The 212,580-nt window shown below is 43.9% G+C and overlaps 4 protein-coding genes across 7 annotated transcripts in view; 3 read left to right on the top strand and 1 right to left on the bottom strand.

Moving 5' to 3' along the window:
* The first annotated feature begins 6,470 nt into the window (after positions 1–6,470).
* Positions 6,471–50,464, top strand: ESPNL (espin like). Its single transcript, XM_073628891.1, has 6 exons — positions 6,471–6,608; positions 43,321–43,434; positions 43,985–44,101; positions 44,264–44,425; positions 45,542–45,580; positions 49,010–50,464. The coding sequence occupies exons 1-6, from the start codon at positions 6,471–6,473 to the stop codon at positions 50,462–50,464; spliced, it is 2,025 nt and encodes a 674-aa protein (XP_073484992.1).
* Positions 50,465–68,413: 17,949 nt separating this feature from the next.
* Positions 68,414–169,850, top strand: KLHL30 (kelch like family member 30). 2 transcript variants are annotated; one of them, XM_073625697.1, is made up of 8 exons: positions 68,414–68,520; positions 99,076–99,898; positions 128,294–128,459; positions 135,046–135,132; positions 147,067–147,222; positions 147,330–147,518; positions 150,300–150,445; positions 165,946–169,849. In XM_073625697.1, the coding sequence occupies exons 2-8, from the start codon at positions 99,128–99,130 to the stop codon at positions 166,201–166,203; spliced, it is 1,773 nt and encodes a 590-aa protein (XP_073481798.1). In that variant the 5' UTR covers positions 68,414–68,520; positions 99,076–99,127; the 3' UTR covers positions 166,204–169,849. The 2 variants fall into 2 exon arrangements, with proteins under 2 accessions (XP_073481798.1, XP_073481799.1); XM_073625698.1 differs by lacking the exons at positions 147,067–147,222; positions 147,330–147,518 and having other exon boundaries at positions 165,946–169,850.
* Positions 169,851–190,506: 20,656 nt separating this feature from the next.
* On the top strand, positions 190,507–209,738 carry ERFE (erythroferrone). Of its 2 annotated transcripts, none has more exons than XM_073625694.1 (8): positions 190,507–191,060; positions 193,033–193,215; positions 194,674–194,785; positions 196,573–196,730; positions 203,370–203,478; positions 205,481–205,562; positions 208,320–208,398; positions 208,628–209,399. In XM_073625694.1, the coding sequence occupies exons 1-8, from the start codon at positions 190,935–190,937 to the stop codon at positions 208,775–208,777; spliced, it is 999 nt and encodes a 332-aa protein (XP_073481795.1). In that variant the 5' UTR covers positions 190,507–190,934; the 3' UTR covers positions 208,778–209,399. The 2 variants fall into 2 exon arrangements, with proteins under 2 accessions (XP_073481795.1, XP_073481796.1); XM_073625695.1 differs by lacking the exon at positions 208,628–209,399 and adding an exon at positions 209,428–209,738 and having other exon boundaries at positions 190,513–191,060.
* Positions 209,739–210,668: 930 nt separating this feature from the next.
* ILKAP (ILK associated serine/threonine phosphatase) overlaps positions 210,669–212,580 on the bottom strand; it is a 90,638-nt gene continuing 88,726 nt past the window's right edge. For both annotated transcript variants that reach the window (XM_073625692.1, XM_073625693.1), the window contains exons 9-10: positions 211,532–211,613; positions 210,669–211,449 (exon numbers count right to left, since the gene is read on the bottom strand). In XM_073625692.1, the coding sequence (XP_073481793.1) occupies positions 211,309–211,449; positions 211,532–211,613 (223 nt within the window). In that variant the 3' untranslated portion in view covers positions 210,669–211,308. The remainder of the gene's footprint in view (positions 211,450–211,531; positions 211,614–212,580) is intronic.

The raw sequence follows: 212,580 nt of genomic DNA, 5'->3' as shown, positions 1-212,580 counted from the left end.
ATAAGCAGAGTGATAAAAAGGTATTAAGGGGTGCTAAAAATTGGTGAAAGAGACTGTTTTAAAAATGAAAAAAATGAAATAATGTCCCAAAAATTATGTATTCAAAAAAATTATAGTATGTCCTTTCGATCAGTGACAATATTCTTAATGTGGTAAGTGCTCCCCATCTTCCACTGCACCCCCACTCGTGCCCTCACTCACCAGAGTGCCCAACCCCTGCAGGGGTAAAAGGCATGTAGACCAAATCCAGCAAAGATGTTCTTTAGTGACAATCTTCGGTCCAGTGGCCGTCCTCCCCTTCTCTGGTATCGCGGTTCCCCCAGCATTAAACATCCATTTGTGACAGAGAAAAATAGCTCTCATAGCGTGAATCCGAAAAATAATATAGTTTATTGTTAAAAAATATATGTTTAAAATATGAAAGAGGGAGCTAACAGCGCTCCGCTAACAAGTTCAGAGCCTATGGCTGAGTAGGCAGCGTGTTACGGCGTGCGTTCCACCGTCCGCCTGTTCAAACCCGGAAGAATCGTACACAAGAGGTAGACGTATGCGTATCACGTGGCCACGCCTTGCGCGTTTCGTCATCAAGACGTCATCTGAGGCGTGCTGGATTTGGTCTACATGCCTTTTACCCCTGCAGGGGTTGGGCACTCTGGTGAGTGAGGGCACGAGTGGGGGTGCAGTGGAAGATGGGGAGCACTTACCACATTAAGAATATTGCCACTGATCGAAAGGACATACTATAATTTTTTTGAATACATAATTTTTGGGACATTATTTCATTTTTTTCATTTTGAAAACAGTCTCTTTCACCAATTTTTAGCACTCCTTAATACCTTTTTATCACTCTGCTTATTTATTGGTTTTGTACATCAGAGTGGTTTAGAATGTTTTGATATTTTGCACAACCTTTTTATCACAATTTTGGAATGTTTGCATATTTTTATTTTTATTGATATATTTGATTATGTTTGTTCTAGCACTTTGCACTTTATCATATAGTGTATTGGTGTAGGAGTATTTCACTTATATTTGACTCCTTATTTCACTACAATTTTCTACACATATATTTGTTGTATTCATGAATATATATTTTATATATAATTTTTATCAACACAATTAATATCCAGTGTATATACAATAGAACAGCGCCAATTCCCTTATTATAGAACTTTTACTACAGCCTATTGGCTGCAGTTGCTGATCACATGAAAATTCTCCAACAGCGCCATTCGACAGAATTCGATTGTTAAGAACAGGCATATGGCTTTACATGTTACATGAAGTCATAGGGTCATTTTAACAGCCAGGTAATGAATATATTCAAAAATAGATAATTGGCAGCCCTACATTTCTATTACAATAGTTTTGATTAGAGCGTGTGATTGTTGTATTTTATGGCTGATCTAAAGCCCTTACATATGGTTGCATATGTAGCCATAAATGCACAAAAATTTGTGCAGAAGCCCAAAATGACCTCGCTTTATACAGTACACGGAAAAGCTTTTTGTTAGTGTGTAACATTTCTGACACATGTCAGGTGCTGTTGTGAACTGATGTTTGGCGAGTGGTTTATATTTAGGTTAAAAATGACTTGTTGGTAAGATAAGATAGGCGTGAAGAGAGGAAGAAAGTGGTGGTTTGATGAGATATAGGAGCAGTGGTATGCAGGAATGTGCTTACAGTTGTAAGCCTCTCACAGAATCATTGTACCCTCTTATGGAAAATCCCAGATCTTCCTCTTATGAAGTAACCCTATCCTGATATCATTGTGTATGCCACAATACTGATACGTTGTAAGCTAAAAACCACTGAACAGCCGCACATGCCGAAAGTCAGGGGATGCTGCAGTAGGCAATGTGAAGACATAAGCCTCTGTGCCAATTGACTCTTATCTATGCATTATCTAATGTTGTCATTTAGTTGGCAAGGCAGCTTACAAACACCCTTATGGGAATCCCCTTAGATACCTTGCCTATGAAATGTTTTTTCTACAATAATATATGTAGGATTAGGCTGGTGAATTAAATTTTGCTGATGGCACTGGTTCAGTGTTTGCGATATCTACTAATACAGGGAGCTGATTATGGTTTTAGTGGCAGAAAAAGCTATTAAATTGTATATACAGAGTGGATATTTGCAGCATTAAACCCCATGGAATAGACTGCACTGGGCTCCTAGGCAAAGAAGCACTTTGCATTTGTTTTATTGTTATGTTGCTCCACATAGGGGATAATTGGCCATTAGGAAATCACAAATACGGACAATAAGTGTATTGAGCCTGCAGTTGTAGCTGCCTGTTTTCCCTGGCACATCTTGCCATTAGCTACTGTACACTGTGTAGCTGCACAGTCAATGGCAGTGTGTTATGTGATATTTCAAGTAGCAGTAGCAGTGGACTTACCTTCCCATCAATAACTCAAAGTGCACAGGCAATGATGTCTGCTCCTGACCAAGATATGTTGAGTAAATTGTATGTTGTTACATTTCATCATTATTAAATCTCAATTTCCCCATACTCCTTTATTTACTATATATAAATTCATTGATTCAAAACTACTGTCTATTCAGATTCCATAAATGTGAATGCAGAAGTAATTTCTGGTGTTTTTCAGAGCAAGCATGCAGCCTTTGAAGTCTGGGCTCTTGATCTGCATACTTGTTATAGTCTATTGGATGACCATTATAGACAGGCAACTAGAATTTTTAACCTTGCATTCACCAAATGTTATGGTAGATGCTAATCTAGTCTTCTGGAACTTGCTGCAATTCTAAAATCCTAATGCCATCTGTCTGAAAATATGGAAACAGCATATATCCTAATAGTGGCGCCCATACTAATTATGAATACCATCGCATAGTCATGGTTACATACCCACTATATGCTGTTCCACTACACTGGACTATAACAACTTTATACACAGAACTGTATTTGCTGTTTCAATAGTTTACATTTTTCAAGAATAGGGTCCACAACGCGGGTATATCAAAACATTAAGAACAGGTATAAAAGGGGAATCATATATTATACCATTAGTTATTTCCGACACAAAGGGATGCCATATAAATTAGAAATTCAACATAAAGGAAAAAGGTCCTTTTAGAGCAAACAGCAATCCCACTCAGAAAACATTTGAACCCATACTTCGCCACCACCCACCGGGTGATAAATGTACATAAAGTGCAACTACAAGTGGAAGCAACATAACTAAATGAAAAGGGAAGTGCGAATCCAAGAAAGAAAAGGGGAGGAGGGGGAAAAAGGGGGAATTAAAAAGAAGAAAAGCCCCAAAAAAAAAGGAACAAAAGAAGAGAAGGAGGGGAAGAAGAATGAAAAGCAAACAAAAGGAGAAAGAAAGATTTGTCCGAATGCCTCCACCGCCCACACTGCTTAGTCAGCTGTAAACAAAAATAATTCTCAAACAGAAGGGGAAAAAGGGAAGTTGGGGCTTATTGAATGACAGTGAACACATACTGGATAGTATAAAATATAAACATTTTATTAAGTAAGTATGAAAAACATGGTAGCAGATTGAGGTTACTGGTACTAAACTAGCTCAAATCACGTGGTAGCTGACAAACAAAGCTTAGTGCTCATGGGCACAGCATACCCCCTCAGGATTTTTAGGACAGACCAGGAAAGTATTTAAAAGATATTTTATTGAAAAATAATTTTGTATTTTAAAGAAACAGTAGAAACATTAAAATCAATCAGTGCAAAAATACAAACATAGCTGTAGTTGCCCTCTTTTATGTGATAGGCTAGTGCCCGTTGCTGTTAGAGATGATGCCTGACATGTTTCAGACTCATACTTCCTTCTTCATAGGCTCTATGTCATCTAAAGCATACACATTCTATAATATAAACATATTTAAGCATTAGTACAATAATACAATCTCACTAAGGATCGACTGTTAGCTGGGGTTGGATACCCATATAAACAATGGACATGGCAAAGGAGACTATACTCACATGGATGAGCTGATCACTACTGGATACAGAGGGGGATCGGCAGTGTGGATTAAGTCTGCACTGTTGCTGCCTTGCTGTGCAGAACAGATGGTGAGTGGCTGATGTAATGAACCAACAGCATGGAAAAGCGAAGGCTAGGCAGCCCAACAGTGACTGCGAGAACTCCCGCTGATTGGAGTGATCACTCCCGTCAGCATAAGGTCGGCCAACAAGTACAGAAAATTAATTTATGGCTTCCTGTCTATTGGAAGACAAAAAGACAGAAGCATGATGGTGAGTGTAATGGTCTTGATCAGGAGTAAAAGAGTAAAAAAGTAGGAGCAAAGCTCACCATGTAGAGGAGTAATCCCAATTCTGTGGGTCCTAGCAGCAAGCACTAACAATGTGAGTGCTGCTGCTGACTGGAAGTTTAAATAGCCAGTAAGGCTATTGCAAACAGCTGAGAGCAGGTTGCAATAAGCACCTAACTCAGCTGTGGCCGATGAGGCAGAGTATTGCGCCACGAGTGGCTGCAACCATCTGCCTCAGAGTTCCCTGGCAGAGCGGCGCGGGCCCACCCAGGGGTAGGGGCGGGGCCGCGTCCCGCGTCACCCTGCCAACGGCACACGTGTAGCCCGCCCCCCTGCGCCCAAGGCTGGGACGCAAACAGGAAGGAGCGCAGCCCGAAGGCTGGGCTCCAATGGGCAAAGAGACCCCGAACCAGCGCCAAGCAGGCGGGGATTGGAAGTCTCCTGCGCGCTGGGCAGTCAAGTCAGGACGCCCAGCCAAACGCCCCATGCAGGGAATTAACTGCTAGGAAAGATGAAAAAATAAAATGTTGAAACATATGCATGTATAAGAACATGCAGATGTGACAATCTAGCATATGCCCACCAGGAAGGGGAGAGTGCGCCACCCAGTGGTACAGCTATCAGCTCAAGCATGGAAGCCATCAAAGACAATACATCACCAATTGGTTCTAAAGGAACATCTAGAAACAAATACAACAATTAATAATGTGCAAAAATACAACATTATACATGGCTCAATCAGATACAGAAATGGAAAAAGTGAGAAACCAAATTAAACATATAATGGGCCCACAATGTATGGTATTGTTAATAGGACTGTGCTGGTATAATGGGACACATAAGGAAAATATATATAATCAGATGTACAAAAAACCCCCTCTGATATAGATTAAAGGTCCATTTCACAAACCCCTGATTGGAAGCCCTCCAAAAAGGGCTTGAAATTAAAGGCCTCATTGAGGCCTGAAGGTGCGGTAGCATTGAGGTGGAATATCCACCTCAGTTCACGCTGTAAGAGTGCTTTATTAGAGTCACCCCCTCTGGGGCTAGTGAGAATATGGTCCAAAGTCAAAAATCACACTTTGGGAGTGCAGTCAGCGTGCACTTTACGGCAGTGTTGGCCAATGGGGAGATCCGGATCCTTTTTGTTGATACTCACAATATGTCAATAAATTTGTCACCAGAAGGGTAGTTTAGTTTTACCCATGTAAAAACAACTGCATTCGCACTGTGTCAGGTAAACCACCTCTGCGGTGCGACAGTTTACAAAGTATTTGGATCTGAATTGCTCTCCATTGGGTAGCACTACCATTTTTTTGATGTCCATGTATTGGCAGTAATTGCAATTACTACATCTAAAGGTACCTGTTAGTTTGCTGCGATCACGTATGTTGGCCTTAAATTCTCTATGGACCAATTTGTCTCGTAGAGAGGGGGCTCTTCAATAGCTAATGAGGGGTTGTGTTGATACAAAAGGTGCTAACGTAGTGTCCATACTTAATAGATGCCAGTATTTTTTTAATTTGTTTCTGATTTGTCGATGTTGTTGGCAATATCTGGTAATAACACTTATGGGAGAAGATTCACTAATTGTGTTTTTGGAAAAGAGAAGATCCCTCCTGCATTTTTCTCTGGCTATCTTGTATGCCTTTTTGAGGATATCATTAGAGTATCCTCTGGCACGTAGTCTTTGTCTGAGTATAGCAGCCTCTTAATCAAAGAGGGCATCGCTGGAACAATTTCGTCTGGCCCTGATATATTGGGCAAAAGGAATGGACGCCAGTAATGGTTCAGGATGAAAACTGGACGCTGCCAGAATAGTGTTTCCTGCCGTGGATTTTCTAAAGAGTTCACTTTGGAAAGAACCATCACTGTCTTTGGTGATGGTCAGATCCAAGAAAGAGATCCTAGATATATTGTAAGTCATTGTAAATTGTAAATTGAAAGTATTTTTCGAATTCATATATTCCAAAAATTCCAACAAAAGTGTAGTCGAACCATCCCATATCAAAATTACATCATCTATGTAGCGATACCATGCTACCACATGCCCAGTATAGCTAGCTGCCTCAGCATCCATAAACAGTAGTCTTTCCCACTCCCCCAGGTACAGGTTGGTGTATGCTGGTGCGCAACAAGTGCCCATGGCAACACCCTGTACCTGGAGGTAGTGGGAACCATTAAATGAAAAAAAGTTGTGCTTAAGAATGAACTCCAAAGCTGTCACGACAAAGTCTACCAACAAGTCGGTGTGTTCCCCTGAACCCAACAAAATATGTCGGATTACTGAGAGGCCTGAGATGTGGGATGGAACTGTACAGGGCCCCCACGTCAATGGTGACCAGGTAAGTGTCACCACCGACGTGGAGGCCATGCAAGATCTGAAGGAGATGTGTTGTGTTTCTAATGTAGGATGGTAATGCCTCCACCTGGTTGAAGCAACCTACCTATGTATCTACTCAAGTTGTTTGTGAGACTACCCCTCCCAGACACTACCTGGGGGCTTTTGAACATTTTTATGCACTTTCGGAAGTGCATAAAATGTTGCCTCACGTGGGAACGGTGTTCTCACAAATTGCCAAATGTTTCTGTCAATAATGTATTGATTGTATGCCTGATCTACCAGTACATAAAATTGCTGTACAAAGCCATCGATCAAGGATCTAGGTATATGTTTGTACCACTGTGGATTGTCTAAGATATCTTGGCACATGTTGACAAAATCTACATTGTTCTGAATGACAATGTTACCGCCTTTATCAGCTGGTTTTATGGTTATAGCAGGATTTTCCTTTAATGATTGTAATGCTAGTTGTTCACTATATGTGAGATGTTTGTGTCTATAAGGTGAATATTTTAAACCACGTACAGTATGTCCTTAGAGACCAATTTTAAAAATGTTGCAGCATTTGGATTTGTACTAGGTTGAGGATATAGGCTTGACTTTTTTTTCAAAGAAATGTTTTTAGCTTTGGGTGGAGAAGGTGTCGGAGTGACCCCATCCACCTCAGCCAATAGGATTTCAAGATCTATAGAATCTATAAGTTCAGTTGGCTCATTTTCATCCAATAGATCAGTGAGATTTTGGAGAGCAATAGCTTCAGTGGTGGTATGAAATGGACAATTAGTTGAATGTGTTTTAGTGTAGAGACACTTCAGCAGGAGATTACGAATAAACAAGTGTATATCTTTAATGAGCTCAAATTTGTCAATGTGTGTTACAGGACAGAAGGTGAGACCTTTCTCCAAAACTGAGATCTCATTTGTGGATAAAGTGTGGTCGGATTTTCCTCCAGGATCTGGGGCCCTCCCTCCGGGCAGCGTTAGAGCTCCTCTCACGCTTCGCTGATATGTCAGGATTAAGAATTACTTGGGACAAGTCCCAGATAATGCCAGTGGATCCGGGTGCTACACAGTTAGCGGATCCGTCACTTCCACTACAATGGGCTGAGAGTATAAAATATCTTGGCATCCATATTTCCCCCAGAGTACAGGACTTCTGCAAGCCTAACCTTCTCCCTCTCCTACAAATTTTTCAAAATAGGTTTAAAGCGTGGGCTAACCTCTCCCTTACATTGATTAGAAGGATACATTTAATTAAAATGAAATTACATCCCCCTCTTCTGTATGTAGTGCGCCATTCTCCAATGTGGATACCCAAGGCACTTTTTAAGCGGCTAAATTCTCATATATCCAGCTTTTTGTGGGGCTCCGCCCCCCCTCATTTCCGATTGTCTATTCTCCAAAGACCTTGGACCAAGGGGCGCCTAGCCTGCCCTGATTTTTTCCTTTATTTTATTGCGTCGATGCACTGCTGACATTTGACCAACTTAAATCTAGATCTGACTTACCCAATGTGTACTTATTCCAATTCTTGCAGCTCCGTCACACCTACAGGGCACAGATCGGGGGCTCTCCCCTGACCCTTTACCAGTCAAACACAGAATCGCTTTTACGTCAAAGAGACGTTAACTAAACCACTATCCACAATTTACAAGGCACCCTACCATGCATCACGGTCTGGAGAGACTTTGTGACTTCTGGGCGTTGGAGCTGCCGGAGTTGGATGAGGAGGACTGGGAGGATATCTGGGACTACCCCTTTGGACACCTGGTCTCTTCTAGAGATCGGTTGATTCAGTTTAAAATACTACACAAGTTTTATTATACTCCATACAGGCTTCACAAAGTATATCCAGACTGAACGTCGCACTGTTGGCGCTGTCGAGCTGACTCTGCGGGTTTCTTACATATGATCTGGTCATGCCCTGATGTACAGCATTATTGGTCATTAATCATAACCTTCATCACTAAACTGACCACAATTCCTATACCCCAAAAGATAGAGATTTGCCTACTTGGCCTGGTAGATGCTCTTGCCCCTTTGAGGGCGGTTCGTACACTACTAGGATTGCTTCTCTTCTGTGCCAGGAAACTCATCATACTCAAGTGGAGAGCTCCCATGTCTGCCCTCACCCTGAATGCATGGAAATCATTAGTCAACCTTGCAGTTACCTTAAGTAAGGAAACATACTATAGTAGAGGATGTCCCCTGAAGTTTCAAAAGTTTTGGAACACATGGTTAGAGTCTGGGACTACCGGTCTGATTTGATCTCACATAAGAGATGATGGTTCCTCTGACTGTCCCCACGGGGGGTGCATTCTGACTAACCACGTGCCTATAATTACCCACTTGGTGGTAGATTTTTTTTTTTTTTTATTCATTTATTTTATTTTATTTTTTTTCTGAGTTATACCTGTCGTATATCACATATCTATGTAATTTGCTGAGCATTACACTTATCCTGTTATTTTTAGCAGCAAGCTATGGGGTTGTTTTGTTTGTTTAACTAGTTTAGGCCAGTAGTTAAGGTATGGTATGCCTTGTCTAATGTTTTATACACCTTGAGCCAGGGAATACCCAGAGGCTCTGTTATGTAACTTTTTTTTCTGAAATAAATAAAAAGAATTAAAAAAAAAAAAAGTGTGGTCAGAAAGATTAATGATATTTAGCGAGTGTGAGGTGATGGGCACTTCTTGGATTTGTGAGAGTGAATGTTTGTGCTTTCCTGGTGCTTTTTGTTTTGTGCCCACAAACGGTCTAAAAAAATTGCTTTGATGCGATGTTGCTGGAAGTGAATTAGATCTAGGGGTATTGGATTGATATGGGCATTACTGTGAGTGGTCTTGTGTGGGGGATTGGAGTGTTCTCCAACCTATGAAGTTGAGGAATCGTCAGTGTCAGAAACGTCATTGTTCAAAATGTTTTTCGGATGGCCACGCTTCTGGCGTCTGCATCCGTTTGCTTGGGCTGATGCAGGTTATGAGGTGTTCGGAGGACTAATGGTTTTAGATGTTTTTGATGTTTTTGGGTATTAACCCATTGAAAAACTGTGGGTTTGGAGTGATACGTTCGATGTCCATCAATCCTCCTATAGGCCCGTTCCTCTTGGAAGGCCTTTTTGTCCCTAAAAATGTTTTTATCTTTTTTGATCAAGATGTCCTTATTGAATTTATCAAACCTCTCCCTTAGTTGGGCTTCTAGCTGGTCATAAAGAATATGTGTTTTGAATTTTTTGAGTTAAAGGTTAATAGTGTCAATTTTAGTTTCAAGCTCTGTAATTCTCCTACGATACTCCTGAATTAGTAAATTCATGAGTTCGGCTGAACATTGTTTAAGTACTTTCTCCCAGGCGGCCTTAATCTCTGGTTCAATCCTCTCAAAGGAGGGGAAAATTTGAACCCGAAGTCCGAATGGATTGATATCTTTCTTTTGATAGTCCTCAAACGATTTTATATGCCAAAAAAGTGAGCCCCCTCTCAAGGAGACAAATTGGTCCATAGCGAATTTAAGGCCAACACACGTGATCGCAGCAAACTAACAGGTACCTTTAGATGCGGTAATTGCAATTACTGCCAATACATGAATATCAAAAAAACCGTAGTGCTACCCAATGGAGAGCAATTCAGATCCAAATACTTTGTAAACTGTCGCACCGCAGGGGTGGTTTACCTGATGCAGTGCGAATGCAGTTGTTTTTACGTGGATAAAACTAAACCACCTGCCTGGCGACGAATTTATCGACATATTGTGAGTATCGACAAAAAGGATCTGGATCTCCCCATTGACAGACATTGCCATACAGTGCACGCTGACTGCACTCCCAAAGTGCGATTTTTGGCTTTGGACCACATTCCCACTAGCCCCAGAGGGGGTGACTCTAATAAGCACTCTTACAGAGTGAGAGGTGGATATTCCACTTCAGTGCTACCGCATCTTCAGGCCTCAATGAGGCCTTTAATTTCAAGCCCTTTTTGGAGGGCTTCCAATCAGGGGTTTGTTAATTGGACCTTTAATCTATATCAGAGAGGGTTTTTTGTACATCTGATTATCTATATTTTCCTTATGTGTCCCATTATACCAGCACAGTCCTATTAATGCCATACATTGTGGGCCCATTATATGTTTAATTTGGTTTCTCACTTTTTCCATTTCTGTATCTGATTGAGCCATGTATAATGTATTTTTGCACATTATTGTTGTATTTGTTTCTAGATGTTCCTTTAGAGCCAATTGGTGATGTATTGTCTTTGATGGCTTCCATGCTTGAGCTGATCGCTCTGTACCACTGGGTGGTGCACTCTCCCCTTCCTGGTGGGCATATGCTAGATTGTCACATCTGCATGTTCTTATACATGCATATGTTTCAACATTTTATTTTTTCATCTTTCTTAGCAGTTAGTTCTCTGCATGGGGCGTTTGGCTGGGCATCCTGTCTTCACTGCCCAGCGCACGGGAGACTTCCAATCCCTGCCTGCTTGGCATTGGTTCGGGGGCTCTTTGCCCATTGGAGCCCAGCCTTCAGGCTGCGCTCCTTCCTGTTTGTGTCCCAGCCTGGGGCGCAGGGGGGCGGGCTACACGCATGGCGTTGGTAGGGTGACGCGACCCCGCCCCTACCCCTGGGCGGGCCTGCGCCGCTCTGCCAGGGAACTCTGAGGCAGATGGTTGCAGCCACTCGTGGTGCAATACTCTGCCTCATCGGCCACAGCTGAGTCGGGTGCTTTTTGCAACCTGCTCTCAGCTGTTTGCAATAGCCTTACTGGCTATTTAAACTTCCGGCCAGCAGCAGCACTCACATTGTTGGTGCTTGCTGCTAGGACCCACAGATATGTGATTACTCCTCTACATGGTGAGCTTTGCTCCTACTTTTTTACTCTTTCACTTTGAATTTGCTATCCGCTCCTGATCAAGACCATTACACTCACCATCATGCTTCTGTCTTTTTGTCTTCCAATAGACAGGAAGCCATAAGTTCATTTTCTGTACTTGGCCGACCTTATGCTGACGGAAGTGATCACTCCAATCAGCGGGGGTTCTCGCAGTCACTGTTGGGCTGCCTAGCCCTCGCTTTTCCATGCTGTTGGTTCATTACATCAGTCACTCACCATCTGTTCCGCATCGCAAGGCAGCAACAGTGCAGACTTAATCCACACTGCCGATCCCCCTCTGTATCCAGTAGTGATCAGCTCATCCATGTGAGTATAGTCTCCTTTGCCATGTCCATTGTTTATATGGGTATCCAACCCCAACTAAAAGTCGATCCTTAGTGAGATTGTATTATTGTACTAATGCTTAAATATGTTTATATTATAGAATATGTATGCTTTAGATGACACAGAGCCTATGAAGAAGGATGTATGAGTCTGAAACATGTCAGGCATCATCTCTAACAGCTACGTGCACTAGCCTATCACATAAAAGAGGGCAGCTACAGCTATGTTTGTATTTTTGCACTGATTGATTTTAATGTTTCTACTGTTTCAATACAATACAAAATTATTTTTCAATAAAATATATTTTAAATACTTTCCTGGTCTGTCCTAAAAATCCTGAGTGGTTTTGCTGTGCCCATGAGCACTAGGCTTTGTTTGTCTTTCCATTGGATTGGCCGGACCAGGTCATACACGCACTACCATTCTCTAATTTTCAAATCACGTGGTGGCTGGTCACAATGGATCAATCAGACACATGCACATACATGTGGGACATAGACAACATAAAACAATTAAAAAAACGTCCGGACGCCAAGGAAATTGGAGCTGGTTATACCCACTCGGAAATACCGACTATTCAGCAACTGCTGTGAGTAAAATAACCCAACACCAACCCCCTGGAGGCTCTAGCCATGAAAATAGGATGGGTGGGAGGAAGAGAGGGAAACCATGGAGTCCAATCAGTCCTGTGTGTAAAAATAAGGCTGAGATGCAGTAATAATAAAGTCAGTGGCACAGTAGCAAGTGGACTGTCAAGACAGAGTACCCATCAAAAAATAATAAAGGCTTCAATATAAACTGAATTTAGCCTGATTGTAGGTATATACTGATATGGCAAGTCCACTGTTGACTTTGACCCTAGTTACTATGCACTACATGGGAGTACAGGTGTAGAGCTGGCGTCCTGCCTCGATCATACATTACCCCTCCTGATTGCAGATATAAGGCCGGTCAATGTAATTCATCCTCCAGAGTAGGGCAACTTTACCTTAGCCATATCACCTGGTCTATAGGGATACCTTCTGGTTGGATGTCATCTGAGAGAGCAATGCTTCTAAGCCGATAAAGTCCGCTTCCACTGTTTCTCATATAGGGGCTGCTGTTGGTCCATTGAGAAAAAGCCTCTCACTGTCCTCCCTCTACCCGTTTAGAGGGAGTAGTAACCGATCGGTTTCTTAGAGGGTTCGCCAACACAGCGGGGATACCATTGTAGCGTGGCGTCTGGGCGGAAATGACATCAACGCGTTTCACAATGCTATTGCGTAACTTCGTCTGGACGCTGGGGCAGCGTGCAAGGACTCCTTTATCATCGTCCATCCCTTGAACATGCCCGCCCTATGGAAGAGCGATCTTAAAGGAGCAGCACATGGAAATGTGAAATAACAGGGTCTTGTGTCATTTGTTGAATTTATGCATTTAGTTTGCAATGTTTTCTCTTTTTCTTCTACTTAAAGAGACTGCAGACTTCATCGGTACAGGGCATCTGATGGATGTAATTCAAATGTCCATATCGGGAATCAAGAATACTGGAAATTTAAAAGGAAATGAGGGTATTCCAGGAAACAAGAAAGGGGACAGTTTTTGAGGATAAAGGAGGGTGGAGGGGAACAAGGGACGTGAAAGGGGGGGAGGTTGTATTTAATAGGTTTTGACCCAAAATTACAGACGGGACATAACAAGACAGACACTCACTACTTAGACTTCAAGAGTGAGATGACTACAAAGTCTACTAAGCTAAGTAAGCCCCCTTAAGGAAAGATAGCATCCTATGTCTCAAGAAATCTGGAAGTTGGAAATACTTAATCCAAGGATCCGGTCAAATTTAGCAGTCTTATCCTGCAAGATACTGACCAGTAGGGATGGGCGAACGGTTCAGCCCGAGCATAAGTTCAGGACGAACTTTGGTTGTTCGGGTGTTCTGCAGAATACTGAACAATATGCGGTGTCTGGGCAAATTTGAAAGCCGCCGGAACACCGTTAAAGCGACAGTCTATGGGACATTAACATGAAAAATCAAAAGTGTTCATTTTAAAGGCTTATATGCAAGTTATTGTCATAAAAAGTGTTTGGGGACCCAGGTCCTGCCATGGGATTCCCCCAGTCCATTACCAGGCCTTTTGGGTCTGGTATGAATATTAAGGGGAACCCCGAACCAAATTAAAAAAAAATTGCGTGGGGCCCCCCCTCAAAATCCATACCAGACCCTTCAGGTCCACATGACCCCCAGATCCTGGCTTCCCCCCTGTGTGAAATGGTAACGGGGTACAAATGTACCTCTACCATTTCACAAAAAAGTGTCAAAATGGGAGGCACCCGCCATATGACGCGTCTTTGCAGGTGACAGAGGGGGGTGGGGCCACCCGGTTAGGTAAATGGGTGGCCCTCCCCGTGCGTCAGAGGGGGGCGGGGTCACCCGGGAACATCACCATGTGGCACCGCCCTCAGTTATAAAACAACTGTCACCTGCGAGGACGCGTCATACGGCGGGTGCCTCCCATGGAGGCGGGTCGGTCGCGGCTTTGGTTTTTTTTTTTTCCGTCTGGCGGTGGAACGAGAGAAGAAGATGAATGGACTTCGTGGGATATTTTTATTTTTTAATAAAGGACTTGTCCCAAGTTGTGTCTTGTCTTTTGTACCATTTTGACACTTTTTTGTGAAATGGTAGGGACACATTTGTACCCCGTTACCATTTCACACAGCGGGGGAGGCCGGGATCTGGGGGTCCCCTTGTTAAAGGGGACTTCCAGATTCCGATAAGTCCCCCGCCCGCAGACCCCAACAAAAACCGGGCAAAGGTTGTGGGGATGAGGCCCTTGTCCCCATCAACATGGGGACAAGGTGCTTTGGGGGGCTACCCCAAAGCACCCTCCCCATGTTGAGGGCATGTGGCCTGGTACAGTTCAGAAGAGGGGGCGCTCTCTCGTCCCCCCTCTTTTCCTGCTGCCTGCCAGGTTGCATTCTTGGATAAGGGTCTGGCCATGGAATTTTGGGGGGACCCCAATGCAATTTTTTTTTAATTTTGGCGCGGGGTTCCCCTTAAAATCCATACCAGAGCTGAAGGGTCTGATATGGATTTTGAAGGGGACCGCGCGTCATTTAAAAAAAAAAAATTGGCACGGGGTTCCCCTTAAGATCCATACTAGACCTGAAGGGCCTGGTATGGAATTTGAGGGGACCCCCACGCAATTTTTTTTTTACATTTTGGTTCGGGGTTCCCCTTAATAATCAATGGACTGGGGGATCCCATGCCGTTTTTTTCAATGACTTCTTTTATCTGTATTGCCAGGACCGACAATTCATTATATATGGAAGAGCCCTGGGGCCATCATAAAAAAAATACAGAATTATGATTTTGAAAAAAAAAAAATTTTTTACAGAATTCTGAGTTTGAAAGTCAGAATTCTGAGTTTGATAGTCAGAATTCTGAGATTCAAAGTCAGAATTCTGACTTTGAAACTCAGAATTCTGAGATTCAAAGTCAGAATCATGAGTTTAAAAAAAAAAAAATCTAAAGAATTCTGAGATTTAAAGTCAGAATTCTGAGATTAAAAGTCAGAATTCTGAGATTTAAAGTCAGAATTCTGAGATTAAAAGTCAGAATTCTGAGTTTCAAAGTCAGAATTCTGAGATTAAAAGTCAGAATTCTGAGATTTAAAGTCAGAATTCTGAGTTTCAAAGTCAGAATTCTGAGTTTCAAAGTCAGAATTCTGAGTTTCAAAGTCAGAATTCTGCGATTCACAATTCCCCAATGTAGGGGCAATAGTGCAATGTTTCCTACAAGTTGGGGTGCAGAGCTGTGCTGTGCTGGCCATTATGTTCTGCTATCTATGGAGGCTGTGTCCCCCTCACTCACACACAATACACGTTTTCAGCATGGCTCTTTATGTTAGAGCAGATGACAGAGAAGAAGGATAAGACAGCAAACAGAGGAACTATTAGTTCAGTCGTGGAACCAGAGAACCCAGCACTGCCTGCTTCCCTGTACTGTGTGCTGTTAATAAGATAGATTTACATATCCATATACAGAGCAGAAGACATGTATGTCTGCAGAATGATGGTCTGTGGGTGTTACTACATTATTGCTCATTGGTCCTAAAATCTTCCTAGATTATAGAGACTACTATATTTATAAACTCAGAATTCTGACTTTTAATCTCAGAATTCTGACTTTAAATCAGAATTCTGACTTTAATTTTTAGAATTCTGACTTTTAATCTCAGAATTCTGACTTTGAAACTCAGAATTTTGACTTTTAATCTCAGAATTCTGACTTTGAAACTCAGAATTCTGACTTTGAAACTCAGAATTCTGACTTTGAATCTCAGAATTCTGACTTTTAATCTCAGAATTTTGACTTTTAATCTCAGAATTCTGTAGATTTTTTTTTTAAACTTACAATTCTGAATTTCAGTCTCAGAATTCTGAGTCTCAAAGTCAAAATTCAGTTTTTTTTTTTCATGATGGCCCCAGGGCTCTTCCATAATTATAGCCGTGAGTACTTTTAAATGACTTTTTTTCCTTTAGAATTGTCATTTTGTGCAGGGACTGTTCTAACCACGGGAAAAATGTGCCACTTTACAGGCATATTATAAACACCCCCCAGGTACGAAATTAAAAGGAATATTTCACTTTTATTGTTTCACTTTAAGCATTATTAAAATCACTGCTCCCGAAAAAACGGCCATTTTTAAAACTTTTTTTTGCATTGATAAATTCCCCTGGGGCAGGACCCAGGTCCCCAAACACTTTTTATGACAATAACTTGCATATAAGCCTTTAAAATGAGCACTTTTGATTATTCATGTTCGTGTCCCATGGACTTTAACGGTGTTCGTGTGTTCTGCCGAATTTTTTGCCTGTTCGGTATGTTCTGGTGCAAACCGAACCGAGGGGTGTTCAGGCCCATCCCTACTGACCAGCTTATCTTTGAGCATGATCCATGTCAGTTTATATTTCATAATAGCTAAATCTACCACTGGTTTCTTCCCAGCTATAGCGATTTTTGCCACAAGAAACATGAAGTGTATTAAAGTTTGAACATGCTTGGGAGCATCGACGACAGGCTTGTTAAGAAGAAGAACTATATTCACCATTGTCTAGATCAGCGAGTGAACTCTAATCCAAAACCGGCGAACCTTGGCACAGGTCCACCATGTGTTGAACATCGTACCAGGTTGACCACATCCCCAAAAACACAGAGAGGAAGCCCCCTGGTACATTTTCGAGAGGCAACCCAGCACCAGGTGCCATCTAGAAAGCACCTTATATCCTCCCTCTGCCAGGGCTGTGTTCATGATATCCTTACATGTACAAGGAAACTACTTCCACCAGTCATTCGAATCAATCTCCTCTCCTAATTCCCGCTCCCAAGCCTGCATATAGATAAAGCTGTATTTGTAAAGCAGGAAGACTACATAGCACAGGATAACCATCAACATAATTATGACCATCTTGCTGTGAAGTTATATGAGAAATTTATGTTAAAACCAAATTACAGTAAACCAAACTTTCTGGTTTTGTGGTGATAAGTTTTCCTGAGTAGCACTGGCAGTTCAATGAATAATTTATTATTTAGTATATAAATAGTGCAGCGCTAAATAAATTAATAAAGGTGAAAACAAGGCTGAAAAAAGAAAACTAATGCAAGCATATGTGAAGGTTAAATCATTAAATGAAGTGAAACGTATTCAGAATAAACAGCACTAATATGCATATAAATAACAGTGATATAAGATGCACAAACAAAATAATTTTAAATATGATAATCCCAAGTGAGAAATACTTATACGTAGTAAAATTTGTGAATATAAAGTCCCAATAGCATTGCAGGAGAAAATTCAATAGGCGAGTGCTACAATGAGCACTGTGATAGAAGAAAAGTCCCTTAATCTAATGGAGACCGGAACACCCAAAGTGAAATAGATTGGCTCCTTACCAGCTATACAGACCAAAAAGTTGGTCTCACCAAGCCACGGGAATGGGTCTCCCAAAACCATAGGAACAATTCAAGGTTGTGATAACAGGAACTCCTGAGAGGATAAGGGGGACCAAGGCTGCTCCACTAAGGATGGCGATGTCACTCAAAATATAAAACAAAGAGGACTTCCATGGTGCAGTATGAACAGATTTTTTTTTTTTTCCCGCTCTCCTTGTTCGAACACCCTTTGCTTTGAGAAGAAGAGCTTCTGTTTGGCCTTTTCGAAATGTAATTGATCCACTATACGAGTTTGAAACTTAAGTGCTGAAGCTTTGTCAGACGTAGGATCTATCCTAAACTCGTTGGTAATCGAGTCTAATTTTTCAGTGGCCTGTTGAAGTAGTGCCTTTGAAGAGGCTTTCAATCTATTTATACGTGTTGTAAACCGAATTCACCAAAAGGAAATTGTGGATGAATAGTGGCGCTGATCCCCAGGTGGCGTGTATGACGAGTGCTAGAGGAGGGAGTGAAGGGGGACAGAGCGGAGCTTCAGTGAAGGGACGAGTGCTGCGAATGGGTGAGACGAACGTGAGCACACACACTTCCTGGGTCCGCCGTAGCCGCCTGTTGTTATTGCAGTTGCCATTGCTTGCTGTGCTGTGGGATATCTCCATTTGCTGTGAAGTGATTTGTCCGTTGTTTTTATTTCAAATGTGAATTCATTGCAAGTTTTTTTATGTGTGATTAAATCTTTTAAACGGGATTACACTATTGGAGCTTCTTTTTTATCTTTATGTCATACTACCAACCTGAGAAAAGCGGTTTTCCTATGGAGCAGTGGATGTGTATGCTCGTATGTTAACCCCCATGAAGGTGGGTTAGAAGCTCTGTCAGGCCAAACACGAGAGTGAGAGGCCTTAATAGCTGGTGAGTTTGAACTTCAGAAGGGAGTGGATTCACGTCATTGAGGTGTGGTGGATGTTTGAAAACACAGCTGAGCAGTTTTGGAGTCACCTTCACTTTTCTTTGGACTTTCTTCAATTTTTTCATGATCCATTTTTTCACGATTGATTGATTTCTGGACTTTATGTATATATATTTTTTTCATTTTTTTATATATATCATTCTTGTCTTTGGATTTATATATTTATATATCACCTTCACTGAGTGTTATGTATAATTTCCATCAGCTCTTATTCATTTCTATTGAATTATTTGCTTTTTGGGGCACTAGGGATCATTGATGAAATATATGTCAATTTTCCACTTTTGGATTTAGTCACGTCTCTATTCAGCTCACTGGCTGGATAGGAGTGTCTGGCATCTCCCCACCTAGGGATCAGTGCCACTATTCATCCACAATTTCCTTTTGGTGAATTCCGTTTACATATATTTTATTATTAAGTGGCAGCTTTGGGAGGGGTTTGACATTTTTAAACATAGCGCGGAGGTGGTAACACAGGTCTGGGGTGACGTTTTTTGTACCTGGTTATATTCAGTTTCCATTATTTATACGTGTTGACAAAATGGCACGGACACGAAGCTTAAATGACTCCCAGACCATATCCACTGGAGCTGTCCCCCGGTTAGTATTAAAGTAAAACTGCCACTCCCCAGATATGTCCTCCTGATCCCCCATAGCAGAGAGCCAAAAGGGATGAAGACGCCACACGCCGGGCCCTACTTGTGGGGCGAGCTGCAGGGAAGCCCAACATGGAGCATGATCAGATAAAGACCTAGTGTGATAGCCTGAGTCTGTTAACAAGGGGAGTAAAATATTCTAGATTAATATAAGATCTATTCGGGACATAGTGGAGTGCGTCGCTGAAAAGCAGGAGAACGCCTGAGTGTCCGGGTGTTTATAACGCCATGTATCGGTAAGTGAGAATTCCGTTAATGTACGCCCGAAACGGGTAGTGATGGGGGGTTGAGCGCTCCGACTCAGCTGCAACCTGTCCACTGTCGGATCCAAAACCATATTGAAATCTCCGAACCAAATGGCAGGGATCGTGGGGTATTGTTCCATAAAGAGAAAGCCCTTGTTAACTAGATTTGAAGTATACGGTGGAGGTATATAGAATGCCATTATGAGGTATTGAGTGCCAGACAAAGTACAATGCAAGAAAATGAACCTGCCCTGAGGATCCGTCCGCACTGAAATAAGAGCAAATGGAGTGGTCTTAGCAATTAGGACGGAAACTCCCCGAGAGTATGGAGTGTGTGTGGCATGATAAGCCCACCCTATCCACGGGCGTTTTAATACAATCTGAGGTTGACCTGTGACGTGTGTCTCAACCAGAACAGATATGTCAGCCCGGTAGGACTTAAGGCATCCAAAGATTGCAGTACGCTTAACCTTGTCACGTATCCCTCTGACGTTCCAGGTTAGGAACTTTATGCTAGCCATATTTTATTTGTTGAGTACTGTTGAGACACTGGTCACATATCTTTGCCAGAGACATACTCACCCACACCCCACACCGTACGGGTTTGACCCAGCAACCCAAAATTAATTTATACTACATGTGTTGACTTCTAATACATTTCAGTGTAAAATAAACAATATTCCTTAAATGTAACTGACAACAAAACCTTTCCCCCCTCCCAGCCCTCAGTCTCCCCAACTTGGCTGGGGCATATAATGCAAAACCTGTGCGAATGCAACGTAGCATCTTGCTACACTTCCATAGGAAAAGTTATTGCACTACTTAAACTTTTACCCGCTGATGGCTCTTTAATAACACTGATATCAGTGTAACTACCGCCAGCGAAGGCGAACAAACGCTGGTGGTAAACCCAGCAATGAGATTATCAGACGATACAACTCAGCAATATCCGTTAAATATATATATCTGACCGATCGCTCAGCCGTGATAAATAGCAATTAGAATCGTCTATTGAAGAACAAAAAAGAAAGAAAAAAAACAAAATATAATTATTAACCCCCTCCACCCTCCAAAAAGTAAAGAAAAAATAAAATAGAAAAGGGGGAGGAGAAAAAAGAAAAAATATTCAAAAGGTTTCCAGCCACAAAAGTTTGAAAAGTCCTTGTGGAAGGGAGGTGAATGAGGGAATAAAGTAAGGACATCTGTGACCCACATGCGGTTAGGCCCATTCACCCCTCACGACAGTCTCAGAAGGGAGACTTTCCCAATCAGAGAATGGCAGTAGATTACCTGGGGCCCTTGGTGGCAGTCATGATGGTATGGCCCAAGTGTAACTTTTGCAACCGTAAAAGGGGGTGAATGCCGGGTAGCACTCGACACATCTCCCGTAAATGTAGTAATAAGCCCCCCACTAGTTGATGCGGAGATGTTCTAAATATGCTTCAGAAGCATGTGAAGTGGGGGTCAAGTACGGATTTATTATGTGAGTCAATGTTCGCAGTATGAGCAAGTGAGTCAACTTACGATCAGCTTGCTGGAAGTTCTATCAGGCAGGACGGTTTCTCTCCACTTCACGAGGAGACGGGCTGGGAATAGCATCGCGTATTTTAGGTGATGGGTCCTCAAACACCGTTTAACCTCCCCGAATGGAGCCCGCTGTAGTTCAATAGGTTTGCTATAAATGTGCTTGGCAGTGCACCTTCAGGTGGACGGCGTGCGGGCATACGATGGGCACGTTCCACCACAAATGTGGTAGAGAAAGCCTCTCTGCCGTATGCAGTGACCAGGAGTTTCTTAAGGAAAGTGGCTGGGTCAGGACCCTCAGAGCCCTCCGGCAGACCAGTGAAGCGGAGATTAGATCTGCGGGCACGGTTTTCGAGCTTGTCATGTTTTTGAGCTAGTTGCTGGATTTGGCGCTGCATGTCTTCCTGAGAGTGCTGTAGGGGATACAGCGTGTCCTCCGCACGACTTAATCTGGTCTCAGCTTCTGTGACCCGCTCCCGGATTTTGGTCATATAATTATCGATATGTCCACCTTCACCTCCTCTATCTTAGTTGTTAGCGTTGATTGGCACAGGGAAATCGCTTCCAGGACCTTCGCCGTGTCAGCCGCCTCGTGTTCTGTATGCGGGGCAGCATGTGCAGCTGCAGAGTCATGAAATATGGGTAGTGTATCCGCGCAACGGAACAGAAGATTAAATAAAGAGTGGAAAAATGAGAAAATGGAAAAAATGGGAGAAATCGCATACAGGACTGCTGCCTCCACAGGTGTGATTTCCACCGAAGTGGAAAAAACAGAGGGTAAATGAAGGGTTAGTGTGTGGGTGTGGCGCTGTCCTAATTTGTAAGTTGTGTGTAGTCAAATCCTATGTGTAAAGTCGCATATGAAATATAAACCAGAATCGCATATACCTAATATATACCAAAAATAAACAGCAAAGTGCCCCCCTTTGTGGTGTGTGGGTGTAGCACTGTCCTAGTCTATAGGAATGCTTTATGAGTCGTGTGTAACCAAATCCTATATGTATAGTTGCATAAGAAAAATGTGAACAAAATCGCATATAACAAATCAATCAAAATAAACAGCAAAAGTGTGCAACTTTAACTAGAATTGCAGTCTAGAATTGTAGACTGTGTAGGGGTATGTAGCTAATTGAATCAACAGCAGGTGGTTAATCAGTCTTGAACACAATCTTCTGGAATACCAGCCTGGAGAAAACTTGTGAACAAGTTGTGCTATTAGCCAGAACAGAATCACCTTCTACCAGACTGGACTGTGAAGAGATGAATCGCAAGCCCGAGAACAGGCACACAAGTATACAGGAGGGGTGTATGAGCAATGCATCTGGAGAGATACCAAGGTTTTTAGGACACATTGAAGAATACTGCAAGAAGACCTAGCTCTGAATAACACCCTTCCAGAGAGACCTAAAATAATAATCAGGAAGCCTAGAGATTTAAAGAGTCTGCTGGCTCTGAGTAAGAAACAGCCTGTGGATTGCCGCACAGTGGCATATACTGTGACTGCGTATTCCCCCCGCAGGGGTTAAAGAAGCTGGTGAGTGGCCGCATGATCACAAGACACGAGCACCTGGTCACCAAGATTAATATTAATATAAATACCTGGCTTGATTCACAAAGATGTCAAGATTCTCACCTAAGTTGCACTGAGCACCAGTCACGATTTAACCTATTTTATATGTGCTAAAGACTTTTACATTAATCACTGTATGTGGATGGAATAATTCTAGTTAAAGTTGCACACTTTTGCTGTTTATTTTGGTTGATTTGTTATATGCGATTTTGTTCACATTTTTCTTATGCAACTTTACATATGGGATTTGGTTACACATGACTCATAAAGCATTCCTATACACTAGGACAGTGCTACACCCACACACCACAAAGGGGGGCACTTTGCTGTTTATTTTTGGTATATATTAGGTATATGCGATTCTGGTTTATATTTCATATGCGACTTTACACATAGGATTTGACTACACACGACTTACAAATTAGGACAGCGCCACACCCACACACTAACCCTTCATTTAACAACTGCAGAGTCGCCATCTTGCCCCTCTTGGTCCCGGTCTAGTTTCTGATACCTATCCAAGGATGAGGAGGCCGTATTGTTCCTCTTCGGTGGAGACATATCAGGGCAGGTACTGTAGATTGTAGTCACACAAATATAGGAGAAATTGTTTGCTGGAAATATGCAGGATATCGTTAGCAGAATCTATCACGAGCGGAGCTCTGCTCAAACACGTCCTATCACGTAGCCGTCCAGGCCACGCCCCCCAGTATGAACACATATTTAATGAACTTAGTAAAGTAATGCACTTACAGAAAGACGACTGGGTAAAGGCACACATAGATGATCATATCAGTAGATCAAAGCGGCTGCTTCTGTTCAGATTTTTAAGGAAATGGTGATTAAGGATCTGGTAGATCTCAAGATACCTAGATCTAATAAAAATTGCAATTCCCATATGAGTATGAAACAGATTTGTGCACGCAATGATATTATCATCCGCCCCGCGGATAAGGGTGGGGGGATTGTTATTTTAAATAAAGCGGACTACCTTGAAGACATGAATAGGCTCTTATCGGACAATCAAACTTATATTCCATTGGCTTTGAATCCTACGATTAGGTATAAGAAAGAACTTTTGGCCCTGGTTGACAGGGGGTTTCAGTCAGGCAGTGTTAATAAAAAAGAAAAAGCATACCTTGTTCCCTCAGTACCAAGGATACCGGTCATTTATTATCTCCCAAAAGTTCACAAGAGTCTAATTAGGCCTCCAGGCCGCCCTATTATCATTGGCATCGACTCTGTAACTGCCAGAATAGGAAGATATGTGGACGAATTTTTGCAGCCTCTAGTTATGGCAACTCCCTCCCATTTGAAAGATACCTCTCAAGTGATTAAGATTCTAGCTGAGTTTGATTGGAGAGAAGGATGCCTTTTGGCTACAGCAGATGTTGCCTCCTTGTACACAGTAATATCACATCAACAATGCCTAGAGATGGTAAAATACTATTTGGAACAGGACTATACCTTAACCACCATACAGAGGGATTTTATCATAGATCTTTTAATTTTTGCTACTAGCCACAATTACTTTTGGTTTGGAGGTACCTTTTTCCTACAAACACGCAGTGTTGCTATGGGCGCCAAGTTCGCTCTGAGCTTGGCAAATTTATGGCCCGGTGGGAACAAGAGGTAATAGACTCCCACCCCCCAAGTGAGTTACGCCTGTGGAAAAGGTACATAGATGATATACTCCTTATATGGGAAAGTGACTTACCTTCTCTTGAGGCCTTTTTTGTCAAACTCAATTCCAATGATAGGGGTATCTCCTTACAATATGAAACTAGTGAGTCTTGTATCCATTTCCTGGATCTCAATATCCTCGTCAGGGATGGACATTTGGTTACTACTACTCAATTTAAGGAGACTGACCGTAATGCCTTCATACCATTAACGAGTTGTCATCATCCAGCATGGCTTAGTGCAGTACCGAAAAGCCAATTCCAACGAATAAGACAAAACTGTACCTCTATTTCTGACTACGATGAGCAGGCCTTGATTTTAAAAACTAGGTTTTTGGAAAAGGGTTATAATGTTAACAAGATTGAGGATACTATTCGTGAAGTTGGTGACCTCAATAGGGATCTTATGATCTATGGTCCTAAGAAAGTCCATCAAGCCCAAAATGATAGATTCAACTATTCAATGATTACTGGGTTCTCCAATTAATACTATTCCGTGAAAAAGATTTTTAACAAGCATTGGAATATATTGAAAAGTGATAAAGTCCTGGGCCCAGTTATTCCAGAACGGCTGGTAGTTATTTACAGAGGGGCTCCTGCTTTACGCCATACCATCGCTCCCAATGTTGTAGACCCCCCTAAACGAATTTCTTTCTTTCAAACTATGAAAGGCTTCTTCCCCTGCAGGAAGTGTGCGATTTGTCAAATTAACTCCTTCCAGGGGAGAAAATGTGAGACTTTTAATTTCACTCAGACGAACAGATTATATAATATTGAGTCCTTTATGACATGTTCCACGGAATGCGTAGTATACTTAATTAAATGTCTGTGTTCCAAACAATATATTGGAAGAACAAAGAGAGCCTTACATGTAAGCCTAGAGGAACACGTAGGGAACATCAAACGAGGTTTTACCAAACACAATCTCTCCAGACATTATGCTAAATATCATGAGAAGAAAATGAAAGGTACTCTATTTTTAGCTATCGACAGAATTCAACCACATTGGAGGGGTACTAATAAAGTTCGATCTGTTTCTCGTCTCGAAACAAAATGGATTTTTAATATAAAATCTTATGTCCCCTTTGGACTTAACGTTGATTGGGACATTAATTGTTTCCTTAATAATGCTTGATTTTTTAAACAATTTTTAGGGATTTTTATAAAATTAATAATATTTTTGAAATATTTTTATACTTATTTTTATTATTTATTTATTTTTTATTTTCTTACTTTCGTTTTTTTAAACTTTATATAATATTTACTTTTTAATTAAAGTTGTATTTTTTATAATCTATATTACGGTATGTTAATATATTGGATATATCTGCACTTAATGTTATTGTATGTCTGCTTTCTGTAAAGGCTTCTGAAGTTACCTTCCGCTGCTGGATAATGAACCAACTTGTTATTAATTTTATGGCCATTAGATGGACTTTGATCCTATTCTAGTTATAGCTTTATTCCTTCTTGCTCCGCTGTATTGGGTTTGCCATTAGTTTGAATGGAGGCGCCTATTCAACTCTTATATTAGTGCTCCCATAGCCCACAGTCAAAATGGCGCCGCGGCACTATTTATACTACCTGTGTGGTGATGCCGTGATCGCAGCCAATCCCCATGCGACGTCCGTTAGTGACGAAACGCGTAGGGAGGAGTCTGCAGTTCCGACATCATCACGCTTTCCTCTAAGGAGGAGATGTTCTGACAGTGGTAGCATACGAAGGAAGCCTCGAGGGAAGAAGCCGCCTTGATCTACTGATATGATCATCTATGTGTGCCTTTACCCAGTCGTCTTTCTGTAAGTGCATTACTTTACTAAGTTCATTAAATATCTGTTCATACTGCATCATGGAAGTCCTCTTTGTTTTATATTTTGAGTGACATCGCCATCCTTAGTGGAGCAGCCTTGGTCCCCCTTATCCTCTCAGGAGTTCCTGTTATCACAACCTTGAATTGTTCCTATGGTTTTGGGAGACCCATTTCCCGTGGCTTGGTGAGACCAACTTTTTGGTCTGTATAGCTGGTAAGGAGCCAATCTATTTCACTTTGGGTGTTCCGGTCTCCATTAGATTAAGGGACTTTTCTTTTATCACAGTGCTCATTGTAGCACTCGCCTATTGAAGTTTCTCCTGCAATGCTATCGGGACTTTATATTCACAAATTTTACTATGTATAAGCAGGGCTTTTTTTCAGGGGGAACTTGGTGGAACTCAGTTCCTTTAGTGCCTGATCACAATCATTTGTAAACACAGAAGTCTGGTTTCTGTGTTTACAAGTGACAGCTCTGCACTCTGTATGTAATGCAATCCTGGTACTTAATGCCCCTTTAAGACTCTCCTTCTGTTTTTGTGAAATTTGACTGAACACACCCACTATTTGATGTGATTTGGAGGGTGTGTGTAGGGGGAGGGGTTTTGTGGGGCCATGGTTAAGTTCCAGCACCTATTGTTTGAGAAAAAAAGCCCTGCGTATAAGTATTTCTCACTTGGGATTATCATATTTAAAATGTATTTTGTTGGTGCATCTTATATCACTGTTATTTATATGCATATTAGTGCTGTTTATTCTGAATATGTTTCACTTCATTTAATGATTTAACCTTCACATATGCTTGCATTAGTTTTCTTTTTTCAGCCTTGTTTTCACCTTTATTAATTTATTTAGCGCTGCACTATTTATATACTGCATGATTTTGGGTTTTGTATTGCAGACTCTTGGTGCAAGCTGCTTCTATTGTCTCGTTTTCAATTGATTTGTTCAGGTTTACTTTTTATTTTAGCGCAACATTTGGCCACCTCAGCAGGGCCGGATTAACATAGGGGCTGATGGAGCTGCAGCTCCAGGCCCCTGCCTTAAAATCGGCCCTCACAGATAGCAATATAAGCCCGACTTTCTCCTGCCCATAAACGTCTATGGGACAGGAGAAGCTGTGTGTAAATGTAGGGGTGTCTGGCTGCATCTGAGTTGGCTCACTGTGTTTAGTATAGCGTCACAGTGCACAGTTCCCCCCCTACACAAATGGCTCTGCCTTCCCCCTCCCCTCTCTCCTCTCTCTCTGTGTGCAGTGAAGGAGCCGTGTGGGCTGGGAAATTGTGAACAGAGCAGCCGGCAGATAGAAGGTGAACAGATATGTGAGTGATAAGCTTCCCATCCAAGTGTGAGCTCAGTGACTGGACTCTTATCTCCCTTCTCTCCCCCTCTTTTACCTTTATCTTCAGCAATGGCTCTTATAACTGCAGTCAATATGTAGATTTGGCTCCTTGTGCTTTTAGGTGGGTTCACACTCATTTGCTGTGTTTTGGCCCATTGCTGGTGTATCCGCAGTTTTCCTGCGTTTTACCCACAGTCCTATTGATTTCTATTAGGTTGCATGTTTTTTCTGAAAGCGCACCAAAATCAATAGGACTGCAAGCTAAAACTGCAGATACACAAGCAGTGCGCCCAAACTGCAGCAAACCAGTGTGAGCCCAAAGGCTGTACACACCCCCCTCTATAGAACTTGGTCTGATCAATACTCCTGGCATTCATTTTACACACAGCCATACCATCCCAGATCAGGAGGGGTGGGGGCTCCAGGGATTTGTTTGACTATGCTGGCCCTGTCCCTTCTACCCATCCTGGAAGAGTCCTGGAGGAAGTGGCAGGCTGCTGGTGGCAAGTGGCACACTGTATCTGGTGGCAGGCTGCTAGTGGCAAGTGGCACACTGTATCTGGTGACAGGCTGTCAGTGGCAAGTGGCACACTGTATCTGGTGGCAGGCTGCTAGTGGCAAGTGGCCCACTGTATCTGGTGATAGGCTGCAGGTGACAAGTGGCACACTGTATCTGGTGGCAGGCTGCTAGTGGCAAGTGGCACACTGTATCTGGTGGCAGGCTGCTAGTGGCAAGTGGCACACTGTATCTGGTGACAGGCTGCTAGTGGCAAGTGGCACGCTGTATCTGGTGGCAGGCTGCTAGTGGCAAGTGGCACACTGTATCTGGTGACAGGCTGCTAGTGGCAAGTGGCACACTGTATCTGGTGACAGGCTGCTAGTGGCAAGTGGCACGCTGTATCTGGTGGCAGGCTGCTGGTGGCAAGTGACACACTGTATCTGGTGGCAGGCTGCTAGTGGCAAGTGGCACACTGTATCTGGTGATAGGCTGCAGGTGACAAGTGGCACACTGTATCTGGTGGCAGGCTGCTAGTGGCAAGTGGCACACTGTATCTGGTGGCAGGCTGCTGGTGGCAAGTAGCACACTGTATCTGGTGGCAGGCTGCTGGTGGCAAGTGGCACACTGTATCTGGTGACAGGCTGTCAGTGGCAAGTGGCACACTGTATCTGGTGGCAGGCTGCTAGTGGCAAGTGGCCCACTGTATCTGGTGATAGGCTGCAGGTGACAAGTGGCACACTGTATCTGGTGGCAGGCTGCTAGTGGCAAGTGGCACACTGTATCTGGTGGCAGGCTGCTGGTGGCAAGTAGCACACTGTATCTGGTGGCAGGCTGCTGGTGGCAAGTGGCACACTGTATCTGGTGGCAGGCTGCTGGTGGCAAGTGACACGCTGTATCTGGTGACAGGCTGTCAGTGGCAAGTGGCACACTGTATCTGGTGGCAGGCTGCTAGTGGCAAGTGGCACAATGTATCTGGTGGCAGGCTGCTAGTGGCAAGTGGCACACTGTATCTGGTGGCAGGCTGCTGGTGGCAAGTGGCACACTGTATCTGGTGGCAGGCTGCTGGTGGCAAGTGACACGCTGTATCTGGTGACAGGCTGTCAGTGGCAAGTGGCACACTGTATCTGGTGGCAGGCTGCTAGTGGCAAGTGGCCCACTGTATCTGGTGATAGGCTGCAGGTGACAAGTGGCACACTGTATCTGGTGGCAGGCTGCTAGTGGCAAGTGGCACACTGTATCTGGTGGCAGGCTGCTAGTGGCAAGTTGCACACTGTATCTGGTGACAGGCTGCTAGTGGCAAGTGGCACACTGTATCTGGTGACAGGCTGCTAGTGGCAAGTGGCACGCTGTATCTGGTGGCAGGCTGCTAGTGGCAAGTGGCACACTGTATCTGGTGACAGGCTGCTAGTGGCAAGTGGCACACTGTATCTGGTGACAGGCTGCTAGTGGCAAGTGGCCCACTGTATCTGGTGATAGGCTGCAGGTGACAAGTGGCACACTGTATCTGGTGGCAGGCTGCTAGTGGCAAGTGGCACACTGTATCTGGTGGCAGGCTGCTGGTGGCAAGTAGCACACTGTATCTGGTGGCAGGCTGCTGGTGGCAAGTGGCACACTGTATCTGGTGGCAGGCTGCTGGTGGCAAGTGACACGCTGTATATGGTGGCAGGCTGTCAGTGGCAAGTGGCACACTGTATCTGGTGGCAGGCTGCTAGTGGCAAGTGGCACACTGTATCTGGTGACAGGCTGCTAGTGGCAATTGGCACACTGTATCTGGTGACAGGCTGCCGGTGACATGTGGCACACTGTATCTGGTGGCAGGCTGCTAGTGGCAAGTGGCACACTGTATCTGGTGGCAAGTGACACACTGTATCTGGTGGCAGGCTGCTAGTGGCAAGTGGCACACTGTATCTGGTGATAGGCTGCAGGTGACAAGTGGCACACTGTATCTGGTGGCAGGCTGCTAGTGGCAAGTGGCACACTGTATCTGGTGGCAGGCTGCTGGTGGTAAGTAGCACACTGTATCTGGTGGCAGGCTGCTGGTGGCAAGTGGCACACTGTATCTGGTGGCAGGCTGCTGGTGGCAAGTGACACGCTGTATCTGGTGACAGGCTGTCAGTGGCAAGTGGCACACTGTATCTGGTGGCAGGCTGCTAGTGGCAAGTGGCACACTGTATCTGGTGACAGGCTGCTAGTGGCAAGTGGCACACTGTATCTGGTGACAGGCTGCCGGTGACATGTGGCACACTGTATCTGGTGGCAGGCTGCTAGTGGCAAGTGGCACACTGTATCTGGTGGCAAGTGACACACTGTATCTGGTGGCAGGCTGCTAGTGGCAAGTGGCACACTGTATCTGGTGATAGGCTGCAGGTGACAAGTGGCACACTGTATCTGGTGGCAGGCTGCTAGTGGCAAGTGGCACACTGTATCTGGTGGCAGGCTGCTGGTGGTAAGTAGCACACTGTATCTGGTGGCAGGCTGCTGGTGGCAAGTGGCACACTGTACCTGGTGGCAGGCTGCTGGTGGCAAGTGACACGCTGTATCTGGTGACAGGCTGTCAGTGGCAAGTGGCACACTGTATCTGGTGGCAGGCTGCTAGTGGCAAGTGGCCCACTGTATCTGGTGATAGGCTGCAGGTGACAAGTGGCACACTGTATCTGGTGGCAGGCTGCTAGTGGCAAGTGGCACACTGTATCTGGTGGCAGGCTGCTGGTGGCAAGTAGCACACTGTATCTGGTGGCAGGCTGCTGGTGGCAAGTGGCACACTGTATCTGGTGGCAGGCTGCTGGTGGCAAGTGACACGCTGTATCTGGTGACAGGCTGTCAGTGGCAAGTGGCACACTGTATCTGGTGGCAGGCTGCTAGTGGCAAGTGGCACACTGTATCTGGTGACAGGCTGCTAGTGGCAAGTGGCACACTGTATCTGGTGACAGGCTGCAGGTGACATGTGGCACACTGTATCTGGTGGCAGGCTGCTAGTGGCAAGTGGCACACTGTATCTGGTGGCAAGTGACACACTGTATCTGGTGGCAGGCTGCTAGTGGCAAGTGGCACACTGTATCTGGTGATAGGCTGCAGGTGACAAGTGGCACACTGTATCTGGTGGCAGGCTGCTAGTGGCAAGTGGCACACTGTATCTGGTGGCAGGCTGCTGGTGGCAAGTAGCACACTGTATCTGGTGGCAGGCTGCTGGTGGCAAGTGGCACACTGTATCTGGTGGCAGGCTGCTGGTGGCAAGTGACACGCTGTATCTGGTGACAGGCTGTCAGTGGCAAGTGACACGCTGTATCTGGTGACAGGCTGTCAGTGGCAAGTGGCACACTGTATCTGGTGGCAGGCTGCTAGTGGCAAGTTGCACACTGTATCTGGTGACAGGCTGCTAGTGGCAAGTGGCACACTGTATCTGGTGGCAGGCTGCTAGTGGCAAGTGGCACACTGTATCTGGTGGCAGGCTGTGGTTGGCAAGTGGCACACTGTATCTGGTGGTAGGCTGTGGTTGGCAAGTGGCACACTGTATCTGGTGGCAGGCTGCTGGTGGCAAGTGGCACACTGTATCTGGTGGCAGGCTGCCAGTGGCAAGTGGCACACTGTATCTGGTGGTAGGCTGTGGTTGGCAAGTGGCACACTGTATCTGGTGGCAGGCTGCTGGTGACAAGTGGCACACTGTATCTGGCGGCTAGCTGCTGGTGGCAAGTGGCACACTATCTGGTGGAAGGCTGCTGGTGGTAAGTGACACACTGTATCTGGTGGTAGGCTGTGGTTGGCAAGTGGCACACTGTATCTGGTGGCAGGCTGCTGGTGGCAAGTGGCACACTGTATCTGGTGGCAGGCTGCCGGTGGCAAGTGGCACACTGTATCTGGTGGCAGGCTGCCGGTGGCAAGTGGCACACTGTATCTGGTGGTAGGCTGTGGTTGGCAAGTGGCACAATGTATCTGGTGGTAGGCTGCTGGTGGCAAGTGGCACACTGTATCTGATGGCAGGCTGCTGGTGGCAAGTGGCACACTATCTGGTGGAAGGCTGCTGGTGGTAAGTGACACACTGTATCTGGTGGTAGGCTGTGGTTGGCAAGTGGCACACTGTATCTGATGGAAGGCTGCTGGTGGCAAGTGGCACACTGTATCTGGTGGCAGGGAGCTGGTGGCAAGTGGCACACTGTATCTGGTGGCAAGTGGCACAATGTATCTGGTGGCAGGCTGCTGGTGGCAAGTGACACACTGTATCTGGTGGCAGGCTGCTGGTGGCAAGTGGCACACTGTATCTGGTGGCAAGTGGCACACTGTATCTAGTGGCAGGCTGCTGGTGGCAAGTGGCACACTGTATCTGGTGACAGGCTGTCGGTAGCAAGTGGCACACTGTATCTGGTGAAAGGCTACTGTTGGCAAGTGGCACACTGTATCTGGTGGCAGGCTGCTGGTGGCAATTGGCACATTGTACCTTTTGGCAGGCTGTGGGTAGCAAGTGGCACACTGTATCTGGTTGCAAGTGGCACACTGTATCTGGTGGCAGGCTGCTGGTGGCAAGTGACATGCTGCATCTAGCGGCAGGCAACTGTGGAAAGTGATACTCTACATCTGGTGGCAGGCTATGGGTGGCAAGTGACAAGCTGCATCTGGTGGCAAGTGACAAGCTCAGGTCCCACTGATTCTGCATGATGGTGAGTTGAACTATTTCACTATATATTACAATGTGGTAACTGAAATAATGGAATTTGATCATCCTGACACCATATCAAGCATGGTGTCAGGATGATTGATTTTAAGTACTAACACCAGCCATTTGCCTGACAAATCACCTCCACCACCGATTTCCCTGCCAACCCCGAGACTACATCCCCCACCCTCATCTTTTTTTGGGAAGAGGGGGTTGTCTCTGAATGACAGTTTGGAAATGTGGTCTCCCTATGTTGCTGCTGGTGAGAGATCGCATAGCAGGTGGTATTGGTGGTGTTGCTGCTGCTCAGAGGCTGCACAGCTGGTATTACTGGTGAGAGTTTATTTAATTCGTTTTAGCGAAAAATTGTTTGCATTTTCATTTTGTTTCCATAAAAAGGCCCACCGAAATCCTCAGCACCAGGCCCATGATGCTCTTAATCTGGCCCTGCACCTCAGGACTTTCTTAATAATAATTTATTATTGGTCTAGAGTTGCCACTGAATAATTTTATTGTATAAATAGTAGCTTTATATGTCTTTTTTTTGTTTCTTTCTCTTAATGTTGCTTATAACTCATTGTTTTTCTCCATGTCTTGTGGCTTCAATCCAATGTGCAGGCATGAGGACAGGGCTGAATGAAGTTTACTGTGGGAGCCCAGCAAAGAATAACTATCCAATAATACAGTTAGAGGTTCCATGAAGTGGGAATTACTACCCTGTTTCCCCTAAAAAAAAGATCTAGCGTGATTGTCGGTGATGGCTGCAATATAAGCCCTACCCCCCAAATAAGCCCTACCCTGTTTCCCCGAAAATAAGCCCTACCCTGAAAATAAGACCTACAGGGACTTTAACTAGGGCTTATTTGGTGGGTAGGGCTTATATTGCAGCCATCACCGACAATCACGCTAGGTCTTATTTTTGGGGAAACAGGGTATATATTGTTCATTAGAAATGAAAGAGAGAAGCATGGCTTCCATTTTAATTTGTTTTCATACGATATATTATACCTTTTCATACAACGGTGCTTATTTTTAACTAGTCGGTTATTAATTTATGCTCGTCAGTCTGAGGACCTAGCCTTTATCTGTTTCCCATCTCATTGCTTACAATACCATGTACTTACTTAAAAAAATTGTCTAAAATGTATGTATATAAATGCAAAAATCTGCTGGTGGGTATAAGAAATATCTATGTGCTAAACATTTAGAAGGTTCAGAAAACTCAAGAAGTAGGCATTCAACTTTTGGAACCCGTTAACTTCTTATTCCTTCTTCGTATGCTGCGTTTAAGATGACAGGACGCACACAGGTATAAAGAGGTCAGATTTCTGGGGACCTGCCAAATTTCCAGGTTAAATATTAATGAGAACAAAATCACTGCCAGACAGGGACTAATTCACTGCTCTCCATTGCCCTGTGTCTATCATTCAGTGAGCTTCAAGTGTTGGTCATTTACTCAAGAGTGTGACTTGTTACTTGTGTGCTCACTTCATTATTCTTCCAGAAATATGTGACTGGTGCCCAGTGCCCAGGATAATATTCTTATATTTCATATCCTTTTACTCATGAAACTAAACGGGCACAAAATGCCTAGACTAATATCCTTATACTTTATATAGGCTATAGTACTGTCCCATCACACCATTTTTAGCAATTTATCTGTCATAAAGAAGGAGTTTTAAAACCCCAAATCTCTTTTTTTTAATTAAATTATTAGTTAGCCCCTAAAAGCTATCACTTTGACAATATTTTTTGTCAACTCCCAATGCACAATAAACTGTCAGGGGGCATCATAAAATGTCTTGACCAACTTTTCACAATTTTTTTTTTAACCGCTTCAACACTGGGCACTTTTACCCCCTTCCTGCCCAGGCCAATGTTTAGCTTTCAGCGCTGTCAATGACAATTGTGCGATCGTACAACGCTGTATCCAATTTAAATTTTTATCTTTTTTTTCACACAAATAGAGCTTTCTTTTGGTGGTATTTAATCACCGCTGGGTTTTTAATGTTTTGCTAAAATTTGAAAAAAAAAAGTTTTTCTTTTTCTGTCAGTAAATTTTGTAAATAAGTATTTTTTCTCCTTCACTGATGAGCACTGATAGGCTGCACTGATGAGATGGCACTGAAGGGCACTTTTGAGGTGGCACTAATGAGGAGGCACTAATATGCAGCACTGATAGGCAGCACTGATGAGCACTGATAGGCGGCACTTATGGGCAATGATAGGAGACACTGATGGGTCGGCACTGATGGGCACTGAAAGGCAGCACTGACTGGCATCACTGATGGGCACAAATTGGCATCACTGATGGGCACTGACTGGCAACACTGATGGGCACAGATTGGCATCAATGATGGGCACTGACTGGCATCACAGCTGGGCACTGTTGGGGCTGCATTGATAATCAAGGCACTGATGATCAGTTCCCTGATTATCTGTGCAAGTCTTCCCTCTGAGGAGATGCCGCTGATCAGCTCTTCTCTCCTCACACTCTGTCAGTGTGAGGTGAGGAGAGACGATAACCGGCATTTCTTTGTTTACATGTGATCAGCTATGATTGAACACAACTAATCACATGGGTAAAGAGCCTTGTCATTGGCTCTTTACTGAGGTCGGGGTTGCGCCATGTGCCCAAGCGAGGTGAGACTGGGGCGACAACATGTGACATTGTCCCAGAACCAGAGAGCATCAGCCCGCCGTCATTAGTCTATACTGCAGACGGGAGGTGGTTAAAGCGGTTGTTAACCTTAGACATAAAATATGAACAAAGCATTTCCTCTATATTGTGTAATTGTCTAAATTAAAAGCACTAAGTGTAATTTCTGTCCGCTGCTTCCTTCCTCTGCTACTGTATCAGCATGAGTCACTACTGACAAGTTTTCCTGACACCAAGAGAAAAATGGTGACAGGAGAGGGACCTCCATCAGATTGACAGCCTCAGCTCTGTTCCTTTGAGCTGTGTGGAGGGGGTGTCTCTTCCCTCCAATCAGCCCTTGGCGCTCTCCTCACTGAGCTCTGCAGTGTGTAGTTTCAGTTATCCGCCCCCTTTTTTTCAGAACGCTGACGAGTTTTATAAATTCTGGACTTAGAATGGATGTACAGAAGAGAAGACTGCAGATAGACCAGTACAACTTATGTAGGAGGATTTGTTTCATCTCTGCGCATCACCTGAGGCCAGTCACTTCACTGGGTAGATGTGAGGGTTTACAACCACTTTAAAAGGGACCCTTGAAATAATATTCAGGTCTTAGTATGGTTACCATTCATCCTCGTTTCCTGCAGGTCTGTTAAGTAACAGGCGGGAGTAGTTGACAACTGCAAATTAGACAGGACACTGGCAGCAAAAGAGCCTGGCTCAGGTTCTAACACTTCTCCACCTTAAAAAAAATTAAATAAATATATATTATATATATCTCTCAATCTGTGTACCATTCAATTAGAATTTCTCTCACCGATAACAGTCAAATAGGTAGTCACTGTTTGGTGTGACTGCTAAGTGTATAGAGGAAAGCCTAGATTTGAGTGACCAGTGCCTAAAGCCAGCCATGCAAGGATTTCATATTGGCTGGTTCTAGCTGGTTGTACACAAATCAATCTATTGATCGCCTTGTGCACAACCAACCTGTTGGGTTTTTCCTAAACGATTATGTAGCCAGCACAACTGATCACTACATTCTCTGGTGTCTCCCACCCTCCACACTATACATTTTCTGTCAACTATCCCTTCACTATCCACATCAGGCTTGTCAGTCTCAAATTAACTAGTACAGCCCTCAAATTTTCCACTCGCAGAAAATGATTGCTGCCTCAGAGGGGGGGGAGCACCGCCGGCAGGATCACCAGGGGAAGAGAGAGAAGAGGAAGAGGCGAGTCGGTCGGATCATCAGAGAGTGGGGATTGCCCACTGTAACAGCTTTTATTTGAATTGCCCAGTGTTCCCAGAGCTCACCGTCGCACAGTCCCGGCGCCTTTGATAGACAGAACACTGGTCCAATGCAGGGACGTGTGACCTCATCAAAGGCACCGGGCCAGGAGGCGGGACTGTGTGACGATGAGCTTTGGAAACACCGGGCAATTCATATGTAAGCTGTTACAGCGGGCAATCCCCGCTCTCTGATGATCCGGCCAGCTGGCCTCTTCCTCTGCACAGGTGAGGCTGCATTGATGGGCACTGGTTATGCTGCATTGATGGGCACAGGTTACGCTGCATTGATGGGCACAGGTCACCCTGCATTGATAGGCACTGGTGAGGCTGCATTGATGGGCACAGGTCAGGCTGCATTGATGGGCACAGGTCAGGCTGCATTGATGGGCACTGGTGAGGCTGCATTGATGGGCACTGGTGGGGCTGCACTGATGGGCACTGATAGGCTGCACTGATGGGCACTGATGAGGCTGCATTGATGGGCACTGGTGAGTCTGTGCTGATGGGCACTGGTGAGGCTGCACTTATGGGCACTGATAGGCTGCACTGATGGGCACTGATGAGGCTGCACTGATGGACAATGATAAAGTTGTTGTTAATATTTATTTTTGTAACTTAATTCTGCATAAAACATTTAAGTGTCATTTCATGACATAATTTATGAGGGCGTGTTTAGGGGCGGGGCATGGTAGGAGTTGGGTAGGGAAAATGGTGGCGAGTAACCCTTAAGGCCTGGCTAGTAGCTCAGGACTTGAAATTTTGAGCACTGAACTAGTAGGCTTGGATTCAGTGGAATAAGATAAAGTTCAAAAATATGTATGAAGCTTGTGAAGTATATAAGGAAGACTAACTTTTATCAGCTGGGGAACAGCTTGTGGCTCAATTTACTTTGGCTGAGGTCCCTTTAGAAGAAATTGTAAGACCACATGTGGTCCAACAGTTTTAAATACCATGTCTAAGTTATGTTTGCTGGAAATTCTTCCCTCACTATCCTCAGGGGCTTCTATTGCAGTTCATATCCAACTATTTACATTATAATCAGATCATGTATATGCCTGTACACCCCACATTTCACCCAGATCTCTCTCCCAAATCCCTCTCCACAATTAATTCATCTGCTGCATTCAGCACTGCATACTCTCTCATTTCATGTACTTTGTATGGTAGCCATGGGGTTGCTGCCTTGTGTTTTTGTCTCTAGCATTCTGCACTTCACATTCTCCACAATGGTATTCTTTCCTTGTTATGTACACTATGCATATTGTTCCCTGGCTACCAGAACAGATATTAAATGCCATCTCACATTTTATAAATATTTAGGATCTTTGCATGTGCAATGCCCTGCGACTTTCTGCTAAGCAACACCCCTATGAGAAATAAGTAAAGTCTGGTGCAAACAGATGCACTACTTCTCCAATACTTCACAAAGAGTATGAACTGTCCTAGAAGTGCAAAATGACAGTCCCCCACTCAATCCCTGTCCATGATCAGCTCCCTCTCTGCCCCTTCTACTTTTACCCTTCATTCCATGGCCAGATCCTCCCTGACATGCTCTCCAATTAGAACACTATTGTCAGTAGTGTATTTAGGTTTTGTGCTGCCCTAGGCCTGACTAAACTCGTGCACCCCCTAATTTAAATATGACCCACCCCTTCCTGTCAAGGACACACCCCTTGCCGTTTAAGACCCGCCCTGAAATTTTTGAGTGGGGACACTAGTTTTGAGGGCCGGGGGGGGGGGGGCAATGGATTCCCTTAATTTGCATAGATTTCCTCTCAATTCCTGTTTGACTATGGGGCAGGACATGAAGGGAAATCTCTGCAATGGGACAGGGATGGTAAAAAATAAACTGAAAGGGGCTATAACCCTCCCTTATTCTATCCAAAATGAAAAAAAAAGTGTTACCTATAGTTCTACTTTAAGCACAAATTAATAATAATTTTATGTAGAGGACTAAGAAGATACAGTCAGGTCCATAAATATTGGGACATCAACACAATTCTAATCTTTTTGGCTCTATACACCACCACAATGGATTTGAAATGAAATGAACAAGATGTGTTTTAACTTCAGACTTTCAGCTTTAATTTGAGGGTATTTACATCCAAATCAGGTGAACAGTGTAGGAATTACAACAAATTGTATATGTGCCTCCCACTTTTTAAGGGACCAAAAGTAATGGGACAATTGGCTGCTCAGCTGTTCCATGGCCAGGTGTGTGTTATTCCCTCATTATCCCATTTATAAGGAGCAGATAAAAGGTCCAGAGTTAATTTCAAGTGTGTTATTTGCCTTTGGAATCTGTTGCTGTCAACTCTCAATATGAGATCCAAAGAGCTGTCACTATCAGTGAAGCAAGCCATCATTAGGCTGAAAAAAACAAAACAAACCCATCAGAGAGATAGCAAAAACATTAGGTGTGGCCAAATCAACTGTTTGGAACATCCTTAAAAAGAAAGAACGCACCGGTGAGCTCAGCCACACCAAAAGACCCGTAAGACCACGGAGAACAACTGTGGTGAATGACTGAAGAACTCTTTCCCTGGTGAAGAAAACACCCTTCGCAACAGTTGGCCAGATCAAGAACTCTCTCCAGGAGGTAGGTGTATGTGTGTCAAAGTCAACAATCAAGAGAAGACTTCACCAGAGTGAATACAGAGGGTTCACCACAAGATGTAAACCATTGGTGAGCCTCAAAAACAGGAAGGCCAGATTAGAGTTTGCCAAACAACATCTAAAAAAGCCTTCACAGTTCTGGAACAACATCCTATGGACAGATGAGACCAAGATCAACTTTTACCAGAGTTATGGGAAGAGAAGAGTATGGAGAAGGAAAAGAACTGCTCATGATCCAAAGCATACCACCTCATCAGTGAAGCATGGTTGTGGTAGTGTCATGGCGTGGGCATGTATGGCTGCAAATGAAACTGGTTCTCTTGTATTTATTGATGATGTGACTGCTGACAAAAGCAGCAGGATGAATTCTGAAGTGTTTTGGGCAATATTATCTGCTCGTATCCAGCAAGATGCTTCAGAACTCATTGGACAGCGCTTCACAGTGCAGATGAACAATGACCCGAAGTATACTGAGAAAGCAACCAAAGAGTTTTTTAAGACAAAGAAGTGGAATGTTATGCCATGGCCAAGTCAATCACCTGACCTGAATCCAATTGAGCATGCATTTCATTTGCTGAAGACAAAACTGAAGGGAAAATGCCCCAAGAACAAACAGGAACTGAAGACAGTTGCAGTAGAGGCCTGGCAGAGCATCACCAGGGATGAAACCCAGCGTCTGGTGATGTCTATGTGTTCCAGACTTCAGGCTGTAATTGACTGCAAAGGATTTGCAACCAAGTATTAAAAAGTGAAAGTTTGATGGATGATTGTTAATCTGTCCCATTACTTTTGGTCCCTTAAACAGTGGGAGGCACATATACAAACTGTTGTAATTCCTACACCGTTCACCTGATTTGGATGTAAATACCCTCAAATTATAGCTGAAAGTCTGCAGTTAAAGCCAAGCAAATCTTGTTCTTTTCATTTCAAATCCGTTGTGGTGGTGTATAGAGCCAAAAAGATTAGAATTGTGTCGATGTCCCAATATTTATGGACCTGACTGTATAACCATGCCAATGGTACAGCAGAAAACATATAGCACAGTGAGGAAGGTTTGTGGTCCAGGATGATAGGCCAGTCAAAATTAGAAGTGGCGCCCCCTCCCCCCAGGCGCTTTATGGGGGCGCTAGACTTATTTGCCTCTCAGCCCAGTCCGCCCCATAAGACTGGCGCTTCACTAACAGAGCAAGCCGGTGGGCACTCTTTCCATGCTGCCCCCCTGCAAAGTGCTGCCCTAGGCCTGGGCCTTGTCAGCCTAGGCCATGATACAGCGTTGACTATTGTCCATGATCAGATTCAGCTTTACCTCCTTCTTTAGCCAACATCAGCTTTCACAGCCCTCAACCGTGCTCTGTACCTTTCACCTATATTCCTAATGATCTGTTTCTTCTTGCTCTGTCCACAGTCAGATTCCACGGCTTTCTCTTCCCTATAGCCATAATCATGTCTTCTATGTTATCACTATGTTATGTCTTCTATGTTATCACTCTTTTACTTTCCCCTTGCCCTTGGCCAGCTCACTTTCTGCCTGCTTACTCTCCCAGCTATGATCTTTACTTTCTGCCTTTCCTTTCCGCTCTGCATCCTCACTCTTTCCTCTTTAAATAGCGATGTCTTCTCTGCCTCCCCCAATGTCAATTCTCAACTGTCACTCCTATTACCCTTTATCACCCGCTATGGTCAGCTTCCACTTGCGGAACTAAACCCTCCTGTTCTTTACACCCAAGAAAGCTGACATCTTAGCCTCTGTTTGATCTGCAGTTGTCATGGTGCTGCACATGTGATCAGTTATGACACCAGTCATCTGATAGCTTGACACTTCAAATGAGAGCTGGCGTAAGCACACTCGTAGCTTAAATGTAACTTTTTTGGGGAAAAAGGCAAATAAGTGGGTTCGGTTCCACTTTAATGCTTCCTGTGGTTCACAACCAGGTGTCATTCTGCTTCTTCTTCCTTGCCCTCAAGATCCGTAATCAGATCCCACTCTGCCATGAGGTCTATGATCAGCTACCTTTCTGTCTTTTATAGAGCCCAGTTCCACTATTACTGTACAGTCTCCCTTTATGATCAGTTCTAGATGGCACACTTGAGCAAATAATGTGTGTGCAGCTGAAATATTGTCTAATTGGCTCATAAAGCATGTGAATTACTCAAAGACCAAAAACCATTCAGCCTAAACGAACTACTTTGTGAGTAGGGCCATATTTCCCAGCCCCTCCTACATTTCTGCCATTTAATAAATAGGCACACTTTTGTTAGAGCATTTATTAGGTCTTCCTTTTGTCTTCTTGTACATGATACTCCTGTTTGAGCATCTACTTTTTCATTTTTTTTGTTTTTTTTGTATGTATTTGCATGTATTTTCGCATTTAGGCATTCGCACAAGTTCATGCATTTTTGCGCAAATGCACGTAAACGTAATCCCGCGGCCTTGTTCTGCACGTAAATGGGCATTTGCGTGCATTTGCAAGCACGAGGCGTAAATTATTGATCAAAAAAGCAGATTTCTTTTTTTTTTACTGAAGAATACACGGCGCTTGTTTATGCACCTGTGTGCATAGGCACATTACAATTATGTGGCTGTATTTTAGCTCAGTAAAAAAAAAAAAAAGCTGTAATGAGCTTTTTTCAACCTGCAGTGTGCAAGAGGCCTTATACAGTTGTATTAGGCTTCGTGCACGCTGGGCTTAAAAAAAACTCCAGTTCCCTTGGCAGAAAAAAAAAATTCTCATATAGAGGGTTTTTGTACATAATTTAGGTGAGTTTTGGAGAGTTTAGCATTTTTTTCTGCCAGAAAGCTCTAATGAGAAATGCAAACTGGAAGGGTTTTTTTTCCTGCCTCTAAACACTGAGCTCAAAATATGCCTCTTATCGTCCTAATGTGTATAGACACATAAGGGGTTATTTACGAAAGGCAAATCCACTTTGCACTACAAGTGCAAACTACAATTGCAAAGTGCACTTGGAAGTGCAGTCACTGTAGAACTGTGGGGGACATGCAAGGAAAATAAAAAACAGCATTTTAGCTTGCATGTGATTGGATGATAAAATCAGAAGAGCTTCCCCTCATTTCAGATCTACCCCTCAGATTTACAGCGACTGCACTTTCAGTGCAATTTCAAGTGCTCTTTGCACTTGTAGTTTGCACTTGTAGTGCAAAGTGGCTTTGCCTTTCGTAAATAACCCCCATAGGGTAACATTAAGCCACTTCTACAAGCAGAACACAAAACTCCTGTAAAAGCAACAATTTTTAAGCCCGTGTTCATGGAGCCTTATAGATTTACTGGATCCTAAAGTCAGACTACAACACTCCAGCCAAGTGTGTAGGTATTTGTAAACAGATGCGACATTTTCTCTAACTTTTTTTTCTCCTGTCACTGGCTGTCCTTCCATCCATCTGTCAGTTCAGCAGGAACAATAAAAAAGCCTTTATTTTTACTGACCTTTGGCCAAGGTTCTCAGCGTGTGTCTCATTTCATTAATGAATCGGATGTGCTATGGATCTTTTCTTGTAGTTACATGATCTCCCCGTCTACCGGTCCAGGGGGCTTTTTCTAAGTGGCAGTGGGTGGAGGAGGCAGTTAAGCGAATCAGTAGCACAATAAGGGCAGGTAACATATCCCACATGCCTATAGAGTCCCCCTCCTCTTGGATACATTACACCAAGATCTCTGCCTTCCTCTCACACTACACCTTAGTTATCATTGCCACATGATCCCCCTTCTCTGTCTTCCATAGCAGCCAGGTCAGCTGTGAGAGACAGAAGTCGACAGGTTTTTGGGAAAGGATAAGTGTCAGTCAGACACATTGTCTGGGCCTTGGTGGGGACAGGTGTTAGAGGGGGAGACAAGGCATAAAGGGTATACAAGTAGGTTAATGAAGTGTGAAAGTGAGTGGGGCCTAGACGACTGATATAATTTACATTACAGTTAGGTAGCTATGTAAGCGACAGGATTACGTAAAGGGGAAGAAGAGACCAATTCATATGCAGGAATCAAGAGAAGCACTTGTGGTAAACAGACCATTGAAGAATGGGACTTACATGTATGCTTGACATTTTAAGGATATTATTGGGTCCTTAGATGTACTTTTCCAGCGTCATCATGGAACGTCCGAACAACGCTGTGATTTCTGACCAGAGGGCAGGACGTCGCCTTATTTCCAAAGCCAAGTTTACAGCACTCTTCGCTAACACCGTATGCAAGATTTAACCTTTTTTTCCTTCTGAATATATATATATATATATATATATATATATATATATATATATATATATTACATACAGACCTGTCTCCATTTTTACAACAGAAACTTTATTATTCAAACCTCTATAGTTTCTATATTTTATTACTTTTTTCAAAGCTTCAGTATGAGAATTATCTATAAGATATCCACAAAATATTTAATATATATTGAAATATTAGGTTTGCATTTTAACAAATCATATACTTGTGTACATATTAAACATTTTTATTGTTTTTCAAAGATTAAACCTTCACCTAACTTGTTTCTAATATTTTCTGTCCAAATTTTCAGTTTCCAAAACTTAACATGCTACTTTTATCAAGACTAGAAAACATCAGTGACTGGATTTAATGGATAAGGCATTTACATTTTTGTCACTTAACTAAAATGTATTTGCTTACTGCATGATGCTTTAATTACAATATATTGTAACAGAGCTCCTTCAGTTGTTCAGCTATATAAATCCCTAAAGTTGCTCTTTGTTTTTTTTTGTTTTTTTAGATAAATACACGTGGGGAACCATCTGGAAAGCTGCAAGATGTCCTACAACTTTCAGACCGATCACGATTTAATCAATGTGTTCAAAAAGCGAGAATCACAGGGATTTTTCTCCACGCTGTAAGTTCCTCCTGGTTTTAATGTATTTCAAACCAATAGTTTTAGATACATATACGAAGTCATATAGTGTTCAGTTTTCACAGAGTAAAGCAATTAGTAACTATTTTAAAAAAAACTATTTGTATAACAAACTTTTGGTCAGACTTTCTATGTCATTTATAGGCAGAACATGCTGAAGATGATAATCTTTCCGAATCGGGATACTCGATGGATTTAGATGCCCTTGTACCTACTCATGATGAACAAGGCCGTACAATACCTGAATGGAAGAGGCAGGTGATGGTTAGAAGACTTCAAGCTCACTTGGAAGAAGAAGCTAAACAGGTAAGAAAAGTATAGGGCATGTTATCACAAATTATTATTATTTGTGGGTACATAACACTGTATAGTAAAGGGCAAGTACAGTATCTAAGACTAATCCTAAAACACACATTCACACAAAACTATTTTTTTTTTCACTGGGATGTTGCATACTGTCTGTGTTTCTCATAAAACAAAATATTTAAAGTGAAGAAACAGTAGATGTCAGTGGTTTAAAAATGATTCAGAAGAGTCTGCATCCCTTTTCTCCCTCGAACACTACGAACAGAGGCAGTGGGCCCAATTCAATAAGCTAAACACGTGGGTCATTTGCAATATTGATTATTTTTTAGCAGCTGTCACTGCTGAAAATAGAGGTTTTTCTGGCAAAAAAAAATAAATTGATTAGTAAAGTTTAGTAAATTGGGCCCTTTGCCCTCTTGTTTCTAAGCCACGTGTTACTGAGGTCCACATACTCCACACACAGAACAAGGTTTTCTACCAAGAGCCACATACTCTCTACATTATACAGAAAGGGCTACTAAAGTCCACATAATAAGGGAGATTAAACTTGTGCACACGGAATCTGGTGTAGGTGTACATAGTAACCAATCAGTTACTAGGTTTTGTTGTTAAACCTTAATTGAACAAGCTGAAGTTAGAAGCTGATTGGTTGCTATGCACAGCTGCAGCAGATTCTGTGTGCACCAGTTTTAGTAGGACTCCCCCAATCTGCACACTGAACAAAACATGGCTACTGAAAGCTTCACAATCCCTAGATTTTCAATTCATGTTTTTGGGATTCACAAACTCCGTACATGGAACAATAAGGATGAGAGACCCCCTACTCCGTACAGTGTACAATAAGGGTTACTGAAAGCCACCTACTCCTATATGGTACAATAAGGGTTAATGAGAACCACACATATCCTACATAATTCAGTAGGGACTTCTGAATGACACATAATCCATTCTTGGTACAATAGGGGCTACAGAGTGTCCGGTACTCCCTACATTGCACAAAAAGGTCTATAGAGAGCACAGCCACAGCATTTATATCCAATCCTATGAATCTCCCCAATGCAATCTGCCATCTTTGTGTTTAATGTAATTTTCTTGGCACATTTTGCTTGATATTAGGTCTTTGAGGAGCAAAAGTTCAATAGTGAAGGTAAAAGGGTAAGTGTAAAATTGCACACAAACGGTCTCAGCATCCTCCATGGAAAAAAAGATTCATAAATTTGAGTGGAGTTCTTACTGATTTAAAAATTTTAACTTTTATTTTGCAGATTGACTAGTTTTAAATTTGATTGCAAGTTTAGTGTAAATCCTGGCTACATACAGTAAATGAGCAGGCTATAGTACTGCATATGGACCAGCTGGTTTAAATGTTATTAATATTACAGCCATCTAGTAACAACAAAATTAGTCACACCTTATCATTACTATGCATGCATAAAAGTCCAAATATAACACACTTTATATACTGTATTCAGAAAATGTGAAAATAATTCTTTAATCCTCATGCTAGCTCATGTTTCTGGATACATATACTGTACATGTTTTATGAATGGCTTCTTGTATCATATTAGTAGATAACTCTTTACTGGTCAATGGTGGGCACCCTTTCAAAATCGCTAAGGTGTTTTTGCTGTTCTCAAAAATATAACTGTAGGCAATAACTAAAAGAAGTAATTATAGGCATACATTTTGAAATCTGAATTGCCATTTCCATATAAAAAAAAACACTTGGATTAACCACTTAAGGACTGCAGAGACCACTTTTATCTTGAAGCGGACCGCCCGCTGAAGAAGAGGATACCGGGGTTATGGCAGCTAGCTATAGTATTGACGTATAACAACGGTGGGGGGTCCAGAAGTGGTCAAAGAATCACAGCTAAAATTGCCTCAAAGTCTACACACATGCCCACATTATATTTCAGCTGGGACAGTTCACCAATGCTTGATTGGGTTCTTAGTACAGTGCATCCGGAAAGTATTCACAGCGCTTCTTTTTTTCCACATTTTGTTATGTTACAGCCTTAGGATTAAATTGATTATTTTCATCAAAATTCTACGAACAATACCCCATATGACAACGTGAAAGAAGTTTGTTTGAAATCCTTGCAAATTACAGTCAAAATTGAGCTCAGGTGCATCCTGTTTCCACTGATCATCCTTGAGATGTTTCTACAACATGGAGTCCACCTGTGGTAAATTCAGATGATTGGACATGATTTGGAAAGGCACACACCTGTCTATGTAAGGTCCCAAAGTTAACAGTGCATGTCAGGGCACAAACCAAGTCATGAAGTCCAAAGAATTGTCTGTAGACCTCCGACACAGGATTGTATCGAGGCACAAATCTAGGGAAGGGTACATAAAAATGTCTGCAGCATTGAAGGTCCCAATGTGCACAGTGGCCTCCGTAATCCGTAAATGGAAGAAGTTTGGAACCACCAGGACTCTTCCTAGAGCGTGCCACCCGGCCAAACTGAGCGATCAGAGGAGAAGGGCCTTAGTCAGGGGGGCGACAAAGAATCCAATGGTAATTCTAACAGAGCTCCATCGTTTCTCTGTGGAGAGAGGAGAACATTCCAGAAGAATAACCATCTCTGCAGCACTCCACCAATCAGGCCTGTATGGTAAAGTGGCCAGACGGAAGCCACACCTCAGTAAAAGGCACATGATAGCCTGCCTGGAGTTTTCCAAAAGGCACCTAAGGGATTTTCAGATGATGAGAAACAAAATTCTCTAGTCTGATGAAATAAAGATTGAACTCTGTGGCCTGAAAGGCAAGCGTCATGTCTGGAGGAAACCAGGCACCGCTCATCACCTGGCCAATACCATTCCTACAGTGAAGCATGGTGGTGGCAGCATCATGCTGCGGGGATGTTTTGCAGTGCAGGAACTGGGAAATTAGTCAGGATCGAGGGAAAGATGAATGCAGCAATGTTCAGAGACATCCTTGATAAAAACCTGCTCCACATCACTCTGGACCTCAGACTGGGGCGATGGTTCATCTTCTAACAGTACAACAACCCTAAGCACACAGCCAAGATAACCAAGGAGTGGCTATGGGACAACTCTGTGAATGTCCTTGAGTGGCCCAGCCAGAGCCCAGACTTGAACCCGATTGAATATCTCGGGAGAGATCTGAAAATGGCTGTGCACCAACGCACCCCATCAAACCTGATGGAGCTTGAGAGGTCCTGCAAAGAAGAATGGTAGAAACTGCCCACAAATTAGGTGTGCCAAACTTGTAGCATCATACTCAAAAAGACAAACTTCTTTCACAATGTCATTATGGGGTATTGTCTGTAGAAATTTATGGAAAATAATTAATTTAATTGGAATAAAGCTGTAACATAACAAAATGTCGAAAAAGTGAAGTGCTGTGAATACTTTCCACTGTAATTATGTCATGTAAAGTTCAATAAACATTCTACATGGCATCTTCCACATAGGATTAAATTAATTCTAAATTGCAGCCAAGTTCCATTCTGTCAAATGAAATTACATTTATAGGGGTTAATTTACTAAACTGGACAGTGTAAAAACTGGTGCAGCTGGGCATGGTAGGAAATCAGCTTCTAAATTTACCTTGTTCAATTAAAGTGATACTAAAGCCTCATTTTTTTTCCGTTAAAAATAACAAACATGTCATACTTACCTGCTCTCTGTAATGGTTCTGCACAGAGCAGCCCAGATCCTCCTCTTCTCAGGTCTCTCTTCTGAGTTCCTGGCCCTCCTGTTGTGTGCCCCCACAGCAAGCAGCAAGCTATGGGGACATCACAGCCAAGCTGCAGTTCCCTGTGTCCATTCAGACACAGAGCCGCGGCCCGGCCCACCCCTTTTCTCTCCTTATTGGCTCACTGACTTTGACAGCAGTAGGAGCCAATGGTCCTGCACTGCTGTCTCAGCCAATGAGGAGGGGAGTCCCGGACAGCTGAGTCTCTCGTGCAACATTGCTGGATCTAGATGGACCTCAGGTAAGTATTAGGGGGGCTGAGAGGTGCTGTTGGACACACAAGGTTTTTTAACCTAATGCATAGAATGCATTAAGATAAAAAAAAACTTCTGCCTTTACAACCACTTTAAGCTTTAAAAAAAGGAAGCAGAACTGCACCAGATTTTACACTATTCAGTTTTAGTAAATCAACCCCATAGTGTCCTCGTTTGTCTCCACCACTCTATGAATTTCTCTCCATGCAATGATTGCCAAATGATTGTCACAATTTATCACACCAGTATAGAGAACTGTGATTTGATGAACCACTAGCCCATCCAATAATATATTTGATTTGTTTTTGAATTCCAAAATTAATTCAGCCCTTAGATACCCATGACAGGTCAAGTTAGGGAAGTTAGCCATGCAAGTGGATTGGTTTGGTTTCTTTCATTCATTCATCAGCTGTAACACCATTGTAATACCATTTTTTGATCCTACAGTCAGTGAACCTTGCTTTTCTGAGGGAGTGTAACTGGTACAACTAGGAATTACAAGTAGGCATTTCTAAGTAACTGTCACTTTGATCAATATTTAGCATCTCAATTATAAATTGCAGATTCTTCAATAAATGCAACTCTGGTTTATTGTTCCCACAGAGTGAATGGAGGTATTCTCGTTCCAGGGGTGCCCTGCTGGGCCCCTATGGGGAACTAATCACTGAGCAAGAACTTTGTGTATTTGATGGACAAATGGAAGAACTTCGGCGACGCAGAGAGTGTCAGAAGTATGAGAGGCAACTAAGAAGGCAAGTGAGGCAACTGCAAGCTCTTCTTCCTGCACCCATGGTTAACGTCAGCATCAACGCTGAGCTCCTTGATCAGAAAGAGGATCCTGAATGGTGTACATGCATGACAAATGTGATCGACAGTATGTCCAACCTTCTTTCCACCACTAATGGAGACTCTGCCACTGAGATAGTTAAAGCAGGAAGCAATCATTCTTCATCACATTCTCCAATGAGAGAACTTGTACAGTGTGGGGTATCAGTAAAAAGACTTAGAGTTCAGTTTGAGAAGCAGCAACCAGGAGGAGGGTCTCCTGTCAAGTCATCTAAAATAAAGCGACAGGCAGAAGATGCCAGTGATTCTGGAGTAAGTTCAGAAGATTCTACATCTCTTAGGGCTTCCCCTATCCCCCCTCGGTCACTAAGGAAAGAACGCATTGTCCTTCTCTTTCTAAGCCACTGGAAGAGGTCTGCGTACTCCCTACATGCTACATTAAGGGCTACAGATAGCATAGACTCCCAGGAAACTGTGTCAGACAAATCTCAACACCATTCAGATAATTCTAATGGTGTTCCTAATATAAGCCAAATGACCAATAATGTGAAAGAAAAAACTGAAAACAAATGCGATGCTGAAATCTCAAACAGGGTACCTATTAAAAATGAACCAAGAGAAAGTTGCCAGCAAGTAACGGTAAGTATTGAGGGGAATGGCTTGACTCAAGACAATGAGGAAATAAGGAATGGACATGGTTTACAACAGGAAGATTGCCCGCGTGTAGGAAAACTTATAGAGCAACTGTTAAAGCAAAGATCAACTGTTCAGCGCCTAATTGGAAGCTGGAAATCCATTCCCCCAAGTGACACTAAATGTACTGAAAATACTCCCACAATTCAATCTCCTGAACAGTTTGTGTCAACATCACGCAATAAGACTCCTAATCATGATAGTCTTTCATTGGACTTGTTCATGTTGGGCTACTTTAGACTACTTGAACAGGACTTGCCAGAAGAAGAACGAAGGATGAGGCACCTGCTATGTTTTGAAGTTTTTGACCAACTAGGACGCCATGGTTGGCCAACTGCTAGAGAATTTCACTGTACTGTGTTACAGGAGATAGCCACAGGACAACGGACTTGGTCCGATGGCTTTGAGGACATTAAGGTCAGATTCTTTGGGAATGGCACAGATCAGGTGCAAAATCAGAGATTAAAATTAAACAAGACTGTCCAGTCATCTGATGGCAATGACATTTATCAGTGTATTGACAGAAGCTTCTCATTCTGGAAAGAGAAAGAGGCTGAAATATTTGGAGTTGAGTCATAACTAAAGGGTAACATAGCAGAAATACTGTAGCTCAAATTCAATTTCAGCACTTTGTAGTCACTGGTACATGTTTAGTAAGTGGTGATACAACTATATACTGTATACTCTTTTAGTAAATGGACTAGCTTTTATTATAATCCAGCCAACAATTCTTGTGTTGTAAACTAAGTTTTAAAACATATACAGTATATATAAAAATATGGTATATATGGAAGGCAATGATATCCCACCTGGAACTTTACAATGACTTTACATATGTCCCATACCCATTTATCATCAAATTTATACCTGCTATTGGTTCACATATCTCACTAATGTTAGAAAATGGGATGTGTTATAAGTAATATTTTACCCCCAACTAAAAAGCATATTTGGAGACACAGAAAAATTCCAGGGCCAATTTAAAGGTACTTTGCTTGGTTTGACTAGATTTCATGCATTGCATATTTCTCACACGCTTTCAAGGGTATGGGAGAAGAGGGAGCAAAATAGATGGAAGTTCATCCAGGACAGATGTTTAAAGTGGAACTAAACTGTATTTGAACACCATGTACTGAAAACTCTATTTAATTTATTTTTATTATTCAAAGCAAACTAACCCATCCATTTTTGTCTCAATGCTTTATTATGTTTAGAAATCACTTAAATAAATCACCCCCTAGATTTTCTAGTCATGGCAGTCTTGAGTAAGGACAGATCCTTCAAGTAGCATTTACTTCCTAGAAGCCATCTGCCCTTAGCCCAGGCATGCAGGCAGAAGGGTGTGCTTAGCTGAGAAAGACCCCCCTCCCCTCCTGCAGATGAAAGAAAAAAATGCTCATGAAGACTCCTGGGATGTATGACATCAATTTGGCAAAGCCAGAAACCAGGAAGAAACTGAAGGAATGCAAAAAAAAAAAGGTTTAAAACATTTAATACAATATACATTCCTATCTATTCACTAATATCAGCAGCATAAGGGTTAAAAATAGTTAATGTTGATGAGAGATTTGAGTTCTGCATTAATTATACATGAATTGCAATGTCATAGAATGTTAGCACAGTATTCTCATCATTGTGAATGAACTATATAGTTATTGTACTGTATATGCATCTCTCATATAAAGTACATTAGAAATACATGCTAAAAGCTCTCATTTGAATCTTTTTACTCTTAAAGAGAATGGTAAAATAAGAAATATGTAGGCTGCCATTACTTAGCTATTATTTTTAAAATACTTATTGTCTCGCTATATCATGCTGACTCTTATGCTTCAGTGCTTTAAGTCAGTGACCCAGAACAAGTCTGCAAATAAGGAATCCTGACTATTTGTGATTCCTTCTGAGCCAGTAAACTAACATTTTCAGAAGGAAGTAAGCAACGGACTTAATTTAATGTCTGTTGAGGGACACAGGAACACAGTAGGACATTTGGGTTATACTGACCCCTTTAGGTGGTTGAAACATTACAAAATAAAAATGTTAAGCCGGCCCTTGTATAACCCTGCCTTGTTTTTTGCTAGTGTCCCAGAAGGTTGGCTGCCTTTTCCTTAGTTCTGAGAAAAACTTTAGCTATATTTTCCTGGTCTTTTTATTTTTTGTTCATTCAAGATACTCTGTACTGTATAAATATTTATTTGGTGACCTCAGTCAAGGCACTGAGCTTTGCACTGGATAACAAGCAATATTCCCATCGCACATGTTATTTTAATTCTGGCCCTATCGGACCTCCACCTCTAATTGTGCCTAAGGCCCCTATTATCATCTCTAATTCAAATTCAAAATCCTTACGGCCTTCTCCTGAAGAGCCTGCCTTCCAGCAAGTTCCATGTGACTTGCGTAGCATCCCAGTCCTAAAAAGGGGTGCCTATTCAAATTTAGTTTGCCGGCTGGTTTGTAAGTCTGCAGGCAATATAGGTGTTGTAAACCCCCATCCCTCTCTCCCATGTAATGCTAAGAGGAAAAAAACACTTTCAAATTGCTTAAAATAACTGGTGCTCACACAAAACACATCAAGTAGTTTAGAGATGTTGAAGAGGTTGAGGCGGCAAGCTTTGGAAAGTGATTGGATGTGGGGCTAAAAGGAGAGTTCAAAGTCCAGGATAACACCTAGCACGCTGACATGTGGGGATGGGTGGATGGTTGTACCATTGCTCTTGACAGATAATACAGGGGAAGAGGCATGTGGGGGAGGATATATTATAAGTTCGGTTTTGAGAAAGTTGAGTTTGAGAAAGTGGTGTGACATCCATACAGATATGTCTGTTAGTAAGTTAGTGATGCATGAGGAGACTGATGGAGTGAGTTGAAGGGTGGAGGGGTTTGATTTGTGTGTCGTCTGCGTAGAAATTATATTGAAAACCGTGAGAGGCTATCAGCTGACCCAGGGAAAAGGTGTAGATTGAAAATGAGTGGAGGAAGTAACATTGTAAGTGACACTGAAGGTGCGTTGGGATAGGTAGGATGAGAGCCACTAAAGAGCACAGTCACGGAGACCAAGGGAGTAAAGTTTTTTTAGGAGGAGGGGGTGGTCAACCGTGTCAAAGGCAGCTGAAAGGTCCAGAAGTGGGAGTACAGAATAGTGTCCGTTGGTTTTTGCAGTTAGTAGGTCATTTGTGAGTTTTAAAAGAGCAGTTTCCGTGGAGTGTTGAGGGCAAAATACAGATGGAAGGGCATCAAGAAGGTTTTTCTTAATGAGGTGGTCACACAGTTGGTTGTAAACCAGGTGTTCAAGGAGTTTAGAGGAAAAGGGGAGCAAGGAGATAGGGCATAGGTTGTTAAGATTGGTAGGGTCCAAGGATGGATTTTTAAGTATGGGGGTGACCAGTGCATGTTTTAGAGCATTGGGGAAAATGCCAGAGGTGAGGGAGAGATTGAAGATGTGGGTTAGAGAGTGTAGGATAGAGTCAGAGGGCGACTGTAGTGTTTGAAAGGGAATAGGATCCAGGGGGCAGGTGGTTAGGTGGGCATTAGAAAGAAGTTTAGCAACTTCGTCTGTAGTAGCAGATTTGAATAAGGGGAGTGTCAATTGTACCTGCTGGGGTCTAAACTGGGGGAGATACCTGTAGAGTGGAGATTTCATCACAGATTGTATCAATCTTGTTTTTGAAGTGATAAGCAATCTCCTGGGCAGTGAGTGAGTCAGTGGGTGGAGGCGGTGGAGGATGAAGTAGAAAGTTGAGGGTAGAGAAAAGTTTACGGGGATTGGATGAGAAGGTGTTAAAAAGAGTTGTAAAATAGGTCTGCTTGGCTGAGTGGAGGAAAGAATAGTATTTTTGGAGGGCTGATTTGTATAGGTTGAAGTCTTTGAGAGACTTAGTCTTGTGCCACCGACGCTCAAGAGCACGACTACGTTTTTTGAGAATTTTAGTGTCATCTGTTTGCCAGGGTTGTAGAGGTGGAGGCCTGATTCTACGTGTAGTGAGGGGAGCGAGCTTGTCCAGGGTGGAGGACAGGGATTTATTGTAGTTGAAGTGGCTTGGTTGGGGCAGGACAGGGGAGAGATTTTGTCATAGAGGTGGTCAGTAGCAGAATATAGGAGAGAAGAGTTGAAGTTTCTACTGGTGATGGTTAGGCAATTGGAGGGAAAGGTGGTGGAAGACAGGGAGAGAGAGAAACTAATAAGGTGATGGTCGGAGAGAGGAAAAGGATTGTTTGAGAAGTTGCACTGAGTGCATAGGTAGGAGAATACAAGGTCAAGGGTGTTGCCATCAGAGTGAGTAGAAGCCTGTACCCATTGCTTCAGGTCAAATGAAGAGGTTAGAGTAAGAAGTTTAGAAGTAGCAGGAGTGTTTGTATTAGCAGGGATGTTGAAATCACCGAGAAGGATTGTGGGAATTTCAGAAGAGAGAAAGTAGAGTAGCCAGGCAGAAAACTCATCAAGGAAAGTCAATAATGGTCCAGGGGGCCAGTAGATCACAGCAATTCTTAGGGAAGTTGGAGAAAATAGACGTATACAGAGAGCTTCAAATGATGAGAGGGAAAAAGAGGGAGGAGAGTGAATAACCTGGAAGGTGCTTTGGGGGGATAGGAGGAATCCCACTCCACCTCCCTTGCATCCATTAGGCCTAGGGGAGTGAGTCCAGTGAAGACCACCCTGGGAGAGGGAAGCAGGAGAAGGGGTGTCAGATTCGTGGAGGCAGGTTTCGGTGAGAGCAAGTAGATTGAAGGAATTAGTGACAAAGAGGTCATGAACAGCGGTGAGTTTGTTGCAGACAGAGCGAGCGGGAGAGGGGGAGGCTGGCGTTGGGAAGAAGAGGAATGGAGACTAAATTGCGTAGATTGTGACTACTGCCAGAGGGTGTACGGTGATGGTGATGGGTGTGTTAGGTACAGTTAAATAAGGGAGGCCCAGGGTTTGGGGAAATATCTCCAGTGGTTAGGAGAAGCAGAAAAGTAAGGGAGGTAATATGAGAATATGATTTGTATGAGAGGGCATGCTTCAGTATCCTGGGGGGTTTGTTAGCAAGTGGACTTAGAGTTAGAAAGAAGTGATGAGTGCAGTAATAGGGAGAAGGAAGAAGTGAGGGTGATATGTACAGATTGTGGGGTGGAGCAGAGGGGTGAAGAAAAGTGAGTTTGAGGAGAGAGGCTGCAATTGTGAAAAGAAGGAGAGGTAAAGAGTGCATGTTTCAGAGAGGAAGGTGAGATCATTTGGAAATTAGGTCACCTGCTGTGGTTTGCTTTGTGCAAATCGCTGAAGTGCAACAGCGGAAGTGCCACTTATTTAAAGAACCCCACTTCTTTGGAAGAACCCCCTGTATGTATTCCCCCGTAAAGAAGGCCTTAGTTTTATACTGTGTTCGGTGTGGGTTGAATCTGGCAATTAATCAATCAGGAGGTAATATTAGGCACACAGCTAGCAGAGCAAAACTTTTCACATCACAATCAAACTACAAGAGGACTAAAAGGCCAAAATTGTAAAGATAAGGGAACCCATAATTTAGGTAAGACTTAATAGCTAAATAAATATTCAAATAATGTGAGCATGGCTACAGATGTTGAAACAGCGGTGACAAACAGATTTACCAAATATGCATTTGAGCAGTCAGTCAGTGTTCAGTTTAAAGGAGATGGGAGTATAAACGCAGATTTACCAAATATGCATTTGAGCAGTCAGTCAGTGTTCAGTTTAAAGGAGATGGGAGTATAAACTCAGATTTACCAAATATGCATTTGAGCAGGCAGTCAGTGTTCAGTTTAAAGGAGATGGGAGTATAAACGCAGATTTACCAAAAACATTCTCTATAAGGCTTGGACACAACCTATGGAATCATGGCTTTCTCCTGACAATGCGAAAAGAGCTTTTTCCCATTTAAAAGTAATTTATTGATAAGTGGTCTCTGCCCACTGTAGATACTCCAGTCATCCACCAAACTTACAACAAAACATACCACCAAACAGGTTGATGGTGTTCTTACCTTTATTGATTTCACTGACTAGCAGTTGGATTTCTTAGTTAGGTTTCAGCTCAGGTCATTTGAAGTAGCTGTCCTCTATTCTAGGTGACTCAAATTGTGGATCTGATGTCCTAAAGGAGACCTGGAGCTCCTTTGTGTCCTGGAGCTTTTGGAACAAATGTCTGGAGCCTGGAATTCAGCTGTAACCTGGGAAAAGTGTGTGTGCCACTTAGGTTGATAGGGAGGGGGTATGTAGACAGTGCGTTTGCAGCTGCTGCTAGAATGCTGACAGGGGATGGAGCCCATCCTGGCTCCTGCAAAAGTTCAAGGAAAAAAGGGAAGCCCCTTGAATTTGCACATCTATTGTGTCCTACTGTGATGAATGGAGTGGCAACCTCAACCTGCACTCTCACCAGTCCACGCCCCTAACACGTTTCATTCCGCCCCACGTTTCATTCCATCACCATGACTAAGTTTCGGGGGGGCGGAGTGAAATGGGTTGGGGCATAGCCTGGTCGAGGTCAAGGCTGAGGTTGCCACTCCATTTATCACAGTAGGACACCATAGATGTGCGACTTCCAGGGGTTACCCTTCTTTCCTGCAACCATGTGAGGGTTTCTTGTTGGCATCTAAGCTTGTGTCTCACATGCATGCAGGTCTAATGCATTAGGGGGGTCATTTTGTGTCTGGCATTCCAAAGATACATTTGGAAACCCCATTCTTCATATGCTAATGCTACTACAATAGTACCTCAGACAATCACAGTCTACCTCCCATTTGTGCCGCAGATCTCTCTCTTATCTGCTCAGACCTCTGCATAAATGTACACACTTATTTTGGCAAACAAAGGACTGTTTTTTCATCCTGTATTGATGGTTAAGTCCTCTGAGTTTGGATGCGGAGTCTGGAGGGGTGACACCTGCGGGCAGAGGCATCGCTAACTCCACACCCCTACAGTGATCTTGTCTCTCGCGTGTCACCGGCTGTCTCCCTGTCTCACGGAGCGGACCAAAGCCGCCTCCCCCTCCTCTCTGTTTACATCTACACAGGAGGAGGGAATCTGAGGGACACACACCACGTTGTTCTGAGGTCTGTACAGTTTACTGTAATGTAGATGGATCATGGATAGAAGAGGGGGACAGTGACCAAGAAGAGGGGCATGTTAAAAAATGATGGAGGAGTAATGGGAGGGTTAAGAGGACATGCGCTGGAGGGGGCGCTATGTGAGGGGAGAGGGGGTCCACTAGCACAAGTGGAGAGGGGGTCTGCACTGAGGGGAGTCTATACTGATGAGGGGGGTCTGCACTGAGCGTTTTTTTTTTCTGATGAAGGGGGCTCTACACTGAGGTTTTTTTTCTGATAAGGAGTGGTCTGCACTGAGGGAGGGGGGTCTGTACTGAGGGGGGAGGTCTATACTGATGGAGGGGGGTCTGTACTGATGGAGGGGGATCTGTACTGAGGGAGAGGGGTCTATACTGCGGGAGGAGGGTCTGTAATTAGTGGGAGGGGTCTAAATTTGGGAAGGGGGGTCTGTACTGAGGAAGGGGGATCTATACTGCAGGAGGAGGGTCTGCACTGAGGAAGAGGGATCTATACTGTGGGAGGGGGTCTGTATTTAGTAGGGGGTCTGTACTGAGGGAGGGGGATCTATACTGTGGGAGGGGGGGTCTGTACTTAGTTGGGGGTTTGCACTTAATAGAGCGGAGTCTGTACTTAGTAGAGTGAGGTCTGTACTTAGTGGAGGGGGGTCTGTACTTAGTGGAGGGGGGGTCTGTACTTAGTGGAGGGGTCTGTACTTAATGGAGGGGGGTCTGTACTTAGTGGAGGGGGTTCTGTACTTAGTGGAGGGGGGTCTGTACTGAGAGAGGACTATAGTTGGTGGAGGGGGGTGACACCAAGTTTTTCCGCACCGGGTGACGCCAACCCTAGTGATGCCACTGCTTAGGCTTCCCCCTCTAGCTTCCACTCTAGGCCACTGAATCACGTACCTTCTTCAGCTGCCTTTACTGGATTTGCTACGCTCCATTGTGCTTTTTCCCAGCTTTGTTTAAGTACTCAACACCCTAGGAATCGCTCATTTTTACTAAGGTAGCACCATACTGCTTTATTTTGGATATTGCACTCCTTTCTGTAGGAGAGCTCTTTTTCCATCACTGATGGTTACACCCCTTGTGGCGTTTAACATCTTTTTAACCTATCTCTCTTCTGAGGGGTTTTGTGGCCTGCAAGATTGACAGGGATCAGTTACATAGTTACATAGTAGGTGAGGTTGAAAAAAGACACAAGTCCATCAAGTCCAACCTATGTGTGTGATTATGTGTCAGTATTACATTACATATCCCTGTATATTGCGGTCATTCAGGTGATTATCTAATAGTTTCTTGAAGTTATCAATGCTCCCCGCTGAGACCACCGCCTGTGGAAGGGAATTCCACATCCTTGCCGCACTTACAGTAAAGAACCCTCTACGTAGTTTAAGGTTAAACCTCTTTTCTTCTAATTGTAATGAGTGGCCACGAGTCTTATTAAACTCTCTTCTGCGAAAAAGTTTTATCCCTATTGTGGGGTCACCAGTACAGTATTTGTAAATTGAAATCATATCCCCTCTCAAGCGTCTCTTCTCCAGAGAGAATAAGTTCAGTGCTCGCAACCTTTCCTCATAACTAAGATCCTCCAGACCCTTTATTAGCTTTGTTGCCCTTCTTTGTACTCGCTCCATTTCCAGTACGTCCCTCCTGAGGACTGGTGCCTAGAACTGGACAGCATACTCCAGGTGCGGCCGGACCAGAGTCTTGTAGAGCGGGAGAATTATCGTTTTATCTCTGCAGTTGATCCCCCTTTTAATGCATGCCAATATTCTGTTTGCTTTATTAGCAGCAGCTTGGCATTGCATGCCATTGCTGAGCCTATCATCTACTAGGACCCCCAGGTCCTTTTCCATCCTAGATTCCCCCAGAGGTTCTCCCCCCAGTGTATAGATTGCATTCATATTTTTGCCACCCAAATGCATTATTTTACATTTTTCTACATTGAACCTCATTTGCCATGTAGTTGCCCACCCCATTAATTTGTTCAGGTCTTTTTGCAAGATTTCCACATCTTGCGGAGAAGTTATTACCCTGCTTAGCTTAGTATCATCTGCAAATACAGAGATTGAACTGTTTATCTAATCCTCCAGGTCATTTATGAACAAATTAAATAGGATTGGTCCCAGCACAGAACCCTAGGGAACCCCACTACCCACCCCTGACCATTCTGAGTACTCCCCATTTATCACCACCCTCTGAACACGCCCTTGTAGCCAGTTTTCAATCCATGTACTCACCCTATGTCCATGCCAACGCACCTTATTTTGTACAGTAAACGTTTATGGGGAACTGTGTCAAATGCTTTTGCAAAATCCAGATACACCACGTCTACCGGCCTTCCTTTATCTAGATGGCAACTCACTCCTCATAGAAGGTTAATAGATTGGTTTGGCAAGAACGATTCTTCATGAATCCATGCTGATTACTGCTAATGATATCATTCTTATTACTAAAATCTTGTATATAGTCCCTTATCATCCCCTCCAAGAGTTTACATACTATTGATGTTAGGCTAACTGGTCTGTAATTCCCAGGGATGTTTTTTGGGCCCTTTTTAAATATTGGTGCTACATTGGCTTTTCTTCAATCAGCTGGTACCATTCCAGTCAATAGACTGTCTGTAAAAGTTAGGAACAACGGTCTGGCAATCACCTGACTGAGTTCCCTAAGTACCCTCGGATGCAAGCCATCTGGTCCCGGTGATTTATTAATGTTAAGTTTCTCAAGTCTAATTTTAATTCCGTCCTCTGTTAACCATGTAGGTGCTTCCTGTGTTGTCTCATGAGGATAAACACTGCAGTTTTGGTTACTGAAGCCCCCCGATTCACTCGTGAAGACTGAGGAGAAGAATAAATTCAATACCTTTGCCATCTCCCCATCCTTTGTAACCAGATGTCCTTCCTCATTCTTTATGGGGCCAATATGGTCTGTCCTCCCTTTTTTACTGTTTACATACTTAAAGAATTTCTTGGGATTTTTTTTGCTCTCCTCCGCTATGTGTCTTTCATGTTCTATCTTAGCCATCCTAATTGCACCCTTATGCCGCGTACACACGGTCGGACTTTTCGTCTACAAAAGTCCAACGGACGCTGACGGACTAAAGCTGGCTGGTAATCCGATCGTGTGTGGGCTTCTCCGGACTTTCAACTGACTTTTTCAGCCTCAAATCCGACGGACTTTAGATTTGAAACATGCTTCAAATCTTTCCGACGGACTCGAGTCCGGTCGAAAAATCCGCTTGTCTGTATGCTAGTCTGACGGACAAAAACCCACGCTAGGGCAGCTATTGGCTACTGGCTATCAACTTCCTTATTTTAGTCCGGTGTACGTCATCACGTAAGAATTCGACGGACTTTTGTGTGATCGTGTGTAGGCAAGTCTGTTCGTTAGAAAGTCCGCCGCAAGTCCGCCGCAAGTCCGTCGAAAGTCCGTCGAAAGTCTGTCGGACAGGCTGTCGGACTTTTGTAGCTGAAAAGTCCGACCGTGTGTACGCGGCATTACATTTCTTATTGCATTCTTTATAAATTCTGAATGCTGAGGATGATCCCTCAACCTTGTATTTTTTGAAGGCCTTCTCCTTTGCTTTTATATGCATTTTTACATTGGAGTTAAGCCATCCAAGATGTTTGTTCGCTCTTTTAAATTTATTACCCAATGGGATACATTGGCTAATGCCCTTATTTAATATGCTCTTAAAGCAAACCCATCTCTCCTCCGTATTCTTTGCTCCTAATATTTTATCCCAATTTATGCCTTTTAGCAAGGTTTGTAGTTTAGGGAAGTTGGCTCTTTTGAAATTCAGTGTCTTTGTGTTCCCTTCATGTTTCCTATTTGTGTGATTTATACTGAAACTAATTGACCTGTGATTGCTGTTACCTAAATTGCCCCGTATTTCCACATCTGTTATCAGGTCTGTATTGTTGGTAATCAGAAGATCTAGTAATGTTTTATTTCTAGTTGGTGCATCTACCATCTGACCCATAAAATTGTCCTGCAAGACACTAAGGAACTGGCGAGCCTTAAATGAATGCGCGGTTCCCTCCGCCCAGTCTATGTCTGGATAATTAAAATCCCCCATTATGATAACACTTCCCATCCTTGCTGCTAATCCAATTTGTGATAGGAGATCCGTCTCCACTTCCTCCCTCAGGTTAGGGGGCCTATAGCATACTCCCAGTATTATTTTCCCCTTAGCTTCATCTCTTTGGAGCTCTACCCATAAAGATTCCACCTCCTCCCTAGCCCCCTCAGTGATGTCATCTCTCACATTCACTTGTACATTATTCTTGATATATAGGCATACCCCTCCCCCTTTTTTACCCTCTCTATCCTTGCGGTATAGGGTATACCCTTGAATATTTGCCAGCCAATCATGAGAGCTGTTGAACCAGGTCTCTGAAATTCCCACAAAATCCAAATCCTCCTTGTACAACAGTATCTCTAGTTCACCCATCTTGTCCGCCAGGCTCCTGGCATTGGTGAACATGCCACATAGTTTAGACCGGTTGCATATTGTCCTCGTATTGGGTGTTTCAAGATTGCAACTAGGACTTGCTACTATATTCACCTTGTGTTTTTGTGCTTTGGTTAACCTACCACTAATGCCCCCAAGACTACCCTCTGAAATATCTTCCGCGCTGGCTATCACTGTCTCTGGACCCTCCCCCCCATCGCCTAGTTTAAAAACCCCTCTAACTTTTTGGCCATCTTCATTCCCAGCAGATCTGCACCCTCCTCATTTAGGTGCAGTCCGTCCCTTCTATAGTACCGGTTACCGACTGAGAAGTCGGCCCAGTCCTCCAGGAACCCAAACCCCTCCTTACTACACCAGCTCTTCAGCCACTTGTTTACTTCCCTAATCTCCCTCTGCCTTTCTGGTGTGGCTCGATGTACCGGTAGTATTCCTGAGAACACTACCTTGGAGGTCCTTTTCCTCAATTTAGCTCCTAAGTCCCTAAAATCGTTCTTTAGGACACTCCATCTGCCTCTGACTTTGTCATTGGTGCCAATGTGCACCATGACAGCCGGGTCTTCCCCAGCCCCTCCCAGTAATCTGTCCACAAGTTCTTATTTATTTTTTTTACTACAAGTATATAATTAGCACAGACAATTTAGGCAACTTTTTTGTGCATCCACATCAGTCTCTGTCCTCAAGGAACTTACAATCTAAGGTCCATATCTCACATACATACGTACATACAAGCACTTACGTAATAGGGCCAATTTGGACAGAACCCAATTAACCTACAAGCATGTTTTTGGAGTGTGGGAGGAAACCGGAATACCTGGAGAAAATCTACACAAGCACGGGAAAGCATGCAAACTCCATGCCGATAGTGTCCTGACTGGATTAAAACCTGGGCCCCTATTGCTGCAAGGCAGAAATGCTAACAACTATTTAGTATATTCCAGTTGTTCTGGGTCCTACTAATGTTAATAGCCCCGATGTCCATCCTAGTGCCCCTTTTTTTCTGGCATCTCTTTTGTAGTGTGATCAGGAGACCTTCACTAGAGAGAGTCAGTGTGCTAGTTTCTTACACTTCCTGTTAAACCGAGGGTCCTATCATTTACCCAGCCATTTTCCCTAAAGTTTTTTGGGATTTATGGGATTGTTGCAAAGTTACAATTCATATGGTCCGTTTCCTTGTCCTGTTACTCAGTTTCTCTCTTTCTGAGTTTGGGAATCTGGATTTAGAAAGTGCACCAGACTAATCTTTTGGACCAGAAAGTCATCTGAACTGTGCAGGCTAATGGCCAATGTGGAAATTATTCCTTTTGCCATCCTAGGAGGATTCTTCTAATGGTTGTTTCTGCTTTCTTCAGCTTGACTTGAGTAAGGTTTTGTAGAACAGACATGTTCCCAAGTCAACAGGTGATCCATCTGTTTGTTTGTCTTTTATTCTGACCTCTTCTAGATCTCATCTGGAGGTTGTTAGATATTTGCCGCTGGAAAACTTTGAGAACTACCCCTGTATCTGGCTGGGTGATCCAATGCTTTACACTGTTGGGTGTCTTTTTCTTGATCACATGGTTTATTATTCCTGCAGTCATGGTATTGGCTTTCAAATCCCTGCATCTGATGTGCCCCACCTTAAAGAGTAAGTGTGCTTCCATTATTCTTTCTAAGGAAGTATCCATTGCTAATAAGTCTTGTACAGGCATATCCCACTTTTAAGTACACAATGGGGTTTATTTACTAAAGCTGGAAAGTACAAAATCAGGCTCACTTCTGCATAGAAACCAATGAGCTTCTAACCCCAGCTTGCTCAGTTAAGCTTTGGTAATAAAACCTGGAAGCTCATTGGTTTCTATGCAGAAGTGAGCCTCATTTTGCACTTTCCAGCTTTAGTAAATAAACCCCATAGTGTACTTAAAAGTGTAATTCCCTCTGAGGGTAAGTGGCCATAATAATTGGTTACCTGCAAAATTTCCCTAAACTGTGATAGTCTTAGGGTAACCTGATTACTGGAAGATAGATGCTCTTCTCTTCTCCACTTAACTTGATACCTTCTGTTAAAGTTTCTTTACATTCCTTCCTTTTCCTATTTTCTATCAAACTAAAATTTATGGTGTTTTAATACCTATGGGATATTTCAGCGACTATTGATCACCCTGCAGTTGGACTGCTTTTGGCTTAATAATGTTCTACATTTCTGTGTCCCTCAATGGATTTTCCTCTCATTAAAAATATTTTATACTTCCTTAGGGAATGTGGACAACCTCGTCTTTTGCCTTTGGCTGCAGATTGTCAGGGAATTCTAGCTTAGACACCCCCAAATAATTTGTTTTAATAGATTAACCAAACTGTTCTGAAACAACTACAGCCTGGAGGTGGTTGGTTTACTGCAGGTTCTCTTGACAACCCACTGCCATTCTATCATTCTCAATAATGTGGGTGAAGTCATGGCACTGTTCTTCAAACTCTAATAACAGCATATTACACATACATGTACATATTCATGTAAACTTATATTATTTTGTGTGTGTTTGTATAGTGCAAACATTTCCAAATAATTTACAGATACTGTATACTTCAACACTAGCTTATGCATGTTTTTCTTTTAGGAGACCCTATTCTCTAATATATCATGTATATTGAACTGGTTTATATAATTGTAATGTACTGTATATACTGCAACTGTAATATGCATTTAAAGTACTTATGTTCACTAAATATTAACAAAAAAGCCACAGAAACGTTAGTGTGTAAAAGCAACATATTTAAAACTTGTACAAAAGAAGATGTTTTGACAAGAGCCTTATTCAGTTGCCTTAGACCTGGTTCACACTGATGCATTGCGGGAACCACAGTGATTCCTGAGCAGTTCCTGCACCACATCCGAATCTCAGGCATAATGTATGGCTCATTCCCCTTGCACTGAGTTTGCATGTCATTTGTACAGGAATCTGGTTTGATTCCTGTACAAATGACATTCATTGTGGCAGACCGCATCAGTCTGAACCCAGCCTTAATGCCTACGTTTATTTAATAAAAAAAAAAATCAACACATGGGTCAATACTTACAATCAGTGCAAAGTACCCTTGTGCTGCTGGCTGCTTTTTTAGTTGAAATTCAAAGTCCTCTGTCTTCCTTTTTCCCTATACCCCTGCAGCTGCAATCTTTTGGTTCTGTGGGGGTTAATATGCTTGACTAGACCTGTCATAGGTACTCATCAAGAGTGCTAACTATGCCCACCATTTCTGCCCCTCCTTTGCATTCATAGAAGGTATATTATAGCTTCCATCAATGAAAAGCACACTATGAATGGAGGATGGGTGGACCAATAAATTTCCACCTTCTCCATCCATAAATTGCATTTCATTGATGGAAGCTATAGTACAGCTTTTGTAAATGGAGGAGGGGTCATATAGGGCCCTGAGCAGAGTTGACACTCTTGATGAGTACTTGTGACAGGTGAAGCACTCAAATTAAACCATACAGCGCCTGGAGATTACAGCGGTGGGGTTTGGGGGTAGAAAACTTCAGATTTTTACTAAGACAGCCTCCCTCATTTTGAGCTGCAGCTGTTTTCTGTAAACTCCAGACAAGATCGGGCTGAGGCAGAAAAAGCACCCGCCTTCTGCCTCCACATCACGCAACCATCTCCTGCACTGCAAAACTTAGCAGCACTGGCCTGGCAACTCCTCTCACCCTCAATTGTTAGTTCTCCCCTGGAAGCACAACTCTACTTTGGTACCTTATCCCCTTCCTCAGTTCTGCCCCAACACCACCCCATTTGGATTCAACTCTCCAGTGTCATGTGCGTCCCCCTGCCTATGAGCTGGAAGTTGGGGCATGGCTGAGGGGAGAACTGCAGGAGTGAGTGGTGTAGCAAGGCTGGATGTGATTGGGCTGACCAAGAGTTCTGAGCAGAAGGAAAAGACACCACAGGGGGTGGGAGAAGGAGAAAGTGAGGTGGCAGAGGAAGAGGCCAGATAGTTTGGAGCAGCGCTGGGGGTTCCCTGGCACTGAAATTCTTCCAAGGTGAGAGACACAGTTGGGGTTCATTTCATCACATTACACTGTGAGGCCCCGTCTCATATAACTGTAAAGTGGGTCACCTCTACTGCTTTGCACTAATGGGCCTCATATCGGTTTATAATATGAGACCCTCTACTAATTATACCTATCATTTAACTCTACTATGGGGTCTCTAATGTGTTGTCTACCTAGTGCCTGCTATGTATGTGGATCTACCTTCTACTTATGGAACATTTACAGGACTGCAAGGTAGATCAACAGACTTACATAGCGTGGACTAAGCAGGTGGCAACATATGGTAGTGCATTGCTTTACAAAAAAGGTTCATGTGCCATTGTAGGCACATACAGTAATGCATGTTAATGCACTGCAAAATAAGCCAATGAGCCCTTACTGTTGGGGCATGGACGGTTTTGGAAGAAAATTACCGATCCCTGGTCAAACTAAGGTTCAGAACTACTCCTTATTTAAAGCAGACCTTCCCCCATTCTAGCAAGGTCTTCTCTTCTGCTCCCCCCCCCTTCAGTCTAATGCCGCGTACACACGACAGGACTTTCCAGCAGAAAAGGTCCAACAGAATCATTTCGATCGTGTGTGGGCTTCATCAGACTTTTTCTTTCTAAAATTCTGACGGACCTAGAAATAGAACATGTTTGAAATCTTTCCGACGGAATCAGTTCCTATCGGGAAAACCGCTCGTCTATATGTTCCGACGGACCAAAAACGACGCAAGAGCAGCTATTGGCTACTGGCTATTGAACTTCCTCTTTCTAGTCCTGTCGTATGTCATCACGTTCTAAACGATCGGACTTTGGTGTGATTGTGTGTAGGCAAGTCCGTTTCAGCGGAACTCCGTTGGAAAGACCGTCGGAGTCTATTCTGATGGAAAGTCCGGTCATGTGTACGCCGTATTACACATTTGCATGAAAAAAAGTAAAAACTTTTAAATTATTTATTTTCTTTCTAAATCCTTGCCTAGGGAAATATGATGTTGCAGGCCCCCATGTATGTGCAGACATACGCTGTTTCCTGGGATGTGTAATATAGACATCCCAGAAGACAGTTTAGGAGACCTTGTGCATGTGCAGAAATTCCTCAGGGTCTCTGCCAGATCTATGGGAAGTGACAGAGACCACATAGAAGTTCTGCACATGCAGTGTGCATGCTCCAGATTAAAGCTGGCAGTGTGGGAGAAGAGCGGTGAATGGGGAACTTTGATTTCATGCAAGGCATTACTCTTTATAATGATTTTTTTTATGGGTTTCTGTGGATGCAAGTTTTTTTTTATTTGAACTCTATTGTTCAACTCTTGATATGTATCTTTTTTTTCAGCTTTAGTAACTTCAAGTTCAGTACACAGTAAGCCTCGGTTCACACCAGAGGTGGCACGACTTGCAGGTCGCCTCACCGAGGCGACCTGCACATGACTGCCCTGGCGACTTGCAAAACGACTTCTGTATAGAAGTCTATGCAAGTCGCCCCAAGTCGCCCCCAAAGTCGTACAGGAACCTTTTTCTAAGTCGGAGCGACTTGCGTCGCTCCCCTTAGAACGGTTCCATAGCACAGAACGGGAGGCGACTTGTCAGGCGACGTCCCTGTGTGAACCGAGCCTAAGTGGATCCCATGAAGGTCAACCCTGCTTATATATTTTTTTTAATCCTCTGGCCACTTTCTAGCAGGTTTACTTTACCTTTTGGATTTTTCTCTACAGGTAATAAACTCAAATAGTCCTTTTGGCCATTGCTTATCATAAACCAAAAAAGCTCATCTTGCTACTGATATGTCTTCACAACGGGGCAATTGTGATGGATTTCAGTTCAAATGTAAACTAAATTTACCACAATTTGAATTACTAAATGTGTGTATCTACATATGGAAATATAGTGGGTATAGAAAAGAATCACCCCCTTTAAAAATAATCACATTTTGTTGCTTTGCAGCCTGAAATGAAGACAGACACAGTTTTTGTTTTATCCAGCTGTATTTACTCAGTGCAACTTATAACATCCAAGTGAAAGATATAACACCAACATGTCAGAAAAAAAATTTAAGAAAATTCGAAAACAGAATTACTGAGTTAGAAAAAGGAAATGTAACTGAACTTGAGCAGTTCTGCAAAGAAGAGTGGGCAAATATTGCAAAGTCTAGATGTGCAAAGTTAGTAGAGACATATCCCAACAGACTAAAGGCTGTAATTAAAGCAAAAGGTGGTTCAACAAAATACAGACATAAGGGGTCCTTTTTCCAACTTAGTGATTCTGTTTTTTTATTTTTTTTTTTTATGACATGTTGGTGTTATATCTTTCACTTGAATGTTATAAGTTGCACTGAGTAAATACAGATGAATAAAACAAAAACTGTGTCTGTCTTCATTTCAGGCTGCAAAGCAACAAAATGTGATCATTTCAGAGGTGGGGGTAATTATTTTTTATACCCACTGTATAGGTAATGTTCTTGGTACAAAGGCAAACAACAGCTCCCTATACACTGGCAGATATCCCTGCTAAATGCAAGTGTGTCAGCTGGATTTTTAAATGATTCCACCATACATGGAGGAGAATGATTGTATAGTAATATCTAATATTTTGCTGTGAAATTAACTGATTCCATAAAATAGTTTTACAGTAGCTTGTTACAATACCTTTTTCTAATACATTGGACACCTATCCCGTGAAGACTTGGTGGCATCTGCTCTGAATAAATGGCATACCTGCAGTGGTGAAGTGGACCATGAAGGAGAAGCGAGATGACACCAGAAGCTGCAATGATATTAAAGAAGATGGGGCACTGTTTTGGAAAATACATCTACAATGTGGTGTACTAGCCATCCAAATAGAGGTATCTTTGTGTCTAGCTTTAACGTACACATGTATGTAAAATGTTGCTTCATGACAGAGCTTAGCCCAAAGTATTTGTGTATACAGCTTGAACCATCCAGGGTGGGGGCAGCTGACAGGGATGAGGAATGTGAGGGCCTGACTGTCCCTGAGTGGGTGATCTATTAATAATTCCAGGGAGCTCTGGCTACAGACACACACTAGAAATACTCCATGGAAGTGCCAGAAGAGCAGAACTGAGCACACAGCCATACACAGCCTTCAGATCTGGTGAGTTATCGGTGACAATAGTGTGTAATTATACTGCTTTCCAGAAACTACAAACATCCCCATGCACCTCTCCAGCAATGCAGGTCCATCACGACTGTTATATTACTTCTTCACCATCTGCCAGGTTATTTTAAAAAGCAGCATTACGTAATTGCTAACGGTAAACACGTCTTGCAGACATCTGATGCTGGAGAAAGCCATCAGGTTCATAGTGAACAGGCAAAGCACCTCATTTATTAAGCCCACCACATTTTGGAAAATGTTTTATTTTTGATGATTCTACAAGAGGATCTATGAACAGCAGCTTTGTTTGGTATCAGACACCGATTGGTGCCCAATGTCTGTGATGCATTAGTTGTGTGTTTCAGTAAAGAACGTGCTTAAAAACTTGTGGGGGAAATTTGTATTTTATTTAGAAGGTAAACCCAGACATGTTATATGGAAAGGGGTATAATGGAAATATCTGCATGGTTCCACCCACTGTTCTAAAATGAGGAATACACTTCTTGTTTTAGGGATTTATGATGGAAATGAGGCATGTAGTATTACCTTCTGTTTTAGGAGGATTTACTGTGCTTGACATTTATTTGATTAGGTAGACTTTTAAATGGGACCAAATTAGATACAAAGAGGCTTGATTAATCATGTAATTATATATATATAGTATGTACCATGACAGCGTGGTTGCCATTCAGCCCCTGAAAAAACCTACAAACCAAAATTGTCCCAAACAGACGAGGGTCCAAGAAAAAGTGGGACTCATAAGAAGGCAACACGAATTGTGGAAGTCATATCAAAAAGTATTTATTGTGGTACAAAAATATGATACATGTAGATAAAAGAGTATAGACCGATGACTATACTGCCCTGGATAAAAAGCTTGGGGGGGGACACTACAACATGTAACAAAGTACAAACAAACAGATGTCCGGCCGCCCCCAGGGGGATTAATGACAGTTTTCAACCTTACTCAGCATTGCTGAACACTTCTCATTGTAGTAGGTTGAGCAGACATCAATTGCCCTGACGTCCGGACATCTGTTTGTTTGTCCTTTGTTACATGTTGTAGTGTCCCCCCCATCTGTGTTTGTATTGGTCGACCCCATGTGATCGACCGAGCTTTTTATCCAGGGCAGTATAGTCATCGGTCTATACTCTTTTATCTACATATATCATATTTGTACCACAATAAATACTTTTTGATACTTCCACAGTTCGTGTTGCCTTCTTATGAGCCCCACTTTTTCTTGGTCCCTCGTCTGTTTGGGACAATTTTGGTTTGTATACTTTTAAATGGGCAAGGGCTTAACAATTAAAGCCACACTGCAGATAAAACTTCTTATTTAATTTTGGATAAGGAAGGAAAGGCTTACACCCTCTTACATTTATCATAATGAAATGTGTTATTAATCTTTGCAAATGCAATACATAACTGTGTGTAAAAGTAAACAGAATAAAGATATTGACATAGACCAGTTGTTGTCAACTTTGATTGATATGGGGGGCTCAAGTGCGGCTAGGGTTGCCACCTGTCCAGGATTCACCCGGACAGTCCGGGTTTGGAATCAAGTGTCCGGGTTTCAGTCTGCCTGAAACCCTGACACATTATTCAGACAGGAATGTGGCTCAGAACAGGGCTTGACAGGAGGGAGAGGGGGCACTAAGTGCGCTGCATTACTATTCTCTTTGGTGTGCCCAAAGGTGTCCCAAGCCTGTTACAATCCTATAATGTATACTAAAAAAAAAAAAAAAATTACTGCGAGCCACTAAAATGTTCGGGTCTGGCTTGAAGAAAAAGTAGCAACCCTTAGTGCGGCCCTCGACATCACCAAAGGGCTGCATATAAAATTCAGTGAATATTTAGTGTCAGAGGCAGAAGAGACAGGATAGGATATAACAAAAGACTAATGTTATGATACAAGGATGGTCAGAGACTGTGGATGTAATACAAGAGATGATCAGAGACTGGAAACAGGATATAGGAGGTATAGACTAAAGATATGATACAAAAGATGGACAGAGACTGCAGACATGATACAACTGATGGTAAGAGACTGCAGACATGATACAAGAGATGGTAAGAGACTGCAGACATGATACAAGAGATAGAGAATATGGACATGCTGCATGAGACTTTCAGAGACTGTGAACATGCTATTGGAGTTGTTGGAGATTGGGGACATGCTTCAGGAGACAGTCATTGAGAAGAAATGTTACATGAGACTGCTATAGTGCAATAACTACATAACTGTATCAGTGGTATAACTCGGTAATAGGGAAACACAGATTAGTGACTGCAGGGACTCCACGAGGCACACAAAAAGTGCCAAAGGGCCGTATGCAACCCTGGGCCACAGGTTGGGCATCAGGGACATAGACAACGTGGTCATCACATCAACACAGGAGGCAGAATGGTCTGAAAATAGTATGTAAACCACTACAAATGTTTTATCATTTGTTACAACGTCTAAACCTCTGCTAGACATCCCATTGTACCAGAGGTCCATGGGGAAGGGATTGTCATGGTCCCAAGGCCATCGACAAAAAGTGTAATGTTGGCCAATAGTCATTCTTTTGGAGATATGAGCTACCTTATTCTGTGTGGTGGTTTGAATCAGAGTAAGTCAATTTCCTATCCTGTAGAGAGAGTAAAATAGATAATAAATAGAAACTGAATAAGAATAATAAGTTGGTGAAGGATGGTAAAGGTTAAAGAAAAAAGGGGGGCTCTGTGAGGTTTTTATTGCCATCTGTATCCCTATTGGGGAGATTTCAATACATTTCCCATTATAGACAGGAAGTGATGGAATATATCTCACTTATAAAAGAAAAGTAATATATCTCCCAACAGGCATACAGAAAAAACATATTTGCAGCCTTTTACAATTTTGTTATTGATGCCTGAGCCTTCCTGGCCTAAAGATGCTTGCATCCCCATTTCTTATATAGACATCAAAGGGACAGCCCAACAGAAATTTAAACTCTTCCCAAATATATATAAAAAAAATTGGTGGAGTTTGGCTTTAATGTGTTGACAAACAGTCTGGCACTCCTACTTCTATAACAGAAAATGACTTTAATCCCAGGTAAAAAGAACAAGGTTATGGGTTATAATATGGTTCGCTTGGTCCCATCACTTGCTACAGCCCCATCTAAAACAATATAAGCTCCTAGTATATACATATACAATACATACCTCCCAGACCTGTAAGATTGGTGAAGCACAGAAAATGTAGGTAAAGAACAGACTTTTGCACCCCCACCCTCCAGTCACATGGCCCATAATAAATTAAGCATACTTTAAAGCAGACCTTTTAGCTAAGAAATATCACATCCGTCCTCCACAATATTAAAAAGCCAACTTTTTTTTTTCTTTGCTTCTACCTATTTCTTTCTCTTGCCTACCTTTCTTTTCTCGACCTTTGGTTTGCACCTGCCCCTTCCTTGATTCTCGCCTTAGCGAGTGTGATATGTAAGTCTGGCCATACATTATACAATTTTCTTGTAAAATTTTTCTTTAGATTTACCAAAACCATATAATATGAGGTCAAACATTTTAATTTCAAGGCAGGCCCTTGCACCACACAGTTGAAGGCTGATCTAAAGGAAATTGAATAAGAACATTGTATAATGTATGGCCAGTTTATGCCTTTCACTGGAGCCTTCTGGGATACTCACTTCACATATTCCAGGAGGCAACAGACCCACAAACAGAGAAGTTGCACAATATCTTGCTCTCTTGGCTAAGAGAAAGAATTAAAATAGACCATGCATGTTTGAGATTTCGTACCACGTTATCAGGGAGCCAGCTGCAAGTCTATGAAACAGACAGCTGGCTCCCAGTGCCAAAAAAAAATGGTTGAGTGGAAAGAGTAGTGCATTACAAGCACTCTAGTTGTGAAAAGGGCAGATCTGGATTCAATGGCATTGTAAGTATATATTCTCTGCTTTACACCCACTAGAAATTTTCCAATCACTACTTCACATTATATATCAATGTTTAAAATACGCAATGCAATCATCTGAAGAAAATATCAAAGGCTTAGTGCAATAAAAAAATTGCAAACTTGGCCTCTTTCCCCCCATGTCTCCCTTTACTTTCTGATCACCTGCTATTCCCTTGTGCTCTTTCCTACGTTCTTCACTTTTCCCCTTTTCTTATTTAGTTTCCTTCACTTTTCTGTCCTCTTACATGCCTGTGTTAAATAACACAAGGTCTATGTTATGGCGCAGCACTTTTTCACTACCATCCCTTGACTCTCCATACATAATCAGCTCACATGCTAAGATAAGTGTCATCTTGCTTGGTACTTGTGGCATGCTGGGTTCACATTCCACAACATTTCTCAACAGTCATATATGTATGTGCAAACTGACCTTGAAATACATTTTTGTAATCTTGTAAATCCCAATAAAAAACTTGCAAGCTGCACTCCCCCTAGTCAGAGCGAGCACCATTAAATACCTGGGTGTCCACATCTCCAGATCCCTCCTAGACTACATAACCCTTAATATTGAACCCCTATACGCTATTCTCAAGACGCAAACATGGTACCATCTCCCCCTTGGGGTTATTGGTCAAATCAATCTAGTTAAAATGATCCTCCTCCCCAAGCTACTCTACGTCTTTTGGCAGGCCCCGCTCTACATCCCTCCACGCATATTTAAGTTTATGGAATCCATCCTCAATACTTTCATCTGGGGCTCCTCCTAACATAAGTTGTCGTGGCAGGTCCTGAAATGCCCGATCGACCTCGGTGGCACCGCACTACCTGACCTCTCCCTCTATTACATAGCATCCCAACTCTCTCACTTCTTCTATTTCAACCAAATTGATAAAGAAAGGTACTCCACTCTAGTCTGCTCCCAGGCCCCCGGCCCAGTGACCCATTCCTTCCAGATCTTGTTCTGCAGACCCCGTGGCTTACCCCAAACGGGCGATAGGAAACACATGCTGTTTCACCACTGCAAGATTTGTCAATTGGCCATGCACCTCAGCAAGGCACCCACCCCCCACTCCCACTCACCTCTGTGGGACAACCCACATATGCCCGAATTCACCTCTATCCCCGATCATGGTCTGTGGATCAATAAGGGGGTCATATACCTGTCGCAAGTTGTAGCCAATGGGATGGTAAAATCTTTCCAAACCCTAAAAGATAACTTTGCCTTATCCAACCACATGTTCTTCCGATACCTCCAACTCCGGCACGCACTCAACACTCAATTCAGGGACTCCATCCCAGCACTTGAAATCATACAATTGGTGGACATTGCTTGGGGAGGGGACCCCAAAAAACTCATCTCCCAAATCTACAGCTACCTCATGCTGCCCACGGCAACTACCATCGCCCACCAGCTAAAAACCCGCTGGGAGCCCGACCTGGGCACCGTGTCGGACGAAGACTGGGAGGAGGCACTTGGCACCAACAGAACCGTATCCCCTAAGCTATCTGACCGCCTTACCCACCTCTACATCCTCCATAGGTCGAATCTGACGCCCCACCGCATCTCCAAATATAGACTGGGGCAAAACCAGTCCCAGATGCAACCACCCCAACAGCTCCTTCTACCACCTACTCTGGACCTGTCCGTCCATACAGGGATACTGGACCCAGGTGGTTCGGTTCCTCCACTACCGCATGGGCTCCCCACTGACCGTATGCCCCCGACAGTGTGTGCTGAGACTCCTCTCACTCTCTGAAGGCGAGAAATACTTAACCTCCCTGGCGGTATGATTATGTTGGATTTTAGGTGCTGAAAGCGTTACAATTATTTTATTATGGAAATTTGGCGTTTTATATTGTAGGCCTGTAATTCTTATTATAGGCCTATAATTCCACAGACCCGATCATGGTCTGTGGATCAATAAGGGGGTCATATACCTGTCGCAAGTTGTAGCCAATGGGATGGTAAAATCAAGTTGTAGCCAATGGGATGGTTAACACACTTAAATCTGTTGAAACAAGAGTCTAGTAGATATCCCAGGTATGATGAAGTTTGAAACACAAAATCATAAATTATAATATAATAAATACATGTAAATAATTGAAAAAATAATAATATAATAATAATAAAATAAATTTCCCCACAATTCACTATCGCTCAATTCTGCAAGTGTTCTAATTTACTATCGCTGTTTTCTAGCTGGTCTAAAGCCACTTTTGACCTAAAGGGACACTTTTTGGTTGCTATGGACAATCTCAAGTTTCCAGGCAGAAAGAACAGTACATATAATATAAAATTGCATGCAGGGCAATGGACAAAGCATTGGGGACAAAAGGGATGTGAAATGATTTCATACGGTACTGTAATCTGTAAGATTACAGTACTGTATGTGTTATGATTTTTACAATTTTTAAAATTTGCCGCAAGGCTCCGCCCCCATGCGTTGCGACAATCACAGGGAACAGAGTCTGGCACAGAGAGGCTTCAGAGGAGGACAGAGCCCACAGACACCGCGGGATCCTGGGGACAAGGTAAGTAACCTGCACCAGGATCCTGCAATGCAATCCTGAGTGTGGCTCGGGTTACAGCTAATGGTGCTGAAATTTAACCCCAAGCCACATTCCGGAATACCGTCAGGGAGGCTACACATATTCCTACAAGAAACATTATTCTTGGCCAGACTGCAGATCGCCAAGTTGTGGATGAGGGGGGCCCCCCTACACTGCATCAGAGCATCAGAGCTGTCAACAACACCCTCCCCTACAAAAAAGTGCTGTACATTCACAGGAGCTGCCCAAACAAGTACCATAAAATATGGGATAGATGGCTGGAAGATACCTCCACCTGCAACGCAGAGGATTAGACATACTCTCCCCTGACCATTCCTCTGGTTCGCCTCGGGATCCTCCCATCTCCCCCTGGCGGGCTCACATTGTCAGGCTACCCAAGAGACTGTAATCTGCTAGCATTTTTGCTGATATCTGTTGAGACGCTATGTATGTCAACAAGACCGTTCTGTATGTAGTGCCTGTTGCACTTTTTCAAATGTATGCTATTATACTTTATATGCTCAATAAACGTTGTTTTTATAAAAAAAAAACTTGCATGGAAACAAACAAAAAAAAAGAAATAGAAGTTAAAAGTGGGACATAGAGGAATGCTGGAATGAGGGGTTAGGTTCTAAAAGAGGTATAATCCCTGCAAATGGGGAATAGTTGAGAGTGGTAGATATGTGAGAAAAATCGAATTTGTTCAATACACCTAAGTGCAGATAAGCGCCATTCACAACAATTATATTTTCTTTCACTTATGTTTTTATTAGGAGAGGCTAGAGATAGTACACATATAAGTTACAGCAGAATTCATGCAGAATTGCTAACATAGAATCTGATTTACTAAAACCGGAGAGTGCAAAATCTGGTGCAGCTCTGCAAAGAAACCCAATCAGCTTCCAGGTTTTTTATCAAATTCAGATTTTTCAGTTTTATTAAATCAACCCCATAGTGTCCCAGACCACATGGAAGTAGGGGATGATAAATACAACAAGATGAAAATATTCTCTCCAGAACACTGGGGTAGATTTACTGGTACACTCAGAATCTGGTGCAGCTGTGCATGGTAGCCAATCAGCTTCTAATGTCAGCTTGTTCAATTAAGCTTTGGCAATAAAACCTGGAAGCTAATTGGTTTCTATAAAGAGTTGCACCAGATTTTGCACTCTCCAGTTTTAGTAAATAACCCCTGATGCGCTGAAAATACATTACCCTCCCTGGCGGTATGATTATTTTGCAAGGAAATTTGGCGTTTTATATTGTAGGCCTGTAATTCTTAACAATAACACACTTAGATCCGTCCACCAAGAGTCTAGTAGATATCCCGGGTATGATGACGTTTGAAACACAAAAACATAAATTATAATATAATAAATAAATATAAATAATTAAAAATAATAATAATATAATAATAATAAAATAAATTTCCCCACGATTCACTATCGCTCAATTCTGCAAGTGTTCTAATTTACTATCGCTGTTTTCTAGCTGGTCTAAAGCCACTTTTGACGTAAAGGGACACTTTTTGGTTGCTATGGACAATCTCCAGTTTCCAGGCAGAAAGAACAGTATATATAACATAAAACTGCATGCAGGGCATGGGCCAAAGCACTGGGGACAAAAGGGATGTGAAATAATTTCATACAGTACTGTAATCTGTAAGATTACAGTACTGTATGTGTTATGATTTTTACTTTTTCTTTCTTAATTTGCCGCCAGGCTCCGCCCCGTGCGTCTTAATGCTCGCAGGGAATGGAGCCTGGCACAGAGAGGCTTCAGAGGAGGACAGAGCCCGCAGACAGCGCGGGGGGACATCACAGGATCCTAGGAACAAGGTAAGTAACACCGCACCAGGATCCTGCAATGTAATCCCGAGTGTGGCTCAGGGTTACCGCTAATGGTGCTGAAATTTAACCCCGAGCCACACTCGGGAATACCGCCAAGGAGGTTAAACAGAGACAATAGTGAACGGTTAACCAGTAGAACATTATGGTGCGCACAGCAATTATATTTTAAATGATATTAAAGTGTATTAAAAGGCAATCTTTTTTGTTTTGTTTTGGGTAGAGTGGTACTCTTTGTCAAGTATTTCAACTTCAATATGATTTTTTTTTTTTTAAAGAAGAACTTAACTTCCCCTTTATGTTTTTTTTTCCCCTCTTACCTTGTTTGCTGCTCAAACATATATGGCCAGCAAATCCAGCTTTGTCTGTTGTCCACTGCCTCACGCGACGCCTACGCTGCTATCTTTTAAACTGACATCATCAGGAGGCTGTCTCTCTCCTCCATGTTCCTGCACCCAACCCTCTGATGACGTACCACTTCACATGTTGGTCACTGGGTCTCTTTAAAGCAGCACAAAAAGGAGCCAATAGGTCATGCTGCTGTGCTCATGTGCTAACAAGCAACATACTAATAGGTTAAACGTGCTAGTAAGATAGCAATCACTATCCTCTGAAGAAGTCTATTGTGACAAAACGCATCAGACAGGGCCCTGGTTGTGAAGTCATTGTGCATGTGTGCTTAATCGAGTGGCATGTTTTTATTATATGGTCTCTTATCCAGGTCTCTTGTGAGTAGATTTCCAATCCAAAAAAAGGTTATTTTAAAGATAAAGCACTATAGTCCCTTTGCTCTTGTTCATGCTGCCCGGGACCTTGGCTACGATTGGAACTGGGGTGTCCTGAAGCTGACAGTTTTCATCTCAAAGGCTACCTGGTGGTTTTAAGGCACTTTCCTGCACACAAGCGTTACTGACCTCTTGGACCTTGGGGTTAGATCTCTTGGTATGCAGGTGGTGTGTATCTGTGGAGGCTAGGGTCACACATGTCCAGCTGCAGGTTTTCAGTCCGTAGTCCCGTGCAGTTTTGTTCACCGGTTCAGGAGTGGTTCAGGTGTGAATTTTTACTTGAATTCCCACCTGAACTGGACCCGAAATCGCAGAGGACTCTTTTCAAAAAGGACCGCGGCCACCCCGGACATGTGTAATCCGACTTTATTGAAAGCTTGTAGAGTTCACATGTTTTGTGAATTGGATGCAGTTAATAACGCATCCGATTCGCATATATGTGAACCGAGCTGAAGGTTTAAAGTCTTCACTGTGGATTGCTGGCACATGTAGTTTACACATCAAATCAAATTACACTATTAGTTTTTGTTTATATATTGAGTGTCATTACACTATGTGTTTATCACTAAAGTCACTACATTCAGTTTGATCTGATTTCTATTATCATTTAAAGGGACAGTGCATATATTTTTATATATATATTTAAAATGGAATACCTACCTGCTACATACTCATTTAAGTGGCTGTTGTTTGGGAATTTCAGGATTTTTATGGATTACAAGTCGATCATACAGTTTGTATATTTGAGACTACTATTTCTAGCTTGCTGATTGACACACCAACATTGGATGCTATTTCATTGCAGTCTCTTTTATATGACATTACAGGCATAGTTCACCTTTACCAAAAAAACTGCCTATGCAGATAAGGGGCATCTGTAGATAAAAAAAAAATTGTGAAGCCTTTACCAAGGTTGAATGATGCCCTTGCTATAGGTGTAGGCAATTTGCACATCTCACAAAGCCTGACTGGAAAACTCCTAGGACAGTGCTAAGAGATGCTTAGCTGTTACTGTTCACCTTTACCATCACAGAAATATGCTCTTTCTAGGATTCAAACCCCCTTATATGCACTTTCTCCCCTGATGCAGTAGTTTTGAGTTCAGTGTTTGAGAGCTTGCTCCTGTGATTTTTAATTACATACAGCTAGGGGCAGATGAATAGCCCTGTATGTAGACATTTTGGGGTTGATTTACTAAAACGGGAGAGTGCATAATCTGGTGCAGCTGTGCATGGTAGCCAACCAGCTTCCAATTTCAGCTTGTTCAAATAAAGTGATTGTAAAGTCAGAAGGTTTTTTATCTTAATGCATTCTTTCCAATAAGTTAAAAAGCCTTCTGTGTGCAGCAGCCTCCCTCAGCCCCCCTAATACTTACCTGAGCCCCATCTCAATCCAGCGATGTCCACGAGTGAATCGGCCATCCGGTGCTCTCCCTCCTGATTGGCTGAGACACAGCAGCAGTACTATTGGCTCCCGCTGCTGTCAATCAAACTCAGTTAGCCAATCAGGTGAGAGAGGGGCCGGGGCTGAACCACAGTTTCATGTCTGAATGGATAGACAGAGCTGCAGCTCAGCTTGGGTGCCCCATAGCCAGCTGCTTGCTTTAGAACCACTCGACAAGAGGGAAGGACCAGGAGCTCCAGCCGGGGACCCGAGAAGAGGAGGATCAGGGCTGCCATGTGTAAAACCACTACACAGGGCAGGTAAGTATAACATGTTTGTTATTTTAATAGAAAAAAAAACAACGAGACTTTACAATCACTTTAACCCCCCTGGCGGTATTCCAAGTCTGTCTCGGGGTGGATTTTCAATACCAAAAGCGGTAACCCCTGAGCCAGACTCGGGAGGTTACTTACCTTGTCCCCTGGATCCTGCGATGTCTCCCCGCTGTGATCTGCGAGCCGCCGTGTCTCGCTCAATTCACAGTGCCGAGCCCCGTTCCCTGCAAGCGTTGCGACGCATGGGGACGTAGTTCGGCACCAAATTCAAAAAGTAAAACACAGTATAGATACAGTATACTGTAATCTTATAGATTACATTATACTGTATCAAATAATTACACATCCCCTTTGTCCCTAGTTCTCTGCCCAGTGTCCTGCATGCAGTTTTATATTATAAAAACTGTTGTTTCTGCCTGGAAACTGGAGATTGTCCATAGCAACCAAAACCGTCCCTTTACATCAAAAGTGGTTTTAGACCAGCTAGAAAACAGTGATAATAAATTAGAATCACTCGCAGAATTGAACGATGGTGATCCATCAAACACTGAAAAGTAATGACAGCGACAATTCTGCAACTGAGCAAATTTCAGTGTTTTTGATTTGATTACATTATTATATAATTTTTTATTATTATTATATTATTATTTGGTATAATTATTTATAGTTATTTATTATATTATAATTTATGATTTTGTTTTTCAAACTTTATCATACCCGGGATGTCTACTAGACTCTGGTTTGGACAGATTTAAGTGAATTATTCCTAAGAATTACAGGCCTACAATATAAAACACCAAATTTCCATGCAAAATAATGGTACCGCTTTCAGCACCTAAAATCTGAAATAATCATACCGCCAAGGAGGTTAAGCTTTGATAATAAAACCTGGAATTGGATTGGTTTCTATGCAGAGCCGCACTCTCCATTTTTAGTAAATCAACCCCTTTGTGCCCAGGGCTGCTCATCTGTTGCTGACGGTAATTACTATAACTCCATGTGTGGCTGTGGAGCTGCAGCTGATCGCAAACCATACCTGCTTTGGGAATACACTGACTGATCTAGGCCTGGATGTATGGCCTTGGACGACCGAGGGGGTGATACGTAAATCCTTGGCTATTGGAAAAGTCTTTATTTAAATTTTTTTTTTTTGTTTTATATTATGAAGGCACCCGTTTTCACAGATATGTGAATCCTATTTGTATATGAGACATATCACATCCCAGTGTGGTGTCTCTATTGAAATTTGCCAATATACTGCTAATTGTTTTCCTTTATAGTTATATTGCTGTGTATTTATCTTTTTTTCAGCATGCACAGATTATCATAAAGCCTAAAACAATAGAATATTTTTACAAATCACAAACTATATGACTGTCTGTCTGGCTTCATATCTAGAACACTCTTCTGATAGGGTATCAGGGCTATTTGCACTCCAAGCTAAAAAAAGTCTTATCTTTGCCTTCAGAGCAAGCACTAATGGGAAATACATGGCCTCTCTTCTCCATCCTGTACACCAGAATGCCAGGCTTATTCTGGAATGTATTTTTACCCATCACTCGTCTTTACCAATTAAGCCTGACACAGTGTGAAGGACTATGAGAGGGTATCACTCCACAGTGCCTTTGTGTCTAGCTATACTTCATTTATAATGTACAAAATTATTAAATGGATCATGAAATGTTGATGTATTGGATTACAGATTTGGCTCCCTACCTGCAGCATGAATGATTCATTAGAGCTATTTTTAAAGATTAGTTTTTTTCAACCTGGAGTTCAGTTCAGTCCTATATCCTCTATGTTTTTTATTCCCATGATCAGTATTATTATCCTCATGTTTTTTTGTTATCCCTGTGATCATTATATCATCATTCACATTTTAAATCAGCTTGTTCTAATGGAACAGGTTTGCCAGCTATGCAGAAATGTTTGGATAGTCTGTAAGGGCTCTTTCATATTTGCAGTGGAGTGAGGTGCCCTCTGCAAAGCAACCTGAATTCCAATCGCTTATCAGAGAGCACTTAACAGGTGGTGAGTTCAATTCAGTCCTATATCCTGTATTTTTTTTATTCCCATTATCAGTAGTAATATTATCATCTTTTTGTTATACCCATGATCATTAATATCATCATTCTTATTTTAAGTCAGCTTATTCTATAGGGACATGGTTGCTAGCTATACAGAAACATTTGGATAGTCTGCAAGGGCTCTTTAACATTTGCAGTGGAGCGTGATGCCCTCTGCAAAACGACCTGCGTTCTGATCACTTATCAGAGGGTGTTTTACAGATGGTGAGGAGGCGTTAAATTGCTTTCACACCTGATTTAACCCTATAACTCTGCACTACAGCCAGTGCCATCTTTAAGGCAGGGCAAAAGGTGCAACTGCCCTGGGGGGCCCCATCATTGTTATGGGACCCAAAGCATTTGCCTCATACTTGCCAACTATCCCAGTTTAAATTCCCTTGCCCCTTGAAGTTTTAGTCCTGTGCTGTGTCCTGATATCTCAGTGTGAAGTTCTGTTACTAATGCTGCCCAGCTCTGCCCTATTGCCATGTACAGATGTCTCACCTGCAGACCCTGTGTTTATATGTAAATAGCGGTGGCATTCATATGTTAAGAAAACGTTTGCCCAGGGTCCAATAGTTATTAAAGATGGCCCTGACTACAGCACGCATTGCATGCATTGCATGTGATTGTGGTGAGCTCCAACTGAACTCAGTGTGTGAGTCTGACAACTGGCGCCAAACTTTGCACCCTGAGTTAAAAATGCTAGAGACGCAAAGCATCATGGTAAAACTGTGGCTCAGCCGTGTTTTTTTTACTGCCCTGTATAGTAACCAATCAGCTTCTAAGTTTTATTGTCAAAGCCTAATTGACCAAACTGAAGTTAGAAGCTGATTATTATGCACGGCTGCACCAGATTCTGTGTGCATCAGTTTTAGTAAATCTCCCCCACTGTGTCCATTCCTAACTGAAGCATAGTAAACTGTGTCTACTGTGCTTCAGTTTGTGAATGAACAGGAAGCCGCTCAACACAGAGCATTTCTCATTCATTCATTGTCCAGTGCAGCTGATGCTGCTGAGCAAAGGACTAGGGAATCTCTGTCAAAAGTGAGATATCAGGGTTTGTTTAGACCCCTGATATTTCAATAGGGCCCTCAACAGCCCCCAACAGGCCTTCTAAAAATTGTAAAAATAATAAAAAAAATTGTATTATAAAAAAAACAAACAAACTACTGACACCATCCACTACCCTACTGTCACCAACCTCTGCTATACTGACACCATCCACAGCCCTACTGACACCGTCCACTACTATACTGACTGACACTGTCTACTGCCCACTGCCCTACTGACGCCATCCACTGCTCTACTGACACTGTCTTCTGCTCTACTGACACCGCCCTCTGCCCTACTGACACTGTCTTCTGCCCTACTGACACTGTCCACTGCCCTACTGACACTGTCTTCTGCCCTACTGACACTGTCTTCTGCCCTACTGACACTGTCCACTGCCCTACTGACACTGTCTTCTGCCCTACTGACACTGTCCACTGCCCTACTGACACTGTCTTCTGCCCTACTGACACTGTCCACTGCCCTACTGACCGTCCACCGTATTTATATTTTTTACAGTGACGTTTGTTTTATTATATTTTTCTAAGTTTTCCTTACTATTTAGTTAGGCCTTGCTAATTTCTTTAAAAAAAAAGGCCCAAACCCTAGTGATCTTTGATCTTTTGCATGTTGTTCAGGTAGAGCTCCACCTCTTAAAGGTATCCTACCCCTGATCTATATGGCCAAAAGTTTGTGGACATCTGACTAGCACCCTAACTATAGGGGCAAAGGTTTGTGGACACCCCTTCAAGTGATTGTGTTCATATATTTCCAGTGAAGGGTACTGCAAATGCTACAGCATGCTGAGACATTTTAGACAGTTGTGAGCTTTCAACCTTGTGACAGCAGCTAAGAAGGCCCTTTTCTTTTACAGCATAGCTGTGCCCCTGTACACAGATACAGGTCTGAAAAGAAATGGTTTGATGAGTTTGGTATAGAGCAGAGGTCTTCAAACTTTCTAAACAAAGGACCAGTTTACTGTCCTTCAGACTTTAGGAGGGCCAGACTGTGGCCAGTGGGAGTAGAAAATGTCCTGGCGTCCAGTGGGAGTAAACAATGCCCCATCTTTGGTATCAGTGGGAGGAATAGTGTCCCATCGTTGGTAGCAGTCAGGCATGTACTGGCCATTGGGACTACAGGGAGTTTCCCGGTGGGCCGATGGCTCAGTGGGCTGATTTCAATGACAGTGGACCGCTGCCTCCCTCCAGTCCTCTGTCCCCCCCGCAGTGCTCACCTCCTCTCCCAGGCTAGTTATGCAGCGCACCTGAATACAGACATGATGCTCAGGAGTCAACACTTAGAAGCTCATCATACGATCTGGAAGGGGGGCGGCCTCACTTTCCTGCCTAATCTTGTTCCATTGGGGGGGGAGGGCACCAAACTGATTCTTTGCCCCAGGTGAAATAATGTCTAGCTTCCCCACTGGTACTGCCTATAAGAGAAATAATGTAGAACGGCTAATAGCTAGTGGGGGGGGAGGGGCATGGGTGGCAAGCCGGCATGGGAGAGACCCGTCAAAGTGGGCCAGTCTGGCTGAAGTCCAGGGCCAAATTTTTGTCCCAGTCCAGCCCTGGTAGCAGTAGAAGGAATAGTGTCCCATTGTTGGTATCAGTGGGAGTAATAGTGCCCTATCGTTGGTGTAAGTGGGAGAAATAGTGCCCCATAATTGGTGACAGTGGGAGAAATAGTGCCCCATAATTGGTGACAGTGGGAGGAATAGTGCCCCATCATTGGTGACAGTGGGAGGAATAGTGTCCCATCATTGGTGACAGTGGGAGGAATAGTGTCCCATCATTGGTGACAGTGGGAGGACTAGTGCCCCACTGTTAATGTCAGCCAGAGGAATAGTTCCCCATTGTTGGTGTCAGCAGCAGGAATTATAGTGCCCCAAGGGCTGGATAAAGGCAAGCAAAGGGCCGCATCCGGCCCCCGGCCGCAGTTTGGAGACGACTGGTATACAGGAACTCAAGTAGTCTCGACAGAGACCTGAGCTTCCCCCACTGAACATCTTTGAGATGAATTGGAAGACTAATTGCGAGTTAGGTCTTCTTGTCCACCATCCGTACCTGACCTCACAAGTGCTCTTTTGGCTGAATGTACACACACCAACATCTTGTGAAAAGGCTTTCTGGAGGAATGGAGACTGTGGAAAAGGAAGAGGGCAACTTCATATCCACGATTTTGGAATTGCATGTCCAACAAACTAATATACTGTAGATGTGGTACTTGCTTATCTTCAAACTTTTGGACAATTAGTGTAATTGTATATGGGCAGAAAATAACTTGGCAGAAAATGAAGAAGCAGTCTATAAAAGCAGATGAATATTATACTTATCAGTCCAGCCACCGGTGAATCCAATCTCTCTTGGAGAGCTACACCCGCAGCTTGTATCTTTAGCATCTGACTCTTCTGAAACTTACAAGCCTGGGTGAAGAGGATTTTGATCACTTTTTAAATATAGGCAACACATTTGGCTTACGCCAATCCACTACTACTAAGTCAGTCAGTAAATAGTCTCTAAAAATAAAAAATATAGCTTATAAATATCTGATCTAATTTATATGAGTGTGGGTATAGGCCCTCTTGTGAAGGCGCTTTATTAACTGTTTGTGGACCATAGCAGTTCTGAGCAATTTTGAGATTTCTTTTGAGATTGTATTAAACACAGCAGTATTAAACACAAATGCAAACTTTTATTATACTGCAGCTTACCAATTCTTAGATGTGGTGGCTACATTCATTTTCTGTTTTAGGCTTTCCTTCCTTTATTTTCACCTGGTGATCCAGCCAGTAAGTCTGTTGTTTTTCAACATAACAAGCAGTTGTGTTGAGACAAACCATTTAACACTGGCAGGAGTGCTTACAAAGATCAGCATTTTATTTATTCATGTAAACCTTTACCCCAAAAGAAAAAAACTGTTTGCTGTAACTGCTTATAAAGTATTAACTGAAGTGTGGCTTCAATTTGTTAGTGTATTTAAATCTTCTAGTACATCTTATACTCCCCTCCTCCCAGACTGACAATGGTTCTGCTCAAAGTGCCCCTCTGCTCCATTATTCAGAGTGTGGGCACTAATACAGAAGGTGTGCTGCTGACTAGATCCCCAGGTGAAAACAGGGAAAAAAGCCTAAAAAAAGACAATCTATACAGCCTCCACTGCAGTATATTGCATTTTTGGTTTTGGTTTTAATACTACTGTAACCCCTTCACGCTGACCGTACACAAATATGTGACCCTACTGGACTGGGCTTTTTTTGTGGGGCCGCATATTTGTGTATCTCCCAGCACAGAGACCAGGGTCTCACAGAGAGCCCCGGGCCCCGTACTAACGATCAGGACGACGGATCTCATAATTCCGGGTCACCTGATCCCTGTGATAGCCTCTGATTGGCTATCACACCCTTGTGTTTTCTTTCTCTGTGAATGGAGGAGAGAAATACTTAGTATCTCTCTCTCTCTCTTCTTTCAGATAAAAAAAAAAGTGTGTGTAACAAAATAACAATAAATAATAATAATAATAAAATAAAAAAAACATACCTAGATCAAGGTCTGATCTAGGTCAGTGCCAGGGCTAGTGTTTGGGTAAAGGTCATAGTCAAAGGTCAAGGTCAGGGTCGAAAAAAAAACCATGGATTTTGTTGTCGGAATGTGCGATCGTGTGTATGCGGCATTAGTGTGTTTTAGGTAGGATAAAAAAAAAGCAAAATGGGCACTATTGATTTGGACTGTACTACAGGTACAAACAACAAATAACATACACATATGTGGTATCGCTGCAATTGTCAGGAGCAGGAGGATTTAATTTGAGTTGTCCTACTGGTGGAAGGTTATGATAGTAAAAAAAAATTTAAAATTTTTTTTTTTTTTTTTTTACTATTTTGAGACAGTTTTTCTCTGATAATTAAAAACAAATGAGGAGATATCCATTGCCATTTACCACAAAAGAAAGCTCAATTTGCCCTGAAAAAAAAACACAGTATAGTCAACCTGGATGCACAAAGTAGTTGTAATGATATGTACAGTTTTACTAACACACGTCAAAGTTTCAAAATTGTGCTTAGATATTTAGATTTGTTATTACACTTAGGCCTCATTCGCACGAGGCGGATCCGCTGCCTCGGAGTCCGCCTCTGTCCGCCAGCTCAGTGGGAGATCTCTACATTGATCTCCGCTGAGCCGGCGGATGACAGGTCCCTTTCTGCTCACTGAGCGGGGAGGGGCTTGTCAAGCGCCGCTGGTTGCTATGGAGAAATCGGACGAAAACAGACAGCATGTCCGTTTTCATCAGATCTCACCGGATCCCATCCGCCAGGGATGGATGTGAACGTAGGGCCATCCGTCTGATTTTAGCGGATCGGACTGGGTCGGATGTCAGCGGACATATCACTGCTGACATCCGTCGCTCCATAGACTAACATGGAGTGCCCGTTCAGGTCCGCCGACAAAACTGACAGGTGGACCTGATCGCACCGTTTGCATGAAAGGGGCCTTAGGCGCGAAAGGGGTTAATATAATTCTCATTATGTATATTAGCTCCACTTCTTTCATTTGTATGAAACTGTAAGTATTTTATAGATTTACTGTTTGTCCCCAGTGACAAACTCTAAGCCGCGTACACACGGTCAGACTTTTCGGCTACAAAAGTCCGACAGCCCGTCCGACAGACTTTCGACGGACTTTTGGCGGACTTGCGGCAGACTTTCTAACGAACGGAATTGCCTACATACGATCACACAAAAATCCCGACGGATTCGTACGTGATGACGTATGACCGGAATAAAATAAGGAAGTTGATAGCCAGTAGCCAATAGCTTCCCTAGCATACAGACAAGCAGGTTTCTGGGTCCGGCAGAGTTACGACGTAAAGATTTGAAGCATGTTCCAAATCTAAAGTCTGTCAGATTTGTGGCTGGAAAAGTCAGTCGAAAGTCCGGGGAAGCCCACACACGATCGGATTGTCAGCCGGCTTTGGTCCGTCGGACTTTTGTAGACGAAAAGTCCGACCGTGTGTACGTGGCATAACCTTTATTTTGGATGGCTTATGTAGCATTTTTTTTGCTCTCCCACTCTCAAATTGAATGAATCGGAAGGTAAATGTGGATCATTGCACCTGTTTCTTAAATAATCGTCAATTAATAGAAATAATATACTGTATATTATATATTAATTTAAATAATCGTGAAAAACATAAAGCACCTAAATATATAAAATGTACATTTTTGGATCATTTTAAACTCCTTTAGCAAAAGTATAGGGGTGGCTTTCTTTTCTGAAAAATATATCTGCTACAAATATGTACACCAGCTATGAAAAGACAGGTTAACTTAATGCCATGTACTAATTACACACAGCTTCTAAATGTGGAGCTAAGCTGAACAGCAGTCATGAAATTTAAATGAGAATGTTCTAGTCATTGATTGAAGTGGTATTAAGAGCACGTAAAACAAAGCACAGGTAACTGCTAGATGAGGTTCCGCTCTGAGGGGTTTACGGCATGATGGCTTATACCCTCTCATCAGAGCTTTATCCCTTGAAAAGGGGGACATGGCAGGTACTTATAATTTACTATACAAAAATGAAAAAAATAAATAAGGAAAGGTTTAAAGTGACGCTAAATTCTGGTTAAAAAAAAACCCATTCAATTAAAGTGTGTATTCCTAACTGAAAAAAAGTACCTTCTTCTCACAGTCTTCTCCAAATCTCCTAATTCTTTGTTTTTTTTGCTCCTGTGATACAACTTCCTGTTTGAGGGTGGCTACGTTCATCCTCAATGGTACCATTAATGTATGCAGCCACCCCACATGCACATTGCATGCTCTGAAAGCACACTCTCTAAATGCTCTTGTGGATGGTTTACACAACCCTGGGCACATAACCGCATAAAGCTGCATCTTCTAGTTCATTTCTGTTTTATTATTTTTATTAAAGGTTTTCGCACAAAAAGAAAATTAGAACATTGACAATAGCAATTCTGAGCAATACACAGTTTCCACCATGTGAAGGTCAAGCCCTTATATATCTTACAAAGAGGCTACTAATACGAAGATAACTCAATATGGCGAATCATTGGCATAAGATCAATTTAGATTAATGGATTTCAAAATTAGCCTTCCGCTTATGGAAAAGAAAGTTCCCTCCTCCAGAGGGAAGGGGACGTTCTATTTTTGCAAATGAAATTGCGTATGCAAAATATTTTGAACACTCAAATGAAAGAAGAAAAAGAAAGAGGGAGACGAGAAAGAGAGGGGGGGAAGAGAGGTAAGCGGAGGGGAAAACACAAGCGTTCTTGCTTGCGTCACCCGAAGGTATACTAGTCAGGTATAGTACAGGATCATTAATCAAGTATCGAATCCATTGACCCCAGACTTTTTCAAACTCTTTCATTTTGTTATTTAGAACTGCCAAGAGTCTTTCATTGATCATGAGCCAGGATAGCTTATGCTTGAGCTGGTCAAATGGGGTGAAAGCCGACATCCACTTTCTAGCTCTGAAGATTTTAGTGGAAACAAAAATAAAAGTGAGGAGTTGCCTCTGATTTTTCAAGGCTGCATCCACCTTACAACCCAACAGGGCATGTTTTGGAGATTTGATTAGAGTGATTTGGGTAAGGGTAAAATATAATTATAAGCTCTAATCCAAAATCGCCTCACTTTGGAGCATTTCCACCATATGTGGAATGCCGTTCCCTCCTGACCACAGCCTCAAAAACACTTGGAAGAAGCTCCTGAGACAAAAAGTAGCCAATCTGGCCGCCACCATCACCATCTCAAGAGCACCTTATAGTTTGATTCTATAATGAAGATATTGATGAGTAATTTCGATGCATGCTGACTGTGCAATTGAGTGCCACTCCTCAAGTTCAAGGCTTTTCTGGATGTCTTACTCCCATTTGACCATGTAATCCTGTTTGGCTGAGGTATATGTCATGCCGCGTACACACGATCAAAGACCGATGAGAGTTTTTCATCGGAAAATGCGACCATGTGTATGCTCCATCGGACTTTTGCTGGCCGAATTCCAGCCAGCAAAAGATTGAGAGCATGCTCTCAATTTTTCGGTCGGCAAACATTCCTATCCGAAAATGCGATCGTCTGTGGCAATTCCGACACGCAAAATTCCTACGCATGCTCGGAAACAATTCAACGCATGCTCGGAAGCATTGAACTTCATTTTCTCAGCTCGTCGTAGTGTTGTACGTCACCGCATTCTTGACGGTCGTAAGTTCAGCGAACTTTTGCATGACCGTGTGTATGCAAGGCAAACTTGAGTGGTATCCCGTCGGAAAAGCCGTCATATCTTTTTCCGACGAGAAGTCCGATCGTGTGTACGCGGCATTAGGATCGTATACAGTTCAAATATATGCCCCCTAACCTTATCAAATTCATGGCATAGATATTCCATGGGTGATATCATTACAAGATCACGTTTACGAGATACAGTATGTAAATAGTGCTTTAAGTGAGTATATCGGAAGTGTTCTGTATCTGGTAATTGGTACTTATCTATTAGGGTCTGCTTGGTCAACATACCCTTATGATCGCAAACGTCTGCTATGCGTATGAGACTTTTATTGGTCCACCATTCAAATGTGTGGAGGGGGTGAGGCCCGGGGTGAAATCCCTATTTCCCAGCAGAGGAGCCAATGGGCAATGCGGAGACTTAAAATTATGGGATTTAGAAAGTCTATCCCATATTCTGAATGAAAGAGAGAGAGAGGGGCATAAAATTAAAGTCCGATCTCGCACTGATAGCCACATAGCATAAGAGATCCGTCTAAACCGACAGGAGTATGATTCCACTTGCATCCACAGTGGGTGGGGCTGTCAGGAGTCTGGGAGCGTCTCCGCTCGCCGGGCTCCGGTGCGCATGCCTGATGGTGCGGCGCGCGCGGGTGCACGGCGGTCCCCGTGTGCGCGCCGCTCGCCGGGCGGGGAGACTATTTCTGACGGCTCCAGCGCCCAGTCGGGTTGCTGGTTCGTCGTCAGCTCTCCCTGATTCCCTGTGCCTGAATTATCCTGTTTACCTGCCTGCTCTGTGTACTGAACCCTTGGCCTGTTTAACCACTGCTCTGCTGGATTGTCCTGTTTGCCTGCCTGCTCTGTGTACTGAACCCTTGGCCTGTTTAACCACTACTCTGCTGGATTATCCTGTTTACCTGCCTGCTCTTTGTACTGAACCCTTGGCCTGTTTAACCATTACTCTGCCGGATTGCCTGATACCCTGACCTCTGCCTGTATAACGAACTTGCCTCTGCCTGATTGCCTGATACCCTGACCTCTGCCTGCATAAACGGACTTACCACTGTCTAACTGCCTGCTACCCATCTGACCCCTGCTTATCATTACAGTCTTGCCTCTGCTTAATACTCAGTCCTGATCTTTGGTCCCTCCTACAGATCCCAGTGCACCCGTTTCCAACCTTCGGATCTCTTGCCTACCGGAAGCCCGTGCCTCCGCGTGCCCCCAGCTCCCTGTACCCACTTCGGGGGTCTGGGTGCGCATGGTCGTAAGGGCGAGCCGCTCTCGGCATCTCGGATTCGGTGAGTATTAGTCCGTGACAGTACGAACCAGCCAGATGTCCGAGGCCGACAGAACGCGCTCTCCTCTGGAGATCCTGTGCCAACAGGTATCTACTCTTGCTGACTCAGTACAGAAATTACAGGAAGGTTATACCCAAATTGATAACCGTCTTCAGCAGATCACAGGGTCACTACCCTCTGCAGCCACAGCTCCCGCACCCAGCAGTGGGGGTTCGCTCCCTCAGGCTTCCGCCAACCCCACCGTCGTCATGGCACTTCCAGAACCAGGGTTCCCACACTGGAACGGTTCTCGGGGGACCGTAAGAAGTTTAGGGCCTTCAAAAATGCATGCTCCCTCTACTTCGCCCTCCAGCCGAGAACCTTTTCTTCAGAAATTGTTAAGGTGGGATTTGCGATTTCCCTACTATCCGAAGAACCTCAAGCTTGGGCCCACGGTTTGATGGAACAAAGCAGTCCTGTTCTGAATACAATCGAAGCCTTCTTTGAGAGTATGTCCCAGCTCTATGATGACCCACAGCGTATGGCGACAGCGGAGGCCATCTTGCACCATCTGTCCCAAGGAAGAAGGCCTATTGAGGACTATACTGTGGAATTCCGTAAGTGGGCAGCCGATACAAATTGGAACGAGCCGGCCCTACACTATCAGTACCGCCAAGGCTTGTCCGAGTTACTCAAGGACGAATTAGCTAGGATGGAAACCCCTGCTTCCTTGGAAGAACTCATTCAAGCAGCCACGAAACTAGATAGGCGACTGCGGGAGCGACGCTCAGAGCGTTTCCAAGGCCCACGCCCCACCTGGGCGTTACCAAGACTCCACTCAGCACAGACCCCGACCTCAACTTCGGCTGCACCGGTCCCTGAGGTCGAACCAATGCAGCTCGGCCTGGTCCGGACCGCTAACCTCCGAAGAGAAGCAATGCAGGCGACAGTCCAACCTATGTCTCTACTGCGGAGGAGCCAGACATTTCCTGCGCAGTTGTCCGATCAGGCCCAGTAAGTCTCCTCAGCCAAATGTGTTGAACTATCCAAACAATAATATTCCCAAGACTTATGTGATGTTGTTTATCTCCCTACAGGGGAGACCCACTTGCAGGCCATCATTGATTCCGGAGCGTGCAGTTGCTTCATAGATTCTGGCGCACAGTTTGAATATTCCCCTGTAAACTAAAGATCAAGATTTACGGGTACATCTGGCCGACGGATCCCTTCCTCGCTCAGGCCCCATCACCCAGGAAACCCAACCTATTCCGATAACCACTGATTCTGGCCACCGGGAGTTTTTACGGCTCGACCTGATTCATTCACCTATCTTCCCCGTTATACTAGGCTTGCCCTGGTTACAGGCTCACGACCCACAGATTAAATGGAGCACTAAGGCGGTATCCTTCTCTTCTCAGTATTGCTCCCAACATTGTTTGCTCCCGGCTCCCAAAGTTTGTGCTACAATGATTGCGCCGTCAGGCAACCTCCAACATGTTCCCTCCGAGTACTTTGAGTTTCAAGAGGTCTTCAGTAAACAGATGGCTGACCACCTACCACCTCATTGGTCCTACGACTGTCCGATCGACCTCCTTCCCGGATCCGAGATTCCATTTGGCCGGATATTCCCTCTCTCAGAAACCGAGCTAGAAGCTCTTAAACAATATATTGACGAATATCTCAAGAAAGGCTTCATCCGTCCTTCATCTTCACCCGCCGGAGCGGGTATCTTTTTCGTTGGGAAAAAAGACGGTACCTTAAGACCCTGTGTAGATTAGCGACAGCTCAATAACATCACGATTAAGAACCGGTATCCTCTACCACTCATTCCCGAGCTATTTCAGAGGTTCCGATCAGCTAAGGTGTTCTCTAAACTTGATCTCCGGGGGGCCTACAATCTCGTCAGGATCAGGGCTGGGGACGAGTGGAAGACGGCTTTTAGGTCCAGATTCGGGCATTTTGAGTACTTAGTGATGCCATTCGGACTCTGTAATGCCCCGGCCACCTTTCAACACCTGGTGAATGACATATTTCGAGAATACCTGGATGACTTCCTTGTTGTATACCTGGACGATATTCTTATCTTCTCCCCCACTCTGGAGATACACAAGAGACACGTAAAGAAAGTTCTTACCATACTTCAACAGCACAAGCTATACCTGAAAGCTGAAAAGTGCGAATTTGAAAAATCGACCATACAGTTTCTGGGATTCATCCTTTCAACCAATGGGGTCGCAATGGACCCACAGAAGATTCAGGCAATTCAAGAGTGGCCGGCTCCATCTAACAAGAAAGGGGTACAGAGGTTTATAGGGTTCGCCAACTTCTATCGAAAATTTATTGTTGTATTCTCTGCCATTGTGGCACCTATCACCCAATTAACTCGTCAGCACAGTGCTTTTTAGTGGTCCTCAGCCGCTCAAGAGGCTTTTCTAAAATTGAAGAAGTTGTTCAGCTCTGCCCCGATTCTCTGTCATCCTGACCCGACTCAACCTTTTGTATTAGAGGTAGACGCATCTGAGATCGCAACTGGAGCAATTCTCTCCCAGAGACAGGGACCTAAGGCCATTCTACATCCGGTAGCTTTCGCCTCCAGGAAACTCAGTCCACCGGAACTCAACTATGATGTGGGTGACAGGGAGCTGCTGGCTATAAAGTTCTCTTTAGAGGAGTGGAGGTATTTGCTGGAAGGTGCAGTACACCCGGTCATGATCTTTATGGATCACAAGAATCTAGAGTACCTCCGAACAGCAAGACGACTAAAACCCCGCCAAGCCGTTGGGCCCTCTTCTTTTCCCGTTTCAACTTTCATATAGCCTACAGACCTGGAGCAAAGAACGGAAAGGCCGATGTTCTCTCTCGGATGTTCTCCGCAGACTCTCAAACGTCAGCACCAAGCACGATCCTCTCTCCACAAAACTTCCTTGGATTAACTCAGGCGGACCTAATGTCATCCATTAGATCCTCATCTAGCTCGTGCACTGAACCAATAGTACACTCCTTGAGGAAATATGAGGATCTTTTTTGGATTAAAGGAAAAATATTCGTACCACAAGTGACACGGCCCTTAGCCCTTAAGATGTGTCACGACCATAAGATGGCAGGACACTTCGGGATTAAGAAGACGTCTGAGCTATTTCTCGCTCCTTCTGGTGGCCGGGATGGAGACGGGACTGTAAGGAGTATGTGGCGTCCTGTTCTCTGTGCCAGTGTAACAAGGGCCAAAACACTAGGTCCTGGGGTCTGCTCAAACCATTGCCCATCCCGGAACGGCCATGGGCTGATGTGTCCATGGATTTTATTGTCGAATTGTGGGTTCCATCCATTCCCGAAATGACAGTCCCCGCAGTCCAGGACAGGATAACCTCGTTGCAATCCAACTTTCAGAAAATCCAAGATATGTTACACAAGGAGCAGGAAGACTACAAGAAACAGTACGATCGGGGCAGAAAGGCGAACCTGCTAGGAACCTGCATGCTCCACGGTTAATCCAAACTTTCCACCAAGATCATCCAGAATTGATGGCTAGCCTAGGCGTCCAGTGTCCGCCCTTAGGAGGGGGGCACTGTCAGGAGTCTGGGAGCGTCTCCGCTCGCCGGGCTCCGGTGCGCATGCGCGGTGGACTGGCGCTTCGCCGCACACCCGTCCGCGGCCTGATGGTGCGGCGCGCTCGTGTGCACGGCGGTCCCCATGTGCGCGCCGTCGCCCGTGCGGGTGCCCGGTAGCGCGTCACGCTGACACGCTCGCCGGGCGGGGAGACTATTTCTGACGGCTCCAGCGCCCAGTCGGGTTGCTGGTTCGTCGTCAGCTCTCCCTGATTCCCTGTGCCTGAATTATCCTGTTTACCTGCCTGCTCTGTGTACTGAACCCTTGGCCTGTTTAACCACTACTCTGTTGGATTGTCCTGTTTGCCTGCCTGCTCTGTGTACTGAACCCTTGGCCTGTTTAACCACTACTCTGCTGGATTATCCTGTTTACCTGCCTGCTCTGTGTACTGAACCCTTGGCCTGTTTAACCATTACTCTGCCGGATTGCCTGATACCCTGACCTCTGCCTGTGTAACGGACTTGCCTCTGCCTGATTGCCTGATACCTTGACCTCTGCCTGTATAACGGACTTTGCCTCTGCCTGATTGCCTGATACCCTGACCTCTGCCTGCATAAACGGACTTACCACTGTCTAACTGCCTGCTACCCATCTGACCCCTGCTTATCATTACGGTCTTGCCTCTGCCTAATACTCAGTCCTGATCTTTGGTCCCTCCTACAGATCCCAGTGAACCCGTTTCCAACCTTCGGATCTCTTGCCTACCGGAAGCCCGTGCCTCCGCGTGCCCCCAGCTCTCTGTACCCACTTCGGGGGTCTGGGTGCGCGTGGTCGTAAGGGCGAGTCGCTCTCGGCATCTCGGCCTCGGTGAGTATTAGTTCGTGACAGGGGCTGGTGTGAATGAAATCTGATTAAATGCGCTAGCTGAGCGACATAGAACAATTTGAGCAGATCAGGAACTGCCAAACCTCCCTTTTGCTTTCGAGTATATAGTGTATGCTTATTCACCCTAGGCCTCATGTTCCCCCAAAAGAACAGTAAAAAAATTCAAAAGTGTGGCGCTATGAGCTACATAAAAAAGTGATGAATAAATAATAATTCAAACAAAACTTTAAAAATTCAGTGACTTCAAAGCAAATATTTCGGTATGAACCAGAAAAATACTACGTGAATGAATGTAATAGTGAATGAAATGGTAACACTCAAATACATGTATTAGACCAAGTGTAAAAAAACACAAAACAATATTAAATGCAAAGTCCAAATAAGTGAACAAACAAAAGCAAAAAGTCTGTGATAATAGTGAAAAAATGATGATGAACAGGTATCTCCTGAGCATGCAGGGGGATTGTTCCGAACTGGCAACCTGGTAGGTAGATGAACCGTAGGGAGACCAGAAGTGCACAGAAGATTGAAATCGGTGCCAGGACCATCACCAGAAACCAAGGAGGCTTACCAGAAGTTGTGGCCTGAAATGGCGTATGCCATACAGGTCAAAAAGGCTTGATGACCAACAGGTCTAGGTATAATATCTGGTCGGATGTCATCACACAGATAGGGGGAAGAAATCAGCACGGCTTCCTCAGCAATGGGTAAACCATGAGCCAAGCGAATAGTTTGTATTACATGTGAGGGATAAAAACACTCACATAGCGTGATAACGTTTGAACTTGGATTTATTTAAAATAAAGAGAAAACAAACTCACATTTTCAGAAGATAGAAACAGCATGTAATCTTGTAGCGGTAGTCATGAGGGGTCCACCCATGTAGCGGTAGTCATGAGGGGTCCACCCTGTAGCAGTAGTCATGAGGGGTCCACCCTATAGCGGTAGTCATGAGGGGTCCACCCATAATTTGAGCAGATCAGGAACTGCCAAACCTCCCTTTTGCTTTCGAGTATATAGTGTACGCTTATTCACCCTAGGCCTCATGTTCCCCCAAAAGAACAGAAAACGTTCTTTGGAATGCTATCAGATCAGACCGAACCAAGGTGACAGGTAAAGTACGAAAAAAATACAGGATCCTTGGGAGAATATTCATTTTTATAGAATGCAGTCTGCCAAACCATGACGAGGGGTGAAGTTGTCATCTAGCCATATCCGCCGTTAAGCATTTATAAAGGGCAGGATAATTCCGGGAGTATAGCGTAGGTATAGAGGGTGTCAAGTGTATACCCAAATAGGGGAGAGCCTCAGTTTCCCAAGCAAACTTATTTGAGAATTTAAGGGCTTCTACCGTGCTGTTCTGTAAGGATATTAAATGCCCACGACTCTTCATGGTTTATTGTTAGACCAGAAATCTTTGAGAAGGGCTGAAGAATTGCATAAAGGTTAGGGAGGGTGGTGATAGGCAATGAGATAACCATTAATATATCGTCCGCGAACAGCGTGCATTTATGCTCCCCACCTCTGCACTCTATTCCCTTTACATCTGGGCAACTGGAAATTTTAATAGCCAATGGTTCTAAAGCCAACACGAACAATAAAGGAGATAGAGGACATCCCTGCCGAGTCCCTCCTTGAAATACAAGAGGGCGTGGAGAATATCCCTTGATCATTAAGGACGCAGTAGGCAAGCTGTACAATACTTGTAACGTGTGCCAAAGCCGAGCTGAGACAAGACGTAGAAAAGATAATCCCAAGACAGGGAGTCAAAGGCCTTGCGTACATCTAGGAAGAACATCATACCCTGTCGTGGCCCTTTTCCATCCCAATCAGCTTCTAATTCATTTTAACTCAGCAGCTGCTGGTCCCAGGAAAATGATTACACAGCCTCTGCACTCTATACAGCCACGTGCATGACGCCTTAAAAAATAGATGGACCTTAGACAATATCTCATAGAAAATGAAACTCCCATTAGGGATGCCTTAAAACTCACCTTGTGTCTCAGTGCAGACTTCATGAAAAAGTAGTGAACTAATCAGACAGACAGGTAATTAGATTTTTGAGTACAGAGCCCTTCCAGGTTGCCATAATTAAAGGAAACAGCATCTAATTTAAAAAAAAAAAAATTACAGTTTGCAGGTTAAAATGGAAAGGTTACCTAAAAAATAATAATATACTGCATAGCAATTATCACAGAAGTCAACATGATTCGGAGTTGAAACTTTGTAGAAAGGTACTTTAACCTTTGGATGCCTTTCGGATCAATATTTCCTTAGTCACTGAACTATAAGAAACATGCAGAAGTAAGGCTGGGTTCACACATGCGATGCGGGAACCAGCGCGATTCCTGTGTGGGTTCCTTCATTGCATCTAACTCGCAGACCGTTCACACTGCTCTCTGCAAACCGCTGTGGATGTCAATAGACAGTTAATGACACCCCCAGTTTGCAGAACGCAATGCGAACTGTGGAATCGGATTGCTTGGGTGTGAACACCCATGTGATCTGATTCCAGTGCAGACCAAAAAAAAGGGTCCTGCACCATTTCGGTGCGAATGCGATGTGATTTCAGCCATACAAACTGTATGGCTGAATTTGCATTGCGCAGACATTGCATGTGATGTGCACAGCAATGGAGTGTGGATCACAAGCGATGTCTGGCATTGCAAATGTGTGAAACCAGACTAAAAGTCAGAAAGGGGAGACCTGATTAAAACCTTTAAATCTATTAAGGGGGTGAATAAGGATCAGGAGGGCAGTTTTTTCAATATGAAACCAAAATCAAGAACACGGGGACATGACCTCAAACTAACTGGAGGAAAGTTCACAACTAAATTTAGAAAGTATTATTTTACTGAAAAGGGTAGTTGATGTTTGGAATAAATAACCAGCAGAGGTAGTGAGATAGTCAACAGTATAGTAAGTATATATATATATATATATATATATATATATATATATATCATTTCTGACTTTTACTGCTGCATGTTTGTTACAGTTCAGTGACTCGGGAAGTATTAAAGCTATTGAATCAGCAGGAGGTCAGTAATGGTAGCAACTATTGTACCTTTGTACTGCTTCCCCTGGTGGGAGCCCTTGGGAAGAATGTTACACCAAGAAAATGGCTTGTGCAAGCCTAAACTTAGAGTGTACTCACACTTGGGGGTCCATTTATAAAACATTTGTTGGACGAATGTCACAAGCATTTACCCAGGCTGCATGAGAGGTGGGGCAGTGAAGATCCCCACCTCATTCAATCAGCAAACACCTTGTATTCATTGAAAAAAATTCAAAAGCATTCTGTGAGCGGTGGAGGGGCTCAGCAAAGGACCCCCTGTGGTTACTATGCAGAAGGGAAGCCACTTGGCATAGGACCCAGAAGTTTTTTGTTATCACTGTAGTAGCGCCGACTACAACATTGATTTGCAGCTTCCACAGCAATTGCTCCAGTGTGTGATATGCATTTTTACAAGTCCAAGTTGACCAGTGGTTCTATGTAATAAAACTCATACCTTGAGTTCAGCTTTATGCACCACACTGGCATTTTTTCCATATGCTGTGGGTTGAAGGACCAGTCCATGGTTTATAGTGAAATCGCACCTATCCTTTACACAATGTTCATCTTTTCTCTTTTGCAGAACTGTTGGTCAATGTTTGTCCTCCTGTGGTAAAGACTTTTGAGAATAAAGCATGGTGAGGAACATTGATGATCTGGAATTTTGCCTCCCATCTCACTCGGACTCTATACTGTCTGGTCTTCAGTCTCTTCGTTTCAACCCTCAACTCTCAGATGTCACTCTTTTGGTTCAGGGACGGGAATTTCCTTGCCATCGGGCAGTGCTGGCACTGTGCAGTCAATATTTCCATGCCATGTTCACTGGAAACTTCCAGGAAAGCATCTCTGCTCATGTGGAGATTAAAGAGGTTGAAGCAGACGTAATGGAGACACTGATTAATTTTTGTTACACTGGCCATCTCACCATTAACCAGAACAATGTAGAGGGGCTTATCCGTATTTCCAACCAACTTAATTTCTCTGCTGTGCGAAAGGTGTGTATCCGGTATTTACAGCAACAGATGGATGCCACCAACTGCCTAGGCATCTGGGAATTTGGTGAAACACATGGCTGTCCTGAGGTGACAGCAAAGGCCTGGTCTTTTCTACAGGAGAACTTTGAGGCAGTATGCCAAGAAGAAGAATTCCTACTTTTGCCTCTGGAGCGGTTGCTTCAGTACATGGGAGATCCTCTGCTACAAGTGAGAGAAGATCAGAGTCGGGCAAAGGCAGTACTTCACTGGGTGAGGCGAGATGAAAAGACTAGAGCTCCCCACCTGCCAGAGCTTCTTAGTATAGCCAGGCTGTCAAACTTGACTGACCATTGTCTCCAAGAGCTGGAAGATGAGCCATTGATCAGTGGATCAGAACCATGCAGAGCGCTGATCAGAGGAAATTGCGGAAAGGTGTGTAATGACATACAGTATATACTTTGGGTAACAAATGTTTTTGGGTCACATTTACTTAGCACAATAAAATAGTAATGAGACTTATTAACAGATTGGTATATAATCAGTTGCCTTAGTCAGGGGTTTAGGGAAAATCACTTGCTAGTACTAAGACGGTATTAAACCCCGAACCAAAAATGTAATATATTGCAGATTATCAATCCTTTGAGGTGGTGGGTACATTCGTTTTCTTTTCTAATGCCCTATACACACGATCAGAATTTCGGCCCGCAAAAGACTGATGAGAGCTTTCCGTCGGAAAATGCGACCATGTGTATGCTCCATCGGACTTTTGCTGACCGAATTCCAGCCAGCGAAAGATTGAGAGCATGTTCTTAATTTTTCGGTCGGAAAAAGTTCCTATCTGAAAATGTGATTGTCTGTGGCAATTCTGACGCGCAAAATTCCTACTCATGCTCGGAAACAATTCGAAGCATGCTCGGAAGCATTGAACTTAATTTTCTCGGCTCGTCGTAGTGTTGTACGTCACCGTGTTCTTGGCGGTCGTAAGTTCAGAGAACTTTTATGTGACCGTGTGTATGCAAGGCAAGGTTGAGCGGAATCCCGTCGGAAAAGCCACCATATCTTTTTCCGACGAGAAGTCCGATCGTGTGAACGCGGCATTGGACTTTTTTACTTCTGTTTTCACTTGATGATCTGGCAAGTAGCACACCTCCTGTATTAGAGTGCCCCCACTTTGGATGAAGGATCCAGGGGCAGCTTTGGACAAGAAGCATTGTCAGTCTGGGGGGGGGAGGGGAGTGTTAAATGGACTAGCAGATTTAGATACACTAACAAACTGAAGCCAAACTCCAGCACTCACTGCAGTTAAGCAAGCAGTTACAGCAAACATTTTTTTTTCCTTTTGGGATAAAGGTTTTACATGAATAACATTAAAGGCTGGTCATTGTAAGCACCCCTGTCAGTGTTAAATAGCTTGTCTCAACACAACTGAAACACTTGCAGGAGAGCTTGTTCTGTTGAAAAACAGCAGACTTACTGGTTTGATCAACAGATGAAAATAAAGGAAGGAAAATCTAAAAAAGATAACAAATGCAGCCATCACACCTAAGAACAGGTAAACTGCAATACAATAGTAGCTTGTTTGTGGCTTTAATACCACTTTAATATAATCCCCGGAGGACAAGGTACAATATCTTTTTTTTACATAGAAAAGGATAACTTACACAGTTGGTTCATTAAGTCTCATACAGTCCCTATCTTGAACAAATTATAAATATGCACTAGTGCTTTTATAATAATCTCCAGAAGAGTAACAGATACTGGTAACTAAAGGATATGGTATGTGGCAAGATAGGAGTCTCTGTCAGCAGTCATAAATCATAAAGGGCCCTAGAATAGGCTTGAAATCCAGACACCATATCCAAAAATCTGGATGAGGGGGCAATAGTAGTAGAACAAATATCATGTATAATAGATATTTTATACATATGTAAATGTTTTCGGCAGATTGATTTTACACACAAGTTGTGTTTGGACCAAATGCATATCTATCTCAGGTGTTTAACCACTTGCTTCCGGCGCACTTAAACCCCCTTCCTGCCCAGGCCAATTTTCAGCTTTCAGCGCTGTCACACTTTGAATGACAATTGCGCGGTCATGCAACACTGTACCCAAATGTTTTCATTTGTTTCACACAAATAGAGCTTTCTTTTGGTGGCATTTAATCACTGCTGGGTCTTTTATTTTGTTGCTAAAAAAAACAAAAAAAACACACAGTTTGTTACAAAATGTTGAAAACAGGTAATTTTTCTCCTTCATTGATGTGCGCTGATGAGGCAGCACTGATGGGCACTGATAGGCTGCACAGATAGGCACTGAAAAGGCGGCACTGATGGGCACTGATAGGTGGCACTGATGAGGCGGCACTGATAGGTGGCACTGATGGGCGCTGATAGGCGGCACTGATAGGTGACACTGATGGGCACTGATAGGTGGCACTGGTAGGCAACACTGATAGGCAGCACTGATAGGTGACACTGATGATGAGGCACTGATGGGCACTGATATGTGGCACTGGTGGGCACTGGTAGGTGGCACTGGTGGGAACCGGTAAGTGGCACTGGTGGGCACTGGTAGGCGGCACTGCTGGGCACTGGCAGGTGGCACTGCATAGCAGCAGTGCCTCTCCCTGTTCTAGACCGATGTCCCTCTTTCAGAAGCCAGTGATCGGCTTTTTTTTTCCCCCACGCTTTCAGCGTGAGGAAAAAAAAAGCCGTTTACCGATCTTCTGTTTACATGATATGATCAGCTGTCATTGGCTGACAACTGATCACGTGGTAAGGGGAAGGAGAAGAAGTATCACCACAATTTTTTAATTATAAGAGCGTTATTAAACACAAAACAAACATTTATTATATTGCAGCTTACCAACTTGTAAATATGATGGCTGCATCTGTTTTCAGTTATAGACATTCTTTATTCTAATTTAATATGGTGATCTGGCCAGTAAGTCTGTTGTTTTCCAAAATAACAAGCTCTCTTGCAGATGTATCAGTTACATGGATGAGACAACTTATTCAACACTGGCAGGTGTGCTTACAATTGTCAGTTTTATTTATGTAAGACCTTTATTCCAAAAGAAAAAAAATGTTGCTATAACTGCTTATAAAGTGTTACCTGGAGTTTGGCTTTAGTCTGTTAGTAGTGTATTTAAATCTGCTAGTACATCTAACACTCCCCTCCCTTAGATTAGTAATGCTACTGTCTAAATGCACCCCCTGTGCTCCTTCATCCAAAGTGGAATCACTCTAATACAAAAGGTGTCTTAGTGGTCAGATCACCAGGTAAAAACAGATGTAAAATGCCTAGAAAAAATTATTGCAGCCACCACATCGATGATTGGCAAGCTGAAATCTATTACATTTTTGGTTTTGGGTTTAAGGAATTCCCTAGGGGACCAAGTGCAAGGAGCACTTGGTCCCATTCTGTCCCATGGTCACATTATCTGCTGACTGTCAGCTCCACCCCAGGGTAAAGCCCAATTTGTGGGTGTTCCTATGAGGCCTTGTCATGTGGCCCGTGCACCCAGTATTGCAGCTGGAACATGGCAGAACTCCATTCCACCACCTACGGCTCTCACCCTCTGCTCCCACTCCTCACTGTCACTTGTAAACACAGGAGCCTTCTGTGTTTACATAGAAAGCTTTGCTCTCAGCAGTTCCCAAGTCCCTGCATGCACTCACTGTGAGGCATAGCAGGACAGATTTCCAGAATCTGAGATAGAGAACAGTCTCCATGCAAGACGAGGCAGAGACGCCAACATGGGGAGGTACTAAAACCGCTGGCAAAGGAAGGCAATAGAGCCAAGCCAGGTAGGCGAGAGAGATGCGAGGAAGCTTTGGGGAGGGAGAAGTTGGGGTTGCACACTGTGCATAGTGCACCCTTAAACCCTGAACTCTGTACACAGCACACCCCTGAACTCTGCTCTCTGTACATAATGCACTCCTGAACCCTGCACTCCGTACATAGTGAACCCTGCACTCCGTACATAGTGAACTGAGCACAGCGCACACCTGGAACTGCAGTCCAGAACTCTGCACCCTGTGCGTAGCACACTTATGAACTCTGCCTTCTGTACATAGTGTAATCCTGAATGCTGCACCCTGTGCATAGCGCACTCATGAACTTTGCACTCTTTACATAGCACACTCCTGAAATCTGCACTCTGTACGTAATGCACTCCTGAACTTTGCACTCTTTACATAGCACACTCCTGAAATCTGCACTCTGTACGTAGTGTAATCCTGAACTCTGCACCCTGTGCGTAGCACACTTATGAACTCTGTACTCTGTACGTAATGCACTCCTGAGCTCTGCACTTTGTACATAATGCACTCCTGACCTCTGCACTCTGTACATAGTGTAATCCTGAATGCTGCACCCTGTGCGTAGGGCACTCATGAACTTTGCACTCTTTACATAGCACACTCCTGAAATCTGCACTCTGTACGTAATGCACTCCTGAACCCTGCATTCAGTATGTAGTGCACCCCAGATACAACCGACACTTTGAGGGCAACCATACTGCTGGTGCGGCCTGTGATGAAATTGAGTTTGACACCCCTGTTCTAAGCATTAGAAATGGATGCAACTATTAATTAGACATTAATTAGACTATTAGACAGCAAGAATTCATTTAGTCTACAGTATTATACCCCTAAAGAAAGTGAGGGTTTTGAAAGAGCATCATTGAATTATGTATAAAGTAGTCAGAAAGATATGGCAATAAAAACTGGTGTGTAAACATGTAGTCAGTCCTAGTGTGGGGATTGGAGACAAATGTAAAGTATTTTCCTGACTTATACTCATATCACAATACTACGGGTCAACTGTGCCCCCCTGACCCCATTGGACCACCTTCTAACTAATAAAAGAAAGTGAGTTCCGTAGATCAACATTCTTTTTTGTTTTTTTTGCTCCAAGCCACCTTTTTTTTTAATGTTTCTCACACTTCTTACATTTCTTGCCTCAAAATAAACTGTCTCCCTACTCATTGCCCGCCCAGGTTTAGCCTTTCCTTTTGGGGGATCCTGATGTTGGTGGTAAATTCTTCTGAGCCAGGGTAGTCTGTAGTGTTGGTGTGTTTGGTATAGTGTAGCTTAATTATTGTATTTATTGGTGTATAACACTCACTTTTTCACCATGAAAATTGGGTGCAAATAGTGCGTGCATGTTATACGCCAATACTTAAATTTTAGCTGCCTCAGGGGGGACAGGGAGGGGGTCGGGACGAGCACCGTCAGATTAAATACAGTGAGAATCTCCTGTTTACTTGGCAGCCTCTGTAATAGGAAGTCCTGTCTCCTGGGATGCCATTGGACCACTGTTCTGTGTATCATAGGATATTCTCACTGTATGTAATCTGTCGGCGCTCGTCCCGCCCCCCTCCCTGTCCCCTCTAGGCTGCAGATGGGCATCGATCAGGCTGCATTGATGGCAATGGTGAGGCTGCTGCATTGATGGCAATGGTGAGGCTGCTGCATTTATGGCAATGGCAAGGCTGCTGCATTGATGGAAATGGCAAGGCTGCTGCATTGATGGCAATGGTGAGGCTGCATTGATGTGGACTGATGAGGCTGCATTGATGGCACTTGTAAGGCTGCAGATGGGCATTCCTTATTTAAAATTTGTTTTTTTCCTGAAACTTCCCTCTTAAAATGAATGTGCGCGTTATACGCCTGTGCGTGTAATACGCCGATAAATACGGTAGCTGCTGTATTACCTTGCAGGATAAAGGTTTTTTTTTTATGCTTGTTACTTTTTATGTTAGTTTTATGTTTCTCCTTTACTTCCTGGGTTCAGACTGTGCCCTCTGTTGCTGCTTTATGGCTTCTGCCCTCTGATTTTTCTTCTTGCTGAGTGTCATGGCTTGTGAGCAGGCCATGCATCGGTGTGCATATGTCTCTATATGGATGCAAGCGGACATGTACGCAGTGACCTGTGTCTGCCTGAATGCTGGAGCTGGCTGGCATCTCTCTCTTTTGTTTTAGTCAGGTAGCTGGTCTGGTTTCTCTTCTCTCCTATGCTTTTGCCCAATTCCTCTAGGTATGTGGGGAGCTTTACAATTTCTTTCACTTCTCTGCCTTTTGATCATTTATTCTCCTCTGGTTTTCTACCTATAACTTTATATTGGGGTGATGGTTTCTGAGAACACGACCTTCTGACTTTTTGCCTGTAGTCTTATTAGCCTTTGCTTTGCATTTCAGATATGAGCTCACCACATACTGCTTCTGAGGCACTGAAGCTATTAAGGTAGGGGAAGCTCTGTGGAAGTGTTATGGGTAGTAAAATAATGCCTTTATTTAATGAGTCAAGTTCCTCTTGCATAGGAGTGAAAGCCCAAAATGAAAGCATTTTAAGAAACATAAGCCGTGGCACTGGCAGGGCCGGATTAACACAGGGGCTATTGAAGCTGCAGCACCAGGCCCCTACCATAAAATAGGCCCTGGCTGGCCAGACTCAATGTCACTACTTTCTGTCTCTTGTAAAAAAGAAGCCCGGCTTCTGTGCTACAAGTGACAGCACGTTACACTCAGTGGCGTCGGGAGGGGGGCCCAGGTCTCAGTCTTTGTATTGGCAATTATTAGCCCCGAGTCCCAAGGCCTGGGTTTGTCCGGGTACGCGGGGCTATTGGCTGCCTGCTGCCGAGCTGCCTCTGAAGCCAGGGAAAGAGGGGGGGGGCAGCACCGCCTGTTTACAGAGCGGGGATCTCCATCTCCCGCTTACCCGGTACCGCTGAGTGACACACAAGGTCCCGTCTCCTGGAGCCGTCCATCATAGGAGCCGACCCGGTCCAGGAGGCGGGACTTAGTGTGACATTGAATGCGCTGGGTAAGTGGGAGATCCCCGGGGTTTGTTCTGTGTAAGCTGACTGCGGGGGCTCTCTTCGATGCCAGGGCACAGCCATGGAAAGGCTGATGGGATGTGGCCGAGCACTGATGACGAGGCTGCATTAATAAGCACTGATGGCTGGGGACTAATGAGTTTGTATTAATGGGTACTGATGGTATTGATGGGTACTGATGGTATTAATGGGTACTGATGGTATTGAGGGGCACTGATGAGGCTGTATTGATGGGCACTGATTAGGCTGCATTAATGGGCATTGATGGGTACTGATGGTATTGATGGGCACTGATGAGGTTGCATTAATGGGTATTGATGGGTACTGATCGTATTAATGGGCACTGATGAGGCTGTATTGATAGGCACTGATGGCTGGGCACTGATGAGGCTGCATTAATTGGCACTGATGGTATTAATGGGTATTGATGGTTATTGATGAGCACTGAGGAGGCTGCAATAATGGGTACTGATGGTATTAATGGGCACTGATGAGGCTGTATTGATGGGCACTGATGGCTGGGCACTGATGAGGCTGCATTAATGGGCACTGATGGCTGGGCACTGAGAAGACTGTATTGACAGGAGCTAATGGTACTGATGGCTGGGCCCTGATGAGGCTGCATTGATGGGCACTGATGAGGCTATATTGATGGGTACTAATGGCTGGGCACTAATGAGGCTGTATTGATGGGCACAGGTGAGGCTGCATTGAAGGGCATTGACAATGCCCATCAGTGCAGCCTCACCAGTGCTCATTAACGCAGCCTCACCAATTGTTTTATTAAACAATGTCCCTTTAAGACCCTTCCACTATATAGTTTGGCAACACCCACCCTATGACGTGGCGTACTCCCCCGCAGGAGGGGGGGGGAGTTCCTGCACCTATTCTCTGAAAAGAAAAGCCCTGGGTCCAGCTGCCCAAAAGTAACAGGCTGCACACGGAAACCAATGGGCTGACAGGGAGAACTCTCTCCTGGCCTGACCGGTTCTGCATTCCGCAAGCGACACCTGGTCTGGGTGGCAGGATTAATAACGAGCACCACAGGCAGTCCTAATGGAAACCAGGTATTCAGCTTCTGTAGTATTGTGTTAGGTCTGCACAGCTGTGCCCTTCAACCTAACCTCAGGACGTGCCATGCACGCCAATGCAGGGCTCTTATGGAAGCCTGGGACTTCCATAGCATTGGGCCTGCGCTGCTGCACCTTTTCACTTTCACCTCAGGATGCACGCCGACACACAGCCCTTAATGCCCACCAAAATCCTTAGTACCAGGCCCATAATGCTCCTAATCTGGTCCTGGGCACTGGTCCTCATCACCTGATTCTGCAAGACACGGATCTTCAAGTTCTCATCATTCTAGAGGTTACCAGAAATGTGCCTCTTGTACAAGTACCAGCTGAGCAAAGGTGCTGGCAGCTGCCTACTAGCCAGGGGTGGAAAACCTACTGGCAGACTGTCAGATTTTGGTCGACAACAATGAGCGGGCAATTAACAGAAAATTTGTGAGGTCTATATTTACAAAACAGGGGACTCCTTCGCCTTGACCTGATGGTGAATCTGATATACATGCAGGCATTAATCAGAATTCATCCTCGGAGAAAGTCCTTCTTTCTGTCTAACACCTAAAATTGGTGTTAAGTTCTCTAATGCAGTATTGTCATGAGAGGGTTTACCCGTTGGTGGCGCTATCGGTCTCTTGGATCGCAGTACCAGTGTCCACCAGCGGGTGTCTTCCAACACCTGGGACCTGTAGTAAGAGGTCTCTCCTGCTGGTGGCACTGTTGCATCCTTGGGCCGTAGTACCAGTGTCCACCAGCGGGTGCACTCCGGCAGTGTGGAGCAAACAGCACCCTCTTCACTCAGCTGTAACATGAGGTCAATTACTACAGCCTTATAAATACCCGGCATGCCCTCACAGGCTTGCCTTGATATCTTTCTTCCTTGCGCCCTGACCTGTTATCCTGTTATCCTGTTATCCTGTTATCCTGTTATCCTGTTATCCTGTTATCCTGTTATCCTGTTATCCTGTATCTCCTGTATCTGAACCTGAGCCTGCTCCTGAGCCTGTATCCTATCCCATCCATTATCTCCCTCTCCTAACCTGCCCTTGTTCAGTTGCTTATCTCCTGCGTATGACCTTGGCTTGGCTAAACGTTTATGTTTCTGGTATATCCCTTGTTCCTGCTGACCTGCTGTGTATGACCCTGGCCTGGCTGACATCTGTGATTCCGGTATTGCTCCTTGCTGTATATATTGTTGTTTGTAGTGGGTTTGTTGTGTTGGTTTTGCACTGTTTGTATTTTCTGAATTATCACCTATTTTAATTAATATTATTTTTTCACTTACATGCGTTTTGGGTTATCTCTGTGCAGTCCACCCAGTCTGGTCTACTAGTCTCCTGACAGTATACCAAGGCCATCCCTGACCAGACGTGGCTGCATTGAAGGAAACCATCCTGGTTTGTCGGGTCTGCTAATATGGATTTCAATGAAATAATTTATTCTCTGCTAGCAGAAGAGGATGGTGAATATTGTCGCCAGATTTTAAAAGGGTGGACTAGTGACCAGCTGATGGAAACTATCCGATCAGCTCATTCCCTAGTGGATCAGGGGTATATGTCATTTGAAGATGTTCAGCCCCTGATCCAGTTATGTGCAAAACCAGCCCTGTCATGCATTCCCGAAGGAAGTGATGATTTTTCGCCCCCCTTCAATTATGGCCAAGTTGAATCCCTGGTTTGGTTGTTAGAGGATGACCAGCCTATTTCATGGAACATTATTCCTCCTGTTCACAGCAGGTGTTGTCTAATTGCATCCAGTCGGTGCAATCCTTGGTTAGTCAGGCTGTGTGTGAATCAGCGTTTGTTCAACCTGTGCTGCAGGCATGGTCAGATCTCTTGTCTTTAGCTAAGCCACAATATTCCAGCCCTGCCATTAATCATTTGCCTTCCCAAAAATGTATCTCCCCGTCGCCTATGGCAACCTCAGCTACAGCCCAGTTTAATCAGCCCCCTACCAAATACTACTACCCAGTCTCCAAGTGTAGCACCTATCCTGCCTTCAATCCACCTGTCTCTTCTCCTCCACCTGTAACAGTCCCACAAAACCCTCCTCCAGCTACAGTTCCTTGGTCTTCCTTCTGCCCAGCTACTTTCTTTTCTTACAGCCCTGCACCTACATACAAAACTGCACGGGCTAAACCAAAAAAGAAACAAAAATTCTTCCCGACCCACACCATCTTGCCAGTAACCCAACCTGCTCCCACTTTCCAGTCTGATGTGTCCGCTTCTCAGTCTGATGTCTTGATGCCTGCCTTCCAGCTGGATGTCTCGACGCCTGCTTCCCAGCTTGATGTCTTTGCCTCCCAGTCTGATGTGCCCGCTGTCCAGTCTGCCCTGATGCCTGCCTTCCAGCCCGAAGTCTCGGTGCCCGCTTTCCAGTCTAATGTGCCCGCTTTCCAGTCTAATGTGCCTGCCTCCCAGTCTAATGTGCCTGCCTCCCAGTCTGATGTGCCTGCCTCCCAGTCTGATGTGCCTGCCTCCCAGTCTGATGTGCCTGCCTCCCAGTCTGATGTGCCTGCCTCCCAGTCTGATGTGCCTGCCTCCCAGTCTGATGTGCCTGCCTCCCAGTCTGATGTGCCTGCCTCCCAGTCTGATGTGCCTGCCTCCCAGTCTGATGTGCCAGCTTCCCAGTTTGATGTGCCAGCTTCCCAGCCTGATGTCTTGAAGCTTGCCTTCCAGCCTGATGTCTCCATGCCTGCCTTCCAGTGTGATGTGCCTGCCTTCCAGTGTGATGTGCCTGCCTTCCAGTGTGATGTGCCTGCCTTCCAGTGTGATGTGCCAGCTTCCCAGTTTGATGTGCCAGCTTCCCAGTTTGATGTGCCAGCTTCCCAGTCTGTTGTCTCAGTGCCTGCCTTCCAGCCTGATGTCTCGAAGCTTGCCTCCCAGTCTGATGTGCCAGCTTCCCAGCCTGATGTGCCAGCTTCCCAGTCTGATGTGCCTGCTTTCCAGCCTATTGTCCCAGTGCCTGCCTTCCAGCCTGATGTCTCAGTGCCAGCTTCCCAGACTGATGTGCCAGCTTCCCAGACTGATGTGCCAGCTGCCCAGCCTGATGTGCCTGCTGCCCAGCTCGAAGTGCCCATGCCTGCTGCCCAGCCTGATGTGCCTGCTGCCCAGCTCGAAGTGCTCGTGCCTGCTGCCCAGCCTGATGTGCCTGCTGCCCAGCCTGAAGTGCCCGTACCTGCTGCCCAGCCTGAAGTGCCCATGCCTGCTGCCCAGCCTGATGTGCCTGCTGCCCAGCTCGAAGTGCCTGTGCCCGCTGCCCAGCCTGATGTGCCTGCTGCCCAGCCTGAAGTGCCCGTACCTGCTGCCCAGCCTGAAGTGCCCATGCCTGCTGCCCAGCCTGATGTGCCTGCTGCCCAGCTCAAAGTGCCTGTGCCTGCTGCCTAGCTTGAAGTGCCTGCTGCCTAGCTTGAAGTGCCTGCTGCCTAGCTTGAAGTGCCTGCTGCCCAGCTTGAAGTGCCCGTGCCTGCTGCCCAGCTTGAAGTGCCCGTGCCTGCTGCCCAGCTTGAAGTGCCCATGCCTGCTGCCCAGCCTGATGTGCCTGCTGCCCAGCTCGAAGTGCCCGTGCCTGCTGCCCAGCTCGAAGTGCCCGTGCCTGCTGCCCAGCTTGAAGTGCCTGCTGCCCAGCTCGAAGTGCCCGTGCCTGCTGCCCAGCTTGAAGTGCCCGCTGCCCAGCTTGGTGTATTCCTGCCCGCTGTCATCTCAGATGTACCCGCTGTCATCTCGGATGTGCCCGCTGTCATCTCGGATGTGCCCGCTGTCTGCTCGGATGTGCCCGCTGTCTGCTCGGATGTGCCCGCTGTCTTCTCAGATGTACCCACTGTCCAGTTTGATGTACCCGATGCCCAGCCTGATGTGCCCTCATCTGTTGTTCGGTTTGAGGCCATGAACTTTGGACAATTTCACCTTGTTGGAGCGTCCGGAGGCCGCTCCTTTGGGGGGGGGGTACTGTCATGAGAGGGTTTACCCGTTGGTGGCGCTATCAGTCTCTTGGATCGCAGTACCAGTGTCCACCAGCGGGTGTCTTCCAACACCTGGGACCTGTAGTAAGAGGTCTCTCCTGCTGGTGGCACTGTTGCATCCTTGGGCTGTAGTATCGGTGTCCACCAGCGGGTGCACTCCGGCAGTGTGGAGCAAACAGCACCCTCTTCACTCAGCTGTAACATGAGGTCAATTACTACAGCCTTATAAATACCCGGCAAGCCCTCACAGGCTTGCCTTGGTATCTTTCTTCCTTGCGCTCTGACCTGTTATCCCGTATCCTGTATCCTGTAAACCTGTATCTCCTGTATCTGAACCTGAACCTGAGCCTGTATCCTATGCCATTCATTATCTCCCTCTCCTAACCTGCCCTTGTTCAGTTGCTTATCTCCTGTGTATGACCTTGGCTTGGCTAAACGTTTATGTTTCTGGTATATCCCTTGTTCCTGCTGACCTGCTGTGTATGACCCTGGCCTGGCTGACATCTGTGATTCCGGTATTGCCCCTTGCTGTATATATTGTTGTTTGTAGTGGGTTTGTTGTGTTGGTTTTGCACTGTTTGTATTTTCTGAATTATCACCTATTTTAATAAATATTATTTATTCACTTACATGCGTTTTGGGTTATCTCTGTGCAGTCCACACAGTCTGGTCTACTAGTCTCCTGACAAGTATACTTTTGTGCCGTTAGAAGATAAATCCATCTGGTTCTTGGTGTTAAAAGCTGTTTTTCCAGTTGCCTTTACATCTGCCAGGAGCGTCTTATGCCCTGTACACACTTTCCAGCAGACTAGGTCCGACGGTCTTCCCGACGGTCTTTCGGCGGACTTTCCAAATGAACGGACTCACGCACACATGACCGGACTTTCCGACAGAATAGGTCCGACAGTCTTCCCGACAGACTTTCGACGGAGTTACGGTGGACTTCTTAATGAACAGACTTACCCACACACGGACTAAAGTCCGTTCATTTTGAACGTGATGAGGTATAACGGACTAGAAGAGGAAGTCAGTCTCGCCGCTTTTATCGGCGAGATTAACACCTTGCGAGCCCCGTCGCAGAGCATACCAGGCCCTCAGATCTGGTATGGATTTTAAGGGGAACCCCCTACACCTAAAAAACGGCGTGGGGTCTCCCCAAAATCCATACCAGACCCTTATCCGAGCACGCAGCCCGGCCGGTCAGGAAAGGGGGTGGGAACGAGCAAGCGCCCCCTCCTCCTGAACCGTACCAGGCCGCATGCCCTCAACATGGGGGGGTGGGTGCTTTGGGGAATGGGGGCGCCCTGCGGCCCCCCACCCCAAAGCACCTTGTCCCCATGTTGATGAGGACAAGGGCCTCTTCCCGACACCTGTTGGTTGTCTGGGTCTGCTGGCGGGTGGCTTATCAGAATCCGGGAGCCCCCTTCAATAAGGGGGCCCCCAGATCCCGGCCCCCCACCCTATGTGAATGAGTATGGGGTACATCGTACCCCTACCCATTCACATGGAGGAAAAAGTGCCAATAAAAAAACACACTAGACAGGATTTTAAAGTAATTTATTAGGCAGCTCCGGGGGTCTTCTTCCGACTTCAGGGGTCTCTTCCAACTTCTCCGCTCTCCCTGGCCTCTTCTCCCGGTGTCCGGTTCTTCTCCCACCCTCCAGCCTCTTCTCCGCTCTCCGGTTCTTCTCCCGCTCTCCCGTTCTTCTGCCGGGCTCCTCCGCTATCTTCTGCTCTTTTGCCGCTCTCTTGCTAGCAGTGGCCCGGTCTTCTCCGTCATCTTCTTCCCTGTTCTCTTCTTCCGATGTTGACACAACGCTCTCTCCCGCTGTAATACTGTGTTCACGGTGCGCAACGACTTATATAGGCATGGGGCGTGGTCACCAGGTGATGTCACCCGGTGACCCCGCCCCTTATGACGTCACAGTCCCGTGGCATGCTGGGACTGTGCCGTCATAAGGGGCGGGGTCACTGGGTGACATCACCCGGTGACCACGCCTCATGCCTAAATAAGTTGTTGCGCACCGTGAACACAGCATTACAGCGGGAGAGAGCGTTGTGAGGAGCCCGGCAGAAGAACCGGAGAGCGGAGAAGAGGCCGGAGAGCGGGAGAAGAACCGGATTCCGGGAGAAGAGGCCGGAGAGAGCGGAGAAGTCGGAAGAGACCCCCAAAGTCGGAAGAAAACCCCCGGAGCTGCCTAATAAATTACGTTAAAAACCTGTCTAGTGTGTTTTTTTATTGACACTTTTTTCCCCAGGTGAATGAGTAGGGGTACGATGTACCCCATACTCATTCACATAGGGTGGGGGGCCGGGATCTGGGGGCCCCCTTATTAAAGGGGGCTCCTGGATTCCAATAAGCCCCCTGCCCGCAGACCCCGACAACCAACAGCCAGGTTTGTCGTGAAGAGGCCCTTGTCCTCATCAACATGGGGACAAGGAGCTTTGGGGTGGGGGGACCGCAGGGCGCCCCCTTCCCCAAAGCCCCCACCCCCCCATGTTGAGGGCATGCGGCCTGGTACGGTTCGGGGGGGGCACTCGCTCGTCCCCACCCCCTTTCCTGACCGGCCGGGCTGCGTGCTCGGATAAGGGTCTGGTATGGATTTTGGGGGATCCCCACGCCGTTTTTTTCGGCATAGGGGGTTTCCCTTAAAATCCATACCAGACCTAAGGGACATTGTCGCCTCTTTCTCACGCCTGCTGCAATAGAAAATGTGTTTTTCCTATTGCAGCGAGCGTGAGATGTATAGTACCCTGAACCAGCGCGATGGGATCGTGCTGGAAACATTATCGCGGGCAGGTGCTGTAGCTGCCCTTGCGTCGCATTTGGTCCATCGGACCAGCATACAGACGAACGGGCTTCCCGATAGGAACTGGGTCCGGCCGAGTTCCGGTGGGAAGATTTGAAACATGTTTCAGATCTAAAGTCCGTCGGATTTTCGACCGAAAAGGTCCGTCGGAAGTCCAATGAAGCCCACACACGGTCTGATTGTCCAACGGATTCGTTCCGACGGACAAGTTCGGTCAAAAAGTCCGCCCTTGTGTACAGGGCATTAGAGAATGGGAATGCTATCCTGCAAGGAACCTTTTTGCATCCTTCTTCTGGACAAAGTTATTCTGCGACCTTCACTAGAATTTCGTTTGAAAGTAGCATCTAATTTTCATAACGACTGTGAAGCAGTTCTTCCAGTTTGTCGTCCAGAATCCTCCAGTCTGCAGCAGGAGGATTTTAGCTCTTTAAATATGGTAAAATTGCACTCTGTTTACCATGACTGAATCCACTATTTTAGGAAAGCAGATAGTCTCCTTATGTTACCAAGTGATCCAAGGAAAGGTGCAGCAGTTTAAATCAGAATGATCTCATCTGGGATTTTAAAGGTAATCCACTCAGCTTTCCTAAAGTAGGACTTGGCTCCTCTGGCTGAAGTGTAAGCTCATTCCACTGGAGAAATTTCGGCTTCTTGGGTGACCAATACCAAAATGTCAGTGTATGGCACCCGCAAAACAGCAAGCTAGGGTTTCATCGGACAGCATGATGTGATGAGCCAGGAATATGGAAAACTGTTACCTGTTACTTACTGTAATTTCCAATCCTGGATAAGTAAGAAAGGAGAATTATGGCAAGTATCAGGTAACAATTTTCAGTATCCTTGCGGAGTATTGCAAATGCCAAAGTTCTACTGGAGACAAATTCTAAAGCAAAATTTGTAATCTTGGTGAGAGTATTGTTAAATGGTAATGAACTAAAACTCTTATCTAAGGTCTGATGTAGTTTGGCATTAAAAACAACCATTAACATTATTTTCAATTCAGTAGTAAAATATTGTGCCATATTAACTCTTAGTTATGCAGAACATTTGAAGTTTAAAGTGATATTAAACCCAAAACCTAACGTTTATTATATTACAGCCTACCAATTCTTAAACATGAAGTCCGAATTCGTTTTCTTTTTTAGGCTTTATTTCTTCTATTTTCATCAGATAATCCAACCACTAAGTCTGTTGTTCTTCAAAAGAACAAGCTCTCTTCCAGATGTATTAGTTTACAGGGATCAGACAAACCTTTTAACACTGACAGGGGTGCCTACAGTGATCAGCTTTTATTTAGTAGCCCCCCCTGGCTGTATGATTATGTCAGATTTTTGAATCTCAAAGTGGTACATTGTTTTGCATAGAAATGTGGCGTTTTATATTGTAGGACTGTAATGCTTAGTAATAACACACTTAAATCTGTCCAAACAAGAGTCTAGTAGATATCCCGGGTATGATAAAGTTTGAAACACGAAATCATAAATTATAATATAATAAATAACTATAAATAATTATAAAAAAATAATAATAATGATAATAATAAAATGAATTTCCCCACAATTCACTATTGCTCAATTCTGCAAGTGTTCAAATTTACTATCGCTGTTTTCTAGCTGGTCTAAAACCACTTTTGATGTAAAGGGACACTTTTTGGTTGCTTTGGACAATCTCAAGTTTCCAGGCAGAAAGAACAGTATATATAATATAAAACTGCATGCAGGGCATTGGACAAAGCACTGGGGACAAAAGGGATGTGAAATGATTTCATACAGTACTGTAATCTATAAGATTACAGTACTGTATGTGTTATGTATTGTGTACTTTTTGAATTTGTCACCAGGGCTCCTCCCCCATGCATCACGACGCTCGCAGGGAACGGAGCCCGGCACACAGATCATTGGGCAGATGATCCGGCGGAGGACACAGCAGTGGGACATCGCGGGATCCTGGTGACAAGGTAAGTAACCAGGATTCTGCAATGCAGTCCCAAGTGTGGCTTGGGGTTACCACTAATGGTACTGAAATTTAACCCCGAGCCAGGAGGGTTAATGTAAAACCTTATGTACAGTATGTATTTATGTAAAACCTTTATCCCAAAAGGAAAAAAACTGTGGCTGTAACTAAATATAAAGTTTGAGCTGGAGTTTGACTTCAGTTTGCTAGTGTATCTAAATCTGCTACTACATTTAACACTCCCTCCCCCCAGACTGACAATGCTGCTTTTCAAAAGTGCCCCCTGTGCTCCTTCATCCAGAGTGGGGGCACTCTAAAACAGGAGGTGTGTTTCTGGCCAGATCACCTGATGAAAACAGAGGGGAAAAAAAAACGAAAAAATAAAACGAATGCATATCTAATGATTGGTAAGCTGCAATATATTACATTTTTTCTTTTGAGTTTAATACTGCTTTAAATGATATCCTTTATTGGCTTAAAATGTGTGTGTGTGGGGGGTTAAAATCTCTTCCAGGTTGTTTTTTGCTGTCTGCGTTCTTTTCCCATTGGGGAAATTTCCCTTCACCTCCTGCCTCAGAGATGCATCAGGAGGTTAGATGAAATCTCCCAGAGTGACCACGTGTGACAGGTGTCCACAATGAGAGATTTCCCGTAGCTTTTTTTTCCTTAGGACTATCCTAAAAAAAAAAAAAACTCTTCTTTCTTGGTGACATTAGTCACCAGTACATATAGATGGTCTTATCTTCCCAGTAGGGATACAAACAGCAATAAGAACTTGACAGAGGGTCTAACCCTTATAAACTCCTCTATACAAAACAAAAAATGTTTTGCCTAGAGATACATATAATCAGGAGCAGTTACCTAGTCTGCCACTAGGTGACTCTGTCCCAAGTGTGGTAATAGGGAATTATGTAATTGGGTGTTCGGTACCCTTTTAGACAAAACCCTCCTGTTGTGATCTCATGGGTGGGGTTAGTGCCTATATAAATGCCAGCAGGAGAGGAGCCTAGAGAGTTGGGACACCCCAGAGCTATACATATGTAGTCAATCACTGCTAGGGCCCTGCTCAGGGCTGAAGTCTTTAGAGAAGTGTACAGTCTTCAGTAGGTGAAGCTGAAGCAGTCCTGCCTCTTAAATGACGTGCAGGGTGTTGTGAGCTAGATGCATAGAGCCTAATTGGCCAGGTTGGAGCCCTCTGAGTGAGTACTAATGGGGAGGGAATGAAGAGAGTGACACCTGGCTGGGTAGAGTTAAAAAATGTGCCATAGAAAGAGAGAATGGTATGCTACATAAAGCACCTTGCTAATCTCAGCTGACAGAGCAGGATGCTTCACCTTGGAATCTGGGGTTAAATAGAGTAGAATGCTATAGAATCTAGTATACAGAGAGATGGGTCCCAACATTGATGCTCCCCAAGGAGAAGAGATGCTAATGGGAAGATGGCATATAAGCGATGTGCAATTTTCCACTTTCACAAATGACTGCTACAGCTTGTCCACTTTTCTGTATGGCAATGTATGCCGAAGACATCTGTCAATATGTCTAAGTGATGTTAATGTCAAAGCCATCTCTAAAGGAGAACAGTAAAGTGAGGAAACTATAACTTTAGTGTGGACTTTCCTTTTTATATGAATATAAAGACTAAAGGCCGAGGATGTCGTAGATAGGCAAGGGCACAAGATGGACAAAGAGCAAAAGCAAGAGACACAAAGAAAGTCTCAGAACCTTCCTTTTTTTAAAATGTAAGTTAGCCATTAAAGCCTCATGCACACAGGATGTTTATTTAACGCTCCTAGAAGCTAGCAGAATTTTTGCAGAAAACAATGCCTACCACTTGTAAAAGTATCTAAGGCTTCATGTACACTGGCCTACATTTACCTTCCTGTAGTGATGTAATGGGTGGAGTTAGTGCCTATATAAGGCTTCATGTTCACTAGCAGCTCCTAAACTTAAAGTGTTACTAAACCCAGAACCTGCATTCACTATATCTGGTCTCCCACAGTACACAGAACATGGGCATGCAATTATTTTAGTAAATATAAACTGCTAAATACCTTTTTTTCATCAGCAGTTAGAGCAGTCTTGTGACTTTTATGCGTATCTGGTTAAAGCTTGTCGGAGGAGTTTTCATTCTCCCATGATTATCCTATGAGAATGCAGGACCACTGGCCATCTGTCTGGGCAGTGCTGATTGGCCCTGTGCTGATCACATGCACTTGCTAAAGAAAAAAAAAAACTCGCTAGCAATATGCATCAAACTGAGCATGTGCAGCCTGTCCCCTGGCTCTGTAAATATCAGGAAATATATTGGAGTTAGTGGAAGAAGGAGATAATCAGAGGAGACAGGATTGAACAGCCTTTTTACACAATGCAGAGGATAAACCCCTTAGGTTCCACAGTGAGTATAACAAACATGCTTTACTGCATACACAGGCTGATTTTACTGTTGTGGGTTTAGTAACACTTTAAGTTTAGGAGCTTTCGGCGTTTTTTTGCCAAAGCTCCCAAACTCAAAAACATAAAAGCCATAAAATGTGTCAATGTACACAAATGCTTTTAGTAGAGTTTAGTAGCTGCTGTGGTTAGGTGAGGTTCAACCTCTCTCTCCTGAACGCAGAAGAATCTCGTTCAGGATAGGAACATTTTGACCCTTGGGCACAGTAAAACGCAAAACGTGGCAAAAATGAATTTATTTTGCCCATTGAAATAAATGATTGCTCAAGTGCTAAATGCGCCTAGCTTTTAGGTATGTTTAGGTGCGTTTTAGCAGCTTTTAGTAGCATCAAGTGCTTTTTTCTGTCCAAACTCTGCTGCTCCTAGACGCACTGGTGGTGTTTTTTTACTGCCTCTAAAGGCTCCGCCACTAAACGCTGCTAAAAGTCTGTGTGCATGGACACACACTGTAGGCTAGCATGCAGGGGAGTTTAAAGGCAGGAAAAAAAAACCTCAGACACCCCTAGGAGTAGCTGTAAAAATGTCCAGTGTGCATGAGGCCTAAATTAGGGTGACCAGACGTCCCCGATCTCCTGGGACAGTCGCCGGATTGAGGACACTCAACAGAGTCCCCGGATCTGTCCCTGGATTGGAGGGGTGGCGGGGGGCCCAAGACCTGGCATCTCCCCCTGCTTCTGGCTGTCAGTTTAGTTTGCAGTGGGGGGGAAGTGGGAGGCGGCGATCGGCAGCCCTGTGGCATCCGCCGGATCTCCCTGGGGCTTGTAGTTCTCTTCCCGAGTGGATACAGTGGAGAGGGGAGGGGCCTCTGACCCAAGCAGGTATCAGTTTCACTCTTCAGTTTACAAGTGAGTCGCTCTGCTTGTATACTCTTGCTGATACATGCCTAGGTCAGAGGCCCCTCTCCTCTCCACTGTATACAGTGGGAAGAAAACTACAAGCCCCAGGGAGATCCCGCCGCCCTCGGACACCACAGAGCTGCCAATCGCCACCTCCCATCTCACCCCACTGCATAGTGAACTGCAACAGAAGTGATCTGGGGTGCAGGGGGAGATGCTGACCACAGAATATCAACATGCGGGTAAGTGACCATGGGGTGAAAGTGTGGGGTGAGGAGGGGAAGGGGGGTACAGAGATGTGCTGGGGGTTGGAGGTGGAGTGGGTACAGAGCACAGATGTGTTAGGCCCCTTTCACAATGGTGGACTGATCGGGTCCCCCTGTCAGTTTTTCAGGCAGACTCAATCAGACCATCCATTACCCTCTATGCAGCTGACACCTGTCACCATCTGATCTGGTTCACTAAAAACAGGCAGATGGGAGATCCATTCCCCATATGTCTGGCGGATCTGATTGGATGGTCCGTTTCCATCCGAAAACCCCATAGAGAGCAGCGGGCTGTGTCCATGTCTGCGCTGCATCAGCAGACCACCACAGACATGTAATCCGTTTGCTCAGCGGTAATCAGGGGAGAGATTGCCCACTGAGCAAACAGATTCTGCTGTGTCAACTTTAATTTAATTAGCTGGGTGCCTGCCATCAAAAAAGTCTTCAAAGTTTTCTCCTTTGACAGACAGCACACTTGTCCAATGCCAGGTCATGTGTGCTGTCTAGTGAAAAAAATGTGCTAAATACTGCGCTGTCCAAAGAAGGGGGGGAAGCTGCCAGCACCGCAAATGACAATTGCAAAAAGTAAAATGGGAAAGTGATGGTGCAGCGCTAGTGACAATTTAAAATTTGAATGGGTAGTCTAAAGTGCATAGATGACCTAATACACATCTGACCTATTCTAAAAGTTAGAATAATTGTGAAGATTTCAAACAGTATACATGTGCAATATTGAAATAATGATAACAAGTGATTAAACCGATGTATAACATACATATAAAATGCAGTGATATCAGGTGATTAAACCAATGTATACTATACATATAAATGCAGTAATGTCAAGTGATTAAACCAATATATACCATACACATAAAATACAGTGAACAACTTATTATAAACTCAAAAGCAATAATAGAAAAAATGAATGAACAAAGAAAGAGTCCACTGAGTGAGAAAAAAGTGTTTGATGAAAATGGAAATGTCCAAAATATATGTATCTTGACGCCCCAAATGGTAATTATCATGCCACCGCTAAACGTGCATGAAAAGGGGGGGATGGAGCACCGCCACCAATAACACTGAGGCTTACCAGAAAAAGTGGATTTAGTAGGACATACGCCCCATGAATCAAACAGACAGATAATAAAGCCCATTGTTAATCAATAAAATGACACAATGGGTCAAGCCTGCTGTTCCCTTTGCGTCATTTTATCGAATAACAAGCGCTTGTTATACCTCTTCTAAATGTGAGTGTAAATCTTTCTTTTTTTAATAAATTTTGTGTTATGCGGATTCACGCTATGTGCGTTTTTTATTCCCTTTTGGCCTTATACGTTTGGATCCATGAGACGTTTTATATATCTTAGAGCCTCCTTTTTTGTCGACCGGTGGTCCGTGTGAGAAGATTTTTTACCCAATTCTACCAATGCCTATATCCATCTGGGCCTTATTATCTTTGGTGAAGAATCACCAACAAGTCTGTTTGATTCATGGGGCATTTGTTCTACTGAATCCACTTTTTCTGGTAAGCCTCAGTGTTATTGGTGGTGGTGCTCCATCCCCCCTTTTCTTGAACGTTTAGCGGTGACACTGATAATTACCATTTGGGGAGTCAAGATACATATGTTTTGGACATATAATTTCCATTTTCATCAAACACTTTTTTCTCACTCAGTGAGAAGCGGGACTTGTGTGATGGTCCAGTGAATCAAATTAAAGTTGACACAGCGGGAGACGCTGGCCTGACACCCCCCCCTCCTCGAGTGTGTGGCACTCGGGTCCGGAATGCCTCCCTCTGCTTCAGCACCTGCCCAGGATCCGTGTGATGATCCTGACATTTTCGTCAGAACACTGTTTTTTTTCTCCTCTCTGATCCCCTGCTCACATGAGGCTGCATTGCTGGGTACAGGTGAAACTGCATTGCTGGGCACAGGTGAGGCTGCATTGCTGGGCACAGGTGAGGCTGCGTTCCTGGACACAAATGAGGCTGCATTGATGGACACAGGTGAGGCTGCGTTCCTGGGCACAAATGAGGCTGCATTGATGGACACAGGTGAGGTTGCATTCCTGGGCACAAATGAGGCTGCATTGATGGACACAGGTGAGGCTGCATTCCTTGGCACTGGTGAGGCTGCATTGCTGGGCACAGGTGAGGCTGCATTGCTGGGCACTAGTGAGGCTGCATTCCTTGGCACTGGTGAGGCTGGATTCCTGGAGTCAGGTGAGGCTGCATTGCTGGGAACAGATGAGGCTGCATTGCTGGGCACAGGTCAGGCTGCACTGCTGGGCACAGGTCAGGCTGCACTGCTAGGCACAGGTGAAGCTGCATTCCTGGGTACAGGTAGGGCTGCATTGCTGGGCACTGGTGAGGCCGCATACCTGGGTACAGGTGAGGCTGCATACCTGGGCACTGATGAGGCTGCGTTCCTGGGCACTGGTGAGTCTGCATTGCTGGGCACTGGTGAGTCTGCATTGCTGGGCACTGATGAGGCTGCATTGCTGGGCACTTGTGAGGCTGCTTTCCTGGGCACTGGTGTGGCTGCATTCCTGGGCACTTGTGAGGCTGCATTGCTGGACACAGGTGAGGCTAAATTGCTGGGTAAAGGTGAGGCTGCATTCCTGGGTACAGGTGGGGCTGCATTGCTGGGCACTGGTGTGGCTGCATTCCTGGGCACTGGTGAAGCTGCATTCCTGGGCACAGGTGAGGCTGCATTGCTGGGCACTAGTGAGTCTGCATACCTAGGCACTGGTGAGTCTGCATTACTGGGCACTGGTGTGGCTGCATTCCTGGACACTGGTGAGGCTGCATTGCTGGGCACAGGTGAGGCTGCATTGCTGGGCACTAGTGAGTCTGCATACCTAGGCACTGGTGAGTCTGCATTACTGGGCACTAGTGAGTCTGCATTGCTGGGCACTGGTGAGGCTGCATTGCTGGGCACTGGTGAGGCTGCATTGGTGGGCACTAGTGAGACTGCATTCCTGGGCACTAGTGAGGCTGCATTCCTGGGCACTTGTGAGGCTGCATTGTTGGGCACAGGTGAGGTAGCATACCTGGGCACTGGTGAGTCTGCATTCCTGGACACAGGTGAGGCTGCATAGATGGGTACTAGTGAGGCTTCATAGATGGGCACTGGTGGGGCTGCATAGATGGGCACAGGTGAGCCCTGCATTCTTTATGTAGTGCGCTCCTGGGCTCTGCACTCTGTTTTATCTTCATAATATTTGGCAGTCATATCTCAAAAAGTAAAGGTGAGGCTGCATTGTTGGGCACAGGTGAGGTAGCATACCTGGGCACTGGTGAGTCTGCATTCCTGGGCACAGGTGAGCCCGCATAGATGGGCACTGGTGAGGCTTTATAGATGGGCACTGGTGGGGCTGCATAGATGGGCACAGGTGAGCCCTGCATACTTTATGTAGTGCGCTCCTGAGCCCTGCACTCTGTTTTTTCTCTGTCTTATCTTCATAACATTTGGCAGTCATATCTCAAAAAGTTCTAAGCAGTATTTTTTTTAACACACAGGTGCACACAAATAGGCCCAAAATGCACCGCTCAGAGCTATTGATGATAAATACTCATAGGTATCTTAGATATCTATATTACACCTTGTAGTTCTTTAATCCTAAATAGCAGCTACTTAAATATAGAGCAAATATGTAAAACAAATGATGAAAATAAAAAATGCAAAAAAATTTGCAACCTTTAAAACATCATAGCAGTGCTTATGTCACTTTAAATTTCTCATGATATTTAGAAACAATCTCTTGTACACATTAATTATTAGGATAAATGAATGAACAAATATAGTCCATAGAAGTGGCTTTAAGTGAGGAAAACACAAGTTTTCTTAGGATGGAGATAAGAAAGTTAATCAATCCATACACCAAAACTCCAAGATCGTCACCACGTGAAGAGAAACACTCCCCTTTGGGGATAAACTCACCAGAAAACTGGTAAAATTGAGCATTCAGAATATATCTTTATGCCTCCACTTCTTAAGGACATCCACTGGTTAACTGGTTACCAAAGGTAGCAGGGTCATGTAGAGAAAATAAGGTTCACATAGCGTAATCCCATTTAAACTTTTTATTTAAATCTTTAACATGGCCCCCTTACAAAATAAACGTACCAGAATAAAATAGTAAAAGGAGCATAAATGCAAACCGTGATGGAGACGCCAACTGCCAGTACCGAGGGAACACCTGCATTAACTAGGACCGCTGCGCCTGGTTACTTCCTGGTTCCCTGAGCTGTTGGTGACCCGCACACGTCACTTCCGGGTATCATGGAGAGCATTCACTGACGCGTTTCGTCACTTATGACTTTGTCAAAGGGCGTGATCTCCATAATAGACCGGCACCATTTAAACACAGCGCGCGCACGGATGCTGTAGCTGATTGGAGTGAAACCAACTCCTCCCATTATTCAAGCATCGCAACAAAGCTAATGCTATAGATGGGATGAACGTACACTCTCACTAAACAGGCAGCGCATCTAGCTCAAGTGTTACGATCAGAAAAAACAATTTGTATTCACAATTTTTTTTTAACCTTTATTTATCGACGAAATGTGAGAAATAACGTATATATGATACAATCATTCCATAAACACATAGCACATAAACTGTATATATCATTTGAGGAAAATATGTTTATGAAATAGTTTACCATTTGCCAATAAAAAAAAAAATATGTACCTGGATTTAATTTGAAAAATCTGGTCACCTTAGCCTAAATGGTATTATTTAGGCATCATACACCCAGCAGCTCAAAAAAACTGCTTCTTTAGGCGTCTGAGCTTTTTTTTTTTTCCCTGCCACTAAACTACCATCCATGTTATACTAAACTCCAAACGTTCTCAATTTTTACAATACAGAAAGACAACACTGTATCCTGTAAATTTTGATTAAATGCTACCTGGGGTTTCATTGGAGCATAAATGTTGACAATTGAAAGCTCTGTTCTCTCCAACTTCCAAATGAGCAGAATCATTCTTCTATCAAGGTATCAGGGAAGCAGTTAGGTAAGCAAATCCTCACTTCCTACAGTCATATCTGTAGCTGTAATGTAGCACTTGGAGAACCTGGTAGCAAAATAACTGGAGGCATGTCCGTTTTTTGAAGCGAGATTCCAGTATGCAGTCTAAATCTGCTGTAAGCTTAGTATTACATTGAAATACCAATCTTCACTGAGCTGGAGATTTCAATACACTTATGGTATAGTATTCTCTGTTTATTGATCATTTAAAGGAGTGCTGATTTACAAGGCTTCATGACTTAGTAAATGAATTTGATTATCAATATGTCAGAACAATAAAAGAGATCTGTATAGAAGGTAAATAACATAAAAAAAATAAACATGTAGTCCTACTTTTACGATAGGCAACATGAATAGGTTCAAAAGGCCGCACTGTCACTTTGCTGAAAAAGCATGAGAAACGGTGGTAAACCTGAATTTTGTCTAAAAAAAATAAAATTTTATAAACAGATGTCAGGTTGTTACTTGCCACTTATAGCGTTTGTTACCACCAAAACTTTATATTCCATATATGCGCCTGCTGTACCACGTACTGATATGAAGAAGTATCCTGGTCTCTTTGTATTGCTTCCTTTATGTGAAATCCCTGGTGTTCCTGTCAATCCCTCTACTTTCCTATTAAAAACTGACTACACTAAGCAGGAGAACACACTGTGGTCAGTTCTCTAACTTAGCTGGGAACTCAACCTGCTCTCCTCCAATGATCACAACTTGTTCTGACACGCCCCGCTGCACAGCCATTTACTGGGAAGCTCAGTGTGCTCCTGCTTCCCCTCCCCATGCACTTATGCAGCTTAGAACAGAGGGAATGTGATCACTTATAAAAAAAGGGAAAAAAGGTATTTATAATGTTTTTTTTTTATATTTATACAAAAATGTTTTGCCTTTCATTTCTATTTTAAACTGAATGGGTTGTTTTACAAGGCGATCGTTTTACAATCACTTTAAAACTTTCTGATACTAAGGTAAATAGTTCAAACTAAAGAGGTGGGAGGAAACACAAAACGGTCCAATCTTCAATGACATGGTCTTAGTTGGAACCAAGTCATAGTCTAGATGAGTGATACCCAAGCAAATTATAAGGAATATTTACCGTATATACTCGAGTATAAGTCGAGTTTTTCAGCACATTTTTTTGTGCTGAAAGTGCCCCCCTCCGCTTATACTTGAGTCAAGCACTTTTCTGCAGCAAAAAATTTCATTTTCCGAACCAAATTTGGGGCCCCGTATCTCAGGGCCACTTGGTGCTAGGAACCCCAAATTTGGTGTGCAAACCCAGTGGAACTGGTACCATAACATATCTAAAGCTGGGGTTCCTAGCACCAAGTGTCCGCGAGATACGGGGCCCCAAAATAGGTTTGGAAAATGTCATTCTCTGCTGCAGAAAAGTGCTTGACATTTTCTGAACGGATTTTTGGGGCCCTGTATCTCGGGGCCACTTGGAGCTAGAAACCCCCTATGGTGCTAGTTCCACTGGGTTTGCACACCAAATTTGGGGTTCTTAGCACTATGTGGCCCCAAAGTCGGTCAACTGTGTCCATCTGCAGCAATGTCATTTCGGGACCCTTTGGGTTCAGAGACCCCAAATTTTGGCTGCAGCTAGGGGGCATCTAGGAACCCTTAACTACCGAGTTTGAAGTTCGGGGGACCTATGGCTGCAAATGGGCACAGTGAGGCTGCAAATGGGCATTGTTGACCCTCTTTTCCACTTACAGTAGCTGTGCATTTCTCACCCTCGTCTTATACTCGGGTCAATAAGTTTTTCCCATTTTTTTGTGGTAAATTAGGGCCTCGACTTATACTCGAGTATATACGGTAATTACTAGCAAAAAGTTCTAACAGTAATGCCGGCCATACACGGTTCGAATTTCAAAAGAATTTTCTTTCGAAAATCGCATCTAAGAATTTTCGTACGAATTTCGCACCATTAGTGGGCTGCAGCAATCAAATTTGAGGAATCGGACATGTTGGAAATTTTTAGAAAAACAAACGATTTTCTAGGGAGATGGGAGAATCGTGCGAGAAATGTAAAAGGAAAAGAAAATTTACGGAGAGAAAAAAAGATTCCTGGCTATTCTTTTCTGTAGCAACATGAGGTGAAATTGAAGGCTTGGTCGGCCAAATTTCAAAAATCAATGGTGGCATCATCGGATCACAAAAAAAACGAATTTTCTGATTTTGAAAAGAAAATTTGTTCGAAATTTGACCATGTATGGCCTGCTTAAATTAAGGAAAAAACTATGAAGGCCGACCTGCTTCTAAGAGTAAAAGATTACTGACTGTAAAATCCCTCTTGCTGTAGGACTGGAGTCAGGCCTCTTTGGTTTCATCGCGTAAAGAAGCCTTTCTCAGCCAGAGTCCTCCAGGGGTTTCTAGGGGTTCCCCCCGAACAGTAAGCAGTGGCCAAATGATTTTCACTGTCTGGTGGTAGCTGCATAGTTCCAGCACCAAGATCAAGTAGCAAAACCTAACCAACATTCTTTCCACTGACCACCAACTTAGGGGGTATTCTTCCAACTGTAAAACAATGTAAGGGGGCCACACTGAGCACCACTGACAGTCAGTATCAAGCAATTTTTGTATTGCTAGCCACAAATGGAAGGGCGTCCTTCCTCCACTGACTGCCAATGTAAAATGAGCCCATCTCCAATTGACCACCAATGTAAGGGACACTTTTCCACTGGCCACCAATGTAAGCAGAACTTTTTTTACTGACCACCAATTTAAAGGGGCACTGTTCCACTCACCATTAACTTCTTTTTTCCTAAGAATTTAACCAAAAGCTCTGATCCCGAGAAATTAATTTAGATAAATATCACTCATTAGGCACATTAATGATTTGTTAGACAGTATAAAGCAATTATCGTACAAGACAATTCTTAAATTCTTAGCACCAAATACATATGGAATACCATATTTTCCAGGTGAATTGCACTTTTATATCAGTAAGCATAATTTTTTGGATATTAAAAAAATACTGCTATGAAGAAACTTTTTACATTAACAATGATGAAACGTAGACGTGACTTAAACAAGCTGTGAACTATGGTGACCTTTCACAACTCATCAGTATTGACATCTGTAAAGGTTGAGTGCACATATCACCTGTCTATGCCTCCTGACCCTGGGTCACTTTGTGGTTTACTTTCTCTTATTGGACTTAAATCTGTTGTAACCTGTCACCTTTCACTGATGTGTTAACCTGCTGAACTTGTGTTAGTTGTGTCATCACACATCAGTTTCAGCTCTTGCACTTCAACAGACATTACACCTGGATAACCTCACAGGGCTGTGCTACCCAGATCACCTGTTCATGTTATCATCAGACACCTAACTTATCTCCCTAACTGTATCTCTTCTCACACAGCACCTGTTATCAGTTACATCTCGTGTCATATTCCACACACCTGTCACCTTTCAAATGTGTCTCACTTCTCACGGCTATGAGTCTTTTGTTACCTGTACTAACGCTGGTAATTATAGATGTATTATTAAATGCTGCAACAGGATTATAGACAAGGGTAATGAAAAGGTTATAATAAGATGTTAGACAAATGGGGGGAGAAGGTCACACATGGTTTTATGCAGTCTTTTGTCTGCACCTGCAGGTGACAAAGGGACATACGGAGCTGGCCACAGCATCTCTCCAGCAAGTGCTAGTGGTGGTAGGTGGAAAGGTGCTAGAGGAGGAGGAAGATGACGATGATGATGATGATGATGATGATGCACCTCACAAAACAACACCAAACTTTGCCTACTATAATCCTAAAACCAGTGAGTAAAAAGCCCTCTTTACTGTATGAGGCTACCAATTGTTATTTTACACATTTGAATTGTTACCATTGCTTGCAGCACTCAGTTCAGATATGGCTAAGGCCCTGGTCTCCATAGTTTTACTATTGCATTGTCTAAAAACACAGTGAAAAAAGTACACAAAAGGTATATATATAAAGTAATATATAACACTATCGTCTCCATGACGTTGGTGTCCATGACGTCTGTGTTATCTAGAAAAATATCATTCAATATATAGACACATTCAGAGATTATTAGCAGCTGTTATTCCTCATGGATGTGAGCTGTACCAGTAACTGTATACCCGTATCACACAGACTATTCAATCCCTGGAAAAACATTGGTGGAATTCTTCTTGCCCATCACCACCCAAACCTGCATTTTGCCATTCCATTGCTGCATTGGACCAGCAATAAAGGAAAGATCCTTCAGTCGGTACACCTGTTCAGATGACAGAGACATCGGATCCTTCCACTTCTTGCTGCGTCTGTGGAATAGGACATTAACGGAAATCTCACTAATGGGACACTGACAGCAGTAAAAATGCGTGTGAACCAAAGGGACCAAGTGTCAAACAATCATTTCAAAAGTTTATAAATCCTTTATTTTTTGATAATAAAGTCAAAAGCAGTAGAAAGAAAGTAGCCAACCCATTTCAGGGGCCAAAAAAATCCCCCTTTATCAGCCCATATTGAAATTCTATCAAGTCTGAGCCCTGATGAAGGGGGATTTCTTGGTTCCTGAAACACGTTAAATACTTTATTTTCACTGATTGTGACCTTAATGTCAAAATAAAGGATATATGGATTTTTGAATGAATTATTTGGCACTAAGGCCAGACCTACACGTAGCAAATTTCTTTCCTGCAAACACATTATAATGCGTCTCCATAAGGTTCAGTGTTCCTACATTACAAACACAAGCATTTTCTAGATCATAGTTTTTCCCAGATTTCTCAGGATGGATTTGGCTTTTAACAAGTTTTTAAAGTATGGAATAAAATTGTGTTTTTATGTATACTCACCTTGTGTAACCATATGTTACAATGGTGATGTCCTTTGACAAATATGTATTTATTATGTTATGTATGGTTAAGCCTTGGTAAGAAAATCTTTTTTGGTGGATCATTTTGCTACTAATATTTACACTGCCTGTGCTCCCCTCTTTCTTGGTCCACTTCACGGCACACAATGAGTTACACCTCCTTTGGAACCCTACAGGACTACCTGTTCCAAGCTGAATAAAAGACAGCCCCTCCCCCAACTAAGATGTTTTCTTTTTTCGTCTGCTCCAGCCATCTGTTGATTGCAGTGGGTAAGAATTTGTTTGCTGCATCCCCCCTGCCAAACCTACCCCTCCATGTTCAGCCTCTCATGGAGTTGGAAGACCCTAAATGCTGGAGGTAAATCCTTCTAAAAACTGGGTGCCCTTTGTGCCAGGGCTGCGGGCAAAACAATGCTTAAACAGTATTGATACAGGTGTGGTATTATAAGAGTTCTGCAATGTCATCATTGCCTCTCCCTTTGGGTTTTTTTCCTGTCTTTTTATATGCAGCTCACTGCAGTACTCTCCTGGCTTTATTGTCAGTCTGAGACCAGCTGTGAATGATGTCACAGGGGGCAGTGAGATGGGCAGCACAGGATGGGAACCTCCAGACGCCATGCAATGGTGTAAATGATCTTGTAGGTCTGCAGTTGAGAGGGCTTCTCTCTCTGCAGTCCTGCCAGGTAAAGGACTTACCTTTGACTGACTCTCCTGTCTGCCTCTGGATGTGCTGTCCTGGCTCCCTTGCTGTGCTGAGTACCTCTGTGGGTTTGACAGTCTGACTGTTTTTTGTCTCAGACTCTGACTATGTCTGCTGTCTGCCTTTGAAAATTCTGCCTGGGCTCACTTGCTGCTGCTTCTGAAGTGAGTGAATGAAGGCAGATGGCTCTTAAGGAGACAGGGTACCTGTTTTTTGATGAGAGGTAATATGCTTTTCTCCATATATTTTATGCAAATATGAGCTTGCCACACCTGTTAGTGGCACAGAAGATTAGCAAAGGTAGGAGGGGGCAATGTGGGGCATGGTTTTTAAAAGAATGCTCAAGGAAATTATGCAAATTAAGGTGTTTTGCATTATTTTAGGAGCAGAAACCCTGAACGCAAACGCTCCAGAAAAACATAAGACCCACCAACGATCATCTTATCCTGACCAGGACGACGACACCTAACAGGTTGTCACATTCATTAAGCATGCGGTCAACACACACTAAAGGAGTAATTTCCACTTACCCTGTGAAGGGACAGGATCCAGGAAATTGGCAAATGCGTTTATGCCAGCATGATAGAAAATGTCTCGCCCAGCTCAGGGTGCATTTTGGGCCGGCATGCAGTCTGCAGGTTGCCTCACAAGGATGGGGTTATGTAAAATTCTAAGCCCTATTAAGGCGGTTATAACAGAAAGTATGCTGCAAATATCCACGCAACAAGCAATAACCATAATGATAGAGCGTAAAGCGCTCGTTGATGAAGAATGGTCTTTTCCCACAATGATAGAGCGTAAATCGCTCGTAGATAAAGGATGGTATTTTCCCACAATGATAGAGTGCAAAGCACTCATTGATAAAGGATGGTCTTTTCCCACAATGATAGAGCGTAAAGTGCTCATTGATGAAGGATGGTGTTTTCCCATAAGTATAGAAAGTAAATCGCTTGTTGATGAAGGATGACAGAGACCTCATTAGATGACCAATTTACAGTAATAGGTTTTCTAAGCTTTATACAAATAGGATGGCTGATGTATGTTTATGCACTGCACTTCCAGGGGTGGATGCTGCCCTCTAGCGACTGGCAAGTGTCTTTGCCTTTTTATAACTCAATTGCCTTCAGAGATCCTATGGATGAGAAAGTGGACTTGTTCACACCAGATGCAGTCCAGTACGTTTTTATTCTGCATCAAGAACGCATGGACAGTGTTTAACTTTGATTCCAATTACCTAGTTCACACCAGTGCATTCTAGTGCAGTCAACAGAATTAGAATGTTGCATTGTTTCTGTATGGAACACATCTGGAAAGTGGCAAAACGCATTGAGATGCATCAAAAACACTCATGCAGAAACACATCTGGAACGCAGAAATTGTAGTGATCTAGCCATCAGGCTTACACAGAATCTATACAGTGACAGATTTTGCCTTCCTACCAGCAATAGAGTTAACTTTGATATATAAACTTCAGAAATGGCATTACATTCAACACTGGAAACTGCAAGATTTGGCACAGTTTCTGGAAAAAGTGGAACCTGGCAACTGACTTTTGGTTGATGCTTTTGATAGACCTAGTACAAGCGCTGGTGCACTCTATGTCACTAGTCACTGCTATGAGAGCGTTGTGGTTATGCCACTGGAGGGCAGGCGGAACTTCTACATAAGCCTTAGATATTTCCTGTAATGGGAGGTATTTGTTTGGCCAAACGCTGAACAATGCAATTAAGCGAATGACAGGAGGAAAAGTCTGGACTGTGGCCACAGACTAGTAAGAGGAAGCCGCCATCCATCACTCAAGCTTACTGAACTTCAGGAGGTGCAGGAGGCCAAATCTTATAGGACAGGCTGCAGATTTAACAGATCACAGTGGAGGTGTTTCAAACTTACTTTATACATGAAATCAAGTCCGGAGCAAGTTGCTAAGATGGCTTGAAAGTCTTTTTGAAAGTGCGTCCAACCAGTCTCTTCCAGTTGAGGCTAGGGGGCCTGAGTGAATTTGATGATTGTATCCTCCTTCTGGAGGGTTTGGTTGACAATCATCAAAGACCAGTTGGTCCAGAAGACAAGTGGGAGTACAATGAAGAATTCCAAAGTTGACCACTGGATCCATTTAATCTATGACCAACAGATCTCAGAAGAGAACATTTTTGCAAGATTTTTATACTGCTAGAAGGCCATCAGGCCAGTGATGCCGATAACATAGAATCTCTGGGGACTTTTCTCTCCAGTTTGTCTAGTACCTAAGGCAGGAGCCTTCTGGCCTGTTTTAATTTGAAGGAATCGAATGTGTTCATACACACCAAGAGGTTCAAGATGGAGTCCATACAGACAGTTACAGAGACAGTTCAGCAGGAGGACCAGTTGGTATCAATCGAACGGCCGACTCGTACTTCCATGTACCGATCAATGCTGAGCACCAGAGGCGTGTGAGATTTGCAGTGGCCAGATGTCACTTCCAGTTCAGGTGCCTGCCTTTTACAGAATTGACACAGCCCCAGGAATCTTTTTGAAGATCTTGTTGGCAGTGGTGGTACCTTGGCCAGGTGGCACATGAGGGCGTTTCAATTTGCCTTCTTTATCCTATGAGCTGGGCTGTCTATGGATCAGAAAATCTTTGTGCCTATACAAATTTAACAAGAACTGTGATTTTGGACATCATCACTGTACTTCTTTCGGAGGCAGGTCTCTCAGCCCAGGAGATGATTCTGATGCCAGTGTCTGGGGCTGGGGAGTCCACAATCTGAAGAAACAAGTGCAAGGCCATTGGAGCGCGGTGAAGCGCAGAGTCCCCAAGTATCTTTAATGGAAGGAACCCTTTTCTAGCATTGCAAGCCTTTCAGAGTCTTCAAGGGGGCCTGAGTAAGGTTGACAACAAGACATTGCCTGAAAAGGGGACACCAAAAGTCTTTTCTTACATCTTGCAAAGAAACGTGGGACAGAGAACAACTTACAGTCAGTTAAGGTTGGTCTTCTTTTCAGGGCCGCAAAATCAATTATTGGTTCAGTAAGGCAGAATATTTTTTAAACAAGTGCCTCATACAAAATATTGGCCCTATGGGGCATTTCAGCAGTAGTTCTTAGGCAGACTTCACTGAACATGCAGCTTTTGATATTTGCAACAGGATACCAATGCAAAGACTCCGTCATACAAGATAGGTTCACAGTGCCGTGGAATTTTCTGTTTGATCTTTGTCTCAGGTCAAATGAAATCTTTTATGGCAAGGTCAATAGCAGCACCCCCAATCCAATGAGACTACTTTTAATAGCCTGGCTATGGAATAGGCTACACTAGAGGTGCAGGGATTCTCATCTGAGGTTGTTCAGACCTTGGTGACCACAAGACCATCCATGAACATTACATATAAGAGGATATTAAAGAAAATTATTTTGTTTGCTCAGCAAAAGCTTTCTCTCCTGTGTTCCCTGCTCTAGCCCATATTGTTGACATTTTACAGTCAAAAGCCAGTGACCAGATGCTTCTTGCAGATGACAATCTATATATGCTATGACCTTGAGGGAAATCCTTGTTCCGTCTGTGGGACTTAGGCTTGGATCTGAGAGCACCCTTTGCTCCAATGGTTTAATTTTCATTGAAGTACCGGTACTTAAAAAACTACCAGTTCTCCTGACAGCAACTACTTCAGACAGAAGGACATTGAAGATTGCAACACTTTCCTGCATAGGCCCTTTGGTGTCTATTTTTTTCTTTTCTTTTTACCAGAGCTAGGGATACCACGTCTATCTCCAAAGTTCAATTTTAAAGTGGTATCCAGTTTCCAGAAAAACTGGGAAGTAGTCCCTCCGAGTTTTTACACGAGAGTCACTGAATGCACAGCAGGAAGACTTCAGTTTTCTTACACATAGTCGAGTTTCCAACAGTGTACTTGGTCAAAAGAGGAAAGTGTACAATCTTTTCATTTAGCCATCAGTCCCTCAAGAGTCATCCACTCTTGGGTTACCAGGGTATTTAGATTGGCATGCAGGAATTAGGCCTTTCTGCCCTGAAACAATTGCAAACCTATGTGACTAGAGGGGTGACAGCCTTTGGGGCAGTTATGCCAGGATTGCTTGGAAGATATAGGTAAAGGCTAGCGTGAAGGTCTGGTGTGGCCTTCATTCAACCTTACAAACTAAATATGCAGTCAGCAAGTTTGGGACAAGATAGATCAATTCTTTCTGGCTTTAGCAGCTTTTTTTTGATTGACAGTGTCTCTTCATTTGTTCTCTCCCGCCCTATATTAGCTTTGGTATATCCCGTTGTGTGCTGACGTGAGGTGGGCCAAGAAAATGAAAAATTGTTATCAAATACTCACCGCAATTTTCCTTTCCTGGCCCATCCTCACATCAGCACAGGACTCCCTCCACAGTGGCCTGTCGCAGGCTAGGTTATCGAACATCTTAGTTGGGGGAGGGGCTGTCTTTTATTCAGCTTGGAACAGGTGGTCCTGTGGGGCTCCGGAGGAGGTGTTAACCCGTTGTGTGCTGACGTGAGGATGGGCCGAGAAAGGAAAATTACGCTAAGTATTTGATGACAATTTTCTGTTATTCATGTAATTACTTATGTGTGGAGCACCCTTTTAGGGTTTTGTTTCCGAAGGCAAATAAAGTAAATTGCACAATTATACTACTCTATTTTCAAATGTTAATTCATAATGAGACTTGATAATAAGCATGTAACATTGTTGGGTACAAGTGGGCCTGAGCCTGCAGACAGGTCAATATCATTCAAGTGCAGCTAAGGTGTGCTCTCTAAATATATGGCTTTGTTGGTGTCAATGTGTTGCTTTTCCATTCTGATGTGTCTTATGTCTGTGACAGAGATGTGGATGGCTCTCCCAGATTTCCCAGATTATAATAAATGGGGATTCTCCCTCACCTCCTTGAACAATGATGTCTATGTTACAGGTCAGTATGACAGAACTTTGGGAAGAGTAAAACCTGCCATGTTCATTAGCTTTAAGTCATTTTTTTTGTGAATAATATTATGCCTGAAAGATCTTTTCTGCAACTGACACACATTGTAAGCATACTGAATTGTTTATTGTTTATAGAGAGCAATAGGGGATCAAAGGAAAAATTCCATCCTATCAATTAACATTTAGTGTGATGCCTTATGTTAAGTACACCTTGGTTGAAAATCAGCCGAAAACAGTCGGTTCTGCAGTTACCAGCTGTCTTTCGGCCCGTGTGTACAGCTCCTTGTCTAAAAGAAACCAATCTCACGTCCAGCTTCTGTGGAGCATGCATGCTGGAAAACCAGCAGCCAACTAGCATCCAATCAGCGCTTGCAGCCAATGCTGGTGAGTGCTGCTGACAATGTATTCTGGTGGGGGGGGGGGGTGGGGGGTGGTCAGCCCTCCTGTCAGAGCACAGAAGTACAGCAGGGGAGATCTCTGTACTGACATGGCATAGTTAGTACAGCGACCTCCTCAGTTTTTTTGTTGTTCAGCTCACTAGGTTGAACGAAAAAAAAGACTGCCTGTTTGTACCAGGCTTTAGGGTTATTTCTTAGATTCATTCCTAGCACAAACCCTGTTTTATTGTAGGAAGCTGTCAAAGCAATTTGAATAGGAAAGAACTTTGTTTTGGTGTAAGGAAACCTTTGTGACATTAAAATATCTGCTTGATTCACTTGTCATGCTCTGAATTCTAAACAATCAAAAATATCCATGCACAGGACATACAAATTAAAAAATAGGTAAACCTAACATTTTATACTGCTGCTATGTGCTTGCTCTACTATGTACTTGTATGAAAAAAGTATCCTGTTCACTTTCTCGTTTCCTTTGTGTGAAATCCCTGGTGTTCCTGCCAGTCCCTCTGCTTTTCTATTAAAAACGGACACTAAACGGACACTAAAACACTAAGCAAGATAACACACCGCTGTCAGTTCTCTATCTATTCTGGGAACTCAGACTGCTCTCCACCAATGATTAGCCTTATCCTGACAACCCCCTCCTTACACAGCCATTCACTAGGAAGATCAGTGTGCTGCTGTTTCTCTGCCACAAGCTCTTATGCAGCTAAGTACAGAGGTAAAGTGAAAAAGGGAAAAAAAGGTATTTACAGTATTTCACAAAAGTGAGTACACCCCTCACATTGTTGTAATTACTTTAATATCTTTTCATGTGACAACACTGAAGAAATTACCATTTGCTACAATGTAAACTAGTGAGTGTACAGCTTGTATAACAGTGTACATTTTCTGTCTCCTCAAAATAACTCAACACAACACACAGCCATTAATGTCTAAACCAAATTGGGCGCAAAGTGTCAATATTTTGTGTGGCCACCATTATTTTCCAGCACTTCCTTAACCCTCTTGGGCATGGAGTTCACCAGAGCTTCACAGGTTGCCACTGGAGTCCTCTTCCACTCCTCCATGACAACATCACTGAGCTGGTGGATGTTAGAGACCTTGCGCTCCTCCATCTTCTGTTTGAGGATGCCCCACAGATGTTCAATTGGGTTTAGATCTGGGGACATGCTTGGCTAGTCCATCATTGTAGGCAAGACACACTTGTCTTTGTACTCCTCAACTGGTTGCCGCCACACACGCTTGAAACCATCTGAACCAAATAAGTTTATCTTGGTCTCATCAGACCACAGGACATGGTTCCAGTAATCCATCTCCTTAGTCTGCTTGCTTCAGCAAACTGTTTGTGGGCTTTCTTGTGCATCATCTTTAGAAGAGGCTTCCTTCTGGGGCAACAGCCATGCAGACCAATTTGATGCAGTGTGCAACATATGGTCTGAGCACTGTCAGGCTGACCCCCCACCCCTTCAACCTCTGCAGCAATGCTGGCTGCACTCATATGTCTATTTCCCAAAGACAACCTCTGGATATGACACTGAGCATGTGCACTCAACTTCTTTGGTCGCCCCTGGAGAGACCTGTTCTGAGTGTAACCTGTCCTGTTAAACCGCTGTATGGTCTTGGTCACCGCGCTGCAGCTCAGTTTCAGGGTCTTGGCAATCTTCTTATAGCCTAGGACATCTTTATGTAGAGCAGCAATTATTTTTTTCAGATTCGAGAGAGAGTTCTTTGCCATGAGGTGCCATGTTGAACTCCCAGTGATCAGTATGAGAGAGTGAGAGCGATAACATGATATTTAACACACCTGCTCCCCATTCACACCTGAGACCTTGTAACACTAACGAGTCACATGACACTGGGGAGGGAAAATGGCTAATTGGGCCCAATTTGGACATTTGTACTTAGGGGTGTACTCACTTTTTTTGCCAGCGGTTTGGACATTATTGGCTGTGTGTTGAGTTATTTTGAGGGGACAGCAAATTTACACTGTTAGGGCTCTTTCACACGGGGCAGATCAGTGATGATCCGCCCCATGAACACCCGCTTGCTCAGCGGGGATCGCTCCGCCGATCCCCGCTGAGCAGGAAGATGACAGGTCCATCGCTGCACACTGTGCAGCGACGGACCTGTAAGAGCGCCGCTCTCCCCTATGGGGGATCGGATGATGATGGCCGTAGTGTCCAACGTCACCCGATCCGAAAACGGATGGAAAAGTAGGGTTTTCCTCCGTTACACTTTTCGGATCGGAGCGGGTCGGATGTCAGCGGACATGTCACCGCTGACATCCGACGCTCCATAGGGATACATGTATGTCCGTTTTTCATCCGAAAACGGAAGGATGAAAAACGGACATACGGATCCCCCGTGTGAAAGAGCCCTTATACAAGCTGTACACTCACTACTTTACATTGTAGCAAAGTGTCATTTCTTCAGTGTTGTCACATGAAAAGATAGAATAAAATATTTACAAAAGTGTGAGAAGTGTACTCTCTTTTGTGAGATACTGTATATCTACACACATATGTCTTACCTTTCATTTTTATTTTAAACTGAATGGATCAGTTTACAAGGTGAAGGTGTACAATCACTTTAAGACTATCCATATGCAGGATACATATTTTCATTGACAAGAATTACTTTTTTCAACTGGCAAAAACATAACTGTAGAAGACATCTGCCACTTACAGCAGGATTCCAGACAAGCTGCTACACAGCTGAAGTAAAAATCTGAAGACTGTTTTACCTGCGAAAGGATTTGCAATTCTGTTCAGCTGCTCTTGTGATTCATACATTTCTTCCAGACAGCACAGACAGATCCTTGACCACCACTTAGAGCATAGCACAGCTTGATTCAGAATACTGGTTGAGAACGCACCTCAACTGCCATTTTCCTGTCAAATATTATTGTCCATATTGGTCACTGAGGCTCACTGGACAGGGGGGTGGCATTTGGCAGGCTTTAGCCAAGTGGGGTCCCTGGGTGCTTTGGGTGCTTGTGTGGCCCTACAGGATTTGCCCATTTCATGTTGCTAGTAAATCAACAGCTACATTTCCCAGAGGGATGAGAAGATCCTTGAATAAGTAGCTGTACTGGTTGGATGCCAAACCAAATTCCCTTTAGTTTTTTTTTTTTTTTTAAGTACACTTTCCTTAGTTTTTTGATCAGTTATTATGGCTGCTACATTTTCTATGCAATTCAGCGAAGTCTGGCCCCAGTAACAAAATTGAATTATTTTCAAAGAGGCCTGCTACATACATCAAAGTGAACATGACATGTGAAGGCCTTAACCCCTAGTCCTCTTCGCCACCCCTTAAACATAAACTCAATTCCCTCCAAATCCTCCCCACAAATGACGTGACAAGGTGTTGGAGTAAATGGCCTTGACGGCCTTTTATTAATAGAATGACATATTAAATAAATAACATTTTAAATAACTTTTTAATAATAACCTTCTCAGTACTTATTGGGGTCTTGGAGGGGAACACACCCACAGGTCACTGCGACAAACTTCGTCAAAACTTTTAGGCCTCCAGTCGCAAACCCCAGACTGTGAGACGGTACACAGCCTTCCCAGTGACCTAACTTTTACCCCTTCCTGGTTAACCCCTCGTAACCGGAAGGTACATAACAAAACCCTTATTACATATGGGTACCAACCATGTTATATCTCTATAACATAAATCTCCTCCTCACAGATCCAAAACCACTGCCCAAGCTAACTTCATATTCCCCTTTTCCCATAAGCACACCAAGGAGGGTGGGAGGGAATCTTTCTCCCCGCCGCTGTCCACTGACGTCACTTCCCCCTTCTTTCCTTAGTCTTCCCCAACGTAGCCTCCCCTGCTTCAACCACTCCCCCTTTCTTAAAGGGGAAAACAGCATACGATAGCGTGACTGTGCAGTCCGCACATGTCATGCTGTCCCTGCGCTGATCCCCTTCTATCCTCTGCTCCGGGACCTTCTTGACATGTGAAGGCCTTAACCCCCAGTCCTCTTCGCCACCCCTTAAACATAAACTCAATTCCCTCCAAATCCTCCCCACAAATGACGTGACAAGGTGTTGGAGTAAATGGCCTTGACGGCGTTTTATTAATAAAATAACATATTAAATAAATAACATTTTAAATAACTTTTTAAATAACTTTTTAATAATAAACTTCTCAGTACTTATTGGGGTCTTGGAGGGGAACACACCCACAGATCACTGCGACAAACTTCGTCAAAACTTTTAGGCCTCCAGTCGCAAACCCCAGACTGTGAGACGGTACACAACCTTCCCAGTGACCTAACTTTTACCCCTTCCTGGTTAACCCCTCGTAACCGGAAGGCACATAACAAAACCCATATTACATATGGGTACCAACCATGTTATATCTCTGGAAGGGAATAATTATTGCGCTACCCTAAAAAATGAGGATGGACAGTGAGTGAGTAAGCTGCTACAAACCATGTGACAAGAATGAATACCATATATTAAATAAATGTAGCGCTAAATCAACTTGTATAAGTAATAAATGTGCACGTGCATATAATGTCCCAAATAATGCCGTGTGGCTGTCAACACAAAAGTCCACAATCAGGGTAAATGAACCATGGGGCAATACATGCAACTTCTCAACGATGTACTCAGAAGTCTTCAAGGTAAGTAGAAGGATGGAATACGCTTACCAGCTGTGTTGGATTCTATTGCCATAAGCATAGAATCAGTAAGACTTTGTGCCACCAAGGGCAGAAACATGAGGTGATGGAGGCAAGGGTAGAGCCTCTATGGTGGAGGCAAGGGTAGAGCCTCTCTCGGCTATGGATGTCCCTTCTGGTCCACTAGAACTGGGTCAAAGATGATTTCCACAGATCAATAGTTCCTTGATGCATCAGAACATGTGGAGAAAAAAGGGATACTTCCACATAGTGTAACTCCGTATTTTTATTAAAAAATCGCAGTACAGGGAGCAAAAATTAAAACGTGATCACGGATAAAAGCAGTGTATGAGGTAAATGAAACCACCCTACGCGTTTCGATCAAAACGATCTTCAACAGGGGTATGGGTATTACCCCTGTTGAAGATCGTTTCGATCGAAACGCGTAGGGTGGTTTCATTTACCTCATACACTGCTTTTATCCGTGATCACGTTTTAATTTTTGCTCCCTGTACTGCGATTTTTTAATAAAAATACGGAGTTACACTATGTGGAAGTATCCCTTTTTTCTCCACATGTTCTGATGCATCAAGGAACTATTGATCTGTGGAAATCATCTTTGACCCAGTTCTAGTGGACCAGAAGGGACATCCATAGCCGAGAGAGGCTCTACCCTTGCCTCCACCATAGAGGCTCTACCCTTGCCTCCATCACCTCATGTTTCTGCCCTTGGTGGCACAAAGTCTTACTGATTCTATGCTTATGGCAATAGAATCCAACACAGCTGGTAAGCGTATTCCATCCTTCTACTTACCTTGAAGACTTCTGAGTACATCGTTGAGAAGTTGCATGTATTGCCCCATGGTTCATTTACCCTGATTGTGGACTTTTGTGTTGACAGCCACACGGCATTATTTGGGACATTATATGCACGTGCACATTTATTACTTATACAAGTTGATTTAGCGCTACATTTATTTAATACATGTTATATCTCTATAACATAAATCTCCTCCTCCTCACAGACCCAAAACCACTGCCACCGCACGCAAGGGGTAAAACCTTACCCTTGCGTGCACCTCCAAACCCTCAATGCCCGCTGTACCCCATCCTGTAAGCCTAACGCCCAGAGGTCGGTGCCCACTTCATTAAGGTGCACCCCATCACTCCTAAGGTACCTCCATGTGTCCACCTCCAACTCCCTATGCCGTATGGTCACCCCCCCATTCCTCATAATGAACCTGCTGACTTCCTTATTTACCTTTACTCGGGCCCTATCAACCTTTTTAGCAGACAAAGCCCACCGCCATGACGTCCTCCCAACCATATCCGACCATACAATAACCATCCCAGGAAATGCCGCCTGTAAGCGTAAAAAATCGCCTTTTATGTCGCGGATAAGATCCCTCATGGACCTGACCCCCATGTCATCCCCCCCGACCCACATGAAGCAACAAAACATCTGGAGTCCTGTCCCAACGAGCGAACTTGTGGACTTCTGACCTTACCCTGTTCAACAGCATACTCGGTAACCCGATCCATCTGACCCGAGTTTCCTGTCTTGGGATACCTAGCTGCCTACCATTCTGCCGAACATCAGCCCGTTTGGCCCCCTAGAAAACGAATGAGTGGCCCAAGATCCAAACAAGGGCCACCAAGTCACCTGTGAAGTAAAATTGACAAACACAACAGTAAGTACCCCCCAAACTTAAACTCTAACCCCAAACTGACAAAACCCCTGCTAACAAGCCTGTAATAAGTGTGGGCGGATAAAAAGCTTAAATCTATCTGAATCCCACCTACCAATGCGCTTCACTGCTTCAAAGTTAAGACCAGCCCTAGCAGCCTCTGTAGCAGCACCTATCCGGAAAGAATGGGATGAGTAACTGGTGGGGTCGAAGCCTGCCGCCGATAAACATTTTTTGAACACTGCTATAAATTGAAATTTCGACAAGGACAACCCATCTGCATGCATCAAGAATGAGCCCAATAATCTCGGACGCATATCCCTGAACGCTAGAATCTCTCTTACCGGACAAATGTGTGATTCCGCAATCCGGAAAACCTCCAGTTGCACTCCCTTACCAATCTGATCAGTCTTTGACCGTTTAATACATATTCTAACCGAATCAGTCAAATACTCCAGTGTAATACTCCCGTAGCGCCCCAAAGAACGCTAATGCAAAAGCCGCACGGAACAAATCGCTTTCAAACTCTGAACTGCAAATGTATGCTATATGTCGAAATAGCCCGTGTAACATGTCAAAAGACACCGGGCGCCTGCCATCCCCCTTCCTGTGCGCTTTCCTGTATCCTTTTACTGCTTGTTTCACCCAGAAATCTTTTGTATGGTCTCGAAGCCCTTGTAACTTAAAAAGAAAGGCCAAACCTGCCAATTTCGTATCTATGGCAGCTGTCGAGATTCCCCGCTCAAATCCCATATTAATAAAATAAAGAATCGCATGAGGTACCTCCCGGCCCTCAGGGGCGATTTCCAGCCTATGCAAGCATGCCAGCCAGTCTTGCCATACCTTGAAGTAGGTGTCCCAAGTGGCCTTACTCACGGAGTGTTGAATCCACCTTGCCACGTTCCCAAGGCAACGTTCCACATCCAGTCGGGGCAGGTAACATCCCTGCTGCTCGGCATCTGGTGCCAACTCCCAAAACCTGTCCCACTGAAAATGAGACAGTGCATCAGCTAAGGTGTTCTCAACCCCTGGTAAGTGTACAGTGTAGATGAAAACATTCAATTTCAAACAGCGTAATACTAAATGCCTCAGCAACCTGACCACTGGCATGGACTTGGCTGGCAAACGGTTAATCACCTGGACAACACCTAAGTTGTCACAGTTGAGCCGCACTTTCAAGTTACGAAAAGATTCCCCCCAGATTTCCATTGCTACCACGATTGGAAACAGTTCCAGGAGGACCAGTTTCTTCAAGAACCCAGCCTCCACCCAAGTAGGGGGCCAGCGAGCGGCACCCCAAGTTCTTTGAAAAACGGCCCCATAGCCCGTAGAACCTGCCGCATCCGTGAATAATTCAAGATCCCAGTTACTGATAGGACCTGACATCCAAAGAGCGCGCCCGTTAAATGATTCCAGGAATTTATGCCATACCCACAAGTCCTCTCTATGGTCACTGTTAAGAGTCACAAAGTGAGTGGGGGCGATAACCCCCGCAGTTGCTGCCGACAACCGCCGGCAGAAGACCCTACCCATGGGAATTATTCGGCAAGCAAAATTCAGCTTGCCCAATAACGATTGTAGCTGCCTCAATTGCACCTTGCGCTTACCAATGGTCCCACGCACTTCTGTCTTGAGAGATTCTAGCTTTTCCAACGGCAGTCGGCACTCCATTCCCATGGAATCCACCTCAATTCCCAGAAAAATTATATTGGAGGTGGGGCCCTCCGTTTTGTCCTGCGCTAACGGAACCCCGAAACGCTCCGCTATGTGCTGCAGTGTCCCTAAGAGGACTGCACAAATGTTAGAACCCGCTGGGCCAACACAAAGGAAATCATCCAGATAGTGGATGACCGAAATGATCCCAGAAACGTCCCGTACCACCCATTCCTGAAACGAACTGAACGTTTCAAAGAAAGAGCAGGTAATAGAACACCCCATCGGGAGGCAGCGATCCACGTAGTATGCCCCATTCCATGTGCAGCCTAGCAAACGGAAACTTTCCGGGTGGACCGGCAAAAGCCGGAAAGCAGATTCAATATCCGCTTTTGCCATGAGTGACCCCCGCCCGTAGCGACGGACCCATGATATCGCTGCATCAAAGGAAGTATACGGACACACCTCCGGCGCAATCGAATCATTGACTGACTCACCCTTCGGAAAGGAAAGATGATGAATCAACCTGAATTTATTTGGCTCCTTCTTTGGAACCACTCCCAATGGGGATACCACCAATCCCGGAAGAGGGAGCTAGGTGAAAGGGCCAGCCATGCCCCCCAACTATATTTCTTTTTCTAATTTGTCCGCAACCACTGTCGGATGCGTGAGGGCCGAACGTAAATTTTTCGCTATGGGAGGTGCAGCTTCCAAGGAACACGGTATTTTAAAACCGCTTGTGAATCCTGCTTCTAATAACTGAGCCGCATTTCAGTCGGGGTACCTACTGAGGAAAGGACGCTTCCTTTCCACCCGCACAGGCGTCGTCCTTCTTATTCGCAGGCTCTCCGCCACGCCCCTTCCCTCTTCTAAAGCACTTTGACAGTGCGGGAGATCCCCCACAACCGGAGCATGTATGCTTGAATCAACAGTTTGTACCAAACTTACAGGTGCCCTCATTAAACTGCCAACAGAAGCCCCATTTCTTTTCGGTCGGTTGTCCTGGAGCAGCGTTACCTCCGACCCCTGCCTGAAAAAACTGGTTCGGAGCCCTCGTTGCAGTCATAAGCTTCATCCACAGGCTGATATCCTTATGATCCCAGCGTAGTGAAGGTCTGATGGCCATCCATTGCCTAAACTGCTCGTCGTATCGCAGCCATGCCACTCCGCCGTATGTTTGGTGCGCCTCACTAATGAGGCAATGCTCGGGGGACTTTTCCCCAACCACACTCGCCAAGATAGCGAACGCCTGCAGCCAATTAGAAAAGGTTTGCAGAATCAGCCTATATCTGCATTTTTCCTCGTCCTCTTTCTTACGTTCTTCCGGTTTCAATCTATCCAGATTGAATTTTTCTAACGGGAGCAATGTGAATATCTCCACATATTCTCCCTTCCAAATTTTTTCCTTCACTTCTGTTTTGAGATGGGCTCCCAATGGGCCTTCAAAACAGACATAGACCTCTCTTTGCGGAGTCCGCCAACCTGACTGACTCCGACTTCTTCTCCCCTGGTTTTTCTTGGCTGTCCGGGAACGAAACGCTGGTTGATGGTCCAGGCGGATCAATTACCGCCGTCCCAGCCCTGATTGTCGGTGTAACCGAATCTCCACTGACCGCGACCGTTGGTGTAGGCGTAATCACCGTAGCCGCATCTTTTTCCTTTGGTGTAGCCCACACCCGCGCTGGTGACGAACTGTCCCCCGTGGTCGGCTCAAAGCGATGTACTAACTCCCGCAAACCTGCCAATAAATCCTGCAGGCCTGTCCTGCCCGCCCCATCTCTTGCCTCCCTGGTTTGTTCTGCAGGTGGCCTAACCACCCTCCCCCCGCTGAACTATCCCCCCCGGAGGAACCCCCTTTTCTGCCCTGCTCTAATAACTTTTTCTACAAAGAAGAAATAGATAAAGTAGAGCTGCACTCACCAGGCTGCCCAGGACTGGGCCCACCAGCCGCCACTCCGGAATCCATCGCTGACGAATGTCCCTGGTCCTCGTCCTTCTCCGACCCGGACAGCTCCCCTTCCGATCTGTCGCTGACCGCCTCCTGACGAACGACCGTTGGCTGCACTCCAGAGGGACCCGCTCTGGCTGCTGGGGGTCTGCGCTGTAGCTCTCATCCCACTCTCTGCGGTGTAACGCCAGACCCGTGTCCTGCCCGCCTGGATGGGCTTCTGTGCCGCTGACCAGTCTGGGCCTCTGTTGCTCTCCCTCTGCCTCTGCTCACCAACGACACTGCGCCCCTCACGGTCCGCCCTCCAAACGGCACAGGGCTGCTGGCCGCCTCGGCCACCTGGCCAGCCCCCCGATTGACTGACGACGAACTCTGGCCTGACTGGCTGCTCGGGGCCCTCCGCGAACCACCGACCGTCTGCTCCTGGCATCTGCGACGAGCTGAGGGGGGGAACCGTGGGTTGCGCTGGTCTCCCCCATCCCTGCATTCCGTTCTCTCCGCTGCGTCCTCCTCGAGTCATCTCTTCTGGCTCCCTGAGCCTGCTGATCACTGGGGGGGTGGCTGGCTCAATCCTCCTCTGGCCTGATGTTGTGGCCTCTGACCCCCAGGAGCGGAGTCAGGGCTGTAGCGCTCTGGCGGCCTGGAACGGCACGCACATGAAGCCTCCGGGGCCCCCCCGTTCGTTGCCACTCCGTCCCCTGTAAGTATGGCTGAGACCTGAGCCTGCAGCCAGTCTGCCCCTCATGCTGCGGCCACCGCTCGCAGCTGTTCCAGCATCGCCGCCACTGAGATAGCCGCCATTGCCGAATTATCGGTGGAGCGATGGGAGCGTGTGTAATCTTTCTCCCCGCCGCTCTCCACTGACGTCACTTCCCCCTTCTTTCCTTAATCTTCCTCAACGTAGCCTCCCCTGCTTCAGCCACTCCCCCTTTCTTAAAGGGGAAAACAGCATATGACAGCGTGACTGTGCAGTCCGCACATGTAATGCTGTTCCTGCGCTGATCCCCTTCTATCCTCTGCTCCGGGACCTTCTTTCCTTGCAGTTTGTCTTAGTAAAGTCTTGTGCACACAATGAGAATATTGGATGAATGATCGCCCACGTTTTTTTGCATGCTAATCTCAAATCGAAAATGAAGAGGTTACTCAACTTACGAAAACTCTCGTACATCAGAATACAACTTTGGAAGTGATGTAATGTGTTGAATTTCGTTGTATTGTTATGTATTATTTCATTTCTGTGCATGAGTAAACTTGGGGAGAAAACTGTATTAATTAAACGAAAATCAGACGTTGTGTTCATGTACTATACACATTTTCTAGCTTGCACCTACAGTTTTTGTTGTCCGATCGGAATCGGCTGTCGAAAGCACCATACTAAGGATCAGAAAATCGACCAATTGTGCCCCATATGGAAATTTTCAGACAATTTTCTTATTGTGTGTACTGGCCTTTGGAACCTGATATTTAGAAGCTTGAAGTGACTAAAAGGTTCCCTTAAACTGCATGCTGCACAGTATTCACAAACGCGAACAGTAAATTAACACAATAGTAATGTAAAATGTAGATTTTCTCACTGTCACTCTATTTTTCCAAGGAGGCTCTCGAGGTTCACGAGATGATTCATGGTCCACACGTCATGGCTGGTGCTTTGTATTAAATGAAGGATTATGGAAGCCATTATCACCAATGATACATCCACGTACCAACCACGCTAGTGCCTCTTTGAATGGGGAGGTATATGTCATTGGAGGTCAGATATCTCAGTACATAATTATAAAAAAAACTCTGGTAATGATCAGCATTCCCCATAGTATTTAAGGAAAACCACTGGTCCATAATTGCATACTCTGTTCACAGGAACTCTGCAGGAAGCAGTGGCAGTCGAGTGTTATGATCCCTACAGCGGCACATGGTCAGCAGTAAGCCCCGCCCAAAAGTATGTCAGCAACTTTACTGCTGTTGGCTGCAGTGGAAAGTTGTATGTGGTTGGCTCCTGTGCTGTAAAGTACAATGCATTAACCCTTCAATGTTACAATCCATCTACAGGTATGACACCTCTCTTATTTTAAAAACTATTTTTTTTTCAACACTGACTTCTGCTTAAAGTGTAATAAAAAAAAAAAAAATCTAGTGCTCACATGTTAGTCTATAACTAATTTAGTGTAAGTATCAATTTAAATGTAGCGCTATGTTACAGTACAAAACAGTTTGCACTGCGCTTTACATATAAAGGGAGACAAAACAGAAACAATACAATTGGGGGGGGGGGGGGGGGGGGCTGGTGGAGCAAAAGGTAACTGTGAGCGATGAACTGATGAGAGAGATAGAAGATTTGGTTATTAGCTGAAGGCAGATAGACTTCCCTGAGGGGATGAGTGGACAGAGTAGAAGATATTGGGGTAGGGTGTTCCAGAGGATAGTAGAGGCTCTGGAGAAGTCCCGGAGACGAGCATGGGAGGAGAAGACAAGGGAGCTAGAGAGCAGGATGTCTTGGGAGAGGACGGTTTGAGTGATATTTGGAGACAAGATTGGTTGGCGACAGGAGTTGTAAATGGCTTGGTATGTTATTGTTAGTGTTTTGAATTTTATTCGTTGGGTAATGGGAAGCTAGTGGAGGGATCTGTGGAAAAAATGAAAATATCCAACTCAGTACCATTAAAAAAAAAAATCAGCAACCAGAAGTGGTGTTTGGGTGAGATATGTTTTCAAGGCTGTAGGTTGTGGCAGTCATCTTGTCATGGAGCCCTGCATATTATATATTCTATATGCTTGCTATGCACTCACTTGTGTAAGTAATTTTCCTTCTTTTATAAAGTTGCTTGTTTTTATGGTATTGCACAATAGGAGCGCATTTTATTTTTTATGATTAAGGCCCCTTTCATGCTGGCGGAATCCGTCAGTGGATCCGCCTGCTTAGCAGGGAATCTCTCTGCTGATCCCTGCTAAGCAGGTGAATGACAGGTCTGTGTCCACTTTGCTCATGCAGAGCATACACGGACACACCGCGCTGTTCTCTATGGGGTGGTCAGATGGAAAACAAACAACCTGTCTGTTTCCATCCGACTGTCATACGATCCGATCTGCCAGTCAGATGGGGAGCAGATCCCCATTCGTATGTTTTTAGCGGACAGGATCGGATCATATGTCGGTGGGCATTGAGGGCCTCATCAGGTCTTCCTAAAAAACGGACTGGCGGACCCGATCGGTCTGCTCGTGTGAAAGGGACCTTACACCTGGGACATACTGTATGTGTGGAGAAGGAGAGCACAGATGATGCTGTGGGATTAAGCTATCATCTCATAGAGGTTTATTAACTAAAGCTGGAGGGTGCAAAAGCAGGCTCACTTCTGCATAGAAACCAATCAGCTTCTAGCCTCAGCTTGTTTAATTAAGCTTTGGCAATAAAACCTGGAAGCTGATTTCTATGTAGAAATGAGCCTGATTTTGCACTCTCCAGCTTTAGTAAATAAACCCCATAAAGTGCTATATGCCAATCTGTCGTTATAGAGGCATATTGTTTTGGTGAGTGTCTGTCTGTTGGTAAGTGGAGAAAGACAGAAGCACTAGTGTGTTGCCCTTGGAAGATTGCTGAACACAATCCCCGAAATTCATAAAGACTGGTGCGGGCAGATTATGCAAAAGTGTCTCTCATGCGTTCTAAAAGTGGTGAAGAATGCACCAAATTCATATACCTGTCCAGAACTTGTACTTGAATTTGGCTCATGCTGCACCACTTTTAAAATGCCCGAGAGATGCTTTTGCCAAATCTGTCTGAGACAGTTTTTCTCTCTGTACGCCAAAAGAAAGTTGGTCTTAATTAGCCCCATTTTTACCTTTGACGCATTCAAAGTGACAAAATGTTAAAGGGCTCCAGTACAGTAGGTGACATCCACAACCTACAGCCATAAAAACATACAACAGCCATTCAGTGTAGAGTGCCCAGCCAGCCCGATCCCAAATTCTGGTTGCTGCTTTTTTTTAAATGGTACTGAGTTGGATATTACATTTTTTATGTGGGCATCTTTGGGGCGGTGGAGAAGCAGTGTATATGAAATAAATGGGCAGCGCTGCCGAAGAGCCTGCAAAGCACTTTGGCAGCAGCGCTACATGGGCGCTTTCAACCCCTTTTTAGCCCCTTCTAGGGGGTTAAAAGTTCCCCGCTCCTGCCCGAATTGTGGCGCTTTACTGCTATCGCCCCCTCCGCCCCACTGTGAAAGGGCTCTTACAGAAAATCTGTAAGGTGAGCTTACACTGGACCCCCTCCCCATCCCACCTGGTCCCACTGACCTGGAGTCCGGTGATTACCCGCCCTGGCAGATCAGATCGCCACTTTAGTGGTCTGGGGATTTGAAATCCCTGCAGCTTTCTCTCATCTTCTCTAGCGCTGACAGGACGGGCTATGTGGGTTCTAATTGGTCGGCGCCGCCCATGTGACGGCGCTTACCAATTAGAATGCCTCCTATGCGTACCTTTACGAGGTACGTTTAGGAGATTAAGCCGTCGGGGATTTCTAATCCCCAGGCCACTGAAGTGGCTATATGATCTGTCAGAGCGGGTGCTCGCCGGACTCCAGGTCAGCAGGACCGGGGGGGGGGGGGTTGGGGGGTTGGGGGGGTGGGTGATGAGGAGGGGGTCCAGTGTAAGTTCTACTTACAGATGTTTCTGTAAAGGTGAATTTACCCTTTAAGTATAGATTCACATATGAGTGATTCATGGGAGTAGTAATATGGCAGCAGTAAAGTATATATCATCTGCTAATGTGTATACATATTTATTATATTTTTGGGGGTTAAGGATAACTTCCTTCATTTCTTATTCTTTTTACAGATAGCTGGTGTGTCATTGCGTCACCATTTATTCCAAAGTACCTCTCCTCTCCTCGCTGTTGTGCACTGGGGGGCGCTATCTATCTTATTGCTGATAACACCAAGAAAGTTTATATGTATCACATAGAAGGGAACCTTTGGAAGAAGGTAAGCATCACTGGTTAGGGTCAGAATTTGCTGCTATTCTGTTCTAGGTTGGAGATTAGTCCTTTTAGACACAGCCAAATAAATGTATCCTTACAGAATCATCTTCCTCTTTAAAGCCGACAATGCAGAATAAGACATACAGTATATGTGTGTTCCTACTGGCTGCATTTACCGCCATGGCAAACACAGACTGTAATGCACACAAAAAGTGTGATCTACAGTGGCACACGTCGTTTGGTGGACCTGCGACCTCCTGTACAATAAAAATTGCTGAATTTGTGGCCTTTGTTCCATGTGCATTACAACCTGTGGTTCTCGTTGAGGCTATGGGCAAAAGCAGTAATGCAGGGGGAAGTACAGAATCTGTACAAATTCACCTTTTTTGATTCTGTAACTTTGTAAGCCCCCCTACTCCCTCCTCACAGGATTTGATTGACAGTAGCAGGAGCCAATGGCTCCCACTGCTGCCTCTGTGTCCTGTGGAAAGAGGAAGAGGGGAGACCGTCACTACAAATGGGCACAGCTCTGGATCTAGAAAGAACTCAGGTAAGTGTTTAACACTGATCTGACACCAAAGTCATACGACTTCTGATTCAACGTTGTCCTGCAACTTCATGTCCGACTTCCATGCAACTTCAATGAGCGGGACCCGACCATACCAGGCCCTTTGAGTCTGGTATGTATCTTGAGGGGGAACCCCACATCAGAATAAAAAAATAAATAAATAAACGTCCCCCCCAGACCATACCAAACCCTTCGGTCTGGTATGGATTTTGAATGGGAGACCCCACCCCCAAAATCCAGACCCTTATCCGAGCATGCAGCATAGCAGGTCAAGAAAGGGTGGGGACGAGTGAGCGCCCCCCCCCCTGGACCATACCAGGCCACATGCCCTCAACAAGGGGGGGTGTGTGCTTTAAGGCAGGGGAGCTTTGCGCCCCCCCACCCCAAAGCCCCTTGTCCCCATGTTTATGGGGACAAGGGCCTCTTCCCGACAACCCTGGGCAGTGGTTGTGGGGGTATGTGGGCAGGGGGCATATCGGAATCTCTAAGCCCCCTTTAATCGGCCCCCCCACTTGGTACCCATACCCATTCAACAACAAAAAAAGGAGTGTAGTGTTACAAATAACATGAGACGGTTTTTGAAAAGTCCTTTATTAAAAAAAAAAAAAAAAGTAAGCAAATGGTTCTGCATACTGCACTGAGCTAAGCAAGTATTGTTGCAAAAAGATCAGCGTGATATCCAGGCAATTCCAGAAGGCTAGCGGTGGCTGCCCACATGCCTTTCATATATTTTATGTGTGCAGAGGGTTGGGGATCTCTCAAGAGTAAAAGATAATGTGAGGGAAATATAGTGACAGATTAGCCTTAAAGTGTAACTAAAGGGATCAATAATCACCTTTACCTTGATAATTCTCCTCCCTTGCTGACATCTTCTCCTGTGTGCTGGTCTTCATCCATCCTCATTTGCATGCGTCGTATAACATCACTTCCATGCATGCGCTGGAGGCCATCATTCTGGCGCATAGGGACAGCGGCAGCGCTGTAAGCTGAGCTGTGCAGCTCATTTTACACCGCACACACAGTGAATAGGCAGATAGGTGCATTTTATTGTAGAAGAGACATTGCATATGTCTTCCGCTATAAAAAGCCTGCCTGTTCGCTGTTTAGTACAGTGGAAATTTTGTGTTGCTGAATCTTTTAAGCCTTGTCTGAAGTTACTGAAAGGGGTGCATGGTGGTACATAGTGTATCTGAAGAACAAGGCCTATAAAGCACACGTGCCACTACAGAAGGTTAACTCGCCAGAAGAGTGGGAGCAGGAGAGCAGTAGCCACAGGGAACCATGAACTGGTGGGAATGTATAGCAGCCCATGATGAAGCGTGGTTCCTGGCTTAGGTGACAGGTCCTACGGTAACGAGGGAATCTGTGTTCTGGCTCCTACCCTGGTCAGTTCCTCCAGAAGAAACTGGGACCGAACATGTGGTACAGAGCCCCTATATATACCTAGCCGCATTGAAGGAGTTACCTATGTTCGCGCATGAAGTCCACTCTAGGTGCATGGCGGGTCCCCATTCTTTCACTGGGATTGAGTGGTAGAGGTATGCTGGACTGGTGGAGAGGGTATAGGCTCAGTGGTGTGCCTCTTAAATGCAACATACAGTGGGGACGGAAAGTATTCAGACCCCCTTAAATTTTTCACTCTTTGTTATATTGCAGCCATTTGCTAAAATCATTTAAGTTCATTTTTTCCTCATTAATGTACACACAGCACCCCATATTGACAGAAAAACACAGAATTGTTGACATTTTTGATTGATTAAAAAAGAAAAACTGAAATATCACATGGTCCTAAGTAGGGATGAGCTTCGAGTTCGACTCGAACATTGGCTGTTCGCAAGTTCGCCGAACAGCGAACAATTTGGGGTGTTCGCAGCAAATTCGAATGCTGCGGAACACCCTTTAAAAGTCTATGGGAGAAATCAAAAGTGCTAATTTTAAAGGCTTATATGCAAGTTATTGTCATAAAAAGTGTTTGGGGACCTGCAAAAAAAGTTTTAAAAACGGCCGTTTTTTCAGGAGCAGTGATTTTAATAATGCTTAAAGTCAAACAATAAAAGTGTAATATCCCTTTAAATTTTGTAGCTGGGGTGTGTCTATAGTATGCCTGTAAAGGGGCGCATGTTTCCCGTGTTTAGAACAGTCTGACAGCAAAATGACATTTCGAAGGAAAAAACCCATTTAAAACTACCCGCGGCTATTGCATTGCCGACAATACACATAGAAGTTCATTGATAAAAACGGCATGGGAATTCCCCACGGGGAACCCTGAACCAAAATAAAAAAAAAAAAAAATGACGTGGGAGTCCCCCTAAATTCCATACCAGGCCCTTCAGGTCTGGTATGGATATTAAGGGGAACCCCGGCCAAAATTTAAAAAAAAAATGACGTGGGGTTCCCCCTAAATTCCATACCAGACCCTTCAGGTCTGGTATGGATTTTAAGGGGAACCCCGCACCAAAAAAAAAAAAAAACGGCGTGGGGGACCCCCAAAAATCCATACCAGACCCTTATCCGACCCTTATGCCATGGGTGCGGAGCGGCCCGAGGAGAAGAAGATAGAAGACGCCGCGGAGGAGATGCTGGACGAGAACGCCGGAGGAAGAACCAGAAGAACCAGAAGATGAAGGAAGATAGAAGAAAGAAGAAGCATTTAAATAAAGGAATTGTCAAAAACTGTCTCTTGTCATTTTTAACATTTTTGACAGTTTTTTAGTGAAATGGTAGGGGTAAGTACCCCCTTACCATTTCACACGGGGGGGGGGCGGGATCTGGGGGTCCCCTTGTTAAAGGGGGCTTCCAGATTCCGATAAGCCCCCCGCCCGCAGACCCCCACAACCACCGGCCAGGGTTGTGGGGATGAGGCCCTTGTCCTCATCAACATGGGGACAAGGTGTTTTGGGGGGCTACCCCAAAGCACCCTCCCAATGTTGAGGGCATGTGGCCTGGTACGGTTCAGGAGGGGGGGGCGCACTCTCGCCCCCCCTTTTCCTGCGGCCTGCCAGGTTGCGTGCTCGGATAAGGGTCTGGTATGGATTTTTGGGGGGACCCCACGCCGTTTTTTTTTTTTTTGGCGCGGGGTTCCCCTTAAAATCCATAGGTCTGGTATGGAATTTAGGGGGAACCCCACGTCATTTTTAAAAAAAATTTTGGCCGGGGTTCCCCTTAATATCCATACCAGACCTGAAGGGCCTGGTATGGAATTTAGGGGGACTCCCACGTCATTTTTTTTTTTTAAATTATGGTTCGGGGTTCCCCTGTGGGGAATTCTCATGCCGTTTTTATCAATGAACTTCTATGTGTATTGTCGGCAATGCAATAGCCGCGGGTAGTTTTAAATGGGTTTTTTCCTTCGAAATGTCATTTTGCTGTCAGACTGTTCTAAACACGGGAAACATGCGCCCCTTTACAGGCATACTATAGACACCCCCCAGGTACGAAATTTAAAGAGATATTACACTTTTATTGTTTGACTTTAAGCATTATTAAAATCACTGCTCCTGAAAAAATGGCCGTTTTTAAAACTTTTTTTTGCATTGATCCATGTCCCCTGGGGCAGGACCCAGGTCCCCAAACACTTTTTATGACAATAACTTGCCTATAAGCCTTTAAAATTAGCACTTTTGATTATTCATGTTCGTGTCCCATAGACTTTAACGGTGTTCGCGTGTTCGAACGAACTTTTTTCCTGTTCGCATGTTCTGGTGCGAACCGAACAGGGGGGTGTTCGGCTCATCCCTAGTCCTAAGTATTCAGACCCTTTGCTGTGACACTCATATATTTAATTAAGGTGCTGTCCATTTCTTCTGATCATCCTTGAGATGGTTCTACACCTTCATTTGAGTCCAGCTGTGTTTGATTATACTGATTGGACTTGATTAGGAAAGCCACACATCTGTCTATATAACACCTTACAGCTCACAGTGCATGTCAGAGCAAATGAGAATCACGAGGTCAAAGAAACTGCCTGAAGAGCTCAGAGACAGAATTGTGGCAAGGCACAGATCTGGCCAAGGTTACAAAAACATTTCTGCTGCACTTAAGGTTCCTAAGAGCACAGTGGCCTCCATAATCCTTAAATGGAAGATGTTTAGGATGACCAGAACCCTTCCTAGAGCTGGCCGTCCGGCCAAACTGAGCTATCGGGGGAGAAGAGCCTTGATGAGAGAGGTAAAGAAGAACCCATAGATCACTGTGGCTAAGCTCCAGAGATGCAGTCGGGAGATGGGAGAAAGTTGTAGAAAGTCAACCATCACTGCAGCCCTCCACCAGTCGGGGCTTTATGGCAGAGTGGCCTGACGGAAGCCTCTCCTCAGTGCAAGACACATGAAAGCCCACATGGAGTTTGTTAAAAAACACCTGAAGGACTCCAAGATGGTGAGAAATAAGATTCTCTGGTCTGATGAGACCAAGATAGAACTTTTTATCCTTAATTCTAAGCAGTATGTGTGGAGAAAACCAAGTACTGCTCATCACCTGTCTAATACAGTATGTTGTCTACCGGGCGCTCGGGTTCGGCACATCACGGACCTTGTGGACAGATTACTGGGAGGGGCTGGGGAAGACCTGGCTGTCATGGTGCACGTTGGCACCAATGACAAAGTCAGAGGCAGATGGAGTGTTCTAAAGAACGATTTTAGGGACTTAGGTGCTAAATTGAGGAAAAGGACCTCCAAGGTAGTATTCTCAGGAATACTACCGGTACATCGAGCCACACCAGAAAGGCAGAGGGAGATTAGGGAAGTAAACAAGTGGCTGAAGAGCTGGTGTAGTAAGGAGGGGTTTGGGTTCCTGGAGGACTGGGCCGACTTCTCAGTCGGTAACCGGTACTATAGAAGGGACGGACTGCACCTAGATGAGGAGGGTGCAGATCTGCTGGGAATGAAGATGGCCAAAAAGTTAGAGGGGTTTTTAAACTAGGCGATGGGGGGGAGGGTCCAGAGACAGTGATAGCCAGCGCGGAAGATATTCCAGAGGGTAGTATTGGGGGCATTAGTGGTAGGTTAACCAAAGCACAAAAACACAAGGTGAGTATAGTAGCAAGTCCTAGTTGCAATCTTGAAACACCCAATACGAGGACAATATGCGACCGGTCTAAACTATGTGGCATGTTCACCAATGCCAGGAGCATGGTGGACAAGATGGGTGAACTAGAGATACTGTTGTACAAGGAGGATTTGGATTTTGTGGGAATTTCAGAGACCTGGTTCAACAGCTCTCATGATTGGCTGGCAAACATTCAAGGGTATACTCTATACCGCAAGGATAGAGAGAGTAAAAAAGGGGGAGGGGTATGCCTATATATCAAGAATAATGTACAAGCGAATGTGAGAGATGACATCACTGAGGGAGCTAGAGAGGAGGTGGAATCCTTATGGGTAGAGCTCCAAAGGGATGAAGCTAAGGGGAAAATAATACTGGGAGTATGCTATAGGCCCCCTAACCTGAGGGAGGAAGTGGAGACGGATCTCCTATCACAAATTGGATTAGCAGCAAGGATGGGAAGTGTTATCATAATGGGGGATTTTAATTATCCAGACATAGACTGGGCGGAGGGAACCGCGCATTCATTTAAGGCTCGCCAGTTCCTTAATGTCTTGCAGGACAATTTTATGGGTCAGATGGTAGATGCACCAACTAGAAATAAAACATTACTGGATCTACTGATTACCAACAATACAGACCTAATCACAGATGTGGAAATACGGGGCAATTTAGGTAACAGCGATCACAGGTCAATTAGTTTCAGTATAAATCATACAAATAGGAAACATGAAGGGAACACAAAGACACTGAATTTCAAAAGAGCCAACTTCCCTAAACTACAAACCTTGCTAAAAGGCATAAATTGGGATAAAATATTAGGAACAAAGAATACGGAGGAGAGATGGGTTTGCTTTAAGAGCATATTAAATAAGGGCATTAGCCAATGTATCCCATTGGGTAATAAATTTAAAAGAGCGAACAAAAATCCTGGATGGCTTAACTCCAATGTAAAAATGCATATAAAAGCAAAGGAGAAGGCCTTCAAAAAATACAAGGTTGAGGGATCATCCTCAGCATTCAGACTTTATAAAGAATGCAATAGGAAATGTAAGGGTGCAATTAGGACAGCTAAGATAGAACATGAAAGACACATAGCGGAGGAGAGCAAAAAAAATCCCAAGAAATTCTTTAAGTATGTAAACAGTAAAAAAGGGAGGACAGACCATATTGGCCCCATAAAGAATGAGGAAGGACATCTGGTTACAAAGGATGGGGAGATGGCAAAGGTATTGAATTTATTCTTCTCCTCAGTCTTCACGAGTGAATCAGGGGCTTCAGTAACCAAAACTGTCCTCATGACACAACACAGGAAGCACCTCCATGGTTAACAGAGAACGGAATTAAAATTAGACTTGAGAAACTTAACATTAATAAATCACCGGGACCAGATGGCTTGCATCCGAGGGTACTTAGGGAACTCAGTCAGGTGATTGCCAGACCGTTGTTCCTAATTTTTACAGACAATATATTCTATAGTCTATTGACTGGAATGGTACCAGCTGATTGGAGAAAAGCCAATGTAGCACCAATATTTAAAAAGGGCCCAAAATACATGCCTGGGAATTACAGACCAGTTAGCCTAACATCAATAGTATGTAAACTCTTGGAGGGGATGATAAGGGACTATATACAAGATTTTAGTAATAAGAACGATATCATTAGCAGTAATCAGCATGGATTCATGAAGAATCATTCTTGCCAAACCAATCTATTAACCTTCTATGAGGAGGTGAGTTGCCATCTAGATAAAGGAAGGCCCGTAGACGTGGTGTATCTGGATTTTGCAAAAGCATTTGACACAGTTCCCCATAAACGTTTACTGTACAAAATAAGGTCCGTTGGCATGGACCATAGGGTGAGTACATGGATTGAAAACTGGCTACAAGGGCGTGTTCAGAGGGTGATGATAAATGGGGAGTACTCAGAATGGTCAGGGGTGGGTAGTGGGGTTCCCCAGGGTTCTGTGCTGGGACCAATCCTATTTAATTTATTTATAAACGACCTGGAGGATGGGATAAACAGTTCAATCTCTGTATTTGCAGACGATACTAAGCTAAGCAGGGCAATAACTTCTCCGCAGGATGTGGAAACCTTGCAAAAAGACCTGAACAAATTAATGGGGTGGGCGACTACATGGCAAATGAGGTTCAATGTAGAAAAATGTAAAATAATGCATTTGGGTGGCAAAAATATGAATGCAATCTATACACTGGGGGGAGAACCTCTGGGGGAATCTAGGATGGAAAAGGACCTGGGGCTCCTAGTAGATGATAGGCTCAGCAATGGCATGCAATGCCAAGCTGCTGCTAATAAAGCAAACAGAATATTGGCATGCATTAAAAGGGGGATCAACTCCAGAGATAAAACGATAATTCTCCCGCTCTACAAGACTCTGGTCCGGCCGCACCTGGAGTATGCTGTCCAGTTCTGGGCACCAGTCCTCAGGAAGGATGTACTGGAAATGGAGCGAGTACAAAGAAGGGCAACAAAGCTAATAAAGGGTCTGGAGGATCTTAGTTATGAGGAAAGGTTGCGAGCGCTGAACTTATTCTCTCTGGAGAAGAGACGCTTGAGAGGGGATATGATTTAAATTTACAAATACTGTACTGGTGACCCCACAATAGGGATAAAACTTTTTCGCAGAAGAGAGTTTAATAAGACTCGTGGCCACTCATTACAATTAGAAGAAAAGAGGTTTAACCTTAAACTACGTAGAGGGTTCTTTACTGTAAGAGCGGCAAGGATGTGGAATTCCCTTCCACAGGCGGTGGTCTCAGCGGGGAGCATTGATACCTTCAAGAAACTATTAGATAATCACCTGAATGACCGCAACATACAGGGATATGTAATGTAATACTGACACATAATCACACACATAGGTTGGACTTGATGGACGTGTGTCTTTTTTCAACCTCACCTACTATGTAACTATGTAACTATGTAATACAGTCCCAACAGTGAAGCATGGTGGTGGCAGCATCAAGCTGTGGGGGTGTTTTTCAGCTGCAGGGACAGCACGACTAGTTGCAATCGAGGGAAAGATTAATGCGGCCAGGTACAGGGATATCCTGGACGAAAACCTTCTCCAGAGTGCTCAGGACCTCACACTGAGCCCAAGGCTTACCTTCCAACAAGACAATGACCCTAAGCACACAGCTAAGATAACGAAGGAGTGGCTTCACAACAACTCCATGACTGTTCTTAAATGGCCCTGCCAGAGCCCTGACTTAAAGTGGGGTTCCACCCAAATTTTGAACAATATCTGTATGTATTCTCTTCCTTGCATAGATGCTGACATGCCGTTTAAAAAAATTTAAATCGCCGTAATTACCTTTTATTTTTCTATTCTTCTTTGCACTTCCTGGTTCTCCTCCCGTGGGAGTAGGCGTGTTTCTAGCCTCTCCCAGACTCCTGGGAGCTAGTCCCAGGCTTCCCAGGATGCCACTGAGCATGTGCGGGAATGAGCGATGAATGCTGGGAGCACAGCATTCACCACATCCAGGAAATAAATGCTTGTGAGCTTCAAATGCCCACAATGAAGATGGAAACCGCCTGCAGTGAATAATATAAGTTATTCTTTCCGACGAAATCTGACACAGGCGGACATATTACACACAATATGTGAGTATGTAATGCTGAGAAGAAAAGTTTGTGAATGAACTCAAAAAAAAAAAAAACGATAGATAGGTGGACCCCCGCTTTAAACCCAGTTGAGCATCTCTGGAGAGACCTAAAAATGGCTGTCCACCAATGTTTTCCATCCAACCTGACAGAACTGGAGAGGATCTGCAAGGAGGAATGGCAGAGGATCCCCAAATCCAGGTGTGAAAAACTTGTTGCATCTTTCCCAAAAAGACTCATGGCTGTATTAGATCAAAAGGGTGCTTCTACTAAATACTGAGCAAAGGGTCTGAATACTTAGGACCATGTGATATTTCAGTTTTTCTTTTTTAATAAAACTGCAAAAATGTCAACAATTCTGTGTTTTTCTGTTAATATGGGGTGCTGTGTGTACATTAACGAGGAAAAAAATGAACTTAAATGATTTTAGCAAATGGCTGAAATATAACAAAGAGTGAAAAATTTAAGGGGGTCGACTCTGTGTTTCACACACTTGCTTGCACACGGTATATGGAACATCTCTAAGCCAATGTTCCGCTATAATTTTGATTCACACATGAACGTGGTCCTGTCCGGTCCCGGGCATTGATGAGCACGTACACAGAGAAGGCACCCCCATGTCCAGGTCAAGTAGGCCCCGCCCAACAATTGAAGGAATATTAACCTTAGATTATAGGGGTTTTTGGGTATGGATACTCCAAGCTAAGACATTTTTTCTCTGGGCCAAATAAAAGGGTAATGATTGCTCCAAAGACGCTTGTGATGTTTGGTTAAATAGAGCGCCTTTGAGTTATCGAAATTGATGGAGTAACCTGAGATTAGACCAAAGGATTGATAGAGAGACCTTATACTGGGAAGGGAAGATTTTGGGTGGGAAACGTATAGAAGCAGTTCATCGGTGAAAGCAGTACTTTTAAGAGTTTTATGGCCTATGGTTATTCTTTGGAAAGTGGGCTGGGATTCCAAGAGGATCCAGTGCAAGGTTTAAAAGAATGGGATTAAGGGGGCATCCTTGTCTGATGCCTCTGCACATTGTTTTTTTTGGGAAGAAAGTTGGTTATTAATAATTCATTTAGTATGGGGCTATGATAAATGTATTATATAACCAAGAAACGACATGTCCAAAAGCCCTGGTACAAAAAATATGATTCAAGAAAGACCAGTCAATTTTGTCAAAAGCATTCTCACATCAAGGCTCAGGAGCAACATTGGAAGGAAGGAAGGAAGAGGGATATGGTTTGGCTTGGACTGTATCTCCAAATGCTGTTCTGATGCCTATGGTGGAGTTCTTATTGCAAAGATAACACTGATGTGGGGTTAATAATGTTCGTACATGGGTTTGGGTACAATCTGCTATGATTTTAGCCAACAGTTTACAGTCTTTGTTAAGTAATGGTATGGGGTAGTAAAGATGGACAGCCATTTACAGTGCCTTGAAAAAGTATTCACACCCCTTTAAATTTTCCAGATTTCATCATGTTACAGCCAAAAACATAAATGTATTTTTTGGGGATTTTATGTCATAGACCATCGCAAAGTGGCGCATAACTGTGAAGTGGAAAAAAAATGATAATGGTTTCCCAAATTTTTTACAAATAAATATATGAAAAGTGTGGCGTGGATTTGTATTCAGCCGTCTTTACTCTGATACCCCTAACTAAAATCTAGTAAAACCAATTGCCTTCAGAAGTCACCTAATTAGTAATAAGTTCACCTGTGTGTAATTTATTCTCAGTATGAATATAGCTGTTCTGTGAACCCTGCAGATGTTTGTTAGAGATCCTTAGTGAACAAACAGCTTCATGAAGGTCAAGGAACGCACCAGACAGGTCAGGGATAAAGTTGTGGAGAAGTTTAAAGCAGGGTTAGGTTTTAAAAAATTATACCAAGCTTTGAACATCACATGGAGCATTGTTCTATCAATCCAAACATAAAGCCAGAACTACAATGAAATGGTTTAGATCAAAGCATATTCATATGTTGGAATGGCCCAATCAAAGTTCAGACCTAAATCCAATTGAGAATCTGTGGCAAGACTTGAAAATTGCTGTTCACAGATGTTCTCCATCCAATCTGACAGAGCTTGAGTGTTTTTGCAGAGAAGAATAGGCAATATTTACACTCTCTAGATGTACAAAGCTGGTAGAGACTTTCCCAAAAGACTTACAGCTGTAATTGCAGTGAAAGGTGGTTCTACAAAGATTTGACTCGGGGGCTGAATACAAATGCACTCCACACTTTTCACATATTTATTTGTAAAAACATTGAAAACCATTTATCACTTTCCTTCTACGTCACAATTATGTGCCACTTTGTGTTGGTCTACCACATAAAATCCTAATAAAATAAAACATTTATGTTTTTGGTTGTAACATGACAAAATGTGGAAAATTTCAAAGAGGTATGAATACTTTTTCAAGGCACTGTATCTATGGTGTTTATTTTGATGGTTAATCACTTCACCTCCGGAAGATTTACCACCCTTCCTGACCAGGCCATTTTTTGCGATATGGCTCTGTGTTACTTCAACTGAAAACTGTGCGGTCATGTGACACTGTACCCAAATAACATTTTTGGCCTTTTTTTCCCACAAATAGAGCACAAAAAACGACCGACAATTTTGAAAAAAAACTCCAATATTTTATACTTTCTGCTCTAAAACACATCCAATAAAAAGATGTAAAAAATCAAATTTCTTCATCAATGTAGGCCAATATGTATTCTGCCAAATATTTTTTGTAAAAAAAATCCCAATAAGTGTATATTGATTGGTTGGCGCAAAAGTTATAGCGTCTACAAACTATGGAATATATTTATGGAATTTTTATTTATTTGTTTATTTTTACTAGTAATGGCGGTGATCAGTGACTTATAGTGATATTGCGGCAGACAAATCAGACACTTAACACTTTTTTGGGGACCAGTGACATTATTACAGCGATCAGTGCTAAAAATATGCACTGTCACTGTACTAATGACACGGGCTGGGAAGGGGTTAACATCAGGGGCAAGCAAAGGGTTAAATGTGTGCGTAGCTGGTGATTCAGTGTACTGTGGAAGGTGCTTTTACTAGTGGAAGGCATGGATTGGTTTTCCTGCTTTACAGGAACACAGGATCCATGCCTTCTGTACTAACAGGACAGCAATCTGCCTTGTTTACATAAGAAGACTGCCGTTCTGTCTGTGTACCGAATGATAAGGGGGTGCCGACGGACATCGGGTCCATGGGACCCGCTGAACAGCTCCCGCTGTGAGCTGCCGGCAGCGCGCAATCGTGCCCGATACCCAGAAGTGCAGGATCACATATATACGCGATCCTGTGCAGCGCACCCACCCTATAGCAGTAAATGTGCTATAAGGCGGTTGGCAAGTGGTTAATTAACGCTTGATTTTGTTTAAGTGTGCCTTTACTTGTTTATGCTGCTGAACATATTTAAAGTGATACTAAAAACTTTTTTTTATTTTTATTTAAAAATAACATGTTATACTTACCTGCTCTGTAAAATGGTTTTGCACAGAGCAGCCCAGATCCTCCTCTTCTTGGGTCTCTCGCCGGTGCTCCTAGCCCCTTCCTCCTGTCGAGTACCCCCACAGCAAGCAGCTTGTTATGGGGGCACCCGAGCCAAACTGCAGCTCTCTGTGTCCATTCAGACATGGAGTCGCAGTTCGGCCCCACCCCCTCTCTCCTGGTTGGCTAGCTGACTTTGATTGACAGCAGCAGGAGCCAATGGCACCGCTGCTGTGTCTCAGCCACTCGTGCACATCACTGGATAGAGATGGGGCTCAGTTAAGTATTAGGAGGGCTGCTTCAAACAGAAGATTTTTTTTATCTTAATGCACAGAATGCATAAGGATAAAAACCTTTTGCCTTTACAACCACTTAACCATTTTCCGACCGGCTCACGCACATTTGCTTTGGCAAAGTGGTTTATTACCGCGAAACAACGTACCGGTATGTCGGCCCCTTTAAGAGCCTGCAAAGTGGGGGACCCAATGCGCGTTTACGGGCACGAGAGCCAGAAACGGGGATATGTGCGTGTAAACACACAAAGCCCTGTTCTGACAGGGGAGAAGAGACACATCTGCTGTTTGTAGTAATTAGGAACAGTGATATGTCTCTTCCCCCAGTCAGTCCCATCCCCCCACAGTAAGAAACACTCAAGAGGGAACACATTTAACCCCTTGATCGCCCCCTAGTGTTAACCCCTTCCCTGTCAGTGACATTTACACAGTAATCAGTGCATTTTTATAGCACTGATTGCTGTATAAATGTCAGTGGTCCCAAAAATGTGTCAAAAGTGTCCGATCTGTCCGCCGCAATATCGCAGTACTGCTAAAAATTGCAGATCTCCACCATTACTAGTAAAAAAAAATAAAAAAAAAAAAAAAAATAATAAAAATGCCATAAATCTTTCCCATAGTTTGTAGATGCTATAAGTTTTGCGCAAACCAATCAATATACGCTTATTGCGATTTTTTTTTTACCAAAAGAATACATATTGGCCTAAACTGATGAAGAAATTTGTTTTTTAAAAACATTTTTTGGGGACATGTATTAGAAAAAAAAGTTAAAAATATATATTTTTTTCAAAATTGTTGCATTTGTGTTTATAGCGCAAAAAATAAAAACCGCAGGGGTGATCAAAAACCACCAAAATAACGCTCTATTTGTGGGAAAAAAAGGACGTCAATTTTTTTCTTTTGGGTACAGGGTCGCAAAACCACGCAATTGTTAGTTAAAGCGACGCAGTGCAGTATCGCAAAAAATGCCCTGGTCATTAAGGGGGCAAATCTTCCGGTCTGTAAGTGGTTAATAAATGCAACTGATAACAACAAAAAAAAAAAAAAACATGGATGGCTTTAGAATTAAGATAGTCTATGCTTCATTAAATTCTAAGTATGGGCTGTTGTACATTCTCTTGTGGAAAAACAAATAAAACATTGAAAAGAAAGTTAATTTGCGCTTTATAGTGACATGGATAAATAGTGATAGCTCCACCCTACCCCATGATACACCCCCCCGCCATGCAGTGGCGTCTCCAGCTTTCATATTTAAGGGGGGGGGACATGGGGGGACAGGGACAAAAGTAGGGGGGGCAACTATAAAGTGCAAATATATATATATATATATATATATATATATATATATATATATATATATATCTCCTGGGGCCCTTTACTACGATCTCACAACGGGCCCTTTCACATGTTCTGCAGTGAGCTCCCTTCCTACTGTATTGGGGCCCCCCAGGGTGGCAGAAAACAAGAGATATATGTCACCAGCATACCAAGAAAATATAAGGGTCCAAGGCAGTGGGAGAAGTATCAGAGTTGCAAAGGTTGTCTTGCCACCGGGCCCTGGTGTTCTGCCACTGTGGGGTTCCCCAGCCTCCTCTTGCTGTCCTGCTCCTGCTATTGACAGCGCTGGTCTGGAATCTCTTGGAATTTCCAGGATGGTTCTCCTGTCCTAAGGATGGGAGAAATCAGTCTGGTTTTTCAATAACTGAGAGTCCTGGTGGAGTCCTTCCTGCAACTCGCTCTTCTTCCTGCCAATGAGGATGCAGGGGAAGGAGCAGATCGGGCAGCCGTGGTTGTGTGAGCGCTCGCATTATGCAGTGTCAGCGAGCAGAGGGAGAGGGGAGGAATCACCCGCAGGAGCTGACTGGGGACGCTCTCCCTCTCAATAGAGACTGTGTTACTCCAGCGGTGGCTGAGTAAGATGCGGCGCATCTGCTAGGAATGCAAACAAGAAGACATTGCCTTTTTGTAAAAAAAAAAAAATTTAATGGGGGGGGGGGGGGCCACATGGTGGGTCACAGCATAATGTTGGGGGGGCGGGTCAGGGTCCCCTCTGGCCCCCCCCTAGGGACGCCATTGCCACCATGGTATCATCTCCAATCTGTAAAGAAGCGTTACAATGTTGAGTGCTCAAACGAAATAAAAATGAAAGTGACCTGACACAGGGCATTACATTGACTTAATCACAGAGAGTGACATGGCAGGTTATGGCGATGGTAGGAAAGGGTAAGTGACTAATGGGAAAAGCTGTATTTGTAGTTATGCATAGAAGAGTTTATCAAAGACACCGAAGGAAAGTTATCAATTGGTCCGAAAAATTAATACTGTATGTACACACACAAATTTCATCTACTTCTGTTTTTGTACAAAAAAAGTTTTATGAAGGGATACACATGTATTTATCTATTGTATCTGTGGGGTCATGGATTTTTTTGTACAATGATTTTTTTTTATCCACTGTGTATCTTGCTCAGGTGCAGCTCCTGCATACCCTTCATGAGAATGGAGGCATGACCTCTGCAGGGCCACAAATCTATGTGACAGGTGGCCACTGGCATGGCATGGCACATGAATACAGTGTGGTGATGGAGTCATATGACAGCAGTACTGATATTTGGACTCGGGAAGGGGCCCTACCAAGTCGCTGGATGTACCACTGCACATCTGCCATCTTCATGGACACCTCTCGCTGGCCCAGAATATTCCAAGGACAATCAGAAATGGAAGTTTGACAGAACATATAGTCTGTGGAGAGTGCAAGACAGACTTTGCAGAATTTACTGTATTAAAATATGGCTTACCGTGGTGCTCATCTGGAGAACATCAACTCATTGATAATCCTGCAAATCTGTAATTCATTTTATAAACATGATGCCTTCTAATTAATTGCAGAGAGTGAATTCCATTGTTATCAGTGTTAAGCTAGTCACTGATGTTATATTTACAGTATGTACTTTTATATTTTTAAGCATTTAATGCTATGTAGAGCCCACTGAATAATATATGACTATGTTTGTTCTGATAATACACCAAGGGTAGTTTCACACAGTTACACAATGTAAATTGCAATGCCAAGCCACAGCTATCAAAACACTGTCACACTTTAACCACTTTTTTTACACTCCCTTCCTGACCAGGCCAAATTTCCGTTTTTAGCGCTGTCTCGTTTTAAATGACAATTGCGCGGTCATGCAGCACTGTACCCAAATACATTTTTTTTAGCATTTTTTGAGACAGATAGAGCTTTCTTTTGGAGGTATTTAACCACCACTGGGTTTTTTATGTTTTGCTAAACACAAGAAAAAGACAGAATTTAGATAAAAAAAAAAAAAGAGGAAGGTTTTTTTTTTTTTTTCTAAAAGAGGAAGTAAACCCTGATGGCTTTTACTTTCTCTTTTTTCCCCCTGCAAAGTAAAAGCATAACTGGCTAGTATGCATTGCATACTAGCCCATTATGTGCCACTTACCTGTAAACAAAGCCCACACTGTCCCCGCTGGTGGCCGCATCCATCTTCACCCCTCTTCCTGCCGGGGCCATGGACTCCGGCTCTGTGACTGGCCAGAGTCACATGACGTCACTCTTGCATATGCGCGTGGGAGCCGTTAGTCACGGCACTTGCCAGTGGAGAAACGACACGGAGGGTCGTTTCTTCACAGCGCATTCGCTGATGACATCATCGGCGCACTATAAGGTAAATATCTCTTAAACGGAAGTTTAGGAGATATATACAGTACCTATAGGTAAGCCTTATTATAGGCTTACCTATAGGTACAACTTTCGCATTGGGGGTAAACAACCACTTTAATTTCTGTTAAAGAATTTTGCAAATAAGTAATTTTCATCTTCATTAATGTGCACTAATGGGCGCTGATAGGCTGCGCTGATGAGGATGCACTGATAAGCTGCACTAATGTACACTGATGAGGCTGCACTGACGAGGATGCACTGATAAGCTGCACTGATGGACACTGATGAGGCTGCACTGATCATGTAAACAATGTATTGTCATCTTTGCCAGTTATCGGCTCTTCAAGTCTGTTTACATGTGACCAGCTGTGATTGGACACAGCTGATCACATGGTAAAGGGCAGCTGTGGTTGGCTTCTTATCACGATCTGTGATCAGCTGTGTCCAAAGGAAACAGCAGTCACAGAGCATGCCCAATGCGTGTCCCATGGGGCACGGTTCTGGGAGGATGTCCATGGACGCCCTGCCAGAACTAGAGAGCCACGCTGTAGTCGTAGCTGTAGATCACTTTTTTAGGAAGCAGAATGTACAGGACTATGGGAATTGTTAGGGAATAAAAATCACACACATACATTTACATCTGGATAGACCAGTGCCTTTTTTTCAACCTTATAAACGTAATGGTAAATGTCCTAAAATGTTATGTTTTGTGTCTTTTCAATATTAAATGAACGATTTTTTGTCTTGGCCTAGAAGGTCAGCTTCTTTCTTTGTAGCATTGTGCAGCAAAACACAATTGATACTCTTTTATTTATACTGAAGCAATTCATTCATTTTCAGCATTTTTAAAGAGTATGTAAAACCATTTCATATTCCTGATATGTACCTGCTGTACCATGTATAGTACTTGTATGAAAATGTATCCTGTTCTCTTTGTATTGCTTCCTATGTATGAAATCCCTGGTGTCCCTGCCAGTCCTAAACATGAAAGCACATCATGGTCAGTTCTCTAGCTTTGCTGGGAACTCAGCCTGCTCTCCTCCAATGATCAGACTTGTCCTGACACCCCTCCTGCACAGCTCAGTGTACTGTTGTTTCTCCTCCCCCAGCTCTTATGCAGCTAAGAACATACATTATGTGATCACTTATAAAAAGGGGAAAACATTTATTTATATTGTTCTTTTTTTTTATATCTATACACAAATGTTTTGCCTTTGATTTCTATTGTAAACTGAATGTGTTGTTTTACAAGGTAATTGTTTACAATCACTATAAACTTGTAGCTTTACTTTCAGTGATACTTGGTGATTTTGTTATGAAGGTCCATGTGCAGGCACTTTCTGTTTTACATTGTCACCCTCTCACACTAATGGCCAGTACACACGATCGGATTTTGTTCGAACATTCCGACAACGAAATCCTAGGATTTTTTCCGACGGATGTTGGCTCAAACTTGTCTTGCATACACATGGTCACACAAAGTTGTTGGAAAATCCGATCGTTCTAAACGCGGTGACGTAAAACACGTACGTCGGGACTATAAACGGGGCAGTAGCCAATAGCTTTCATCTCTTTATTTATTCTGAGCATGCGTGGCACTTTGTCCGTCGGATTTGTGTACACACGATCGGAATTTCCGACAACGGATTTTGTTGTCGGAAAATTTTATATCCTGCTCTCAAACTTTGTGTGTCGGAAAATCCGATGGAAAATGTGTGATGGAGCCTACACACAGTCAGAATTTCCGACAACAAGGTCCTATCACACGTTTTCCATCGGAAAATCCGACCGTGTGTACAGGGCATGCGGCTGGATTCACACCTATGCAGTTTTAGTGCTTTTTGCATTTTGCAGATTTGCACTAGAGTCCATTTAACATTGTTTCCTATGGAACACGATCTGTAGTCCAAATCTGCAAAATGTAAAAAGCACAAAAAATGCATAGGTGTGAATCCAGCCTAAGACTACAAGCAGCTGTTCTGATGCACAGGCATGACCCCCTGTTATCATCATAAGAACAACCATACAGAGAAATTATGTGTAACAGTCGCTGAACTGTATGTAGATAGTAAGTGGCTGCAGGAGATCTGCAGCACTGACATGCAACATGCAAAAAAAAATTTTCATACACAGCGAGTGCTTTAGCAAACTAAATATCAACTGATTATGTTTAACATGTACCTAAACTTTGTCTGAGCCTGACATTATAGCTAGAGTAAAAATTTGAGCTAAAGAATAAAAAGAAAAAAAAAAAGAAAAAAATGAAGAGTGCAAATGGCTGTCTGTTATTAGCAGTTGAAATCCAATGTGTTTCGAAGGGAGAGATTCCTCCTTCTTTAGGGCTTGGATATGAAGAAAAGTGCCTGTCTTGGCAGAAGAAAGTGTAGGTGCTATTTTAGTGTGTGTATTTGTGTTTCTATTTATGGAGTTTTGATCAAATGGAATCTGGAGGCAGCAATCCAGTGCAAGGCATCTATATTAATCAATATACACTGCTCAAAAAAATGAAAGGAACGCTTTTTAATCACAGTATAGCATCAAGTCACATAAACTCCTGGGATATTGATCTGGTCAGTTAAGTAGCAGAGTGGGTTGTTATTCAGTTTCAGCTGCTTTGGTGTTAATGAAATTAACAACAGGTGTACTAGATGGGCAACAATGAGATGACCTCCAAAGCAGGAATGGTTTTACAGGTGGAGGCCACTGACATTTTATTTCCTTACTCATCTTTTCTGACTGTTTTTTACTAGTTTTGCATTTGGCTAGGGTCAGTGTCACTGCTGGTAGCATTAGGCGATACCTGGACCCTATAGAGGTTGCGCAGGCAGTCCAACTCTTCCAGGATGGCACATCAACACATGCCATTGCCAGAAGGTTTGCTGGGTCTCCCTGCACAGTCTCAAGAGCATAGAAGAGGCAGTTACTCTAGGAGAGCTGAACAGGTCCATAGAAGGTCCTTAACCCATCAGCAGGACCAGTAACTGCTCCTATGTGCAAGGTGGAACAGGATGAACACTGCCAGAGCCCTACAAAATGACCTCCAGCAGGTCACTGGTGTGAATGTCTCTGACTAAACAATCAGAAACAGACTTCATGAGGGTGGTCTGAGGGCCGGACGTCCTCTAGTGGGCTCTGTGCTCACTGCTCGGCACTGTGAGGCTCGATTGCCATTTGCTATTGAACACCAGAAGTGGCAGCTTTTCACAGATGAGAGCAGGTTCACCCTGAGAACATGTGACAGACGTGAAAGGGTCTGGAGAATGTTATGCTGCCTGTAACATTGTTCAGCATGATCGGTTTGGTGGTGGGTCAGTGATAGTCTGGGAAGGCATATCCATGGAGGGACACACAGACCTCTGCAGGCTAGACAATGGCACCCTGACTGCCATTAGGTATCAGGATGAAATCCTTGGACACATTGTCAGACCCTACTCTGTTGCAGTTGGTCCTGGGTTCCTCCTGGTGCAGTACAATGCCCAGCCTCATGTAGGGAGAGTATGCAGCCAGTTCCTGGAGGATGAAGGAATTGATACCAATGAATGGCCCCCATGCTCGCCTGACCTAAATCAAATAGAATACCTCTGGGACATTATGTTTTGGACCAACTGACAAGGCCAGGTTGTACCTCAGCCTGTTCAGGAGCTCAGTGATGCCCTGGTACAGATCTGTGAGGAAATAACGCGGGACACCATCCGTCATTTCATTAGGAGGATGACCCAACATTGTGAGGCATGCATACAAGCACGTGGGGGCCATACAAACTATCGAGTACCATTTTGAATTGATGCAATGAAATTTTAGCAAAATGGATAAGCCTGCTGCATCATTTTTCACTTTGATTTCAGGGGGGGGGTCTTTGAATTCAACCCTCTGTAGTTTGATAATTTTAATTTCCATCAATCCTTGCGTTCCTAACCCATTACCCCAGTCCATATCAGTATAGATCTTCAGCATGATATTTTTCCCCATTGAGGTCTGATGTGTTTTCAGAGTGTTCCTTTATTTTTTTGAGCAGTGTAGATGCTGTGCACTGGACCTTGAAAGAAAATCTAAGGCCTGCTTATCTCAAAGCCTCCACCCCTCAAATTCAAAAAAACACTAAAAAAAGTTAAAGTGATACTAAATCTTTGTTTTTTTTTAAATTAAAATAGAAAAGATGTTATACCTGCCTGCTCTGTGCAAGGATATTCGGCTACCTTCACTTTTTTGGTTCTCCACCAGTGCTGTCCACTCCTCCTCTTTTCCGAGTGCCCGGATAATGAGCCATGTGAGCGTGCTCCTGAGCCAGGCTGTATGTGTCCATAGACACACACAGCGTGGTTTGGCCCCTGACCCCCCTTCGCCTCCACACAGGATTTGACTGGCAGCAGCAGTAGCCTATGGCTCCCATTGCTATCAGTGTAGCCTGCTAGAAGAGGAATAGAGAGGGGGACTCTAAAACATGTTGGGGGAGGGGGGCCGTGAGTTAGTGGGGTATTTTTTTGCCTTCATGCAGGGAATGCATTAAAGCGGGGTTCCACTCTCTCTGATAAATTTTTTTTTTTGGCCAAATGACATTGATTACTATATAGCAATAGGGAACTCACCTGTTCCGTTTTTCAGTGACATTGCTGTTTGTTTTGGCTTAATAAATGAACTTTGATAATGAAATCTAGATAGTTGTCATCTTGCCCGTGGGCATGTGAAGCCCACAGGCATCCTCTTCCGAGATACGGTGCTGCTGATCGACCAGCATGCACTGCCCGTTCTTTTCAGATCTCGCGCATGCACATTAGACCGAAATCGGAGCCTGTCGTGCCTGACGTCACTCCCACTATGGAAATCTCTCGATAACTCTTGGAACAGGAGGCCGCACTGACTCCTGGGAACAATGACACAAGCTCCCAGGAGCCAGTGCGGCTTACAGGAAGTGAGTAATTAGCCGCTCTAGACATGCCCCTAACCGCAGCCTGTGCTTCCTGCAAAAAACAAAGAGAGCTTCAACAAGAAAGGTAAAGCCTGCAAAAAAAAAAAAAGTGCCGTTTTGTCATTAGGACATTGCGGTAATCAGCTGCAGTTAGTGTAGAAAAATCGGGTGGAGCTCCGCTTTAAGGTAAAAAGACATTTTAACTTTAGAACCACTTTAAAAAAAATTGAAGACAAAAAAAAAAACAAAAAAACTGTTTGCTCTGCTTATAAAAGAACTGCATACTACCTTTTAATCTCTCCAGATTGCTTGCACTGGTTCCTCACAATGTAAAAGAAAGCCTTTTGTAGACGATTCTTCATTCTGATCAACAGGAACACAACAAATTTGATAGCAACATTTTTAATTAGATCTTATTGAGAATACTGTGTTCCTTTCTGGAGAACTCACCTATTGATAAGATAGAAGTCCAGAGACTGGCAACAAATATGATGAAAGGTCTGAGGAATTAAAACAGTGTTTCTCAGCCAGGGTTTCATGAGAGGTCCCCAGGTGTTCCCACCACGATCCGCCGTTCATCACAAGCAGATCAATGGCAGATCACATCCCCAAACATCTGACAGGCTGCGGAGGAAAACCGACATCACTGTCCTGTGCCTGTTGCGGGTAGCCTTTCCCTCCCATCCATCCCAGGAGCCTATGTGTGAGTGTGACATCACTCGGGAGGGACGTGAATCAGCGCACAAGATACGATTGCAATCCAGCAGCTTCCCTGAGCTACTCTGCATGAGGTTCACAGTAAACCACTACAGATGCCAGCATGGTGCCCTCCAGTTTCCTCCTGCCCCCTCCTCTATACTATACTTTTCTCTCCTGGCCCCCCTATCTGATATAGGTATCTGATATCAGTATAGGCTGCAGGGCCTATCAATTTCTCTCCTGGCCCTCCTGTTCTATTCTCTCCTGGCCCCCCTATACTACTCTCTCCTGGCCTCCCCTATACTACACTTTTCTCTCCTGGCCCCCTGTACTATTCTCTCCTTGGCCCTCCTGTTTTATTCTCTCCTGGCCCCCCTATACTACTCTCTCCTGGCCTCCCCTATACTACTCTCTCCTGGCTCCCCGTACTATACTTTTCTCTCCTGGCCCCCTGTACTATTCTCTCCTTGGCCCTCCTGTTCTATTCTCTCCTGGCCCCCCTATACTACTCTCTCCTGGCCTCCCCTATACTACTCTCTCCTGGCTCCCCGTACTATACTTTTCTCTCCTGGCCCCCCTGTACTATTCTCTCCTTGTCCCTGTGTACTATTCTGTCCTGGCTCCCTGTACTATTCATTCCTACCCCCTGTGCTATTTTTTTCCTGGCCCCCATGTACTATTCTCTCCTCCTCCCTGTACTATTCTCACCTGGCTCCACTGTACTATTCTCTCCTGGCCATCCTGTACTGTTCCTTCCTGCCCCCCTGTACTATTCTTTCCAGCTCCCCCCCCCCCCCAGTAACGTTCCCTCATGGCTCCCCTGTACTATACAGTTACCTCCTGCCCCCCCCCCCGTACTATACAGTTAACTCCTCCCCCCCATACTCTACAGTTCTCTCCTGGCCCCCCTGTACTATGCAGTTCCCTCCTGGTCTCCCTGTACTGTGCTGTGCTCTTCTTCCCCTCTCCTGTTCTGTTACCTCCTGAATCCCCTGTGCTCTGCCCTGCTGACTTCCTGTACACTGTTTATCTTAGGTTTGACCCAAAATTGAGCAAACACAAGTTTCACATTAAGGAGGTACGTTTTCATGTTTATTCAATTGCTTAATGCTATTTCTAAGAATAATTGTTGTTATATCTACAGTAGGGATGAGCTTCGCGTTCGAGACGAACCCATGTTCGAGTCGAACATTGGCTGTTCGTTCGTCCGCCAAATTGCGAACGTTATGGGCCGTTCGCGCCAAATTCGTGTGGCGCGTCACGGCCCATAATTCACTGCGGCATCGCAGTGCATTGCTGGCTGATGATTGGCCAAGCATGCACTATGACCCGCATGCTTGGCCAATCACAGCGCCGTCAGTAGAGAGAGCTGTAATTGGCCAAAGCCAGGGTGGCTTTGGCCAATTATGGCTCAGGGGGTTTAGAACACGCCCCACACTATATAAGGTCGCCTGCACAGCGGCCCTGTGTGGTGTGTTCCAGCGTGCTTAGATAGACAGAGAGACAGTGTCATTTCATTTGAGTTAGCTAGATTAGGCAGGACAGTCAGTGAGTTAGCTGCACTTACAGTGTATTGTGTATATATATGCATCCCAGGTGTTGTATATATATATATATATATATATATATATATATATATATATATATATATATATATACACACACACTGTATTCAGTTTAGCTAGATCCGTTCCTGTTATCTTCCTACTGACGGGCAGGCTTGTCTTGTTACAGTATTTACAGCTACCTGAAGAAAATTGCTGGTGTTCTTTTGATCCTATTAGTACCACAGTCAGGCAGCTAGACTATTTGCAGTTAGTGTAGTGCGTCCTCCTCCCAGTGTTCAGTTAAAGCTACAAGTTAGTTTAGTGTGACTTCTGCACAGTGTTCAGCTAATGCTACAAGTTAGGGTAGTGCATCCTCCTCACAGTGTTCAGCTAAAGCTACAAGTTGGTGTAGTGCGTCCTCCTCATAGTGTTCCGCTAAAACTACAAGTTAGTGTAGTGCAACCTCTGCACAGTGTTCAGCTAAAGCTACAAGTTAGTGTAGTGCATCCTCCTCACAGTGTTCAGCTAAAACTACAAGTTAGTGTAGTGCGACCTCTGCACAGTGTTCAGCTAAAGCTACAAGTTAGTGTAGTGCGTCCTCCTCACAGTGTTCAGCTAAAACTACAAGTTAGTGTAGTGCGAGCTCTGCACAGTGTTCAGCTAAAGCTACCTGTAGAAGGTTGGTGGCGTTTTCCTGATCCTATCACTACCGCAGGCAGCTAAATAAGCTACAAGTTAGTTTTTTGCAAGCTCTGCACAGTGTTCACCTAAAGCTACCTGTCGAAGGTTGGTGGTGTTTTCCTGATCCTATCACTACCGCAGGCAACTAAATAAGCTACAAGTTAGTTTTTTGCGAGCTCTGCACAGTGTTCACCTAAAGCTACCTGTAGAAGGTTGTTGGTGTTTTCCTGATCCTATCACTACCGCAGGCAGCTAAATAGGCTACAAGTTAGTTTTTTGCGAGCTCTGCACAGTGTTCAGCTAAAGCTACCTGTAGAAGGTTGGTGGTGTTCTCATACTACAGGCAGGCAGTTGATTTTGCTAGCTGCAGTATCAGTATATATATCCCAGCTTAGTGCAGCTACAGGCCATTAGTATGTCTGGAAGGCCAACAAGGAGAGGCAGACAGTCACAAGCCAATAAAAGAGGGCAAGCAGGCTCTGTGTCTAGATGCAACAGTGCTGGTCGTGGAGACGGTGCATCCTCATCAGCACGTGTCCCTGGGACACGCTTTGCCTTTTTTTCGGCAGCTGTCCTGTCACCATTTGAGGAGGCCACGAGGATGGTGAGCAGTGACAGTGCATGCATCAGTGACACTGTCCCCCTTGTCCAACTGTTGGAGCACATGCTGCATGGAATAATGGACAGGGCACTTGAGGCAGAACAGAGGCAGGAAGAGGAGGACTTCCTTAGCTCTCAAGGCCCCCTTTATCCAGACAGTGTTCCTGCGTGCCCACCGATCACACAGGAAGAGGACGAGGGGGAGGAGGATTGTGTCAGTATGGAGGTGGAGCCTGGCACTCAGCATTAGCAGCAGTCTTTAAAGGATCAGTCCCAAGAAACACATGGACTTGTACGTGGCTGGGAGGAGGTGGCTGCGGACCATGTCGTCCTTAGTGACCCAGAGGACTCCAGACCAAATGCCTCAGCAAACCTACGCTGCATGGTCTCCCTGATCCTGCAAAGCCTGCGTAAGGATCCTCGTATTCGTGGTATCAAGGAGAAGGGCCAATACTGGCTGGCAACCCTCCTTGATCCACGTTACAAGGGTAAGGTTGCGGACCTTATCTTGCCATCGCAGAGGGAGCAGAGGATGAAACATCTTCGGGAGGCCTTGCAGAAAGGTCTGTGCAATGCGTTCCCAGAGACTGGGAGGTTACAAACTCCTGTTTCTGGACAACGTGTTGCTGAGGCTTCGGTCGGTCAAAGAAGGAGCGGTGGAGAAGGTGGCCGTCTGACCGATGCGTTCAGACAATTTTTTGGTCCGCAGCCCCAAGGTATGATCGGTTCCAGCAACCATCGCCAGCGTCTGTTTTACATGGTGCAGGAATACCTAGGGGCAAGATCTGACTTGGACACCTTTCCCACCGAAAATCCTCTGGGTTACTGGGTCTTGAGGATGGATCACTGGCCAGAGCTTGCACAGTATACAATTGAGCTACTGGCCTGTCCTGCATCCAGCGTTCTTTTGGAACGCACATTCAGTGCTGCTGGAGGCTTTGTAACCGATCACAGGGTGCGACTCGGTCGATCGACTGACCTTCATAAAAATGAATCAGTCTTGGATCACCACCAGCTACCAAGCACCTGATGCTGATGTAACCGAATATTTTTTTTTTAAATCTCAGATCCCTTCAAAGACTGCCTATGCTGATGCTGAGTGACTATCCTGAGTAATTATCCTCTTCCTCCTCAATGATCACGCTGATAGCTTGTAAGAAAATTTTTGGTTCTGGGCGGCACCACCAGTGCCTAAGGCCCAATTTTTCAGCCCCTGTTTAACGGGCGTGTAATTACAATTTTTGATGCAATACTTTGCAACAGGGCTCGTTCCTGCGTTCCAACTAGAGTATCTGTGAGGGGTTGCAGTGTTGTGGCACCAGCACTAGTGCCCTAAGGCCTAATTTTTCAGCCCCTGTTTAACAGGGGCCTGTAATTACAATTTTTGATGCAATACTTTGCAGCAGGGCTCGTTTCTGCGTTCCAGCTAGAGTATCTGTGAGGGGTTGCAGTGTTGTGGCACCAGCACCAGCGCCTAAGGCCCATATTTTCAGCCCCTGTTCAACAGGGGCATGTAATTACAATTCTTGATCTAATATTTCACAGCAGGGCCCTGTGAGGGCTTACAATGTTGTGGCCACAACAACACCTAAGGCCCAAATTTCTGCTGAGTATATAGGGCAGGCCCCTACTTTCAAACATCCAAATTACAAACAACTCCCATTTGCAAATGGAAGGAGATAACAGGAAGTGAGATGAAATCTACCCCTAGGAAGGGAAATTCTCTCCTGTAAGAGTTAATATGGGAAAAACATTTCTCCTTTCCACTGATGCTTTATCACCAATCCTTGTTTCACAAAAAATCCCAAATTTTCAAAAAACATTTGTCATTGGGACAGAAAGTGAGGTGAAATCTTCTGAAGAGAAGCACAGACAGCAAAACAAATGTCACAGGGGTGATAACCCTTCCCAATGTTTTCCAAAAAGCTTAAAATAGATTTTTTGGCTGGAGCTAAACACGTTAAAATTGTACCAGTTCAAAATTACAAACAGATTCTGCTTAACAACAAACCTACAGTCCCTGTCTTGTTTGCACCGCCTGTATACTGCTGTTCAGGGTATATAGGGCTTGGTGGCCCCACGCCTTTCCTTTTTTTAATTTAGGTGCGGGGTTCCCCTTAATATCCATACAAGACCCAAAGGGCCTGGTAATGGACTGAGGGGTACCCATGCTGTTTGTCTCACTGATTTTCATCCATATTGCTAGGACCCGACATTACATTAAAGCCGCAAGCAGTTTTAAATGACTTTTTTCCCTTTAAAAATGACATTTTGTGCAGGGACTGTTCTAAGCACGCGCCACTTTCCAGGCATACTATAGACACCCCCCAGGTACGATATTTAAAGGAATATTTAACTTTTTTTTTAACTTTAAGCATCATTAAAATCACTGCTCCCGAAAAAACGTCAGTTTTTAAAAGGTTTTTTTGCATTGATTCATGTCCCCTGGGGCAGGACCCGGGTCCCCAAACCCTTTTTAGGACAATACCATGCAAATTAGCCTTTAAAATGAGCACTTTTGATTTCGAACGTTCGAGTCCCATAGATCCCAATGGGGTTCTAACGTTCGTGCGAATTTTCGGTCCGTTCGCAGGTTCTGGTGCAAACCGAACCAGGGGGTGTTCGGCTCATCCCTAATCTACAGCTCGCTGATCACAACGATGTTCCGTGAGCTGTAGATATGAAAATTATTTCAGAGGTTTCCCGAGCTCTCTGAGTTCTCGCCGGGGGTTCCTCAAAGGTAAAAAGGTTGAGAAACACTGAATAAAACATATCAGGAGAGACAGCAGGAACTTAACATGTACAGTCTAGAGGAAAGAAGGGAAAGGGGGGTGTAAGCGATACCAAGTGCAGGTATCCAGTGGCAGCAGGGATGACTAGTTCAGGGTAGCTGTACTTAGGAAACTGGAATCAGACCGAGTATGATTTAAATAAAGTCTAATAATGCACACAACGCTAATACAACATCAACAGACCATAAGCAAAGCAAAGGTGAAAAATAAATGTGACAGTGAAGCAAAACCAAACCAACAACCTAACTATAATACACTATATATAAAGCGGGTAAAATAAGTATTAAACACGTTACCATTTTTCTAGGTACAAATATTTCTAAAGGTGCTATTGGCATGAAATTTTCACCACATATCGGTAACCACCTATGCAATCTATAAATACAAAGAAACCAAAACAAATAAATTCAGAAATTAGGTTATGTGTAATCAAATGGAATGACACAGGGAAAAAGCATTGAACACTCTAACTGAAATGTATTTAATACTTCAGCTTTAAGACACCTCCTGTATTGAGAAACTAGTCGCATGCATTGCTCGGGTGTGATTTTGGCCCATTCTTCCACACAGTCTTCAAATCTTGAAGGTTCTGTGGGCCTCTTCTATAAACTCTGATCTTTAGTTCTTTCTATGGATTTTCTATCGGATTCAAGTCAGGTGATTGGCTGGGCCATTTTAGCAGCTTTATTTTATTTCTTTGAAACCAATTAAGATTGGGATATTTCTTGATTTGGTTCAGCAAGACCTCAATAAGATCAGTTGGGATATAATCACCAATGATAATCTCCTCCCAAACGAACGACTGGCCTTTAAAGAACTCAGTGAGGCCCCTAATCTAATTATTAAGTCCAGTGATGAAGTAGGTATTGTGGTCCTCCTCTCTGAGCAAAATTTCAAACAAGAAATTTTGAGACAATTGGGTGATCAGTCCACTTACCTTAAGCTTAGGTCTAACCCTTTTCCTAGGATAGTCAGCTCCTTAAATTTCAAACTTGGACTGGCCTTTGAAGCACAACTACTCACTAAGAAAGAGCTGAATTATTTCATGGTAAAAGACTATAACACACCTACCATTTACGTAATCCCCAAAGTCCACAAATGCCTAACCAGACTTCCCAAAAGGCAAATAATTTCAGCTATCAGAGGCCCACTCGAATGGACGGGCAAGTTTCTAGATGCTCTGATCAAGGGGATAATCAGGGATCTGCCATCCTTTGTTCAGGACACCAGAGACATCCTTTCAAGGACTGCAGGATGAGGCAATACTAGTCGGCATCGACATAGAGTCCCTCTACAACTCCATTCCCCATCAATGCGGAATGTCTGCGGTAGCTGGAGGACAAATACCCCACTATGGGATCGCAAAATGAATTTATTCTAAAATTGCTCAATTTCGCCCTTATTCACAACTGTTTCCAGTTTTCTGGAATTAATTATCAACAAATAAGGGGGACCTCAATAGGAGCACCTGTGTATGCCGGTCTCCACCTTAAGTGGTGGGAATGTACCACAAAGGTGCACATGGTGTAGGTACATCGACAAATTGTGTACCGTTCGTCGAAGTACCTACACCATGTGCACCTTTGGTTGAGGTACATAGACAACGTTCTGGTCAACTGAGATGGGTCTGCTGATGAGTTACATTAAATAATTTCTGAATTAAATACTAATGACAGGAACATGAGACTCACTTACACCTGGGATACTAAAAAACTCTTCTTCCTAGATCTGACTATATCCATATACATTGGCAGACTTGAGACAAGAACTTTTAGAAAGGAGAGAGCCGCCAATACACTTCTTATGGCCTACAGTCATTATCCTCCATCACTCAGGGGAATCCCTACAGGTCAGTTTCTCTGCATCCACAGAAAATGTTTAGTTGAAGCAAGCGATCAATCAGAAACTGACAACCTCTATCAGAGGTTTAAAAATAGAGGCTACTCACAAAATGATTAGGCAGGCATGGAAAAAAGCATCTTCATACAAACAGGAAAATCTTAAGACACAGACTCCTATATCTTCTCCACCTCACTCATCCGCGGTCCGTATTATTACCCGGTATGGCTCCCAATGGAATGAAGTTTGGTCTGTTTTTGCCAAGCATAACCTGGTGCACTCATAATTTGTGCGCACCCCAATGAGCAACTGGATGTCAGGGCTGTCACTGCCTACTGGTATGTTCCCTTGCGGACATTGCCACATCTGCCAGTTTGTGGAGCGCACTGACATTTTCATGGATAGGCATAAGGTCTATTCCATTAAAAACATTTATCAATTGTAGCACTGCACAGGTTTTATACATTCTTAAATGCCCCTGAAAAAAATTCTGCATCGGTGAAACATTTGAGTAGCATCAGGAATCCAAGGAACCATGATAAACCTAAACGTACCCCTATAGCTCAACATTTTGATAGATTTCACAACTCTTCTTCTGATGGTCTTAGAATAAAGGTTTTTTTTTTGCCCTCACTCTGTCCAACCAAAGGGGTGACTTTGACATGATCCTCCTACCGGAAGGAAAAAGAGTGGATTTTTCGTTTACAAACGATGATTCCCAAGGGGCTCAATACTGAGCTTAGTCTACAGGTATTTTTGATACCCTAGCTATAATATCTGCAAATTGTTATTGTTTGTGGAAAACCCTCTATGGTTGGAGTTTTCCCTTTATCTCCTCTCCTCCTAAATATATATTTAAATTCTTATTCAGCTGATTTTATATTGGTTTTGTATTTTTTATGGTTATGTGATTATTTTGCTGTGGATGTCAGTGTTTTTGGATCTGTCTGCATGCATTGCCTGGTTGAATTAATGACCGAAAATTACATTTATATCTGCGGTATGAATAATATGATATCAAAAATCTACTAGACACACATATTATCACTTTTCTATTTGGTTAATTCATGACATGAATCTTTACGACTGTGGTGAGTGACAGGGCAAATCTAAGAGGGGAGGTATCTCCACTACCCTTTATAAGCTCCAGGATGGACTCTCACAGTGGCCTGATAAAGCTCACATGACCCAGTGAGCGAAATCCATCAATGTCCCTATGTCATCTGACGCGGCTTCTCCTCTCATCCATACGATGTGCACACCTGCCGTTCCAAATTGCTTGACACAGACTGCACAGCATCTGAGGATTTCCCACATGGCATCAGCCGCATATCAACACTGAGGCCTGCAGCTATCCCGGAGGTTTGCCGAGGGGGAGTTGAGACTGCTGTCACCAGGAACCAGCCCTTTGGGTAAGAGTTGTGATTCAGCAGGATACCGGGTGAGATTGCTCCTGGGACGCTGCTCCCGTTATCACCTGCAAATGTAACTGCACTTGCCACGGCCATGTGGATGCTTCCCCATCTGTGTTTCTCAGCCTGCTGTGTTCCTTCTCCTTTTCCTCTCCTCCCGCCTGTTTTCATTGCATAGCATTTGCTGCCTGCCGATTACACTTGCTGCCTAAACCACGTGCATCTGTGCCTGTCAACGCTTTTGTTATAGCCTACTGTCCACTCTGCATCTATACTGCCTACAACCATTGTCTCTCCCTCAATGGACTATGGATAAATGTGGCCACTGTACCCTTTATGGCATGTGACTTTTGCCTCCATTACTGGCCACGGCTGACCACTCCAACTTGCTGCTTTGCCTCCACTACTGCCTTATTCAGTCTGTTCCTTGGTGCGAGTGGGTGTATAAATGAGAGCCTGGGAGCTCAGCGAAGCTGGCCCCCCTACAATCAGCACAAATAAAAACTCAAGTGTGTTTCTTTAGTACTACGTTTGTGCTGTTTTGTGTCGTAAAAATTTACATTTGTGCTGCTTTTATTTTGAAGATATTAGCAATTGTTTTTTCCAGACTATGACATCACCCAGCCCCCCTGTGCCAAATGGCACAAAGCAGGTCTCGTTGGTTAGTGCTACGTTTGTGCTGTTTTGTGCTGTTTAAATTTCTGTTCTATCTTTTATTGTTTTTGCGTTATTAATGATTTATTAAAGGTCACCAAAGGTCACTCAGCCCCCCTACAACACCCAAATGACACAAAACTGGTCTTGTTGGTTAGTGCTATGTTTGTGCTGTTTTGTGCTGCTAATATTTCCGTTCTATCTCTTATCGTTTTTGCGTTATTAATGATTTATTAAAGGTCACCAAAAGTAACTTAGCCCCCCTACAACGCCCAAATGACACAAAATGGTCTCGTTGGTTAGTGCTACGTTTGCACTGCTAAAATTTCCGTTCTATCTTTTATCGTTTTTGCGCTATTAATGATTTATTAAAGGCCACCAAAGGTCACTCAGCCCCCCTACAACACCCAAATGACACAAAACTGGTCTCGTTGGTTAGTGCTACGTTTGTGCTGGTTTGTGCTGCTAAAATTTTTATTTGTGCTGTTATGGTTTTTAAGTTATAACAGGTTTTTTTTTTTTTCAAACCCCACTCACTTTGCCCCCTCTACAATCAGCACAAATAAAAACTCAAGTGTGTTTCTTTAGAGCTACGTTTGTGTTGTTTTGTGCTGCTAAAATTTCCGTTCTATCTTTTATCATTTTTGCATTATTAATGATTTATTAAAGGCCACCAAAGATCACTCAGCCCCCCTACAACACCCAAATGACACAAAACTGGTCTCATTGGTTAGTGCTACGTTTGTGCTGGTTTGTGCTGCTAAAATTTTTATTTGTGCTGTAATGGTTTTTAAGTTATAACAGTTTATTTTTTTTCAAACCCCGCTCACTTTGCCCCCCCTACAATCAGCACAAATAAAAACTCAAATGTGTTTCTTTAGTGCTACGTTTGTGCTGGCTTGTGCTGCTAAAATTTTTATTTGTGCTGTTATGGTTTATAAGTTATAACAGTTTAATTAAACCCCACCCACTTTGTCCCGCCCCTACAATCAGCAAAAATGAAAACTCAAGTGTGTTTCTTTAGTGCTACGTTTGTGCTGTTACATTTTCGTTCTATCCTTTATTGTTTTTGCGTTATTAATAATTTATTAAAGGTCACCAAAGGTCACTGAGCCCCCCTACAACACCCAAAAGACACAAAATTAGGCTGGTTGGTTAGTGCCTCATTTGTGCTGGTTTGTGCTGCTAAAATTTTTATTTGTGCTGTTATGGTTTTTTAGTTATAATAGCTTGTTTATATTTGATAACACCCCACCCACTTTGCACCCCATGTTATTAAATCTTAAAAACAAACATACTGTTTGTTAGTGCTACCTTTGTGCTTTTTGTGTCATAAAAATAAAAATTTGTGCTGCTTTTATTTTTAAGATAATAGCAATTTGTTTTTTTCAGACAATGACATCACCCCGCCCTCCTGTAACGTACTTGGTTAGTGAGCTCCTGGTTAGAAAGCACCCATGGGAGCACAGCGAGGTATGAGTGCCTGTGATCAGTCCAGTAGACTGTGCGGTGGCAGCAGTCAGCAGGTGGATGTGGCAGCAGAACCGGCTGGTGGCAGATGAGCTGGCACTAGCTGTGTGAAGTTGGTACCCTATGTTTGTAAAACCTGAATAAAAATATACTATTCGTTTGTGCCACATTTGTGCCGCAAAAATGAGCGTTTGTGCCGCTTTGGTTTTGGAGATATTGTGCATTATATTTGCTGAAATCCCACCCACTTTGCACCCCATGTTGCTGAATTTTAAAAACAAACATGCCATTCGTCGGGGGCAGGGCTTCCGGGGGTGTCTCTGTCTCTCCCACATGGACGCCCTGCATCGATGGAGTCGAGACCTGCGGCTGGTGGGATCCTTTCTAGGCAGCCTGGTAAGTCTACTACTTCTTCTAACATGTCTGTGTTTTCTGCTGTTGATGATAATGTGTGTCTAGGGGGGAGAGCCCTCTCCCGCATGAAGTTGGTGGCTCTGCGGTCTGATTTGCCCACGCTTTCTGCACCTTCTAGTGCGGGCCATGGTCACGCCACATCTAGGTCAGATGAGGGGTTGAAGGGGTTCCTTTTGGGTTTGAGGGAGCTGGTCCAGCTATTTGAACCAGAAACGAGTGCCCAAGCCATGCCGTCGTCAGCTTGGATCCCGCCGGTGGGTGGATCAGAGGCGACGAGGCTGGCTTCTGTGTCCAGAGTTGATCCCCCCGCAGTGGGTGGCAATTGCGGCGCAGGGCCAGTCTGCGGCAGGGCACAAGTTGGCATTGTGGGACAAGGCTGAGTCGTCGGGGGAGGCCGTTACCAAACAGGATTTAATCAGATTGGCCGACTCTGCGAAATGTGAGGTTTACGTTTGTTTTGAGGGGCCACTGGGTGCGCACCTGAAGCCGGAATTCCGCGAAAAATTTGGAAGGGTGAGTATGTGGGGATATTCTCTCTGCTACCCCTGGAAAAATTTTATCTGGATAGGGTCAAGCCAGAGGAGAGCAAAAAGGCTGTATAGGCTTATCCCGCGGACTTTCCCTAATTGGCTGCAGGCTTTTGCCATTATGGCAAGTATAGTTGGGGAGAAGAATCCGGAACACTGTTCGGCGCTCTTCTGTTATCTTGACGCCATCAGGGAGGCCTACAGGGTCTATGGGGAATCTGTATAGTTGAGGTATGATGAGCACTTCCAGCAGCAGAGATCTATCTGCCCGTCCTTGCAGTGGGACCACAAGGACATTAGTTTGCGGATGCGACTTATGACCTCGGGCGGGCCCCTAATCAGTTTTTTCCAGGGGGGGTAGTGGCATATCTACCCCCGGACAACCATCCGCAAAGAAAAGGGGTGTCTGCTGGCAGTATAATGAGGGCTCCTGCAAGATTGGGGGGGGGCTTGCTGTTACCAGCACGAGTGCTCCGGCTGTGGAGGTTTGCATCCCTTGTCCCGCTGCTTCAAAATAGGGGAAGGGCCGTGCCGGCAAGTCTGCTAACAAAAGGGATGACGTTAGTGAGGGTGGAAAGGGTGCAGCCTTTTCTCGATAGATATCCGGATCGGGAGGCTGCTTGGTTGTTAGGGGTGGGTTTCTCCGAAGGCTTTTGCATACCTTGTTCCCTGGCCTCTGTTCCACCAGTGTCCCAGAACTTGCGTTCGGCCTTGCAACATCCTGCAGGGGTTTCTGAGAAATTGCGGAAGGAACTTGCATTGAGCTGCATGGGTAGCCCTTTCCCCTCGCAGCATTTAGCGGATTTGGTGATCTTGCCCCTGGGGGTCGTGCCTAAGAAGGACCTTAAAGTGCATTTTCACGGTGACAATCTTGGGGTGGTACAGGTCATCAACCGTGTCACAGCCTCGTCGCCACCCGTGGTCCAACTTCTTCAGCACCTAGTGTTACGTTGTCTACAGTAAAATGTTTTTTTCTTTATGCTGTTCACCTCCCGGGAGTTGAAACGGCTTAGCTGATGCATTGTCTCACTTTCAGTGGGGCAGGTTCCAAGAGTTGGCACCAGCAGTGGAGCAACGCAGGGTCCCTTGTCCCGAATGGCTGTGGAGTATTGCCTTGGGGTCGTCTCCGGATGGATCAGACAGTCAGTGCGTGACATGACGTGGGCAACCTATAATAAATTATGGCAGGAGTGGTTGTCTTTGCTGCAGCAGGCTGTGGTGGAGCAAGAGGGCCTAGAGGTGAGGTTGCTGGTCCTTTACTTTGTTTCACGGAAACCTTGAGGAGGGGGTGTTGGTGTCAGTCGTGGAGCAGAAATTGGCAGGATTGGCATTTTTCTTCAAATTGCAGGGCTGTCGTGATTTCACAAAAGATTTTTGGGTCTGACAGGCTCTAAAGGGGTATCGTAGGTCTCAGAAGCGCAGGGATTCCAGGCACCCTGTTTCTTTTGATATTCTGCAAAATGTTTTAGCCCAGTTGGTTTCCCTGTGTTCCTCAGCCTACGAGGTCTCTTTGTTTAAAACGGCCTTCTCTCTGGCTTTTTTGTAGCTTTTCAGATTAGCAAACTAGTCAGCCCTTCCAAGAGGGTCCATGGGGGTATGTTGGATCGGGAGGTCACCTGTGGGGAGGACAGGGTATCCCTGCTTTTGCGATGGTCCAAAACGGATCAGTCTGGCAGGGGCAGAAGGGTTCAGATTTTTGCTGTCTTGACTTTGCCCTTGTGTCTGGTGGGTGCTGTCGGAGAGTTTCTCACAGTGCGCCCGGATTTGGCTGGGTCCTTTTTGTTACATGCAGACGGGTCTCCCTTGTCCAGATTTCAATGCATATCCATTTTCCGTAAATGTTTAAGGGCGTTGCGTTTGGAGGAGAAAGAATTCATCTTGCACTCATTCCGATTTGGGGCGGCCACGGAAGCCGCCAGGTATGGGTTGGATGACGAAGTGGCCAAGCGTATTGGTAGGTGGGAATCGAAAAGGTTCCAGCTATATGTTCATCCTCATCTGTTGTCTGATCGGGGGGGTAGGTCATTTTGTGAGTGTTCTGTGTTGGTAAGCCTGTGTTTGCGTGCTTGTTTTGTGTTATTTGTGGTGTTGTTTCTTCTCTTTCAGTTGGTGTGATAGGCCTTGTCTGGACTCTGGGCCACACCTATGTGTTTTAGGGGGCCAGGCGAGCAGACGTTAGGCCCAATGGTAGGCAACTAGGCATTTCTAGGCAGGAAGCTTGTGTCCGCTGGTTGGGGGTACCGGGCATGCTGTGGAGCAGAATGGTGCCAGAAGTGCATCGCTTTGCACGACTGGATAGACCGCCGAGCGTTCTGGTGCTACGCGTCGGCAGCAATGATTTAGGACTGAGGTCCATGTTGGACATCATTTGTGATGTCAAGTTTGATTTCCTGCGGCACCGCATGGCCTTCCCAGATATGCTCGTCGTGTGGTCCGACACCATTGCTCAGACGACTTGGCATTTGGCTAAGTCAGTGGAGCGGCTCAATAAGGACCGCAGGAAGGTCAACAGGAGGTAGGCAGATTTGTAGTTAGGAATGAAGACCTAGTTATCAGGCATTTGAAACTGGAAACTGATACTTGGGCATACCTTTGGGGTGACGGGGTACACCTCAATGTGGTGGGAATTGATTTGTGGGCCCTGGGGTTGCAGGATGGTATTCAGAGAGCTTTAAGGGTATGGAGGGGCACTCAAGGGTAAGGTTTTCCCCTTGTGCGCTGTGGCGGAGGTTGGTCTTTGCTGGCAAATGAAGAAAGCTCGGATAAGGAAGGATTCTGGATCCATCGGGGGTATAGGTCCCTCTGGTGTATTACAGGTAATGTGGTTTAGCTGGAATTGGTTAATGGGTGCACTGCGGTTAGTGGGTTATCTCTGAGCCAGTATGTTGGCTGGAGGCCTAGTATAGTAAAAGGTACCGCAGTGCAGTCTTGAACATACGATAGTTTGGGGTTCCTGCAAAGACCAACGCAATTAGTGACTGATGGGTTTTTGGTTTAATAAATGTTTTTTACGGTTTATGTTCATTTAAGTTTATTTGTTAATAAAGAGGCTCCTACAGCCAATTTTTTATTACATTTATGGTGTGGTCTCCATTATTAAGATTTAATGGTATGGGTGGGATGGAGTATGGGGTTGGTCTGGCAGTTATTGGCTAAGGATGGAACATTTGTTCTACAATGGTCATGCCTTTTCCAGGGTACAGTATGAAGTGCAGTGCCCGTTACAGTGGGAGGAGCATTACATTAAGGAAACCCAAGCTGAGTATAGGTTCTGTAAGTTCTGTATGTAAGATTTAATAACGAGGTGTAAAGTCGGTAACATATAACGCACAATATCTCCGAAACCAAAGCGGCACAAAAGTTTATTTTTGCGGCACAAACCAGCACAAACTAATGGCGTGTTTGTTTTTAAAATTCAACAACATGGGTTGCAAAGTGGGCGGGGTTTAAGCAACTACAACATGTACATTTAATAACATGGGATGCAAAGTGGGTGGGGTGTTATCAAATATAAACAAGCTGTTATAACTAAAAAACCCATAACAGCACAAATAAAAATGTTAGCAGCACAAAACAACACAAATGAGGCACTAACCGACCAGCCCAATTTCGTGTCTTTTTGGTGTTGTAGGGGGGCTCAGTGACCTTTGGTGACCTTTAATAAATTATTAATAACGCAAAAACGATAAAAGAGCGAAAATGTAAACAGCACAAACGTAGCACTAAAGAAACACACTTGAGTTTTCATTTGTGCTGATTGTAGGGGGGGGCAAAGTGGGTGGGGTTTAAAAAAAACAGTTATAACTTAAAAACCATCACAGCACAAATAAAAATTTTAGCAGCACAAACCAGCACAAACATAGGACTAACCAACGAGACCAGTTTCATGTCATTTGGGTGTTGAAGGGGGGCTAAGTGACTTTTGGTGACCTTCAATAAATCATTAATAACTCAAAAACGATAAAAGATAGAATGGAAATTTTAGCAGCCCAAAACAGCACAAACATAGCACTAACCAACGGGACCAGTTTTGTGTCATTTGGGTGTTGTAGGGGGGCTAAAGGACCTTTAATAAATCATAAATAACGCAAAAACGATAAAAGATAGAACGGAAATTTAAACAGCACAAAACAGCACAAACTTAGCACTAACCAACGAGACCTGCTTTGTGCCATTTGGGGGCTAGGTGATGTCATAGTCTGGAAAAAATAATTGCTAATATCTTCAAAATAAAAGCAGCACAAATGTAAATTTTTACGGCACAAAACAGCACAAACGTAGCACTAAAGAAACACACTTGAGTTTTTATTTGTGCTGATTGTAGGGGGGCCAGCTTCGCTGAGCTGAGCCCGGGTTGCTTTCTTTTATTTAGTTCTTGACAATATTGTCATGAATGTTTTTACTCTGGTGTAGTGAAGGTTTGCATTTTTTTGATACTTATTGAAACTTTTGTACTAATACATTTTTGGTTTGATACATATACTGCTATGAGTTTCCTTCTGGAGCTGCTTCTCCTTAACTCTGGTCCTTTCCAGAACCTTAGTTAAAATTTTGCAATAGAGTGTGTTTTGGCTCTGGGAACCCCACCCCCTACTTGGGGTGAGTCAGTAATGTATTCATCTTTTTTTATCTTTGTTAAGTGATGTTTATTTCCCTTTTTTTATATTTTTCTTCACTTATAGCATCAGGTGGAGTCTATTTACTGGAATCTGCTGGTTGCTGGCAGAAAGATGCTAGGGGCCACTGGAACTGCACCCTGAAGCTCTGGGAACCACAGTGCCACCAGCAGGTGATTCAGGTACTTATAGGGGGGCACAATTGAAACCTTTAACAAATTAAGGGTCTGACTAAGGTTTAGGAGGGCAGTATTTTCAACAGGAAGCTAAGATCAATAACATTATAACATTGGCAGAAAGCGCTGACCAGTGTGTTCTTGTGGGGTGCAGTCTCCCTGTCAGAACACAATAGCTCAGTGGTGGGAGATCGCTGTACTAACATTCAGATAGTACAGTGGCTCCTCCTTAGCTCTTCAGTTTTTTGACTAGCCCCCTGAGTTGAACGACAAAAAAGCAAACTAATAGTTTGTACCAGGCTTTAGACCGTGGACCCAACAGTAAAATACAGTTAAAGGAGTCCAATATAGAGTATAATGAACAATACACAGTTTATTAGTGTTCATGAATTCTGTTTATTGCCTTTCACGTGTCACAGGAAATGTTTGCCACCTTTGCCATGTTTTCTTATGAGGCATATAGTAGAGGTTCACAGAGACACGGGGCCTACTGGCAGAACACTTCATTAATTTCATGGCTACTATGCTTCGGCCTGTTGACATAAGTAAATTCTAACACCGGCTTTTTTACCCTGAAGGTTGTTTATTTTGAAACTAATCAGTTGTCATGTATTCACAAGGTGATTTTGGCCTTGTTACAGTAAACAGAATTCTTCTTAGGAAAGACGCTATGGTATTTAATGTCCTAATTTCTAAAAGTCAGAACTAAAACAGATGTGGATATGTACCCAGCAAAGTCGGAGTGGCCTTCATTTTGTATACTGAAATGGAAAAATAAAACTCCTCCAGAATGCAATATGACAGGCAGGTTTCCCATTGAAACCAATGCAGATGGAGTCGTGTTTCATCATTTTTCCTTTCAAGAGTGCACAGATTAAACAAGACGACATTGGTAACCTAATGAGCTCTGTATAATATCAGAGATCATCATAAGTATGGAAGAGGGTGTAAGAGACGTCTGTTAGTCCAGACTTCATGCTCAAACTTTACACATCTTAAACTTTCCTTTAAGTCTGTTTCTTGGAATAAACTCACAATTACACTCTGAGTTTCTCAATGTGCGTGTGTGGGGCGTAGGGTACACTGGACTGTTATCTAAACTAAGAGGACAACACAGCTACAAGGAGATACCGACAGAGAGGAGACAGCAGCCCAGAGGAGAGACACAACGCACAGACTTGAGAAATATCTATTTTTTTTTAATTTGATATCAGGAAGTCATCCATTGACTAGGGTCATTGCATGGTTATATATTTAAACAGCAAATTAAATATATCTGACTAGATAGTACAAAAAAGGCTTAGCAAAGCACACACTTGCTTAGAACTTTTTGCACTTACACCTGGGCAGCACGCACACACACACACACACACACACTTGTATAGATTACTATATCACATTCTGACCTATTGGATATAATACAGGATCAGTGCCCCAGTGTAATGGATGCAGATGGAAAGCCAATCCCTCTGCGCTGTGTGCTAATGACTATCAGTATGGGTGTGTTACTTGTTCTTCTCTGCGCTGGACCTGCCTGCACCCATAAAAACCAGGGATCAAAGTTTCAGGTATGTGCTTTTTATAAATTTGCATGACAACTAATTATGTTCACATCTGTAGTAATGACCAGTTTGCCATTTAATTATTAGAGCCAGGGACACAAAATTAAATGTATTTGCAATCTCATAAAAATGCATGACATTCCCTTCAAGGAGGGACATATGCCCTGAAGTTGGCTAGTGGGCTTTTTTAAGATCACGTGAAGATGATTCCAAGGTGGTTTGGGAACTAAAGGCTCATACACACAATACGAAAATTGGATGGAAACATTCGTACGACAAGCTGTCTGACGATTTTTGGATAGTTAGTATAGTGCTTTCAACAGCTGATTACGCTTTTTCGTCAGACAAAAACTGGATGTGCAGACTATAAAATTTTTCTCGGATGTGAACTCAATGTCCGGTTTTCATACGAAAAAAATTGTAAGAGCAAGACTACGCATGCTCAGAAAGGAAAGAATACATAAAAAACTATTCAACACATTAAATCACTTCTGACATGGTATTCTGTCGTATGAAAATTTTCGTATTGTGAGTAACCTTTTCACTTTCGACGTTCGGTTGTCCAACAATCTAAGCGTGTGTATGAGGCTTTAGAGTGTTTTTTTTGGTGTGATACAGTTCCAGTTTCCGAAACCCACTCAGCTATATACAGTACTATTCTATACTACAAGATAGTAGTATTAAAATGGAGGTCGGCAATGGTAGCAATTTTCTTCAGGTAAGGCTTTTATTTATATACCAGTACAGATGAAAGGATTCTACTGATGTAGATGATCTCTACCTTTCACAGACATCTTAGGATCAGAAGATTGAAAATGTTTAGCGGTGACTGAAATGTTGTCAAAAGTTCTGCAACACAAACTGCCATTATCAGAAAACTTAGATCAGTTACTACAGAATTTTGACAGAGGTTGATTTAGTAAAACTGGAGAGTGCAAAATCTGGTGCAGCTGTACATAGAAATCAATAGGCTTCTAAGTTCAGCTAATCTTTGACAATAAAACCTGGAAGTTGATTGGTTGCCATGCAGAGCTGCACCAGATTTTGCACTCTCTAGTTTTAGTAAATCAACCCCATAGAGTTTTTTACGTCAATACAATTATCTTGGAATTGTGGAATAGCACATACTGTGATACCCATATCTCTCTATAGATGCTCTGCAACATCCAACTATAAGCAGCATGTTTAGGGTTGGGCTTGCCAGTCCTATCTGTCTGAAGGCTATACACTACTGTCTCTAAACCAGTGAACTATATCTCCAGCACACAACCTCTTATAAATAAAAGGAATCCATCATAAAACCTGGTGGAAACAAACATTTCCGATATTATTTTGCTACAAGCTAATTTCAAGGCAGTAAAGTAAAAATAATCCCTAGTCTTTAAAAATGTTGGGGTATCTTCCTGACACAGTTTACAACTGAAGACATTTCTTGGATAAACTGATAAATGTCTTCAACTTTACAGAACATATGCAATTGCATTTGACTAATTACTTCCAGCTGTACCATGCTTTGGATAAATGAGAACCTAGTAGCAGGTGGAATTGTTGGGCTTATCATACCTGGGAACCCAAAAGAGCATGTTTATGCCCAAAGTTTCCACCAAAGAAGTTTACTGATGACCAGGTTATTCTCATATGTCTGACTGTATGCTAAGCTATACGGCCACCTAAAACATCAAAACATTATCAAGCTCTTTACTTTTAATCGTGCAATGGAAAAAAATATTTCAAATGTGTTTTCTTTGGTTGACAAAATATTACCTGCTTTCCTCAGTGTAAAAGGATTGGTGTTCTGTGACCTTGCAACCAACAGAAATCAGTTTTCTGCTGTTTAGTGCAGAATCATTAAAGTGGAGGTCTGGTTAGTATGGATTTCAGCACACCATTGGATTGTTGCAGCACTCGCTCAATCAGGGTTGCTGAACCTTTCTAGAATCTATATCGTGAATGTTAATATTTATTTTCTTACTTATAGGAAATTTCAGTCACGGTCTTGCCATCACTGGGGTCCCCGGAGCTTACACCTCCACAAGAGAGAGACTTTACATCAGAGCCGACAGACAAGAAGAGGCCCCCATGGCATCCTAGGTATTCCTGGCTGATGTTTTCTGACCATGATGCAAAAACCAGGAGGAGAGGACAAGAGGAATCAAAAAGAGTGAGATATACACGTTTACTATAATCTCTCAGTGGAAATGAGTTATGCTCTGGCATCTGTATACAAGGCTGTAATTGTTTATTACATTTTATGGCTTAGCTTGACTTGGCAGAGGACTCTGGATCCAAGTGTTTATAAAAAAAATTAAAGTTTACTTCTTAATACCATGATTAAATGTAGAGCTTGAGCACCGCATTTTAATGTACATAAGATTAGAATAAACATAAAGAGCTGCATGTAAAATGTATCAAAATAAGATGTCCCTGCAGGGAAAACACCGTGAATATTGTTACAGCTATAGACGCTGGCAATAATCGCATGAGAATTCCGACAGGCTGCTTGTCCCCAAGTTCATCGATTGTACAATTTGGGTACAATCAGCCTGCCCATACATGGTTGGCCGAAATTCGAACAGTCTATGGCTGGCTTTGGTCCAGACTTTTCTTGTGAGGGGTTCCAGGATTCTCACCCTTTTCTAGATTATCTAGGAGATTTTGACATGCCATTGTGTGTCCATGTGGCCCCCAGGCTTCCAGTTAGTCATGTTTGTACAACCATCAGAAAAGTCTTCTATACATTTCAACAGATACAGCTGTTGAACTGTTTTACTCCTCACCTCCATAGAGTTACTAAGAAAATCTGCGGACACCTAATTTTTGCTCCTTATTCCCAAGGTTGTCACCTTTTATTGGAAAAAAACAGCCCCATGATCACTTTCAATTCTTGTAACTATTCATAACATTAGCAACATGTCCATTTCTACCAGCCAGGTTAGTAAAATAATGATTAGGTGGCAGTATACCATGTCCCTCATCGTTTTAGTCATTAGCTATTATTCATGACCACGTATAACATAATCCATGTTCAAACAAATCATCCCACATTCCCCTCGGACCAATGAAATGCCTGCAAGCATGCAAAACTGAACCAATCTGTTTATCAGCAAAAAATCCCAAACCAAGTCGAGAAACAGAAATCTCAGCATAAATATTCTATACTGCGAGTATAAACCTGTTCAGTACAGATTAAAATTGGTCAGGTACCCATAGCCTTAAAAATGCCTTTTTACTCTAAGGAGCAAATCTAGAAAATTCCCCTGAGGCCAGCTTCACATGTGCGGCTGCGGTTTCCAGCATGGGGTGCTGGTGCGTTTCTGTTCAGTGGTTCAGGTGCGATTCAGGTCTGAATTTTTGCCTGAATTTGCACCTGAACTGGACCTGAAAACACACAGCACCCTTTTGGAATGCGCACCACGGCCCTCCTGGATATGTGTGGACCACACTTGCATGTCATGCGAATTGGATGGAAAACAGCATCCAATTTGCACATACATGAACCCAACCTTAACAAAGTAGTGTGTTATTTTTTCCTCTAATGGCAAAAAAAAGACATTCTCTTGGATAAACAATAAAACAAATGTATGAAAACTATTCCTTCTTCATCATCGTCTGCTTTCAGCATCATCACGCGGGTCCAATTGGTGCTCCAGCACCTCCAAGACATCAGAGTCACACTGTCAACCATGTGTTGCGGGAGAAGAAGCTATCACAATTTATTCAGCTGTTGAGTGGTGAGTACGATTTCACCGTATTACATTATGAGACACTTCTATTTTCCAGTTGCGTTTTTCTATGTTATATTCCTACTATGGAATAAAGAATTCCACCATATCCCGTGGTATCTACTGTTATTCTAGTTGTCAAGCGCTCAGGGTAATTTAAATCAGTAAAGCGATTCAAAAATTTCTTTTAAGATAAACATGCCATACTTACCTGCTCTGTGTAATGGTTTTGCACAGAGCAGCCCCAAACCTCCTCTTCTAGGGTCCCCAGCTACAGCTCCTTCTCTTCAGTGAGTGCCCCCATAAAAAGCTGGTTCCTATGGGGCACTTATGTAGGCTTTTACTCCAAGCCGTGCTGTGTGCGTCCATAGACACACAGCCTGGCTTGACCCCACCCCTACTCCCTCAGCACTTGACAGCAGCAAGAGCCAGCGGCTCCTTATGCTGCCTCTCTGTCCTGCAAGATGGAGAGCGGAGAGCCACAGCTCTCAGGTACAGAACTGGATTGAGATTGGGCTCAAGTAAGAATTTGGGGCTAGGGGGGCATCAATGTTACAGAATGTATTTTTACATTGATGCAGAGAATGCATTGAGGTAAAAAAACCAAAAAAAAAACAAAACAAAACAAAAAAAAAAAAAAACGTAAGCCTTTAGGCCCCTTTCACACTGGGGCGGTAGGGGGCGTCGGCGGTAAAACAGCGATATTTTTAGCGCTGTTTTACCGCGGTATTCGGCCGCTAGTGGTGCGGTTTTAACCCCCCACTGGCGGCCGAAAAAGGGTTAAATCCACTCGTATAGCGCAGCTATAGCCGCACTGTCCCATTGATTTCAATGGGCAAGAGCGGTTTAGGAGCGGTGAATACACCACTCCTTCACCGCTCCAAAGATGCGGCTGACAGGAGAATTTTTTCTTCTTCTGCCAGCGCACCACTTCAGTGTGAAAGCCCTCGGGCTTTCACACTGAACAAACAGCGGAGGCTGTTTTGGGGCGGTTTGCAGGCGGTATTTTTAGAGCAATAACGCCTGCAAACCGCCCAGTGTGAAAGGGGCCTTAGACCCATGTTAAATTAGATCTGTTTAAGCAGGTATGTCACTAGATAAAACATCTTAAAGTAAAGTGCATGCTGTAAAGAATATAGCGAATGCTCACCTGTCCTGCTGCTAGCATCACCAATCTTCACCTTTTGTAAGCTGGGGTTTCTCATGCTAGCCCTTTACATCAAATCTGTGTCCTGTTATGACATAGGGGCTAGTGGATAGAACTACAACACTTGGGTTACTGGTATCTGACAAACCTGGGATGGTCGAATGCTAAAAACTGTTTTTTTTAACAAGCATTGCAGTGCTTAAATAGTTTTTTTTTTTACTTAATTGCTATTACTATGCACTGCAGTTTGTTGTGCTTGAGTGGGTTACAGCACGTTGTAACATGCTGTGCAAAAAATTGTAATGAATTTTTTCAGTGCATACTCAAACGGCACATTGACGTAACTGAAACAATAGGACATAAGGCTATTTGGCATTTCCTTGCATTGGGGTTATGTTGGATAATGCTGCACTATAGTGCTAGTTTTCCAAACAGTACTAGTATAGCTCAATTAGTTCATTACTCTTTGGTTTGGTACATGCCCACAAAACAGCTTTATTGGCAGCCATGGTGTAACTTTTGACAACCACAAGTCAACATTATCTACATGAAATTTAAATGTTTTTTTTTATCAATAATACTATTTATTAAATTGTAGAATGCTCTCAAGTAATTACAGAATAATTGTAAACATTCTGTCCAATGACAGATGCCCTGCTGAGGCAGAAAGATGGCGAAAACACCTCAAGTTACAAGCGTACCTCGACTATTTCTCCTGCAAAGGTGCACATTGCATTTACATGCAAAACCCGCAGCGACATTCATGTGGAACCTGGGGAACTGAGAGAGATACAGCTCTATAAAATGGTTAGACTTTACAAGTATATCTCAACTTTTTTTTATAAATATGAAACTTTCTAAATATGTACAAGGAACCAAAACAGACATAACGGTTTACTGCTGTGTCTCTGATTAATAGATTTCTCCATACTTCCTGTATGTTCATTAGAGAAGGGAAAGGGAGTAAGGGGAAATCTCTCAAACTGATAGCAACAAAAATTAAAATTTGGCAGAGGTGCTAACTCATATATATATAAACAAATTCAAGAAAAAAAGTTTGGTCTGATGTTACCCCACAAGGTTTTTTTTTTTTATATTTATTTTAACCACTTCAGCCCCAGAAGGTTTTACCCCATTAATGACCAGGCCATTTTTTATGTGATACGGCACTGTTACTTTAAACTGACAATTGCACGGTGTGACGCTGTACTTAAATAAAATTGATCTCCTTTGTTTTCCACAAATAGTTTTCTCTTGGTGGTATTTGATCACCTCTGCGGTTTTTGTTTTTTGCGTTATAAACAAAAAAAGACTGACAATCTTGAAAAAAAAAAAAAAAAAAAACTTTTTTTTTTTTACTTTCTGCTATACAACACATCCAATAAAAAAAAAAAAAAAAAAAAATTTTTATATATATATATATATATATATATATATATATATATATATATATATATATATCTCAAATTTTCATCATCAATTTAGGCCAATATGTATTCTGCTACATATTTTTGGTAAAAAAAAAAAAAAATCCCAATAAGCCTAAACTTCTACTCCAAGTCGCTACTGCTGCCAAGCAGACCATAGCCAAAAACTGGAAATCTACCTTTCTTTGTTTACTTGCAGTAAAACACAGAATTACCCAAGCAATGATTCACGTCAAATTGGAAGCTGTCCTACTGCATAAAGTACCTAAGTTTGAGCAGCACTGGAACCCTTAGGTAACCCATTTCCTACCCCCTGGTTTCAAGGAAACCTTAACTAACTTTCTTTACCCCACCCTTGAGTCTGACACCACTCTTTTACCCTCCCCTAGGGGGGGTCCCTTTGCCCGCCTCTCCTTTTTCTTCTTCCCCAGCCCCCCCTTCCCCTGCGCCCTTCTACGTGCTTGCGCCTTGTTCCACCTCAATTCTTTCTTGTCTCTATCCTTCCCATTCTACCACCACAGCCCATACCCTAGCTTGAGTTCCTAGCTAGGTGTTCGCCTTAATACACCCCATTACCCTTCCCGACCTGCAGTCTCCCAGTACTTGAGCTCTATGGTATTGTCCCCCATTGGGGTGCCAAACAGCCATCTCTGTCAATTACTTGGGCATGACTAGAAGCCCTGCACAATGCTCGTGCTCCTCTCTTATTCTCCCCCCCTTTTTTCTCCCTGACTGTTCATATACAGTTTATGCCTAGAATCTCATCTTACCTATGTATAGCATTATGGTGTTTGCTATGTACCCTTTTTTGTTGACCCAGCATGGTGTTTTCCATGCTTTAGCTCCTGTTACATTGTACTTACTTTTGTTGCCTTTCAATAAAAATATTTGAACAAAAAAATCCCAATAAGTGTATATTGATTGGTTTGCGCAAAAGTTATAGAGTTTACAAACTATGGGATAGATTAATGGCACTTAAATTTTTTTTTTTACTAGTAATGGTGGCGATCAGCGATTTTTAGCTGGACTGCGACATTGCCATCTGTCAGATTTGGGAGTTTTCCCCTTCACTTCCTGTTTCATAACCAAAACAGAAAGTGAGAGGCAATCCCTCCAAAGTGAGGGAATCTCTGGCTGTCATCAAAACTAGTGTCCCCATTGGAAAACTTCCTGTGTAATACTGTTCTAGGGACAACCCAAGATTTGGAATTTTCTTTTACGATCAGTAAAAACAGGACAGGACAAATAAAGAGGGTGTATCTCACTAGCAGGGGCACAAACAGCAATAAAAACTTGACAGGTGTTCTAATTCCTCTCCAATTTGTTGAAAACTAAACAAGGTATTATTAAACCCAAAAGCACACATTTATTATATTGCAGCTTACTAATTCTTAGATGGGGTGGATGCAGGTTTCATTTTTTAGGCTTTTCTGGAGATCCAGCCAGAAAGTCTGTCATTTTTCAACTCTTGCAGTTACAGGAATGAGAGAGACCATTTAATGCTCACAGGTAAGTTTAAAATCTTCAGCTTTTATTTATGTAAAACCTTTATGGCAACAGGGAAAAAAAACATTTGCAGTAACCAATTATAAAATATTAGGAGGAGTCCAGCTTCAATTTATTACTGTATTTAAATTTGCTAGTACTTCTAACATTCCCCTCCCTCCAGCAACCTGTTACATTTCTTTTGGCGCTGCTCAAAGTAGAGGTGAAAATCATATCCCTGTGTCCCAGCTGCAGGCTTGTCCTGATATCAATCCAGTGGGCTAGTTAATATAAAGAAGAAAGGATCGCTGCAACTCCCAACCAGCCCAGGTGAATAAATAAGGAGCGGCCTCAGCCTACATGTCTCCACCAAACCATGTGCTCTGATGCATTTTACCACACCCACCAGGCTTAGTTATTGGGTCACAGGGTCCTTTGACCAAGCCCCGGTGGGCAGGGAGAAATACATCAGGGTGTGAGGTTTGGTGGAGACATGTAAGCTGAGGCTCCTGTCTTATTTATTCACCTGGGCTGGTCGGGAGTAGCGATCCTTTCCTCTTTACATTCTCCTCCGCTCCAGACCGGCAATGCTGCTGTACAAATCTGCCCCATGTGTTCCTTCATCCAGAGTGGTATCTGTATAATACAGATGGTGTGTACTAGCCAAATTACCAGGTAAAAACAGAGAGGGAAAAAAAAAGAAAACAAATATAGCCACTACATCTAATGATTGGTAAGGTGCAATATATTACATTTTTGGTATTGGGTTTAATATCACTTTAAAGCATGCTGTACTATTGAACTGCAATTATATGAACTCTTTTCAGCAAACGACCCCCTTGCCCTCCTGTAATAGTAATAGTAAGAGACTCTCCAGATCCTTGCTTTTGTAAAGAGCGATCTCAGGAGTGAGGTTTCCCTTCAATGGTTCCTTTGCAACAGGCGGACATCTCCTTGTCGTGAGACTATTACAAGCTGTTCTGCCGGCAGGCTAATGCACAGGCGTTTCTGATCTCTATCACTTGAGATCCAACATATCTGGTAAACAGTTTGTATTATCACTCCTTACATCTCATCTCAGACTATTGGATTAAAGATTAGATGCCCTGTTCCTTAGAGAACTATATATTTTGTTCGCGCATTTTTTATATATTCACATATAGTCGTTTTTTGACTGCATTTGCGCACCTTCTTTCTTTTTTAATTAGGAAAGGACATTAAGCAGAATCTCCCCAACTGAAGCCGACAATGGGTTCAAGATTTCCCTATTCTATTTAAAAAAAAAATAGAAAAAGGTTATCAAATAACAAAATAGAAAGTAAATGAACAGAAGAGAAGTCCAAATAAAATCAATATGTGACCAGCCTTTAAAACAAGTCGCTTAGTCTTGTTTCCACATCAGAGGTATGGCTTTTTGGCCCCAATTCTTCCATGAAGACCACTTCTGGCCAGACTTCTCCAGTCAGTAGATGGGTCTACCTGGGTCCCACCAGTTCTGTGCCAATGGCACTGCTGGACATCTTCCAATGTCAAAGCCAATCACTGCGTCCACAGTCCTCAATGTTGCCCATTTCTTTGTGCTTCTGTAAAAGAACTTGAACAGCACCATCTTGAAACCCCAGTCTGCTTTGAAATAATTTCCTGGGAGAGACCTTGCTGCTGCAGTATAAATACCTTGTGTCTTGTTGCTGTGCTCAGTCTTGCCATGGTGTACAACCGGTGACACTAAACAGTCTTCCACAACCTCACCTTGGTAGCAAAGATTGGCGGCTCCTCACCCAGTATTTAGCCTCCTACACAGCTATTTCAGTTAATGATTGTGTTGCAGGCTGGGTTCACGCTGGTGCGACACGACAGCCATCCTACTTTGGATCCAACTTTGCCCCACGACTTGAGGCCGGCATGCGTCCGACTTTCAATGAATGGGGATCTGACTTGGATCCCCGCCAATGCCAGGCACTGTGTTTGGTATGAGGGGGAACTCTGCGCCAAATTTTAAATAAAAAAACGCATGGGTTCCCCCTCCAAGGGCATACCAGGCCCTTGGGTCTGGTATGGACCTTAAGGGGAACCCCCTACGCCGAAAAAAACGGCATGGGGGGTCCCCCCAAATCCATACCAGACCCTTATTCGAGCACGCAGCCCGGCCGGTCAGGAATGGGGGTGGGGACGAGCAAGCGCCCCCCCGTACCAGGCCACATGCCCTCAACACGGGGGAGTGGGGCAGGGGGGCGTCCTGCGGCCCCCCCCACCTTGTCCCCATGTTGATGAGGACAAGGGCCTCTTCCCAACAACCTTAGTCGTTGGTTGTCGGGGTCTGCAGCGGGGGGCTTATCGGAATCCAGGAGCCCCCATTAATAAGGGGGCCCCCAGATTCCGGCCCCCCCACCCTTTGTGAATGAGTATGGGGTACATTGTACCCCTACCCATTCACCTAGGGAAAAAAGTGTCAACGAAAAAACACAGTACACAGGTTTTTAAAGTCATTTATTAGGCAGCTCCGGGGCTTCTTCCGACTTTGGGGATCTTCTTCCGGCTCCTCCGCTATCTTCTGCCGCTCTTTTGCTAGCGGTGGCCCGGACTTCTGCCTACTTCCCTCTTCTCCCGATGTTGACACGACGCTCTCTCCAGGTGGAATGCTCTCTGAGCGCTTCACAATGGACTTATATAGGCGGTGACCCCGCCCCCTTATGAGGTCACAGTCCCTGGGCATGCTGGGACTGTGCCATCATAAGGGTGCGTGGTCAACATCACCCGGTAGGAAGAGAAGAGGGAAAAAGACAAGAAGGCAGAAGTCCGGGCCGCCGCTAGCAAAAGAGCGGCAGAAGATAGCGGAGGAGCCGGCGGAAGATCAGGACCCCCCCAAAGTTGGAAGAAGACCCCCGAAGTCGGAAGAAGACCCCGGAGCTGCCTAATAAAGGACTTTAAAAATCTGTGTACTGTGTTTTTTCATTGACACTTTTTTTCCCCTAGGTGAATGGGTAGGGGTACAATGTACTCCATACTCATTCACAAAGGGTGGGGGGCCGGGATCTGGGGGCCCCCTTATTAAAGGGGGCTCCTGGATTCCGATAAGCCCCCCGCCCACAGACCCCAACGGCCAGGGTTGTCGGGAAGAGGCCCTTGTCCTCATCAACACAGGGACAAGGTGCTTTGGGGGTGGGGGCGCCGCAGGGCGCCCCCTGCCCCAAAGCACCCACTCCCCCATGTTGAGGGCATGCGGCCTGGTAAGGTTCAGGAGGGGGGGCGCTCGCTTGTCCCCACCCCCATTCCTGACCGGCCAGGCTGCGTGCTTGGATAAGGGTCTGGTATGGATTTGGGGGGGACCCCCATGCCGTTTTTTCAGCGTAGGGGGTTCCCCTTAAAGGTCCATACCAGACCCAAGGGCCTGGTATGCTCTTGGAGGGGGAACCCATGCTGTTTTTTTTATTTAAAATGTGGCGCAGAGTTCCCCCTCAAGATCATCTGAGCACAAGTCGCATGCCGAAGTTGGATCATGCGAGACGGCGACCTGACTTTGATCCGACTTCAATGATAGTCAATGGGCTGAAGTAGGATCAAAGTCGGACCAAAGTAGTACAGGGAGCATTTCTAAAGTCGGAACAACTTGTGTCGGACCAGTTAGGACGGCTCCCATAGGGAAACATTGAATTTCACATGTCATGCGACATAAGCTCCCAATGTCGGAACGTTTGTCGGACCAGTGTGAACCCAGCCTCAACCTACATATGAAATTGATGATGATTGGTACCTACTTGGTATAATTGGTAGTCACACACCTGACTCTAATCCTACAAAATCCCTGATTTTGTGCAAGTGTACAAAGTGTGCAAGTGTAAGAATTGATGCTGGTTTGAAGTCAAAGGCTAGTCACACCAAACAGTGTTTAGATTTTTCTTCTGTTTGCTCACTTTGCATTTTGTAAATTGATAAAAAAATAATTAAAATATATATTTTTGAAAGCAGTCTTACTTTCAAGTACAGGGGGTCCCCTAGTTACAAACATCCGACTTACAAACGACTCCTACTTACAAACGGAGGCAGACAACAGGAAGTGAGAGGAAATCTACCCCTAGGAAGGGAAATTCTCTCCTGTAAGAGCTATTATGGGGAAAAGGTACCTCCACTGATGCTTTATCACCAAGGCTTGTTTCCACAACAACCCAAAATTTTCAAAATACATTTGTCATTGGGACAGGAAGTGAGGTGAAATCTTCTGAACAGGGGCACACACAGCAAAACAAATGTTACAGGGGTGATAACCCTTCCCTATGCTATCCAAAAATCTTAAAAATAGTTTTTTTGGCTGGAGCTACACTTAAAAAATGTACCTGTTCCGACTTACAAACAGATTCGACTTAAGAACAAACCTATAGTCCCTAACTGGTTTGTAACCCGGGGACCCCCTGTATTTCTTCACACCTGCCTAAAACTTTTGCACAGTACAGTATGTTTCTTGTTCGGTCCAATTCAAAGCGTCTTACTCTAGAAAGTGCTTGTGTTCCACTAATAGTAATTCTATGTTTTTATGTAGTCCCACCTAGAAGGCTCGTTCTACAGAGGAGCTGGCCTGAACCTCACCAATGGTCGATACACTGCTCCTTACACTGGACTCTATACCTTCTTTGCCAGGCTACATGTTGGTGAGTAACAGATTGGACACAATGTACCAACTTGTTCATTTTAAAATGGAATAAGGCCTCTTTCACACGGATGATCCGTATGTCCGTTTTTCATCCATCCGTTTTCGGATGAAAAACGGACATACAGTCATCCCTATGGAGCGTCGGATGTCAGCGGTGACATGTCCGCTGACATCCGACCCCGCTCCGATCCGAAAAGTGTAACGGAGGAAAAACCTACTTTTCCCTCCGTTTTCGGATCGGATCGGATGACGACGGACACTACGGACCGTCATCATCCGATCCCCCCATAGGGGAGAGCGGCGCTCTGACAGGTCCGTCGCTGCACAGCGTGCAGCGATGCACCTGTCATCTTCCTGCTCAGCGGGGTTCGGCGGAGCGATCCCCGCTGAGCCAGCGTGTGTTCACGGGGCGGATCATGACTGATCTGCCCCGTGTGAAAGAGGCCTAAGTCAGTTTTAATCCCTGTTGGCCCAATATGGCTATTCTGAGCGATAATATATGGTAATGCTTCACTGAGCAAATCAGAATATGATTTATTTATTGATAACCTTTTCATTTAAATTCTGAAAATATCTTTGGAAGTGCTAATATTAAAACAAAGTTAGGTAAATGGTATATATTGAAACCAAGCAGGTGTTCTGCCAAGTCATGATTAATAAGTTCAGCACAGTGACAGCATGTAGTTCTCAATAAGCTGCAAGGGCGCTGGTGAGTGCTCCTGTAGTCAAATGATCTTCCTGCTCTCAGGTAATTGCCTGTCCCCATGAGGTACGACAGCTATGCTGAGAGTCTGCAGGAGCCAGAGATTGCACCCGCGACTGACTGACCACGGGAGCAAAGCATTGCTTTTAAACTAGTTCTAGATCAGTGATGGTTGCCTGAACTGGCCATTGTCAGCTGGCTTGGGTGAAGATCCTGACTACAGGTAAGGCAGCGGTCAAAGGCTCTGGGCAGGTTCCACCCTAAGATACCCCTATGTGATATTGGTAGCATGCATCTATATATGTCATCCTCCTACTCTATAGGGGTAAATACAAGTGCTCAGCTTAGCATAGCATCATCTATAAAAGATAGCAGAGGGCACTTGGATGGTGCTTGCATGGCCGACTTCCTATTTCTATAGGCACAAAGCAGCCATTGGTAAGAAGTGTGGCAGATAAGTTAACAAAGGCTATATGTCACATGGCTCCAACCAGGTGAGGAGAAGGGGATATATATATATATATATATATATATATATATATATATATATATATATATATATATATATATATATATATATATATATATATATATATATATATATATATATATTTTTTTATTAAAAGTGTTCCTCCCAGCTCACTTTTTCCTGCATTTATACATTTTTCTCTAAGGCAGGTTTGGCCACATTTAGCATGTCTGATCAGATCCTGTACACACAGAATTCTTTTTTTTTTTCTAAACGCAGTTAAAGTAACTGCCCCCAAATGCTCAGTGTGAATGGCACCACTGAAATATCATTACATGCATTTACAGTATACGAGTTTAGAAATGTCCTCAATTCAGAAAAACACAGGTTTGACAGTGCCAGTATGAATAATGTCACAGGAATATAAAATAGTGATATCAATTAAATGGAAGCCTTTGGAGGATTTGAGTGTGCTCCATTTATGTTTGTCTAGTTTGGATAATGACACATTCTGGTTGCCATGGGTAACAGACATATTTCTTTCCTGAGGAGGCTTGCTATTGGCTAGGGAATAGATCATACCCACAACTTTTCCAGAGGTCAAGCTACTGCAGAAAAAAAAACATCCATACTTCCATAGCAATGGTAGTCTGTCACTGCTGCCTATAACCTTATGAAATACAGAGAACTGTATTAATAGAAACACAAACCCCTCTCCTGTCATAATTCAAGTTATGATTTAGCATGTTTTTTTTGCAAACTCTTTATATAAATGGATGTGTAGCTTTTTTATATACCAATTTTATAATTTAATTTATTGTTTTATAGATTTTCAAAAATACACCAATGAACGTCTTCAAGGATTTCTGCGGCTACAGCTGTGTATCCTTTCCCTGTGTCAGGACAACCTGTAAGTCATTTGTAAAAGAATACATCTTTTACCAAAATCAAATAACTGCAGCAAAATACAACAATGCACAATTTGTGTATGCATATACATTATGTAAATATACAGTATAAATATAAAAAGTACACATACACACATTGTTCCAAAAATAATTGTAATTCTTTTTAGCCACTTTTCACCTCATTTGATTATGAATGAGCTTAGCTAATATAGCATGTTTTCCCAATTGTTATTATTATTTTTTTTTTAGAATTAAAAAACAGCCACATTCCACCCCCGAAATGTTATATCCGTAGAGAGCAATCCACTCTATAATCCTTACATATTGCCTTGTTACAACTCCTAGTGACTGGAACACAGTACTGGCCCACATACCTTCAGCCTGATGTTTGGTGTAGAGGGGATTATAAGAATATAAAGACAGATCACATGTAATTATAGTTAGGTTTAGTAATTTATGGAAAAATGTTTCCAACACACTTACATTAAAGCAGGTCTATAAATGCCTAGATCTAAATGCACCTAATCTACTTAAAGTGGAGGCCCAATGAAAAAAAATTATTAAAAGCCAGCAGCTACAAATACTGCAGCTGCTGACTTTTAATATATGGACACTTACCTGTCCAGGGAGCCTGCAAAGTCGGCAGCCGAAGCCGATCCGTCCTTCGGCTCTCGGCTGCTGCCGCCGCCATCCTCGGTAAGGGAATAAGGAAGTGAAGCCGTGCGGCTTCACTTTCTGGTTCCCTACTGCGCATGCGCGAGTCACGTCCTCTCAGGTCCCTGCTGTGTTCTGTGTCTCGCAGAATACAGCGGGGGGAGGACGGGGTAGGCACCGGAAGTGGCATAGGTCACCGCAAGCGCCACGGTGAGCTATGCCAGGAAGTGGGAGCAAATACCTGTATTAGACAGATATCTGCTCCCTCCTCCCCCCTGAAAGGTGCCAAATGTGACACCGGAGGGGGGGAGGAATCCAAAAAGTGGAAGTTCCATTTTTGAGTGGAACTCCACTTTAAGCAGCTCTAATCTTTATCATTATGTTTCCTCCTCTCCGCATACCCAGGAAGTGCCACCACTATTTTAGACATAATAGGCACTTCAGACTGCCTTTGGTTTTAGGCTCTGGTGAGGTGTCCAAACAGCAAAATATTCAAAATGCAAGGTTTAGAAAAAGAAAACAAGCAGCTGCATGGTACACAGAACTCCTGTAGCGCAATAGACCAACTAGACAGAAAAACTGCAGGAATGAGTTGGCCATTACTTTCCTTTTAGCTAGCATTATAATTAATATTCAAATACAAGTCTATCACTAAAGTCATTAGACATCTGAAAGAATAAAACTGTACACATTAGCTCTTAACATATCTAGAAAAAAAACAAGCAATTCTGCAGATATAGTCTACTATGGTATTTTCTCTTTCCCTGTGTATTGAAAGCTGCAAAGACAGGCCCAGGCAAGGTAAACACTGAAAAAAAAGGGGCCAATTGGCCAAACGCTGCACTAAAATTACACTTGAATATCTACTAAAACAAAACAAAAAAAAAAATAATTAAATGAATCAAAACCAAATATAAGCAGCCAGCACCAAGAGTCTACAATACAAAACCCAAAGTCATGAGATATAAATCAGTGCAGCCCTAAGATCATTAAACAAGAAACCTAGACATAGTGAATTGGTGAAATCAAACTAAAAACAGAAAACTAAGGTGGATGAGTTTACCAAGAATAGGATAAGCTAAATGTTGTGAAAACTAGATACCTAGTAATATTCAAATTGTAAATACATAAAATATAAGTTATTGATATACACATAAACAAAATGACAATATTGATCCTCTGACGTGGATCAATGAACTGCAAAATTACAGTATTCAAAATAACAGATACTGTGTTAATCATAAATGAAAATATGATAACATGTGTGATAAATGTTAGAATAAGTCCCAATAAGCTTGCAAAAGAGAAAGATTGGCCAGTGGATATATACGATCAACACTTGGTGAGAAGAGTCCCTTATCCAATGAGACGGAACACCCGAAGTGGGCAAATTTTCTCCTTACCAGCTAAAAAGACCAATATGTTGGTCTCACCGAGCCCAGGGAATTGGGTCTCCCAAAAACCTTATAGACTATCCAGGGCTGTAGAAGCTGTATCACCAGAGAAATACAAGGCATGGAGGGCTGCTCCGTCTGTAGTTATCGATGTCACTCAAAACATAAAAGCAGAGAGAGCTCCCGTAGTGCAGTATGTATGTAAAAAAATATTGAACTCAAGAAGAATTGCACTTACAAAAAGGCGGCTGAAATGAACGCAATCACAGGTGAGCATGTCAATGTGTCCGAACGGCGGCGTCTCCCGAGGCTTCCTTCACACGCTATCAGCTAACAAACCATCTCCTCCGAAGAGGAAAGCGTGATGCAGGTAAACACTGATCTGTTTACATGAAGTTGGTCTGCAGCTGCACTGCAACCATGTACTTGTTTCAGTGAATGTCATTACCGCCACATTCATAAATGTTGATCTATGCTGCAATGCATTCACTGGAGATTGCAACTTAGTACAAGTTTGCAGCCAGTTACTTTGCAGGATGCAAACAAGCTGAATGCAAAACAGAAATGTTTATACTGGCTCTTTCAAAAGCACAGGTAAAGAAAATACAGGAGGGAACAGATTTGTAAAGTTGCTTGAAATCCCTTGTAACAGGTTTGAATAGCAAACTTAACCTTTAACTACTCAGTGGTAACACACTGTCATTTTTCTAGGTCCCTGGAACATATCCTCAGCTATACAGCCAATGAGGTCACAACCACAATAACTTTGAATGGAGTCTTACAGATACAGGTAAATACCAAAACAACAAGGCCTATTTTTTTTTTACTACTTTCAATGTGTTGCTTATTTAAAAAAAATAAGACAGTTTGACCTAAATCTGAAAAGGTAGGATTGTGTTCAGTTTGGTGCATGAAGCATACCTCATATTACTCAGTACCAAGGTAAAATTTACTTGACTGTGTTTGTTGAGAATAATACATATGTGCCAACTGTTTTTTTTTTATTGTCTCTCCTATAGCAGACAATTTTTACACAGATTTCTAAACTAAAGAAGCACCAAGACCACCAGCAGCTACACTGGCACTTCAAACATTTACTGATTACCAGCAGATCGCTAGTTCTGGGTATGAGCTGCAGGCAGTATAAGCAAAATGCTGATTGCCTGTAAAGCCTATGGAGTGTATCTGCATGAGGAGAGTCCTGTAACAAGTCATATGACAATACAATCAATAAGGCTTGCTTTGTGACTCTGCAGAAAGAACGCATTTGTGCTTAAGTGAGCTGGAAGATTTTAATTTTTTTTTTAAGCAGCAGTATGGCTGCATGTTACATTTTACAATAGCAGCGGTTCCTAAAGTTTGCCATATAGTGGATTATCAATTTCCACTATGAATGCTGGCCCAATCTTTAAAAGATCTGCCCATACACATGTATGCACAGATCCAAAAAATCAGCATACACTGCAAATTTTCATACTGATTTGACAATGGAAGAAGTCCCATGCTGAATGCATACATGTACAAAAAAGCGGTATCCAGTCCAATCTCCTAGCGCACAGTGATGTTGTGAAGGGTACTGTCACACAGAAGGCTAATTATGCTTAAAAGTAGATAATATGTTAGCTGATTGACTAGTTTACATAAAGATTGGGGTGCGATTTTTTGGACTATTGAATCCAGGCATTCTTTTCTCTGCAGACATGCTCTAGTCTCTGAAAGTACCCACAAATATGGTGCGATCATAGAACAAAGAAGATCCATCTTTGATGGCACTAGCAGACATTTCACATGAAAAATAACTTCTTTCTATTCTCTCCAGGCAGGACAGTATGTGTCACTTTTCCTTGAGAATAAGATGGACTCTTGGCTCACACTCCTAAAGGGCTCAGATTTCAGCGGAGTTCTCCTTGGACAATAATCTACAGAAAGATCCCAGGAACTGGAGATCATACTGCAATGGCAGTAGCAGCACTTTTGTAGAGTACAGGAGAAGCAGATAATTTGCCTTTTTCTTACTAAAAAAGACTGATATTTTCTTAAACTACAGTTACTGGGCATAGATCTATTAATGGTATCACCAGCCTGAACTACCTACCCTATTCTGTCTACAATAAATAAATTAATTACTTACGAGTGTGCCTGCTTTCAGAAAATTGCAAAACAAAACATCGCTTTAATTAAACCCTGTAAGCAGAATACACAATGTACGCTTGGCAACCTATTAAGGGATATCATAAATCCATTATTAAATCACAAGTTTGATTGCAAAGGGTGTGCAAAATGAGTATCTAGATGTATAAGAACATTAAAACTAGTAAGAGCAAAATTACCTTTCCTTAATAAATGGTATTGATCTAAGATAAAGTGGGCACTTTGCATGTTGCATATGTTTTTTTTTTAGGAATTATGATTTATAACATATACAACCGCACACTAGTTTCTGTGTTGTCAGGTAATGATCAATATTGCATATTTTCAGAACAGTTAAAGAGATATTAAAGGCTCACTTTAAAAAAAAACAAAAAAACATTATTTTGTTACCTGCTCTGTGCAGTGGTTTTGCAGAGAGCAGCCCCGATCCTCCTCCTCTCAGGTCTCCCGGCAGCGCTCCTGATTCCTCCCCCCTTGCTGATTGCCCCCATAGCAAACCGCTTGATATGGGGGCACTGGTGTGTGCTCACTCCCGAGATTGCTCTGTGTATCTCTAAGACACACAAAGCATGGCTCAGCCCCACCCCCTGCTCCCTTCTTACCATCTGTGATTGACAGCAGTGGGAGCCAATAGCTAATGCAGCTGTGTATCAGCCAATGAGAGACCCGAGAGAACCGCTGTTCTTGTGCACATTGCTGGATCAAGATGGGGTTTGGGTAAGTATTGGGGGGGGGGGGGGGGGGGGACGTTGCACACAGAAAGTTGAAAAACCTTCAGCCTTTACAACCACATTAAACTCCTGTTTGGCTAAAAATATAAAAAGTTGACCTTGCACCTTGCAACTAAGGGGAATAGCAAACGACCCTTATTTAGCAAAGCACACCTCTCCCTTCCTGAAACACTACATGTTAGGTGAATAAGATAAGAGAGAAGATTTATTGTCATTGTAGAAAACAAATTCACAATGAAATTACATTTCTACTCCACACATTATTCATACATGGGGGATGGGGATTCCATAAACTACTTTCCCCTTTACCAGGCTTCCGCCAGCTGTGCCTAGAAGAGGGTGATGCCTTTGCCAGGCTGGCAAGATCCCGAGGAATGCTGAGCAGCCAAACCTGCCCAGTTCCAGCATGTACAAGCTTCATGAATGTCCTCCAGGGAAAGGTGATCTATTGGAGCAATGCAAAATACTGCAAAGAACTTACAAAAAAAAAAAAGTGAAACCTTTTTTACTTAAATAATGACATAAAATTATCAATCACATCCAAACCACAAACATTTCCCTCCATATCCTCTACCTGCATAAAAACATATCACAGGCTTTCAAACCAAGCATGTCATGATCTGAAAGTAAAAACTGAATGTAACAACAAAAAGTTCTCCAGTCCTTGTTTGGCAATCCTCTGAAAGGGTTAAAGCACTGTACTTCATGACATCTTAGCGGTACAACAGACTGGTATAGTTATAGTACACTGGAAGATGTAGATGTGTGGCATCAATAATTAATTTCTCTGTAACACTCAGCTACCCATACTATGGGTATCAATGTTGAATCTGTACAATGAGTATGGTTACATTGTCGGCAGCACCTCGCCGCACTGCTTCATTAGCAAGGCGATGGCAGGCAGATTCATAGCGGGTATCCATGTCTCCAGGATCCTCTTCTGCCTGGGCACTTTCATCCTGTGAAGAACGATGCAGAAGGAAAGTCAGCAAGATGACAGCTAGAGCTGGAAATCATATTTCACAGGCTCTGAATATTTACCTGCACTTGGCTTAAGATGAAGTTTACAGCTTCTTCAGCTGAGAAAGCTTTAAAAAGACCATCACAGGCCAGCAAAACAAACCTGCAAAGCAAACATTAATATTTTGTTACATTTGTAACTTATACAGCGCAGATAATAGAGCACTGGACAGAGGAGCTCCAGCCACTTCCTGTTAGTACAGAGCAGCTGTGTGGTAACACCATTTACTACTGTGTGCAGGCAAAAGCATCAACCAGCCAGCAATACTGAGAGTGCGAGGTAGGAGCAGAGGTATTCAGCATTATTGTCAATGGCAGAGCTTTTTGGTGTCAGCAAACTTGAGCTGGACCAAGCCAAGTGTCAAAGAGTTTAAATTATTCAATCCATCTTGCAGAGAACCCACAAAAATGCCTGCTCTCACACCACACCCCAACCATGTCTGAAATTAGATCCAATTTCTCAACATCACTTCCCCTTTAAGCACCTCCCACTAGAAAAACAAAGCTTCCATGGCCATTTATCAAGCATTCTCGAAGGGTTTTCAATGGTTCATAAACATAACTAAAATATGTCAAACACAATATAACAGATATAGAAGCGTTAACAGCACGCAAATATGCGACCTCTAGGCAGGTGGGTCTTGGCGCTGAGTAGCCACATATTTGCGTGCAAAATTACAAAAACAGGTGTGCCGAGAGTGCGCACCCTGCACGTTACTTGCAGCTAACAGAGATCTTTCCGCTCACGTGACAGCCAATTATGGCAGTCACATGATCTTAAACCCTGCCCCGCCTCCCGGAATCTGAAACCCCTTAAAGTGCCAGGAGGCGCCAAGGGGTTCATGGTATACCAAATAAATCTATAAATAGCTGCGCTAACTAATACATAGATTATTTGTGTGCAAATCAACATATAAAACATCAAATAAAGTTCCAAAACATTAAAATTCACCACCACTGTGATATGTGCTCTAAAACAAAATTTACATCATTATCAAAATAAAATGTCCATTGAAAAAGTCGCTCAGTGCCAATGGTGATTTCTTGCATGTAATCGCTTATATGGTGAT

This window comes from Aquarana catesbeiana, linkage group LG04, assembly GCF_042186555.1.
Source record: "Aquarana catesbeiana isolate 2022-GZ linkage group LG04, ASM4218655v1, whole genome shotgun sequence".
NCBI lineage: Eukaryota > Metazoa > Chordata > Amphibia > Anura > Ranidae > Aquarana > Aquarana catesbeiana.
Note: the sequence above shows the minus strand (reverse complement) of the source record. Positions and strands in the feature narration are given on the sequence as shown.

What these genes read in the sequence shown, in the direction of transcription:
- KLHL30 (XM_073625697.1), top strand. Translation starts at nt 99,128, where the DNA reads ATGGTGAGGAACATTGATGATCTGGAATTTTGCCTCCCATCTCACTCG. An exon ending in TCAGAGGAAATTGCGGAAAG is followed by an intron (nt 99,899 to 128,293) that starts GTGTGTAATGAC and finishes CTGCACCTGCAG; the next exon opens with GTGACAAAGGGACATACGGA. An exon ending in GGAGGTATATGTCATTGGAG is followed by an intron (nt 147,223 to 147,329) that starts GTCAGATATCTC and finishes CTCTGTTCACAG; the next exon opens with GAACTCTGCAGGAAGCAGTG.
- ESPNL (XM_073628891.1), top strand. Translation starts at nt 6,471, where the DNA reads ATGAACTCCAAAGCTGTCACGACAAAGTCTACCAACAAGTCGGTGTGT. An exon ending in CCCACGTCAATGGTGACCAG is followed by an intron (nt 6,609 to 43,320) that starts GTAAGTGTCACC and finishes TTGGGTCCTTAG; the next exon opens with ATGTACTTTTCCAGCGTCAT. An exon ending in TGGAAGAAGAAGCTAAACAG is followed by an intron (nt 44,426 to 45,541) that starts GTAAGAAAAGTA and finishes GCTTGATATTAG; the next exon opens with GTCTTTGAGGAGCAAAAGTT.
- ERFE (XM_073625694.1), top strand. Translation starts at nt 190,935, where the DNA reads ATGGATGCAGATGGAAAGCCAATCCCTCTGCGCTGTGTGCTAATGACT. An exon ending in TCCCTGTGTCAGGACAACCT is followed by an intron (nt 205,563 to 208,319) that starts GTAAGTCATTTG and finishes TCATTTTTCTAG; the next exon opens with GTCCCTGGAACATATCCTCA. An exon ending in ATGGAGTCTTACAGATACAG is followed by an intron (nt 208,399 to 208,627) that starts GTAAATACCAAA and finishes TCTCTCCTATAG; the next exon opens with CAGACAATTTTTACACAGAT.